The sequence below is a fragment of the Syngnathoides biaculeatus genome, chromosome 15 (assembly GCF_019802595.1).
Source record: "Syngnathoides biaculeatus isolate LvHL_M chromosome 15, ASM1980259v1, whole genome shotgun sequence".
Taxonomy (NCBI): Eukaryota; Metazoa; Chordata; class Actinopteri; order Syngnathiformes; family Syngnathidae; genus Syngnathoides; species Syngnathoides biaculeatus.
In genome coordinates, this window is record NC_084654.1 from 8,013,339 (window position 1) to 8,277,450 (window position 264,112).

The window sequence follows — 264,112 nt, forward strand, 5'->3', positions numbered from 1 at the left end:
TGCTGCTTCCGTCACCAACATGTTCATTGTAATTTGCACCAATCATGAATATCTCTCTCTCTCTCTCTCCTCTCACTTTCTCTCTCTCTCTCTCTCTCTCTCTGTCTCTCTCTCATATTTATTTGTCAAAGATTGAAGTCAGGTGGCCTCTCTGCATCTGGAAAATAGTCCTTGAAATGAATGAAATATTCAAATCAAAATTTCTTCTTTTTCTTTCTTTTTAAAAATTCTCCTCAAAACATTGATTGAAGTCATCTCAGTTGGTCAGACTCAAGTTTTATTGACCTGGATGACAATACGCTATGTTTGTCGTTTTTGCTTTTGTTTTTCTCCATCATCCAGTGCACTTGGTTTTGTTAGCCCTGCCAAATATTATATTATTATTAGTAGTAGTAGGAGTATTAATAATACTACTACTAACAATAATAATATTAGTGGCAGCATGGTGGATCAGCTTGTAAAGCATTGGCCTCACAGTTCTGAGGTCCCAGGTTAATTCCCGGACCCGCCTGTGTGGTGTTAGCATGTTCTCCCCGTGCCTGCGTGGGTTTTCTCCAGGCACTCCGGTTTCCTCCCACATCCCAAAAACATGCAACATTAAGTGGACACTCTAAATTGCCCCAAGGTGTAATTGTGAGTGTGGCTGTTTGTCTCCATGTGCCCTAGGATTGGGTGGCAACCATTTTAGGGTGTACCCTGCCTCCTGCCCGTTGACAGCTGGGATAGGCTCCAGCACTCCCCGCAACCCCCGTGAGGATGAGCGGCAGAAGAAAATGATGTATGTATTATTATTATTATTACGTGACATCCATGCTTTTTTTTAATCAGACGTTACTTATGAGTTGATCATTGAATGAGGTTTTTCACTGAGTTCTTCCTTACGCTTACTCAAGTAAATATTTGGAGAACTACTTTTTACTCTTACTTGAATCATATTATTTTAAAGTAACAGTACACTAACTTGAGTTCAATATTTGCTTACTCCAACCAACTCTTCCCATGAGTAATTCAGAATGAAAACGTATTCTTCTTAATTTATCTCTTTCAGCTCAGTTAAGACAGGGACAATTTGTTGTTGTGTCCTGACGTGTTGCGTTCGTGTTTGTGCATGTCTGCCGGCCAGTTGTTTTTAGGTTAAATATTCTCCCTTCAAAGCTTGCCTGCCTCAACACGACAAACACACGCACCGTCCGTCAAACTAGACAGTTTCATTAATTTCTGAGCATGAATCCATCAAAGCACATGTTAATGTACTAGTGCACACCTCCATGATGCCCGATAAAGTGCATCATTAACTGAGAAGGATTTAGTTGAACAAACAGAAGTGAAATAGCATTTGGGGCACTCATGACTAGTTGGTCATTTAAATAATGGCAACCTTTAAGCTCTATTCAATAGCTCCCTAAATGTGCAGCCAATACATTTCTTTTGGTATGGTTCATGACCAGAGGGAACTTTTCTTTCCCACTTGAGTATTTCAAGTGGATGTTTTCGTCTTAAAGAGAGCAGGAGGACAAAGTGAAGGAAAGCGAGGGTGCCCTGCAGGTGGCAAGAGGGTTGACTGATTATCCATCGCTCCTACACAGCTGGTTGCAAGCGTAGAAATGGCCTTCGCCTCACAGCCATTCAATCGAAGATATAGCTGGCAAATCGAAGCTTGTTTCAAGTCCTGATACAATGCAGTTGCATGGTCTGGTTTTATCGAAATCCAAGTCCAATAGATTCGGCATGGTTCCCATTAACTCCACAGGGGAATATTGAACATATTGTATGTTTCTTATTCCATGCTGTGATGTAAATGCACTTTGCACAATGAGCAACAATGCTTTCACAATTGTGTTGTGGCAACTGTAAGCCATTTTCACCAAATGAAGCAACCTGTGACACCGGTTAACTGTACAGGAAACACTTCTCACCAATTCCAGGAAAATGCAGAAATGAAAATGGTATCGGCACACGAGTGGAAAATCCATTGGGCACTATGGACAGTTCAGCTTTTGTTTCATGGAGCATTCATGTCGCCCAGTGAAGCAGCATCGTGGCATTTAGCTGTACATGCTTCATTTATTGACAGCAAACCCTCATGATGCGCTTAATGCTTGTCACAGATAAACCGGCTTGAAAAGGCAGTTTTGTGACAGGGCAGACACCAGGGAGGGAGGTTTTTAGTATGAAACCAAATGAGAGGGAGGATTAAAAAGAAGGCCAGTAACGATGGAATCGGTTGTGAGCTTCATTATAGCTCCAGAAATTGCCTACATGGACTCAAACCACAGCTTCAGTCCAAAATATTTATAGATGAGATAGGAATGAGCAGTATAACCTTGTGCATGCAAGGGCGCTGATAATGTTCCTCCACAATTTACATGTTGCACTTGCAATGCACAGTCCTTCATCTTGTTGCAGAATTACAAAAAAAAGACACTTTCTGTAAACCTCTAATGATAGTTTCCTGGATTTTTTTTTTTTCTTCACTGACATCTTTGTGGCAATTATTCCAGTTCTTGAAGAACATAAACGCACCGCTGATGCCATCAGGATTGTGATACACACGTCTGTCACCTTCCAAGTATTCCTAGACCAGAAAATCTCAGTATCTGGGACCAATACGAAGGATCTTGATTCACAGGAGCAATGATGTAAGGGAAGTTACCATAGCAACTGCTCATTCCCTGTCTGCCTGTGCAGTCTGATCTTGTTTATTGAGCTGTTCTTCTCATGAGTGCAGCTGCATGAAAACAGCCCGATGCCTCTTGGCCAAAAGAACACCCGGTCTGAAATGAAACTGATCACACAAGAAATATATATATATATATATATATATATATATATATATATATATATAAAACTGCTTAATGCTCTTGGAAAATATATTAATCAGCCATTCATTATTAAAGCTGCCCGGTGCAAACTAATTATGAAGCCACACAGACAAGTCTATTGCAATACTCCCTGGTTAGAGCAGATAACTGCTTTTGTTCAGTAACTATTTGTATGCAGAGTAACATTATCCCACCAGGAAATACCGACCCTCATATCAAGGGACAACCTCTATTAGACTGCACATTATAAATGCAGTTATCAAAACATGCCATCATGTACAGTATGTGTTTGCCTTCTCTATAGGATTAGAGAACCATGGCTGCAGAGATTTGCTCTCATTCAGAATTCTCATTGTTGCTTGATGAAGGCACCTGAGGCCTTCGTTATATGCTTTAACCCACTGCATTCCTTTAATGGTGGATGGAGGTCAGAGGGGCTGTGCATCCCTGCCTGGCCCGTCCACAAACTCAAGGGAATGTTTCTTGGTGAAACAACATTTGATGGATGAATATCTGAAGTTTACAGTCTGAAATTACATTTGATGTTATGATGTGGGGTAGCACAGTGGTGCAGCTGGAAAGCGTTGGCCTCAAAGTTCTGAGGTCCTGGGTTCAATCCTGGCCCCGCCTGTTTGGAGTTTGCAAGGTCTCTCTGTGCTTGTGTGGGTTTCCTCCGGGCACTCCGGTTTCCTCCCACATCATAAAAACATGCAACATTAAATGGACACTCTAAATTGCCCCTTGGTGTGATTGTGAGTGCGGCTGTTATTCTCGATGTGCCCTGTGATTGGCTGGCAACCAGTTCAAGCTGTACCCCGACTTCTGCCTGTTGACAGCTGGGATAGGCTCCAGCACTCCCACAACCCTCGTGAGGATAAGCAGTTATGAAAATGGATGGATGGATGGATGGATGGATGGATGGATGGATGGATGGATGGATGGATGGATGTTATGATGTGGACAAAAACAGAAGGCTACTGACTTGGGATGCATATTAAAAAAAAAACTACTTTTAATGTAATTCCTGATACAAAAGAATCTAAAAGACATTTAATTTAGACTTGATTCAAAAATGCATGAAATTGAAGCTGGCAAAAATTCCCTCATTTGGAAGCCCTGGGCCTGACTACTGTCCAAACGTATTTATACTTGTTAGATATGAGCAGCCATTGTATTGGCTCACAATTGTTGTAAAGGCCCTTTGCAAATTGGTATTTTCTGACAATCAACATCAGCAGGTCTTTCATGTGGAAGTTCACCTGAAGACAAGAAAAGAAAAACCTTCCTACGTCAAAAGACAGAACTCATTAAGAGAAAGACAGGGTTTTAATAGAAAATCATTATACACTACAAGTGTCAAGGGCTCAAGGAGCTAGCTGAGGTTAATTTCATTTTCTCTTCCCTCACTGGCAGCCAAACATTATCTTTCCATGCACATTTTAAAAGAAGGATTAATTGAATTAATTTCTGGAGCAAAGGCATTTGAAGGCCTCATTTTGAAAAAAAAAAATAATTGTACAGTTGGATCGCCTCAAATGAATTTTGTCAATTGTATGCAATTCTTGCTGTTTTCTGATGGCATTTTTTAATTACATTCAGTTCACTTTTCCTTCAGCCGTCACCTTATTTTGGTGGAGGGGTTTGTGTGTCCCAATGATCCTACGAGCTAAGCTTTACAAGGCTTCACGCCCCTGGCAGGGTCACTTAAAGTGCGGCGTTAAGACCCCTATGACAGATAAAATTATTGGATATAGGTTTCCTTTGCCCAGATGCAGGTCACCCTGCCCCCTCTGGAGCCTGGCCAGGGGTTGGGAGTCAAAGGCGAGCGCCAGGTGGCTGAGCCTGTACCCATGGGGCCCGGCGGGGCACAGCTCGAAAGGGAAATGTGGGTAAATCCTTCACATTAGCTCACCACTTGTAGGCCAGTGGAGCACCAGCACTTTTTTACTACAAAGCCATGTTTTTGTAACATGTGCTGAATATGGTTTGGCATTGTCTTGATGAAAAAAACAGGGGCATCCATGAAAAAGACGTTGCTTGTTTGGCAGCATATGTTTCTCCAAAACTTGTGTGTACCTTTCAGGATTAGTGGTGCCTTCACAGATATGTACGTTACCCATTCCATTGGCACTAACACACCCCCAAACCATCATAGATGCTGGCTTTTGAACTTTGCTTCCATAACAATCCAGCGTATTTTTTTCCTCTTTGGCTCAAACAAATTGAAATGTAAACTCGTCGGACCACAGAACACATTTCAAATTTGCACCAGTCATCTTACGTGACCATAAGTCCAGAGAAGCCAACGCGGTTTCTGGATATTGTTGATAATTGGCTTTTGCTTTGCATAGTAGAATTTCAAGATATACTAATTGTATTTACTGACGTAGGTTTTCTGAAGTGTTTCTGAGCGGTGATATCCTGTGGTGAAATCCTTTACATATTGACAATGGTTTTTGATGCACTGTTGCCTGAGGGATCAAAGGTCACGGGCATTCAATGTTGATTTTTGTTCTTTCTGCTTACATGCAGTGATTTCTCTAGAGTCACAGAACGTTTGATGTTATTATGGACTGTAGATGATGAAATCCCTAAATCCATTGCAATTGTACATTGAGGAACATTGTTCTTAAACTGTTCAATTATTTTCTCACACACTTGTTCACAAAGAGGTGAACCTCGCCCCATCTTTGCTTGAGAAAGATTCAGGGAACCTCCTTTTTTACACATTCATACTCCCCACCTGGTCCCAATTAGCCTGTTCACCTTTTTTCTGTCTTTTCTGCCACCTGTCCCATCTTATTTGGAATGTGTTGTGGCCATAAAATTCTAAATGAACTATTTGCTAAAAGCAATAAAGTTTGAGTTTGAAAATTGTATATTTTTCTTTGTAGTGCGTTCAATTCAATATATGTTTAACAAGATTTGCAAATCATCGTATTCTGTTTTTATGTTTAACACAATGTCCCAACATCATTGGAATTGTGTTTGTAAAATTATAGCTCAAAGCATTCCCAAATGTATAGTATTACATACAGTATGATTTTGGACCTGCCTAATCATTTATATAGTCCTTGTACCTTTTATGTAGCAAATGGTGAGAGTCCATTTCAAAGTTTAGCCAGCCTCTCACCTAGAGTTAGCTGTGATGAGCATGACTCAAGTGAGGATAAGCACTATAGAAAATGAATGGATGGAAGTAACATATGAATGTGTTGCAAATATAACCATGACTGCACACAAGATAATCTTACTGGCAGTATACAAACAAGAATAAACCACATGAATCCCAGATGTAAGAATTCACTGGATTAACATGACTTCCGTTGCTTTGTACAATGCCATTATTCAAAAACAGCCAATGATAAGTTGTTTACAAGCATGCTGAGGTGTCAAAAACCAAAGAAAAAAAAATCACATCAAACTTCAACAGAACAAGAAAAAAACCTTCCTGATTCCAAATGATCTGAACACTAAGAGTGTAACATAACAACAAGTGTTTACCCACCAGTGACCCCAATAAACAGGCATTGATTTGTGCTGCAATATTTGCATATCCCCACATCAGGGCAGTTAGGCTGTGTTCCATTTTGACACTTTTAGACAATTGTGGTGCAGATGAAGAATAAAATATTCATATTAAAATACATCATCTTTGAGGAAGTGGAGAGGAAGTTGTGCTGGAAAGAAATGTTATTTTTAGTCCCAAAAAGTACAGCTAAGAAAACCGTCAATCACACAAAACACATCAACACCCCGCATATCAAATCAAACCATGTCCAAAACAACATTCAACATTTAGAAAATGAAAGCTTTTCTCTGATTTAATTTAAGAGGATTTTGTACTAAAAGCAATGCACTGCAAATGAAATATACGACCTGAAATTTGGGGCTCAAGGAAAGGTGAACTGACTCTTAACTTTTCATCTATTTTTCTCCCAAATGCTTTAAGAACATAGGAAAAATGTACAAACTAGAGAGGTACACCTAAAACAGTTGAAGCCACCAAGTTAGAAAGAGTGTAGTCTGTATTTCAACATAGAGGATTTATAAGAAGTTGCATCAAATTGTATTTATTCGTTACTGATATATATGTAAAAGTGTATCCATTACAGAACATGAAAAACGGATAACATGAAAACAAAATTTTTGTCATATGCTCCTTTTATTTGCTTTGTTGCCTCTGTTTATGAGTGAGTGTACTGTATATGACAGCAATTGATGAAAAATTTCAAACCATCGCAGGAACTATTTAATGTGTTTGATGGTTACTTTATGCCCTTTTGATTGAAAACAACCCTGTCTGTAGAACTGGCAGAGCTCTTCATTTCCTTTTTAGTCAATTGTTGGGTATATATATACTTATACTATATGTATACTATGTTGTATTGTATTCCATTTTTACATTACGTTTTGTAATGGCTCAGTGTTTTGACAGCTTTAGAAAAAGTGGCAACAACCAGCAGATGGGATGGAATGGTGTCAAACAGCTTCCGTCAACCAACTTGACACCGACAACTCAACTCGGTAGGAGTCACAAAACTGCGGTGTGACAAAGATGCGCACTCACCATACTTTGACAGACTTACAAAAAAAAAGATAGTTTTCAAGAATAGGGCACAATGTGGAAGGTTAGAGAACCCAAAAACACATCCTGAGATGGGAATCTTTTTTACTATTTCAACCACACAATGCTATTTCATGCAGTGTTTATCAAGGTACCGCATAATTTGAAGCTATGATAACTCTCCTACTGCTGTTATGGCAATTTCATTAATATTTAAAGTGTAGACCAGTGGCTCTCAAACCTTTTGCACCAAATGTGAGCTCAAAAAATAAAAAAGAATTTTGCTCTGAAAGTAGCACAATTAAAACCAACATTAAAATACATTTGCATAGTAGTCCATAGTGTTCAAAGGCGGGGCCATGGTTTTATTCCAATAAACTATTTATATTTAATCCCAGTATGTGGCATTAAAGAAAAGATAGACATTTGGCAAATTTGAGGATGACTACCATTAGTAGTCAAGCAAGAAACAGTTACGCTTATTTTATATCTTCACCTTCAAATAGCTTCAAACCTTGATATACTGTACACAATTCACAATCATGACATGTCTTATAACATCACAAAAACCTAAAAAACTTTAGATAAAATAAATTGTACTCACCAGATACCTTCTCTATTCCTGCCCTCCACCCACTTCAACTCATCTGTGGAAAAAAAAGTTGAATAAGGCGAGACAGGAATTGCTGTATTTTGGTTGACTTAACCTCACAAAGTCAAGTTATTCTTTGAAAAGCACAGCTGGAAAAAAAGGTATATATAAATATATATATATATAATCAGCCTTATTGGCCAAGTAAAGAGCACACAAGGAATTTGTTGGGGATGCCATTGTTCAACATACTTGTTGAGTATGACAGCAGACAGTCAATTGACGGACCTTTTTTTTTTTCTTTTTTGAACTCAAAGTTGTGCAAAGACTGCAGTCTTCCTTCATTAGAACTGTTAGAATGCCCATTAGAGACATAGTCCAGTGCAGTGACCATTGTGCAAAGGGTGTCAAGATTTCAAAGTGTGATTGCAGTTTAAAGTGACTAGTCGTGCTATTGTCTATTATATATAATACTAATTGCCCCAGTAGGATCTGAAAACAAACTCGAGGCAGAAAATTGACAGCATCTTGCAGTAGAATTGTAAGTTAGCTGTTCAAGAATTTAATTGAAAGAGGAAAGAAGCTGTCAGAAAGCCCGTTAGTTTTGGTTCGCATTGTTCCGTTGCGCCTACCCGAGGGAAGATATCTGGAAAAGCTGCTGGCGGGATGTGGAGGGTCCAAGAGCATCCTGCCTGCTCTTGTCCTAGTTCAGGTGGTGTGCAAGTTCTCAAGGATGGGGAGGGTAGTGCTAACAATCTGTTCAGCAGTTTTGACTGTCCGTTTGCAGTCAGAGTTTTCGAGGCAGCCCAAACCAGACTGTGATGGATGAACACAGTACTGAGTCGAAGATCTCTATGACGAACTGTCTCAGCAGCTCTCGTAGCAGGCTGTGCTTCCTCAGAAGACGCAAGAAGTGCATCCTTTGCTAGGATTTTTAGAAGACGGAGTTGATGTTTCTCTCTCACTTCAGGTCCTGTGAGACTGTACTTCCCAGGAACTTGAAGGTCTCGATGGCTGACACAAGTTGGAAGGCATGATGGACAGTTGTGGTGAAGGATGCCTCCCAAAGTCCTCAATAATCTCTAGTCTTCAGTGCGTTCAGCTCTAGGTTGTATTGGCCACACCAAAACTCCAGCCTCCCCACTTTCTGTCAATACATAAACTACCGTCTTTAATGAGCCCGATGACTGTGGTGTCATGTGTGAACAGCTGGAGTTTGACAGCTGGGTGTGTTGCGTTAGAGCCATTTGTGTTGAGTGAAAACAGCAACAGGGAACGGACACAGCCTTGGGGGGCCCCAGTGCTGATGGTGCATGTGGATGAGGTGGTGTCCCCCAGCCTCACGTGCCGTGCCCATCAGGAAGTTGTCGAGCCACTGACAGATGGAAAGTGAGATGTTGAGTTCTAAGAGCTTGGAGGAGTGGATTTCGGGGATAAGTGTGTTGAACGCAGAGCTGAAATCTGCAAACAGGATACTTGCATACACTCCCACTCCGTCGATGTGTTCAAGGATGACGTAGAGACCCATGTTGACTGCATCATCCGCAGACCAGTTAGCTCGGTAGGCAAGCTGCACTGAATCCAGTTGGGGATCTGTGATGCTTTTAAGGTGATCCAGCATGAGGTGCTCAAGGGACTTGCACAGGCAGCGCGGGGAATGACAGGATAGGTGTTATTTATTGTGATATAGGAGTGGTCCAAAGTGTTATTTTCCCTGGTCGGACAGTCCATGCCTTACTTCTATTTGGGGAGTTTGTGATTTAGTTTAGCTTTGTTAAAATCTCTTAGAATAATGAGGGGTGAGTCTGTGTGTTTTTTCTCAATTTCGGTTACTTATTCAGCGAGCGTTAGCAGTGCTGCGTTCATGATACCTTGAGGTGGAACGTAGACACCGACAGGGATGAAACAGGCAAACATATGTGACGAGTAAAATGGCTTACAATATAAGACCAGCAACTCTAAAAGTGGGCTTCACTTTTAGAGTGCTGAGTTGAGTGATGTCCGTGCACCATTTTGCATTGATAAAGAAGCATATCCCACCTCCATTTTTTTCACCACCAACTCTGTGATGCGATACACCTGGTAAATATGGAAGCCGGGTAGCGCCTTAGCTCCAACAGGAATGCATTTGGAAAATCAGGTCTCAATGAAGCACAGGCCGGTGGAACGTCTGAAGTCTTTGCTGGTTCTGATCAGGAGATGAAGCTCATCTATTTTGTTGGGAAGGGAGCATTGATTTACGAGGTGAATCGATGGGAACGCCAATCTGTGTCCCCTCCCCACTATACATATCGATATTTCTGTACTGCCTATCCTCAGTAGGGCCACGGGCGTGCTGGCTACTATCCCAGCTATCTTTAGGAGAGGTGGGGTACAACCTGAACTGGTCACCAGGCAGTCGCAGATATGGTGTGCTTAAAAATTAAATACATCCATCCATCCATCCATTTTCTTTTGCCACTTATCCTCATGAGGTTCGCAGGGTGTGCTGGACCCTATCCCAGCTGTCAACAGGAATGACACAGGGTACACCCTGAACTGGTTGCCAGGGCACGTGGAGACAAACACCCGCACTCACAATCAGACTTAGGGGCAATTTTAGAGTGTCCAATGAATGTTGCATGTTTTGGGATGTGGGAGGAAACCGGAATGCCCGGAGAAAACCCACGCAGGCACGGGGGGGGGAACATGCAAACTCCACACAGGCGGGGCAGGGATTGAACCCAGGATCTCAGAACTGTGAGGCCAACATTTTACCCGCTGTTCCACTGTGCCACCAAGTCAAGTACAACAAAAATGTAAGCCATTGTAATTATGTACAGTTTGACCATTCAACACAAGGAGAGTGAGCCCATTCACCACTGTTGCTACTCGGACCACACTTTGAGAGTCACTGGTGGAGACGCCGCAGATTAATGTTAAGCAATGAGAGACTGGTTGTACTGCCAATAAATCACTTGAAACACTCATTGCTGGATGTGACCACGTGCCCCTAGGTCATATGTATCTATTGGAGCAGAACAGGTAAACAAATTTAGGTATTTTCAGTTGTTTGCAAGCACGGTCTCTAATGAGCGACACCAATATCATGCTGCAAAACAGAGGTGGGTTTAACAAAAACAAAAAAAGAACCCAGCTGATTGATGTGACAATTAGGGAGCAGTGGAGTAGCTAATTAATTTCAACTTAAGTTTTTCTATAAAACCAACTGCATGGAAATGAACTCTTGGGAGATTCAATGGCATGTATCTAACGCTAGTTGATAATAAAACCAGGTGTTTTGGCTTCTATGTCATGGATCAATATCATTCAAAATACTGTATAGCATGTATAGTGCAGTATTACAAAAAGTAATAAAATATAGGGTGAGTGTGACATTCTGTTATTTTTGCTATTAATGGGTAATAGGATATTTAGTTTAAATTTCCTCTTTTTTCACCAACTCTCTGTATAAGTACCATTGCAGTATAGAAGTAACTGTAATGTGACTCTATATAAATAAAATATCAGTAAAAGCGAGCGTTTGTGGACTATGTAGTGGGAAATTAAGCCATTTGTTAACATCCTGGACAAATTTGTTAAATTCTAATTGGTATCACTGCATTGGCACTGGAAGCCTTCCACTGAAGTTGGTGGTGGTGGGGGGGGGGGGCCGTCTTGTCTTGCTGACGTTTCCGTGCAACGCAAGACTGCCCTCCAGTGGCAAATAGATTAACTAAGGATGAGGGACGTTCATTACCTTAGGTTTTCAGAGTAGTGCCTCAATTTCAGGCTCATAACAGTGATATCATATTGCTGCTATACATGTTTTTTTTTTTTTAGGGAAAAATACGGAACGGTGCTAGGCTTGCCATGGGACTTGGTACCCAGTACTAATGATTTCACAGGTGACATATCTCTTTCATGCAATACTCAGTATTCAGGGGTAATCTGCATTTTATTTTGGGGGGGGGGTCATATTTGTTAAAACTGTATGTATAAATGTGACAGTAGTAAATTATTAAAATGATCATTTCAAAAAACAGCCCACTCTGGCCTAATTCTGTACCTCTAATTTGATTTGCAAGAAACCACTGTGATCGAGGAAAAACAGAGACAGAAGACGTGACTGATGAGGTTTAATTTATTAGCCGTGCACTCATGGGAACAGTCGCGCAGCCTTGCGCTGACCTGTCAATTTTGGCTTCAGGGGCTTTGCCGAAACTATGGCCGGAATAGCCACCTCCGGAAAAATAAAAACGGCAATCCCTCCGCAGACCAGCAAACGGAAGTAGACCTAAGACATCAGGCAGATGAGATGATTCAGAACCGACATCATTAACAGCATTCTGCCTGACAGGTAAATCTATCACCTTTTTTTCCCCGTCCAATTCATTCCAGATTTCAAAATGATACAACTTCAAACCTACACTTAGTGTTATACGACGAACAGTCAAGTAATGAGCCCAATTTTATTATTTGTTGCAAAGGCAAGACAATACGTACACACAAAATAAAGCCTATAGTGGGGATATAATCACTACTTTTCATTATAATCTTCATTTTTCTCAGCAGACTCTCCATCTATGAAGTATGTTAGCATTGTAAAATTAATTATAATTTTTTTCCCACTCATGTGATCTGACCCCTAACACCTTAATTTAAAGGTCCAAAAAGGTGAGAATCTGGTTGTGCCGGATCTTGGTTATATGGGGGACGTGTTTTGGTTTTCAACCCAAAGGAATTGGTGACATCACAAGCGCGTTTGCATTACATGGAGGTCGCTCAATGCAGGGTCTCGATCTTTGTCTTTGATCCTGGTGGCCCATTTTCGGACAGTTCTGTATATACTGTGGTTTATTACGTCTTCACCTAACACATTTATAACCGTTTGAAAATATTTAGGAATGTTCCCTTTCCTTCTATTGATCCATACGTTTTCTGAGCCCCTTATCTTCACAAAGGTCATGGGAGTGGTGGAGCCTACCCCAGCTATCAAAAAAAAAAAAAAAAAAAAAAAAGTTCAAAACATGACCTAGCTATCATAGGATTTAATGACCATTAGTATAAACCTGGGTCGAAGCACTTCTCCCACTTGGGAACATGCACGCCAAACTGGCCATGGATTTGAATATATCAGCTCACTGAACAGGAAAAATTAAGCAATTACTTTGCCATTGAGGTTGATTGCATGTTGTCTTCATAAGGTGTGGTAGAAAACTGTACTTCCTGCTCGTGTCTGCGTCAGCTCTACTGGAACAGATGCTAATTTAGCAGAACGGATTAAGGTTGGTAGGTGTGTGAAATCTGGATACTGCAGCCTCTAGAAGATTGCTCTATGGCGGCCTACATGTAAGGTCTGAGGAGGGGGGATGAGGGGTTAAAAATAATATGCAGCAGCAGGCGTAGAAGGATTTTTGTTCCTGGCAGTGCAGAATAGATAGAAAATTGAAAGAAAACAAAGCATTCAACTGAATTATGGAAATGATTAAACTTTCCATACCAATATTTTTCATGTATAATTCTATTAACACAGATAACTCAAATCAAATCTAGTTTTAATCATTTTATAATAAACATTTAACAAATTTAATACACAAACACTACTCTAATGTTTAAACTGAGGTTCCCCCTCTTGTAGCCAACATGTGACCACAATAAACAAAACTCCAGGTCTAGGCTACGATCACAATGCTAATGTTAAAGTAATACCTTACTTACATTTACTGGGTAAAATGTGGATTTCGTTTTATGTTTTCAGGCGTGTGATTTGACTGACTGAAAAAAGACTGAAAAATAGCCAGAGGTCTGGGGGCTGCAACCATGATGAAAGGATGATCACCAATTTTAACATGCAAGTTTTATAAATTGTATTATGAATGAAAAATATCGAGTACATCTATAAATAAATGCTTTTCTGTTTTCAAAATGTACACAATATGATGGTTCATTTTTTAGGCACATACCTTTACCCCCAAAAAATTACAAATTCAAATACAACTAAGTAACCTTCTAGAAGTGAAACTAAATTGAATTAAGATTTGCATCACGGCATGCAAACGTGCTTTCATAGCGTGTATATCGTATCCATTCAAAAACTTTTAATTTTATGTTTTTGTAAATGATTGAAACACAAGAATTTGACAACAATTATTAATGACATGTTTCGTTATCAGTAAATAATATACATTTTTACAAGTAATTGCTTCTGAACCCTCACCTCATTATTGACGCCCCTATCTGCAACAGGGGTTGGTTGTTTCGGTGGATCTTGCCTCTCACTACCGGTGGTAGTGGACGTAAACAAGGGATGAAGTCCGTAAGGTTTGTTGGCCTTGGGTTGACATCCGAATGTACCAGCTATGGAAAAGTTTGTTTTCCTTGCTTCCAGTTGTTTGATGTGTTTTGTCGTTTTGCGTGAACTTCCAATGCCTTCAAACCTCTTGATCCATAGTCAATAGTGTCCTGACACCACGTGCACAATGCTTTACCAGGTCGATCAATTTTGCGAATTAAGTCGATTAACAGAGTGGTAACTTCCTTCTTTTCAACAGTATTGACGTTTTCTCGTTCCATTCAATCCCATCTGAACTTATTTTTGAGATATCGATCAATTTTTTTTTTCACTCAAGAGGCATCTTTTCTCTCGAACACCGCCATCGTGTTCACTTGCAAATGGCCCCATGAACTGCCTCGTATACAACAAGCCTTTTCATTTCAATCAACAGACACATATCAAATTTTCCGCCTCGCTTGCAAAAGTCGGATTGGAAAATGAACAAGTGTGGATTCTGGCACGGGTTATGGTGGGAATATTGCAGAAAAATGAAAAATATATATTTTTTATCTATGCAATTTAAAAAGACAGAATTCTGCCTACAAACAGAAAAATCACATCTTTGTTTTGTATTGTGAGCAGTCTAGCTTGTACTCTGCCTCTCCCTAAACTCAGATGGGATAAACTTCAGATTACTTAATGAATCAGTAGATGATGTGAATGTACTTTATGAAATGTCAAAAAAAGTATTCTAAACAAAAACAACCATGCATGCTTTCTTCTTTGAACAATTTTCTTTGGGAAGTCTGCAGTCTGAACAATCATACAACATGACCTCACATCTTCTTTGCTCGCTTCTTGGGTCTCTGGTTAAAGACAGGTGAGTTGCTCATCAGGGAGTCAGGAGAATGTGAGGCATAGCTGCCATCTGAAACCGCGCCAGGAGGAGAGGACACCATTGCCCCTCCCGACTCGCTCATGGTCGACATGGGGCCCCCCTCCTCAAACACATCTCCGCCCAGGTTGTGATGGTGATGAGGATGATGTGACGCACCCTGGCCTTCGTCGCCATCGTGTGGTTCAATTTTTACCTGTGGCCACAAGGGGGAGTTGTTGACCACACCGCCACCTTGACAAAAACAAGAAGAAAAGTGCTCAGGGGTATGAGAGGAAGAACAGAGAAACATCAATCCATCCATTTTCTTTTGCTGCTTATCCTCACGAGGGTCGCAGGGAGTGGTGGATCCTATCCCAGCTGTCAACAGGCAAGAGGCGGGGTACACCCTGAACTGGTTGCCAGACAATCGCAAGGCACATCGAGACAAACAGCCGCACTCACAATCATACCTAAGGCAAATTTAGAGTGTCCTATTAATTTTGCATGTTTTTGGGATGTGTGAGGAAACCGGACTGCCCAGAGGAATCCCACGCAGGCACTGGAAAAACATGCAAACTCCACACAGGTGGGTCCGGAATCGAAGTCGGGACCTCAGAACTCTGAGGCCAACGCTTTCCCAGCTGAACCATCGTGCCGCCCCCAGAGAAACATAAAAGTGAAAATGTTTGGATAAAGGTACTTTGGATTATTATATTTTACTAAATGTTTTGGACATTCTTACAGTTTTAAAATAATCATACAACAGATTTTGGCTGCTTGTATTCGCTATCTTGTCCTTTCGGTCACAACACCACAGCTCATGACCAGAAGGGAGGGGAGTAAAGTAGAGCGTTATTTGTAGCACTGCAGTCCCTTGAATACTATCATTTCAATCCTCTGTATGTGTTACGCATGTGGAAGAATTGGCAATAAAAGTACTTTACAACCATGTAAATAGAGAGCTTTGTCTTTCGGTTCATCTCCTTATTCACCACGACAGATCAATACTGAGTCTGCATCAGTGTAGACGCTGCACCAGTCCGCATGTTGATCTTTTGCTACATTCTTCCCTCACTCATAAAAAGATATTTAAAATCCTCCTCTTGGGGCAAGATGTCTTCTTTACTCCAGAGAGGGCACTGCACCATTTCACGACTGAGGACTATGGCCACAGATGCGGAGGTGCTGATTTTAATCCAAGCCGCTTCACACCCAACTGCTAAGGTCACGGGGCGTTCACGCCATCAGAACCACATCATCTGCATCTCCAAAGAGGCAGCCTCAAAGACTCAGTTCCACATAGAAATTCTATACAAGAAGGTAATGAATAGAATTGGAAACACTAACACCAGTCATACAGAGATCGAACAGCTCGTATTAACAGGAGGAACACGCTACACAGCACCCCACAGGGCACACAGTCGAATGTCTTTTCAAAGTCCACAAAACACATATAAAGTGGCTGGGCAAACTTCCATGCACCTTCGAGGTCCCTGCTGTAGGTGTGGAGCTGGTCCACTGTTCCATGGCCAAAAACCACACTACTCCTTCTGATTCTGAGATTTCAACTTTACATTGGACTAATCTCCAGAACCTCTGACTAGACCTTACAAGGTTTTGCTGAAGAGTTTGATCCCCCTATAGTTGGAACTCAGTCTCTGGTTCCCCATCTAAATTGGATGGATATAATTGGAAATGACTGTCATTTTCTTTTTCTTTAGAAAAAAATACACAAAATTAACTTGCTCGTGAAATATGGACCCTAAAACTCACAATCCCTTTCATGTGGAAGAAACCATGTAACGATAATGACAAGTTGCAGTTCCGGGTGTGCAATTGCTAATAAGGGATTTTTTTCTAGAGACCTTATTCACCAAACGAAAGAAAACAAACAACACAAAGCCTCAAATTTTTCATTGCACGTGTAGTACAGCTGCACACTTTGTATATATCCATCCATCCATTTTCTTTTGCCGCTTATTCTCACGAGGTTCGCGGGGAATGCTGGAGCCTATCCCAGGTGTCAACGGGCAGGAGGCAGGGTCCACCCTGAACTGGTTGCCAGCCATTCGCAGGGCACATGGAGACAGACAACAATCACACTCACAATCACACCTCGGGGCAATTTTAGAGTGTCCAATTAATGCTGCATGTTTTTGGGATGTGGGAAGAAACCGGAGTGCCTGGAGAAAACCCACGCAGGCACGGGGAGAACATGCTAACTTCCACACAGGCGGGTATTTTTTTGAGGCATGTAAAATATTTGTAATCGATATTACAATATTCAACATACACATCCCATGTTGACAGTTTTTCCAATATCGTGCAGCCCTAATGTGAGGATAAATAAAAGGCGACTCACTTGACGTGTGAGGAGAATGGTCAGCATCCAGGCTACCAGGGAACCGCTCACCATGAGCTCCGAGGACCCCCATGGGTAAGGCTTGGTCCCCAGAGGCGAGGTCGGCCTCTGGCTCCTCACTAACAGGGAAGGAAATGTCACTCATGGGCTCCTCCTTGATCCTGGGGGGCTTTGAGTCCTCCAGAACCTTTTCAGGATTCACCAACCTTTCGTATTCTTCTGACAGATCATTACTGACCTGGAAGGGCAAAATCTATTTTCAGTTCCTGTCAGCAGTTAAAAATGCTAAAGACAGAAATACAAAAACACAGACCTCCATTATACACAACTCCAGGTGGTTAATATATTGTCAGAAGTAAAATGGATGTTTAAGTGGAAAGATATGTTACTTATTTACCGGTAAACATATACAGAACATATATTTTCGCATTGTCCTTGTACCCATGTAAAATGTGCTCTGCCAGCTTTTGACAATTTGGGGGGTGGGGATGCTCATTATGCACAAGAAATTACAGTACTTCTCCTATCTGCTGTCTGTCAATAGCTTTCCATCTCAGTAGTTAAAAACATGCATGTAAACAACACAACTGATATTGAATGTACATAATTATTGAAATAATATTGTAATGAAAAAATAAGCCTATGAAGCACAGTTGTCAATGGCAATTCCAAAGAGCTAAAAACCTTGACATGACTCCCAGAGCATGAAATGGGGAAGGAAGTGATTAATGACTGTTGAACAATGGAACACAATCACTCCCCAGTGGTAATTAGAGACACTGCCGGTGGAAGATAAAGTGACATTTAAGAAATCCCAGTTCTGTAAAAACAAACCATGAATATTCTAAATATACCTTAATGTCCATCTATAAGATTAACGTGTTAGCTTTACAGGTCTGGCTGTGAGACTTTGAGAAGTGTTCTTCTTGATTTGAAACAAACAAAACAGTATGAAATGATGATATATTGAACAATAAGTAGTTGATTTCCAAAGAATAAAGTTAAAACAATCATTTCAAATGCTTGATTTATGCGTGAGACAGTTTCAAGTTGGAAATTGTTTATTTGAAAATATGCTGATCCTTTGGGCATTTCTCATGCAGAAAGAACAAAATTAAACACGGAAATCCGAGTCGCTGGATGTGGACTTTTTCTCCTGCCTCCCGAGGAACAAAAATCCATGACCATCCTTTCTTCAGGGTTTTTTTTCCCTGCTCTCTCTTCCTGGCTAACATCTCTCCAGTTACAGAACTTGGCTTGGCATGAGTGAACCCGGACCACGACAGCGGCGCTGTCCAATTGAAGAATTTGCAATGCGGCTTCTATCTGTTTTCCCTGCTTTGCTTGTTCTCGGGGCTCAGGAGAGAAACTCCTGGCGTTATTACAAAGTATAGGTCCAGTCTAGCACAAAAGTGTGGACAGAACAAGTCGAAAAAGGAGGAAACTTTATGAGTCCACCACCCTACGTGAACAATTTCCCGTTTTGCATATCTTTTCTCACTTTTTGTGCCTCTTCTTCAATTAAACCTGGATCTGTTCCTCCTGAGAAAAGTGAGAAAGACCAGACCCAATGACCTACTGCTAAACACTGCGGTGATCACTAGAACCTAAGTCCCAACTTAACCCTCCCTCACTAGGATTCAATGCATTTCATGCTCACATTACAAATTTGGTCATTCAGACGATATGTTGTTCTTTATGTACGTTGATCTATAATTTATGTAGTAAAGTCCCTTTGAATTTGTCTCCAAACTCCTCCGTGGTTTTCATTAAATGTACTCCAAAATTCCAATTTCTGTGTGTACTGTGTTTGAGTCCCAAACAGTTGTTTCTATTAATGTAGCGAGCGAGAGTTCTTTTTCATCACTCTTCGCAAAATTTACCAATATAAGAACAGAAGCAATTCCCTAATGCGAGACAGAGAGCGTTTGCTTGTAACCTTTGACTTTTCTGAATTAATTACACTTTATTCAAAACAAATACACGCTATATAGTTATAGTTGAGCCAGTGATCAGTCATAAAATGTGTCCTCTCTCACCTGTAACATGTAGCTGTGATAATCCTTGACGCGCACTTGCCAAAAGCGCTGCAAGGCAAGCACACTGCCAATGCCCACTTCGTGGAACACTTGCTCCATGACGTCAGGAAAGGGACTGGCCCCCAGACGGGCCTCTCTGTCCACAGCTACCCTCAGGAGGCGGGTCAGGCGTAGGTAGTGCTCGTGAACCAAGTCGGTCAGCGTTTCTAGCACACTCTCCTGGGCCGTCTCGAAGCCTGCATGGGCCAAGATGGTGGCCACTGACTGATAAAGGAGCTGCCTGCAGGAAGGCCAACTCAGCTCTGTGACTGGCTCCCCTCTACCCCTGATAATGGGAAAAAGAAGTGAGGGACACCACAGACTTTTCTTAAACAGCAGCCGATCAGTGGAAGGATTGGAGTTTGGAAGCAAAGGGTGACTGTTCAACTCCTGCTGAGGAGTCATGTAAAAAGGCAACCAGTTGTTGAAGAGCTATTAGTCATCTTATTGATTACTGTTGAGCTGTCCTTTGGGCAAGGCCCAGGCCAAACTCCCCCGATTTAAGAAATTCAGCACTGTTTGAGTACCCCTTTCACTCTAACATCTCTCTTTGCTTCCTGCATACAAGGGTGATGAACTTGGGGGGGAAAGGGGACAACTGTCCCAGGTACACGGAGTAATTGGGCCCCTTCCCTGACAAAATAAAACAAAAATGAATGACGATAAAGTACCTACAAGTGTTTTCAGCATTAGTTCCACTAACAAAAGGAAAAATGAAAAAGGAAAATAACTCAATTAAAAAGAAAAAAAAATTAAAGTGGGAAAAAACATGAATAGGTGCCACACCACGAGTATGAAGGAGCCCTTCAGATTTTGGGTTGAATTTTCCCGTGAGGGATTAACTCCATTCATACATTTTCTGTATCGCTTATCCTCACTCGAGACACGGGCGTGCTCAATCTTATCCCAGCTTTCTTTGGAAAAAGTTAGGGTATACGCTGAATTGGTCGCCAGCACACTTTGAAACAACCATTCGCACTCACATTCACACCCGTGGGCAATTTCGAGTCTTCAATCAACCTGCCAAGCATGTTTTTGGGATGTGGGAGAAAACGTGAATATCCGGAGAAAATCCGCACAAGCACTGGGAGAACATGCAAAAACTCCACACAAGCGGGGCCGGGATTTGAACCCATATGCGCTAACCAGTTATCTGATGTATCTCCCAGGGATCAACTAATTACCTCTAATCCGCTATAACCATGACAGATTAATTTAATTTGACCTTCTCTAAAATTTTTGAATGCTCATGTCCAACTGTTCACCGTTTCAGTACTGAATTACAACCGGCTGACATCAACTTTAGCTTGGTCACATGACCAGATGAACTTACTTACTTATAAAAGTCGCTTTCAGGGTCGCTGTGGCGAAGTTGAAAGGGTTGCAGAGGATCTTTGCAGTCAAGCGGTAGCAAATCATCAGGCAATGCAGGAGGTGTGGGGGGGCGCAGAGGCAGGTTTGAATCAGCATCTTCCAGTTTGCCACTAATCTCGGAAGATGTCGAGCCCTGACCCTGAGCGGCCGCCAAAAGGCCACGGAGGCGGCGGGCGTGGTGGCACAGCTGTACCGTGTGAATGGTCAGACTGCAAGGCTCTGATGGAATGTCCAGCATAGTGGTGGGACGCGGACGCTGGGCCGAAGGCTGATGCAGTGGAGGATCCTGCATCTCCACTGATCTGAACTCACGCTGGAGCAAATCGAAGGAGCTGCGACTGGCAGGGGCCCCTGGAGGTCCTGGGATCTCGCCCCAGTAACGCATGATGATGACAGTTTAATATTTTGGAACCTGCAAAAAAAAAAAAAAAAAAACAGCAAAAATAGATGTAATGAAAAAAACTAATGGGAACTTTCAAAGTTGGAACCTTTCAATGGGAATGTATGGTAATTAAGCATTATTTATGGGAAAAAACAATAAATGTTCAAAATTGAAGAATGAATGAAGAATGAATTTAATATAGTTGGGGAAAATATATTTTAGCATAAGTCTGACTAAAACAACCAGATTTCATGCAAGTACAGTAGTATCTTGAGTTACAAGTGCTACAGTTACAATCCAGAACTTGGTCAATATTTTACTGTGTGTAGGGAGCTAAAAGTGGAGTTATGACAAAGATTCACGCACGCCGCTGTTCAAATTAAGGGAAAAGGTAACAAAGCAATTAAGATACTCCAACTCTAATGCACTAGCATGTGTGCAAAGAAAGCTATGAATCTATTTTGCATGGATCTCTGCTTCTGACAAACATACCTTCCGATGAAATTACCCTCAATTCCCAACTCCCATTAAAAATTTTCAGTTTAGAAACTAGTATTGTACAAACTCATCTTTACAAAACCCAGTTCGAGGGTTCGGGGGGTCGTAACAGAAAATCATTGAGAAGCACTGTTGTAAGCCAGGTGATCTATTTAAAACAAATTTAACGACAACATTTAATTATGAAGGGTCATTCTGTCATACCAGCAACAACTGGGATAAAAAAAAAAAAAAACGCATCGTGTCAAATTATTTCGCGCGGGTTATATCTTTTTTTTTTTACCTTCTTGACGTGTTGAGTAAACTCTATATGAATGCTAGTAACATACTTCTTTAAATCTTATAGCTGTCAAAACTCGAAAACAAATGGGATGAATCTGGCAATGATTGTTCGGAAAAGGAAAGCATAATTGCGCAGAGGTGCAAGAAACTGCAACGTACATGTACATTAGATAAACAACAATGTCTCCTAAAATATGTAAATATTTTGCTCAGTTGCTCACCTTTTCAATAAAATAAGCGTTTGCTACAGTATGTACATTATTTAAACGGAACCAATAAGCTACATATTATTTGAACTGTTGAACAGGAAATAACATGACCTTGCCTTTTGAAATACATTCCCATGAAACACCAAATTAAATTTTCTTTCCGGAACAAACAAGTACAACACAAACGCATTTATTTGATTCAATTAAACACTAATAATTTTTGGTTTAAATTATATTCAGTTTTGGAACTTTTATTTTGGTCCGAAATTTCTTAATTGCAGTTGTTTTTGTAAGCTTTATATAAAAAGACAGGACCCGGACTAAGTTGGCAGTCGCACCAAACAAACATGTCTGCCTCTGCGCAACTTGCAAGCGTGACAAACACGGATGAAAAAGAGACCAACTCTGCGATGGAAACGAACGAGTGCTCGGAAGCAGGAAAAGACACAGAACCCCAAATCAACGAATCGCCTGAAACTGACCAGGAAACAAGTGACCCTTTTCTAAAACCAACTGCGTTCCCTGCGCTTTCTCTCGGGACTAAACCCAGCCAGAACGTTTCTGCTCCATCCAAAACTGGGGACGAGACCAGAAACGACAAAGATGTCAACGAAACACAAGTCGAGGACAACGAATCTCTGGACACTGGGCCAGAAAAGAATACAAACTGCGGTGAATATAGAGACGTTGCTTCAGTAAACACGAAAGCAGAATCGAAACACAGGGTGCTCCCATCCAAGCTTCCACCGGGTGGCAAGTTCCCTACCCTGCCATACACAGAGCCCCAGTGGGGTGGTCCTCCTCCAGATGACGTCTATGCCCTTGAAATTCTAAAAAACGGCACCATAGTGGACAATGTGCCCCTTGCGCATCGAGGTTACTTTGTGGTTGGACGTTTGCCGGTGTGTGACGTCACCCTGGAACACCCGTCCATCTCCAGGTACCATGCTGTCATTCAGTACCGCCAGCACGCCGGGGAAGGGGAGTCTGTCGGTGAGGATCGAGGTTTCTATGTCCAGGACCTGGGCAGCACACACGGTACTGTGGTTAACAAGAACAAGATTCCGCCCAAGACGTATATCAGACTCCGTGTTGGACATGTCCTTAAGTTTGGAGGTAGCACAAGGCTATTCATCCTACAGGTAGAGCATTTTTCGTTCTTATTGTGTTATTTTAAAGTCTACAGCAAGTTTATTTTACAGCACAATTAAATAACAAGGAGGCGATTCAAAGCGCTTTACAAAGTATAATTTAAGATTAAAACAAAAAAGATATAAGAACAGTAGATAAAAATCAGTATTTATAATCTGATTAAGTTTAGAAAAGTTATCTGATTTAAAATGTAGCTGAGGACGAGGACAAGGTGTGTATTCAACCTGGATATAAATACACTGTTTCATCTGATCTGAGGCCTTCTGGAAGTTTGTTCCAGACTTGCTGAATGCAGCTTCTTCATGTCTACTTAATTGACTGGAGAAAAATAAATAAATAAAAACGGATCCAGATAACCTGAGGCGTCTGGAGGGTTCATACTGGGTTCAGAGGTAACTTGAGCATTTTGGTCCTAGTAGACCATTCCGAACTGTATAGGCCAGCATCAGAACTTTATTCTCTGACGGACAGGCAGCCAGAGCTCGTCTGAGTGATGACTCGAGCAGCAGAGTACTGAATGAGCTGAAATCGTCTAACAGATTTTTTTCTGGAGACCTGGTAAGATGCTGTGACTGTAATCAAGTCTGCTAAAAAATGAATGCATGCACGAGTTTTTCCAGGTCCTACTGAGACATCAAATATTTTAACCTTGGCTGATAGTAGGCTAATTTTAAGTCCTTTGATGTATATTTCCAAATTTAGGCCTGGGTCCACAGACGCGATTAAGGGCCTTGATCTTTTGGTTGCGTTGCAATATATATCTGTGTTTTGCGTTAAGTAATAATTCATCTTTTGAAAAAACACATTTTCAATTATCTTAATTAAAAATGGGAGATTTGAGATTGGGCTGTAGTTGTTTATTCGCGTCTTGTCAAGGTTGTCCTTTTTCAGTAGATGTTAAATTACAGCTGTATTTAGTGGCTCTGGAAACACACCTGACATTAAGGACATGTTCACAATCAATAACAGGTCTTACTCTAAAATCTTTGAGACCTTTTTGAAAAAGAAAAAAAAAAACTCCACAAAGGAGAACGGCGGTCTCCCTTATCAGTTCTTCAGATTGCTGTCACAGATGTACTTGTAGATCTTGGAGTGGATGTGGGGCGGCAGTTGTCGCTCCCCGCGAGTCCACGGATGATGCCTCCGCTAGACACGCTCGCAAGCACACAACGCTTATAATCCTCCTATTACGCCTTAATAGCATGAGATTCGTTTCATTTTTTTAGCCTTAAATGATAAGCATCAGACTGGGATCGTTGGCAGGAGTAGAGTAAAAATGCCTTTCAAACAGTGCCACATTTTCTCAGCCAAGAGCTTCCTTTTTTTTTTTTTTTTAGATAGCAGTGTGACGGTTTAAGTGCTCCGGGTGCTGAAAAAATGCGCGTATATTTTGTAAACTTACAACCTGTCTGAAACATCCCCATCCATGCTTCAACGTGTGCCATTTGACAACGAGTGTTCATGTTCGCTATGGACGTCTCAGAAAGACGAACACAGCGAACGTACATAAATATATATATATCTTTTTATCAACTTTTATTTTAAGGTTAGGTTATGGTTGGGATATAACGTACGTTAGCCCCCCCTATGTAGAAGAAGGGGAACTATGAGACTGAGGGATTTACCGGTAAGTGTCTGCTACGTATCCAGAGTTCCCCTGTTGCATGCGCATTAATCACAAGGAGACTTTTCAGCACGGAGGAGCACTCAGATGGTCACACTGGCACGGGTGGAGTAGTGGTTACCATGTCTGCCTCATGGTTCTGAGGTTTGACGTTAGAATCACTGCTCCAGGCTTCCTTTGTAGAGTTCGCATATTCTGGCTCTGCTTACTGTAGAAAATGAATGGATGGAAATTGTCTGATGTGTTTTGTTAACATGAATCTTTATGTAGGACAGTACATTGTAAGTTGAATAATATACAGGTTGCAGCACCTGATATTTTGTAGTTTGGGGTACGATCAAGATCCCCCGAAAATTGTGTTTTACGTAATTTCTTCTGTTAGTTCAGTTTAGTTCTCTGACCGTTGACTAGTATTACTTTTATTTGAACTTAAAATTTCATATTGTAAATCCTTACAACGGAAACCTTGTTTACATTTGACATTTCCCACTTTCTCACCTAATAGTACTTAGCTTTTTTGACATCTGACTTGTCAAAGCACAAACATTAGATAAAGAAGAGTGTTAACTGCTCTATTCAATGCAGGTGTGACCATTTTAAGGGTAATGGCTTACTCCACTGATTACTACTGACTACTCCTTACAAGAAAGTCTTTTCTCTTGCAGGGTCCAGAATTTGATGAGGAAGAGGAATCTGAACTAACAGTCACAGAGCTGAGGGAGCAAACCAGGAAACAGAGGGCGGAGCTGGAGAAGAGAATGATGGGAGGTGGTTCCGACGAAGAGGAAGGAGAGGAGAAGAACGACAAGAAAAGCGACAAGAGCCGAAAATTGTCCAGTGAAGACTCGGGCTGCTCTTGGGGAATGGGTGAGCGCTTTTTGATTGTGTCAAAATGTTCAGAGAAACATTCTCTGCTTTCCTTTTACCCAATGTGTGACCACAAACTCCTGATGCAGCTGAGGAGCAGTTCCCAGAAGAAGATGAAAATGAGGAGAATCCCTTTTCAACAGAGTTCCAAGAAGACCAGGAAGCTGCCTACTTAAAGGACCCTAAGAAGGTTTTACAGGGCTTTTATGAAAGGGAAGGTGATGTGTCTTCCGATCAATGCACAGCAAAAGGGCAGAAAATGTTCTGAAAATGCTTTTGACTCTTAATTATGCAGCATTTCCATTTAACATTAGGCGAGGAGCTGGAGTTTGAGTATGAAGACAAAAGCCACGGCAGCTGGCTCTGTAGAATCAAGTAAGTGTCTTGAAGACCCTGAAGCCATTTGTCAAGTTTCCACCCAGTGCTACTGTGTAGTTCAGCTCTGTCTGCAGCGCTAAACTTTTTTTTTTTTTTAAACTCGCTGTATCAGTTTGTTGGTGCTAGCCGTGTCAATGGTGTGAGATAATGGCACCACCAAATTCAACGAAAAATAGAAGCTCAATCGATACAACAAAGAACAATGACAAACAGCGTTTTTCTTTTTTCTTTGTGTATTTTGTGTTTCTTATGGTGCCATTTTGCACCAACGTTTTTCTGTAGTACAAACAACCGACTGCAGGTACCTTATTTTGTTGACCGAATATTGCCAAAAAGCATTTAAGTACAGATTACTTATTTTGGTACATTTAGCCATGATTAACAACAGAAATGCAAACATTTGCATACCATACGCTACTGTACTAAACTGGTGGAAACAGGGCTCAATTTGTGATAGAAACGTTCTGAGAGGTTGCAAAGCTGCAGAATGATCCCAAGGATCCGTCTTTTAGGTTGCCAGTGGACGATGCCTTGGGCCGGCAGCTCGTTGCCGAGGTGACTCATACGGGAAAGAAGAAAGAAGCGGCCGTTCAGTGCTGCCTCGAGGCGTGCCGAATGCTGGAAGCTAGAGGTCTGTTGCGCCAGGAAGCAGGTAGGCGGGTCGGCGGAGCTCAGCCTGTACAAGGCACCGTCTCGAGACCTTCCTGGAGTTCTTACAAATGCTCCTTTGCTTGGCTACATGTGTACAGTGTCCCGCAAGCGCAAGAAAAAGAACTGGGAAGATGAGGACTACTATGACAGCGAAGATGACACCTTCCTGGATCGGACAGGCACCGTTGAAAAAAAGAGGAAAGAGAGAATGAAAAAAGCAGGAAAGATTCTGGAGAAGACCGAGACGCATGAATCACTGGTAAAGCAAGCAATCAATAGCAGAATTACTGTAGAGGGGGTCCTCAGTTTATTGGGTTTATGAAGATAATTGTGCTCAGTTATGAATGGAACTGTGAGAGAGCTGAATGTTTATAAATTAAAGACAATGTTAATAGCAATTGCTATTCAACTTTTTCGCAAGCGTTTATGAAACTTCACCAAGCGTGCCACATTGCCACATGTAGTTAACGAGGCTAGGCAAAATCTTACAAATATGTCTTCATTGGATGTTGTGCACTGTTGTTACTAGTACACAACTCTGTATTGTCTTCATTAAACCAGAATTATTGATACACCTGTTGAATTAGATGTGATTAGGCTTTGATTGTTTATCCAATTAACTGGTTATTGATTAGTGGTTTACTTGCCTAACATGTGACATTATTGTTTTTGTCCCCCTCCGCCGTAGCTGGCAAAGCTATCACAGGTGGAGAGGGAGGTGGCAGAAGCACAAAAAAAGCTTGGCACCTCTGGGAAAGGTGAGTCATTTTCCATTGTACAGCGAAAGGTCAAGAATAAAAAAAAAAAAAAAATTCGCAGCACATCACTTTTCCCACTGTTTGTCTTACAGATTTATTGAAACATATAATTGATCCGTTATAATATTTTTTTCTTCAAAATTTCACACAGGACAACCCAGAATCCCAACATAAAATGTTTGTTGGAATTTTTGCAACTGAATTAGAAAATGAACAATGAACACAGGAATGTAAAGTACAGAAACATCTTAAATAAAACCCCATTTGTTTAAAATATATAAATGTGCAAAAATCTCCCTAAAACAGTTTTTATGTTGTTGTTGTCACTATAAGGTGTTGTGTGTAGAATTTTGAGGATTTATTTTTTCAATTTATTTTGGAATAAGCTGTAACGCAACAAAATGTGGAAATAGTGAAGCGCTGTGAATACTTCATGCACAAATTTGCTCACCAGACACTTCCAGCTCATCTACCGACGACCCACTGGACGCTTTCATGACGGCCGTGCGCAGCGATGCAACCATGGATGCCGTTGAGCGCCGGAAGCTTCACGTGCATGTCGCTGACCTACGAAAAGATGCCCAGCGGATCCGCAAATTGGTGGAACTGACTCGCCCCTCTCAGCTGCCCTCGCTGCTCCCCAGGTGAAATGTGTTGAACTCTACCTGTAAATACTTGAAGTTGAAATCTGTGTTCCCAGTGACATTCTAATTTTAGAAAGTAATTATAGCGTTACTAAAACATCAGCTACATACAACTAACTTAAGCATAGTCCTGTTTTTGAGCACTCCTTGATCATATTTTGGTGCTATAGTGGAAGCTCCAAGTCGGAGAAACCAAAGAAAGCTTTGCCGCTTTTTGGAGCTATGAAGGGAGGATGCAAGTTCAAGCTGAAGACTGGCACTATCGGGGCAAGTGTACTATATTTTGTTTCCTAATGGAATGACTTGTGGATGATTTTCCTGAAGCCAACATCAGTCTTCAATTTTTTTTTGTAGAGATTGCCTCCTAAGAAGCCCAGCTTGCCTCCTGAGCTCTTTAACATGAAAGAACTTCCACCAGGAGGAGAAGAGGAAGAAGAGGAGGAGGAGGAAGCAGAGGAAAAATGGGAGGTAGAGCAGGAGATGGCTGAAAAAAAGGAGGACCATGAAGATAAAGTGTGCAAGTTGAGTGATGAACCCGTAGATGCCAGTGACCTCACATCTCAAGAAACTTCAGGACAGAAAGGAGAAAAACCAGTGCCGGAGCCAAAAGGTTAATAACCACCTGAACGTCCTTCAGAAAATTCATATTTTATGCCACTAGGTGGCATTAATAGTAGTAGGTCCAATGTTTGGGTCCAATGCATAAAGATATCCTTTTGAAATACTGTACACTATTTGAAAAAATAGATTCATCTGAATAAATCAAAATATAGTGGAGGCTTATTTATTTCATGAATTTAATTCAAAAAGCGAAACTCTTGTGAATCCACAAAACAGACTGGAATCTTTCATGACTGATGCTCAACAAATTTGATGTTAAAAAAAAAAAATGGGGAGAAATTGGCCTTCTGAAAAGTATTTTTTTCAATAAATATGTATCTTTGAAGATGTTCGGTGTTCTTGAGGTGCACCTGTATAAGATGAGTTAGCTTTTTAAAATGTGTCAAATGTCCTTAACATGTAATGTTGTATTTTTTGTTTTGAATATCAGGGGAAAGGCCAGAAAAGAGGAAAAGCAAAGCATGTACAGGCATGCAGAACCCATTTCCTCAAACGAATACCAAGCCCAACCATGACCCACCAAGTTTTGGTGAGTGTACACTTCTGTGTAGTCTCGTGCTCCCCTAAGATTCGATCTGATTTCTAGTCACTGTGACTCAACAGAATCAAGAGACAAGGGTGATGAAGATCTCAGTCTGAGGAAGAAAAAGAAAGTCATGGGCCCCAGCAGGGTAAGTTGCAAAGAGATGGACATTTACAGTATGTTCAGTTTTGTGGAAAATTTCCACTAAGTTTCCATGGAAATTCAAACAAGGGAATGGTTTTAAATAGGCTTTACACAATCAGGATTCTTGGGGACGATCAACGAGTTTAAAGGCGAAGTCCACTCATTGAAAACAGCAATATAGTGTCAGATAGGTCATGTCATTGGTACTTTAACTTTTAAAGAGTGTCAGGTGGTCAACCTGCGTGAGGCTCGGTTAAATTCCTACACAGTTAATGGCAGCGCTGATTTCTTGGCTTTATCCTCATCTGATGAAAAAATAGAAGTATCACTCGATCGAGAACACGGAGGAATACGTCCATACAGATTTTAACCTGTGGCTGTCAAGCGAGCTTCGGGCAGAGTCTGACTACTCGGAGGCCTATGCGTGGGACATAAGTGTGTAAACAAAGGCCCCCAGAGCTTGTTCGCGGCCGGGCCCCGAAGCTTGCTCGACGCTGCTCAACACAACCTTAAATGATATCTGATCAAAATCTTTAGTTTTAAAGTTACAGTACCAATGACATGACCTATCTGATTCATTGTTATTTTCATTGAGTGGACTTCCCCTTTAAAAAAACGATAACCTTATCACCGATCCAATCACAAGTTAGAGAAGTGAGTCTATTTAAATGTCCTGTTCATTTACTGTATATACTTGTGTACTTAATGATTAGAAAGATATATATTCACAATAAATAATGTATCATATAATGTGCCAAAGTGGCATAATGACAGACAGAACAAAGTAACGGTCTTCAATTAGATGGCAGGAAGGACTTGTGATACAGCAATTAATCTATCTACTTTTTGTGACAATTTTATTTGTGGGCGTGCCATGAGAGTTCTCAACTCTAAAGTACCGACTGGTATGTGCATGCTCTGGTCAGATGATGCATTCAACAGAGCGGCAGCACGTTTACACACAACCACGCGCGCTAGCACTAGCTTGGCAGGCTACGTAACATTTTGTTGCCGGCTTGCGAGCCGCATCGTATTAAAGGTATGTGGACTTACCTCAAGCAAGCCTTACACGAAGTCCTCTCCTGTCCTCAGCACACATTTTTTTTAAATTCAGAATTATGTTAAAACATGAAAGAGTAACCGTGTTTATGTTCACGTTTTCCCCAGCGATACTATATTTAAATTATCCACCAAGAGCTAACTTTCAGTTTGGTAAATTCCTTTTAATTCCCAGGAATTCTTGTTAATTCCAAAGGAAAATGTCCACCCTTGAAAAATTCCCAGAACATGTCAATGATTGAGCTGATTCCCAATACAATATAATAATGTCACCTCATGGTGTGTGTCCATAGCCACCTGTGCAGCTCTCGAGTCAGTATCCACAGGACGACCCCGATTACTGTGTTTGGCTACCGCCGACAGGTAAGCTCCCTCTACAGCCACATGCGTTAATCTTTCCATCGGACATATGACTGAATAAACCTCCTTGGATGAGGCCCACACATAACTATGAAACAATTCAGGAGGCAAGCAGATAGTTGCACCAAATTATGTACAGAAGGGTCATCGGTTTACAACAAGTTCAGTTCGACGGTGGTGACGTAACTTGTAACCAATAATGCCATTAAACCATTATAAAGAATTGTACACATCTTTAAAAATTCTGCCCTGGAACATGTGAGCACAACTGTGTATTGTCTCATTTAGTAAATAAAAGTAGGGCTGCATTTCACAAGAGCATATACATAAAATGTTGTTTTCAAATAAAGTGCTGAATTTAAGAAAAGGTTTGAGTTGCCCCGTTTCTGTTTGGTATCTAGAAACCACAGTGAAAACAATTTTACATAATTTAATCGAACACATCTTCATCACTAAACTGTTTTAGAGTATATATTTCTTCAGAATATTTTTGTCATATATATGCGCTGTTAAGAAGTCCTCCCAGTGAGAACTTCCCACTGAGAAGTTCAAGTCCATATGTTCAATTCAACTTCCACGCTGAGTCTTTTTCTCTCTCTCTCTCCTGCTACGTTTCTCCTCATCTCTGCCTGCCTTAGGGTCAGGAAGCGGGTGGCTGATTTCACATGATCGGTCGGTACGGTTCAACACTCCTGTAAAGCCTCTAATCTGTTGCGGCACTCAGAATGTCTTGAATCATACCTTTTCTTTTTTTGACTATGGTGTGGGTACATATGGTACTGCGTCTGGGTCCGGACACGAACATCGGGCTGCCAGTTAGTGACATCTGTAAGTCGCCATAATCGACCGAGCCACAGCAAGAAGTTTAGCTCCTTAGCTTGTTAGCGAGTTAGCTCATCAACGAATGAAATCCTTGCATCAATATAAAACAATGAAATTAATAATACCCTCTTGTGCTGCATGAGGTCTCATTCTTGTGCCACACGCCGTTCATACACTTAAAGCATCATATGCCTTTAGCAAAGCTCCTGTGATTGTTCAAATAAGCCCTCTGCATGAAATGGTTTCCTGATTGGTGATTGCATATTTGAAGTGTCATCAACTTCATAGATACCATATTCACCATTTTAGGACAGACTGGAGATGGCCGCACCCATCTTAACGACAAGTATGGCTACTGAGTCACCCCATGTCATCATGACCCAAAAGACCCAACACAACGACGACTCCTGCACCAGCACCATCACTCGATATGACCAAGCTCATGAGATACCAGAAGGGAATCCAAGTCGATACTACTCTTCATGTAAATATATTGTCTGAAGATGATCTACAGCTGCCAAGTGTTGCCACTGCAGGCATTTGACCCCTTGTCCTTTTCACCCTTCAAGCAGAAAATAGAAAATGGCAGCCCAAAAAGAGCTAGCTGAATTTAGCTCTTTTTTTTTCTAGCCTTGTCTCTGGCTGCTCCTCTTTCACTTCAAACCACCTGACATTCAATCTGTATCCCTCCCCTATTTGGCTCCACTTGATCACTGGCATTACTTTTTTCCCCCCTCTGTGAAAGAGTGTGTGTAGCAGGGAGGGAGAGCAGTGAAGCAGCTTTTCTGACCATCTGGACACTTGGATGGCTTACTGGATGAAACGCAAGCTGATAATGACTCAAGCTACAGTAAGCAGAGTTGTGTGTCAGTTGATGCACGCACACTCATGCTCCAACCTTCTCAAAGTTCTCTTTTTAACATGATTGTCTTTATGCGCCAGTCAGCCATTGTTGTGCATTTATGTAGGATTCGCACCTAGTGTTGCTCTTCTGGTTCACAGCCCACTTCTTTTTAGGTGACAGTAAATATTTTTCATTGTATTTTGTTCAAGAAATGTGTAATAAAATGTGTGGGGAACAAGCAAGTTCATTTAACACACTTCATATTTACCTTATACATGTAAATTCTCATACACGCGTATGATATGGTCAAAAGACATTTGTGGTCTTGGCCATCAAGATGTTAGTGACATGCAAAGCACTGGTTGAAAACGTTTATCCTGGCTTCAAGCAACCTGGAAAGGTCTTGTTTGCCTTTTCATACACGGTGACAAACCACCTATTACACACAGTCGCTCAGTGCAGTGGTCACAGGGCCACTTGGCGTGCTTAAGCAACCTCGTTAGAGGTTATTAGGGGCACTTACATAAGGTTAGTTGGGTCAAAGCATAATTCTCCTGATTTATGTAATACACAAAGCCGTCCTCAGATAGGGATATGGCAGTGGAGTCATTTTATGGAGTGTATAAATAAGTATGTTTAGAAATCTGTGTGAAATGATTAGACACCAGTGGTCCCTTGACATCAGTGATGGTTGGAAAGGGTATTATAATTCTACTCCCTCCCTAACTCACTTGACCTAAATTGTAAATACTGAGAGCTGCATACAAGTACTCAATCACTGTATTTATTCAGTTTATTGTACAGTACTGACAACTTTTGACCTTTACTCCACACATTTGAAAACAGTTATAGTACATTTTTTGTCAACGTAAGATTGTTGCTTTTTTTTTTTAAACCCTGATAAATGTAACAATGTAAATAGAAGTGAAGTGAACTGGGATTGAGATCTTGACTGATATCACTGAGATCTTGGAATTTAAAGGGTGGGAGAAAAAGGACAGCAGTGATATGGAAGAATGTGAACCGGGTAGCATGAAAAATGATGCAAGACATTCTGAGACAAGCCTGAAGAGAATTGTGTGTTCAAAGAATGATTCATGGCAAATATGTTGCTTTGTGGTAAACCCATGCACATTCTGGGTTTATGCTTCTTTGTAATCTGGAAAAAAAGTGTATTTTGTTTTTTGTCAGTTTGCAACTTAAGGTTTGGGAAGTTAGCTTCACTCCTTGTTTCTAGAAACATGCTACAAGTAACATTATCCATCAGGGCTATCAGAATTTAGCACCCTGTGCAATCACTATGCAAGTTTGTAAAGAAAAAAAAAAAGGGGGGTAAACTATTTTGTGTGCAAATGTTTTTGTTGTCCCTAACTGGGCATTAAAAAAAAGTACTGTTTGTAATTTTTATTTATTTTTTTTTTTTTTACTTTGGTGCAGGTGTAGTTTTTATGTTCCCCCCCACTTTCTAAAAATATGATGGGTTCACTGAAGACTAAACTGTCCACAGATGTGCTTGGTTGGCACCCAGTCCTGCTGTCAGGTGGGACAGGCTCCACCTCAATTGTGATTGAAATAGCAACTGGATCCATGAACTACTTACTATGAATGTATACAATTGACCCCTCCGTAGAAATTGCGTGGGCCGCGTCGCTGACCAATCAGAGGCCAGAGATGTGCCTAAACCACGCCCCTTGTTGTCATCCGCCATAACCTCAGACAAAGTCGCATGGTTCAGTAGTAGAGCTTTTGTTTGCGTTTTATCACGTCTTAGGGATCCTTACCAATAGATATGGTGAAGAGGTGTAGTCACGGCCTTTGTAATAGTGACGACAGGTATCCTGATGGGCTAGTTGGTGGAGTTCAATTTGTACCCTTTCCAAAACCGAAGACCGAGTACGAAAAATGTCTTCGATGGATCAAACTTTGTGGAAGACAGCATGATCAACTGAATCCATCTAAAATCAACCGGAACAGAAGACAGAGTACGAAAAATGTCTTCGATGGATCATACTTTGTGGAAGATCGCATGATCAACTGAATCCATCTAAAATCAACCGGAACAGATATGTTTGCACGAAGGTGAGCCCTATTTTTGATTTTCAATACATGTCTCATATAAATGAATTAGCAGTTCTTCGCTTGCATAACATAGCTACGTGTGAATGATTGACACACTTGATCTGTGTTGAGCAATATTTTGCGAGGACCTGACTGCACAAACGTCTCTTTGTTGGCGGCTAGCGAGCTAAGATAAACCGGAATAGCGAGTCCTAAAAGCCTTCGACGTGCACCGAAACACCAAGACTGAAGGAAGGATGTTTGAGGACACTAAAGTAGTGATTGTAGGACTCGGTCGGGACTTACGTAGGTTCGGCACTAATTCAAGAATAATTATTGAGGGGAGCACGTGACGTAAAACAAAGAAAACGAGAGAAACAACTCGTAAATCAAGCCTCGCCTTCTTCTTTTCCTTCATACGGCGGTTCACAAACGGCTATACAGATACACATACAGATTCTGCACACAAGTGGGATAGGTAACACGAAAATAGGAAACTGTCAATGACGAATTCGTCTTTGGGTTATAATATATTATATTATGTGGCTTCTCGATCTTCCTCTTTGGGTTATAATATATTATATTATGTGGCTTCTCGATCTTCCTCTGACTCCGGAAAGATCTCGCGCTAATATCAATGGTTTCTCCGTCGATATGCATGTAAATACCATTGAAATACCCCTCGCTGAAATACTTGAACCCTGCTGTCTGCTCTTCAACGATATTTCACTATTCCGTAAGAATGCGAGTGAAAAATCAGATGGTAAATCGGACAATTTCGCTCTCGACTTTTCTTCCTGCAACGCCATTTTGTCTGTTTGTCTGAGGTTAGCAACAGTGGGGTGACGTGTCTTCAGGAGGCGTGGTTAAGTGCCCTGTACGGAGGGGTCAATTGCTTTAATACAGGCAATGTTGTCTGAATGTACTCTAATGGCCATGTTGCGCAATTATATTTAATTTTGTTGAACTACGTATCGGTATTACATTAGGCTCTCATGTCATGTTTTCATAAGGTTCCACTTGTGGGGTAGCAAAAGTCGTGTCACTCCAAACACCCTCCTATAGGAAATGACTGCTTGAATACATTGTATTTCTATTCATTTTAAAATATCCAGGTATCTATCAATGTATTTAGTATTTTCCCAAAGTTCAAAGCGCAACAAATAAGAACAACACTTCAGCAAGAGGCCACAGAACATTTATTGATTCATTTTCTGCAACAAGGGACGACAAACTTGTCACAATGTTGCATTCATTTCGGCAAATTTTTAGTTACAGTGGCGACATTGGTTTTAAATCGATTGATCAGCTCAAGTCAGACTTACTTCAGTTCCATTTATCACACCAGGAATGTTATCTCAAGGCATTAGACATTTTGCAGTGGTCCTCTTCTACCTAAAAAGTAATGAGGTACAATATGGAAAAATAAAATGGCACACTATAAGTTGGCTAATGCAAAACAGCACCAATTACATTTGCCAAATGTGCAGCAAACTATTCATTACTCCTTAGTCTTACCATGTACCTCTTTCTGCAAAACAGTGGAATCCATGCAGGGAAAGAGGATACAAGTACTTTTGAGACTCAGACTAACTGACATATTCATTGAAAAATGTACAACAAAGGTCAGCTAGTTTTAACTACAATCATACACGTTATACTGTAGCTCATCATGACCTGCATATTGAAAGAATAACACATCCAAAGAAGTTGTTTTCCAAGGAGGAAAATACATTAAGCATCTAAACATTTGGATGTCGGCTGACCCACTTCACCGTGTCTGGAAGAGGAAGTTTACCAAATAGCCTTATATGATGTCACGATATAACACCGACGGAAGAAACCTTGAAACCATCTGATTGAGTGATTGTCTTATATGCATTGTTTCCCTTGAATGTGATCCGATCCAAAGCTAAATTCAGGTTATACTTGTCACTTCACCCAACATGTGCTCAAGAAACCACCTTCCTCTCTTTCAACCTCAGGCTATATTCACAGGAGAGCTAAACATACAAAAACCTGGAATAGCCTTATAAGTGTTACATTTAGGCGGTTGTGTTCTCCGAAAGATGATCTGACTTGTAAAGTCAAAATCAAAAGGGATGTTACTGGGTGGGAATACCTGAGTGTGCGGTAGTTGGGCCAGCAAACAAATGTCTGTTTTATAACAGTCTTTTTTTGTTGTTTTTTCTTTTTTTGAAGAGAAGGATGGATAGGCTGCATCTATCATTGGGTCAATTCCTTCATGAGCAGGGAGGATCCTCAGATAGGGGCACTGTGCTTAAAGACCGGAAGGCAAAATTGGAGGGCTCATACGTGTACCTGGGTGGAGGACGATTGCCGGTCAAAGTCTGAGGAAAGAGAAAGAGAAAGTAATGTTGGTATAAGTGTTCTGTGACAATCTGTCCATTATCACAGTGTGACAATTACAGGTTGGATTTAGAAAATTTTTGTACATTAGTTTATGCTGCATTTCCAAAAACATCCCATTATGGCTCTGTGAACTCTCTGTCTAAATTTAGCCCTGGTCATTTTCCTGCACACAGGAAATGACTTTGTTGAATTTGGCAGTAAAGCAGCACTTTCTCCAGAACCAGCAGAGGGGGGCGGTTCCGTAAGAAGATGGACTGAGAAAGATTAAGCCCTCGAAAAAGATGAACTCCAATGTGACCAATTTCATTTAACATGAAAGAGGAACTGTCTAAATGTTTACCTATAAAAACCACTCGGCAAATTTGAAACCGTTACATCCATACAAATGACACACAGTGGTATAACTGTGATGTACAAAGCTTTGACATCAGTGCAAGAAACATGAGGCTAAAGAGTATTATGATTTTAGCAATTCTCTTCAGGGATCAAACAAAAACAGTGACAAGAACTCACAATACCACTTAAACATACAATGAAATACATTCACTTCATAAACTAGGTCAGGAACAATGCATTGTCTTTTTGATAGATGCTACTTTTCCCCGTACGCTACCGCCAATTGGGGAGGAGGAGGGAGGATGAGAGATGAGTCCATCCAAAAATCACAAGTGTTTTTGTGAGTGAGTTAGACATTAAAGTCCAGAAAAGGTTCATCCAGTTCAGTACTAGTGCTCTATAATTCAGAAAATTAGATTCTGTAATCTCAAACGTTTAAGTCAGTCACTCATCGTCCAGCTATTAGTGTACTGTATATACACACTGGTGAATGATTAAAAAAAAAAAAAAAAAACATTTGGTGCAGGACAAGGAATGACTATTTCTCACTGGAGAAATTTGAAAAATTACCTATGGTGGGGGTAGGGTGAGGGATAATCTCTCACAATTTTCTGAACACCTCAAAGGGTGAACAATTTTATAATGTATTAGTTTAAGAAATATTGTACATGCTTGACAATCACTGACTCACTAAAATTTGACCAACCCAACAGCCTGCAGTATTGGGATATACAGTGAGGAAAATTAAGTATGTGAACACCCTGCTATATTGCAAGTTCTCCCACTTAGAAATCATGGATCTGAAATTTTCATCGTAAGTGCCTGTCCACTGTGAGTTAGATAATCTAAAAAAAAAAAAAATAAAAAAAAAAAAATCCAGAAATCACAATGTATGATTTTTTTTAACTATTTATTTGTGTGATACAGCTGCAAATAAGTATTTGAACACCTGAGAAAACCAATGTTAATATTTGGTACAGAAGCCTGTGTTTGCAATTAACAGTTGTCAAAAGTTTCCTGTAGTTGTTCACCAGGTTTGCGCACACTGCAGGAGAGATTTTGACCCACTCCTCCACACAGATCTTCTCTAGATCAGACAGGTTTCTGGGCTGTTGCTGAGAAACAGAGTTTCAGCTCCCTCCAAAGATTTTCTATTGGGCTTAGGTCTGGAGATTGACTAGGCCACGTCAGAACCTTGATATACTTCCTACGGAGCCACTCCTTAGTTTTCCTGTCAGTGTGCTTTGGGTCATTGTCATGTTGAAAGACCCTGCCAAGACCCATCTTCAATGATCTGACTGAGGGAAAGAGGTTGTTCCCCAAAATCTCACAACACATGGCCGTGGTCATCCTCTCCTTAATACAGTGCAGTTGCCCTGTCCCATGTGTAGAAAAACACCCCCAAAGCATGATGCTACCAGTCCCATGCTTCACAGTAGGGATGGTGTTCTCGGGATGGAACTCATCATTCGTCTTCCTCCAAACACAGTTAGTGGAATTATGACTAAAAAGTTCCATTTTGGTCTCATCTGACCACAAAACTTCCTCCCATGACTCCTCTGTATCATCCAAATGGTCATTGGCAAACTTAAGACGGGCCTTGACATGTGCTAGTTAAGCAGGGGAACCTTCCGTGCCATGCAAGATTTCAAACCATGACGTCTTATTGTATTACCAACAGTCACCTTGGAAACGGTGGTCCCAGCTGTTTTCAGGTCAATGACCAAGTCCTGTCGTGTAGTCCTGGGCTGATTCCTCACCTTTCTAAGGATCATTGAGACCCCACGAGGTGATATCTTGCATGGGAATTCACTTTGATTGAGATTGACAGTCATGTTTACCTTCTTCCATTTTCTAATGATTGCTCCAGCAGTGGAACTTTTCTCACCAAGCTGCTTGGCAATTTCTCCATAGCCCTTTCCAGCCGTGTGGAGTTGTACAATTTTGTCTCTGGTGTCTTTGGACAGCTCTTTGGTCTTGGCCATGTTACAAGTTTGAGTCTTACTGATTGTATGGGGTGGACAAGTGTCTTTATGCAGCTAACGACCTCACAGAGGTGCATCTGATTCTGGATAATACAGGGTGTGGAGTTGGACTTTTAAAAGCGGACTAACAGGTTTTTGAGGGTCAGAATTCCAGCTGATAGGTGTTCAAATACACATTTGCAGCTATATCACACATAAATCATTAAAAAAAAAAAAAATCATACACTATGATTTCTGGATTTTTCTTTTTAGATTATCTCTCTCACAGTAGACATGCACCTACGATGAAAATTTCAGACCACTCAAATTTCAGACCACTCAATGATTTCTAAGTGGGAGAATTTGCAATCTAGCACAATGTTCAAATACTCATTTTCTTCACTGTAGTAACATACTAATATTACATTTTTTGCTTAATTTTCACTCATCACACCCAACCCTGATTACATGCAGACCTGTTCAATCAAGAAATTACTTCAACTGATCCTGTCCTGTCAAAATCAAGTGGGACAAACCATTCAAAAAAAATCTACTACAAAGTGACAATTAGGTAAGTAATTAGGTAACCCTAACCCAGTTAACTCTGAAGTTGTTTTTGCTGAATAAATAGAGTAAGTATCTTTCAGCTTGTCTCTTTTGGGGTCGCCACAGCGTGCCATCTCAGATGAACGCACATATATGTTTGGCACACTTTTTACGCCGGATGCCCTTCCTGACGCAACCCTTCTCAGGGAGTGGAGGCCCCAGTGGGGTACAAACCCACAACCCCTGGTTTACCAAACCAGTGCTCTAACCACTGAGCTACGGGGCCTTTTTTTTTTTGCTGAATAAATGAAAGTACCAATAAAAACAACACTTTAAGTTAATCTGGGTTATATTTGTCTAATATTTACATTTTTTTGATGATCTTAAGGTGGAGAATGTATGCAAAAATTATCAGAATTTGAGAAGGGAGCCAATACTTTTTGACGGCACTGTTTTTACTCTGTATGGATTCAGGGTCATACTGGCCTTCTGTGGGAAACCGAACTGACAATGTGGTTCCCAACTCCACCAAAAAAATGACTCCCCAGAGGCTTGCAAATCAATTTTAAATGTTGGAGGAACCAAACGACGTACTACACACGCAAGCACAGGGGAAAGATGCAAACTCCACACAGGAAAGGCAAATTTCAACCCAACTCTACGAACTGAATAAACTGAACACTCTATCCAATGAGTCACAGAAGTATCACTTAATGAATTAAAAAAAATAATAATCTGCTCAGAATCGTTCCTTCCGACCAGTGTACAAACTTTCCCACATCAAACTTCATCTAGCACAACATTTCTCTCTGGTACCTGAAACCAAATGCCACTGCTCTTAGCTGCTGCAGCCTGCAAAGCTCTCAGCACCTAATCTCCTCTTCACTTCCACTTTCATCTTCAAGTCCACAGGGACAAAGCAGCAGTCACGGTAGTTTTCCTCTAGTTTTAATGTGACAGGCCTCCGGCCTCCCCACAAGTGCTTTAAAATACACAGAGACACTTTCAACCTCCCCAAACACGTAACAGCTCCCATGCTTGAATCACTGAAGCCAAGGGGGCCCCCATATCAAGATCCAATGTCTCCTCTGGATGTGGGCCAGGAAACAGAAAGTGGACACAATGGAGGAAGAGAAGTGATAGTAAAAACCGTAAAAAAAAACGAAAAAAAAAAATTGACGCACACCTCCGTATGGCTAATCCAGCCAAACGTCTGTGTTCTCTCCAAGAAAATCGACGAGCATGTGCCCGCAGACGTCACAGACAGCGACAACCAACAACTACACCAGTGAAAACAGAGGAGAATAATGAGCAATAGCTTTGTGTAATGGTGCACCTAAAACAGATACGAGCCGGTCAGACTATAAATGGAAAATTACTTCATCCCTTGTAATCACACACAAGGGAACTGCAAAGCCGTCCTCTTCTTCCCCCTCATCTGCATCACCACTGTTCACTGTAAAGATTGATTTTTTTCAAAGATTGTGAAAACATCCCTCTTCTGTACAGGGAAGTGAAGACGCTGTTACAATTGGCGCATGTACATAAACAAGTGTGTGATGAGGTTCCAGTGACACAATCCCACACAAGGTGATGATGACGTCACTCCTCTCACCACACTGTGCATCCTTCTGGAATAGCCCGCTCTGTGCCAAGTACCAGCCCACTGGTTCTCCAGCATGCTTCGCTTATTCACTACGATCTAAAACTCAAGTCATAGCACTTACAGAACATGAATGACGAATAGTAGACGTGTTTGGGAGAAGAGGAATATTAGTATAAGGCCTCTACCAAGTAAACCTGATTACTAGGTAGGAGGTTGTATATGAACAAGATATCAAACGACCAAAGCAAATGTTAAAAGGAAACATTTTCATGTATGATGGCAGGAAAGATTTCAGATTTTTTTATTTTAAACTCAATTTACAGAGTCATGTGACGTTGCCTATTTGACTTTTATAGATATATATTTGTATTTTTAAATGTATTTACGTATACCATCCCAGATCTCCTCCCCTAGCCCTTGGTCTAAATTGGGTCTGATTCTTGCATTGCCTGTGTTCCTTAATTGTTTTTTTACAACTATTTATATTCATGTCTGTGATTGTGGTGTTTTATGTATGTATGTAGGTTTTTAAAGGTATTAAAGATGACGACTTCTTCTTAAGGAATTGATCAGTCCTATGAAATCTGCAACTATCACAGGCACGGATTCTGTTAGCAGGGCATGAGAACAAACACTGCTGCCAGATGCTGTCCTAGTATGTAGTTGGATTGGCATCTAGGTGTTATCGACAAACAGGCTGGACTGTTCATGGGGGTTATGCAAACTAGAACCCTTATCGCTGCCATAACGGACATCCCAATAGGGACTGCCTCATGTGGTTCGTCATAAAAGGAATGTAATTTAAATATGAATGGTTGAAAATGAAGGGCATGAATTCAGATTTTATCTTTCGAACAGCCATAGCATATTGCACATATCTTTAAAGGTCTACCGACACATAAAGCATGATTTTTAGTATTTTTTTAATTAAAAAAAAAAAAGGCAGCCGGAATGGACCCATCCGTTTTTTTCACCACATGTGATGTTGTCGTATATGAATTTTTCTCCCACCATGAAAATCCTCGAGGCATTCGTTTTGGAGGAGAAGAAGCAGGAAGTGACGTTTTTCACAGCCGCCCACACTGACAGGTTCGTGTGTATTTACCAGTTTTACCAGCGAGAAAGAAGCTGTTTTTTTCCTGCGTTAGCCAAAATGCATTCTCGTGGTATTGTTGGATATTGGTCGAACTCTCGGGAGGATGGATTCACTCTTCACGCGTTTCCAAAAGACCCAGTTCGTCATGAAAAATGGATTACACAGGTGCCAAGAACAAGAGCTTTGTGAGTTTCAATTGACAGGTAGGTGTGTATAGAGTAATTAAAAAAATAATAGTCGTAATCCTTCTCTCAGAACGTAACAAAAGATCCGTGTCATAATAAGTACATAAGTCAGAGGTGCTAAATGTGTCGATGTGCGCGGGCCAGTGTTGTTCATCGCCGCCGCGGAGGTGGATCAGGCAGGGTGGTGGTTTGGCCACGTGTGGGAAGAGACAGGAGCTTTCCCCCACACTGGCCCACCGGTGCCTGGGCACCCCTGAAGTACTTACTTCGCCCGGCATGGGTCCTCCTGAGTACGCTACATGTCATACATACTGTTGGGGAGTCTGTTGTTAGTTAGAAATGATCCGCATATCATCTAAATTTGGCTCGAAATGATGAGGTAATATTGCTTCGGTCACTTCACTCGATTGTGAGATTTTTTCTTCTTTGAAAAGACCATTCGCGTCAGGAGGGGCGTCGGAAAAATCCAAAAATCTCTGTTGTTCGTTTCATAGAATGTTGCACAGCGCCTTCTCAATGGCACTGTCCCAGTGAGACATCTGTAAATGACGTTGCAGAGAATATGGCTGCCACTGGGATGTCGAGTGAGACTTCCGCAACTTTATGCATGAATGACACGCTCTCCGCTTATTTTAATTTTTCGTATAGACATTGACGTAAATAATGTGTAATTTTCATAACAATATCAATTTTAAAATTTATATAGGGATGTCGAAAGACCTTAAATTGTTCACATTTATCATATCTGTTCAAGGTCATGGAGTGTTAAACTCACCCGAATCTTTATGGTTCGTGTTTTCCCTCCGCAGTTCTTTTTCAGCAGCATTTTCTGTGAGGAATAAAATTTTAAAAACTGTGAAAAATGCATGAGCATGAGGTACGTTTCATTCCAAGATGCTACGCATACCAATTAAAAATATGCATTCTTGAATATTAAACTAAAATTGGTTACTGCAAGATGTTTTGGTTTCTCTTACCAAAAAGTGAATTTTAAAGGAATTCACTAATGTGAAAACATTTATATTAAAAGAGGAACATCTGCCGTGACACTGTCGCTCAATTAAAGGATTCAATAGGACCAAGGAAGTGAGGAAAATCCAGCTGACTCACTAAACACCCAATGAAGGTTATGCAATATCCTGTCTAACATTCCCCTCCAAATCTACACAACTCCACTATTCTCAAAAAACAGCAAGGGAGGAGGGACCAAACAATCATGAAATTGTCTCCAGTCTAGGAGCTAGCTTCAATCAAAATTGAGCATCTTTTACATATGACTTAAATGACTTACATATCAACTTCTTTCTTTTTTTTATTTAAAGGGTTATACATATACTACATCTTACTTGCAGCATAAATGTTTACTATTTTTAGTATGACTAAACGCAAAATAAATTTACCCGTGGTGAATATAAATGGCACTACTGCAGTAAATTTGGACAGGGATGAGCACAGTCATCAACAAAATCAATTAACAGGAAAGGAAAAAAAATGACCTATAAACCTAATAACCTAATGCTGAGGTTATGGAGGACATGCGTATGGCTTAGGATGGACCTGCAGGTCCCACTGGACCACAGCAGTCACAGAAAAATCATTGTGTTTTGGCCTTTGACATATTAAGTTGACCACAAAGAAATAAACCAATTTGAGTCTGTATAAAATATTTTTTTACAGTTCAAATAAAATCCAAAGCTGTGCATTCCCTTTCTTGCGACTTAACTTCACGAGCAATCCGAACGATGTGCCAATGAAATCATAAAACCTGTCAAATGGCTGCCTTTCAAATGACTTCAATGTTGATGGCAATAAAAGAGTTCCTGGAAGTTGTCCAGCTAAAGGGTTAATGGGAGAGAGGGGCTCTGTCTCCTACCTCCGTAGGCCCCCTATTGTACTCCCTGCAGCACCTCCCATTCCACTTGACTGAGTGTCCACACACACTTGCACAAACAGACACAAAGCCAAACAACAAACTCATAGACATGAGGATGGACACACGGAGACACAAAGAGACGGCTGAGTTGATAGACGCATAACACAGCAGGACACACTTTTTTTTCCCCCCTCTCCCCTCTCCTCATAGCACCGTCTCCTCATCTGCTCTCTCAAACAAAAAACCTCATGGACATATGGACCCTTAAAATGTGCAGCCCTTTCTTTGCAAACACACATACCCATATATGATACGAGCCAAACATTTTGAGTAGATTCTCATGATTGATTACGAGATGCGCTTCTCCATGACTCATTAGTGGAGGCTGTTTTTTGTTGGGTATTTAATCCTCTCCTTCTGCCTCCACCCTTCCATCGATTCCCCTAGCTTTCCAGCCTTTGTTAGAAACAAGGACAGACATCTGCCGCTCCTGCCTGCCTCTCCTTCATCCCTCTCCAGCCGGACCACCGTGGTGGTGAGCGACCATATAGAAAGGGAGGACTTTGTTTTCTTATGCGAGAAAGCACATTTGTGTTGCCATGTGTGTTCCGAGGGTTCTTGGGTTGACTCAAGCAAAATTTCTGTGTTTACTTTTACCAAACTGTTCACACTAACATTGCAGGACCATGCACGATAAGGACCCAAAAAGTAGCTGAGTCACCTTATAGGTCAAGTGTCATGAAATGGATGATTTTTAGTATGTTATTAATGAAAAAACGGCAGCCGGTATGGACTCATCTGTTTTTTCACCACAAAACATGATTTTGACGTATATGGCTTTTTTTTAACTCCGCCATGAAAATCCTCTCGAGGGATTTGTTTTCGAGAAGCACAAAGTGACGTACAGGGCAGGAGCGCCCTCCAGCGGACTCGTTTGTTTCTATTAGTTTTACCTACGGGAAGGTAGCTCGTTCTTCCTTTGTGTTAGCTAAAATGCTGGCTCGCTGCATTGCTGGATATTGCTCGAACACTCAGGAGGATGGATTTACCCTTTATAAGTTTCCAAGAGACCCGCTTCGTCGTAAAAAATGGATTGCACGTGTGCAAAGCACGAGAGTTTCGTGGGTCCCAAACGACAGGTAGGTGTGTATACAACTACTAAAAAAAAAAATAGTTTGGGGCGGACCACGTAATCTGTCTCTCATAACGTAACAAAAGAGCCGCGTATGTATGACAGGAGTGTTAAATGTGCGATGTGCGGGTTGGACGGCTGCTGCGTCGGGCTCGCGAACGGCGGCGACTATGAACAACGCTGCCGGCAATGGCGCATTGTCACCCGAGTGGCCCGTTGCGGCACTGAGCCGCGATGGCTCATGTCTGCCGCAGAAGTGGATCGGACTGGGAGGTGGTTTGGCCGTGATCTGCATATTATCTAAATATGGCTCGACAAAATAGGGTAATATAGCCCTGGCAAGTTCACTCGGTTGTGAGAAGTTCTCTTCTTCGAAAAGGGCTTCCGTGTCAGAAAGGGCATGTACGTCTCCCATATTACGGGCCACAGCGTGTTTTCAATGGCGAATGTCCGGGGTGGCGTCACGGACAGGAGATGCAGCCAATATGACGACCACTGGGATGTCGAATGACATTTCCACAACTTTGCGCAAAAATGACACACTTTCCGCTCATATTTATTCTTTCATATAGACATTGAAGTGAATAATGTTATCTATTTTTCATTACAATATCTATTTTAGAATGTTTACAGGGATGACACTTGACCTATAAGAAAACATTTGGTTGGTTATTCCAACTAATCAGTTCTGTTTCTGAGAGACAAGTATTCACACAATTGCATTTGTGTTATTTTCAAAAATTCTTATTCTTCTGCATGGTTTTAATAGATGTTATTCGTGTTACTGGCACTCATTGGGTTCAAAATTTAACAGCAGATTGGTCATCCCTTTCGGGACAGGCATTCTATAGCTTTTCTTCAGGCCAAACAGTAGTCATTTCTGAAATATTGGGCGTTATCTGCCATAAGATAAGAAATGACATGGCAAGGCCATTAAAGCATTGCCTCAATACCAAATTTCCTCCGGGCTGTAAAGTTCAGTTCAGTGCTGACAGGACCTGTAAACAAATAATGGAACAAGGCAGACAAGTCTTTGTCAAGCAATCAATGAATGTTTTCCTCTCAGCAGTAGCACATAAATATAAATGAGAAATAAATGCTTTCTTTGATTTGACAGCCTGGCCATCAAATCACAGGCTGATATAATTGCCACTGGTTGACACATGAGAAAAATAAAGTTGACTACGAACCTGTTGCATTTTCTCTAAATCAAGACTGGGCCTCCCCAACTCGCCACTATAGTTGTGCCGGTACTTTCTATAAGGTGCTGACTGCTCAAAGTGGGTCAAGATAATGGGTCGAGTGACTGGCTGGACCACTTGGAGCTGAAAGCGCATGGGGGGTGGCTTGATGCTGCACGGGGGGCTGGAGCTAAAAAGCACAGGACTGGAGGAGGCAGCCAGACAAGCATCGGGCTCGACCACAGGCCTGGTGGTGGCAACGGGTGAGCCGCACCCACATAAGTCCCGCACTTCCTCATCGCTGGACGCACTGCTGTGGTGATCACCGTGGCGCTGGGGAAGTGCAGACATCCACTTCCTGTTGTCACCATAGCTGATTCGCTCCAGCTCTTCCTCTGAAGAGTGGCGATCCAGATTGGCGTCAAGAAGCAGCCGGAGACGTCGGAGACGAGCTGGCGAGAGCGCCCCTTGGTTGTGCTGCTGGCTTGTGGCCAACGGGGTGAGGGCACAGTTTCTCCGCCTCTCTGTAGAAAAGTGAGATTTTGCGTGGGAAAAAAAAAAATAAGGAAATCTACTTGATTTGCTATATACATATACGTATTGTACTCCACATTGTTGCCTATATACAGTGGTGTGAAAAAGTGGCTCCCTTCCTTGAGTTTTTTTTTTTTTTTTTGCATGGCTGTCAAATGTTTCCCATCAAAAACAACAAATATTGTTCAAACTCAAGTAAATGTAATTTTTTTTTTTTTTTTTTTTTTTTTTTTTAAATGGAGGTTTTTATTATTAAGGGAGGAAAAAAATCCAAACTTACACAGCCCTGTGTGGAGTAAGTGATTTCCCCCTAAACTTAACTGGTCGGGTCACCCTTACAAGCAAAAACCTCAATCAAGCATTTGCAAAAACTTGCAATTGAAGAATTTTGGGAAACCTCATGTTTGCAAAACTGTTGCAATTCAGCCACACTGGAGGGTTTCCAAGCATGAACCTCCTTTTTAAGGTCATGTTACAGTATCTAAACAGGATTCAATTCAGGACTTTGACTAGGCCACTCCAAAGACTAAATTTTGTTTTCCTTCAGCAATTCATAGGTGGACTTGCTAGTGTGGTTTCAATCATGGTCCTGCAGCAGAAACCAAGTTTGTTACAGCTTGAGGTCACGAACAGATAGTTGGACAGTCTCCTTCGGGATTATTTGGTAGGCAGTAGAATTAATGATTCCATTTATCACAGCAAGTCTTCCAGGTCCAGAAGCAGCAAAACACACCCAGACCACCACACTACCAACAACGTATTTGACTATTGATATAATATTCTTTCCCTGAACTGTTGTGTTACTTTTACTCCAGATTTCCAAACAAACACCACTGTAGATTTGACATGGAAAATTTTGAGTTCATTCACAACAATTTATATAGCACAGTAAATCAAAAACAAAACGAAAAAAAAAATCTGCTTGGCAAAGTCACATACCTCTATCAATTTGTGCAAGCTCCTGGTTCTCACCCTCAGAGTCATCACTCTCACCCCCCTCGCCACTGCCATGGTAAGAAAACTGAGGGATAAAAAAAAATAAATAAATCTGTGTAATCGAGAATATTGCATTGATCTCAGAATTCAACTGTCTACAATGATTTTTCTTCCCTTCAATGATACAATAGTTCCATCTCAAAATCTTGTGCAAAAACAAAGGATGTCTGTCACGTGCTCCGCACCTCACAGTTCATGGTCCCGAAACAGTGCGGCACGGGACATACAGTATAGAGAGGTGATGGTGATTTCTTTTTACTCAATTCATTTTGTAGTTAACACAAATAAGTAACATGGCATCCAGGCATCACCATTCCTACTAATACTGTAGTAATGGTTTTCGTACAAATCGTTTTTTGAACGAAAACTTCAAGATTTTTTTTGCTTTGGTTTTCGAACGAAAATCAGTATTCGAACGCCCCAACCAGCTGACCCACGACGATTTGTTATTGTGCTTTTGAACGTGACCCCGAAAAAAAACGGAAACAACGTAACGCGGGCGACGCAACCAGTTGACCCACACACTCCTCTGCACGTGGACGTGCCCCGGTAGTGACTTTTTTTCTTCTAATTGAGCAATATTAACCCCCGATCATGGCTCCAAAGAAGTCAAGTGGAACTGCTGGTGCTGAAAAAAGGAAAGTGGTGCGTAAAACTGTCGACTTCAAGAAGAATTTTATAGCAGAATACGAATCTGGTGTGCATGTTACTGAGCTAATGAAGTAGCATGGCATGGCGAAGTTGACGATCAACACCATTCTGAAACACAAGGATGCCCTCAAAACAAGTGATGTTGTTAAAGGAGCAACCGTTTTGACCAAGCAGAGGCCACAGATCTTGGAGGAAGTCGAAAAGTTGCTTCTTATTTTCGTAAAGGAGCAGCAGGTATCTGGGATAATGTTGGCGAGGAAAGGAGATGTCTGATGAGGCTGAAGGCAGGAAGGATGTCTCAAATGCTAACTATCTGCGCTAAAAGGAACGACACCCATAATTTTGTAGAACTCAATCACCCTGACAAAGCAGAATGTTGCAGAGCACTGGAAAATTTCAATGACGTTGTTATGAGCCACTTCGGGAAGGTCCTCAAAAGATGGCAGAAACACTTTACATTAGATTCTTTCTTTGTTAAAAAAGGGGCGCGTTACCCCCACCAAAAACATTTGAAACAGTTGTTTTGCATTGCTTTTTTCTTTTGTTCCATTAACCCTACCTCTAGTTGCAAGTGAAACTTTTGGTAAGTTATGTACTTTCTGTACAGATAAAAAACAATGTTTTTTCCCCCCTCCTTATTGCTTGTTTAAAGTTATTCTGCACTTTTGTTAATAAAAAAAGGTGTACAAGTCTGGGGGCAGAGTCGCTACAGACACGACAATGCACTCCCAGCCTAACATATTCTATTGCTAAAGCATACGTTTTAAGCAAAATAAATATATTTCTTAAATGATTTAATTATATAAAGTATTTAAACCATACATGGATTTCTACTATGCAGTTTATTATCAGGAAAGGCTAAAAAAAAAATTATTTTTTCGGCGTCAAACATTATTATTTCATTTTCCATTCATTGTAATGGGAAAACGCGCTTTGGTTTTGGAACGTTTCAATTTTCAACCGGCTTTCTGGAACGGATTGTGGTTGAGAACTGAGGTACTACTGTACATTGCTTGGATGGCAGCGTATGTTTCTCCACAGCTGGTATGTAACTTTAAGCATGAATTATGCCTTCACAGACCTGCAAGTTACCCATACTCTAGGTACTAATACACCCTAAGAGATGCTGGATTTAGAACTAAGCGCAGATTACAATCAGGATGAGCCTTATGATACGGAGAACACAAAACTTATGATTTCCAAAAACATTTATCAATTTTGACCAGCTAAATTACAGCACACTTGTCCACTTTGCCCCAGTCCATTTAAGATGAACTCACGTCAGCGAAAGCAGTGGTCTTTCTGGGTTCTGAGTGTTATTATATGGCTTTTGGATTGCATGGCAGCATTTCAACTTACATTTGTTGCTGTAGCAACTAACTGTGTTAACTGACAGTTTTCTTAAGTGATCCTGAGCCCTTGTGACAATATCCTATAGAGCTCGTGCACCTACGTCATAAATTCACGTGACTTTTGTTTACCTTGCCATATTGTCGGTCAAGCTACGCATTACTCAATGCTAAGTCGGTTGGAGACAATAGGGAAATACGTCTCGTAGCACTACGCCCAGAGTCTTGTCTGATACTGTCAGACATTTAGAAGGTGAAAATAAACGACGGTACATGGAAAAATTAGATAAACTCGGCATGGAGGACCCGTATTTAATGCCGAAATTAATGTTTTCGCCGATACGAAATTGGATTGTCAATTCACTTCCGCTTGTCTGGTTATATACGAGGATCTGGGGAGTAAGTCGTCGAGATTTACACGTGAAAGTTTTAAAGCGTATAAAAGTAGCAGCAATCTGTATCAGCGAGTACTCAAATTGAAGTACTTGTATGCGGGCTGAAAAGCGTGGTACCCAAGCATCCATAATTTTGGTTTGACTTGTGGTATTTTGATTGTTCATCGTACTACAGTTAGACTGGGCCAAACCATACATGGTAAGCTTCAGCTGAACGAAAAGACTGTCTTTTGTGAGTTTAGACAGGGCTACAATCTTCATCCACAGCCTGTCCCAGCAGACAAGGACGTCTACAGCAATAGCAACAATGCAGATACCCTGCAGACGGCAGTGCTCAGTTAAGTAATATGCCTCACAATCAGTAATTACCACTTTGAGGCCTCGCTGAGCAGCTGCCATCTGCACTTGTGTGCATGTGTTTGTGTGCTTACACACTAACCTAACATGCGAGGCAGCATACACAACACACCCTACCAAACTAACGCGCTGAAACACACACACACGCCTCCTTTTCTTTCTGAATCGGTTCATAAAAGGAAAAGAAAGAATGGAGCCTCTCAGCCCAATTCAGTGTGAACTCTACAATATAATTTCACAATCTATGGGGTATTCAACAACGGATTGTGAAATGTTACTCAACATCATATGTAATGAATATACATTTTGCGCATTCAAGTTGTACATCTAAATGCATGTGTATACGTGTTATTAGGTGATGTTTAAGTCCAAACTCTAAACCTTGCAGGGAGGCTAAAGATGTTTTGTTTGCAACACTTTATTACATATCGCATAACAGTTTAGTAACCAGCAGGCCTATTGAGAAATGGAGAGGTTTCATAAAAATTGGTTTTCAATTAATTCAACTATGTACTGACATACACATTTTATGTATTCTACAACTAAAAGCACATATATTAGCTTGCCTTCTTAACTGTATGTCTTTGTTTAGGTCTGCAATTACAGTGTTCCCTCATATAACACGGGGGTGAGGTTCCCCAAAATACCCACATTAAGTGAAATGTGTGCAGTAGATTTTTTTTATGTATTTTTGTTCATTTTATTACACTACTGTATTCAAGAATGAAACCAAAGATGAAAACCTGTTTGAGGCCAAAACATTTAAGATATTTAAGAAATAAATTTTTCCATTTTATTCTGCTTTATAAGTGTTTTATTATAAAAAAAAATATTATAGGTTTTAGAAATAACATTTAATTTTAATGATCAGTCAATGAGGTCGGTCACGGCACAATCGTCTCGGCTTTCTACAAGCGTTGTGCGAAACGGGCAGGGATGTGATGGTTGCCCCCACGCTGCAGTCTAGTACTGGGGGTACACTGTAAAAAAAATTACCTGAAAAAAAATTTGTGTAATAGTCAGGCCGCGTAAAGTGAACCTGGAATGGACTGCTAATATAATAATATAATAATAGGGGTGTCCTGATCCGATGTTTGAGGTCGCTCCGATTTCAGCAAAAGAAAAAAAAATGACCACTGGTATACAAGCAGTCCATTCCATGCTATACTACTGCAACACTTCTATACAGCAGCACCCAGATGGCATGCAGAGCCCACGTGAGCACAATAAAAGGTTGCTAAGGTCTTAACATGGTATCAAGGACTAAGAGGGAGGCTTGCTTGTTTAAAGTCGTTTATTGACATTCCAATTGAACTTCACTCTAAAACTAAACAGACAACAAAAGAATTACACCTGAGTATTCAACTACATAACAGACTTGGTTTCTCTCTTTGTTTTTGTTCACGAAAATCGCTAGCTTGAAGCTACCACAAAATGAATGTGTAAACGCCATTGACAAGGCAAGAAAAACATTGCACTCGTGGTACACGCTCAATAAATATTGGTACACAAACACTGGATGAACACATACAAACAAGCAACGTAAAAATACTCTCAGGCATAGATTGTTCAAACGAGTTAGAATAATTTTCGATTGTGCTTTCTTTGTGACGATGTGTATTTCATTCAGTGCAGCACACTGCCCCCTCCAGGTCAAGGTATACACAGTAGATAATTTGTTTCCCATTGGTTATTAATAAATGGGTCCGTTTTTCCTCATGCTTATTGTTTCTGAGATTGTTCTCTGAGTAATTTTGCTCCATCAAGCCTTCTGAACAATAAAATAATTTTATTGGTATCAGGCAAAACTTAACGCTCCAATATCAGTGTCAGATCGGAAGTGAAAATGTTGGCTCGGAACATCCGTTATAATAATAACGGAAAGAAATAACTAGGAGAACTTCATATGGCAGATCACAGAAAAGTTTCAACCTTCAATCACATGCAATACATACAATTTCAGCTATAAAGGATTTATATAAAAATAAAAATATGATTATGTTGGGAAATGTCTACGATGTGTTTTCTGGTTTTAAAATAAAGCTGATGGGTACTTTCTGTGACTTCCTTACTTCACTTCACGCTAAAGTGTTTGACCTTTGTAACACAAACCATGTGAAAATAAAATCTAAAAAAATATATATGTAAAATCTAGCTATGTAAAGCAAATACTGTGCACATGTACAAATATTTGCACAGGATTGAGACTGTACACAAAGTGCACACGAGAAAATGGGGTGGGACACTTCTCATTTATGTATTTTTGCAAATGTCAAAATGTTCTTTTTTTTTTCTTTTACCACTATGTTTAAAGAGTGACAGAGATGTATCATTTTGAAATGGATTTGCTTTATTTAAATACGATGATGAAATACTGTATACAGTATAACATTTCCATTATGGTCAAGGGATTTTAGAACTGAGCTATCCACACAAATAAAGAGTTGGTAATAAAGCATAAAAAGTGACGCTTATACATGCATACGAGGACAAAAAAAACTTTGTCAAGAACATCTGAATGAAGTACTTGTCAGTCCCCACATCACTGGGTAGCTTGCTAAGCTGGATCAATGGCAATGTCACTGCGTGTGTACAAGAACATACACACACCTCTTGCTGTGGCTCACTAAAACGAACTGTCACACTTTGCTCTCATTAAAGTGCACTGACACAAGGTTAAAGATGGGTGATTGTCTTTCCCACACCCTCTTGCGCCTCTTACCCCTTGGTGTAGTACAATTAGTCATGATTAGTCTAAGCTCCTGGGAATAGTTCAGTAACACGGCCTAAGCAATCTTGCGCCCCTCAAACTGTCAATCCTTGACCACTATAGTTAATTTTCAAGTGAAATATAACGTTGGACAACATGCATCAGATCTTGAACTGTATTCAAAATGGGAGATCTTTCATCAAATTAAAAACAAAAGTTAATACAGAAGACAGAAACTTGTTACACAATTCTGCATCAAATTTTTTGCACAGTATCAATTCAGTTAACATAGAAACATTTACAACAACCATGTTGTTATCCTGCAAATCACTTTTGAGGGCTATTATTTGAATGACCAACTGCATATGTGGACATGAAATGCAAATTTCTGTTCTCCCCTCCAATAAACCTGAAAATAAACTACACTGAAGTTACTTATTTGGAACCATATATTATGTACGTTTATGATTTCATTTAAAAGGGGAAATTATTTCTTTTTTTGTCTACAAATTCATATGTGTTGGGTTTCTATGCTGAGAATTACAAATTTATAAAAAAATAATAAATAGTTTGAACTCAGGTTGTAAAGTTTGAGAGACATTGAAAGGTTGGTCAAAATCAGCTACTTGAATTTGTTTTTCGGGCTTGACCGCTAATATGCACATCAAGTCAAATTCATGACACTGTTTATATTCCTGCTTAATCTATACTACGACAAAGCCTTATGTACATACCACACGATAATGACAGGGGGGGAACTACACGGGCCCTTTCCCCCTTCTCGACCTGCAAAAATATTTTAATATGCATGCTTAGCTAATGGTTGACGACAAGATGCCCATGATGACTAACTCCAAGGGCCACTCGGTCATCATCCTGCTAGGAAGATCGCTCTCTTTGTGCTCCCTTCTCAACCTTTCCTAGTTTTGTCTCAAACTGTTTTTTTCTTGCCCAGGTAGAGTGCTGAGACCAGGGAATGAAATTATCCTTATCTCTGTAGTCTGTAGGCTAGTGATGCTGCATTTAATATTCATTTTCTCTGATGTTTTGTTGGTTTATTTTATTACATATGTGTTATATTTGTTGAATACTTTATTGTAGTGAGTTGCCATTTTGGTATTAATGTGTAGACCTTTGGGAGTTTTGTGATTAAGGGCTCTAAAATAACTTGAAATTAACTGCTTGTGGAAAACCCACATCAGCGGATATGCGATTTGTGAATGAATAAGCTTACAAGGCTTAAAAGAAAAAAACATACACAAAAGTGACACCCTTTTCAGTTGACTCATGTGAATAGCCATTAAACAAAAAACCACGAACATAACCTTTTTCCAAATGGGAAAGAAAAAATCTAACCACAAATATGCGTGTCATCTATGACTATGTGGCGACCCCTAACGGGACAAGCCGAAAGGAAAAGAAGAATGTTGTTGTTGGGTCTCATTGTAACAGATTACCCTGTGCCCCCCAAAACGTGAAGTTAGTGATGTTTGTTTAAGAACAAATTACATTACCAATCGTTGACGTAAATGTAATGTTTGAACAAAAAGAAGTTTAGCACCTTAAGTTGACCAACAAGCAAAGCTCACTTATTTTTAGGTGAGAATGGAGTACTTTCAGTGAGAAGTGGTTTCATACTTCCAGCATCCGACCTCTGATAGTTCTTAGGGTCGACAAATTGGTAGTGTAACAGAAAATACTTTGTTACAACATGTTATTTGCAAAATAATGATAAATCACTCTGGGGGGGGCGGGTGTATGAAAGCTGCAACACTGCAGAGAAGTGGATGGAGTGCAGCCACACGAATGGTCAGGAATCATGCTTACATCCAAACGGGGCAACAAACACAAACATGACACGACAATAGAGATGGCACACTTTGCTCTGGATCCTCAGCCAGGCCTTTGAATAGGAGCCCTTTGGCACAAAATGGCTGCCATGCGACTGTATAGTTGCTCCACACATAATAGTGAAGTGAATAGGGCAAGTTAGTGACCCATGCAGGATACAAGGCACCCTTCTACACACCAAAAAGAGCCATTATGCAGCCTGGAACTACTGAGGAGCACTTTTGTTTGTTGCACAAATTTGAAGAGTGAAGAATGTAGCTGTTGGAACAAGCATAGCTCACAACAATCACATTGTTACCGTTTACTTGTCTTTTTTATTCACCCATAAACACTAAGGTTGTCACCACTTGCCACAGACAAGCTTTAAAAAAATAAAGGATGATTTCTCCACCTTATTTGGCTAACTAAACCGCTAACCAATAATTGTGGCCTCATTATTGTCATTCACACGCTTCTGGATGCATCAATTGGTACAACCCCAAAAAACAAAACTGTATAATAGGTCAATGACACTGCACGTTCGTGCTGCAAAGTGGAGCGGTCGTATTTTGCTCTCGTAAACATCTGGCAAAAAAAAACCTTTGACCATGACAAGTTCTTCCATACTAGACGGTAGTAATCATGAAATATTAAAGATGATGAAAAGCACTCAGTCCACACCACATTCAAGAGCTCCTTTCAGGACTGTACACTAAGTATAACTTGTGAAAACTTACCTTCAGTTGGAATGGGTGTATCTCATTGAGCGAGTGTCTTCTTAGCTTCTTGGTCAGGGTCTTTAGCATGTTGACTTGACTAGCTTATGGCTTATTCCCTTACAAATACGTTTTAATTGCTGCCTCTGATGTGGCGGATTCAACTTCATTAGCCAACAGGAACCAATTTACCCATATGCAATAAGGCACACACGAGTCTCTTTGCAAATGACAGCCCCCCACCCACCCCCCAAAAAACAACAGCTGCGAGAGAGACTGCAGCAACGAGTACACCCCAAGAAAATTAAAACCGAAAATGCTTCAACTGCGTAGTCGTGGCTTCTATTCAACGGATGTGCGTAGGTAGCAAACTTGTTATTTTGGAGTTCATTTAAGTAGCGTTGATTTGGAAGTGTTGTTTTTCTTCTCGCCGTTTGGCACTGAAAGACGACTTACTCACCCGCGACCGCACAAACCTCCACAGCTAATTTGGAACGGACTCGCGGTGGGGGGGAGGGGGGGGTAATAATAAAATATCAAAACAGCAACTTGTCCGCATTCACACACGCACACATTCACACACGCGCAATACACAAGCAAATGCGAAGCAGCTGCAAGAGCCTTCCGAGTCTTGCTCCTGCCACAGCATCTCGCTTTCTGATTGGCTCTTCTGCAACATGACGTCACCCCCCCCATATCAACGAGGAGGACAGTCAAAGTCACGTTAGCCAGTCTGTTTACTTCCCCTTTACATATCACAATAATAGTTAGAACGCACTAAATAAAACATTTCACATTAGGTCGAGGTTTAAAGGCCTCTTATCTTCACCTGACCACTAGCAAATAGAGCCACATGTGCTTGCATTTCTCATATACTGTACTGTAGTTCTAGAACTGAATATAAAATCCATGTAGACCGTGGCCACCTTTCACTTAAATTAGTGGTCTAAATTTTTACAGCTTGTACCAGCTAATATTTTTTTTCATTATTACCCGCATTAATACACAGTACAGTAACATAGTAGACATAAGTGTTCAGGGAGGGGGAGAAAAATGAAATGAGACTGACGTTTCATTCCTGTAAACCCAGAGATTCACAAAGTGTGGTATGAGGACCACTGTTAAGGGATGGCCTCTGTATTAATTATTCTCATTTCACAGTGAGTAGCTAATTATTCTTACCGTGCTGTTGCGAGAAAGGGAAATGGAGAGGTTATTTTAAAAGAGTAAGCCATGAATGCCTAGGAAGTGAAAAGAGTGTCAAATTGAATGATGAGATTGAAACTTGAATTTGACGGGATGAAGGGGGGGGGGCGGTGGTGTATTGGTGGTGTCATGGTAACTGCTCATGTTCCATGGGTGTAGGAACAGTGCCACCTGGCGCCCGCCTGAGTCCTTTGGGTACTGGTGGGGGCAGTGGTGGCCCCTTGTCGCTCCTCAGGCCTGCTTCCTCTTCTCTCTGTTTCTTGAATCCCACTGCGGTCGCCTCTTCCTCTTCCCGCGGGGGTACCAGGTGGACCCCTGCGCCGTTTGGGGCCTGTTGTGTTTTTTTATATTTTTTGTCCCAGGAGGGGTGTCCTGGTCGGTACTGTGGGTCTTGGTTGGACAGGCCTCTTCGTTGGTGGTTGTCCGGCCTGATGGACCTGACCTGCAGGACTAATGCATCTCACTCACTCACTCACTCACTCACTCACTCACTCACACTCACTCACTCACTCCTCACTCACTCACTCACCACTCACTCACTCACTCACTCACACTCACTCACTCACTCAATGTACATATTTTTCTCATTAATCACACCTCGGCATTTTAAAGGGTTCCTTGAGGACCACTGTGGGGTTGGTAGGGTGTGGGTGTCGGACCAGATTTCAGCCGGTCTGTGCTGTTTCCCGGTTTGTGTGCCCTGCCCCTCCGCCCTGCCTGCCCTCCTGGATTTTAAATGCATCACACACACTCATCCTTTTTTTTAATGCACCACATGCATCCATCTGCTAGGCTGGAGTGCCTGGCAGCCCTGTCTCCGTATCCCATCTCACTGGCCCTCCAGATTATCATGTTCCACACCACTCGGGGGGAACTGATACATGGGGTAAGGCCAATGACTGTCATTCAGGGTCCTGACAGTCTTAGTAACAGTGGGGGTGGTGGGTTCTCACTTATCTGCATGGCGGTGCTCCTGAGGCCGGGACCCCCAGCCGGGGCTGGATGCCTAATTGCCGTCGTGGCTCCCCTCTCTTGGCCTACGGATGCTCCCTGGGTCCACCACCCCCTGCCCCCCCTTGTTGTTCTCTTGTCAGGTGCCCCTATCCGCCCTCATTTCCAACAAATAAGGTCCCTGAGTTGGGCGCTGCAGGTATGGGGGGCTCTCCTGGAGGTGGAGGGCACGTGTGGACCAGTGGTGGGAAGGATAGGTTGGAGGCTGGCATTGGGTACCTAAATCCCCTGCCATCTGGGCAGTTGCCGGGGCGCCTCGGTAGGGCCAGTGGACGGCTCTGGGTCCCTCAGCGTGTGATGGATCCTGTCCACCAGGTTGATCTCGGAAGGACCCCTGGTCCCGATCTCTCCCTCCATTGATTTTTGTGTGTGTAAAAGTGTCAGTTCACTTGCTTGTGTCAATAGGGACACACCCCGAGGATGCTTTAACTGTTGTGAGATCACTCACTTGGTGTAACAAATAAATTATGAATACACAAATTACTTGTGTATTACCCATTTATAGTCTCATTCTATAGACTCCTACAATTCACTTATTCAATCCCACTGCACTTCAGTTGTTCACAAACCTTGCTCTGCATGCTTTTTCTATATATGTCTATAACTGTCTTTTTCCCATCCTATCAGCAATAGCAAGTTCCTTTGTCGGGTTACACATCGCACTCAGACGCTACGTATGAGCTTTCTGGACGCTCACTCGGAGCGTATTAGCTTTCATGTCTTCAACGCACGTAGTAGCGACATCATTCTGGGCAGCCCGTGGCTCAAAGAACATAACCCGCACATAGATTGGACCACGGGTCAGATCAAGACTTGGGGAGAGGACTGTCTCAGTCGCTGTTTCGCTGTCCAGGAAGACAAGGGTATTCAAGACGCGCCGGTTCGGCTAACAGAACCTAGTACCGCCCCGGAGCTGACCGTGGTGCCCTCCTGCTACCATGACCTACGGGAGGTCTTCTCTGAATATAAGGCAAAGTCTCTGCCGCCACATCGGTCATACGACTGCGCGATTGAACTCCTGCCAGGCACCTCTCCTCCCAGAGGGAAACTGTTCTCGTTAACAGGACCAGAGCATCAAGCCATGAGGGACTACATCGAGGACTCGCTGGCAGCCGGACTCATTCGCCCCTCATCCTCACCAGCCGGTGCGGGTTTTTTTTTTTTTTTTTTTTTTTCTTTGTCAAGAAGGACTCCACGCTGCGACCCTGTGTCGACTACCGAGGACTGAACGACATCACAGTCAAGAACAGCTACCCTTTGCCGCTGATGGCTACAGCATTCGAACTCCTCCAGGGAGCCCGGATCTTCACCAAGCTCGAGTTGCGCAGCGCTTACCATCTGGTGCGGATTCGGGAAGGGGATGAGTGGAAGACGCCGTTCAACACCCCCACAGGGCACTATGAGTATCTTGTGATGCCTTTTGGACTGACAAACGCCCCGGCCGTCTTTCAAAACTTCATTAACGACGTGCTTCGGGAGTTTCTGAATAGATCTGTCTTTGTATACCTGGATGACATTCATCTTTTCAGCAGACCTAACCTCTCACATTCAACATGTCAGAGAGGTGCTCCGGCATCTGCAGCAGCACCAATTGTACGTGAATATGGATAAGTGTGTTCCATCGGGCATCCGTGTCCTTCCTGGCTGAGGGAGAGATACGGATGGACCCCGGGAAGGTCGACGCGGTGCTGCGGTGGCCTACCCCCACCAACAGGAGGGACGTACAGAGGTTTTTGGGTTTGCCAATTTCTATAGGAAGTTCATAAGGAACTTCAGTTCCGTGGCCGCTCCTCTGCATTCGCTCACCTCGCCACACACCACCTTCGCGTGGTTCAGGACCTGCCAGGAGGCCTTCAGCAGGCTAAAGGCAAGTTTCACTACTGCGCCCGTTCTCATTGTTCCGGACCCAGATAACCAGTTTGTGGTGGAGGTGGATGCATCTAATTCAGGAATCGGAGCAGTCTTGTCGCAGAGGAGATCCAGGGACGGAAGGATCCACCCGTGTGCGTTCCTGTCTAGGAAGCTGACCCCGGCAGAGAGGAACTACGACGTGGGAGATCGGGAACTGCTGGCGGTCAAGAGCGCGTTGGAGGAGTGGCGGCACTGGCTGGAGGGCTCGCAAGTACCGTTCGTTGTCTTCACGGACCATAAGAACCTTGAATACCTGAAGTCTGCGAAGAGGTTGAACACCCGTCAGGCCAGGTGGGCCCTGTTTTTCACCCGCTTCCGCTTTACGGTGTTCTTCCGCCCATGCTCCAAGAACGGCAAGCCGGATGCACTCTCGCGGATCCACGAGGGAGGGCGCATGGATTCAGAAGCCGCTACTATCCTGCCAGCGGCGTGCTTCGTGTCCGGCTTCACCTGGGTGGTCGAGTCGCGGGTGAAGGAGGCCCTGGGAGAGACGCCGCCGCCTGCGGATTGTCCGTCGGGCCGCCTTTTCGTCATTCCATCTCTGCGGGGAGACGTCATCAACTGGGCCCATACCAACAAGACGGTTTGCCACCCGGGTATGGCGAAGACGCGTTCAGTGGTCGAACAAAGGTTCTGGTGGCCTAACCTCAGCAAGGACGTAAGGGAGTTCGTCAACGCCTCCCCGGTGTGTGCTGCCAATAAGACTTCGCGCCTACGGCCTGTTGGTGAGTTGCGACCCCTGTCCATCCCCTTTTGTCCGTGGTCACACATCGCGCTGGACTTCGTCACCGGCCTCCCGCCTTCACAAGGGAACACAGTGGTGCTGTCCGTAGTGGACCGTTTCTCCAAGATGGTCCACTTCGTGCCGCTTCCGAAGATCCCGTCGGCCAAGCAGACAGCCCAGCTGGTGTTAGACGAGGTCGTCCGTTACCACGGACTGCCCCGGGACATCGTTTCGGACAGGGGCCTGCAATTCAGCGCCCGCTTCTGGAAAGAGTTCTGCAACCTCATCGGCGCGTCAGCTAGTCTGACATCTGGTCATCACCCGGAGTCTAATGGCCAGACTGAGAGGATAAATCAGGAGTTGGAGACCGGTCTTCGATGCCTGGCCTCCAGGGACCAGAGCATGTGGAGCCAGCACATGAAATGGGTGGAGTATGCCCACAATTCTCTACCCTCCGCCTCAACAGGTATGGCTCCACTCCATGTCATGCATGGCTATCCTCCGTCCCTGTTTCCTCCACTGGTCACAGACCCCACGGTCCCGTCGGCCCTGGCCATGGTGCGACGCTGCAAACGGGCCTGGGAAGCAGCTCGGAGGACACCGCTGCGCATGAGCAGCGCCTACAAGGCCGCAGCGGACCGCAAGAGAAGCGCCGCACCAGAGCTCAGAATGTGGCTCTCCACCAAAGATCTCCCGCTGCGGACGGAATCCTGCAAACTTGCTCCCAGGTTCGTTGGCCCATTCCCGATTTCCAAGATCATTAACCCGGTCGCCGTCTCGCTCAAACTGCCCAGGTCGATGAAGGTGCACTCTACGTTCCACGTCAGCAGACTTCGCCCGAATCGCACTTCGTCGCTGGCTCCTCCGGTCAAGCCCCCCCGCATGGTCGACGGTGGGCCGGTGTATACTGTGCGCCGGTTGCTGTCTTCCCGCCGCAGAGGAAGGGGGGTCCAGTACCTGGTGGACTGGGAGGGATATGGCCGGGAGGAGCGCTCCTGGATCCCCTCCCGCTTCATCATGGACCGCTCCCTCATCAGGGACTTTCACGCGGCTCACCCTGATGCTCCTGGGCCGTCCAGAGCCGGCCGTTGGGGGGGGCTCCGGGCTTCCTGCCCAGGCTGGGCTTGGCCAGCAAATTAGTCAGAGCACACCTGCACTGTGTTACAGTTGATGACGCCCAGTGTATATATAGGACTTGGAGGACGACTTGTCCTCCGCTAGATCGTCGTCCTTGTTGCCTCGTTCCCGCACTCCTGTTTGCCTGACTTCTGCTCTCCGTCCACCGACCCACGCCTGTCCACTGACCACCCTCGTAAGCCTGCCGTACTATTACTTCTGATTGTTTGGACTGTCTGCCTGATCCTAGACCTTGGACCGAATAAAGGTTTCCACTGCATTTGGGTCCACCCTCGTGCCCCGTTCGTGACATGCAGACGTCTGGAGAAGTGTGTGTATATGTGTGTGTATATATATATATATATTATATATATATATATATATATATACATATATATACACGAATAGTACTGTACGTGTATGAGGGCATCAGAGTGGTAGTGAGGTGAGCAGCAGGTCTCAAAGAGGAGTTTCTGGTGGAGGTGGGACTGTGCCAGGAATCAACTCTAAGCCCCTTCCTGTTTGAAGTGGTGATGGATAGTCTGACAAATGAGGTTAGACTTGAATCCCTGTGGAGCATGATTTTCACAGATGACAATGTGATCAGCAGTGAAAGCAGAGGGCAAATGGAAGAACAGTTAGAAACGTAGAGGTAATCTTTATCAATGGTTAAGGTTGCATGAATCCCATTTTAAAGTTGGTATGCGCAAGTAATTAGGCTCATATTCTCCCATGTAAACGAGTCAGAAAAGGTTAGCTTTAGATGTAATTGTTACATTTGCATTTTTGTAGTTTCATAACAAATACATTACTTCACACAAAAAAATTTGCATTAAACTATAGTTCTAACCAATCATGAAACCAGAATAAGGATGCTGTATTTTCCAACAGAAATCAATGGGATTTTACAAAGCCAGAGAAAATGTCTAAACCAGGCCTGATTTTTTTTTTCGAATAATTAGTTTGTTAGTTTCTATTTAAAAAAAAAAACATCTGAAATCAAAGGAAAGGAAGTGTCAATGGGCCATCCAGGTTCAGTAGTACATTATTATCACCGTTTCAAGCACCACCTCTCTGAGAATAATGACTTATTTGTGCATATGGTCTTCCACCTCGGTGGCACACTGGTCAAATGGTTAGCACATCTCTTTCACAGTTCAGAGGACCGAGGTTCAAATCCCATCCCCACCTGTGTGGAATTAGCATGTTTCTCCGTGCCTGTGTAGGTTTTCTCTGTGTACTCCGGTTTCCTCCCACATCCCATAGTAGGTTAATTGAAGACTGTGTGTTTCTTTCAGCTTGTCCCTTTCGGGGTCGCCACAGCGTGTCATCTCAGATGAACGCATATGTACGTTTGGCACAATTTTTACGCCGGATGCCCTTCCTGACGCAACCCTTCTCAGGGAGTGGAGGCCCCAGTGGGATACGAACCCACAACCCCTGGTTTACCAAACCAGTGCTCTAACCACTGAGCTACGGGGCCTCTAGTAGGTTAATTGAAGACTATATGCGATAAATTGCCCATAGGAGTCAATCGTTTTGTTTATATGTGCCTTGCGAGTGGATGGTGACCAGTTAAGGGTGGGCCCTGCTTCTCGCCCAGAGTCTGCTGGGATAGGCGCCACCATGCCCGGGAACCTGGTGACGATAAGCAATTTGCAAAATGGATGAATGGATGGGATTTCATCCCATAGTTGCAGATGGTCATCTTGCAATAGACTTTTATCGCTGTGATTCAATTTGAAATATTGTGCATTCAGTGCTTGCAAGTAACTCTTTCTATGCTAGGTGAAATGTAAATTATTTGTACACTACTGATGAGGCAGGATTTTCTTTTTATGTGTGAACACTTTGATACTCCTTAGAATTCATTTGCATTTTTTCAGCAGCGCAAATTAGTAGCTGTGCCTTTAGTTTATTTCAGCAAGTGAGTGAGAGGCTTTCCAATTTAACGCCTCCGGTCACTGACCTGGCAAACTCCAAGGAGTCTTTGGCTTGACTCCAGTTCTCACTAAACACAAATCCAATTTCCTACTGCATATAGTCAACAAATCAATAAGGGCATAGTCTGCCTGAAGTACTTGTCCGGATTCCAATGTCAAATGATTCTAAAACAAGGTCCCATTTTCACTGCTATCGTGGTAAATGCTTTTGAAGTACATTTCTGGATTGCCAATGTTCCGTGTGTTGACTTAATATTTTTAGCCACATGAGGGCAGCAACGATATTCCTGTTGAAGCAAGGAATAATTGGATAACAGCAAAGATCCCCGTTTCAGAGATAGTCACATATTTTTTGGACACCCCTGTCAGGCTACGTTAGATGACTGTGTAGATTTTTTTAATACAACCTCTGGGATAAAGGTAAGCACCAAACACAGTCATTACATTTTATCAATAGTAGCCTACAGTATACTATTCACTATATACAGACAATACCATATTTTAAATGTCCAATTTTCTGACCCTATTCACAGCGTGAATAGTTGGCTTGTCTGCCCTCTAGCGTCAGTTAGCAGATACTGCAAGGATTACGTCGTTTTTGTTTGTAATCGACTAGTTGGGTGTGAGCGTGTTTGTTCATACTCGTATGACCTTGTGAGGAAGAAATCCACCTTTCATTGCATAAAAGATGTTGGCTCCCTCAGTATGTAGAGACCTAATAAAGAATGACCATTAGGAAAAAAAATCCCAATTTAAAATTCTATATTCTACTAGACATTTGTGTTCCATAAACTCTTAACTCGCACAATTGTATAAATATTTCCTCAGAGCAGAGAATCCAAAATAAATAAAATTCAAGACATATTTTGATGTTTAAAACATAAATCAGCACTTTGTTTGATAAATGAGTGCAGTTCAAGACAAAAATAAATCATATACTGTCACGACCCATCGGATCGGGTGTAGGACCCAAATGCAGGACTCGGACGACGCAAGGTAGTTCAAGGAGAAGCGTTTATTATATGCCGAGGTCGGGGATCGAGCAGGCAGTCCGGTGCAGCCGCGGTAGTTGGGACGTCAGGCGAAGAGAGCAGGTGAGCGGGTAGGCAGCAGTCGGTACACAGGAGAACAATCAAAGCAGGCAGAAGTATCAAAGGAGTCAGGCTTACAAGGGTGGTCGGCGAACGGGCGAAGGTCGGTACACACAGGTTCGATCAGGGATACCGGAGCACACGAACGGGACATGAAGATCAACGAACTGGCCCCGGCCAGTTGTCATCACAGTCATATAAATCCACAGCATAATCAGGCTGCATGAGGCGCAGGTGTGCACCTCCCAATCAGCGCACCGCGGCAGGATCATGACAGTACCCCCCCCCCCCCAAAGGCACGGCTCCCAGACGTGCCTAAACGAAAAAACAGACAAGAATTAACAGAGGCAGGGGTGGGCGGAAGGGGTGTCCGGAGGAGGGCACGCCCCCCCCCCCCCCCGAACCCCAGTCTGGTGGCCATCCAGGTCACCAAACACAAGGCGTCCGGGTGGACTGGTCAGGAGGACAACCCGGACGCCAAGCACCAGGGTCCCCAAGGGGCAATTCGGGCAGACGACCTCTGTGAGGAACCAAATGGCGAAGGCCACTGCTCCGGACGAGAACCTCCCACGCCGTTATTGCAAGACGACCAGGAATTGGTCGCCACCGAGGCTTGGTCAGTAGGCAGCCGTGGATTGGTCACCAATGAGGCCAGGTCATGAAGCGGCTGGGAGCCATCTGGAGCGAATAGGATGATGGAGAGAAGGACCAGAGCCATGACAGCCACCATCACAGCCATCCCGAAGTCTCTCCAGCTCCAGGGTGGCTCCACAGAACTCCCCAGCTCCTCCTGGACATCACCGTGAGAAGGCGGCGACACCATCGCCTCCTCCTGGACAGCAATGTGAGAAGCCGGCGACACAATCACCACCTCCTGGACAGCAACGTGAGAAAGGGGCGCCACCATCGCCACCTCCTTGACAGCAACGTGAGAAGGCGGCGCCACCATCGCCACCTCCTGGACAGCAACGTGAGAAGGCGGCCCCACCATCGCCACCTCCTGGACAGCAACGTGAGAAGGCGGCGCCACCATCGCCACCTCCTGGACAGCAATGTGAGAAGGGGGTGACACCATCGCCATCGCCACCTCCTGGACAGCAACGTGAGAAGGCGGCGACACCATCGTGAGGCGGCTGGGGAACTGTCGCCACCTCCTGGACAGGAACGTGAGAAGGCAGCATCAGTGTCACCATCGCCACCTCTTGGACGGGAACGTATGGGTGTGCCCGTCGCCGACAGAGCAGGAACGGGGAGCGTCCTCCTCATATTCCGAAAAGTCAGAGTCCAGAAGAATATGAGGAGCCCGACGGGTCGTGTTCGGGACGTATTCATACCTAGCTGGCGGAGCGCAAGACACGGAAGCGGAGGGACCCTACCCGGATTGGACAGGCTTGATCCTCCGGCAGACGGTCTACCTTGCATCGGTCCCGGCGACGCCGGGTCTTTCCTGCTGGGTCCTGTTGTGGCCAGTTCTTTCTATCACGTCCCATCAGAACGAGAGTAGGACCCAAATGCAGGACTCGGAAGATGCAAGGTAGTTCAAGGAGAAACGTTTATTATATGCAGAGGAAGGAGATCGAGCAGGCAGTCATGTGCAGCAGCGGTAGTTGGGACGTCGGGCGAAGAGAGCAGGTGAGCGGGCAGGCAGGAGTTGGTACACGGGAGATCGATCACGGCAGGCAGAAGTTTCAAAGGAGTCAGGCTTACGGGGTCGGTCGGAGAACAGGCGAAGGTCAGTACACATAGGTTCGATCAGGGATACCGGAGCACACGAACAGGACATGAAGATCAACGAACTGGCCCCGGCCAGTTGTCATCGCGGTAGTATAAATCCACAGCATAATCAGGTTGCATGAGGCGCAGGTGTGCACCTCCCAATCAGCGCACCCGCGCAGGCACCCGCACAGCTCGTGCTGGAGCGGCAGGATCATGACATATACACACAAAAATGTAATTGAAATTCTTTACACCATGGCCAAATTTTGGGTGAGAGGTGGAGTTTTGCCATCTTCTGGGTGGAAATGGCAGTTGAACAGATGAGGGAAAATCCTGGAAAACGTGATGGGGGTATTAACAAAATGCTGTTTTTATAATTACATTTTTACTATTATTCATACCACCATTCTAAATTATTTTAACTTGCATAGTACTAGTTCTACTACTACTACTACTACTACTACTGATACTACTACTACTACTACTACTAATAATAATAATAATAATGAAAATAACTTAAGGTGGGGGTGGGACTGCATCAGGGATCCACTCTGAGCCCCTTCCAGTTTGCGGTAGTAATGGATGGGCTGACAGATGAGGTTAGACTGGAATCCCCTTGGACCATGATGTTCGCAGATGATATTGTGATCTGCAGTGAAAGCAGGGAGCAGCCATAGGAACAATTAGAAAGATGGAGGCATGCACTGGAAAGGAGAGGAATGAAGATTAGCCGAAATAAAACAGAATATATGTGTGTGAAGGAGATGGGTGGAGGGGGAAGAGAGAGGCTCCAGGGAGAAGAGATAGCAAGGGTTGATGACTTCAAATACTTAGGGTCAACAATCCAGAGCAATCTTGAGTGTGGTAAGGAAGTGAAGAAATGGGTCCAAGCAGGTTGGAACAGCTGGTAGAAGGTGTCTGGTGTGTTATGTGACAGAAGAGTCTCTGCTAGGATGAAGGGCAAAGTTTATAAAAGAGTGGTGAGGCCGGCCATGATGTACGTATTAGAGACGGTGGCACTGAAGAGACAACAACAAGCAGGACTGGAGGCGACAGAAATTAAGATGTTGAGGTTTTCTCTATGACTGAGCAAGTTGGATAGGATTAAAAATGAGCTCATTAAAGAGACAGACAAAGTTAGATGTTTTGGAGACAAGGTTAGAGAGAGCAGACTTAGATGGTTTGGACATGTTCAGAGGGGAGAGATTGAGTATATTGGTAGAAGGGTGCTGAGGATGGAGCTGCCAGGCAAAAGAGTGAGAGGAAGACCAAAGAAAAAGTTGATGGCTGCTGTGAGAGAGGACAGTGGATGTTAGAGAGGAAGATGCGCTAACGGGACAAGCCAAAAGAAAAAGACGTACTACGGCTAATAATAACAAAAAAATAATAGTAATTATTATTATTATAATGGGCGGCATGGTAGATCACCTGTAAAATATTGGCCTCACGATTCTGAGGTCAAGGGTTTGATCCCAGGCCCGCCTGTGTGGAGTTTGCATGTTCTCCCCGTGCCCGTGTGGGTTTTCTCTGGGTACTCCTGTTCCCTCACACGTCCCAAAAATATGCAACAATCATTGGACACCCCTGGATATTTTTTGCTCCTATCGGAACACAGAGTGCACAGCACTTTGCTGGGAATGTCAACTTTTTGTATGTGTTCGGTTAGATACGTTGATACCGTTTTCGGTCCTATCTGCACGGTTACACTTTTTTCAAGCCATGCTCGTCTGAAACAGTTTTTGATTCCAGCATCCTTGTCAATTGTCCTCCCTTGATCTTCATCCTTTTTTTTTTCTAACACTTTTTCCATTGTAAAACTTTGAACACACTCACTCACTTCGCGCTATCTAAGTCCCACGCACCATTACTTGGCTAACCAACAAGTTACACTGCGATGTCTGAGAACCGAGAACACATGTACATGGCAATGGTGAAACTCGATTAACCACTAACACGATTGGATCATTATACTGTATAACTCTGTTGTCCAATCGAGTAATCTGCCGCAAAGAAGTTTTAATGTTTATGTCGCAAAATTCAAATATTTACACAACCGAGCAAGTTAGAACGGCATATGATAGTCGTGCTTGTGCTAGCACTAAACTGAACTTGCAGCTAAGAGCTAAGCAGCTAAGAAAATGGATAGATGGGTGGATGGATATTATTATAATAATAATAATATCGGATGTCTTCCGACTTTTGTCACTTTTCTGTGTTATTTCTGTATAACTTAAATTGCAAATATCCGAATAATTTTGGGTAGAGTGTGCCCACCCCCCCACACACACACAAAAGAAGACCTAAAATTGGTGAATGAATGCAGTCATCAGGCAGTAGATCCAATGTTGTTACCAAATATGGTCCAATCCATGTTTGCGTCTGCCCAGGTGATTGCGCAATCAAAGAAACTGCGGGGGCAAGTGACATGTTCTGATGATATCAAGTTTTCCTCTGCCTCTTCTGTTGTATAAATAGCAGCTAACAAATCAATAGGCCGAACTGTTGAGCGTCATCGTGTCCATTTTTGGCGAGGCATACCGCAGGGCTCGACCCACTTGGCCTTGGAAGTCCTTGTCTTCCTCATTGTCTCTTCCCGTGCTGCCCACACTCTCCCCCCTGGATGGCAGCGTGAGGCCACAGCTTCACCTCTTGTCTCCACTCCCCTCCACTCTTCACTCACCCACTGACCCACTGGCGGAAAGTGTGGGAGCCATCTGTGGTGGAGAGACTACTTTTAGTCTCCCAGGCTTCTATTTTTTGTTCACTGATTGAAAAAGTGATAAAAAAAAAAGAAGCACAGGCTTCCTTACACAATAATGTAGTTGTGTCATTCTCTTATTTTCGCTTCCATTGGTGAAGCACATCTGTGGTCAAATGTCTGTCAGATTGAGACATAAGAATTTTCCCCCTCCCACATTAATGAAAGTACATTGAACATGAAAAAAGAAAAACATACTTTATAATCCACAATTGTATGGTTTCCGAGCACCAACATCACCGGAGGAGACTCAACCACTGGCCTACTCAGTCCCACTAAGGAGTGACCATCCAAGGCCGAGCGGGTGTGTGCGTCTTCCACGGCCAGAGGAGACATATACTGGCATGGGGCTGGCCGGCGGGGGTGCTCTGAGGGTCCAGTCCACGCGGTTGTGTGGGGAAAAAAATGAAAAACCTTTCCAGGCTGGAGCTGCTCCAGCCTGCGGAAAAACGGCAAATTTGCAATAGTGTAAGATAAGGAAATGAACCCTGGCTTTTTGTGTTTGTATCTTCACACATAAACCTGTGCAAAGTGCAGTCCGTTTTTTTTATGCCAACACATTCATGGTTACCAAAAACTTAACACTGTTCTAATTTAAAAACTGACTAAGAGCTGTCCATAAAGCCAATCCAGGTAAGGTATTTGCAATGCCAATCTGGCTGCAGACAGCAGAGTAAGTCAAAGCAAAGTTACAAATACAAGCAGTATACAAACTTTACAATGTGATATCGTTAACAAATTAAATATTAAATCCCATCAAAATACATGGTGAAGAAAAGGTTCATAAAAGGCATTTGAGCAGATGTTCTCTAAAGCTGGAGAGCTTGCATGAAGAAAAAAAAAGCTGCAATATGCAAGGACATTAAGACCCCCCCCCCCCCAAATAAGTATATAAAATAATAAAAAGCTCTTCTTAATTGCCTCACCTGGATAAAATGTTGTGTTTTAATGGTGTCGAAAAGAAATGAAAATAGATTACAATATCATCTAAGACAAAGACCTCTTTATACTCGATCGGGTAGCAACTGCACTGCGACTGTCCCCGGATAGTTTGCCTTTATATTTGAGTGCAACCCACATGCCCAGTTCTGAAAATATGCTGCAGTTCTTCTCCAAGTCAGACATGTCGGTACGGCTGCTATTGGCTAGTACGACAGTGTGGAGTTTCCTCAGCACATTTTAGTAATTTCTGGTAGCTGTTTTTAAGTTTCCTTTCCGTAACAAAGGAGAAAACAAGTTACACCTAAGCTACGCAGAGGTGCTGCGCGGGGCAATGCTTAGGTCACATGATGCGATGTGGGCATTGTCATCCGCATGACTGTGGGAGTATAAAGTGGCCTTAACTTGAAACCTTGAAATACCAACATTTTGTTTTAGACCGACAAAGTATCAGTAATGAGCAACAACAGGCTCTCGAACTAACAAGTGCAGTGGAAACAACACCAAATGCGCCACAGGAACTTTTTGTTACCATGAAGTCCTGCTACCGAGAACTTAAAGTTCCTAGGCTAGTTAGTCGAATAGCTCCTGAATATTTTCAAGAAGGGCCAAGAACATTTTTCTTGTGGGCAGGGTCTACAAGCTGATGGGATGACTACTTGCTTTGTATGAATTCAGTCTCCGAGAACTATACAAAGATTTACAGCTGTTCTTGTATGCGCTGCTGTTTCAATGTGACATTTTGGCCTTGTGCTGTAACATGGAGGACTTCAAAATAAAAACAACTACAGATTTGCATGGGTTATAAAGTACAGGCTGTACTGTTGTCTATTTTATTCATACCTGATGAAAAATACCGCAATTATCGAACACACATTTATTGCTGTACATGTATAAAAAGTGATGTTTTAACCCTCCTACACGCTTTAAACACATTTAAATGTATTCAAACACTTTATTCCTTGGCACCTGTTCTCACTCTCGCTCACACAGTTCTCTAAATAAGAGGCAGAATGTGTTTACTTCACGCTGTTTATCCAGTTTGTCCAGTTGGAGTTTACTATAAAACAGGCACATAAAACAAAAGACAATATAATTTTCTGCACCACCAGGGTCCCAGGTGTGCTGGAGCCTATCTTCAAGTGAGGGGGGGATGCTACAGCCTGAACTGGTCGCTAGCTAATCGCAGGGCACATGTAAACAAACACATGCAATTCAGAGTCTTTTTTTAAATGTGGGAAAAAAAACTGCAGTACCTGGAGAAAACCCCATGCAGGCACGCAGAGAACATGAAACAGGGAGGCCGGATTTTGAGGTGGATGTTTTGAGTAGTCATGCTGCTCGATATTCCCATCCATACACTTATTTAAGAGCATTGTGTGATATTATTCAATTCAAAAAGCATTTGTGGTGATGCATGTTCTTGGGCCAGCCTAAAATCCACCACCTTCTGGCATCCAAAATTTGATTTCACATCTGAAAGTAAAAAAATATTTTTTTTAAAGCTAATTCAGCAGTTCACTACATTAGAAGTCATGTAAACACATTGTTTAAAAAGCTGACCAAACACAAGCCATAACTTTCAGTGTTGCATATAACTGAGAGTAGGAAAAAATATTGTGTACATTTCATTTGTACTTGGGCACAGTACAGTCTTTACATATCATTTAATTCTTTATTTTAATATAAGTACATGAGTTGAATCTACTAATTTCACTACTGTATTGTACCTAAACACAGAGCCCCTGTAGCTCAGTGGTTAGAGCACTGGTTTGATAAACCAGGAGTTGTGGGTTGTGGGTTCGTATCCCACGGGCGTCCGGCGTAAAAAAATTGTGCCAAACCTATCTGCGTTCATCTGAGATGACACTCTGTGGCGACGCCGAAAGAAACTTTATTGTACCTAAATACAGACTTTGAACAGTACTTTTGCTGCCTCTACTTGGATATGATACTTGGTGAGATCACTACGTGCAATTTATTGTACAATATTATAGATTACATATCAGTTTACTTCTTGTTGTCTTGGTATTTAGTCTTTTTTTTTTTTGTATAAACTCTCAATTTGTGATTCAATTCTCCTCATTTGTTGTCAGAGAGGTTGAAAAGAACAACAGAGGGCAGCAGTGTTTTGTGCAAGTGACAATCATGGTTCCACGTTAAAAAAAAAAAAAAAAAAAATCCTTGCCAATGTGTTGCCCAGGACACGGAGAAAGCCTGTAAATATAATAAAAGCAAGAGGAAGCACAGCTTGCTATGGCGGAGCTCGTCACCGGCTCAATATGGAAAAGCCTCACTGAGTGAGCAACAAAACCTTACCAGTGTCGCCAAGATGAATGGAGGCAGGTGGGCCGCAGGGTGCGACTTCCTCCCTTTCCTCTCTTGGCGCTCAGCATAATTGCTGACGTTGCCTAGCGACCGGAAGCATGGAAACAGAAGGTCTCACTTGGTATCTCAGAGCGGGATCGAGCCAAATTGCAAAATAGCCACGACTGCGACACAAAGGGCAATGAGTTACTAAAACGAAAGCCTTGTAAACACTTGGTGTCAAAACCAAACTTCAAATTGTGAGAGAAAGCAAACCTTGACGAGAAAACAATCACAAGCAAAAAACGTGCTGTTGTAAGCGTGTGTGGTGTCCTCGAGATGACTAGCAAAGCACGCCATGGACAGACCATCATACAGTACGTCTCTGCCCCCAAACAGGAGTGCTTGAAAAGAAAGAAAGAATGGGAGTTTGCACAAGATCTAGATAATGCTAATGTAGCAGTTGGCTTTTGTGCTTGCTACATAGAATTTGCATACTCTTCGTCTTGTCATTTTGATTATGGTGAATAACTTGGGTGACATGTTGTACAAACACTATAAAAGCAGTTGCTTCTATTTGTAGTAGGCCCATGGCAACAGTGCTAGGTTCAGGTCACTTTCTAAGTGGCTATAACTTTGTTGGTGACCATTTGCAAAACTATTTGTAGTGTTGTGCTTGCGATCACAAGTCCAAAACTTGCCTGAGACCAGAACTTTCTGAAACCCAGACAAGATCAAGACTTTTAGGAGTGGAGTCCGGGACAAGACCACAGCTTTCACAATGTGGTCTAGAGATTTTTCTTGGCTCTCCAAAGTGTCGCAACACTAACGTTTTGCTACCATTAATAATGAAGTGATTGAAATAACATTTGTGACTGTCAGTCGCGACTGTTTTCAGGGCAGACTTGGATCACTCTTTACACACACCACAGGATAATCTTTCGAGACATTCAATAAGCAGGCCTTTGTTGACTTGGATGGGAAATAAGGTCCAAATAAAAACAAAATATCAGTAGGCGTGAGCAGCGGCAAGACAGAGTACAGCGGGAAATCACAAAATACACTACATAATTAGGCTATTTGTTCCATAATTCTATTTTCTTGCATAAACCCTTTTTATTTCAGATATTCAATTCTCTGATTTAAAAAAGTTTTGTTTTATTCCACTGTGACAGAAATGATGAGCCACTAAGGTTTGGGATGGTAACAAAATGTTATAGATCTTGACAAAAACGCACTTCATAATGTAAATGTATCTATATAGCGTTCCATGGCAATATAATATAGTACCACACAGTTTTTGTTATTAGTTTGCTTGCTGGTGTTAATTGGAAGGCACAGTACAGGTGGGAGTGAGATCTCAGTGACCCATATGTGTAGTAGGAGGAACCAGCGCTGCTGATGTTGAATCATTGATACAATATTTGTGGCCACACAAATATAATAAAAGCCAGGTCATTAATTTTTACGATTATTGTGCATAGTGTAGTGATCTTACCTGCTCAAAATACACCCACTAGTGCATATTTCAATAACCTGCTCTTTCCTGGCTTTAGCTCACCATAAATGTAATCTTGGCACCTCAAAACCACTTGTAATAGGGGCGATATAAAACAAAATTGTCACGGACGAGACTCGGGGGTGGACCCAAATGCACGACTCAGGTGAGAGGTAAGCAGTGCGGAATAAGCCTTTATTCGTTCCAATGTCGGTTACCAGGGAGTCAGTCCAAACAAGCAGCAAGATCAGTAACGGCAGGCTTACGGGGTAGATCGGGAGACAGGCGTTGGTCGGTATACGTCAGGAGTACGGTAGTGCGGGAACGAGGCATGAGAGGCAACGATCTAGCAGAGTCTCTGTCGTCCCCCGGGTCCTATATGTACTGGATCTTAATCAAAGGTCATGAGGCGCAGGTGTGCACCTTCAGATTAGCTGGCCACGCCCAGCCCTGGCTGGAATCCAGGAGCATGACAGAACCCCCCCCTCAACGGCCGGCACTGGACGGCCCAGGAGCATCAGGGTGAGCCGCGTGAAAGTCCCTGATGAGGGAGCGGTCCACGACGAAGCGGGAGGGGATCCAAGAGCGCTCCTCCGGGCCATATCCCCCCCAGTCCACCAGGTACTGGACCCCCCTTCCTCTGCGACAGGAAGACAGCAACCGGCGCACAGTGTACACCAACCCACCGTCGACCATGCGGGGGGGCGGGGGGGATTTGAGCGGAGGAGCCAGCGACGATGTGCGATTCGGGCGAAGTCTGCTGACGTGGAACGTCGGGTGCACCCTCATCGACCTGGGCAGTTTCAACGAGACGGCGACCGGGTTAATAACTTTGGAAACTGGCCAACGAACCTGGGAGCAAGTTTGCGGGATTCCGTCCGCAGCGGGAGATCTTTGGTGGAGAGCCACACTCGCTGTCCCACTCTGAGCTCAGGTGCGGCCCTCCTCTTGCGGTCTGCTGCGGCCTTGTAGGCGCTGCTCATGCGCAGCAGTGTCCTCCGAGCTGCTTCCCAGGTCCGTTTGCAGCGTCGCACCATGGCCAGGGCCGACGGAACTGTGGATTCTGTGACCAGTGGAGGAAACAGGGACGGAGGATACCCATGCACGACATGGAGTGGAGCCATACCTGTTGAAGCGGAGGGTAGAGAATTGCGGGCATACTCCACCCACTTGATGTGCTGGCTCCACGTGCTCTGGTCCCTGGATGCCAGACATCGAAGACCGGTCTCTAATTCCTGGTTAATCCTCTCAGTCTGGCCGTTAGACTCTGGGTGATGACCCAATGTCCGACTTGCTGAAGCGCCGATGAGGTTGCAGAACTCCTTCCAGAAACGGGCGCTGAATTGCGGACCCCTGTCCGAAACGATGTCCTGGGGTAGGCCGTGGTAACGGACGACCTCGTCTAATACCAACTGGGCTGTCTGCTTGGCCGACGGGATCTTCGGAAGCGGCACGAAGTGGACCATTTTGGAAAAACGGTCCACTATGGACAGCACCACTGTGTTCCCTTGAGAAGGCGGCAGGCCGGTGACGAAGTCCAGCGCGATGTGTGACCACGGACGAAAGGGGATGGACAGGGGTTGCAACTCACCAACAGGCCGTAGGCGGGAAGTCTTATTGGCAGCACACACCGGGCAGGCGTTGACGAACTCCCTAACGTCCTTGCTGAGGTTAGGCCACCAGAACCTTTGTTCGACCACTGAACGTGTCTTCGCCATACCCGGGTGGCAGACCGTCTTGTTGGTATGGGCCCAGTTGATGACCTCTCCCCGCAGAGATGGGATGACGAACAGGCGGCCCGACGGACAATCCGCGGGTGACGGTGTCTCTCCCAGAGCCTCCTTCACCCGCGACTCGATCGCCCAGGTGAAACCGGCCACGAAGCACCCCGCTGGCAGGATAGTAGCAGCATCTGAATCCGTGCGCCCTCCCTCGTGAATCCGCGAGAGTGCATCCGGCTTGCCGTTTTTGGAGCCTGGGCGGAAACACACCTTAAAGTGGAAGCGGGTGAAAAATAGGGCCCACCTGGCCTGACGGGCGTTCAACCTCTTCGCCGACTTCAGGTATTCAAGGTTCTTATGGTCCGTGAAGACAACGAACGGTACTTGCGAGCCCTCCAGCCAGTGCCGCCACTCCTCCAACGCGCTCTTGACCGCCAGCAGTTCCCTATCTCCCACGTCGTAGTTCCTCTCTGCCGGAGTCAACTTTCTAGACAGGAACGCGCACGGGTGGATCCTTCCATCCCTGGGACTCCTCTGCGACAAGACTGCTCCGATTCCTGAATTCGATGCATCCACCTCCACCACAAACTGGTTATCTGGGTCCGGAATAATGAGAACGGGCGCAGTAGTGAAACTTGCCCTGAGCCTGCTGAAGGCCTCCTGGCAGGTCCCGGACCAGTCGAAGAGGGTATGTGGCGAGGTGAGCGAATGCAGAGGAGCGGCCACGGAGCTGAAGATTATGAATTTCCTATAGAAATTGGCAAATCCCAGAAACCTCTGTAAGTCCCTCCTGTTGGTGGGGGTAGGCCACCGCAGCACCGCGTCGACCTTCCCGGGATCCATCCGTATCTCTCCCTCAGCCAGGACGAAGCCCAGGAAGGACACGGATGCCCGATGGAACTCACACTTCTCCATATTGACGTATAATTGGTGCTGCTGCAGACGCCGGAGCACTTCTGACTTGTCGAATGTGAGAGGTTAGATCTGCTGAAAAGATGAGAATATCATCCAGATAAACAAAGACAGATCTGTTCAGGAACTCCCGAAGCACGTCGTTGATGAAGTTCTGAAAGACGGCCGGAGCGTTAGTCAGTCCGAAGGGCATCACCAGATACTCATAGTGCCCTGTGGGGGTGTTGAATGCCGTCTTCCACTCATCCCCTTCCCGAATCCGCACCAGGTGGTAAGCGCTGCGCAGGTCGAGCTTGGTGAAGATCCGGGCTCCCTGGAGGAGTTCGAATGCTGTAGAGATAAGCGGCAAAGGGTACCTGTTCTTGACTGTGATGTCGTTCAGGCCTCGGTAGTCGATGCAGGGTCGCAGCGTGGAGTCCTTCTTCTTGACAAAAAAAAACCCCGCACCGGCTGGTGAGGATGAGGGGCGAATGAGTCCGGCTGCCAGCGAGTCCTCGATGTAGTCCCTCATGGCTTGATGCTCTGGTCCGGTTAAAGAGAACAGTTTCCCTCTGGGAGGAGAGGTGCCTGGCAGGAGTTCAATCGCGCAGTCGTATGACCGATGTGGCGGCAGAGACTTTGCTTTAGATTCAGAGAAGACCTCCCGTAGGTCATGGTAGCAGGAGGGCACTGCGGTCAGGTCCAGGGCGGTACTAGGTTCTGTTAGCCGAACCGGCGCAACTTGAATACCCCTGTCTCTCCGGACAGCGACACAGCGACTGAGACAGTCCTCTCCCCAAGTCTTGATCTGACCCGTGGCCCAATCTATGTGCGGATTATGTTCTTTTAGCCACGGGCTGCCCAAGATGATGTCGCTACTACGTGCGTCGAAGACATGAAAGCTAATACGCTCCGAGTGAGCGTCCGGAAAGCTCATACGTAGTGTCTGAGTGCGATGTGTAACCCGACAAAGGAACTTGCCGTTGGCGGCATAGGCGTGACGAAAACGTTGCGTGGGAAAGGTTGCTGCCCCCAGCTCCTCGACCACGCGGGGATTTATCAGATTTGCTTCCGACCCAGAATCAATGAAAGCCGTCACAGAGCATGAACGGGAGTCCGTTCCCAAGGTGAGGTGAAGAAGGGACCTCCCTGACCCCGTCGCGGTGTACCGCACACTCACCGGAGTAGCGATCCTGATGTCAGAATGCCCTGGTCGAGTCGGGCAACGGGCGATCAAGTGTCCCAAACGCCCGCAGTAAAAACAGCGTCCCCCTCGTCGCCGACGTAAGCGCTCCTCCGCTGAGCTGCCAAGCCCCTCCACTTGCATGGCTTCCGGTGAAGCTGACAACACGGGTGGCCGAGAAGCGGAAACAACCGGACTGCGACTCTCCCTCTCCTCCTCCCTCAGGCCCTCCATCTGTCTCTGCACGGTGAGGCGCTGGTCCACCTTGAGGGCCAATGCAATGAGGGAGTTAAGCGAAGGCGGAAGATCCATGGCCACGAGGTGACCACGGATCTGTGGGGACAGTCCCTCGTAAAACGCGTCATGGAGGGCTTCCTCATTCCAGCGGCTCTCGGCAGCCCGAATCCGGAACTCGATGGCATAGTCGGACACGCGGCGACGCCCCTGGCGAATTGTCATGAGTGACGACGCCGCCTGTCGTTCCGGAGCCGCATACTGGAACACCTGGGTGAGCGCGCAGACGAAGCTCGCCCATGAGCGGCAGGTCTCCGAGTTACGGCTCCACTCGGCGGTGGCCCATGCCTCCGCCCTCCCTGTCATGTGGGAAATGACGAAGGCGATCCGGGAGCGGTTCGTGGGAAAAGCGGGAGCTTGCAGCTCAAAGTGGAGATCGCACTGCGCCAGGAAGGGCTTGACGTTACCGGAGTCGCCTGAGAACCGCTCTGGTCGAGAGAGCGGAGTGATGGTGGCACGGGGAGGCACAAGAGCGGCCGCGCTAGCTTGGGAGGCTAGCCACGGTTGCAGCTGGGTGGAGAGCTCCTGGATCTGGTGAGTCATACCCTGGAGAGCAGCCTCTTGCTCACCCAGGCGTTTGCCCTGCACTTGCAGCGCACGGCGAATGGCTTCAGAGTCGGCTGGGTCCATGTTCTTGGCTAGATCGTTCTGTCACGGACGAGACTCGGGGGTGGACCCAAATGCACGACTCAGGTGAGAGGTAAGCAGTGCGGAATAAGCCTTTATTCGTTCCAATGTCGGTTACCAGGGAGTCAGTCCAAACAAGCAGCAAGATCAGTAACGGCAGGCTTACGGGGTAGATCGGGAGACAGGCGTTGGTCGGTACACGTCAGGAGTACGGTAGTGCGGGAACGAGGCATGAGAGGCAACGATCTAGCAGAGTCTCTGTCGTCCCCCGGGTCCTATATGTACTGGATCTTAATCAAAGGTCATGAGGCGCAGGTGTGCACCTTCAGATTAGCTGGCCACGCCCAGCCCTGGCTGGAATCCAGGAGCATGACAAAAATTACAAATAATAACTTTACAACATGAAGCACTAGATCAAAACAGTGGATCAAAACTATGTTAAAACTGACCAGTTAGCATATTCAAGTTTCAGATAATGCATTTTAATTTTATTTTTTCATTTCTCTTTGTTTTAAATGTTTATAAGCTTTTTTCCCCTTTAAATGCTGTTCGTGATGTAATGCGCATTTTACCTTGTGAACGAAATGTGCCGGCGGAATGGTGGGCGACTGGTTAGAGTGTTGGCCTCACAGTTCTGAGGACCGGCGTTCAAATCTCAGTCCCGCCTGTGTGGAGTCTGCATGTTCTCCCCATGCCTGTGTAGGTTTTCTACTGGCAGTGCGGTTTTCTCCAACATCCCCAAAACATGCAGCATTCATTGGACACTCTACATTTCCCCAAAGTGTGATTGTGAGTGTGACTGTTGTCTGTCTCCATGTGCCCTGCGATTGGCTGGCAACAGGTTCTGGGTGTACGAATAGCTGGGATAGGCTCCAGCACTCCTGTGACCCTTGTAAGGATAAGCAGCTCAGAAAATGAATGGATAAAATGTGCCATATAAATAAATTTGCTGACACCACACATCACAGAATTGGCCACGAAAATGAGAAACTAGGGCTTATAAAGTATCAAATGCATTGTCAGAGATTGGACCAGAATTTCACGTGTAACATCAATAATTCATCTATAATTTTGGACTTTTTATTGAACATACACTTCGTGATATTGTCTAAATTGTGCACATTTGTCACTCGGTCAACATGGTATTTTCCATTTGCTGTACGCAGAATGGAAGAAATAAAATTTTTATTATGTGCTTACAATTAGTCATGTTGAGTTATTAGTTAATTACTTGTTTAAAGAACAAATATGTTTGGGGTTATGGTAATTCAGATATGATGAATTATAGTTTTAATCCACTTTTTGAGGAAACATCCTGTTGATACAATGATTGAAAATGGAAACTCTTTGAAATGGTGCATGCTATTTTTAGGGTTGCTTATTTTATTGAGGGACTAATCTGTGATGTTGTTTGGTTTGTATTCTGATTGACTGATTTAATCTAATACTAACCTGTAGTCAGTCACCATACTTCATATGGGATCATATGACGCGACCAGGAAACCCTCCTGACAGTAGGTAGACCTTCACTCATTCACTCATTTATGACTCTTTCGCATATACTAATCACACACTTTCCGTTCCTCATCCCATCCCATTCCACTTCACTGTTGCTCAGATGTGTCCCCATAGATACACGCAACCCCCCCCCTCCCCATCCTCGTTTCGCTATTGTCCTCCATCGCTGCCTCCAACACTGGTGCGTGCACAGCGGATGGCAGCAGCCCACTCAGTCCTCTCAGGGAGCAGAAGGTTTATCCACTCCTACTCAGGCTTTGCGTCATGGAACAGAGAAATAGAGACAGATGGGAGGAGGAAATATTAGCTGCCTGTTTTATAACGTTACTCTTTATAACTCCACGGTCATCAGGACGACTGTGTGTAGTAGCTGACAAGAAAGAAAAAAATTGAAGAAAATAAATGATTGTAATATCTGCCTGTGTGCGAACCAGTAGCAATGTATGACATGCGATGAATATCAGCAAATTGCTCAATTTTTGTCAAATGTTGCTGATAGTATGAACAAAGGTGTAATGTTCGTATTTTGTAGTTGTTTTTTTTTAATTGAATGGATTTCTCCGTTCAGGTGAGGAAGCTGGCAGAACTGTTCCCTTTGTCGAGGACGTCACTGTGAAAGCAATGGTGTAACCGTAGCAACTTGATGCACATCAGTGAATGACATCATACTTGACACTTTCACTCACATTTACGCAAACTGAACACCCCCCCACCCCCCAATTCCCCCTGTCGCCATTCACCCCATCTTCTACAGCTTGCATTGATCAAACAGCTTCCTTGGAATGCAAATAAGGATTGGAAAAGATTCTGGTCAAATTACTATTTTGAAATGCATATGTTATAAAAATCCATTTGGAATGCAGACAAGAACATGTTCAAATGCAAATAGTGGATTTACATGAAAACAAAAAATAGATAAGATTCATAGCAGTATGCAAACAAGTGATTAGATTTCATTGTGAGCTAAAGATAAACAGTTAAATCTGGTTTTGCACGAAAGGAAGAAGGGAAAGTATTTTTCAAATTTCGCCAGAGGACACATGTTGCTTCAAAAGCCCCATATGGGAAGGGAGGTAGAGAGAGAGAGCAAGAGAGGGAGAGAGAGAGAGAGAGAGGGAGAAAGATGCAGACAGACAGAGAAAGAGAAAAACAGAGACAGAGAGGGAGGTTGAGAGAGAGAAAGAGGGAGAGAGAGACAAAAAGACAGACAGACAAAGTGAGAAAGAGAGAGAGAGACAGACAGATAGATACAGAGCGGGATGGGAGAGAAAGAGAAAGAGGAGAGAGAAACAGAGAAAGAGAGCAAGAGAGCACGAGAGAGATAAACAGACAGAAAGAGAGGGGGTGAGAGAGAAACAGACAGAGAAAGAAAGAGAGAGCAAGGGAGAGGGAGAAATTTTCAAGGGTGTGAGAATTGTGATTGAAAGAACTACATTACAGCCACGAATGTGCCCAAAAATCGGGCAAAGTGCTGAGCGGTGGCAGAAGAACAACTTGTGAAGTAGAGGGTATAGTGCTAGGAGAGACTTTCAACAATGACTTCAAACATGCTCAAATATTAAAAACACATCATAGAGTTAAAATTTTTTTTATATCTTAATAACAAAAGGTTAGGTTAGTAAAATACATTTCTCAATCTACAACTGAGTGTACTGCAGTATCAATACAAAAATGCAAGTTGCCTTAAGCTATTCTGTAAAATTATCCATATATGTTTCCTCCCCCCGCTTACCCTCACTCAGGTAACGGGCGTGCTGGAGCTGATGCCAGCTATCTTTGGGCGAGAGGCAGGGTATGCCCTGAACTGGTCCCCAGCCAATCGGAGAGCACAAAAAAACAAAAGCAATTGCACTCACATTCACACTTACGGGCAATTTTGAGTCTTCAATCAACCTATGCAGGCATGGGGAGAACGAAAAAACAAATTCCACACAGGTGAAGCTGGGATTTTAACCCTAGTCCTCAGAAATGTGAGGCAGTTTCTACCTCTCTCTCTTTCTCTGTCACTCTCTCTCTCTCTCTCTCTCTCTCTGTCTATATATATATTTTTTTCATTGATCTTTAAGACTATATTCAGTCTTGATTTTATTGTTATTAATGTTAAAGATTGTAAAGGTGTAGAATGAGCAATTCGTTTTTACTTTTTTTTTTGTTTGGTATGTATGCCACATTCCAGCCACCAATTTCCAATGCTGCTTATCCCGTGTCACAGAAAAAGATGGAGTTTATCCCCTCTGACTTGAGACAAAAGGTGGACTTAACGCGAAACAAATCACCTGCTCACTGTGCCGATTTTTGTACAGCTCATAAAGTAGGAGTTGTTTCCACATTAGCTGCACATGAGTCAGCAACAGCATGTGAGCCATTACACTACCAGTGACTCAGTCCAGGCCACCTGAATCAAAATAGCAGTGACAGTCCATTCATAAGATATTATAGCATCCTCCATGAAGTGGGAAGAAGCCTGCCACATAACAAATACAAACAATTCCGTTTTTAAACTTCCATTAATATTTAATCTTTGACTGGGGTCTGCGTTTTACAATGTGTGGGGCAATGTAAGCTTCTTCTGCTAACAAAAGTGAAATGCGATTGTTCCTCACTGCCTTGTGAATGCCAATATGTGCGACCATGCATGCTAACAGTTTAACCAATATTTTAAGTGTGCTTTGTTGTATAAGTCACACGTGTAATCTGGCCCCTCATCTATTCAAAAGAGCTTAAAAGAGATTTATGACTTCAACGATTGTGAAAATTTGGTACATTAAAAAAAATAATGGAAAAAAACTTGAGAGCAAAATCCGCAAATATGTGGGGCCGCCAACATTGAACCACAAATTGGTAAGGGAACACTGTACAATGAATGTTTTTTGTTTAACTCCACTGTTGCCTATTTTAAACAATGTATTGGCATTGTGTAAATGTGTCTTAATCATTCCCTTATTTTTTTTTATAACTATTTTATATATGTTAATCCTTGTGTGTGCCCAACAATGTCCACCTGATGAAATAATATCCAGCTCTTCCCCTGCAATAAAGACTGGGACTTGGAAATTTTTCACTTATATCAACCACTTTGAGAAATCCGGGGCTTATATTAGTGAAACGTGTCCATAAGTGATCCTCAAGCTGGTAAATAAGCTGTGGAAGATGGGCCTCTGAAATAAAGTAAAAGTGCTATGAAGTGGGAGAAGGAAAGCACAGCTCACGTCCGGAGTGGTTTTAGAGTGCTGAATGAGTACGGAGGAGGAGAGCCGAAGTAAGTGGTTTCAGCATCTTTCTCAGAATTAACACACGATGATGTAAGCTCCTTCACACATCCTAACAGCTGCCTGGTTACAGTGCTCACCATGTCCAATAACATTCAAGCTCATTTCAGCTGTTAGCTCCTCCCACTGGGCACACATGCTCATGTTGACTCTATAAGTGAGTCTTACTATTTACTGTTTGCATCCGATGTAAGCTAAGGGGACATGACGCACCCTCTCTTTTCTTAAAGAAAAAAAAACTGTTAAAATTATATGTACACAATAAAATTTACGTATGGAAAGAATACAAATGAATACGTAACAATTATGTGATAGCAGTACATATATTTACTACATTATTATGAATTTATTGTTGCTGCAATGTCTGTAAAGTTTGACCAAAATATGCCTTTATATATAACTGTAAGTTAAATTTAGGTTGGACTGCCTGAAGCATCATCCTCAAACCTCCAGGAAATATTCTATTACTGTATATTTTAAAGCATAATACTGTGCGTGAAATCAGGAACTCAATTGATTTCAATGACATCCAATGCAATAGGACCTATAGCTGAGGCCAAAAGCACTTCACGTGTTACACTTATCAATCAAATGTCCACAAAGTTTGAGGATTTAAAAAAACAATATTTATGTCCAATTGTAAGGAATACAGGTGCTGATTTTAGAATTGTTTTTCCAGTCTGTCCATGATAATGTGCATCTCAAAAACTTCAGTAATGTTAGAAGACAAAGGAGCTGTTTTCGAGCCACAACGTCTGGACCAAGAAACAGTACCAGTTTTGGAATACTTGAGATTCTGCACAGACGTGGCCACAGTGGACAGAAGGATGTGGGTTTATCTCAACAGAACGCCCTAAATGACAAAACAACAAGAAAACGTGACCTGGAACCAAGACACCAGGGCCATTAGAAAAGAGGGACATACTTATTTTCTCTGGATTCTCCGAAACAAAAACCTCCTACAAAAACTGCTTGTGTCTTTTTACTGACGTGGTGCATTTAGAAGAGTCTAATTTATTACATCTGGGTCTGGTTTTCAAGCTTTACAGAAGCAGACCAAAAAACGCTCCCGTGGGTTGTCAACAGAGCCCAGAGGATGACTCGCTGCTCCCTTATTTCCTTGGTTCAACCCGACAGTTCATTCTGCATACGGAAGGCAATGAATGTATGTCCTCAGGAACCTGACCCATCCTGAACACTTGTAGTTTCAACTGACCTCTGACAGATGGTTTGCATTATAAAAGCTAGAAACAGCAGACTAACAAAAGGTTTTTATGCATGCACAAACTCAAAAATTCTGATTTGAAAATAATACAGGCAAACTGCCCTCCACCAATTATCATTAGCTTATTTAGCATTTTTGTCACGGTCGGGGTTAGTGAGAGGGGGTAAAGCAAGGCAACGCAAGGCGTGAAGGACCCAAGTGCAGGGAAGCAGGGATGCAAGGCAAGACTCCAGGAATCTAAAAAAAATGTTTAATTTACAAGAAAAGACAACTATACAAAGTAATAACAAAATACTCAAAATAACAAAGTATAACTTAAATAAATTAAAGCTACTCATAGAAGATACACAAACATGGCACAGTGAGATCATGGCATTGGCACGGACAGACAAGACTTAAAAAACAAGGCAATACACAATGGACTGACAAGAACTGTTAAAAAAAAAAAAAAAAAAAAAAAGGAGTTAAATACACAGGGACTGACGAGACAATGAGAAACTCCTGGGTAAGATACGAGTGGCAGTAGGAAGATGATTGGTGAACACAAGGGGGGAGGGTAAATGTGAACAGCTAACAAAATGAGCACACTACGCATGGAACAGAAGAAACAAACAAAACCAACCCACCCAAAATGGACATGACATGACATGAGTCCGCAACAACACATTTTTTAAACTCTGCTCTCTGAGACAAAAGCAAGTGACGATAAAAGAGAATTTATTTCTGGAGACATTTTTTCTTCATACTGCAAAGCTATCAAATCTGGTAGATTATATATTGACAGCAAAAGTTCTGTTTTACTTTTTACGCTGTATGTAAATAATTGTACTGATATATATGTACATATATAAACACTCACAATCACACCGAGGCGCAATTTAGAGTGTCCAATTAATGTTGCATGTTTTTGGGAGGCAGGAGGAAACCAGAGTGCCTGGGGGGAACTCACACAGGTATGGGGAGAACATGCAAACTCCACACAAGGGGGGCCAGGATTGAACCCGCGCCCTCAGAAGTGTAAGGCCAACGCTTTACCAGCTGATCCACCGTGCCACCTATAATTGACTGCTGGGACAGGCTCCAGCACTCCCCGCAACCGAATATATATATATATACATGTATATATATATTTATACATATATACCTTTCGGCTTGTCCCGTTAGGGGTCGCCACAGCGTGTCATCTTTTTCCATCTAAGCCTATATCCTGCATCTTCCTCTCTAGCCCAAGTGGCTTCATGTCTTCCCTCACCACATCCATCAACCTTCTCTTTAGCCTTCCTCTCGCTCTTTTGCCTGGGAGCTCCATCCTCAGCATCCTTCTACCAATATACTCACCCTCTCGCCTCTGAACATGTCCAAACCATCGAAGTCTGCTCTCTCTAACCTTGTCTCCAAAACATCCAACTTTGGCTGTCCCTCTAATGAGCTAATTTCTAATCCTATCCAACCTGCTCACTCCAAGCGAGAACCTCAGCATCTTCATTTCTGCTACCTAAAGTTCTGCTTCCTGTTGTTTGTTTAGTGCCACTGTCTCAAATCCGTCCATCATGGCCGGGCTCACCACTGTTTTATAAACTTTGCCCTACATCTTATCGGAGACTATTCGGTGACATAGAACACCAGACACCTTCCACCAACTGTTCCACCCCACTTGGACCCGTTTCTTCACTTCTTAAGCACACCTTCCATTGCTTTGTATTGTTGACCCCAAGTATTTGAAGTCATCCACCCTCGCTATCTCTTCTCCCTGGAGATTCACTCCTCCTCCTCCACCCCTCACATTCATGCACATATTTTGTTTTACTTCGGCTAATATTCATTCCTCCCCTTTCCAGTGAGTGCCTCATCTTTCTAATTGTTCCTCCGCCTGCTCTCTACTTTCACTGCAGATCACAATATCATCTGCGAACATCATAGTCCAAGGGGATTGGAGTCTAACCTTATCTGTCACCCTATTCATTATTACCTCAAACAGGAAGGGGCTCAGTGCGGATCCCTTATGCAGTCCCACCTCCACCTTAAATTCTTCTGACACACCAACGGCACACCTCACCGCTGTTCTGCTGCCCTCATACATGTCCTGTACTATTCACACATAATTCTCTGCCACACCAGACTTGCGCATGCAGTACCACTACTCTTTCCCATAACTTCATTGTGTGGCTCATCAACTTTATTCCTCTATAGTTTCCACAGCTCAGAACATTGCCTTTGTTCTTAAAAATGGGGACTACCACACTTTTCCGCCATTCTTCTAGCATCTTCTCTCCTGCTAGTATTCTATTTAATAAGTTGGTCGAAAACTCCACAGCCACCTCTCCAAATTGCTTCCATACCTCCACTGGTATGTCATCAGGACCAACCGTCTTTCCATTTTTCATTCTGTTCAGTGCCTTTATGACTTCTTCCTTACTAATCATTGCCACTTCTTTGTCATTCATGCTTGCCTCTTCAACTGTAGCTTCTCTCCCATTCTCTTTATTCATTAACTTCTCAAAGTGCTCTTTCCATCTACTTAACACACTACTGCACCAGTCAACATATTTCCATTGCTGTCCTTGATCACCTTTACTTGCTGCACATCCTTTCCCACCTCTATCTCTCTGTCTGGCCAACCTGTAGAGATCCTTTTCTCCTTCTTTTGTATCCAACCTGGTGTACGTCATCGTATGCCTCTTGTTTAGCCTTCGCCACCTCTACCTTTGCCCTACGTCGCAGCTCAATTTATTCCTTCCGCCTCTCCTCAGTCCTCTCCATGTCCCACTTCTTCTTCGCTAATCTCTTTCCTTGGATGGCTTCCTGTATTTTGGGGTTCCACCACCAAGTCTCCTTCTCCCCTTTCCTACGAGAAGGCTCCCCACGTTCTGTCCTGCCTGCCTCTCTGAGTGCCTTGGCAGTCGTATTCCAGTCTACCGGGAACTCTTCCTGTCCATCTAGAGCCTGTCTCACCTCTTTCCGAAAGTCCACACGACATTCTTCCTTGCTCAACTTCCACCACCTGAATCTCTGCTCTATCTTTGTCTTCTTAATCTTCCTACCAGCTACCAGAGTCATCCTACACACCACCATCCTATGCTGTCGAGCTACACTCTCTCCCACCACAACCTTACAACAAATATCCTCCTTCAGATATTATTGTCTGTACAAAATATCGTCCACCTGCGTGCTTCTACCTCTGCTCTTGCAGCTCACTCTATGTTCTTGTCTCTTCTGGAATTAAGTGTTCACCACTGCCAATTCCATCCTTTTTGTGAAGTCCACCACCATCTGACCCTCAAAGTTCCTTTGCTGAATGCCGTACTTACCCATCACTTCTTCATCGCCCCTGTTTCCTTCGCCAACATGTCCATTGAAATCTGCACCAATCACAACTCTCTCTCTCTCTCTCTGGGATGCTCAGGTCTACTTCGTCTATTTCATCCACACACTCTGGTTTCCTCCCACATCCCAAAAACATGCAACATGAATTGGACACTCTAAATTGCTCCTAGGTGTGATTGTGAGTGTGACTGTTGTTTGTCTACATGTGCCGTGCGAGTGCCTGGAGAAAACCCACAGAGGTACAGGGTGAACATGCAAACTCCACACAGTCACGGCCAGGATTTAAACCTCAGTCATCAGAACCATGAGAAACGCTCTAACCAGTCCTTCACTGTGCCACCTAATCTTAATCTTAATTTATAAATTCAAATATATTTATTGAGATGACACGCCTAAATCAATTGTGCAACAGAAGCATGCATCAATGTTATTTATTGTTCTCAAATTTCTTTTGGAACTGTGTGATAATCTAGGCTTTGCTCCTCCTGCATTTTAGTTGTAAAGGATATTCATAGTTTATTTATTGAGGTGTACCTGTAGCGCCGGAGAAAAGGAGTCGGAGGCGGAGTGTCGGACACAGGAACAAAACTCGTTTTATTGGCAGACATTAAAACACTACTCGCATAACGGCAGGAACTCTGTGAACTCTCCCTCCGGAAGGGCAACAACAAAAACAGTCCGTGCGAAACCCCGCACCCCAACTCGAGGTCCCACGGGTGAATTATGTAAACACCACACAAGCCCCCCCAGAATTCACCCATAGTCAAAATCCTCGTGCCGTGGAGGGATGACGACCTGACCCCGGCGGGTCTGCACTGTAGGGGCTGAGGGGGGCGGGGCCGGACTGTCCATTGAGTCACGGGACAAGGGCCCAGGCGGGGTCGAGGGCACCCCGGGAGGCGCAGGGGCACAGGGCAAAGGGGGATGACCCCGGGGCGTGGGGAGGGCCAACCCTAAAGGCTGGGCAATGTCCAGGTGCGCGGGTTTGACCCTGTCCACGCAAACAGTCTCGGGTCTGCCGCCAATATCCACGAGCAGGCTCTTATCACCATGCCCCAGGACCCTGAACGGCCCGTCGTATGGGGGGCGCAGAGGTCCACAGTGGGCGTCATGACGAACAAACACAAAATCCGCAGTGCGCAGGTGACGGGGCAGCCGGGCAGCTGGGGTGCCATGTTGCGACGTGGGAACCGGCGCGAACCCTTTTGCGGCCTCCAGCAGGGAGGACCGTTGCCTGGCTGCAGACCAAGGCGCTGTGGCGTCTGGGATGAATTCGCTTATCCAACCAGTTGCCGTCCGTCAAGCCGGCACGCAAGGCTGCTTTCATGGAGCGGTGGAACCGCTCGCAGAGACCATTCGCCTGGGGGTGATAGGCGGTAGTGCGGTGCAGCTTGACCCCCAAACTCTCAGGGGCTGCGTTCCAGAGTTCAGAGGTAAACTGAGGGCAACGGTCGGAGGAAAGGTCGCACGGGGTCCCGAAGCGCGCAACCCACGTGCCGATGAACGCCCGGGCCACGTCTGACGACGTTGTCGAGGAAAGGGGAACGGCTTCGGGCCAGCGGGTTGTCCTGTTCACCGTGGTGAGCAAGTAGGTGAAACCGTGCGAGGGAGGAAGCAGACCCACCAAGTTGAGGTTGACGTGGTCGAACCTCCTCTCGGGGAGAGCGAAGAGCTCCAAGGGGGCTTTTGTGTGGCGATGCACCTTAGCCCGCTGACAGGCCACGTACTAGTCGACCCAGGCCTGCACATCTTTCTTAAGACCGTGCCACACGAACTTCTGAGCCACCAGCCTCACGGACGGTTTCCTTCCGGGGTGGGAGAGGTTGTGGACTGCCTCGAAAACAGCCCGCCGCCAGTTTGCAGGGACCACCGCCCGAGGCTGGTCAGCTGAGAGGTCACACACCAACCTGACGCCCGAGTCACCAACCGCGACTTCCTCCAGGCGCAAACCCGTGTCAGAAGTCTTGAGGGCCTCCACCCTGTGGTCCGAGGCCTGGTCTGCGCTCATGCATGGAGTAGTCGAGACCCAGATGCACAGTGCCGACGATCGCCCTGGAGAGGCAGTCCGCGACCACATTGGATTTGCCGTTGATGTGTTGGATGTCCGTAGTGTACTCCAAATGAATGACAGTTGGCGTTGATGGCGGGCAGACCACGGCTCGGCCATCTTGGACATGGCGAAAGTGAGGGGTTTATGGTCAACATATGCCGTGAACTTACGGCCTTCCAACAGGGAGCGGAAGTGGCGGATCGCCAGCCAGAGGCCGAGGAGCTCCCTATGAACGTGCTTTATTTGCGCTCCCTGGGGACTAGCTGACGGCTGAAAAAGGCAAGCAGTTGCCAGGCGCCGGCGACCCACTGTTCGAATACGGCTCCAACATTGTAGTCCGGTAGTGAGAGCGAAAGGGGCCCCGTGGCTCGGGTGGGCCAGCATAGTGGCACGACTCTGCGCGGCCTTCGTAGCCCTGAAGGCTTCCATCCTCTCGGCCGTCCATTTAACGTCCCGGTTGGGGCCCTGGTCTTTAAGAGCCTCATAGAGCGGGCGCATGATGTGGGGCGCCCGACAGATGAACCAGTGGTAGAAATTCACCATCCCCAGGAACTCCCGGAGCCCCCGAGCTGAGCGAGGTCGGGCAAAAGCGGAGACGGCCTCCACCTTTGCCGGAAGAGGGGCAGCGCCGTTCTTGTCGATGAGGTGCCCAAGGAACTGGATAGAGGGCACCCCGAAAACACACTTCACCGGGTTGATAATCAGGCCATGCTGCTCGAGTCTTGCGAAGAGGTCGCGGAGGTGCATCAGATGTTCATCCTCCGAGGAGCTGGTGACGAGGATGTTATCCAAATAGACGAACCCAAATGGCAAGTCCCTGAGCACAGAATCCATTAAACGTTGGAAAGATTGTGCCGCGTTTTTAAGACCAAACGCCATCCTCAGAAACTCGAACAGTCCAAACGGTGTGATTACAGCCGTCTTGGGACGTCTGAGGGGTGCACGGGAACCTGGTGATACCCGCGCACCAGGTCGACCTTGGAGAACAGGATTTTGCCCGCCAGGTGGGCCGAGAAGTCCTGAATGTGTGGAACAGGGTAGCGGTCGGGCGTAGTGGCGTCGTTAAGGCGGCGGTAGTTACCACACAGTTGCCACCCGCCACTCGGTTTAGGGACGATGTGTAGTGGCGAGGCCCACGGGCTATTCGTGTTGTCATGTTGGCAAACTCAGACTTAGCGACTGCTAGCTTCTCGGGGTCAAGCCGTCGGGCCCTTGTGTGAATCAGGGGGCCCTTGGTCTCAATGTGGTGCTCGACCCCATGTTTAGTCGTGGCAGAGGAGAAAGTGGGCCGTGTCAAGCCACGGAACTCACCAAGCAGGAGCTGGTACTTGGTGCCGTCTGAGAGCGAACTGGAGAGACCGCCATAAGTCGCCTCATTGCAGACGCAGGCAACCGTGGAGAAAGTCAGTGCATCCACCAGACGGCCCCTCTTAACATCCACCAGCAGCCTGTGGGCACAAAAAAATCAGCGCCAAGGAGAGGGAATGAGACATCGGCAGTGACAAAGTCCCATGAAGCGCTGACTCCCGAAACACAAGTCCACAGTCCTTATGCCATAAGAGCGTATAGGGGAGCCATTAGCAGACAGTAGGGGTGGCCCATGAGTCCCGCCAGCAGCGTCCTCCGAAGTGACCGTCAGGACGCTCCTCTGGGCGCCGGTGTCGCAAAGGAATTTGCGCCCAGAAAGGGTGTCCTTGACGAACAGCAGCCGGCTCTTCACGCCCATGCTCACGGCCACCACGTGCGCGGGTTTTGGCGTTTCCCGACACGTCGTAGTTGCAAGGGGTGCGGCACCTCTTCCCTTTCGCACCGAAACGGGCGTGGAAGTAACACAAGCCTGTGCCAGCACGGCCGTCGGTGGCGATGGGGCCTCTCCTGGATGCCACCCCCGTGCCCGGAGGCGAGTAACTTCGCGCCGCGGCCAGCATCTCAGGGGAGAAGCGCTGGGTGGCCAGGAAGAAACGGTCGACCTCCTAGGCCAGGGCCTGGGGCTCAGTGACTGTACTGTTAGCGAGCGCCGTCTGAACATGCGGTGGCATGTGCCTGAGAAACAGTTCCATGAAAATTAAATTGGGCTCTTCCATGCCCAGCAGGTTTAGTATAATTTTCATGAGTTCGGAAGGTTTGCTGTCCCCCAGTCCATTAATAGCCAAGAGACGTCGGGCACGCTCCGGCCGTGAAAGCTCAAAAACCTTGAGAAGGTGAGCCTTGATCCCAGCATACTTATCTCGGGCCGGGGGAGAGGTGATGAAGTTCACTGCTCTGGTCGCCGTTGAGCTCCTGAGGGCTGAGACAACGTGGTAATAACGCGTGGAATCCTCCGAGATCCCGCGGAGGGTGAACTGAGCCTCCGTCTGCGCGAACCACGCTGCCGCGGACGTCACCAGTGTAGCGCCGGAGAAAAGGAGTCAGAGGTGTCGGACACAGGAACAAAACTTGTTTTATTGGCAGACATCACAACACTACTCGCATAACGGCGGGAACTCTGTGAACTCTCCCTCCGGAAGGGCAACAACAAAAACAGTCCGTGCGGAACCCCGCACCCCAACTCGAGGTCCCACGGGTGAATTATGTAAACGCCACATACCTGTAATTAAGTACAGTAATAATGCAAAATTGAAATAATGTCCATTTCAGATTTAAAAAGCCACATTTTTGTTGAATTGAATCAGTACGTATACTTTGTACAGTGTTGTTTTTTTGTTTGTTTGTTTTTTATAAACTGTTTTCCCTCGCAGAACTCTCTGGTTGAATACTTTTGCCATCTTTAGTTGAAACTCTTTGAACACCAAAATCCCAATGTCATTCCTTATACGTGTGGCATAGTTTCATTTTTTTCTTCGATAATAACTGATTTTCATGTGATTTGTACTCCAACTTTATTTATTTTGCTTGACTCTATTGTGGAATGTGGATATTATGAATGATTATTAGAATGTATTTCTATAAACCGCAAAAGGAAAAGTTGAGGCTTATCGGAAGTACATGTGTTATTGAACCGGAAGTTGTTACTTCAATGTGACTTCCCCATTTGGTATGCTACATCTTATGCTATAAGAGCATACTACGTATTAAGTTGTTCTTTTCAAGTTTTTTTTTCGGGAAGAACATGTTTCTTACCATCGTAAACTGTGAGTATTCAAAGCTAATACAATTCAATATTTGTGAAACTGTCTTCACCATTTAGCAAGGTGAAATGCTCGATTTGTTGTTGTTGTCCGTGTTTGAAATATACCCGTTACTTCCACATAAGATCGAACGTGGTTGGTAAACTCGTCTGTTTCCCCCCGGCATTATACATTTACTGTCGGAAGTTTACAAGATGTAATTGTCACTCAGAAAAAGAGCCAGAATCATAAACATTGCTCGCTTGAAGTTTTGTATTGGTCAACATAATTAATTTGACATGGTGTTCACTTGTCATTTTTCAGTGGCTAAGGCAAAATCGAAGTAAGTGAAAATCACAAATGATGGACAGTGTTATTGTACAGGGCAAGGCTGAATCTTGAATGTTATGTGCCCTCTTCCAGAACCGTCCTGGTGCAGATGGTGAGCGCTGCAGGGACGGGCTACTGCTTCAACACCAAGAGGAACCGTCTTAGAGAAAAATTGGTGCTCCGCAAAAATGATCCTATTGGTAAGTTGTTGAAGCAAAGGAACACAGGGTGTAGCTTTGTTATCAAGGCTTAACAAGATGAAAAAAACGTGTTATGTCTCACATGATGAAGACTGTCTCCCCCCCCCCCATAATTCCATCCATCCATTTTCTTCACCGCTTATCCTCACGAGGGTTGTGGGGAATGCTGGAGCCTATCCCAGCTGTCAACGGGCAGGAGGCGTGGTACGCCCTGAACTGATTGCCAGCCAATCGCATGGCACATTGAGACAAACAGCCGCACTCACAATCACACCTAGGGGTGTCCAATTAATAGTGCATGTTTTTGGAATGTGGGAGGAATCCCACGCAGGCATGGGGGGGGGGGGGAACATGCAAACCTTATAATTCCATTTAACATAATTCCAAATAATATTTGAGTGCTGAAACACATTTTGCTGATATAATGGCAAGATGTTAGTGTTTTAGGAGAGTTATGCTATTTGTTCACAGGTTACTGAGAGAACTCTCTGACATTCTTCTGTTCAAATACACAAAGGATGAGAAGTATTACAGCCCACTTATGCAGTGACACTGGCTCAAATGACTATGTTTGGAGGACCAGTTTTGTCTCATACATACGCAAAGTATGACTTTTGTTACCATAATGATCAGAAGCATTCCCCAAAGCAGGCAGCTAGCTACTTAGTGATGCCAACTCAGCCACTTTGTCCACAGATAGAAACTGTTTCTCAGGAATATCAGCAAATTCTGACTTTGTATGGAGTTATTTGGGAAACATCTTCCTGAGGAGATGCTCACCCACTTGCATTTAAACTCTAAATGAATATCACTTCCGTAGAGTCACCACGGAGGAGTTTAGTACTGGTACCTACTCAGATAATTACATCGATCCATCCCCTCCACTTTGTATTTGTCCCCTTTACCTGGAGGTGGATAGAAAACTTGACAAAGAAGACAAATCTTTCAATGTTGACATTACAACTGCAAGCTTCTTTTGCACAATGTATTGCGGTATGTCAAATTAAAATGACTGTATCCTAATTTGGGGCATCCTACCTATAGTCTTAACATGGGCAAAAAAAAAAAAAAAATTCCCTTTAAAATCATCAGTCTGTTCTTGTTCTGAGGTATGGAAGCTCAGTGATTTGGGAAAGAACAAAGAAACTGGTGATTATTGCATGCAGTGTTGTGTGCAGCCGCCCCCCCCCCACCCCCCAAAAAAAGGAATTGTACTTAATTTTTAAGTTTTTTTTTTTTTCTCTTGCATCAGTCTTCTTTTCTTGGTTCTCTGTACAAGAGCATTTTTAAAAATTTTCAAATCAACTTTCTCTTGTGACAGTGAACAAGCATGTCCTGTTCTTTGAGAAGAGGAAGATCAGATCTATCTAAAATGGACATCAGCACATGGATTTTGAACCTACAATATTGAGAACAACGTTATCAAAATGAATTCCACAAGAAAGCGGAAACCTCAAGAAACGATTCTAATATGGTGTAAAATATTTATTAACTCATTCGTGTTTTATTTGTATCAATTAACCACAACTTAGAATAGCCTCTAACAATACAAGTGAATTACTTTGTCAGATGTCTGCCAAAAAGTTATCTAAAGCTATTCCAAATAAAAAATGTTTTCAAGTTATTCCTGTTTGTTAATTTTACTGTACTTCATCTCCCATTTTTTTCACTTCTATAAACAGTTAATGGTCTTTCATTAGTTGTTCATACTGTAAAGGACACCGTTACCGGAATATCAAGGGAAGTTCGTGAGGACCACTGGGACCCATTGCTATAGAAAAGCTGCTCTCAAAAGAGCTCAGCTGGCAAGTCCCGTTTGTGTGGATACGATGACTGTGTGCCCATGGTCTGGACGCTCACTCCTGCCACCTGAGTGGCTCTCCGGGCCACTTCCTCCAATTGCATTGTGGGATAATGAGCCATGTAAAATGCCAGTGCTCCAATGAAGCTGTCTCCAGCACCCTGGGAAGAAGACATTATGGGAAAAATGCTTTATTTCTTGCTAACAATATGCAGCATAACACTGAACACTTCTCTGGTACACATGCATCATAAATGTGCATAATAGTGTAATTTTGGGATACGTTTATTTATTGGACGCTGCCACCAGTAGAGGGTGCTGTGTCATATGTCCCCTCTTGCTCAGTTTGACCCATGTACAGCTATTACAAAAGTATTTCTCAGTTGCTACTACCCCAAATCCTATTTTCTGAACCAAATCCTCAGCGCCCTGAACCCACTTAATGAATGGGTCACTCTTTTGGTAGAACCTAAGCAATTTTCACTGAGTTCAACCCAACTTGTGAACATCCTGTATTTTCACCTGCCGAAACATTTGGCGCTGATGTGTTTTTTATTGCATAATGATAAGCAAAGCAACTAAACATAAAGCAATTCAAAATGGATCAGATGTGGCTTGTGAAAGATTTGTGAATATTGGTTGAAGTTTCACTATGGCTAGAGACATAGAGACATGCAGATTAAGATGTGCTTCAGGAGGAATATGAGAAAGGAGGTAACAAAGCCAATTACATAGTCTATTTTCATTCAAATAAGGGCGAAACAAAAACTTGAAACTTTCATTGACTTTTCTATGGTTTAAAAATGAGGGACTGGCAGGAATGCAGCCCAACAAAAACAGGTTGAATGTGTCCACCAAAGTCTGAAGATTTCACAGATTTGATTAGGTTGGCCTTATTGCTTTTTTCATTATGGTCCTGATTACACTGATTACACTATCACACTATTAAAAAGCTGTAATCGACAAGATGTTTCAATATATCAATTTTCAACAGTAGTACGTACATTATTTTTTCTCACAAGGTGGGGTGGGGTTTGCGATAAAGTGCCAAGGTGGTGTTCTGATGGGAAAAGGCACAATGGCATGTTGTGCCGTGCTCAAGTAAAACCACAAATACAGACACCCCCCTCCTCCCCACACACACGCTGGTTCTCACAAATCCACTCAATTACTCATCACTTTGGCTCTCTGAAGATTTTGCACTCTGGTCTGGGAAGCACTGTCACCCCACTAAGCCCCCTTCAAACTCTGAGTAACCCTTTCAGGGTCTCACCAATGAAGACATTGTCAGCCATGTGGGGATGATTCAGTGAAACGGGGCAAACAACTAAAAACACAACCAAGGCCAAGAGGCCAGAGGGGTTGAGGTGGTCAGGTCGGGGACAGGCCATGTGGTTAGTAAGGTTCTGGAAACACTCTGGAGGACCCACCAGGGCAGCTAAAGGACCCATTTTAAATCCACTCTCTTGGTCAGCACAATGGGTGTGACTGCTGGATTGTTGAAATGCTGGAAAGAGTGAGATCAGAGTGCAAACATTTGACAGGCCTGTTCGATTTCCATGTTGCGTTTACGTCTCCTGTCTGGTAGCTGGGCTGGGCAGCAACATAGCACAGCGTTTAAGGCCTTGATGACATAGTCTCACTGGTTTGGTTTAGGCCCCTCACTTTGTTCACACATGACTGCTACAATGATGCAACTCCTGAGTCTTGAAGACCATTACTGCAGTATGTTGACTAAACCAGAAAGTATTATTTGATGACGTAAGAGTAATAATAATTATCCATCCTGTGATCTACCATTAAATCAACATCTATATACACACACACACACACACACACACACACACACACACACACACACACACACACATACACATACAGTTTTCTAATATATTTTCCCAGAATTAAAGCTTGGACTTAATGGTCATGACATTTTTCAAGTATACTTTAATAGGATTTCGGGAAAATTACTAATGGGACTGCCTAATTCAGGGGAAAGAAACAGCAGCTCTTGAAATCTCACAATTTTATAACATTGAGAAACAATATGAATACTTAGAATTCAAAACCATTTTGTGTCAAACATTTGATTTGGAGTACTCTTCTAAAATTAGAACATTTGACTTTTAAGTACATTTCTTAGGCTTACGGCAGATCTCGGAAGCTAAGCACAAGAAGAAGAAAACTAAATTCATATTCATGTCAGGACAAAGGAACTCATTTTCTAGAAAAAAAATTGCAGTTGAGTTGAGTTCTTGCTCTGTGCTACCTCCCACCAAGTTGAATGGAAATCCACAATACATTTACTTCTAGTGTAATCCTGCCAACAAAGATGCATCTTGACAAGATTATGAAGATACTACGCAACCAAGCCACGTCTAAATATGCACTTGAATCCTTGACCTATTTCCAATTGAAACGCGAAGTCCGCTGACGTCCAAGGTCCCGTCTAACCTTTTGTGCGCCTGACTAACGTCTCCTTCTCCGAGACGACCATGTGAGTGGATTGGCTGCATGAAGCTCAACGAGCCTGACAAGCGTTATCCCTTTCAGCCCCAGCACCACTGCCCTCGACACACTTTGGTGAAGGTTAGATGTGGAGGCCTGTCAATCAAATGACACAAGTGCTCGCCACGGATGAGCAGTGATGCTCGTGCGCTTTGCCTCCGTCCAACGCTTCTTGACCTTTGTGGCTTTCTTTTGCTTGCTCCCTGCCTTAAGTTTTAAATCATGATGGCAGATATGTTCGCGAGAAGCTCGCCAAGACAAAAGATTTCTGCAACATTTGATGGATTTGCAAAGTGAAAAACCAGTATTAAATCCATATGATTTGCTTTGTGTGAGTCAAATACCAAAACTACAGTACAGACAGAATCAAGGAACAAGATAAAGCTGTTTATCATTCCCATTCATGCAGATACTGAGTCATGTTTGATTTGTAGTATTTCGCAGAATGTTACAGAAATGTGTGATCCTCATAAAATAATTGAAAAACAGAACAAAAAGAAGAAAAAAAAACAGCAGCTTTGTCCACACATCATGAGTGACGAGTGTTATTGTGACAAAAAACATTTTTGAGGTGCCCGCCCCAAGATATTATTTCTCTTTTCAACATAGAAGACGCAATTGTTTTGGTGGCTATTTAAAGAATGTGTAAGAAGAAACCCTATTTTATTTGAAGAACAGAATTGTTCAGGATTTGTTCAGACAGAACACCATAAGCAGTTTTAAAGTATCGTACTGCTTTTCTACCAGAAGAAATTCAAAAGTTAGCTCATGGACAGGAAAACAGTCTTGTGGCAATGATGTCATGATGTCTTTCTTAAAGCACTTCATCACAAGACCACTGGGAAGTAGAAAATATCCAATTGGAAGTCCGAAAACAAAATGGTTTGGGGAAGCGAAGTCAAATGCTAGCAAAAAAACAAACGTTTTTTTTCTGTATAGTGATTTTGCTGTGACCCATATTGTAGCCATATTTTCCTGTCAGAATGCCGTTATGACTGTGAACGCATGCATTCTAAACGTAAAATGCCAAAACACATTCCTATATTTGCAAATGCTTGCAACATCTCTTTTATCAAAAGCGAAGTGGTTTTGAAATTTTGGTAAGTAGGCGCCCAAGTGATTTTTTTTTCTGTCGCCGTTCACATAAAATGACCTGGGAGGCCAGATTTGACCCCCAAGCCTTGAGGTTGACACCCGTGAGATAGAGTGAGAAGATAGACTATCTGGAGGGGGCTGAGCCACATACAGTGGGGCAAAAAAAGGATTTGGTCAGCCACCAATCGTGCAAGTTCTCCCACTGATTTATTACCAAACTATGGTCCCGCTTGTAATCTACCAATAAATCAATGTAGAAATGTTTTTTTGGTGTTGTGAAAAAATGAACAACTGCAGCAAAACATTTTTCTTTTGAAATATTTTCCAATTTTCCCTAATGCTTATAACATTTTCAATGAGGTTTTTAAGTATACTTGAATGTAATTTGGGGACTATTTACTAATGGGACTGCCTGAATTGAGTCATTTCATGGGGGGAAAAATAAGTCCTTCTTCATCTAATGATTTTTTTCAAAATTGTAAAACGTTATGAATGGTTGTTCCGTTATTCCAAAACAATTTCTGTCCAAAACATTTGTTTTGATATACCCTGAAAATGACTACTGTCCCGTCTTTAGTCATTTAAAGGAGGAAAAATAGCATACCTTATACCAAAAATAAATAATTAATCGATCTAACTGAATGTGGCAAAGTTGTCATATATAAAACAAAACTTTAACAGCACTCTTTTTCCCCTCTATCTATTTAATGGTTTAAGATTTGGGAAAACTTTGATTAATTGACCAAATTGAGGCATTTGCCAGTTACCGCAATCAACACCATGCGCTCTTTCAAAAACTGGCAGACAATTGCTTAAAAGTTGAAAATTTCCAGCTGGAAAAATTGGATGCGTTCTTGGCAGGAGAGGCATTCCGGGCACGTACTTTAGGAAAGAGGATCTGGGGAAAGCCCAGAACATTCTGGGGAGATGATGTGCCTGATTTACCAAGATCCTCAAAAGCGCTTAAATGCCTCCGAGGCAGTTATGGTCGCTGGCAACCTTCTTCCATTGCTTGATTCAGGTGTAGCCAATATGTCGATTGCACGGGTAGATTGACTGACATTGGGCCTGACCAATCCTGGCCTCTTTTGACACGTCACTGTGCATGTGCACACAAGGGCAAGTTTTAACATGATGCCCTCCAATTTACCGTCTGTCTCTTGCTTTCTCCACACCACCATCGCTGCGATGCCCCCCAGACCCCGTTATACATGACAGCAGTTGTGTTTTTTTTACATTTTTGTACGAATTTAGAGAGATCACACTAGTGTTCCCAAACATTTTGACTGCAATGTAAAGCGTGAGGGGTTTTAATTAATCACTTACATTGTAGTTCCATTGTATTGTATTAACCAGCGCTATACAGTAATCCCTCTCTACTTTGTGGATCATTGATCACAGATTCAGTGCATCGCGGATTTCCGGATGGACCAATGAAGCAATGAATAAATGAATAAATAAATAAACAAACAAACATTTTAAAAAGCCAGCATACATTAGTACAGTACTATAACGGCATCCCCAGCAAGACGACATGGACGAATGAAGCAAAAATAAAGAAATTAATTAAAAAAAAAAAAAAACACCAGCATACATTAGCACAGTAGGGTAGGGTATAATGGAGGACTCCCAGCAAGACGATAAGGACCTATGAAGCAATAAAAATAAAATTCTCTTTTCAAGGGTGGGTCTGGTACCAATTAACAGAAAAACAAGGGATTACTGTATTCCTTGATATATTTTACCTAATTTCTAATAGCAATTTCTTGTCTGCTGAGTGTAATGTTGAACTGCAACATTATTTTTTACAGAGGTTTCAGGCAGCGGCGACTGTATTTCTCACCCTCCTGTGAGCTTTACTCCCATCTTGCTATGACTGATGGTGCAGACTCCTGAAGCCTACAGCCTTTGTCAATGAAAGGGCCCCCTGTCCCCCAGCAAGAGCAAAGACCAACTAAGGGGCAACGCTGACTCACAGTGGCTTCTATATCCGGAAGCTTCCATACAGTCTCCTTGGAAGGAAACATGGGAGGACGCTTACCAGATCAAACGGACACTTAATTGGAGCAATCAGCCCACTTGAATCTTTGATCCATCTGCAGGCTTTATCTTTAACACTTTTGTGTTTCACTGATCCAAAAAACTGCGAAAGACACACAGGACTAATATCTGTGGCTTGCTGCTATCCAGCAGCTGCTCTGAACACATGTAATCCATTCAAACAAGGTGATGTGGCAGTTTTCTCATTGTGTCATACTGACTCAGACTGCACTTGGTGCTGGAATGCAATGCTCAGGCGCGATTTTCCCTTTACCATTGATTTCCAGGAAGGAATCATTCAATTGCTCCATCGTCTCTCCACTCTTGGGAGAAAAAAAAGTGTGACTAATTTGATTGTCCAGACCCACCGTGTAGCAGCTGTAATGTCTGGATTAGAAGGGGCTGTCTACCTTTATTTAGTCCTTCAGAGTGGAACAGAGGGAAAGAAGGCCACCCAAGTCCGGAAAATGTACTGGATAGATATCCAGTGTATATGTGTGTGTGTGTTAAAGCTTCATCGAACGCCCAACACTAAACAGCCCAGACTCTGAGCTCAGCAAAGGGAAGCCTGTACTTAATCTATAACAAAATGAGGAGGGATGTGGGTTTGCTGTGCTTTTTTTTTTTTTTTTAATTCTAGATTCATGACCCTGACTGTGTACATTATTACTCATGCTATGTTAAGTCATTCAGAGGACCACATCATTGCAGATTATATCATTTTGCAACATGTGGTATGCCTCAATATGGCCAAGGGATGCTATAAATTATTGGTTTTCCATCAGGAAGGTTCCTATAATATTGGTAAAAAATAACATTATCTCTTGGTCGCAACAATACCATATTGGTACACTTGCACAGGACAGAGAGCTGTTTGATTGGTTGACTGATAATTGCCTTGATTCTTGTCAGAATGAATATTAATTAATTAAGAAGAAGACAACAACTATCATGAAAAATCTAGTAGACTATGATAGATGGATAAAAGTTTTTTTTTTACGCTGCACAGCACCGTTTCTTGTATATTTTGTTTCATTTATTGATGAATTACATCTCAGACAAGTTCACTTCTCACCCAAAGTCAGATAGGATAGGTTCCAGTTTCTCCATAACCATGGACAAGATAAGCATAAGGAACCGATTCTTCAAATCCTAACCACTTAAAAAATATGAAATACCCGACATATGATGAGGAAAAAAATCGGCACGTATGTGTATACTACTCTTCTATTGTGTGGTGTACTCAATATGACAAACACGTAATATGTCTACCGATTGCAATGCTCTTCCCCAAAACCAGATATTTGCTACAGTATTAAGACTGACTGGTAAGCATGATGACAGAAGTCACTTAGTGCAAAAACTACGCAGAAAAACAAAGAGTAGTAGAGCGTGAAGAATAAATGGTTAAAGCTAGGCTAACTAATAGTTTATCTGGTAACAACATTGTAGTTGCAAACTCTTCTCCTTTTCCTTTTTACTGTGGTGAATGACTTTGGGGACATGCTATACAAATCATTCAGTTTGTCCTCACTTTTTAAAATCCGTCTACAACCTGAGCATGAAGTTGCTTCAGGATTGGCCGTTTTTCCCATTTCACATGAGAATCAGCTGAACCTCTTGACTTACGGATCTGCGAGTGTAAAAACCAACAGGTTTAACCGCTGCAGCTGTGTAAAAGCTGCAAGTGCCCACATTGAAACACGAGATATTAATAAAGAAAGAGGGTACGCAGAGAGTTTAACGCTAACGGTAGCGCCACGCTAACAGGGTCGGTTAAAAAAAAAGTCACTGAGACACAGCAGTAACATGCTAGCGCAGTGCTAACCCCTGCTAAAAAATTTTCGATAGAACATTTCTAAACAAATTCTATAGAAACATTCTATAGAAATGCTATAGAACTTTTGGACCCAAGTTCTATTGAACTGTTCTAAAGAAATTGTTCTCAAGAACAGTTCTATAGAACTGTGTTCTGAAGAAAGTTCTAAAGAACTGAAACAACATTGCTTCTACGTTGCATTCGTAAATTGCATTAACGTGACAATCCCACATACAATCAACATTTCCATGCTTCATGAAAATTGAGCCATGAAAACATTATAGATTGAAACCTTTATTATGCAGTGTGGAAACCAAACTGTTTTTCAATCAAACTACAGACAATTAAAAACAATTAGGTTATTCAGCCCACAGTAATACATGCATGTTTAACATTTCGAACAACAAATTTTTTTCTGTCATTTTGAACAAATAACTTTTTGCTCAAATTATGTTAAAAACAAAATAAAATATAATATTGCACCATGTGAACTTTAACTGTGTGTCTCTCATATTTACTGTCCATGTGGGTTCCTGCTGTCCTCTTTCCTGCCCGGATCTGTCAGGCGCATATTTCAGGCATGGCGTGGCCGCACTTCGTACATCACTCAGGGTACCCTCGTGGTTTCTAAAGACACATTCTGAGTTCATAATTAAGATACTTGGTTATTATTATGTCTGGCAAACACTCAGTTAAGAATCTATCAAACACAAGAATCCATATTTTGTTTATACAAAGAGCATTTGAAGGACCTCATTGTTAGGAGTCTGCAAACAGCACATAAAATACTTTCAATTGTATTTATAAATGAAATATCATTTGAAATTTAAAACAAGTACAAAATCTTCACCTGATCCTCAACTGTATGTTACTGGTAAGAAAAAAAAATACATTCTGTACCAGATATATAATATTCAATTACCGCTTCACGATCCAGATCCTGTAGTATTTTCCTTGAGGGTTACCCCTCCAACTTTCAACATTTGGAATTTCTGCAAATCAAAAAGAGGATGGCAAAATGAGCAATTAGTTTGTTGTTCAAATTAAACTCAACAACTTTTTTCATACTTAATCATACCAGTTCTGCAGAAGCAGAAGGGTCTTCTGTCACCTTCTGCTCTCGGACAATAAAGTCGGCCAGAGATTTCATCTGTACAATGTTGATGTCTTCTGTAGCTTTTTGGAGCTGTAAAGAAAATAAACCATGACCTGCAATAACAGATCAATGACAAGTCGATAGATATCGTCATGACATCAACTCATTGAATTCATGTACTGTTCGAAAAATTTATTTTCATGAAAAATTCAAAGAAAACATCCCAAATTATACATTTATACAAAAAAAATACTACATCAATGCAAGACACTGTTGACATGCATACAGTGAGAGATTTAAATGATACATGCCAATTATGATTTCACTACAACTGGGAAAAATAACTTACTGGTCACTTTTATTGTACCCGTCTTATTCTGCCCCTAGGAAGTTAGGCGGGTACCATAACCACTTATTTCACTTATGCATCTAGTAGTACTACTACTACTACTACTACTACTACTACTACTACATCTACTACTTACTTTTACATCTATAAGTACCAATAAAACAAATGAAGTAATTTGGAAAAAAAATATATACTTACCGACAGGTTTTGATTGAGGTTTTAAACTGAGAAAACTTTACCGTGGTAGCTAGCTGGCTAGCAAGCCGCACATTCAAGGTTCGTGACAATAAAGAAGCTAGAAAGTCCCCCAAAGGCGAACACGTGCTTTCTTGCGCGTTCCCTACACCACTCAAGACAAATGCCTCAGGTGGTCTGTGGAAAACGTTAATTTATTGCCTTCAAAGTAAGAAAACTCTGGAGCCTTCTAGACTCATGTACAGCAACAAGCACTTTTTTCATAATTACCGGATATGACGGATATTTTCTTCTTCTCCTTCAGTCAACTGCATCAGCAAACAACTCACCGCCACCTGCTAGCAGGCGAAACATGCAAACCTACAGGGCCGGACCGGTAAAATCACTTCCTCGGCACATATATTCCACTGGTCTCACTCTTACTTTTTCCGCTCGAGTGCCCCCTTTAGGCCGTTAGAAGAAAATGCATAAATTAGCCGCATCACCGCATAAACCGCAGGGTTGAAAGCGTGTGAAAAAAGTCATGTCTTATAGGCCGGAAATTACGGTACTCAGTTTTTCCTGACTTTCCAACTACTGTAATACAGATTAGTGGTATGTGTGTACCCTGCTTTCTTAGAATCCCTCAATACTTAGACCTGAAGCAGCTTACCATTTAACAATTAACAGCAAGTGACTAATTGTTCACTGCAGTGAAATATTACAAGATCAAATCTCAGTTGTCTAAAAAGAGAGTGGCAGAAAACAAGCACTGGTGTCGACAGCCTTTTCAACCCCTTTGAAACCTGTCACTACTGTTTCAAAAAATATCAAAGAAGTAATAACAGATGTGGTAATCATAACCAAAAACACACTCTTTCCCGAGCAGGCTCAAAAGAAATGGAAATTCAGATAACAACACGGTGTGTTTTCCCCTCACTCCAGTAAAAGAGTAAAAGGCCTTTACTGGAAGAGGGATTACTGTGTCCAAAAGAGTTAAACACCCCCCAAGTTATGGGCCCATCAAAGAACAGAAGGGCCGCTGTAAGTGTGTGTGCATGTGTGTGTCTGTGTGTGGTGAAACAGAGGGGCGGGGGGGATACACAGCAGGCGAAACCACATCGAGGTTTGCGCAGCTTTCTGTTGACTGATGCATGTGGGTCCAAAAGGTGAGTCACACAAGTGGATGATGGTGGTGGTGGTGGTGGGGGGGTGAATAGTAAGGGCAGTAACGTGTGTCTACTTCACAATGCGGAGGACAGAGGTCACGGAGCCCCCAAGAAAGCGAGTTCTTTGTTCCTGAAATGCCATGAGTGATTTAAGCAAAACAACAAGATGCGCTTGAACTAAACAAGCGCATCTTGTTGTTTTGCCTCCACTATTTCACATTTCAGTCTTACTTTAGCCTTTATGCATTGCTTTTTCTTTTTCTCCAGTTTGTGTGTGTACACACACACAGACGCACACATATACATATGTATGTGTGTGTTTCTTTTTTAAAGACAGTACGAGTAGCATTATCTGTACAAAAAAAAATTGCTGGGATGCACGTGAATATTCATTTCATATGGTTTGAATATTTAGCCTGAAACCTGTATTTTTAGGTAAGCTCCACAAATAAATTGAAACGTTCACTTGGAGAATGACAATTTTCCAAGTGCCATTAAAATTGTATTACTGTAAATAATGTGTGTATAAATGGTAGAATAGTACAACAAAACATTAAGTACCCCTACTTTCTACTTCTATGCTCATTAGCTAAATATTAAAAAAAGTTTTTTTTGCGTGTAAAAGGTGAAGCATTGAGAGGAAATAAAAATGTTAATACTTGAATTACAGCACAGTAGGAATCTGATCACATTTCTGTTGCATCTGAATCCTTTTTACATTTTTAAATCGTTATTATATATTTAAATAGTTTCTTGTATTTTGTCATTGTATTTATATTCACACAAGTCTCGAGACTCAGTTGGCTAATCTAGGTGTTTAGTTATAACACTTGTAAATGTGTTTTCGTATGACAATCAAACTCCCTGAATCCTTCCATCCTTGGATACAGTATAAAATCTTCATGTATAATCTGTACCTGAATGATGTCGATAAGATTAATTGGCACATTGAGGAAAACAACCAAATGTTAACAAAAGTGAACAAAATAATACATACTTGGTTCTGTCTTTTGTACATGGCGTACAAGGCTAATTTTGTGGAAATTGGTAGTTTTTGCATAATAATAAAAACAACACCTAACATTGCAACTTATATTACTACAACTGTACAAGTGAAAATATTTTAGGCTGTTTTGCTACAAAGGGGAAAACCACTTCCTTGATGCTTACTTTTTCATAATAATAACAATAGCGATAAGAATTCTAAAAAATATACAGTGTTCTGGCACAGTAAAGGAGAATTGCAGCAGTAGTGGATAGAAGAAGAAGAACAGTATGTGAGTACTGCAATGGTGTATCATGCTTACAGTGGTGTCCACTGCGGTGACTGGCGTTGTTGGAACGTGTTTCGCGGTAGACTCTTGTGCCTTGAGCACCACACATCCTTGGGCTCCCAAGGTGATAATAACTGCTCTGCATCCTCGTCTCAGCAGCTCCCGGCCGGCCCAATGCGCCTCCTCCACGTTATTTACAGATGAACCCGTGAGCAGCTCAGCCTGGATGGAGGCACAAGATTGGAACTGGATTCGAGATATTATGAGTTGAAGTTAAAAAAAAAAAAAAAAAAAAAACAACTGGAGTGGAATACTGAAATGATTGATAATAGTATTTAAATATTTAAAGCGTCTACATTGTTAATGTAGCCCTTACTTGTTTTCTATAGTTGATTTATTTTGTCTGAGCCAGTTTTGAATGAGTAAAATTCTAATTACACCCTGGGTGCAATCAGGCAGATTTCTAGTCAAAGCTTTACTAGATATGTGTGGTGTTCAACTATTCGCTGGGAACTTTGTGTGACTGTACAGATTTTGCTGCATGTGGCTGAAAACCACCTAAATGGCGACAAAGCAAGACTTTTTCCAAATGTGCAAATTCTGAGAACCAAACTTTTGTGCCATTTTGTTTGTTTAGCTGTTCTCTGCATCAATGTAGATGCAAGACAGAAGCTACAGACAATTGAAAATAATAATTAATGGAAGTTATTTACTTCATCCTAAAGTGTAACAATGATAGGTTAAGTGACTATTTTATTTAAAATCCACATCATCCAGGCATTTATTTGAGGACAAATAATGTTTATTTTCAGAGGAATAATTATTTATGATTTATGTAGATTATTAAAGCAATTGACAGCTAGATTACAAATTTTAAAATTGTTTAATACTTAATACTTTTTAAAATTCACATTTATAAATACTGGGAAATATCTAGTAAGGTAAAATAAGCTGAAGCTTGTTGTGCAGGCAGTTTTGACATAAGGTTGACAAAGAGCAATTCATTTGTGAACTTTATGTCATTTATCAAATAAGCCATGTGGGTTAGACTGCGGTGGGAAAAATCATGATGACATGTACGGAACAATGACTGAAATATTGAGTGCACGCGTTGTGCTGGATTTCTGATATGTATCAGCTTGTAAAAAAACATTGTACAGTATTACTTCAATTTATTTTTATTATTAACTTTCAATGTAACGGGACATAACGAGATATGATGTAGGGAACCCAGACGACCAATGTTGGACACAATCAGTCACAAAAATATTCCCTCACCAGTTCTCCTCAACGATGTACTACCACACAGCTAACAGTATACAATTATTATTGTTTTTTTTTTTTTTTTTTTTTTTTAAATAACACCTTTCAGCAGGCAACTTGAATAGATATTTTTTCTGGTCATGCACATGCAGAAATACTTTGTGGCAGGTACATTTTGAAGAAGCACATTTGTCCCCACATGACTGTGTCACTATTTTACTTACAAGTATGAAGTGATCTCTTTCTTCATTCAGTTAGGCTCACAATTGAATTCTAATTTTTGTAGTTCAAATCTGCAGACGGACGTAAAAGATGACATCGGCCCTCTCATTAAGCACTTTAACATTGCACGCGGGCTAACGATCAAAGAGCACTTTTACTTTTTTCTTGCTTAATCCGTCCCATGGAAGCCCCCCATCAACCATCTGCACGCTGGCACAGTGAGACCACACAGACACATGCACACACACTTGGGTGGTGTGCGTGCCAAATAACCTTGCAGGAGAGGGTTCAAGAAGGACTGATACTAGTGTCAACTGCCAGTCTGAGGTTCCGATCCTTCTTATGTTTTTGTGCAATGCCAAAGTGAACAATGACTTGGACAAGTTCAGAAATAAACCACAGTGTATCAATGCTTTGAGAGCCCGCAGCTATGCAGTTTTGTCAGATGCAAAAAAAAAAAAAAAAAAAAAAAAAAGAGGCGTTTTGTTAGTCATCTGCTTCACACCAGGGCAATGATCTACACTCCCTGAATCCCTCTTTGTATAAGAATAAGACCACGTTAAAGTTTCTGGGGGGTTGAGTAAGTGCTCACACACAAACACATACCTTTGTTACTACAGAAGAGCACAATTAAAGAAAATATAATATACACATTAAATACACTGCGAAGGTGGATGCTTTTATGATATTAAGTTGTACGTTCATAGCAATTTGTTCTATTTGTTTTGATCCCTTTTATTATAATGCAGACTTTCATGTAGCTCAGAGGTATACTAAAATAAATGTTTTTTACATTACAGATGTTCATGAAAACGAACAAACCTCAATTCTAAAAAAAGTTGAGACATTGTGTAAAATGTAAATAAAAACAGAATACAATTATTTAGAAAATCCTTTTCAACTTACAGTGGGTAGAGAAAGTATTCAGATCGCTTAATTTTTTCACTCTTTGTTATATTGCAGACCTTTGTTAAACTCAGTTCATTTATTTTCCCACATTAATGTAGATGGTACCCCATATTGACAGGAAAAACTAAATTGATGAGATTTTTGCAGATTTATTAAAAGAGGAAAACTGAAATACCAGACAGCCATAATTATTCAGAACACTTTGCTGCCTTTTGAGCTAATACAGCAAATACAAAATTTAATTTAATTTGCACGTGCTTTGCGTGTGCTGAGGTGATGGCCCAACCTCAGCCAGACTCTGCCTCCAGCGGCCCCAAGATAAATTGAGTTTGAGACCCCTGATTTAAGGATTATGGAGGCCACTGTGCTCTTAGGAAGCATAAGTTCACGAGAACTTTTTTTTGAGCTCTTCAAGCAGTTCGTTTCACCTCATCATTTTCATTTGCTCTGACAAATACAGTGAGCTGTAATCGCTGTATTCTGTTTTAATCTAGTTTTACACAAGGGCCCAAGTTCATCGGAATTGGGGTTTGTCAATACAGTCTTCTGAAATCAAATAAAAGGACTGGCTCAAAATAAATAGATACATAAACAAACAAACCAATAAATAAATAAATGAAGTTTTCTTTTGATTCACACTTTAAGGGAGAAATTAATTTAAGAATATGCTTATTATTATAACAGTACAGTAATGGAGAATTGTAATGCACCCCAATGAAAAGTCCCCGTGACCAACAGTAACTATATAACTTTGTCAAGAAATTACACTTTTACGGAAGATGGGGGGTTTCCCGTTCCAAATGGATACGGTACTGTATATGACATTGTTAATACTGAAAAAGCGGCATATGTTTCTGTCCCATAAACTGAGTGTGGGGCTGGGCGATATGACGTAAAATCAATATCATGGTATAAATTGAATCCCCTCATGGTAACGGTATACATTGTGTTATAAACTATAGGATGAAAATTAGAATGGACGAATTTTTGAATGGCTTGTATATATCTTAAACAAGGCGAAGAAAATGTAGCACTATATGGTGCAAACAAACACAATTAGCCTTGCTGATAGTAGCAGTATTGTATAGTAGTTTAGCATAGTATTATTCTTTTCTCCCACCTAACTCTTATCCTTCCTCTGCAACATGTACAGAGTCAGGGTTGACAACGGGGCCATTGAAGGCACCTTTCTCGTCTGTGACAGTGTGCATGTCATTTTTAAAAAAATTCCCTTCCAACTTCTTTTCCCTCCTCATTTTCTCCCCTGAGTGCCGCCATAGCCACGCAGCTGAAAGAGGCATGCCGTATCTCTCATTTGTTCATACAGTACCAATGGCCACTCGGATCATGCAGTGAGCTGGTTCAGCGCATGATATGAATACATTTTTATGCTTGGGAAGATATGATTACGAAATCAAAAAACGTTATTGCGATTAGTCAGTTGAGTCAAAATCTATATGTTGTACATTGTATGCCGTTTAACTATGCACCACTAATCGAGGGCTAATGCAAATATGGCACAGTGAATGGCATAATCCCGTGAGGTGTGTACTGGTGAGTGTAAACACGGCCAAGTTAATTAGCAGTCAATCAAAACAGCTTAATTCATTCTTTTTTTTATTTTTTTTTTAAACAATGAGCAATGTCTCGCATGCATGGACAGAATGATTTGTACTCAGTTGGGCTTTGTCACTTAACTGGTGTGGCAAAAGATGTAATTAAAAAAAAAAAGATGACCTGGTGATAACTGCGAGCGACTTGAATATATGCCACATCTGCAGACCATGAATCTAAAACCAGCCATGCAGAATGGTGGTAAGATCCTATGTAAGCACAACTGCCCTGGGGGTCAGGAAGATCTTCTTGCAAGGATCATCTACAATGTCTTTTACTAACTTTTTAAATGGTGATGTTAGGATGAATGAGGTGAGGTTTTTTTTTTTTTTTTTTGGTGGAGGGGTGGAGTGTGTTCTGGTCAGTTGGGACATGAAATTGAAAAGAAGATCAACCGAAACTCTTGGTGAATGAATAGGTTAATAAAACTGCTAGAACAGCGTGTGTGTGGTGGTATGCACGGTGAGAAATACAAACTCATGCCCCCCCATCTAAGTATGCTACATTTTAACATGACTGCTGCTCTTATTCTTTTGCCATTGCTCCCTATCATTTACACAAACCTGCCCATATGGCGTTTTTCTGCTCAATAACACTACATCAAATAGCAGCTGACGTTAATCCCCAAGCGACAATTGACTCAGTCATAGAGCACATCTGCCCTGTTCTGGTTATTATGATTCCCAGCTAACACACCTACTTTCACTCATCTGTCATCACCGGAGAGATAAGACATGAAGTCCCATGACTGTAAAAGGGTGGAGAGACCGATTCCCATCATCATACCAGAAGGTTTGCATGTATATCTTAAGGACAAAGTGAGGCAATTGATGTACAGTCATGATGCAAGAGATATATAGTAGGTGAATCACTGTGGGAAGGAGTTTACATGTGGGGACTCATAACTTCTCAAACCTCAGAATTCCTTTGTTTATGTGCACAACACAGCTCCTTCAATATTGATAATGCATAAAATATGCATTCCTGTCAGTTTTCAAGAATGTACGCTCAAATGATTACAAACTGAGAACTTGCCAACACATGATGAAATGGTCAGATTGCAGAGGTTTGGCGATGTTTCCAAATTAATTGCCAATTAATGGCCAAGGATAATGAATGCAAATTACTCATCTACAAAAATAAAGAAGCTTCATATTGATGTGATTCATCACCTCTGACTCATTGCAGCAAAACACATCAGAGACGAGATAGAAATCAGGATCCAAGTCAGGGATAGCTGGCGCTGGGTTGAAGATTGTTGTAACTGTAACAACAACAAAAACGTGTCAGTAGTCAATGTTATTGATCATGTCATCTGAAATTTTGTTAATTCTTAGTCATCATGTGGTATTGTATTAAAACACATCCACCCATCCATTTTCTGAACCGCTTATCCTTACTACGGTTGTGGGCCTGCAGACTCTGGGTGAGAGGCAGGGTACACCCTGAACTCGTCACCTGCCGATCACAAGGCACACATCTCACAACAAATGACATTCACATTTACACTAACGGGCAATTTATAATGTTTTCCAATTAACCTACCTTGCATGTTTTTGAGATATGGGAGGAAAGCATGAAAACGCCAAACCAGCGAGGCCTGATTAGAACCCGTATCAGAACTGTGAGGCAAACGTGTTAACCAGTCCTCCACTGTGCCGTCTATTAATATACAAAATATTTAAATTTTTGTAACACCTCAAAATGCAAGATCCAGTAGTGGCCTTTTCCTAAAAAAAAAAAAAAAAAAATTACATAATGTAAGCAGATTTATTCAAAGTAGCACGACTTCACCAGTGTCCCAATACGTTTCAAGTATCAATACATTCCCTAATTACTTGCTAATTCAATTCATACTAATGGTAGGTACCGTAACTTCTTGAAGAATCAGAGAAGAGATTGTGATTGACTTATATGATGCTTGAGATCATTAGCGGCGATATTGAACATAAACATGAGCATAAAATGAATCCAGAATGTACATTAATATAAATAACATTAATATGAGCAGTGAGTGTCATTTCTACTCCTTCAGTGCTTTACTATCAAGGTCTAGAATTACTTAATTTAAAATTTCAATGGAACAAAACATCATAAGCTCCTGGGGATTGCTGTACAGAAGAAAGCTCAAGTGGAAACGCTTCTATAAAAAGGCACCTTTTCAAACGATTAAATTAGCACTGGAAAGAAAATACTTGAAAACTGGCTAGTAGGAACAATCTCAAATCCTGGAGCTGTAACCCTGGCATCCCAGAGCAGCATGAATCCGTGCAAACAACCAATGAAATCACTTACAGTACGTAGATATGACAACGTGTGAGTGAGATGCATCGTGACTTTTTCTGTTTATGTTCAAGAACACAGCAGAGAGATTTTTCTAATCATCTCTACATGTTGACTATGAGAGCCTCATGCATATTCACGAGCAGCAAGTATTAATGCATCTAATACCACCATTTCTTTGTGCATGTGAGGATAAGCCCAGCTTGACTAAGAGCTTAATGATCGTACCGCTGTATACAGAATAAAGCCTCATGCAACTCTGTGTACATGAGTGTGTGAGGGATATGTATATTCTGGGACGGCGATATCAAAGTCGATTCTGTACAACTGTGTGTACCCAGTTGGTGAATGCATGTGTGTGTGTTTGTGTGGGCATAGAGAAGAGCATCAGCGTGGATTTGCATTGCGGTTGGGTCACCTGGCGCTTTGAGCCAGACGTTGGGTGAAAGTGGAAAAATGCTACCATTTCAACATAAACAGTCACAATGTTCATGTCACATGACTCATAAGCCGCTCAAAAATATTGGAACAGTCATAGGCCATTGCGTTGTAAACATTCAGGTTTTACAATATAAGATAAATGATAGGTGTTTTTTTGCCCAGATGTGTCATTACACACACTGATTATTAAAAAACTGTCTCATAAAGCTAAATCTCTACGTATAGGGCCAGAGATTGTTACAAATCTGATTTTGATTATTTAGGCTGTAATTCGATTTAATTTCAATACAATATTGACTTGAATGGTGATTCATTAAGTAGAACCAAACAAAGAGACTAACTCTGGTTTTTTAAGATTTTCACATCACCTCACATTCTTGAGCATTAAAACATCTGAAAATGTTCTTTTGCACAAAAATAGTTTGTGCATAGGGAGAACAAAAAAATGACAGTTCTGTCAACAGCGACAGTTCACTTAACACTAACTTATGCGGACTACACCCTGTTCTGGTCGCAGTCACCCGCAGGGAAGATACAGCATAGACACCATCACCGAGTGGCAACAGAATCCGAACTACCTACATTTTTCAAATTACCATTTTTTAAAATTTTTCAGTTTGTTTGGCCAAACGCGGCCTTCGTTCACACAATGTGAATTACGTGCAAAGCAAATTCAAAGCAATATTTAAGCCCAGGACTATTATTTATCAAATTTGGATTTTGCCAATAAAAACTACATTTATATTACAGGTGTAATTATCATGAAAAGAGTCTTTATGGGTGAAAATGATGGACAATCAAATAAAGTGATTGGCCACAGATAAATCCATTTGGAATTTCCTGAACAACAAAAAAAAAAAACAATTTTGGACTACAGTGAAGAAAACAAGTATTTCAACACCCTGATATATTGCAAGTTCTCCCACTTAGAAATCATGGAGGGGTCTGAAACTTTCATCGTAGGTGCATGTCCATTGTGAGAGAGATAATCTAAAAAGAAAAATCCAGAAATCACAATGTATGATTTTTTTTAATGATTTATTTGTGTGATGCAGCTGCAAATAAGTATTTGAACACCTGAGAAAACCAATGTTAATTACAGAGGTCAAACGTTTCCTGTAGTTGTCTACAGGTTTGCACACACTGCAGGAGGGATTTTGGCTCACTCCTCCACACTGATCTTCTCTCGGTCAAACAGGTTTCTGGGCTGTCGCTGAGAAACACGGAGTTTCAGTTCCCTCCAAAGATTTTCAATTGGGTTTAGGTCTGGAGACTGGGTAGGCCATGCCAGAACTTGATATGCTTCTTACGAAGCCACTCCTTGGTTTTCCTGGCTGTATGCTTAGGGTCATTGTCATGTTGAAAGACCCAGCCACGACCCATCTTCAATGCTCTGACTGAAGGAAAAAAGTTGTTCCCCAAAATCTCATAATACATGGCCGCAGTCATCCTCTCCTTAATACAGTGCAGTCGTCCTGTTCCATGTGCAGAAAAAGGGTTAGCTGATAGTGTTCAAATACTTATTTGCAGCTGTATGACACAAATAAATAGGATTTTTCCACTGGATTTTTCTTTTTAGATTATCTCTCTCACAGTGGACATGCACCTACAATGAAAATTTCAGACTCCTCCATGATTTCTAAGTGGGAGAACTTGCAATATAGCAGGGTCTTATAATATTTATTTTCTTCACTGTAAGTAACAGGTAAACACCAAGGAAAACAATACCAGTTGACAACAGTTGAGAGTTGCAAAGAGAGACCCTAAAACAACCGTTAGTGACAGAGAATTCCAGAGAGCAGGAGTTAAGGTTACCAAATCACTAGTTGTCAGAAGACATAATGAGCAAAAAGTATATAGGCTAAAGCACAAGATGCTCACCACTTTGCAAGAAGAACAGGAAGGCCAGGGTGGAATTTGCCAAACAGTACAGTTAAGCCTAAAATGGTATGTGACGAGGTTTCACAAAAATATACTTAAAAAAGCTATAATTCGAACTACCCTAAGAAGCCCAAGAAAGATAGGCTTGGGTTTTACTGATGACATAATATAAGACACTAACAGCAAAATAAAGTCATCTGTCTTTAGAAACAGCTGTGCAATCAAACTGATTAGGGGGTACTTCATCATATGGCAAGATCATGATCTATACCACCAAAGGAGTTCCTCAGTTATTGGTGGCAGTTTACCACTTCCAATAGGCTTATTCACCTACATATTTGGTGTTCTGAAAAAAATGTGCCACATACACAGTAAAACACTGTCTCTGAGTTGAAATATTATCTTTTAGCTAAGGGCACACACTTGTTTTCCACAACTAGAAGAAAACAGCTAGCTGCCACAAACAATCACCAGTGAGATCCACCCTGCTATTTGTTTTTAATGAAAGACAGAGTCACCATAGGCCCAGTAGTGTATAAGGCATTATGAGGTCTCTCTCATTGCCTAAAATGGGTGGGTCCTAATACAGCTTGATTAAGACAAGAAATGTGGTATAGAGTATAGATATTGCATAATTGTGTATATACACATATAATTGTTGATCCCTGGGGTATCTTGATGAAAGCATGCCACAGACAAGTTATTAAGGAAACTGGAGACTGTTTTGATTTGCAAAAAGAAATCATCTTCTCTAATCACTGACAGCAGGTACCACAATTATGTGACTCAATAAAAAAAATAATTATTTTTTTTAATTGGAGGAATGTTACATGGTATATATCACATTCTCAAACATGAACATAGATAATGTGAGTTTGATAGTTGAAATGGGAAATCGCTGCATCTTTTTGAAGTGACACATGTTTAAACTACTCCATTAGGTGTGAAAATCCATCATATAATATTACTTACTCATAATGTATCCTCATATTTATAGTTTTGTCATTTGTTTGAAATCATGGACTGAACCAAGGAGGGTGTAAAAATTTTTCATCTTCCTCTATCTGTTCCTGTATCTTCCATCTGTGCCGTGATCACAGTGTTGCGCCAAGCGTGATATTTCCAGTGCTGATGGAAAATAAATGAGCCCGGCGCTCATGAAGTGTGCATGTAATAAGCAATTGAGAGACTGCTATGGATGGAAGCTAATCAATATGCAGGCAAGAATGGCCTCTGTGAAATCCCAAATACGTACACAGATGCAAGACAAAATCTTCCAAGCTGATGTTGACATCATATTAGGGAGCATGTTGTTCTTACGTTGCTCTCATTTACCCTCTACTATCAGTGACACGACATAAACTTTAGCATGTAAACAGTGCATCCCAGTTGCTGACACAGATGTTGAAATTCTGGGATGCACACAAACTGATTCATGTCTGGTAGGTTCTACTCTCCATGTGTAAAATGTTGTGGTGGGGGTGTGGTGAATAATACTGCTTAAAAAAAGAGAGGTAAAAAAACATACTTGTAGACTGAAGAAAAATACAATATGGGAAATGGAAGGTGGGGAGTACACAACAAGTGAGTCATCATTAAGTACGGAAATTTTTCCAAGTGACTAATTAAATCTGGTGTTGAGAAATACAAAGGGAAGAAAGTGCAGGACGAAGACAGATTGAAGGCACAGAAAAGAAGAGAACCTACAGTTTTCTGCAGTTCTCTGGATTAAATTCATGCCATTATCTAATTAAACAGCATACAGGATTTTTCTAAATTCAAGACTTATTAATAGGTTATCTTGAAAAGTTTTTGCTGAAAGCTGGCATTTACAGAGCAATATGTTGCTTTCAGCGACTGACATTTGTGTAATTTGAGCAGTACTTCGTCTTTGCCATTATTAAGTCTTTACCGCCAAACCCATTAACGCTGGTTTTCTCCAGAGAATTCTATTTACGCGGTGCCGTGGTGCCACAACGTCGAGGTGGCATCTTTGCCAAGCTCATTCGCTCGGCTCGTCTCTCTCCTGCCACATGGTCGGTCTAATCACGTGGTACGGTACGAGAGAAGGAGCTCAGTAAAAAGAATGAAGCGTTCAGCGAGGCCATCTGGGTATCCCATCTGCAACACAGTTATGGCTGTGACGTTTTCATTCTGGCAATGTGCAGCGATCGATTAGTAGCAACAGGCCCTGATGAGAAGCTCCCCAGACGTCTTAATGACGCCCAAGGTTTCTAATAATAGGATGCTGTTAAAGATGACAAATTCTGTAACCTGGTAACGGTGACAAGGAGGAAGGAAACACAGGAAAAAAAACAAGTACAAGGCGGTGTGATAATGGTACACATTTGTACAGGTCAGATGTGATTACAAATTGTTTCTGTATATCAAGGAAGACATACTATGCATATTTTTCACAGTGCTCAGGTGTTTTAAACGGCCTATATTTTACTAACGGATTAATATATTTTTTGCCCAAGAAAATTAAACGGACAGTCATTTGTAATAATATAAATCTGTTGTGGACCAATCGGTAGATTAACTAATTGCACTGGGAAAGTCCTTCTTACATTTTACATGTCTTGGTGTGATGTGCTTCACAGAACTGGAGACCAAATGCCGCCTGCCGGTGTGGACAAAGGAATGTACCATTCAATAAAGTTTTAGTCGGTACTCATATTTTATATACAGTATCAACTTTTCAGGAAATAAAGAAACATGTTTGCGTTTCCAAACGTCACATTGCAGAAGTTGGTATTACATGTTGTATTGCTATTGCTATTGTATTGTTACAGATCCACTAAATTTATGTGCTAAAAATTAGCTCATTTATTACGCTATCATTGATTAAAGTGGGGCGGCATGTTTGATCAGGTGGAATGAGTTGGCCTCACAGTTATGAGGACCCGGGTTCAATCCCAGCCCTCCCTGTGTGGAGTTCACATGTTATCTGCCGTGCCTGCATGGGTTTTCTCCAGTCACTCCAGTTTCCACTCCACATCCCAAAAACATGCATTAATTGGAGACTCCAAATTACCCCTAGGTGTGAGTGCAGCTCTTTGTCTCGATGTGGCCTGGGATTAGCTGGCAACTAGTTCAGGGTGTACCCCGCCTCCTGCCTGCTGACAGGTGAGATAGGCTCCAGCACTCCCGCGATCCTTGTGAGGATAAACAGCTAAGAAAATGGATGGATGGATTTCCCATAATATTCCCTCTAATATGCTGTTGAAATGTTCTACGTCCAAAACTCAAAAGTTGAAATCATTGAAGAGTCCTTTGTGAAGACGTCCACTGACCTTTATTGTCTCGAGCCGTCCGTAATGCTTGCAAAGATATTTGGGCGGAAATCTCAAGCTGGCAAACCAATACTTTTGCAGAACTGATGGCTGAAAGAGCATCCTGAACCCCCTCTTTCCTAAGCAACATATTGGCACCAGACACGATCACAATGGCGTTCTCACCTGTTGTAGACAACCACATGGATTTGTGAGGATGACAGTTTACAGACTGAAATTTCAGTTAGACATAAAATTAATGCTGATGTGATTTTCTATGTACACATTTGCTGTCAATGGCTGCAAATGAACTTTATATTTCAGTTTAGAAGTAAGTAATATGTACAGGGACATTCCTGTATAAAGCCATCTGTGTTTCAGTTCCAAATTAACGAGTTAGTTAAATTATAACTGTAATGTCCAAAGATTTGAAATACTCTCCGTGTTTATGGAAAAATACAAAAATCTGATTTATTGTTTCCAGGAGATCCATTTGTAATCAACTATTTAGCATCACGGGAAGCTGGAACCTATCTCAGTTGATTTCTGGCTATATGTGGACTACATCCATCCTGGATTGGTCGTGGGTGATCATAAAGTCTACGGACTCTTGTTGAAATGCCAGGTTTTTAAGATATAAATCATTAAGTGACCTGCAGTACTAAACACATTTATTATCTGAGCTGCTTATCCTCACAAGAGTTCTGGGAGTGCTGCAGCCGATCTCAGCTATCTTGGGGCAGGAGGTGGGGTAAACCCTGAACTGGTCGCCAACCAAATGCAGGGCACATATAAACAAACAACCATTGGTTATAATATCAGGGATGAGAATTCCAATTGAGAAAAAAGTCTGAAAAGTAGCCGGGGGTCTGGGGGCCGCAGGCCCTCAGCATGGTGCAGGTGCAGCGACCCGTTGGGGCCTCACAGTTCTGAGGACCCGGGTTCGATCCTGGCCCCACCTTTGTGGAGTTTGCATCTTCTCCCAGTGCCTGCATGGGTTTTCTCCGGGCACTCCGATTTCCTCACACATCACAAAAACGTGAAACATTAATTGAACACTAAGTGTGATCGTGAGTGCGGCTGTTTGTCTCCATGAGCCCTGTGATTGGCTGGCAACCAGTTCAGGGTGTACCCTGCTTCCCCCCGATTGACAACTGGGATAGGCTCCAGCACTCCCCGCGACCCCTGTGAGGATAAGCAGTGAAGAAAATGGATGGATGGATAGAATTATAAGGGGGGGACATTCAAGCTCATGTTAAACGAGAATGAGCGCACACTTGACATCATTTAAAGTGCCTTTGATAAACCTCAAATAGAATTCAGTTCTTCTAGTATGCTTTTCTTTAAATTTTTGAAACAAAATTTTCCAGCAGAAGTCGTGGTCTGACAGGTACAGATAGCCTCTGCATCAAAAGGGATCCCATTGTTCAAAAGTAGCAGTCAGGAAAGGACTTCAAAAGAATGTCTGAGGAATTAAATATATGGAAGAAAGACAGTTTTTTATGAGTAAAAAAATTAAAACTACTAATTATTCTTTTATGGCAAGTACTGGTTAATTTGTACATGTGAAGATCTTTAAATGTCTGGGCTAAGGGGTACAGTCGAAGAGGAACGCTTTATTTTGCATGTGTGTGTGCGCGCGCACACACACACACACACACACACACACACACACACACAAATTGCAACAACACGTTTAAATCTCTCTAACATGAGGGAAATTGTGTTAGGGTTCAATGAAACCATGGTTGAACTTTTTGGCCATAATTCCTAAAAGTATGTTTGCCGCAACACAACACTACTCATCACAAAAGACCATGGCAAAAGTGAAGCATTGTGGTGGCAGGATAATGCTTAGGGGCTGTTTTTCTTGAGATAAAACCAGGGGATTCCTCAAGGTGGAGTGAAGAAACTCTTAGAACAAATAGTTCAGGTTTCTGCCAAAAAGCAAAAAATAAAACAAACCAAAACAAAGGAGAACCCTCCGAGACCAGCTGAACATTATTTGGGGTTAAGCAGAAGCACATGAAATAGTGGCAGGTGTGTGGTGACTCCATTTAACCATTTAAAAAGTTTTTCAATGTGCTGGTTTATTCTGAACACATTCCCTGTTATAAGAGTGTGCAATGTTGTGCAACCACATAATCTCAATTTTTTTATTTTTACATTTTATAATCTACATATATAAAATTACATGTCAAATTATTTATTCTCTTTTCAAGAAAAATACAGCATTTGAACACAGGTGTGTAGACGTTTATTTCCACTGTACAATGATAAGAGAACTATCAACAAGTGTGAATTGAACTCACGCTGCCTGGTCTGAATTAAATGAGTCGAGTGGAACACTACATCAGTGACAACTTCAACTCAATTTTAAAAGAAATAAAAATTGTGTTTCACACTGACGTTTTGTGGATAATTGTTTCCACTATTGCCAAAACAGAAGTACAAAGTACAAAAGTCTGTAGTACTATTGAAATGGATTTCATATTACAGTTAATATGTAGTGGCACGTCGAATGACTGGTTAGCACGTCTGCCTCACAGTTCTGAGGACTCGGGTTCAAATCCGACCTCGACTGTGTGGAGTTTGCATGTTCTCCCCGTGCCTGCGTGGGTTTTCTCCGGGTACTTCAGCTTCCTCCCACATCCAAAAACATTGATGGTAGGTTGATTGAAGACTTTAAATTGCCTGTAGGTGTGAATGTGAGCGCCGATGGTAGTTTATATGTCCCCTACGAGTGCCTGTAGAGTAGTAGAGTGCAGACCTCCACCCAACTAAACTGACATAAAACTAGAATTATCAAAGATTTTTCCTCAATACTGCAGATAGATCAATATATAAGTGGTGGGCCATCAGTCCCATCTCTGATGGTCTATCAGAAACATGGACATTTACAACTCAAATTTTAATTTGGTTCCAGGAAATTGTATTCATTAATTCCCAACAGTATAGTCGCTTCTATTATAGTAGTGTTTCCCTTGGCTGCAGTGCTTCCAGTATGTGTATACGGATGTTATATTTTTCTTTTTTGCCAGATTTGTCAGATTTGATAACATCAGCAATTTCCCTCTGACTCGCTGGCCAGAGCAAGCCACTTTCTACTAGCAAAGCCCATCAGATAATCTTTACACATTAATAAATGCCAAAATAGTTGTAAATATGCTTTAGTATTATGATAAAGTTTAGATTTTCCATAGTGATAACATTAATAAAAAGAGAAGTTTCTTTCGGCTTGTCCCTTTCGGGGTCGCCACAGCGTGTCATCTCAGAAGAACGCACATATTTGTATGGCACAAGTTTTACGCCGGATGGCCTTCCTGACGCAACCCTTCTCAGGGAGTGGAGACCCCGGTGGGATACGAACCCACAACCCCTGGTTTACCAAACCAATGCTCTAATATACTGCAATAACAAATATGAACCTGCAACTTTAAAGTCCTAATCCAGAGGAAATGTATTTTATTTGTCTATCATACAAATGAGGCTAAAATTTAATTAAAAAAATATAAAAAAAACTCTAAACACAACAGAAGTGAAATATACTAGCATCAAAGTCAGTCTCGAGATTTTGTTCGAAATGTCGCTTAGATTCGGCAAGTTCCGGTTCTTTCCGGAATGTGACGTCAAGTCACGACAACATTTAGCAAGAAAGTAAAAAAGCTAGCAAAGATAATGAGGAAGTGTGTTGTATACGGGTGTTCTGCGTCAAACGCCGACGGAGTCAGCTTACATGAATGGTCGAAAGATGGACAGAAAGGCAGGTTATGGACCAGGTTTGTGAAGTCAAAGCGCGTGCACTGGACTTTCAAATCAAAGTGGACAGTAATATGTTCCAAGCGTTTCACGGAGGACTGCTTTGAAAACGCGGTAGAGCGTTCACTTGGCTTCGGGAACAAGTAAGTACACACGTGTTCAATTGTTTAGTATTGACAGTATCTACCTCGTTTTGAATGTAAGTGCAATACCGATACAGATATATATGTCATCTAATCCGTATCCATGTGATGTTTAGGAAGTACCGGAATTTGTACACTGTATAAAGTTAGTGTACTGTTGACGCTGAGGGCTTCCTCAGATTCGACTACGGCACTGTGTGCTCTCAAATGTTCGGTGCATTATTTAAAATACGGGCTCAATGCATGTAAATAACGCGAAGAATGCACTATAAACAATGGACATTACTCTGATCTGACAGACAAACTGGCCAAAGTTGTTTCCTCGTGCCTGTCCAACTATCCACTTGTCCCTTTCACCGGACAAAGAGAATTCGTAACCCGAAATGTAACAGACGAATTTATGAAAAACGAGAAAGATTAAGAGTAAATTCAATCATCCAGTTTTCTTGTACATGCAGTCCTCAGATTTGTGAATAGGGGGTCAGATAAATTTTAGAAATCTAAACTCATTTCAATGATTATTGGTGTGGTATGATTTCCAAATCCATGTTAAAAAATACTCTACCTATAGGATGAAGGACCAGGACAGCAGTATCTGCATATGTATGAAGTAATGTAATTTCCATGTTTCAGGGTATGTGGAACACCTGCTAGAAGAGCTCCGGACCCTCTGTGTTATGCAGACCCAACGATTTCTTCTGCTGAACCCCAAGCACCACCACCTCTCAGTAGCCAGTACACAAAACCAAGCAGAGACTTGGCTATTCGAGATCATTTTTCAAGATTTTCAAATCAAAGCTGTTGAAATATGTGAAAATGAAAAAAAAGTTTACAAATTTGAAGAAGCCGATTTCAAAACTGTGTCCGGTTTGCTAAACTAAAACTAAATACTATCCTGATGAAACTTGCGTCAGACGTTTTATGTTACGAACCTCTGACGCATGCTGATTAATCAGTCATGTTGCATGATGCAAAAAAATTAATGCATTAGTATGGTCTGTTCAATAGTCATTTTCTCAACTTGTGTGAACCTCTTTAAGTAAAAGCAAGGTGAGGTGGCATACTCTGGATTTGAACTCTCCAGCTCCTATTGACATTTTATGGAATTAAACTCATATTTAGCATGTGCATATACAAATGTTTATTGAGTGATGGTTTCATCTTCAGTGGTTTGTAAAAAAATAACTTGGTTTAGAAACATTTTCAGTGCTGTGATACTTACAGATGATTCCACAAATTCTTCAACCATTTCGCTTCCTCTCATTAGAGTCAACTTGAAAAGTAAAATTTTGAACCAGAACAACAAAAGATATTTTAGAGTCCAAACTGTCACATAATGGCAACAATGTCCATCAATTATTAGTCAAGGATCAAAAACTACACTTTAGTTGTCATGCAAAGAAAAGGGTAATGTTCATTAGCTGGGCATAAATCCTGTAAACACGGCATCATCTTCAAGTCCTGGGGATGGAAATTCTGCTCGGATTCTCTGCACACCACATGATGGTATAACAACCCTGTTGCTCTTGCCGAGAGGCCCCTAACGCCACCTCACCAAATGTCTGTAGGCCACGTGACGATTTCTTTCATGTCCTTCTCCTGTGAAGCCGTTTCTGCCATAATGGTATTCAAACAGGTATTGAGAGATGCCAGGCTGTCTCTAATACAAATCGGTTTAGGGAGACTGGGTGAAAGCCTTCGTGGTTAACAATGCAAGCCGAGGCAGTTCCATCCAACTTATGGGCAGTTTCTGGAATTTCCTTACAGCAGCGGCATTTTCTCTGGGAAGGCATTGACTGGAAATTTCCACATTTACACCTGGGTAAAAAATACTATCAGTTAAAATAATGTCATTTGGTTTCTTTTAAGCACAAAGTTGTATTTCATTCCTATCTTTTGCTCGCCCAGATAAGGTTGTAATAATGCCGCTGTGGCGTAAAGCCCCATCATTTATTCATTCATTATCTTCTGACTAAAAAGTGAAAACATGACACTCTTGAATGTATGCAAAGCTACCCAACAACAATTAAGAAATGGATGATGTTAAATTTATAACTTGCCCCTTATGTCCTTCTAATACAGATAGATATACAATTTAGATATTTCTATGTATATGGCTATTAGCTACAACTGCTCATTTAGTTTAAATAACAATAATCACTGGCTAAATGTAAGTGTACTGTACTGTCCAACTCAGAGCGCACTATAGATGTGATCTTTAAATGCAGAACGATACCAAAGGTTTCGATTTTCGTTTTACGCCTTGCCTACTCAGTCTCAAGTACATCAACAACAAATGACTCACTGTTGTGTGCAAGCAGCATCAGACATTTAAACGTGTTTGAATGAAATTATTTTGTCAACAAGGTGTACAAAGATTTCTTGAGGCACCTACCAGTCTATGTTTTGGGTGCGAAGTTCCACGTCAACTTGGTCAGGTCTTGCTGATTCCTGTACTTGTGTTGAGTTCGTCAACTCCGGTTCGAACATGTAAGGTTGAATTACACCAGTTTTTCTAACATGGGAAGCATTAGAAAATTCCTCCTCTTCAGTCCTATCTCTTCCACAAAGCATTCCATAAAAAAATCTTTCATCACTGCTGTCTATCTCCTCGAGATACCACTTGCAGCATGTATGATTGTCTTTGTAGGAAGCCATTTTTGTTACTGGGGCTGTCTTTGTGTGACGTCACATGGAAGCAGCTTCAACAGAGCCTCGGTTTGAAACAGACATCGAAGGCATTCGAATTCCAAAGAAAATGTGCACATTGGTGCTAATTTATTTCATTTCTGTGTGTTGAGAATTTTTCAAATGTTTTTTTATGAAATTTTAGCTACACTTGTATGATAGACAAATAAAATATATTTCCTCTGGTTTACCACTTTAAATATGATATGCTGAAGGATATGGAAGGATAAATATGGACAAAATATGGAAGTTATCCTCACACACAGTATAATAGTAGTGTGCTGGTGAGAAAAGAGAAATGCAAATGCTGATGCACACCATCCATCCATCCATTTTCCGTACCGCCGATCCTCACCTGGGTTGCGAAGCAAACGCAATTTTTAAAATTAATTGACATTTTTTTTAATATCTAGGAAATATAAAAGTAGATCTCCATGTGAGCATTTAAAAAGTAATTTAGAATACACTGAGATGCATGATTGGAGCACTCATATGTGTGAGAGTGTATTATTTAATATATAGTTAACTGAAATGTGCGAGTCTGTGTGCGCACAGCAGTGCAAACAGGGAAGTGAGTGTGCTTCAAGTTGCTTCAAAGTCCTTTTAGGATCTCAGCTGTGGGTTGATAATTGGATCCAAAAGCCTTTACCTGCATCGGTGACAATGATGGAGGCAACGCCAGTGGCTGCACAAGATGTCTGTCCAACAAAGCCTAAGACAGTGAGGAATAATGAGATAACAATACTTCATTGTAATATTGTCACAATACCAACATTTTGTCTTTAATTCTACACCTGCAAAAACTCCAAATACGATGGTGAAATGATAAAAACCTAAAACACCAGTAAATCAGTTGAATCTCTGATGAAGAAAATTATGGAGGATATTCATAAAAACATATTATACATTATGTCGTGATAAAGTAAAACAAACTGAAAACTTACACAGAGGCTCAGCAGTAAAACATTGTAATCATGAAAAGTTTCTTGCAGCTGCTGGCGTTTAAAACCTTGTTAAAAAATAAAAAACGCCTTCACAGCCGAAGTGCATATTTCTCTTGTTCTTACTGTTTGGACAGTTTATCATTTGCCTGAGCAGAAAAGTTGAAATTGTGCTCAACAGAGCACAGAGGTGTACAGTATTGCGTTCCATCCATCCATTTTCTTAGTCGCTTATCCTCACAAGGGTGCTGGAGCCTATCTCAGCTGTCAACGGGCAGGAGGTGGAGTACACCCTGAACTGCTTGCAAGCTAATTGCAGGGCACATGGAGACAAACAGCCACACTCACAATCACACCTAGGGGCAATTTAGAGTGTCCAATTAATGTTGCATGTTTTTGGGATGGGGGAGGAAACCGGAATGCCCGGAGAAAACCCACGCAGGCATGGGGAGAACATGCAAAATCTCCACAGGCAGGTCTAGGATTGAACCCGGCACTTCAGAACTGTGAGGCCAACACGTTCCAGCTGCACCAGTGCCGTCCAGTATTGAGTTATTTGTAGGAAATTTGCCGTGTTCTGTTGTATGTATCATTTTGTCATCATTTTCAGGATTTTATACTATATTTTACTTGCACTATATACAGTATGTGTAGATTTATGTGGTAGATATTTTATAAGCAGTATAAGAAGTACAACTGCAGATTAAAATGTTTTCTAAGCAACAGAGTACTGATATATTATATACTCTGCTAACCAAAACCAATAATTCATCAATTGCCTCGTCAAATGCAACTAGTTGGAACCAAAATAAGTTACACTTGTTTTGCTTCCACAGTACATTAAGGCAAGTTGGTCAAATGTGTTAATTTTGATAACCTGTTGCTCAGCAAGATAGTTTGCCACTGAACTGTACTTGAGGTTTTGCCTCCTTTAGCCCTAGAAGCTTCACAGCATGCTTCGCACACAACCTTTGTCGTGTCTGTCTTCTGTTTATGTAAAATAATTCCAGATTTTCGGAACTCTGACCTTTCCATACATGACTCTTTCTTTTCGTTCTAACATTCTCCCACTCTGGCACACATGCCCAAAAAAGTGCTTTCCACTTTTGAAATAGAAGGACTGAAAAACGTGGTCTCATGTTTTGACACTAAGGTACAGGTCTCATACTTAGTACAATACTACTTCATTTGGTGTATGTTTTTAATTCTTGAAGCTTAAGTTGAAACAAGAAGTTAGCAAACAAAAGTTCTAGTCTACAATAGACTACATGTTATACACTGAATGACATGAAGGCACTCAATGAACATAAGCTATGAAAAATAATTTCACTTTATAAGAATAATTTTTTTGAAACTATTGAAACTTTCAGTGCACATAAAAACTCAGTCTATGGACGACCAATATACCAAACTAAAACGCGTGTCTTCTTATGTTATCTTGGGGAAAACAAATTTGGCATGTGATGGTGCGAAATCCTTCTTCTTACCCGTGTGCACGCCATTGTCCTTGAAATTTTGTATATAACTATCTCCAAAGGAGTCTTTACCAACCTAGAAAGATAGAAGACAAAACGATTACAACAAGGAAGGTGTCAAGCGGGGTCAGACTTGGTTAGCGGCAACGTTTGAAAAGTGTATACTTAAATCTCAGTTGGGTTAGATTTTCGTGCGCCCTGCCAGCATACTGGCATGGTGCCGCCGTCGAAAATGAGCAAAAACGAACACACAAAAGTCAACAAGAGCACACACGCGCAAACACACGACCAGCTGCGCCAAGCCTTGAAGACACGATTACCCCGCCTTTACGCCTCTTCATGCCCACCTCGCATCATTTTCCTTTCTTCCGTCCACATCTGTAGCTACTTTGGGTTGAGGAAGGGGTCCCCACCTTGGCCTGAGGCACCTACTTCGAACCCACGCTTTCCAAAAAACATGCCAAAATACGGGTACTTGTAGCTGTTTGTGATGATGGGTTGGGCTGGTATTGGCTGCTTGGCCCCAGTCTCTTTGAAGAATGGCCTTCTGTCTTGGATGTTTTTGATAAGCCAGGATGTCTATTTTTGGGTTTTCCCTATGCCCGGAGAGCTCCTCCTGCACTGGGTTGTTATCGATCGGCCCTCTTTGTTCTGACAGAGGTGGGGCACCGGTGCTTTAGTGCTTGGGTTGAAAGGCCACGCGATGCTTACTGATCGGAGACTTGGGGTTGTGTCGTATGGGAATAGGCTTGTTTGAAGGCGTGCAAGAGTGGGTGGCGTATGCACGCAGTCTGGTATTGATCAAGAGAAAATGAGACATGGAGAGTTTATGCAGGAAAATGAAGTTTTATGAGTTGTGAGAAAGTTGGTGGACTAACTGTTGAGTAAATAAAAAATTTAGGATAGTTGCAGTGTGTATACAGTTGCTGTCTCAAATTCCAGTTACAATAGCAAAGACCAGGTTTTACAGCACCTTGTTCTTCGTTTTGAAATTCTTTGATAACCAGCTATAACTACCAAGTTATTGTCAAGCACAGACCAAACTGTCAATAAAAGTAAAAAACAGCAAAGCATGATGTTCATATAACATCCGTCCATCTGCTTGCCAGTTAACAGGGTACTACTACCTGGTTCAGGGAGGATGGCGGACAAGTGGGGAATATGACTATGATTATGGAAGGCAGGACATTTCCATTGATGCCATCATGACCAGAATGGTGTAAATAAATTCCTATACGCAGAGCTTCAACTAAAAAGAGTGATGCTGGAAGGAATCTGTGCATTTGTTTCTACAATGCAACCACAGTAGTCATTTTGAGACTATTGTGGTTACAGTTGCATATTACTATACATACCTTTGCGACTATTGTGGTTTTAGCCCCGAGTCTTGCAGCTTGTATGCACTGGTTGGCCCCTTTTCCTCCAAAGCCCATGAAGAAGTTGTGACCGTGGATGGTTTCCCCTCCTTTGGGTAGCCTTGGCGATTGGCTGGGAATAAAAACAGAAACTTGTTTACAATATTACAATTACTTCACGTTGCCATCATTCCCTGGGTATCATTCACTGGAAGGTGGGGACATACATATAGTGTGTATCCTATGCTTGAACCACTTGAACCACTAAATAATGTCCACTGCAGATATTTTTGGACTAACCAGTTCCATACTTTATTTTTGGGGCGCACGTTGGAATAAGTTTTTTTTTTTACACTCCGTAGTGGGTTATTTTTTTATTGTATTTGTTTTTCTTCTATGTTTATTCTTCTCCTAAAACATGAGGTTTTACCTTGATCTGTTTATCTCTATCTGTTACATTAAAAGCACTATTTTACCAAGAAATCAGTCAGATATACTATATATAGGCGAGTGGGTCCAAAATTGCCAAACGATGCAACAAGCAAAGAGCTGAGTGGATGTCAAACTTGAAATGGCAGCACCAGCAAAAGCAGACTCATCAAAATTTGCTCCTCAAATTTTGTCATAGGTGCCATTTGAACAGCTGCCTGTCCAATCATAGAGTGAATAGAGGGTGAGTAATATGGGGAAAAGACATGCTGTGCGTCAAGACATTGTGGTTTGGCCTGAGGCCAATGGTGCCACAGGGCCAAATAATCTGTGGTTGCTAAAATATTGTCATTAACTGGACTTTCTTTTGGATGTAAGAACGTGTGGGCAAGTTTGTTTAAAGCAGGTGTGCTGTATTACAGTAAGTTCACTCAATTACTGCATTTCCAGTCACTGAGACAGGGACAACACTGGGCGTTGCTATAAATGCTGGTTTTGCATTGGTGCGTAAAAACACTAAAGTGCCAAATGTTAGAGCAGGATGTGAGGTCAGCGAGGCTGCAATGTGGTGAGAGGGAAATAGAACAAAGGCCTAACATCGATACACAACCACGCAATATAGACTGCTCCTTGTTCCCACCTGTGTAGTCAGAGCCCAGCTGAGAAAATTCTATACGAAAAGAATTACCTGTCAGTGTCACAGGGACCTCGGGAAGTTTTGCTCTCAAAGGAAATGCTAAATGAGATCTGGCATATTAATGACTGTGTCAGAAGCGCTGAAAAGAAATGCTGAATGCAATTGGTCTTGTGGGATTTTCAACCCTTTCGTAGTCGAGGTTAGAGATTATGATATACTGTACCAAAAATAATGTTTGAGATGTTAAATTCAGGCTCATTAAAATATAAATTGCACAAAAACATGAAATTGATTGTTTTTCACTAATGGCTACTCAAACGATATTTTAGATGGAGCTACAAGAAGATAAATTGTACTTTTATGTTTATTTGAACTATACAAAAATTGAACAAATAGTGCCTCAAGTGCAACCCCTGAACATTTTTCCCCCCAGAAGTGAATCAGGTATTTAGTGACTTTAAAAACACTTCTCACTCTTCTCTTGTTTGACCACATTCATACAAAAGATGGAAAAATGTGTGTGTCTGTGTGTGAGAGAAAGAGCGTGTGTGAGGGAGCTCGGGACATGTGTGTGGACTTAAACAACTATACGTGTTTATGTATGTGTGTATCTGTTTTCTAAGTGCTGCAGTGGTAAGCGGCTTGGAAAATGGATGGATCCTCCCCCCGCTACTCTTCTTGTTCAACAAAAACGACTACACCTCAATGCACCTGGCTATCAAACTCCTGAAGTTTGTAGATGACACCACAGTCATTGGGGCTCATCAAAGATGGTAACAAGTCTACGCACTGACAGGAAGTGGAGAGGGTGGAGCTTTGGTGTGGCTGACACAACCTGGAACTGAACGCCCTAAAGACTGTAGAGATGATTGTGGACTTCAGGAGACATCCTTTACACTAGTTGCCCGTCACGCTGTTCAACACTATTGTGTCAACCGTCGAGAACTTCAAGTTCCTTAGAATTACAGTCTTACAGGACCTGAACTGGAAGACAAACATCAACTCCATCCTCAAAAAAGTCCAGCAGAGTATTTACTTCCTGGGGCTCCAAAGAAAGCACGAACTGCCAAGACAGGTGCTGAGACAGTGCTCCACAGTGGTCATCAAATTAGTTCTGTGTACCTTCATCACAGTCTGGTTTAGGGCTGCCACAAAAAAATGACAAACTCTAACTGCAATGGACTATCAAAACTGCTGAAAGGATTGTCGGCACCACCCTATCGACCCTTGAGGACTTGTACGCTACCTGAAATAACACAATAGCAGCCAAATCCTCTTGGACCTGCCACATCCTGGTCACCAGCTCCTTGCCTCGGGCAGTCGCTACCAAACAATGCAAACCAAAACTAGCAAGCATTTCAACTGCTTCTTCTCTCTTGCAATTAACTTCTTTAACAGCTAATTTACAGTTCAATTGCAAAATGCTGCTAATTTTTTGTCTTGAATGTTTTCTTGTCACATTATGCCAGGTTATGTTCTGTGTTATGTGTCTCAGCAAACAAACTAAGCCCCGAGTGCTCCCTTTATCTGTGCGCAGAGACCACATCAGCAGTGCGCAATTGTGCACACGCACATTTAATCAAGAACATTGCTGCCAAGGCAATTATAATTACATATTATAGATTATTCATTAACTCAATGTAGTAGTCTGCATCATCTACACATCTGTTGTTGACATATACAAGCCTCTGGTACCTGAGGAGCATTTACACGACTTGCAGAATCTATCTAGTATCTGCAACATTTGTACAATCGACATTGTCCCAGATTATTGCACAACTAGTCAAAAAATTGCATACATTCCTTGAAGTCTTGGAGTGCCATCCTTTACACAATAGTCATTTTACTGGACATTGCTCTATTATGTATTCTAACTGCTCTAAATGCAAGAGGACTTTCCATCCTTTGCTCAATTGTTAAAAAAAAAAAGTGTTCCATTATTGCTAGATGACCAGTAACCCTTATAGATCCATGACAGTGACCCCAATATCCTGATGTCTCGAAAGAATTCTCTGTCAATTGACCGTCTGTCCAGTGTTGGACTTAACATGTTTATTCTACTATGGTGGCTCCACATGCTGGAAACAAATTCCTTGAGTGTTTTTAACATACCTGGCCAATAAAGATGATTGTGACCGTTCTCGCCAGTCAAAGGCGAAGAGGGCGGGTCATCAGTAAATACAATGGACATGATACTTTTTCAGGGATCTTGTTTGATTTGCATCCCGCATCTGAGATGCACAAAAATGAGCCGGGACTCATAAAACATGATGAGTCTGCATCTATAGACGCATAGCATTTCTTACCTACGTGTGTGTGTGTTACCCACTAAAAGTCGTTCCATAGATAAAACGGACACGGGAGTTTTTTTCTGGACTTGATAAATGTTTCTTGTAGTGATAACATCAGGTGCATTGCTCGCAATGCAGCAAGCAACTTTTGATCCGTCAATGCACAAAACTGGGACACTTAACTACAGTATTTACAGTATTAGGTTCGCTGTCCCGGGAGCTAAATAGGTAGTGAGCTAAGACGCTTAACAGCTTGTTCTGACTCAGACGATTGTGGTGATTTAAAACGTGTGAAAAACTGGCTGTTCACGTCTGGACCCAAAAGCAGTCCAAAAGACATCTTAATTAAACATAAAATGAGCTAGTGATAACAGCGGATGACTTAAATACATTAACTCATGAAATCCTACAGAACAAAAGCCAAACTTTACTATTTACATGGTGAATACCAAATATCTAGGCATTAATATCGCAGCAAAACTTGCAAAGCTAAATCATTTCAATGACATAACTCGACTTGGAAAAATACTGATTTAAAACATTGGAACAGCTTACCTATCTCACTTTTAGGGGGTTTAGCGATAGTAAAAATCAAAATGTTACCACAAATGAACTATTTATGTCAATGATCTCATTCAAACCCACATTAAAATGGTTACATATTGTAGACTCTGCCATTTTAAAATTTTACTCTAGGAACAAGTAAAAGAGAATCAGCCAAGCTACCCTTCATAAAGCAGAAGGGGGATTTGACACACCCAACTTTAAACATATTATTTAGCTAGGCAAATACATCAACCTCATTAAAATTAAATGGTTACATCCAAATGTTCAACAACAATCTTGGCTGGAACTAGAACAGATAGATAACAACAGTCCCAAATTTTCAGACTTGCCCTTTATCAGCACAAGTATAAAACATTTTTTTCTAAGCATACCATGATTGCAGCGACTTTATCATCTTCGTGTAAAACAGTCTAGTAACTGCACAATCTCAATTAGCACTATATCCATCCTCCCCAATCTGGCACAATCCCGATTTTGAGATTAACAAAATACTCCTTGACTGGAGCACATGGGATCAAAGTGGAATTGACTGCATACATCACTTCTTCAAAATTAATGCATTCATGTCATGTGAAATCTAATTCCAAGAATTTAAACTTAGAAGTGGTAACTTAAAATGCGATATCTGTAGGGGTGTGGGCCTCAGCACAGTGGGATTCAATCCTCTCCAATCGAAGCGGCTCATTCCATACCATGGAACGGAACCTGAACTTTACCAGCATCCACTTAGTTTATACGGAATGAGCTGGTGAACAATTGCTGGAGTCCGTAAACTTCATTGATCTATCCCCTCCTTGGAAAGTGTTAGTTTCCACCCACTGATCCCCATAATTTTGTGCTGACAACTATCTGGATTTAAAATATATAATATCAATGATAATAATCATAATGCATTCAAAAAATTGCTTTCTATCATGATTACAATGTTTGAATACCCCCTGTTTAAACAAATCTATCCAAGGTTCTTAAGTCGGTCTGTCTGATTCACCAAAGTTGCGCTAGATCCACGTGCCGCAACTTGGATGTGGCATGGGCAGGTTTAAGTTTGGATCGACTTTCTGACACCATAATGTAATTTCGCCAAGCACGGCTCCAAGGGCACACCCTTGTAGTGCTGAAACTGCCCACCTTGGGACAGATGTGTCTGCCAACGTACAGCGAAGCTTGTGCTTGCATGAAAATGAAGATGCATCACCGAAAATAGTCCTCAGTCATCAAAATGTCACATGTTCCGGGTGGAAGCCAAAGGACACACCCTGGTTGCACAGACACGCCCAGCTTGGCGCTGACAAGTCTGCCGAACAGGCAAAGACATGCAGCAAGCCTTGCGCTGGCACGAATATCAAGATGCGCAGCATTTGCGGTGCAGCACCCAAATTCTTGAAAATTAACTTTACCTGGAAATTATACATAATGTGCGACAGCAGCAATATATTTGATGTTTTATGTTAATTCTTGCTACTTTTCTTAATGTGTCAAATTTAAGAACGTTTGTTATGGAGTAAAAATGTTCGAATTCATTTGATATTGATGGTTTTGATTTTTATGAATACCTCGCTAATTGTGCTCTAAGGGCTGCAATAAAATGTGTGATAGATAAGTGGAACAGAAAATGGATGTCTGGATGGATGTGTAATGTTACACAGAATAATAATATAATAATAATGAAGTATCAACAATACATTTTTTAATTGCTTTCTACAGCATACTTCAAAGTGGAAGTTTTGTGTGTAGTGGAACCCAAGACCCTATATAAGCAGTAAAATCATTGATTGTGCTCAACTTGTCAATTAGTGTGGAGATTCATGTGACACATGCAGAAGACGTCACCAAACAAAAGAACCCCTCTTCCCCTGATGAAAAATGTTTTGAACAATCAAGTATGTGCCTTTTAACTAATGCTTAAAATGATATGCAAAATCATTGCAGCTCTGCTTATTATGGCTTTGACGTTATAGTGATTCTGTGTGTTGTAGTCCAGTCATTGCTTGAGAGAGGAGAAAATGGTGGACAAACTTGTGACATTACAAACAGCCTGAAATCTGAAACGGTAGCTTACTGACAGATTTTCTTGATTCTGCATTCAATCAAAAATACATTTTTTAAACGATTGTTTAATTGAAAAGTTCACATCCATAGTAAAATAAAGCACATTGTGAATTAATGTATTCAGAGGGAAGCATGAGCGCAATGGCTCTTATACCTGAGGTAGGAGATTTTCTGAACGGGGACGAAAATGCAAATATGTCTATAGATTGTTTTAAAAGTGCTCTAATGCCAATGCAAAACAATTATATTGCACTGTATACTCCAACTGGATAATCTTATGCAAGGAAAATGAACAGAAACGTCAGATTTTAAGATTAATCCTCACACATATTTTTGTGTATGTAGTAGAAATAATGCTGTTGATTTGGAAATGCTCTCCAATTTTCTTTACTTACATGTTAAGAACAAGTGAATGCCGTCTCCACACAGTGCGCTTTGGCAGTAGGGGGCGCTGTATGGCTTTTGCAATGCGTAGACTCCTGATTGAATCTGCGCCTCCTTTTGTACACAGTAGTGGAGGCCATTACACACAACTTTTTTACAGTACTGTACAACATTTTGTATTTGAGAGGAACAACAGCATAAATCAAGGGTGCATGTATTTATGTTTCTATTTGTTGTGTGTGCGTGTGCACGTGTGTCAGCATTAACTGTTTGCATTTGCAATGCATTGACACTCATCTATGACTTTTCAAGACAACTGGATTTTCGACTTCAAAGCCATGCATATCACTTTGAAGGGCTTGAAATATATTCCTACTAGCCTCTCCTATCCGCTGTCTGACCTCCATCTATAAAGCTCTCCACTTCACATGCACTCACTTTCCCAACGCATGCAATTTCCCGTTAGCTTATTATAGTTCTAATTGAAAATCCCTGTCATGGAAAGCAGAATACCAGGCAAAAAAAAATTGTTAAACTGTTAAAGAGAAAAATCGAAAAATGAAAATTGTATTTGGTCAAAGATTTCTGGCTGACCTAAAAATTTCACTTCAAATAAAATGTATTTTAATTATTTTTTTTATTCTAGATTGTACAAAACAACAACATTTATGGGAACTGTAGAGATAAAAACAACAACAACATCCTTTTGGCTGTATCTCCGAAAGATAACCTGTCATCATTTGTGCTGCTGATCCTGTCTTTCCTTCCAAAGTTTATGATAAGTGAGAGTGACAAACTGTTTTCAACAGTGATTGGCCTATGACTAATTATTTGTCGGAAAAGATTCTGTTTGACTCAAACAATCTCACCAACAAGAAAGAATGATGCAACATCTATAGTTTAGGATTGTCAGACATAACAATTATCTATAATCTTTAGATCTTCAACCTGGCATCATATGTCAAAGACTAGAACAATAATTTGGTCTCTTTAACCATTAAAACTGTCTCGAACAGTAAATCTCGCAACAGCAGCTGACTATTAACTATTTCTATAAAGGGAGCTGTTTGGAAGCAGATCTCTGTTGCTGACAATTATTATTTATCTCCAGGCCTAAGGTTGTGAATCTGAGATATATTATTTTTGAGCATTTTAGCCTTTTAGGACAAGTGATGAAAATCCAGAAGCATTAACTAAATTTAAACTACCGGTACTCTACTTCCTCTATTTTTGTGGCGACGGGTTACAGGCCATGATGGAAAATACACCACAGCTCTTTTTTTTTTCACGTGCTTATAGAACAAGTTAAAATACAATTGCTGATGGAAAGTTCCTGTTATTGTTAATAATAAACAATCAGTTGAAGACCTTATAAATACTGTGCTTCTGACAACCAAATACTGTGTTCAACAATTGAGACTTCCAATTAAATATAATCTGGTGGGGTTTTTTCATACAATCCCAATGCTTAATGTCTTATCATAAAACATAATAATGTTATCATGATAAAAAACATTTTTAGAAATATTAAAAAATATTTAGTTAAAGAAGGTTTAATCAACTATTTTAACTATTTAATATGTGTCGAGACAAGTGACTTTTTACCATCTAACTTTGAAACAAACCTCTCAGGCACACCTCTAAATTAAATACAGTGGAAGAGTACATCAATAGTAACAATTAGAACTCTGGAATGCACACTGTAAAGTGAGGTGCGGCGATACGGAAAGAGGATTTGCACTCCCTTGTGACGTGAGTGTCCATGTTTGTTCTGAGGACAAAGGTCGCGTACACATTTGAGCCATTTGACTCTTGCATGGATGGCAATTAAGTTTAAATCAAATACAGCCTCAACAGTTAATTTAGGTTTAATTTTGGCAAAAGCAGCAGTTTTTGTACGGAAGAACATGAAAACCTTGTACTCAAGCCCACTCACTGCGAGTGATTTATTAGAACAAATAATTTTTCTGAAACAAAGATTTCTGCAGTAACCTACAGCATACCTTGGTTTAGGAAGGTCACCATTTATTTATTTATTTTTTTAGGTTCGAGACAGCTTTTTTTTGTTTCATTTTGACAGACAACATATGAGCAAGCTTCAAATACACGAGGAAGGTTGACTGTATTTGTATTCAAGGGAAGACAAAAAAAAACATGTGAATCACAGTCAGATGTTTAGTGAACAAGACTAAAGGTCAAATACACAAATCAAAATGAAAATACTTGTAAGGAGCACAGATAAAATGCTGACACTGACCTAAGGATGTGGTAAATAGTCAACTATACTGACTGTAGGTCCTGACATCACTCACTAGGCCAGACTCCTGAAAGGCACATATTTGTGACTTTTGGCTTAACTACTTAACCACTTCAACCATTTTGTTCTTATACTGTTTTATTGTATTGCATTTAAAATTAGAATTAAAATTTTGTATAGTACACAAGAAAATTGTAGTTAAATCCCATATCACTCTAAAGGACATTTACACTCAAAACAAATATACACATATTTATACACCTTAAAACACAAATTCAAGTACCTTCCCATCCACTCTCTAAATCACTCATCCTCACAAGGGTCATGGGTAACATAAATATATTGTGGCTGTCAGGCAGAATTGTGTATCCAAAACACATACTTTTCAGGAAATTAAGTCAATATGGCATCTTGCTTGAGTTACAAAGCACCACTTCGTTAAATATGGTCTTATATCTTAATATTATTACATACTGTTCCACATCAACATTAGACAACCTATAATCATGTTAAATTGCTCGTTTTATTTGCCAAAACATGGCTCATTTATCACGCTGTCATTGATTAAAATGTTACGGACATCACTGCCACCAACTGTATCCATCAAAGTTTACACTTGCACCGAGTCCCCAAAAAGAGAAAAGGCTTTACTACTAAAATGAAAAGCTTCTTCTTGAACTATTTCCAATGCCTGAGAGTAATACTGATGCAATTACGGGAAAAAAAAACATGAGCTGACTACACATACTACATACTCAAATGTATCCTGCCTATAACTAAGTATTTTCTTTTGTTTTTGTCACATAGATGTTTAATATTGACACGATATTTTTTTACAAAGCTCCAGGGGAGTCAAGAAGAGGTGGCGAGACTTGTGAGACACTTGAGGTTTAAAAAGATTTATTCTCAAGCTATTTTCAACAATTTAAATTGGTGAATTATTTGTAAAAATATCACAACAAGAGGACCGACAATTAAAATTAGTTTAAATGTATTATATTTTTTACCATTTTTCCACCTCACAACAACACATACAGTATATACTATTATACATTACATCAATGTGGTCATTGCAGTGTTACATTATATTATGTTGTTTGTATTTTACAATACAGTGAGATTTTTTTTCTCGATTGAAAACATAACCCACATTTTGGGGGGGGGGGCGTTAGACGGGCTGGAACCGATAAATGCCATTTCAATCCATTTTAAAGAGGAACACAGTATTGATTTGATATAGTCAATTGAGTAACAATGTTGGTCATGGAAGAAATTAAACTTTTTGTCAAGGTCAAATAAGTCAAGTAAGTCGTATTTTCAATTTTGAAATTAAGACTACCCAATGATGAGCTTCGGTCAACCACTACTGTAAATAAGAGAACATACAGTCTGTAGATGAGGGAGAAAAATAATAACATAAAATAACACGTCCGAACATAACTATCCCCGGGAGGCAGAAGAGGTTTGCGCTGACAGTCTTATTCATGACTGTAAATTTAAGGTAGTATATAATGTTGCACTAGGACACCTTCAGCTATAGCCAATAATCTTTAGATAAATTATACGTTGGGTTTACTTACCTGACCAAGTCAGTCATGCAAGAACCAACCACAATCACGTCAAAGGCCTCTTCAGTCATGATCTGATAAGACACACTGATGTTATTGTGACTAAAACTATTTTATGCAAATCAAACATTTTATTTGTGATAATAAATGATCCATTACCAACGCCACATTTAGGATTGTTAAAATTATAAACAGCTGTCCTTTTGGTGTCTTTTTTTTTTCATATTCAGCGAATTGGGAATACACTGAAATTAGCAAAGTGGTGCCTCAACAGCCTCCAAACCTACAGTAAGTGTTTGACATTACTTCCTTATTTCCTATATTAGCACGAGCATGGTTGAGACAAGGAACAAGGTAAAAATAGACCCTTCATCATTGGCTGAGTTGGATAGGATCCAGTCCTATTGGCATGTATGTGACTCTGTGTGTGTGTGTGTGTGTGTGTGTGTGTGTGTGTGTTTGCGTGCCCGAGTGTATGCGGGGTAATGGGTAGGAAGGGGATTTTGCCGCTGCTTTGCTAGACGACGCGAACACATGGCAACCTCTTTAATTAATTCAATCCTCATCTTGTATCAGAGCTAATGCTAGTGTGTTAATCTCTTCAAATCTCTTCCTCAGCGGTGGATGACTTGGAAAGCCTGGCCGCTGGCTGTAGGATCCTTTACTTCTCTGTCTCTCCACATTTCACAATATATTGTCGTTTCTCTCCATGCACGCGAAGTGTTAGAAGGATCCAATGATTCCGCAAGATAATATCCTCAGATATAAAATAAAAAATGCTGAACAGAAAAACGGATCTGTCAAAGCTGACCAGCTTAATTCAAAATTCATAAGGTTTCACTAGTCAGCAAGCAAAACAGTATATCTGCCAAATAAACGAATTAAAGCAAACAAAACAACTATTTTGAGAGGCGTATTAGAATCCTACAAGACTGTAGACCACTCAGACTCCAAACTTGGCTGAAAACATTTACAACGATCAAGAAGAAACTCAAAACCCTGAGTCATTGTCATCTTTTGCCCCGGTCTTATTAGTCAGTATAATATTATTATACTGACTTTGGTGCAGGCAGCATGGGATCGATTCCTGCTCAGTGATGGTGTCAATAGGTGCCCTGTGACTGACTGGCAAACAGTTCATGGTCTAGTCTGCCTTTTCTCTGAATGTGGCTGGGATAGGCTCCAGCTCTCCCATGACCCTTTTGTGGCTAAGCAGCTTGGATGGATATTATTATATTTGTGTCTGCTCTTTAAATTAATGGGTAATTTTACACCTATGGGTCACAGGTAAAAAATCTCCCTGTTGACTGAAATGTGGAACATTGGGACCCCCAATCTACTCAGTTTTGAGCCATGCCAATTTGAATCTCTTGTGGGTTTGGTTTTGTGAGTGACATGCATGCATAGAAAGCAATGTATTGTACATTTGATGAAATTATTCCAGGGAATAGCAACAGAAATAATGTAAACAAATTACACATTATTATAAGAAATTCATTGGTCACAATAGAATTATAAACGTATTTTAGGAAAGGTGTTATCAAGACCATTTCTGAAACAATGTGTAAAGTGTAGAAGTCATATAGTCAGACGCATAAACAATACAAATGGAGTTTTCCATTTTTACTGTTAAACATTAACTTGAACTTTCCATGTTTTGCATTGCTAAGTAATACAAAATTTAGTGGACGCTAATTTAACATTCTCCAGCTACTATTATTATCTTTATAAAACGTGCATTGCAGGTTAATTGAAGACTCTAAATTGCCCATAGCTGGGAAAGCTAGTGTGAATGGTTATTTAGATGTGCCCTGCGATTAGTTGGCGACCAGTTTAGGGTGTACCCCACCTCCTCCCCAAAGATACAGTGAAGAAAATAAGTATTCGAACACCCTGCTATATTGCAGGTTCTCCCACTTAGAAATCATGGAGGGGTCTGACATTTTTGTCGTAGGTGCATGTCCACTGTGGGAGAGACATTCTGAAAAGAAAAATCCAGAAATCACAATGCATGATGTTTTAATGATTTATTTGTGTGATACAGCCATAAATAAGTATTTGAACACCTGTCTATCAGCTAGAATTCTGAATTCAAATTCAAAGACCTGTTAGTCCGCCTTTAAAAGTCCACCTCCACTCCATGTATTATCCTGAATCAGATGCACCTGTGTGAGGTTATTAGCTGCATAAAGACACCTGTCCACCCCATACAATCAGTAAGACTCAAACTTGTAACATGGCCAAGACCAAAGAGCTGTCTGAAGACACCAGAGACAAAATTATACAACTTCACACGGCTGGAAAGGACTACGGAGACATTTCCAAGCAGCTTGGTGAAAAAAGGTCCGCTGTTGGAGCAATCATTCGAAAATGGAAGAAGCGAAACATGACGGTCAATCTCAGTCGGAGTGGAGCCCCATGCAAGACATCAACTCGTGAGGTCTCAATGATCCTTAGAAAGGTGAGGAATTAGCCCAGGACTACACGACATGACTTGGTCGATGACCTGAAAAGAGCTGGGACCACCGTTTCCATGGTGACTGTTGGTAATACACTAAGACAATGGCATGGAAGGTTCCCCTGTTTAAACCAGCACGTCAAGGCCCATCTTACATTTGCCAATGCCCATTTGGATGATACAGAGGAGTCATGGGAGGAAGTTTTGTGGTCAGATGAGACCAAAATTGAACTTTCGGGTCATAATTCCACTAAGCGTGTTTGGAGGAAGACGAATGATGAGTTCCATCCCAAGAACACCATCCCTACTGTGAAGCATGTGGATGGTAGCTTCATGCTTTGGGGTGTTTTTCTGCAAATGGGACAGGACGACTGCACTGTATTAAGGAGAGGATGACTGCGGCCATGTATTGTGAGATTTGGGGGAACAACCTCTTTCCCTCAGTCAGAGCATTTAAGATGGGTCGTGGCTGGGTCTTTCAACATGACAATGACCCGAAGCACACAGCCAGGAAAACCAAGGAGTGGCTCCATAAGAACCATATCAAGGTTCTGGGGTGGCCTAGCCAGTCTCTAGACCGAAACCTAATAGAAAAAAAATCTTTGGAGGGAGCTCAAACTCTGTGTTTCGAAGCGACAGCCCAGAAACCTGTCTGATCTATAGAAGATCTGTGTGGAGGAGTGGGCCAAAATCCCTCCTGCAGTGTGTGGAAACTTGGTGGAAAAACTACAGGAAATATATGACCTCTGTAATTGCAAACAAAGGCTACTGTACCAAATATTAACATTGGTTTTCTCAGGTGTTCAAATACTTATTTGCACATCTATCACACAAATAAATCGTAAAAAAAAAAATCATACATTGTGATTTCTGGATTTTTCTTTTTCTGGACATGCACCTATGATGAAAATTTCAGGCCGATCCATGTTTTCTAAGTGGGAGAACGTGCAATATTGCAAGGTGTTTAAATACTTATTTTCTTCACTGTAGCTGGGTTGGGTTCAGCACTCCCGCAACCTTTGTGAGGATAAGTAGCTTAGAAAAGTGATGGATTGATAATCAAGCATAATTTCTATATTGTTATTTTGAATGGAACGTGCATTGAGCGCAAAACTGTGACGCTCTTTTTGTAGGTCAGACAGTAAGACAAGTCTGTCTGGGAGACAGGTGACAAAATGTAGTTTTAGCAAATGAACATCATCATTCTAACTAAACTTCAATAACTGAATATTTACTCATCATTTGTGAATTTTACATGTCAAGTTACGCTGTGATTTGAACTTCGTTCACTTAGAAGATCCCGCTCGTCATTGCAAAGTTTAGTCTGACTTGTGGATTTAATGAGGTTATTGGTACAGTACATCAAGTGAGTTCCGATTACGTGGATCATATATACAGATACCCTCAGTAAATCATTTATTTAAAAAAATTATCAAGCGCAGTCAAAATAAAACAACGTAAGTTCCAGTAGTAGCCACTTCAAAAATATTATGGACAGCGTCAAGTTAAAACAACGAAGCTATTAGCTTAAGTAGCCAAGAATATACTCTGTAATGTTTACCTTTTCACTTTTCAAAAGGAAGATGCTGGGCGAAGTAAATCGCCTAGTCGGCGCTTAGTGACATCAACAATGAGTAAATTTACGCCTGAATAATATTATTTAGTATCTTACAGGTACATCCGTTTTTATGTTTATGAATGATAAATAAAAACAAATTAACAATTACAGCACATTAAAAAATAAATAGCGTATATTACAGTATACATTTGGATAGCGGACTTATGACACTTATTGTTTAAACAGGCATTTTTATAGACCTCTACGCGAGGTCCATTGATAGGACCTAAAAGACATGTACCCGGAAGTAATGGAGATTGAAATAAACACGCAAGTCGAAATTTAAGACAACTAATTTCCTGCTCCTTCAGGTATTATAGTTTACACAGTGTAATATTTAAGTTAGTGGCAATGACTGATTATTATATATTGAAAATTGTAACATTTGAAGATGCCGTAAACCATAAATTCCTGGCGGTCTAAGCTAAACGCTTGATTCTGAAACTGTATTTAAAAAAAAAAAGAAAGGAAACCCCTGTGGTTTATCTTAAATCCTCATCATATTGTCGGTTTGTCTCATCGCAGTTACAGGGTTTTCCGGATCAAGACAGTGTCTTGGAGTACTATCAAATCGTACATGTTAGATCCGCAACCTAAATTATTCTGATGAGCTCAAACATTTTCATGGGACAAATCAATGAATAAACGTGGTCACGTAGATAGGATCAATTACACAAATACTGTCTGCTCGTGCACATGCCTCTGAAAAGTGAACGTCAGACCGTCATTCCAAACCCGGTTTTGCTTTTTTTTTTTTTTTTTTTTTTTTTTTTTTAATTGAGCCGCTTGTTTTCACATCATTTTGGGTATATAAAGATAGTTCACACAAATGCCTCTTATTTCACATGTTTATGAAAAGTGCAATTCACGTCAGACCAACCACACTTTTCATAATTGGTTCATTTATTTGTCAGATTATTTTGCGTAGATAAAATGAACAACATGTCGCCAGAAGTTGCACTGCACAGGATCTCACCGGAGTTGCGACCCTTGCTGTGCAGTGTGGTGCGGAATGGCCGTGTTGGACTGGACTCCACAAATTGCCTCAGAGTCACAGACCTCAAAACTGGGTATGCTTATTTTAATGTGTGTATTTGTATTAACAACAGGCTGCTGTTACCAGGTTGGACATCCCTCGGTAGATTTAGTTAAATATGCTGTAAACCTTCTAAAATTTTGCTCCATATTAACATGACGTCATGTAATTGCTGAAGATTTGTTGTCACTACAGTCATGACGTGACTCAAATTCTAATAACTTTATGACCAGATATGTTAAACATAGATGACATACAACATACCTGAAAGAGCATTCCTCTCAGACTTGTGGTGCTACAATCAACAACTAAAATAAACAGTTAAACAAGTAATAAATGGGTACACAAAAATAAATGTCCTGTCTAAAATATCTACATTGTGCATTATACAATAAACTATATGAACAATATGGTCAATATGGCTCTGCTAACAAGAGGAACTGCAATTCCCATATATACATATGTGTGATATTGACATTATGAGCAGCAATGTATACGATTGAGTATTATGGACGGTATATTAAATTATCCCCTCCTTGAGCTGTCACCTTATCGTGGTGGAGGGCTTTGTGTGTCCCAATAATCCTTGGAGCTGAATTGTCTGGAGCTTCATGCCCCTGGTAGGGTTGCCCATAGGAAAAGGTTCCTGGGTGTGGCACTAGATAAAGTACAACTCCATGAAACCCCTATGATGAATACAATTATTGGATCTATGTTTCCCTTGCTTGGACGCAGGTCACCAGGCCAGCCCTCTGCAGCCAAGCCTGGAGGTAGGGCTCAAAAGTGAATGCCTGGTGGCTAGGCCTGCACCCATTGTGCTCGGCCGGGCACAACCCAAAAGTGTAAATTGGGGTTCACCCCGGTGGATGAGAGGGTAGCCTCCCTTTGCCTTCAGGTTGGGGGCATGGGTCCTCAAAGTTTTTTGTGCCTATGCACCAAAAAAACAGTTAAGATTACCCTCCATTATGAAGTCCTTTGAGGGAGTGCTGGAGTATGCCCCTGCTGGGGACTCCATCATTCTGCTGGGGGACTTCACTGCTCACGTGGGCAATGACAGTGAGACCAGGAAGGGCATGATTGGGAAGAACAACCTTCCTGATCAGAAACTGAGCAATGTTCCTTTACTGGACTTCTGTGCTCATCACAGGTTGTCCATCACAAACACCATATTAAAAAATAAGGTCCTAGTTCACTGATTGACTTTGTGGTTCTGCCATCAGCCTTGTGACTGCATGTCTTGGACACTTGGGTGAAGAAAGGGGTAGAGATGTCATCTGATAACCACCTGGTGGTGAGTTGGCTCCGATGATGTGGGAAGATGCCGCAGATCTTCCCACATCAGACGTTGGTCTGACGTGGTGGGCCCAAACGTATTTTGAGTGTCTGCTGGGAATATCTGGCAGAATCCCGTCAGAAAGAGTTTCCATCTCCGAAATACCTTTACTCATGTTCTAGGGAATCCGGGGGACATGTAGTCCAAGTGGATCATTTTCCATACCTCCATTGCTCAGGCGGCAGACCAGAGCTCTGGCTGTAAGGTTGTTGGTGCCTGTTTTGGTGGCAATCCCCAAACATGTTGGTGGACACCCAATGTGAGGGATGATGTCAAAGTGAAAAATGAGTCCTATGGAGCATTTTTGGGTCTTGGGAATCTTGAGGCAAACGATGGGTACTGGCTGACCAAATGGAACGCCACTTTGGTGGTCGGTGAAGCAAAAACCTAGGCATGGAAGGAGTTCAGTGAGGGGATGGTGATCCTGAATACAAGGGGCCGAATTAAATTTCTTCTGCAGGGTGTCCAGGCTCTCACCTAGAGATAGGGTAAGAAGCTCAGTCATCTGGGAAGGGCTTTTATATATATATATATATATATATATATATATATATATCCTGCAGTTCTACTTGAAGTCAGAGATCTCGCTCTAAGTCAGCCATCTCGCTACGGCTGGTATTGGCGAGGACGAAACTGGGTGGAGTTTACTCAACATTTTTTCATCATTTCTGGTATCAGTTTTTACTTTCCTTTCTGTAACAAGGAACAAAGCAACAACAATGCCAAATGTAGAGCAGGATTTTGCTTCAACAAATGGACTTAAATGATCAGCTGACACATTTCATTATGCAGCAAAATCGATCAAGAAGGCGGCGATGTAGGTGGCATGTGGAGCAGGGAGGAACATTGAATACACCATCACAGGATGTGACTAAAACGAACTGATCATGAGAGATCATCATTATGGCTTTCTCTGAGGGGCCTTCAAAGGGAGCTACTTTAAGAGCTTTAGGAAACTTGCCTGTCTGAAGTGAGCAATTGATCTTTCGCTGCAAGTGTGTGAGCACATACTTCAGAATATCTTTGAAAAAGTCAGATGGTATTGATTGTTGATGGTTTCAGTTGCTGACATGGTAATCGAGTTTCTCCTGGGTGACTTTAGGTCAAAATCAGTTTTAATGGCCAAGTATGTAACACAAAAGAAATTTGTTTCCGCCAATCGGTGCCGCCCTTATACGACATTCATGTTGAGTACCGAGAAAAAGAACAAACAAACAAGAACAAAGTAGAAGTATTTCTAGGAGGGAAGGGAAGTATTTCTGACAAGAGTCACAGTCGTGCAAAGATGGAGAGTCTTCTAGCATTTAGAGAGCAGTTAGAGTGCCCACTATCCCCCACATTATCTTAAGCTTCTACAGTGTGCCCTTACCTTTTTTGCGGTTCACCGTTATAGACCAGTGCAATGAAATTGTGCAAAGGGTGCAGTTTAATGTGATGAATCGTGCGATGGTCTTGAGTATATATTACTAATACTAATTGGACCAGGTGAGTGTGAGGGTGTGTCCCAACAACGGTGCAAGGCAGAAAATATTAGGTTCACTGATCAAGAATTTAATGACTTAATTGCAACAGGGGAAAAAACAGTTTGAATGCCTGCTAGTTTTGATTTGTATTGATCGGTAGCACCTACCCGACGGGAGGAGCTGGAAGAGCTGGTGGCCAAGATGTGTAGGGTCCGAAAGGATTCTGTCCATTCTGGTTCTTTGGTTCTTTCTTTGTGCTGCTTTCCTGGGAGTTTTCCCAACATAATTCGCGGGACTACTCAGGATGTAAATGGAGTTTAAAGTGCATGTTTTGTGTCAATTATTTCTTTAGTCATTGTGTTATTTATCACTTTCTAGTTATGTTATTCTGTCTGCAATAGTGTGGTCATTTTTAGTTTTGATGTGACACTGTGAGTCTGAACAACATGTTGACTAACGACTTGCCTACACTGTCAGTGTACGGGGGAATGTAAGCTTCATAAGGTTCTGCTTCTTCTTCTTTTTCTTTTCCTTTCGGCTTTTCCTGTTAGGGGTCGCCACAGAGGTTCATCTAGTGTTAACTTTACATTATTTTTTTGTTATAGTTATTTGGGATTCTCATCCATTTATGAAAACAAAATTAAAAACATTTAAATAAAGCTGACCAAAATCATAAAATGGTAAGAATTACTCAGGAAATACTGACCTGGAATTTATTCTGCAACCTGCTCTGAATGCAAAGCAACACGTTGGGCAGCACAGTGTGTATTTCTAAGATGTGAATTCTGTCAAATGAATTGTCCAGTTCGATCCTCTTTTCTGCCCGTCATTTTCATTGTTCTGTGGACTTGCGGTGCCCGTACCAGTGAAGAAGTTTAATGTGGCATTTTGTAGGGTTACTAGCACTAGCACTCAGTAGCAGACCGCATGCACGAATCACGACATACCTCGCTGCCAAAAGTAGGTCGATCTGTGAGTTTACGACATTGAGTCGGAAATCATTTCCGGGGCGGGATATCCGAGTGCTTGGACAAGCAAACATGGGGGTTGTTATCAACTTTCCCGTCGCCCGGGCAGTCTGTTTTGTCAGATTATTTTAACCTCTCTATTAAATGTGGTATGTCAATGCGAGGCGGGACGGTGGAGCAGCTGGTAAAGCGTTGGCCTCACAGTTCTGAGGTCCCCGGTTCAATCCCGGACCCCCCTGTGTGGAGTTTGAATGTTCTCCCCGTGCCTGCGTGGGTTTCCTCCAGTCACCCCGGTTTCCTCCCACATTCCAAAAACATGCAACATTAATTGGACACTCTAAATTAAGGTGTGATTGTGAGTGCGGCTGTTTATCTCAATGTGCCCTGCGATTGGCTGGCAACCAGTTCAGGGTGTACCACGCTTCCTGTCCGTTGACAGCTGGGATAGGCTCCAGCACTCCCGGTCACCCTCGTGAGGATAAGCGGTGAAGAAATGTATGGATGGATGTCAATGCGATAATTTTAATGAAGTCAAATTTTTATGTGACTTTCTGAATTTTAATGCACAAATATCGCAGAATCGTGCCCTGGGTTTATTCCTCCTATGTAACCAGAATGTTTAGTTGTACATTAATGAAAAAGTCACACAAAAAATATTTACAAAATTTGGAACTTGGTGCACACATAAGGTCATGTCATGTCATTATCTAAGCCGATTATCCTCACAAGGTTTGTGGGAAAGCTGGAGCCTATCCTAGCTAGTTTCAGGTGAAAGGCGAACGACACCGTGAATCGGTCGCCAGTCAGTCGCAGGGCAGATGTCGACACCATCACTGAGCGGGAATCGATCCCACACTGCCTGCACCAAAGGCAGGCGTGTGTACCACTACACCATCAGTGATTCTCACACATAAGGTGTGTTGTCAATTTTGGAGAAAATCTAATAATTTTAAGTGTATTTTAGGGTCGCAAAAATACAGTTCGTATTATACATAGGCATTTTAATCTTGCATCCATCATTCACAGATTTTCGGGATTCGTGGGTTTGGGGGTAAGGAACATAGCCCCCGTGAATACTGAGGGAACTCTGTAATATGTAATTAAAAAAATACACACAAATTGTCAGATAGCATGTCTTAATGTCAAATGATGGAATTTTAACCTCCTTAGAGATGACCAGGTCTAAGATTTGAGGAGTGTGCGTTGTACTCTTAATATGTTGGGAAAGGTCAAATGTATCACGTATAAAAGTTCTGTGTATATACAATATTATTGTCATTCAATGCTGTCTTATACATGCTTGTTTTCTGTTGATAGTTCCTTAAGATTAGCAGTAATTAGTAAGAAGATTGTCAATTTACATTTTTAACTTTAATTAGACCAAATCACAATTTTTTTTAACAAACCAGTCAACACACAGTATCCACAGTGTGTTTTATTTGTTTGCGCTTGCTCACTGTCATTTTATTTTTTAAATGTCTTCCATATTCAGATGTACATCTTTGACCCCAGGTCCTTGCTGCGATCGCTTCAAGCTTCACATCCCTTATGCTGGAGAAACCCTCAAATGTATGTAAGAATAATGAGCATATTTCTGTTCTGAATTTTTTTCTGATTGTGTCATGCATGGCAGTTTGTACATACGTCTGGTATACCATCACCGTTTCAACAGTAAATACCTAATTGTCTTTTGGCATTGGCCCTATTAGAGATTTAACATTTTAATTAGCAAGGCACAATCATAATTGATGTGTCGGTTGTGCGTCACACATAAGTGGTTTGAATCTGAGATAAATAGCACATGCATTTATTATTACATAAAAGGGTTAAGAGAAAATATCTACTGTAAATGATTATTTTTTAGATGTATGAAAGATAAACAAACATACTTAATTTCCCCTAAAACTACCGCAAACACATATCATAAATCTGCTCACCGTCCGGTGATATTGAGTCATTAATAAATGTTGTTGATCTTTAATGTTGTCTTAAATGTTATTTCAGATGTTTGATTTTGTAATCCTGTCTAGTGGAAAAAAATTAAAGGGACACAAGGGGAAGCAGACATTTTCTTATCTCACAATGTCTGGGTTATGGTCACTGTTGTTTAATGTCCAGTAATGTCTCATTTTGTGTCTAAACATTATGTAAAACAGCTATTACACTGAAACTTACAGTGTTGGAAAGACTACTTGGGAAATGTAGTTTGTTACATTTACAAGTTTTCCTGTAAATTTCAGTTACTTTGTCAACATCCCTCCATCCATCCATCCATCCATCCATTTTCTGAGCCGCTTTTCCTCACAAGGGTAGTGGGAGTGCAGGAGCCACTCACAGTTGTCATTAGGCAGGAGGCAGGGTACACTCTGAACTGGTTGCCAGCCAGTCACCAGGCACATGGAGACAGATAACAGTCACACTTACAGTGATGAAAGTCCTACGGATTTTCCCGGAATTCCAGATTTTTACATTTTCATGAAAATTGCTCCGGAAAATTGTGGAAAAACTGCCTGAAATTAATCCGGATATTAGTTGACAACATTGAACGAACATGCGTTTGAGTTCGTTGTTTTGCTTTCACGAGCATAGCCATGTTGAGGCACTAACCCTAGTAACAGTAACGCCCCTTCCCTTGCATTCTCTCAAGACGTCGCTTATTTTGTGTGGTCTTGACATTAATTTACGCGTTTATTTTGTAAACGTTAACTCAACAAGCATGCTCCAAAACAACCGGTATTCACCCGGAACCAGGAAATGCAAGTTAACCGTACTGACCATGTACGGAGCGTGTACGAAAGCGCATGTTCAGAACTGCTTCACGTAACGCGACCGCATTTATGTCGAAAGTCATCAACATTATGAGCCATGTCAAAGGAAAGTCAGTTACACCAGGGGTGCACATTGCGTCGATCGTGAGGCAGTGTGACGGCGTAACATTGACTATCATCCACCTCGTCGCTTGATTCAGCTGTGGCCAATACGGCGCATGCACATAAAGCCGCGTCCTAGCAAGCCGGCCTCCTATTTATTTTTTTTTTTTGGTCAGGACTTAGAAATTTTAATTTTTGTCTAAATTTTGTTCACAGATATCGCCAGAATGCACCACAGCCATCCATTTTTTCAAAATGTTCCAGGGAGGGGCATGCCCCCGGACCCCCCTAGTGCTCGCATTTGTATTTTCAGGAATTCACAAAAGTCCATTTTCATCTCTACTCTTACAATCACACTTAGGGGCAATTTAGGGTCTTCAATTGATGTTGCATGTTTTGGGCATGTGGGAGAAAACCGGAGTGCCTGGAGAAAATCATGGTGCTGGGATTTGAACCCAGGTCCTCAGCTGCTCCACCATGCCGCCGCTTTGTCAACCTATATAACGAATAACATTGAAATTTGTATAACTTTTGTTAGTTGGAAATCAATGCATCAACAGGCCACTTGGCTATTTCTTCAAAACACTTGGATTAAAACCATACATTAATTTTTTGTAATACATTCATCTTGCGTTCCACTTATCCTCACTGCGGTCGCAGGCATGCTGGAAATGATCCCAACTGTCTTTGGGTTAGATGCAGGGCAAAATAGAAACAAACAACCATTCGCACCCACATTCACACCTACGAACAATTTAGAGCCTTCACTCAACCTAAACTGCAAGCTTTGGGATGTGGGAGGAAACCGGGGTGCTTGAAGAAATTTTAGGCAAGGACAAGGAGAACATCCAAAAACCACACAAGTAGGGCAACCTGTTGTTCACCATGTAATTAATCACATATTTTTTCTTCCCCAAATAATAAATGATTAAAAAGAAAGGGAATTACAAACAAAAATGTGATTGTTGCATCAGCTCTATACAGCATGTAGACAACAGGATACCATGTTGACCTAAACACATGGGCACACAATATAGACAGACAATAGTGGGTTATATAACAACCTAAGTATGTGATGGCATTAATATTCCATTGGTTTTAGAAGGTGGATCTCGATATGAAAAAAACCTTGATTTTAGTAGGCACAGTTGCTAGAAATGAATTGACGGCTCATAATTATTGTTTGCAATGTAAATAATTGTATTCTTTGATTTGCTAAAGAGTCATTTCTGGGTCTGAACTCCCTCCCAGGTCACCCATTGCACTTTATTTTCTCGTCAAATAACCCAATTGAGCTCAGATTTTGCATTAAAGCTTTCCATCCTTAATCATAATGTAGGAAGTATGATGGAAATTCCCCTCAAATTGCCAGCAGGCATGCCTCCCTCCACATTATTTTAATAGATCAGAAAAATGACACACTTGAACATTTTTTTTTTTTTTTTTAAATAAACTTACCTCAGGTTTTTGTACAGCATGCCTCCCTAATCAGGCTTTTACTCTATACAGCTAACAAAATAGGCTATCCATTCTCAATGTGTCACGGATTAGGATTTATTAAATGATCAGTTGCAGTGCAGTGAAATATGATTGTAGTGGGTTTCAGTCACAACAATGAATGGGGCCGGCTTTAGTCAATTTATCAAAGAGAATATCAAAATACCCTATTATTAGTATGGCAAAGCTATCCAATATAACTTGTTTTTACACTGTCATGGTTTTGGAAGATCTCTTTAATTCTTCAAATCGTGGAGGCTGCAACTTGAAAGTAAATAAAAAACAGGCCATTGGCATTCCTTCATGGCACGTGAAATCTCTGCAGCTGTTGTACTTTAGTGTGCTTTGGCCGGAGGATGAACGTTTGTTTAATCAAGGATGCAGGGCTGCAGGTTGGTGTCTGCCAGTTTATGGACCGTCCCACTTCTAGCGTGCCAAGGTCTGGTACACTCTGCACAGATCTAAGCATCATTAATTCAAACCCAGCCGCCCTCTGATCCACAATTTGCCTGGTACCATGAAACAACAATTTGTGGCTTTTCTTCTTATGCATAGTAAGACCGTGTGACCTGCCTTGCATCCTGTTGACAGTGGTGGGATATTATTGTATGGGTGGCACAGTTGTGCAGTGCAGGGCACTGCTCCTGTCTATCAATATCAGTTGCAATAGACTACAGCTCCCAGGGCCCCTGCACAGGATATGTGGGTATAGAAAATGGATGGAAGTGTAGTGTAGTCTGGTACAACCTGCAAAGTGGCAGCTTGGACAACATCTTTAACACTAGATCCATTCCAGTATATAAAGTGGATCAACAAACTTATGTTAAATGTCAAAATGAGACCAATGTAAATCCTTTCAAGCTTTTCTACCATTAATGTGCCCTGTAACCTGTACAACTCAATTAATTGGAAAAAATGAATCTATTTGAGTGCTGATAGTGTGGTCGCATAAGTATGCACACCCTTTTCTAACTGGGGATGTGGCTGTGTTCATAATTCATCAGCCAGAATTTAAAGCCTCTGGTTAACCCCCCAATAAAGTTCGGAGGCTTTTCCTGAAATTTTTGTAGCCATTACTGACAGCACAAGCAATGATCTGCAAAGAACTTCCACAGCACCAGAAGGATGTCATTATAAAAAGATATTAGTCTTAAGGGTACAAAATAATTTCCCAGGCATGAACAAGACAATCGCCACAGCCAGTGAATACACTGAGTTCCCTCAAGTCATTATCAAGTGGATAAAATAGGGCACAACGTTAACATTACCAAGAACTGGACATGCTGCCCAAATGTATAAAAAGGAAAGAGGCAGAAAATATCTTTGAAGGGGCTGCATGAATTTCTGAAAAGTATATGCTGTTTATTATATTGACAGTAATCTCCTTCAGTTTTGACTAAGATAAGGGGTACAGTGGCAAGAAAGAAAAAAAAAAAAAATCTAAACCCGACACGTGGTAAACACTTTAAATCTTTCAAATTCCTGTGGGATTTTTTTTTCTCATCCAATGAAACCATGGTTGAACTTTTTGACCATAATTCCAAAAGCAAAGCAAAGCAAATTCATTTGTATAGCACATTTCATACATGAAGTAACCCAATGTGCTTTACATGATTAAAAGCATTTGAAAACAAAGAGATAAAACATTTAAAACAGGATAAAACAATGAAAATGACAAAATATATATTAAAAAAGGGATGTTTAGCAACCACAACAGTGCTCATCACCAAAAGAACATAATTATGACAGTGATTTATGCAGCATCATGCTTTGGGGGTTTTTTTTCTTCAGCTGTAACTGGGGCATTTCAACAAGGTGGATGGAATTAAGAACGCTCCCAAATATATACCAGTCAGTGTAATGCAAAACCTTCAGGGTTTTGCAACAGACCAAAGAAAGACTACTGGCGTAGCTGAACTTAAGTTGAGGTTATCAAAGACACAGTAAATGGTGGCAGGTGGCTGTCTGCAAGTGGCTGACGCACATTTAAACTTGAGTTTCAATGTGATTGTTTATTTCTGAACACAATGACATCCCAGTTATAAGCGCGCATGCTCATTTGTCTAACAACATAATCTATTTTAATCTCTCCAAAATGTATCTTTTTTTTTTTCAATTGAGTTGTACAATTTATAGGTCACATTAATGGAGGAAAATATTCTTAAACAATTTGCTTTGGTGTCATTTTTTTATTCCACAAAAACTTGGCATTTGAACAGTCATCCTTAGAGTTTTAATTTCCACTGTATTTCTGTCTGACTTTCAGTAGTTTACAGCACCTCCTCTTGTCTGTTTAAATCTTCACCACTGGAAATGTCCATCCATACATTTAAGTTGATCTCTTCCTGCTGTCGGCAGAGTCCGTCAGAAAGCAGAAGTCAACAGTTTTGTAGCACATAAATAGAATTGTGCAACATTTGAGAACATTGTGATCCTGCATTACTGACACATGTGATTTTATTACGACGGCCTCATTTCTTAGCCATGATCATTTTGTATGCTTTACATGACTTTTTTCCCCGACATAAATGTGATGCTTAGAACTTGAGTCCTATTATTTCTGTCAGTTACTATTTTTGTATCTATTTTATTTTCACAACGATGACTTTGACTTTCTTCACGTCCAAATGTCAAGTTGGCTCATTATGTGAGGTGCTTAAAAGAATAAAAACAACGAGGGCTCAAATCTTTGTCATGTGAAAAACACATGATACACAAAATATTTGTTATACTCAGCACTCACGTGTATCATTGTATTTTATTTACTAAATTGTCATGTCAACCACACCTGACGGGGTAATATTCACATTCTCATTTGATTTCTTACTTTCTAAATAATACCAAATTAATGTAGAACGTACACTGCAATACATTGTTTTTGTAAATATACCATAGCTATTTTTTTCTTACATTTAAAAAAACATTACAAAGTTAACATAACTGAAACTTGAATTCTATTTTTAGAGCATTAACAAATTCTGATCCCCAGATTATTGCCAATTTCTGAATTTAAAGGGCATTGTACAGAGCAAAAAAGACTTTGGATTTGTGACTCATTATTAAGATATTCTGTTTCCATTTTTTTTCACCCTCAGGGGATATTATATTTAATGCCAACTATCCAGAGCTGCCCCCAGATTTTATTTTTGGTGAAGATGCAGAGTTTCTGCCCGAACCTTCAGAATTACCGGTGAGTTTCAAGGTTAAGTAAATCATGCAATGGAGACATTTTCTTGAACATATTTGCCACACAGATAGCACAGTGAATGACTGGTGAGAGAGACTAAATTGCCCTGAGGTGTGATTGTAAGTGCAAATGCTTGTTTGTTTTTATATGCCCTGTGATTGGCTGTCAAGCAGTTCAGGGTGTGACCCTGCCTCCTGCCTGAAGATAGCTTGTATGGGCTCCAGTACTCCCATGACCCTTATAAGGATAAGTGGCTCATTATATATCTTTGTCACCCAAGCGTGCTTTCACATGGTCACCTTTTAATTCGTGTGTCTCCTTGGTGCTGTGTTTGTATTTGTTTGTATGCTTGTATGTGTGCTTGTGTTTGACATGTCAAACTCTGGTGGGGACCATATTCACTGGTCCGAAACGTCCCACAAGAGGTGATGTCATTACGGTTCTCTTTTATATTCTGTGGCGCAGCAAGTTTGGTGGCACAACATCTTTGGTGACAGTATTGGCAAGGGTTTGGTTTAGTATATTTGTCCTAAGATAAGTGGCTTGGAAAATGGATGGATGTCCTCATAGTATAGTTGTACATAATCCTCCCTTTCACACAGCCAGAGTGTGTTTGATACCCAGGGATATTTGACCAGGGTCAGCGCCCCCAGTACCTAGCCCCTTCCGGTGCCTGGGTTGCATGAGGAAGGCCGTCTGCCGTAAGAACTGTGCCAAAAAATATCATGAATGACTTGCTATGGTAATCCCTGACAAGTAAAGCAGAAATTCACTTTCTTTTTTTGGTTTACCATGTTTGCAGCCAGTATTCACATACTGTTCTTATGTCACTTTGTTTGTTACCTTGTTTTGTGAGCACACCTTCTTTTCAATGTGTGAAAAAGTTAGTTTGTCAAAATATTATGAATTATAAATACAAATGCCTATTGTATTCAGATTAACGTTTATTTGTGCTGCTTTTTATTCAGTTATCAATCAGTGTTTCACACAATAGATACATTTTCTATTTAGATACTTGTAACCAGTAAAACAAAACTAACTATTAAATTCTTTTTTTTGATGTGCCTGGAACTTTTGCCATTAGAATACTAATTGAACAAAAGACTTAGACATTCTTCACAAAACCCATCATCTGATTCAGACCAGATATAGTGAACTATCAAAGGAAAGCACACGAAGTTAAGTTCCACTTTTACTGTTTTTCTTTCTCATTTTGCATGCATCGTTTCTCCATTTATTATCCCTCTCACTCACCCCTCAAAAAAAAAAACACAACACCATCACTGTTAGTATGAATATGGTACTGCTGTGTGATGGATAGATAGATAGATAGATAGATAGATAGATAGATAGATAGATAGATAGATAGATAGATAGATAGATAGATGATTGATTATACTTCATACCATGTGGTGCTGTCTTTCTGTTAAGTCTTATTCTTAACCTTGCATTCAGTGAGCAGCTAAGCTTTCTGGCTTTAGTGGAGAAAGCCGATGTATGCAGAAATTTGGGTCATATCGCCAGTATAGGAACGTATAGTGAAGAAAATAAGTATTTGCACACCCTGCTATATTGCAAGTTCTCGCACTTAGAAATCATGGAGGGGTCTCAAATTTTCCTCGTAGGTGCATGTCCGCTGTGAGAGAGTTAATCTAAAAAGAAAAATCCAGAAACCTCAATGAATGATTTTTTTTTTAACCATTTATTTGTGTGATACAGCTGCAATAAGTATTTGAACAGCTAGAGCTAGAATTCTGACCCTCCAAGACCTGTCCGCCCTTAAAAGTCCACCTCCACTCCATGTATTATCCTGAATCAGATGCACCTGTGTGAGGTCGTTAGCTGCATAAAGACACCTGTCCACCCCATACAATCAGCAAGACGCAAATTTGTAACATGGCCGAGACCAAAGAGGTGTCCAAAGACACCAGAGACAAAATTGTACAACTCCACACGGCTGGAAAGGGCTACAGAGAAATTGCCCAGCAGCTTGGTGAAAAAAGGTCCACTGTTGGAGGAATCATTAGAAAATGGAAGAAGCTAGAAATGACGATCAATGTCAATCGGAGTGGAACCCCATGCAAGATATCGCCTCATGCGGTTTCAATGATCCTTAGAAAGGTGAGGAATCAGCTCAGGACGACACAACACAACTTGGAAAATGACCTGAAAAGAGCTGGGACCACCATTTCCAAGGTGACTGTTGGTAATACACCAAGACATCATGATTTGAAATCATGCATAGCACGAAAGGTTCCCCTGCTTAAACAAGCACATGTCTAGGCCCGTCTTAAGTTTGCCAATGACAATGGGGATGATACAGAGGAGTCATATGAGAAAATTTCGTGGTCATATGAGACCAAAATGGAACTTTTTGGTCAAGTTTCCACTAACACCAGCCTTACTGTGAAGCATGGGAGTGGTAGGATCATTCTTTGGGGGTGTTTTTCAGCACATGAGACGGAATGACTGCACTGTAATAAGGAGAGGATGACCGCGGCCATGTATTGTCAGATTTTGGGGAACAGCCTCTTTCCCTCAGTCAGAGCATTGAAGATGGGTCGTGGCTAGGTCTTTGAGCATGACAATGACCCGAAGCACACAGCCAGGAAAATCAAGGTGTGGCTCCTTAAGAAGCATATCAAGGTTCTTGGGTGGCCTAACCAGTCTCCAGACCTAAACACAATAGAAAATGTTTGGAGGGAGCTGAAACCCCGTGTTTCTCAGCGACAGCCCAGCAACCTGTCTGATCTAGAAAAGATCTGTGTGGAGGAGTGTGCCAAAATCCCTCCTGCAGTGTGTGCATACCTGAAGAACAACTACATGAAATGTTTGACCTCTGTAATTGCAAACAAAGGCTACTGTACCAAATATTAACATTGGTTTTCTCAGGTGTTCAAATACTTATTTGTACCTGTATCACACAAATAAATCCCTAAAAATCATCATACATTGTGATTTCTGGATTTTTCTTTTTAGATTATCTCTCTCACAGTGGACATGCACCAACGATGAAAATTTCAGAGCCCTCCATGATTTCTAATTGGGAGAACTTGCAATATTTCAGGGTGTACAAATACTTTTTTTCTTCCCTGTATCTCGTTCATACACCGAGGACCCCTTGTACTAGGTTTTTTTTGTATTTTTCATTTTCAGGACATTCCAAATGGCTGTTGTTGCTATGCCCAATGTGTATGAAATAACTGGATCGATAGTCTTCCTTCGGTCTGCTTCTAAATTGTTTCCTTTTCTCCCATAGACAGTGCTTTGGTCTGCGCTTTGGTCTTTCATTTTTTCGTAACGGCAAATGCTGTTTGTACAGGTGAAATCTAAAGGCAAGATCAAGCACTATCTAACGTTGAAGCAGTCAAAAAAAAAAGATGTTTGGAGCGGGTAAAAAAATGCTACGCTAAGTGCGTGTGGCTTATTATCCGGGACGCGCTGTTGTCCGGAAAATACGGTAGGTTTGAGTTAGGGAAGTATTTTCTCTCTTTATTCAGCCATTTTACTTCTTGGAATTTTAAGGCTGGACTATGGAGTTAGCATTCTTATTTTTGCACCGGCCTAGCACAAAGCAGCTAAATTCCCCTACTTGTGTCAGAGTCTGGGAGAGGAGAGGGGAGTATTGCTCACTGTCTCATAAATCCAGCTGTGCGTGTAAGGGGAAGTACCTTTACTGAGCCAATGCTTGGCAGCCCTTTATGTGTTTATTTTCTCACATACGGTATATTCCTGCATTTTTTTTTTCCTTCATATGTTTGTAATTTTGCTGCCAGATCTGCTCTTGTCTGCCTCAACTTTTTTCCCTGTGCATGTTTGGTAAGTGCACCCTCCCTTCCCCTTTTAAACCCAACTTCCCAGAAAGTTCAAATCACCCCCAAAAGTGTCAGTTGAAAATTTCAAAGAATTATCAACAAGAAGAATTTAACAACTAATGAGAGCTAAGGTTATCCACTAATTTGCCAATTATCCCCAGAAGGGTCGATCAGATGATGAAATCATATTTAACTTTTAAATTCACATTCCTGTTGAAGAACGTCTACATAGCTGTGTATTGACAGAATTACTAAAAATTTTAAATTTAAGGCATATACTTTATTTTGTGTGACTGTTCAATACATTTTTAAGCACTATAGATCATGACGCCCAAAATGTGCTTAGAATGTGAAATATAATTTATTAACATTACATGCTGATATTACTTATATCGCCACCCATATGAAGTATTAAGTAATTAATAACCTGAATACTTAAGGCATAAAATCTCTGCAAACCTTGCAGCGGGATCAGACATTGTTTTTAATACCTTTACAGTTGTTTGTTCCAATAATATACCTGCCACTCATTTATTCATGTTCCTCGTTGCAATTGTCCACTGGAAAAGTTTGAATGGAGGTTAAGTGTGGGACCAGATTGGGTCGAATAGGCTCAGTGGTAAATCCCCAACCTAAGGACTTTGAAATGGATACAAGAAGTCTTGTTCTAAACTGGTCACTCTTCTTAACCTGCACCTCAACTTCATTTGAATGTGGGTGGAAGAGTAGACATTCGGGGCACAGAGACCTCAGAACTGAAAATAAGTCAGGGATCATACAGTTGCAGAAAAAAGTATGTGAATCCTTTGGAATTACCTAGATGTCTGTTTAAATTGGTCATGAAATGTGACCTGATCTTCATCTAAGTTAAAATAGACAAACACATTCCGCCTAAATTAACTCCACACATAAAAATTACAAAACAATTTTTCATTTTTCTATTGGACACACCTTGTGAACATTAAACACAAAATGTATGTGAAACTTTGAGATAATTAGTTTTACAAGTTAATTAGAGTGAGGAGTCAGCCAACCAAGACTTCAATCAATGTGATTAGGGTTGACGTTATTGTTTAAGGATGTCCTGCTCGATAAACAACACAAAGCAGTTTTGAGTTTGCTGTTTTCAAGAGGACCAATTGTCAAAGGGAATAAGTAAATCAACAACTGAATGGCTGGCTTCCTTCGAACAGAAAATACACTTTCTGGAGTGGCATAATTTTGAGTCCTGACCTCAACCCAAATGAAGTGCTGTGGCCTGAGCTCACCAGAGCGATTCAGATCAGATGCTCCAAGACTATTGCTGAACTGAGACTGTTTTTTTTTTTTTTTTTTTTAAAAGAAGGGTCCAAAATTCCTCTTGACTTTTGTGCCAGTCAAATACAGGAAACGCTTCAAGTTATTGCTGTCAACGGAGGCTCAACCAGCTTTTCAATCCAAAGGTTCACATATGTTTTCACCACATGCACGTGTTGTGTTCAGTTAAAACATTGAAACGTGAAATTGCCTTATTTGATCAAATTGTTTTTTTGTGACTGATAGCTCGCATTATGACCAATTTAATGCAGGTATCCAGGTACTTAAAAAGGGCTCACATAAATTTTTTGTAACTTACTGTATGTGCAGTGTCTCCTTCCATTGTGACAATTAGCCTAAAGATTTTCTTTTATGCCATGCAGTAGCCAGCTTGTTGGTGGTGATGGAATCTGAAGGACTGTAGTATGAGTTTTATGAAATGTGTAATGTTTACTTTAAGTAACTCCCAAGTAACAAGTGACTCCCAGTGAAAGGGGAAAGCCAGTGGTTTGCATGAACAATGTATCCAAGAGTGGATGTAATATTTTTTTCAAGAGCTTTGTGATATTTTTAAAACTGCTCTTAATATAAAAAAATTCAATGTAATAGCTGTGTGAATTGTATTGAGTATTTGTCGACCTTACATTTGATGCTTGTTGAAAATGATCAAGTGATGAATAATTCAGTCTTGGTGTCCTGGTCTTTTGACAATGTCAGATAACTTCACTCAAATGTTGAAATATAACTGACATGAAAAGAAACCACGGATTGACTTTTTTTCTCTTTTCTCCTTTTCCATTGACGTCAGATTTTTACGTCATGCTTTCCAGTTAGAGCGCCAGGTGGATGAAAACGTTTTTGTGAGTTTACCATGATGTTTTCCGCAGATTTTTTTTTTCTTTTCCCGAACTCAGATTATTGCAATCATTTGTTGCTTTACCCGAATAAGGCTGTGGACAATTCATCGTACTAACATTAATATTTTTTTCTAGAATATTCTCTCAAAGATCAATCTCCCTTCTCACTGTCTTTTAGGAAAAGACTGTGACGTAGGCTCTCTTCAGCAAAACATGGGTGGAGGGTCGTGGTGAGGATTTTGGGAACAGAGATGTGACCAGAAAGGAGGAAATGACAAAGACAGAGACAGGAAGGGAGGGGAGGTAGACAGCAATACCAGTTAAATGTCTTGCGTAGAATATTCTTGCATCATATAGTTTTTTTTGTTGTTGTTAGATTTTAATTACAGAATACAGTGAATGACAAACTAGTAGATTTTTGTACTGATATTTTCCAGCATTTTCATCTCTTGTTTTTCAGAAACAAAGTCAAACAATACATCTTATGTCTAACATTGATCAGTTTGATGAGTTCTTTGGTTTCTTTGCATATTGATATTGGGACATTATGTGGTTTTGTAATTACATATTTATGAACTTGGGGTCCTCTGTAATTCATATATAATTCTATTTCCACCCCACACACGCCTCAATATGTATGCATGCCTTTAATGTTGATAATGCTGGACAATCTGTTTGTCCACAAATGTGGTTGGAAAGCAACACTTCATTCAGGCAGGTTATTGGTTTGATTATTGTGCGTCATCTTTATTCCAGTATGTGTAAGAGTGTACTTAATCACTGCCAGGCCTCCACGTTAACATGGATATTTAAATTTAACAGCCGTCAATGACAGTGAATGAGTTAAAAGCAACAGTAACACTTTTATCAGCATTTTTTCTCCTTACTTATCCGATGCTACTACCACTCTCTCCCTGTCTTTTGAGGAGTCAATTGTCATGTCTAGACTTGGGCAGTGATGTGTGTTGGCACTAACAATTTGGGGAGTTTCCCAACAGCTCTGCTTTGTTCAGTTAGTGTGTATGTAGACAGGGCTTGGAGTTAGCTCAATGGCCTTCCTCGAATCTGCATCAACATGTTTCCACTTATCCTTTCTGTAGTCCTTTGAGGTGCAGATGCAAGCTCTGTCTTGTTGGAGTGAAAATGTCATCAATAAAAGCATCACAGTGTGCATTTCCTACTGTCCAGTCATGCCAAGTTATTGAACATGATTTTCAGCTTTTGGGCAAATCAGCAGAGCATGAAGAAAAATGTGTGTAATTGATAGAATTTACTACAAGGGGAAAAAAAGGGGGCACTTCCATATGAATATTTGTTTCGTCATTGGTCAATAACTTTTGGGTAAGAAGCACGGGCTGGTTTTAATCATTCATTTAAAAGAGACATTATGTATTTTAATTACATCTTTGTCGTGTTTTCATTAAAACCTGAAGAATCATGAATTACAGTATACCTTACACCACATGTTTGACCATGCTGAAATTAACTTGTTTTGTGAGGGTGATCCTGTCACATCCCACGCTCTGGACTGTATTAGGTTCTATTTCAGTGATTTTCAAGAAAGAAGAAGGACCATTGAACAGGTCTGAAGGTAATCAGGTTTGGGTGTGGTCAGTGAAATTGAACCAAAAATATGATTAGCCACAATGAAATCTTAAAAAGAGGCATTAGGTTTTCACACAGGGCTATGTAGCTTTGAATCATATTTGTTTCCTAGATAACTAAAATCACTATTTGAAAAAACATTGTTTTACTTAGATTATCATTTACATTTGTTTGGTGATCCTAAACAATGAGGTCCGGAAACTACGCAAAAATTTCAGAAATGGAGAAGAGGGCCTTTTACCATAGCACTATAACTATCAGGAAGTGTGTGCACTCTCCTGTAGTGTTAGTCACGGACTGAATAATGTTAATGTTCCCTGAAGTGTCTTTGTCATGTGAACCCAAACAGCGTTATGTGCAGTATTGTATGTGCTATGTGATTTAAGATGACTGACCGCAAAAGTGAATTGTTTTTAGTCTGCATACTTTATTTCTCCTTTCCTACAATATATGATGTGACTTCCATTGTTATTACAGTTTACAGTAATTTAGCCAACGAGAAAAAAAACAAAGAAAAATTAAATTCTTTTCTTGTTGGAATACATTAATAAAAGAAAAAGCGCCGATCATTTTTTCTTCTCCAATGAATTTCTTCAAGTTCAGTTTGTTTTGAGCTGTGCCTGTTTTTTTTTTTTCTTACATTTTGGAGAACCTCCTGTGTTTGTGTAGTGTGAGACAATGTTTATAGCTTACAACTCCCCAAAGAACAAAGTACAGTAATGTGTATAATGTGAAGCCAATTCGTGTATTCTTTTATGAAGAGAGAGGAAACCTAACTTCACTTTACCCTCTGCTAATCTTGAATGCCAAATATTAGTGAGCGCTTCCTAGCTGTCGTGACAGATCGTCCCCTGGTACTGTTCTAACAATGGATCTCAAATAGCCTATAAAGTTGGGTAAACCTGACCATATTGTACCAACTGCAACTACCACTTCCTCTCCGCTTGAAGCGGATAATGCATTCCAGGTTTTAATGGGGTTTATGATTGGCAGAGCGCACTAACATATCTGGGAATGCTTTCAGTATTACTTTTTGCAAATTGAAAAGCTTGATGAAACAAACAAACATAGGACAATCATCTCTGAAACTATTGACAATTGTCTGAAGTGGTAGACCATTTCAAGAATGCATGGTATTTCTGTCAGCAACATTTACTGTGTTGGACAAAAAACTGCATGGATCACACTGAAGAAACACTGGCTTGAGAATGCCAAGTGTCTTAAACACATGACAAGAGCAATTTAGGATGATCTTACACTTGGCATTCTCTGGGGGCAAAACAGGGTGTGAGCCCACTCTTGAATTAGAGACTAACAGAGATTAATTTAATGCTTGGGAGTTGTTTAATGCTTCACACTTTCAAGTGAACAGCAATTTATTGGCTCAGGTTGCCAGCATCTATAAAAATCACATTCATAACATAAAAACAAATATTTTGTGTTGGCCTATTTAATTATCTTGGATTTTCAGATGCCAGACACTCACTTATTGGCCTAAGATAAATATTGGATCAGAGATGGTATTGACGGATGGCACAAGAAGACATAATTCTGTCAACTTGGGTCGATTAAGTGTGAAAACACCTAATTTACGTGAGCATTTGTTCTTCAGGCAACCACTGTATCCTTTTTAAAGAGATACACTGTGTTTCTTAACACATGCACACCGTGATCAAATGACGTGAATTTGTCTTGGGAATTCACTTTTGCATACTTTGACTAGTTATCGTCATTAAAATATCAGAGACTAATTATTCAGTGCAATTTTTAAAATATTGAATCATTATCCTATTTCAGAAATATATTTCATGCAATAAAAATTTGTTGTAACGCAAATTGATCTGTAATTCCTGTAGAAGGAAGGAAAAGCAAGTGAACTTAAATTTCTGTAAAAATTGGTTATAAAATGTGGTCTGGTCATCCAAATCATCAAAGGAATAAAGTTTGCTTTATCTAATCCCCCACATACGAGAACAAAAACACGTTTTAATATTTTTATTGAAAATAATTAAACCTTCCCAGGACAAGGAGGAAGAAGAGGAAGACAGAAGTCTAATCATGAGACCATATTGGTTGTAAGTTGCTCTGGTCACTGGAAAACACACAGCAGTTTAGAATTGTCTCTTTGTCAAGAAGCGTTGGCTGATATGTGCCATAACACACCTCTCTTGAGAGAGCGAGAAAACCTAGGATTAAGAATTTAATAGAAATTTTGTAGGGCCGGAAAATATTTAAAATACTATATGCCTTCATGTTCATCAGAGTCCACAGAAACCTTGTGTTCAAAAGTTCAGCACTGGTTGCTCATTGGCTTTTGCCTTCTTGCCCAATTTCTTCAGCGTTATCCCTCCCACCACCACCCTCCTTCCTCCTTCACCTCTGATCCCGCCTCTTCTCCTCAGTGTAGATTCACTGATATTCTATGTCACAATCCTGACACAGCACTTCCTTAGTCTCTCCTCCGTTTCAGCTTGCTCGTGCCCCGGGGCACTGACCGCCTGTTTGGACAATGCCTATCCTTGTTTGCATCACCTCCTCATTTCGGGAATCCCGGCATTGCTGGTAACCACTAGTGGATCAGGACGATGAAGTCACTGCCTCTGTTTAGCCTGCCCTTGCCATTGCAAGGGAGTTAAGTCACTTCATAACAATGGACGCTTTCTCGCTTGGTCTAATATAGGGATGCCAGGCTGACAGAGATCAGTCAGTCAGTCATTGAGACAAGCTAAATTAGGTAAAAAATATCACCAAGGCCATAAATATTCATTTATTTACAGATTGTCATTACTTTCAAATCAGAAATTATCCGAAGTATATCTTTGTTCTGATTTAGTTATTTTAACCCTGCATCTTGTTTGTTTGCTACAGTATGATTAAGAGCAATGATGTTTGCTTGGCATTGCTGTTACGTTACAATGGTTGGATGGAAGGATGAAAATCAATGACGAGCACGGAAGTCCAATAATAGAACACTGCTTGGGTTCTGACCGGGGAGCTGTTCCTCCCAATCACATTCCTCAGGGTCTTACTGTCATAGCCCACATGAGTATTGAATTCTCCCAGCAAAACAAGGGTGTTCTCAACGCTTTCCATCACCCCCTCCAAGGACTCAAAAAAGGGTTGGTGCAGTTAGGAGCCGTCCCCCCGCCTGAAGCTACCCTCTCATCCACTGGAGTCAACCTCAAAATAGAGGCACCGAGCTTTGGGGCAATACATATGTCCAGACTGGCTCACCACCACTCTCCATGGGCAACTCTGTGGTGCCATAAAGTCCAATCCCCCTCAAGAGACCAGAGCCCAAGCCGTATGTGGAGGCGAGCTCGATGTATTATATCCATTATGTCTAACTGGAACTTCTCGATACCACACACCAGCTTGGGCTCTTTCCCTGGGAGAAATATGACATTCCACATTCCAAGAGCCACCTTCGGTAGCCAGGGAACTGACCATCAATGTCCCCAGGTTCACCCACCTTTTTGGCACCTGACATCCTCGGCCTTCTCTCACAGGAGAATAGGAACTCAGGTGGTGTCTTTGGGATGTGGCCATGAATGTATCCGGCCACCATGCGCTCGCCAAGCCCCATCTCCAGACCTCGGTCCAGAGGGGGACCTTTGTGACCTCCACCTTGGAGAAAGGAAGGTCCAAATGTCATGTTTGTCATAAGGATTTTTTTTAGCTGCGCTTTGTAAGGTCCGTCACCCTAGGACCTATTTGTCCTGGGTTAACCGACCAGGGGCATAAAGCCCCAGATGATTTAACTCCTGGGATTATTGCTGAAAGCATGTTAAATAAATGTGGTGCAGTGTAATTCTCAGGTTTTCTGACCTCCTGTGACCCCTCAATCTAATAAAACTGCACATTTTGGAGTGAGTTTTCATTGTGGGAAGGCGAAGACACGCCTGTGTAATAAGAACACGTTATAATCGGCATTTTAATATGGCATACCCACGAGATGAGTGGGTTAACCCAATAAAGGAGGCGTAATCCCTGACATTTTGTGAATGTAAAAAAAAAAAAAAAAATCTTGAATTTTTATTTAGCGCCTGAGAAATGGGAGCAAATACAAAACTTGTTTATATTTTTGGTCATTGTATATCCATACTTTTACCTTTCATTACCATCGCAAATTGTGGCTCTTGCTCGACTAAATAAGAACCCATTACCTTTTTGGATCAATCAAAGAATGTATGTATATTTACTTTGTTTCCATTACGCTTCTGCTTCTAAATAAGCCATTTATCCACCACTCGGTGTGGTGTAAAAGGTTTGAGATCTGCCTTTCACCAAAGCTTGTTGAATTTTTGTCTCATTTAGCCCCCCCAAAAGGAGAAACTGCATCTCAAGGGGCTATCTTGAATATAATTTAAATTGAAATACCTTGTGCCTAAAATCAAAATGGAAAAAAAAAACATCCAAATTAATTATTTTCTGATTTTTGATATTGAGCTATTCTCAATTGTGTCTTGCTCAGCATTTGGTGCAATGGGATTCTGGAAACCCAGACAGTTTGCTCCAGCTCGTGAAGGAGCTTATCCAGCAGTATCACCAGTACCAGTGCCAGCGTCTCCGTGAAAGCTCCAGACTTCTCTTTGAGTATGACAGCCTACTGGAGGATCCAAACTATGGCCGTAATATGGAGATATATGCAGGACACAAAAACAGCTGGGTAAGGACAATTTGCTCAGCAGAATTTAAGATCACACACAACTTAACATTAATTAGGACACTTTGCAAAGTACAATTTAATATCACACACAACTTATCATTAATTTGCCCGTCACAATAGAATAATACAGCTAGTGAATTTATTATACACAATAATCATATTACACGTATTTGTCAGAACTTAGGAGACAGTGTGGCACTACTGTATTCCCATTACTCATTGTGAACAGCCATGATTTCCTTTGGGAAGGAAGCTATTTTCATCATGAAAATGTCCCGATTGATCGGCAGATATTTTGGGGTAAACTAACTTGATTAAATAATCCCATTATGAGCAACTGTGGTAGGCGCATTAATAAAATATCCATTGGATGCATTTTTCAAAGGCAGTCCAGTCTTTGAAAAGGGCCTTTCCTCAGTTTGATCATGTGATGCCAGGAAAGGGCCTTTATGAGCCACATCTCACAAAGGTTTCCACAGGTGCGACAATGCCTATATTGCCAACCTGCTAAATCACAGACATCTTTTTGTCACATTCTAAAATACTCTTTTATTACAGACAGGAGAGTTTTCAGCTCGCTTTCTTCTAAAGCTCCCTGTGGACTTCAGCAATATCCCGATCTATCTACTCAAGGTAATTAAACTAAACATCTTCATCGATTATTGACCCATGATCACTTCACACTAATTTGTCACGTCCTCACAATTATTGAGACTTTATTGAAATGTGTTGAACAATTTGTTGTTTCCACACACATAACTGGACGTAACTGGTAAAGGTCGGATTTGTTTAAAATTAATTTCATGTTGTTTATGCACGTAGACCACAGTCTTAAGGGGCTGTGAGCTGACTAATCAGCAAGCCGTCACTCCTGATCTGCTCTGAATTGCGTGGTGTCTGGAGGCCTCTCTCTCTCTTTCATTCTCTCTCTCTCGCTCTCTCTCGCTCTCTCGCTCTCTCTCTCGCTCTCTCACTTTCACTCACTTTTGCTTACACTGTTTCTCATTCTCTGTCACTGTCCTGTCTTTGACTGCCTAAATGCTGCAGCCTTCGGCTCCCCAGGCTTTATCAACATTGCTGATATTTGTTTCTAGAAATGATGCTAAACATATGGCAAATAGCTGCAATCATCAGTCTCTCATGACTTTGTCTGTACGTCTTTCAAACCTGGAGCTGCGCTGAGATCGTTTTCTTTCTCTCCCTTACGTTCACCAGGCAGTACTTCGGTGTCGAAAGTTAGATTATAGAGATGGATTTGCTGCGCCTGAAAGTGTTATTTTTCTCAACCTGCATATTTTTTAAAAAAGTTTCTCGCTAAATCATAGCAGAAAACTCTTGGTGACTTGATTTAGTTCTTTAATTATAAATTAACAAACATGCTGTCCCTTGGTGGAACAGTGGATTACTGGTTAAGACATCTGCCTCACAGTTTAAATATCGATCTCGCCAATATTGGGTTTTCATCTACTTCCCGTGCCTGCGTGGGTTTTTTCTGGGCATGCCGATTTCCTCCCACATCCCAAAAACATGCGTGGTAGGTTAATTGAGGACTCTAAATGGCCTTTAGGTGTGAATGTGCACAGAAAATGGATGGCAGGAACCTGTCACTTTCTGTACAATAAAATCATGTTTTCACTGAAAAAGATTTTAATAAAGAAACTGCTCATATTTGTCATGGGTGTTCATTGGAGCAGATGCGCGCACCTGCATCTCGTCTTAGTTCATTACAGTCCATGTATATATTGCCACACGTGCGGTCTGGTCCTTGCCAGATTGTTGTGCTACTATGTCACGTTCCTGCAACCCTTTGTCTATGTCCTTGCTAGTCTGTGTACTGAACCCAGCCTCGTTAATGACCCTGCCTTCTCGCCTGCTGGTTCTGGTACTGCTGCTTTTTTGGACTGCCCGCCTTTGTTTTGACCTTGGACTGTATAAAGACGCTTCCCGAACTGTACCTGGTCTTGTGAGTTGTGCATTTGGGGTCAGCCTAGTGTTCTGGCCATGACAGAACGATCTGGCCAATACATGGACGCAGCCAACTCTAATCCAGTGGGCAACGCCCTCCAGTTTCAAAGTCGGCGTTTTGGCGATCACGAAGGAATTCTCCAGACAATTGCACGTTAGCTGCGGGAGGTAATGGCCCGGCTTGATTCCTTGCCCGCATCCTTTCCCAGTGGAGCCGACGCCAGTCCGGAACCGGCAGCTGCCGCGTTATGCCTCCTGTGTCCCCAAGCCAGCACCCCCACCCGGTTCCCGGCGCACATTCGGTGTTCTGCTCTCCGCTCTCCCGTCCGGAGCGTATTTCGGGGGACTCTGGTAATCTCAAGGCTTTTGTCACATAGTGTAAGCTCCACTTCGAGCTCCAGCCAGCCGCCTTTCCCTCAGAGAGAGCCAAGATCACGTTCGTCATTTCCCGCCTGACGGGACGTGCGGAAGCATGGGCGAATACTGAGTGGAGCCGCGACGCGGACACGTGTCGGACATGGGCGGCATTCATGAAGTCCATGGCGCAAGTGTTCCAGTTCACATCCTCTGAACGCGAAGCGGCAAACTCCTTGATCACACTGCGGCAAGGCAAGTGCCGGGTCTCCGACTACACCATTGACTTCTGCATTCTCGCAGCCGAAAGCCAATGGAACAACAGGGCGCTCCTAGATGCATTCTTTCAAAGGCTTTCAGACATTTCAGGATTCATATGTGGAACGTCTCAGCTTCCATGTTTTTGACACTGTGGATCATAACATAATCTTGAGCTGAGAATACATAACCCCCATATTGACTGGTTGACCGGACAAATCAAGTCCTGAGGAACCAAGTGCGCACGTACGTGCCTCTCATCCCAGGAGGCAGGGAGGGAAGAGGCCAGTCAAACCCCGCTAGATGAGCCAGACCAGTCTTCAATCCCTCCTGTTACCATGACCTGAGGGAAGTATTTTCAAAGTGTAAGGCCAAGTCGCTTCCTCCCCACAGGCCGTATGACTGCGCCATTGACCTGCTGCCCGGCTCCTCGCCCCCACGCAAGAGACTATTCTCTCTTTCAGGTTCGGAGCATCAAGCCATCAAAGCATACATGGAGGAGTCGTTGGCTGCAGGACTGATCTGGGCCTCGTCGTCACTGGCCGGGGCAGGCTTCTTTTTAGTAGACAAGAAGGACAAGACCCTGCGGGCCTGCATCGATTACCAAGTACTGAACGACATCTCTATAAAGAACAGGTACCCTCCCCCCCTCATTCCCATGACCTTCGAACTTCTGAAGGGGGCCAAGGGTTTTACGAAGCTGGACTCGAGTAATGCATACCCCCTAGTGTGGATAAGAGAGGGGGGTGAGTTGAAGACTGCTTTCAACATGCCCATGGGCCATTATGAATACTTGGTTATGCCCTTTGTACTCACAAACCGTATTTCAGAATTTTACGCAAAATGGTTAACATATATGTTTTTGTGTACCTAGACATATTGACTTTTTCCCCTGGACGAAAAATTCCATGTCAGGCACGTTCGTGCAGTGTTAGAATAGCTATTGCGTCATGACCTGTATGTCAAGGCTGAAAACTGTGCGCTCCACCAACCCTCTGCATAATTCTTGGGCTTTGTCTTGGCGGAGGGGGAGATACGCATGTATCCCAGCAAGGTCTTCATTGGCCCACTCCAACTACCTACAAGGAGGTCCAGTGGTTTATTGGGTTTGACAACTTCTACCGCAAATTTATCCGAAACTTTACCACCGTTGCGGCCCCATTGGATGCACTAAGCTCACCCCACAGTTCCTTTGTGTGAAATCTGGCCTGCAAGGCGGCCTTCCGTAAGATCAAGGCCAGCTTTACTTCAGCGCCGGTCCTCACCTTGCACGATGCAGATACGCAGTTTGTCGTCGAGGTTGATGCGCCGGATTCAGGGATAGGGGCGGTTCTCTCACAGAGAAGTCCCACAGACGGAAGATTACACCCCTGCGCATTGCTATCTAAAAATTGAAATTGAAATTATGACATGGGAGACCGTGAATTGCTAGCAGTCAAGAATCTTGGAATGGAGACATTGGTTAGAGGAGATACTGTTCCCGTTCTTGGTATTAACAGACCACAAAAATTTTGAAATAATTAGGTCAGCCAAAAGGCTTAACACCAGGCCAGCCAGGTGGGTACTCTTCTTTATGCGGTTTCGCTTTGTGATGACTCATCAGCCGGGTTCAAAGAACAGGAAACGCGATGTGCTGTCGCGTGTGCATGATGGGGAAAGAATAGTCCGACCACGGTCCAATCCTCCTCGATGCTTGTTTTGTCTCATTCTTCACCTGGGAAAATGAAACCCAAGTCAAAGACACACTGAAGGACTCTCTCAGTCGTGAAGGCTGCCCGGTTGACGGGCTATATTTCGTTCCCCCGCTAAGAGGAAGAGTAATTGACTGGGCCCACACCAAGTGCACTGTGGGTCACCTGGGCATGACCAAAACACAGTCTGCAAAAGAGTAACGTATCTAGTGGCCGGTTTGCGCAGCAAAACAAACCCTCCCGGCAACTCCCCTAAGGCCGCGGCTTACCGTACGAGGGTGACGGCACCGGATGACAAAGTGAGACCATATTTAGCAGTTCAATCACCCTAAAGCAAGACTTCACTCTTTTAAACACTATTCAATTTCACTCACGTCAAAGAATCTAACATATTGTAAGCTCTTGAAAAAAATCCCTTTACAGTTTAAAAATGTGTTAAATAAATATGTTAACAGTTTGCCTATTGACAAAATGGCAGTAGGTCATCTCCAAGAATATCTTTGTTTCTAATATATATATGTGTGTGTGTGTGTGTGTGTGTGTGTGGTGTGTGTATATATATATATATATATATATATATATATATATATACACTTTGATATGATATTCAATGTCTTATGTTACACATTTATATATATTACGGTGATGTCCGCCCCCAACCTGAGCTCTATGACCTCCTCGGGAGCTTGCATTTTACAATCGTTAGCGTTGCATGTTTGTTGCTACTGCACCAAAGATTAGAAACAAATGCCCGTGAGTTTGTTTTAACTTAAACCAAGACAAAAAAATGTCGACTACAACAGTAATTGTGCAGCTGCTTTTAAAAGAAATGTGCCATCACTCGTGCCGATGACACCGTCAACCCGGATGTAGCGCCGCAGTCCGAAACAACGATAGCTCGGCTCAATGGCTTCAGGTGGGTATAAAAACAATGTAAGCTCAAACTACGTAATACGAGCGGCATGGGCACATAAAAAAAAAACAAAAAACGGGAGACCACACACAATTGAAATGGTCGCTTTTTTTTATGTGCCCATTACCCTCATTTCTACATAGTTTGAGCTCACGTTGTTTTGAACTAACTATTGGGATTCAAAAAATGTTTTCCCACAAACGCAATGGATGGCACAGAAGATGACATGATCAAAATAGGATCACTGTTCGTGAATTCAGGAGGCACCAGAAGTTGACCAAGTCACTAAAGGTAGCTACGATGGATATTTTTCAGATTAGCGATGAGCTTGATGTTGCTTTTGAAGTCTTGGCCAAGGATGTGTAATGTACAACATAAACTGCACTACGCACAAATGTTTTATGCACCAATATTTAATGCAAAAAAATGTTTAAGTTAAACAGTGTTAAACATTTATTTAAGAGTGTAATATGTGTTATCAACAGTATTAATAAAATGTTATCCCATCATTGAGCATTTATTTTAGTTGGTTGAGGGATTCTGTTCTGACAATTACAGGGACCAGGACAAGCGTGTCCTGTGGCCTGTCCCGAGACTATATTACGGCTACATCAGCACGTGTACAATGATTATTATTAATGATTATTGTAGATGATTTTTTGAAAAACAATACAAGTACAAACCTAACAAAATATAAATACAGATAATTCCCAATATTTTGGGCAAATGGCTAGCAGCAAATTTCAAAAGGGTTTTCCTGATTTTTTTTTTTTTTTTTTTTTTTTTTTTTCGGAGAATGAGACTCCGCAACAATACCCAAAAGGTCCTCATACTTTTTGGATTTAAAAAAAAATGCCAGCATGTATTGTGTCTTTCACTAGCCTTTCTTCATTTCTGCTCTCCATATTCTCCTAGCTGTTTCATTTTGGATATGTCTGGCTTCCCCTCCCCCCCCTGAAAAATAAGTCAGGTCGCATCTTCTCCCAGCCTGAGGCTGTCCAGTAGAGGCAGGAACATAAACATGTCCACTGTAGTGAGGGTAGACCACACGAATGCTTACCTCCAGGTAGCAGTTGTCCTCCAAAGCTCGGCAGCTACTGACCACATCTAAGCAATCACTACCTGTGTAAGGTTGCCAATGTCTAAACACAAACCCATTGTCCTCCAGCAAGGACATTCACAGATTTGATGGGAAGGTGTATTTAAAATAGGGTCAACTGTCTGACCTCTACCGACTATCAAGACTTCCTGTCTTATGCAATATATCAGCAGTTTTGTTGATGTGTAAATTCATTTTAATACATTTAGTATTATAATTGAAGAAACATTTTTGGATTTTTCATAAGTTATTTTTTACTCCATTGAGACTTTTGATTTTCAAATAAGCCACAGATTCAAATCTGTATTGAAGTATTCCTTCGTCTTCCCGATCAACCGATACTGCTATTTCTTCATCAGATGAGGATAAATCTGAGAAAAACAGCGCTGGGCACAATGTAATCGGGGCTTTGGTGCAGCATCTTACTCGTCACATCCGCGCATATAAGTCATGTGACTCTCGAAAATGCCAGCTCCCCTGAAAATTTGTAATTGTCGATAAAAAAATCTTCTCAAAACACTATTAAATTAGAGAGGATTTAACATCACATTGTCAAAATAGAGGACATATTACATGACCTATTGGATACATTGTTCATGCCAAGCATCGGAATTCCCCTTTAAGTAGGGCTATACTGTATTGGTAACTTAATGTAACCGGAATTAAGGGTGTGTGTTTGTGTGTGCCTGCATTCTTGAGGAAAGAGATAAGATGAGATACTGTGTTTAAAAATAAATTATTTGTTGTAGTTTATTATTCTCTTGGCAGCACGGTGGAGCAGCAGAAGAGCGTTGGCCTCGCAGTTCTGAGGACCTGGGTTCAAATCCCGGCCTCTGTAGAGTTTGCATGTTCTCCCTGTGCCTGCGTGTGTCAGCTCCGGGCACTCCACTTTCCTCCCACATTCCTAAAACATGCATTAATTGGAGACTCTAAATTGCCCCTGTCGGCGTGATTGTGAGTGTGACTGGTTTGTCTCCACATGCCCTGCGATTGGCTGGCAACCAGTTCAGGGTGTACCCTGCCTTAGGCCCGAAGCTGCGATCGGCTCCAGCACACCCACGACCCTTGTTTAGGATAAGTGGGTCAGCAAATGGATGGATGGATATTATTCTCTTGTAGTTTGTCAATTAGTTTCTAACTTTCCACATCTTAACATGATATCCATTCATAGCGATATCAGGGTACAGCAGCTACAAACACTATACATACAGCATGCCTCACAACAGTATGAGGTCAGACAATCGTAAGGGCTTGATCTAGTGGTTTTTTTTTCTGATCAGTTTAATTTTGTTTCCCAACAGGTTTTCAAGAACAATGGACAATTAATTCATCAATCTATTCATGCTCTAGTGCTGCTCTTGTTCAGGGTGATGGGTGAGCCTATCTCACTTGACAGCTTGGGGAGAGCCAGGATACACACTCAACTGGCTACTAGTGACTCACAGGGCACTGATAGAGAAGCAAGCAGTCACACTCATATTCACACCTATGAGAAATGTAGATTAGTACCTGAATAATTTTGTAATATGGGAAGAAAACAATGTACAGTATTACCTCTACTTACGAGTGTCTCTAGTAACAAATAATTTAGGTAACAAAACGCCCCCTCAGAAAAATATTATCTCTCGTTACGAAAGAAATTCTGGATACGAAAAAAATGTCGCTGAATTCCCCAAATTCCACTGTATGTAAACATCCTGTATCTTGGTTTATGTGGCGCGATAGAGCTGCTCTCCTATTGGCTATCACGTAGCATTTTCCTGGAATCACATTGGCTAGGAGGGATGTCAATCTTTACCCATGATGTGCTTCCTGTATCTTGGTTTGTGTAGCACGATAAAGCTGCTCTCATGGTACTCAATTGTCACTGAATCACACTGGCGCTGTCACACAATGTCACAAGCTAACGTAGATTGGAAAAGTATAACTTTTTCGTTTGTGTTTTTTGCAAGTTTATTCATCGTTATCATGGGCCCGAAGAAACTTGAGTGGAATTAAGTCGTGTGCATGCATACGTTCGTACGTATGTTTTCTCTCGGCTGTCAAAGTTTGCCTCCTCCTCTGCCCCCCTTTGATGCCTTTTGGTTGTCACTCACCCTTCTCTTTGCGTAGTCGCCCAAAGGCAAAAGTAAATGAACGTAATTTTTTAAATTATTGTTTATATTATGTTTTTTGTTAGATTTTGTTACGACTCGGATTAAGCTATTTACATGTAAAATGGGCTTCTACTTCCGAAAAATTAATGCTATGAAACGATTCATTTCGTAACTAGAGGTTCCACTGTATCTGGAGAAAACCCACCTTAAATATCAAGGACAACAACAACATTCCACACAGGAAGACCTGTTCTGGAATTCCAACCTATCAACTGTGTACCAAATTGTATACCGTGCTACTCATAATGATATAATTAATCATTTACTTGGTTAAAGAGGTAAAAAAAATGGTATGGATTGTTGCTATGTCCATTTTTTTAGGAAGAGATTTTGTATAACATTAACTACAAGACCAATTGGTCACAACTGTGGTTACCTTGCCTTTCCGGTTGCAACATAGTTGTTGCTTCTTTCTCAACCACTCATGGAGCTTTCGTCTTTTTTTTTTTTTGGTCCAGCTATTGTCCCCCTTTCTATGACAGTTGAGCTTTTGGAGAAGTCGTGGCTGAAGATACCATATTTCCTCACAAGTCTTTCACAATTCTTTTGACAGGACTCAAAAACAACACTTCAATGCATGAATATCACAACAGGTTTTCATGAACTATGTAACATAAAAGTTGTGGCACATAAAGTATGACTCCTATACCCATCATTAGGGATCTGTCAAGGCTGTGATTTTAATGAATGTCAATCGGTCATTGCAGCCTTTGTAGTTGCCTTGACTTTTCTCATTTCTTGAGAAGATGCACAAAGCCTTTTATAGACTTTCCTGAAAAAAATTTGCGATTTGTGCCGTGTAACAGAGTGCAACAAGATAGTGGACAACATGTCTTTATGTTCATACCACCGATTGTATCCTTATTCTAGAAAAAGCCTTGGTCCTTTTGCGTGACTGTCAAGAGTTTGTCCCTAAGCAAGTGGTAGCAATTTGTGGCCTTGCTGTGCCCTTGCATGATAAACAATGAGTCAGGAGCTCAGGAATCTTCAGCGTTATAAAATAATTGCAGGTTCTTCCCAAATGTTCCTAATGGGGCTTGTTGCCTTAGCTCTGCATTTTCTAGCAAAGCTGCACAAAAAGTTGTTTTCCCTGTTAAAATTGCAGTCTGTTTACTACAGCTCTCGAGTTGGCTCGTTATAGTCGTTACTCACCAAACAAAGAATATTTTGTCCCACAAGTACTGGTTAAGTGCATGTTTACTGAAAAACGGGTATACATGCTATTTATAATTACTGTGTGGAAAAATTGTCAAAGTTTACATTTTAAACAAAGTTGAGTATGTAATGAAACAATCTTTGAAACATCATCAAAACCTTAAAATCTTTTGTTTTAAAGAAAATATTTTATTGTTGCAAAAATGTAATCATAATTTTGTTTAATTTAAGAATGAGTAGCATATCTACCCTTTTTCTGAGCAGACAGAAAAAATATAAAACTGAAATCTTGGGTGTTTTTACTTTTTAAAAATGCTGTAATATTATTTTGTATTATAATAAGATTGTAATTATAATTGCATCTAGTTTAAGGGAAAAATAGCCTCCTATTCCTTTTTCTGGGTCAGGAGTGATTTAGATTGTGAATACTGTCTGCTATTTTGGAAGTGTTAAAGGAATATTGAATGTTTTTGGAAACTATTTAAAATTTACTGTTAATACCACCCCTGAAAATGCAAAGATAGGTTTTGGAAAAATTAGAGGAAACCAAAATATATCAAATTGCATTTATTTTAATTTCGTAATGCTTTTGAAAGTCCTGTTGCTGTGGCGTGTCTGTTTACCACTGTGACATGGCATTTAGTAGGAAAGCAAGTTGCCCAAAAGACATCGTCATGTAATTGCCAGTTTGGGCTTCACTAATGCAGTGTACGACTGAAATCTGAAAAGGCCAGCCAATGCTTCCACACAGATAAACAATTATTTGGCTTTTTAATGGTAGCTGTACTATAGCTTGGTATACGCTTGAAGATGAATTTAAATGTCAAACATTTCTTTGAAACAAAAAAGGTAAGCAAGTGTAAATTATGAATTCTTACTTTAAAGATGTGATTATGATCACTATATACTGAATCTGTTACTGAATGTTGATTTGTGACTCCAATCCAATATCTAAATATTATACACTCTACAATGTACTATTGGATTCATTGTAAATGTTATGTCTGATGTTGTTGGCCTGATGGCTGATGCAACATCGTTGTCCTGGATATGCTGATGCAGCGAACTGAAACTCTGTAGTTGCATAAATAAAGGAATCAGTTGCTGGTTTCATCAGTCCTCAGTTTGGTTCGTTTTTGATTAAACAAGAGCCCTCTCTAATCATGCCTATCAAAACATATTACAGTCAAATGTTATATTGCAGTCAACCTGACACATCAATCTCTGATTTGTTTGGATTTTGTAAAAATTGTATAGTTGGGCTGAGGCAAAAAATGAAATATACTCATCCCCTTTTCAATTGTCTGACCGTAATCATGGTTAATAGGAAACTGCCATTTAGAGGGTGAGACAAATCTCATATTTAGTTGATTACAAGAGGAGTGTACAGTGAATACTCGGTTCTCGAAGGTCCCTGTTCTCGAACAAATCAGTTTTCGAATGAAAATCTTGAGTTTTGCTTCTGTTTTCCAACAAAAATCCGGCACTCGAACACCCCAAAAAGACCCCGGAAATAACACGCTTGGCCCAACTAGCTGACCCACGACGCGCTTTGTTATTGTGAATTGCAACGCCCCCGAGAAAACTAACATGACGCACGCCGCCCAACCAGCTGACCCACGACGCGCTTTGTTATTGTGAATTTGAAAGCCCCATGTAAAAACCCGGAAATAACATAAAGCGCGCAGCCCGTCAAGCTTAACCATGGCGCGCTTTGTTGTTGTGAATCCAAATGCCCCCCCCAAAAAAAACTGGAAATAATATGAAGCCCGCGGCGCAACCAGCTGACCCACGTACAAAGCGCTTTGTTATTCTGTATAACACATCCTCTCGCAGACATCTCCCAGTAATGAGTGTTTTTTCTTCCTATTGAGGGTTAGACTGCTGGGGCTAAAAAAAAAAAAAAAAAAAAAAAGGAAATTTTGCGTAAAACTGTTAAGAAAGAATTGATAGCCAAATACGAATCTTGTGAGCTATCGACAGAGTATGGCATGGCGAAATCGGTGATAAGCACCATTCTGAAACACAAGGACCCCCTCAAAGCAAGTGATGTTGCTAAAGGAGCAACCGCATTGAGCAAGCAGTGGCCACAGATCTTGGAGGAAGTTGAAAAGTTGCTTTTAATTTTCATAAACGAACAACAGTTAGCTGGGGATTGTTTTCCTTAACTCGAGTTACGAGCTGTTTTTGTAAAAATCATATTCATTGCATTGCACTTTTATTATAAATTTGTACTCATCTGTATGGATGTGGTCTCACTGCCTGTATTGGTTGAGTCACTTGACTTTTGTGCAGGTGGGTGAATATGAGCATGAATGGTTATGTGATAATGTGCCCTTAAAGTGACTGGCAACAGTGCAGCGTGTAATCTGCCTTTGACCCTCAACAGTATTAGACGTATAGAAAACAGTATCCCAAGAATCACAAAATATTTGAAAAAGTAACTAATATTGAAGAAAATACTTATTCCAAGAACTTAGTTAATTCAAATGTAATAGATGTCCCACTCTCTTTGTTAATATCCCTTAAAAAAGTTGACTGTGAGGTTTTCCATCCAGAGTTTTGAAATGTGCTTCCCTTGACTTAAAGTTCCGTCCTCCACTTTCTGTAATTGTTACCTCTGGCAAGTAGGCTCTGCGATCTCCAATGTCTTTTGGTTTTTTTTGATTGTCTGTCCGACGGAATATTTAAAACGACCAGACTGTCTTTTTTTGTGCCCCAAGAAAAATCTAATTACATTTTGGAGTTCAAAAAGCAAACTTCCTGGTGTTACACAGGGACATAGTCACTAAATATTACAAAGACATCAATGTGAAAATTCCGTTTTTGTTTCTGTAGTTTTTTTCAAGAATGAGTAATTGTCTTCGGTGGAAGTCTGTTCTTCAGTTTGACTGCATTTCTTGATAATTCATTGTCATACGTTCAAAATGTAATCATCCTTTAGTGTAAATCACTTGAACATAATGTTTGAGGTTTGCTGTTGCCACTACCAGGTGTTTTAATATCTGGTAGTCCACAGTTCCAGCCTGCTAAGAAAATGTCACACACCACACAGGCGGAGTTTTGAGATTATAGATTAGAAAAATATTATGAACAACGATCTTGAGAATGTAGTTGATATTATGAAAGTATTTTAGAATTGTGCACACAGTAAATAAGACAGCCACACAGATTTCAGTGAGAGTGGAACCTTTAATGGAATCCATCCTTTTTCTGAGCCACTTATCCTCACAAGGGTCATGGGAGTGCTGGAGCCAATCCCAGCTGTCATCGGGCAGAGGCAGGGTGGACTCTGAACTGGTTGCCAGCCAACCACAGGGCACAAGGAGACAGAAAACAGTTGCACTCACAATCACACCCAGAAGCAATTTAGAGTGTCCAGTAAATGTTGCGCGTTTTGGGGATGTGGGAGGAAACAGGAGTGCCCGGAGAAAACACATGCAGGCACGGAGAGAATGTGCAAACTCCACACAGACAGGTCCGGGATCAAACCCGGGACCTCAGAACTGTGAGACCAATGCTCTACACCTGCTCCACCGTCCGCCCCTTTTAATGACATACTATTATTAAATAAGATAATTGAGTCCATACACTCATTACAACCGACGTTCCCCCCAGTAGAAAATAAGAGCGGGCTAGCACACAGCCTCAATAGCTTTTACTGCAGATTCGAAAAGGACACTTTCACACCAAGCCACACTACCTTCCACTCTACCGTTTAACATGCATGGAAGGGACGTTAGGCAGATCTTCAAACACCAAAAGATCAACAAAGCGTTGGGCCCGGACCTTGTGGTCCCATCCTGAATTCGTTCTACTTTGTTTGTTCTTTGTTTTGAATGTCGTACCATGGTGGCACTGACTGCCGGAGACAAATTCCTTGTGTGTTGTTACACACTTGGCCAGTAAAGCTGATTCTGATTTTGATTCTGACATTCATACACGTTCTGGGGATACGTTTATTGTATACTGTATAAATTAAAGGCACTTGAAATTGTTTTGTCTAAGTCAACAAGAGTCCGTCCATCCATCCATCCATTTTCTCCGCTGCTTATCCTCACGAGGGTCGTGGAGAGTGCTGAAGCCCATCCCAGCTGTCAACGGGCAGGAGGCAGGGTACACCCTGAACTGGTCGCCAGCCATTCGCAGGGCACATACAGCCGAACAACCATTGGCACTCACAATCACACTTCGGGGCAATTTAGAGTGTCCAATCAATGTTGCATGTCTTTGGGATGTGGGAGGAAACCGGAGCGCCCAGAGAAAACCCACGCATGCATGGGCAGAATATGCAAACTCCACACAAGCAGGGTCGTGTCGAACCCGGGTCCTCAGAACTGTGAGGCCAACGCTTTACCAACTTTACCATCCACCGTGCCGCCCTGAGAGTCCATGTCATACTTTTTATAATCTTCACTGAGGCTTTGCTATTAAGTTATTCTCTGTGGCAAACTGGCCACTAGAATTCTATTGGGAATCAATCATGTTTTGATGATGCTTTTGATGCGCCATCAATGACCTCACACCCCCAGTGCTGCATGACAGACATGGTATCACAAAGGCTATATCCCGAGGGAAAGTATTTAATTACTTTCTTTCATTCTTTGTTGTGACACATGACTAGTGCCAATAGAACCTCACTGCGTGATAAGGTGAAATGCAACAACAGAAGATGTGAGCTATCTAACCTTTCATTTCATCTTCTCTACTTTATTGCAGCTGCTATCCTCAAGTGTTTCTTTCTCCCTCTTGTTCACTGTCATTTAGCGCATTTTGGCGTGGGCTACAATTTGTTATTATACACTGAACTATTTAGAAATGAATAAATTGCATGAATAAATAAATAAACTTCCAATGACATGTTTTCAAAAGATCATGGTCTCTACCAACTCACCATTGAAAATGACATTATAGACCAGGGGTCGGCAACCTTTAACACTCAAACGGCCATTTTGACCTGGCTTCCATGGAAAAGACAACACTGGGAGGCGCAAACACTTTATGATTTCTGAAATGAAGATGTTAGCCTATACAGGGAGTCCTCGGTCTACGAACAAGATCCACTCCTACATTGGCGACATAACCCGAATTTCAGCGTAAGTCGGATTTCACAGTTAGTCAAAATTTACGATGACAGCTGGGATTAGCTCCAGAACTCCCACGACACACATGGGGATAAGCAGCTCAGAAAACTGGTGGGTATGGGAACTAGGTATAAAAAACTAAAATACTGCGAGAGATAGATGTCAAACAATGAGGGAGGCTATTCTTAGCTATTGCTAAGGAAGTATGTGCAGGCAGCCCTTGTTAGTGGTAAATTCCTCCTCAGCATCGTTTCCTTTCTGCTCTTTCAAAATTGGGAAAATACGCCATGCCTTTTACCTTAATGAACATTAGGCTGATATTAAGGCTACTTCTATTCTGAGCCTCAATCCATAAAGTAAGTAATCTTTCCATCTCGGTAATGATCAAAGAACATCGCTTCAATTTTTTTCTTTTTTTTTCTAACCCTTCATAGGGGCGAAACCCTTCACGTTCGCTAAAATACGGGCTTTGTCCTTAATAATAATTGCCACGGTTGACTGACTGAAGCCCAAGTCTTTACTGATGTTCGTTGGTGTTACTCGTTTGTCCAAACTTTTTATGATGTTAAGATTTGTTTCCATGGAAATTGCTTTTCTTTTAGCCGGACCAGTATTGCTAAAAAACCCAGCTCTCTTCTTTTGGGCCATAATGTGTATAAAGGTGGGCGAAAAAGGCAAAAATACTCCTGCCGCACAAACACAGATAAGCCAGTATTAGCTAAGCAAGCACTAAGGTGCTGGGGACAAAATGGCAGATGAGACACAGGCGCTGTAAAGTCAGAATTTTGTGGGTCGAGGACGTTAGATGATTAGGGAAATGTACTGAAATACTCCTGACAAAAAAATGCTGCCATCTACCAGGTTGATGAAAATGAAACGAGGATGGACATTTCAGCAAGATAATGATCCAAAACATGCTGCCAAGAAAACTTTGAGTTTCAAATGGGAAAAAAGCTGCTAGAATGGTCCATCCAATCACCCAACTTGAATCCAATCAAAAATCGACAGAAAGAACTGAAACCCAAGGAAACCAACAGAATCTTCAAGATTTGAAGACTGCTTGTGTGGAGGAATGGGCCAAAGTTTCACCATAGCAATGCACGTGACCATTTTCTCCATATAGGTTTCTTGAACCTGTCATTGCAAACAAAGCCTTTTGTACAAAGTGTTAAATACCAGTTGCCATGTTCAATGCTTTTTCCCCCCCATGTCATTTCACATTACATATTACACATGACGTAATTTGAGTTTATTTGTTGTACTTTTTTGTATCTATGGATTACTTGGGTTGTTCCCGATATCTGGTGAAATTTTCACGTCAATTGCAGCTCGGGAAATATATATGAGAAAAATGGTGATGTGGCACTATTCCATGTTTATTTATGTTGTATATAAAGGCCTTTCAAAAATGGCGATTCGTTAAATAATTTTTTGAAGGGAATTCTTGAAGGATTTCAAGTTAATTACAAAAAATAAAAGTCACAGGCATTGAATGTGAGGATGGGACCATGGAGATCAAATCTTCTCCCTAATACTCCAGTGACCTCAGCATGGCTCCCGGATACCAAAGGTCACGCCCTACTCCTGTCTCCCTTGGGGATTTCGAGCCATGGTCACCCCCGCCCTCAAAAGCCACCCATGCCATTTCGCCAGATGAACATTCCCACCTACCTGCTTGAGATTGAAACCCCAGCTGAGCACCAGAGTATTCTCAGGAGAGCATCTACTCTGCACCCCACCCCCCACACCCACAATTCCTCCTCCATCACCAACACAATTCCCCACCCCACACACACAGAAACACACTTCCACACGCCTCCATGGAATTACTTCCATCTGGCCTACTTTCAGCCTTTTCTGTATATCAAGTTGTACATCGCATGTTGTTTTTCTGTAACACCTTCATATGTTCATCTTTCTATTGCTGTTACTTCATTTTCAACTTTGAGGTCATCGGACATGGCTTTAACATTTAAATATTTTCTTTTACTTTCTTTAGTCTTTGCACCTCCAACCAATAATATGCTGGCAAATAAAACACAATCTCACAGTTTAACTCTTACTTTATTCAATTAAACCCACTTTGGGATAATCATTCATAGAATCTGAGGACAGCCGACACTATTTTAACGGCCGCTTATTTAATTTTAATTTAGCTTTGGATAACTAAATCCAAATGTCATATGTGATCATTATTTTTTTTTTTTATGTGACCCTTGAGGACCTCCTCTATTGCACAAACCCCTTCTGCTCTCCAAATCACGTTAAATATAGTAGTAAATATAGTAAACATGATAACTGATATGCTTGAGAATAAGCCACATATTTGCAGTATGTATAAAATATATTTATTTTCCCCTGGTATAGATATCGTATTCTGTAGATAGTGAGATACATTTGCCCGAGTCATGTCACAAGAGCCCTCATCTCTGTCTTGAACAGAATTATTTGTAATCAAATGTCATTGAGTTTTTATAATTCCTAGTTTAGGGCGGAAGTGCCATTACCCCCAAATAGGGGGCAAGTGGTTGCTTTGGTCCAAAACACCCCAGAATAATCTCATTAAGAGTGCAGTGAGACAAAAACACCCTGCAACACTGTCACCAAAGCATGATTAATGCAATTACAATTATTGCCTTGAGAAATACCACTATAACCAAAGCATGCACCACTTTCTTCATTTTAAATTCCATGTTTTCACCTTAATGTCTGCAGTGAGATCCATTGCCTTTTCTAAATGAATGTTCAATGTGTTATCAGGGTCAAATTTCTTATTGTAAAATATCTCGGTAAATGGTATGAAAAGACATTTCACACAACAGAAGCACTAGTGCACTAGTAGATGCAACGTGTATCATTCGTCAGACAATCATTCACTCCCAGAAACGCATGTGCATGTTATATTCCACATGCAAGTGATCACACTTGAGTCACCCTTTGTGGCTAGAAGCCCTACCATCACACTCTTTGCATATGCACTGGCAACAAAGCCCATGACTTGCTATTAGTGACACATTATTAGTTGCACTTGGCTACAGTCACTCCAATGACTTGTTTCAGTGAAATATGATCTGCATGCATGTCAGTGACACATCCAGTGGTCATTGTACTTGTTCCAAAGAACTTTGATTTTAGTCTATTTCCCAACTCTTTGAATGTTAGGGCAAACAAATGTTGACTTCATTGTTATGAAGTTTATATAATTGTTTGGGTTCTTTCAGCATGAATTTCATGCCGTGAATGGTTTAAAGTTTTAAGTTGCACAAGTTCTGAATCATCCCCCATGGATGACCTAGGAAAATTATGCAACAGGTTCACTTGAAAGGATTTTTTTTTTTCATTTATCCATCCATCCATTTTCTTCGCCGCTTATCCTCTCAAAGGTTGCGGGGAGTCGTGGAGCCTATCCCAGCCGTCAATGGGCAGGAGGCAGGGTACACCCTGAACTGGTTGCCAGCCAATTGCAGGGCACATTGAGACAAACAGCCACACTTACAATCACACCTTGGGGCAATTTTGAGTGTCCAATTAATGTTGCATGTTTTTGGAATGTGGGAGGAAACCAGAGTGCCCGGAGGAAACCCACGCAGCCGCGGGGAGAACATACAAACTCCACACATTCGGGTCCGGGATTGAACCCGGGACCTCATAACTGTGAGACCAACGCTTTACCAGCTGATCCACCGTACCACCGATTTTTTTTTTTTTTTTTTTTTTTTTTTTTTCCCAAATATTTTAAAAAGATTCTCCTCTCTATCATTGGTTGTTATCCCCTAAAGCATTGGTTTGGTAACATGTCAATTTTCAAAGCAAAAGAGAACCTTTCTCCTGTATTTCACTGTGTAATAGTAGTTAAGATAAAGTTTTTAATAGTATACCTATTTCTTGAGTTAACTTCTAAATACTTTTATGCTTCTGTGCTGCATCCATCAGTTGCCCATTTCTAAAGAACAACATGTGCTTATTTGGTTCATCAACACACTTCTCACACAGTGCTTGGGACTTAAAGTGTTAATTTGTGTTTAGGTCCACACCATGACTCTATGTGGAGCATTTGTGTTCATGAGAGAATCAATCCTTGGCATCAGCAAGCCTTGATGATAACCGGCTTAGAAAATGGGAAAAAATGGCTACAACTATGAGACAGCCTGGTTATATACCAAACTTGTCACACCACAGTGTCAAGTCAAACTATGAGATGAGGATTTGTTCGAGAGGAGTATTTGGGAGAAAGGGAGACAGGCACAGTAAAATGCAAATACTTTAGACGAGGATGTTAGGTCCTCTTGGATATGCGTGCTATTTGGATTGTGGTGATTCGTGCTTGCCCTGCCATGCTTTGTACTTTAAGATAGAGGGTGCAAGATTGTCATGGCCCCTGGAGTGCACCACTGCTCTTCTGTTCCCCTCCCCACAAGCGGCAGGACCACCACATAATTAGCAATCGTATTCCCAACTTTCTTAGTCCAAAAAGAACATTTCATATGATGGAATGAGATGCTTTGACAGCTTCCCCATTGACCTTGGGTTGCTTGCCTTTTTGGGGGTGTAGGGAGGGGCAAATGTCCATGTCAAACCATCAAAGGAATGACGCAAACATAATTGGGTAAGTCAGACAAGTATTTTTCACCATGTTGGGGCATTCTGTCTCTATTGTTGAACATTAAGAGGAATGTAGGCGCCTGGTGTCAGTGCACCTGCACAAGCTGTGAGTATATCTGCCAACTCCTGCCAAGAAAAAAAGGATCATTCATAATTTTGTTTCATTCATTTCAATTATACTAATTGCAGTGAAATGCATTGCTTAATAAGTTAATGAATCAATTAGTGTTTAGGCTTGACACCTTTTTTTTTCCAGGTAAGACCTAGAAAATACCGTTAGTGAGATAATAACCACCAAGAAGGCAGGAGTGAAGTGGTGATATCAAAGACTACAGATGGCACTACAAAAAATGTAAGCCACTTATTTGCAAAAAGAAATGGAAAATCAGACTGGAATTAGATCAGCTGTGCAGAGATGACACCAAAAAATTCTGAGAGAACGATCATGGACAGATAAGATAAAGATTGCCTTGATCAAAATGATGAAAAGGATCTACTCATGATTCAGAACATAGAAGCGTATCCTGTGAAACTCAGTCGAGGTATTGTCATGGCTTGGGCTTGCTTACTTATTTTCAAATGGTGTCATTAATCTTCATTGATAGTGTGACATGATTGGAGCAGCAAAATTAGCTTGGAAATCACAAAAACATTTTGTCTGCTAATTTAAAGAAATCTGCAGTAATGCTAATTGTGGGATCATTCATCTTGCAGCAAGATGATGACCCAAAACTCATTACCAAAACCACAAATGAGTTTATAGGAGAAAGAAATGTCAGATTTTAGACTACCAAGTAAATTTTCAGACTTAGACCCAACTGAATGTGCATTTTAACTGCTGAGAAGAAGTCGGAACCCCCAAAACAAACTGAAATAGATTGTGGTGAAAGACTGTGAAAGATTAAAATAAATATTGTCTTCGTCAGTTTCAGTCTAGCACATTACCATGAGTATGAAATGTGGGATATCAATACGCTTTGGTTTGCTTTATTTTAGGCCCATCTTTTTCAATTCTTTTGCCCACCTAAAAATCTTGTCTGATATTCATCCATGATTAGCACCTAAATGTCTTCAGTTCACTTGAATGGCTGTTTGTGCTGAGTGTCTGGCAATCAGTACAGGGTCAACCCTGCCTCTTACTTTTCTTGGGAAATAGGCTCCAGCTCGCCACTGATCCTAACCAGGATAAAGCTGTAGTAAACGAATGGCGTATGTTGTCACATGGTGAGAGGAACATGAACAGCAGAGGTTTGTCTTCATAAAATGACAAACCATTGTTACCTGTGAACAATACAGCATGTCCTTATATGGAGACAGACATACCATACTCGTGAGCCCAAACATTCACATTCACATGGAACTTTGTGTTAATAACTGTGACATGACACATTTATGTTTCTGTTTCTATATCTTCCTCACAACCGTTGCTTGTGGTATCCATGTCCTTTTTCCAAGTCGCTTATCCTCACATTTTTAAATATACTCGTAGTTTTATTTGGTCCAAGAAAAGTATGGAAATGTGATATCTGTTCTCATCAGAAAACAGCGATTTGGTGTAAGAGGTCATTGTGATCAAATCTCAAACAGTTCACCAAATGCACTGCTTCACTTGATTAGGTATTTAAGTGTCATATTTGATATCCAGAAATAATTTGTCTTTCATGAATCAATTAATGAGATTTTCAGAATGTCACTTTTTTTTTTTAAAGAATGCCATCCATATACATACTTACGGTGCACTCAGAGCTGGCCTAGGAGCTGGAGTTGTCCTCATTGACAACAGCTATGCTGCCAGTGAATTCACCCAATTACATCAGGCATGACATTTAAAGTTGGGCGAAGAAGACGGACAATGTCTTTACCTCCTCCGTTCTAGGCCTGCAGTAGAGCCCCTGTGTTGCCTCTGTGGATGAATGTGTTTTTGTCTGTTGTGACTTTGGCCAGGCATGGTCTGGCATAAGGACAGCTGTCACATCTCCAACCTGTCACTTGAGACACAGAGGAGATGCCAGAGGCCAGGGCATCAGGAGACACAAGGACGGACACAGAGAGAAGAGAGCGCTGCGTTTATGTGTGTATGTGCGTGTGCGTGCAACCATGTGTCCGAAAGACTAACAGGGGATGGAAGACGTGGGGTGGCGGCCATGAAGGGGTAGACCGGGAGGCACCTTCTAACCTTGATGTCCACACACTACTGCACATTATTCACTCACCACTTTCTTAAATCCAGCCCTTCAGTAGTTGAGTCACATTCTCCCAGGGCAGGTAGTAAATACTTCTTTAACGTACAACCATCTCCCCTGTAGGATGTCCTCTTTTTTTTCTCTCTTGCATTCCTCTGACCAACTGCTCAGTGCTCATTACTCTCCAAATAAGAAGTTGTCTTCATTAATGTCCTGCCTGTAGATTAAAAGTTTTTTTCTTTTTTCAAAACTAACACTTTACGTAAGCAAGCAGCAAGCAAGCAAATATTTGGATAATAGGGCTTAAAATCGACCTATTTTTTTTCCATCTTAACGTGTGTAGAATGCCCCAAGAATCAATCATTTTTACATACTAATCACGCTCTGATAACAGCCTTTGTTTAATCCACCCTCTCTGTCTGCCAAAGAGGGGGATGGCTTGGTGTCACCTTAACGCTCAGTGGAAGAGTAATTTTGAATTTGAATTTTAGTTGTGGAAAGATTATCAGAGCACCCACATGGTAAAGGCATGAGTTTGAGTTTTCAGACCTTGTTTTTCTTCATCACCAACTCACATCTTAAAATAGCACCTAAAATACTTAATTATGCTGCTTATCATTGCAGGTGGAACAGCTAAACACTGTACTAGATTGATTTGCATGGGAATGTAATTTTTTGTTCACCCATTCATCTTCTGTTCTCCTTATCCTCACTAAGGTCGTGGGCGTGCTGGAGCCTATCCCAGCTATCCTCGGGCGGGAGGGGGATACACCTTGAACTGGTCACCAGCCAGTCACACGGCACATACGATTCACACTCACAAACACATCCTTCCAAAAAACAAAGGTGACATTTCAAATTTTCTTTTTAATTTCTTGTATTAGGCGTGTCAGAATAATTCTCTATGATGAATGGAGTGAAATGCTTTGGAAGCAACGACAGTGCCTTGTGAACATATTTGGCCCCCTTGAACTTCTCAACCTTTCACCACATTTCAGGCATCAGACATAAAGATATACAATTTTCATTTTTTGTCAAGAATCAACAACAAGTGGGACATAATTGTGAATGGAATGAAATATATTGGATATTTTATACTTTTTTAACAAATAAAAAACTGAAAAGTGGGGCATGCAATATTATTCGGCTCTTTTAGTTTTACTGCAGCAAACTCACTCCAGAAGTTCAGTGAGGACCTCTGAATGATCCAATGTTGACTGATGATGATAAATAGAATCCACCTGTGTGTAATCAAGTCTCTGTATGACTGCACCTGCTCTGTGATCGTCTCAGGGTTCTGTTTCAAGTGCAGAGAGTATCATGAAGACCAAGGAACACACCAAGCAGGTTTAAGACACGGTTATGGAGATGTTTAAAGGCAGATGTTGATACAAAAACATTTCCCAAGCTTTAAACATCTCAAGGAGCACTGTGCAAGCAATCATATTGAAATGGAAAGAGTATCAGACCACTGCAAATCTACCAAGACCCAGCTGTCCCTCGAAACATTCACCTTGAACAAGAAGAAGACTGATCAGAGATGCAGCCAACAGGCCCATGATCACTCTGGATGAACTGCAGAGATCTACAGCTGAGGTGGGAGATTCTGTCCATAGGAGAACAATCAGTCGTACACTGCACAAATCTGGGCTTTATGGAAGAGGGGCAAGATTAAAGCCATTTCTCAAAGATATCCATAAAAAGTCTCATTGAACGTTTGCCCAAGCCACCTGGGAGACACACCAAACATGTGGAAGAAGGTGATCTGGTCAGATGAAACCAAAATCGAACTTTTTGCCCACAATGCAAAACGATATGTTTGGCGTAAAAGCAACACAGCTCATCACCCTGAACACACCATCCCTACTGTCAAACATTGTGGTGGCAGCCTTGTGGTTTGGGCCTACTTTTCATCAGCTGGACAGGGAAGATGGTTAAAACTTATGGGAAGCTGGACCATTCTGGAAGAAAACCTCTTGGAGTCTGCAAAAGACCTGAGACCAGGACGGAGATTTTTCTTCCAACAGGACAATGATCCAAAACATGAAGCAAAATCTACAATGGAATGGGTCACAAACAAACATATCCATTTGTTAGAATGGCCAAGTCAGAGTCCAGACCTGAATCCAATCGAGAATGTGTTGGCAGAGCTGAAGACTGCTGTTCACAAACGTTCTCCAGCCAACCTCACTGAGCTCAAGCTGTTTTGCAAGGAAGAATGAGCAAGAATTTCAGTCTCTCAATGTGCAAAACTGAAAGAGACATACCCCAAGCGACTTGTAGCTGTAATTGGAGCAAAAGGTGGCGCTAGAAAGTATTAATGCAAGGGGGCCGAATAATATTGCACGCCCCAGTTTTCCGATTTTTGTGTGTTAAAAAGTTTAAAATATCCAATAAATTCTGTTCCACTTCACGATTCTGTCCCATTTGTTGTTGAATCTTGAGAAAAAAAATTGTATCTTTATGTTTGAATCCTGAAATGGGGCAAAAGGTTGAAAAGTTCAACATGAATTATTTATTCTATATTGATTGACCATTTCCTTTATCTATACGCGTTTAATAAAATGTTTGGCTTTGAAACCAAACTGATCGTCTGTACTGTAGAGTATCAAATATTTTTTCTGATAAATAATACGGTAGATAGACCGATGGCCAATAATACTATTGGCCATTTATTATCAATATATTTCACCAGCTTTATCTTTGATAACAGGGAATAACAAAACATTTAAAAGTGGCTCTGGTACCAGACCATGAAACATTGGACCCGTATAACTAAGAGCAAAGAGAAGAGCTAACATCATGCTAGAATATTTGAGCTGTTCATTGACAATATAATGTAATCTACAAAATTAGTTGTTTGACAGAGAATTAATGTCCTCATGCATTTTGTGAGATGCTCATCAAAAAATAATTATTGCTTACATAATTCACTGTACGGTTCACTAAGACCACATCGAAACAAGGTGCTATTATGCTTTTGGCACAATTCTACAGTATTATCTGTTCCAGATGTTGGAACAGACTACATCTCATTTTTATGGATAAAGCATATAGCATGCTTTCTATTCTCATTTTGCATTAGTTTTCTTATGCTTAAATAGAGTTCATTGTTTTGTCTATGACGAATCCCATATCCTAGTGGCTTCACAAGCTTCAGTGTATTGTCCTGGCACATATTTATTTCTGCAAGCCCTTACATAGTTTGTTTTTGTTTTTTTAATTTGTGAAAGCACATGCTTTTTCCATTTAATAGCAGATTTCTCTGTTTTTAAGATATATCACACACACTACCTGATTGCACATGTCATCTCTCGCTCTTAATATCCAGAGGTGGCAAATGTACAGATTTCTCTGCATTTGGTTAAGGGCCATTTCCATATTTTCCACTGTTATGGATAAATTGAAAATATTGTACACTATGTTCACTTGGGCTTAAAACTTTACAGGAAAGTGAGATACACTATATTACAAAATGTATTCACTGACCCATTCAAATAATCATAATCAGGTTTTCCAGTCACTTCCATGTCCACATATAAAATCAAGCACGTAGGCATCCAAATGTTTTAAAAAGAATGTATCACTCTTAGTTAATGCCACTGAATTCCAGGGTTTGACTGGTATAGGATGCCGCCTGGGTTTCAAGTCCAGTCGTGAAATTTCCTCACTCCTGAATAGTCGACTGTCAGCTGTATTATAAGATTGTGGAAGCATTTAGGATTGACAGACCTTCAGCCACAAAGTGGTAGGCCACATACCCTGTCAGAGCAGAGTCAGCAGAAGTTGAAGCACATAGTCTGAGGTCACCAACTTTCTGCCAAGTCAATCGCTACAGCCCTCCAAACTTCATGTGGCCTTCAAATTAGCTCAAGAACGGTGCGCACAGAGCTTAATGGAATGGTTTCAGTGGCCAATCAGCTGGATCCAAGCCAGACATATCCAAATGGAATTTAAAGCATCAGATTTAGTGGTGTAAAACACCTCCACTGGACTACAAGGCAGTGGAGATGCAATCTCTTGAGTAACGAATCACGCATCTCCATCTGGCAATCTGATGGATGAGTCTGGGTTTGGCGATTTCCAGAAGGACTTGTCTGACTACATTTTGCCAAATGTAAAGTTGGAAGGGAGGATTATGGTGTGTGGTTGTCTTTCAGCTGCTGGGTTTAGCCTCTTAGTTCCAGTGAAAGGAACTCAGTGCTTCAGCATACTAAGAGAATTTGGACAATTCTATGTTCTCAAAATTGTCAGAACAGATTGGAGCTGACCCTATCCTCTCCAACATGGCTTTTCACTAGTGCAGAAAGCAACGTCCATAAAGACATGGATGACAGTCTGGGGTGGGTGAACTTTACTGGCCTGCACAGAGTCCTAACCTTAACCTCATAGAATAACTTCAGAATAAATTAAAGACCTTAGACCCAGGCCTTCTTGTCCAACATAACTGTGCGACCTTACAAAAATGCTTCTGGAAGAATTGTTAAAAAAAAATCCATAAACACTCCTAAACCTTTTGGACAAGCTTCCCAAAAGTTTTAACTGCAATGGGTGAACCAACATCATATTTAAACCTATGAATAAGGAATTGGATGTCATTTAAGTTAATATGTGACTCATGGTAAATGAGTGAATACTTTTGGCAATGTGTATATTGTAGTAAATATGATGTAACCTTAACCCCTTTTATTTTTTTTAATGTGTGGCATTGTGTAAGCTGTATTACTACACTAATGTACCGTCTGAGACAGTAACACAACAGTCGCTTTTCTGTTACGTCCCTGTTGTTGCTCACTCTCCAGGCATGGTGAATTTATTCATGCTCAGTCAAACAGTTACACAAAAGTAACAATTGGATTAAGTGTGGGTTGTTGGTCATGCCTGGAGAATAGGAGTAGGGTACAGGGTTGATGTGCTAAAGTGGGCTGTTACATTTCAGTAGTCACTTGTGAGCTGAGTTAAATAAATGGATGAATACTCATTGCTACTTACAGCATTATATTTGGTGTTTGGAGTTTTTCTGATGGTGCGTGTGTTTGTTTTGGTCACATAAAATGCAAGTTTTCCTCACAAAAGCAAAATGCTCTTAAAATAATGTTTGTGCGAGGTGATGATGATAATAATGTCAATAATAATAAGACTAATAATAGAGACAGTTATTTTCTTCCGCTTATCTGAGGATCACGGGGATGCTCAGACTTCCCTCTTCCCAGCCATTTCATCCAGCTCTTTCAGGTAGATCCTGAAGCAGGGGTCGGGAACCTTTTCGACTTAAAGAGCCATAAATGCCAAATATGTTAAGATGTAATTTAGAGCCATACGATACTTTAAAAACTAAATACAAGTGTATCTGCGCATTTATGTAAGACCAACACCTTTAGAGTACAATAAGTGTCAGAATTATTTTAAATTAGCATTGTTATGCTTTTGATCACCAATGATGACAAAAGTACTTCTTACCATGAATGTGTCTTGTGGTGCTGCTTGGTTTTGCTGATGGGTTTGGAGTTTTTCATACGTTGTCAAATGAAGCTTCACGCAAGCATTGAGAATTCCACCCGTTCATCTTGAACATAATTCAATTTAATTTGCCATCATGCTGATGCGATGGTGAACGGTTCTTGCTGACAAAGGCATGCCTTTTATTCGTTTGATTATCTTGTCTTTATACGAAGTTGGCAAAATGTTTATTGGCAACATTCAAGTGCAAATGCTTTGGCATACTCCCCATCTGTGAATTTAGACATACAGCAGAACCCTCCCTCCCCACAAAGGCTGCCCATTCTTGTTGAAAACTTCGGTACTCATATATTTTTACTTTGAGCGACCTTTGTCAAAAGCACTTCCATAATTAGTTGTTCCGACATGATTGGCGTTCGACCGTTCTGTGCTTGTGGACATCGACTTCCACACTAATCAACAGCAACCCCACTAGGACAATAATTCTCTGCGTCATTTGCGTTGCCTACACAACAGAAATCACATGTACAGTATGTCGTTATGAGGGCTCCGCGAGCCATATGAAACCACCAAAAGAGCCAGGTATGGCTCGTGTGCCCTAGGTTCACGGCCCTTGTTCAAAAGCGTTCCCTAGGCCATCTGAGAGATGTAGTCTCTCTATCATGTCCTGGGTCATCCAGACATGCTCAGAACACCCACTAGGGAGGCAGCTCAGATGCATCCTAACCAGCTGCCTGAGCAATGTCATCTGGCTCCTCTCTCTGCAGAGGAGCAGCGCCTCAACTCTGAACACCACCTCAATTACCAAGGTTCTTACTCTAGCCCTAAGGGAGCGTCGGGACACACTGCGGAGGATACTCATATCGGCTTGTATCTGTGATCTTGTTTGTCTGGTCCCTACCCACAACTTATGACCATAGTGACTGTATAACTGGAGATCGACTCATTAATTGAGGGCTTAGGTTTTTGGCTCAGTTCCTTCTTCACCTCAACTGACTAATAGAGTCAGCTTCACTGTAGATGTTGCACTAACCAGCCTATCGATTTCCTGCTCTATTCTTCCCTCACTCATGAACAAGACCCCAAAAAACTTGAACTTCTCCACTTGGGGCAGGATCTCCTCCCTGACCTAAAGAAGGCACCCCATCATTCTCCTGCTGAGCACCGTGACCTCAGATTTGGAGGTGCTGATTTTCATCAAAGTCAGATCATCTGTAAGAAGCATAAACGTGATATTGATGTCATAAAACCAGACCCACTGAACACCCCGGCTGTGGATGAAAATTCTCTCCATCAAGGTATTGAACAGAATCAGTAAGAAAACAGTCTTGGCAGAAGTCAACCCTCAGTGGATACAAATCCAACTTACTCTGACACGAGTCGGACACTGACTGAGCAGCCCTTATCAGGGAGGCCCCATACTTGCAGAATACCCCACGCAGGACTCCTGGAGGGACATGGTTGACCGCCTTCTTCAAGTCCACAGAACACATGTACACTGGTTGGCAAACTCCCATCCACCCTCAATTACCCATCTGAGAGTGTTGAACACTCTTTTATGGCCAGGATGAATTCCACTCTGCTCCTGCTGAATCTGAGATTTGACAGACCTTCCACTCTAGAACCCCTGAATAGCTCATTGCAGGGAGGCTCAGAAGTGTAATCCCCCTTAGTTGGAACACAATCTACTGCCCCCTTCTTGAAAAAGGGGACCACCACCCTGGTCTTCAAATCTAGAGGAAGCTTTTCACGAGATGTTGCAGAGGCATGTCAACCAGGACAACCATACTGTTATTAAGCCTTAAGAGTTTAAGCCTTTGGAAACTCAGAGCTGCTCTCATCCACCCCTGGGATCCTACCACCGAGGAGCTTTTTAACCACCTCAGTAATTTTAGCCCCAGAGATAGAAGAACCTATCTCAGAGTCCCCCGACTCTGCTTCCTCATCGCATCGAGATCTTCAACGTATTTAGCCCACTGACTCACAGCGTCCTGAGTTCAGGTCACCAGCACACCATCCCAACAATACACAGTGTTGACTGTGCACACAGTGTTGACCGTGCACTGCTTTCCCTATCTGAAATGCTGAACAGTGGACCAGAATTTCCTCAAAGCCATCCGGAAGTTGTGGTCCATAGCCTCATCAAATTCCTTCCAAGCTCAAGTTGTTTCCATCACCGACCATTAAAGCGGCCTTCCACTTGGCCAGCCGCTACCCATCAGTGACCTCTGTAGTCTCACAGGCCAAAAAGACCTGATACTACTCCTTCATCTTGAAGGGCATCCTTTACCCCTTGGTTTGCACCAATGAGTTCAGGGATTATGTCCACGACAGGCACAGACAACCTCATAGCCACAGCTCCGGTTGGCTACAACAGTGACACTGAACATGGTCCACTCGGACCTGATGTGCCCCACCACTCCCAGGACATGGGCAATGTTCAGTCAGAGGTGGGAGTTGAAGCTCTTTCTGACAGAGGACGCCAGATGTTCCCAACAGACTCTGGACCAGTATGTTCCCTCACCAACAGACCCAACACACCATCAGGTGGTGATCAGTTGACACCTCTCTCCCTCTCTTTATCCGAGTGCCTAAAATGCGACCTCAAGGCCTATGGACTCTTCGACCACAAAAATGATCCTGGAACTGTGGCCCAGTGTCCTGGTGCTAAGTGCATTTATGGCAATTGAGCATCTCTGGAAAGAACTGAAAATGACTGCCCTCAAACGTTCACCATTCAAAGTGACAGAACTGGAAAGGATCTGTAAGACAGAAGAGCAGAGGTACTTGTTGGATCGTTCCCAAAAATACTCATGGATTTACTATCTAAAAAGGGTGCTTATAATGAGTATTGAGCAAAGCGTATGAAGACTTATGACGGTGTGATGTTTCAGTTTTTCTTTATTAATAAATGCAGAAATTTCAAGTTCCCCCGGTCAACATGGGGTGCTGTGTGTACATTAATGACAGGAAATGTAGACTTAAAAGATTTTAGGAAATGGCTCCATTATAACAAAGAGTGAAACATTTAAAGGGGTCTGAATACTTTCCTTATCCATTTTATGTTTTGAATGTTCTGTTGCACGGCTTTCCAAACCTAGTTTTGCTTCTATTCACAATACATTGAATAAGAATTTCAAGAGTTGAGAATTAATGGGTTACTTTTTGTTTGTTTGTTCACTGATACAATGTAACTTACGGTAGCTCTTTGCTGTCTGCTTGAAAGAGATGAGTCTGAAACATTCCATGTATAGGCTCTCTCCTCAACGGCTACCTTGTTCTAACTACATTTAGCGACACTCCCATGAAGGTTGTGTACAAACTGGCCGATGTTCCTCCTCTCACCTTTCTGTTAGTTCTCATCTATCCGCGTTGCCTGTCTCAGAGTAAGGAAAAAAAGCTTCTATTAAATCACATTTAAAGACATGAATAAAACTAGACAGCTACAAACTGGAGCAAAATAATCTCCCAAACCACTGCAGCACCACATCTTCATGCCCGTTCCTATCTGTCCCATATCGTCAGCGGCAGAAGCTGCCGGCACTGCTGTGAGACACAGAGCAGCCCTTGTTTACTGATGCAGACTATATTGATGTGAGCTGATTCTATCAGGCGACACTTTTGGATGGCACATACTCTGCCATCTTCCGCTGCCTCCCTTCTACTCCTTGTGATTTTAGCCCCAAATGTATCTACTGCGACAAGACATACTTTCTCAGTGTACAAAAGGCCGGCTGATATTGTACATTGCAAAAGTTGTTGACCGCTACTTTGGTGCTTGCTCTGATCACTATGAATAAAATGGCAAATTTTGCAGTAATTTTAATATGGTAGACAGACATGGACAAACAAGTACTAAATGATGCTTCTTGCTGGCAGGGGTCTGTGCTGTGGGGAAACAAAAAACCTTTAATGGTGATTTTTATGTTAGTTATAGTTCATATGACTTCCTGACAATATTTGTGAATTTTAATGAATGATTGTTGTGATCATGAAGGCTGTCTCTGTTATGCTAATCTTGAGGAATTCTTAAAATTGATTCCATTTTGGAGAGATTCAGTCAGTCCTTTCTATTGAATCATTCTTCATCTAATCCAGTTTCACAAAATAAATTTCTTCGTTCACCCCTGTTCCTCAAGTAGAGGATTCGTTTGGTTTTGTGATCAGCAGAACAAAATCTGCCAAATTTGCTCTAGGGTCTGATCACATTGGAACCCTCTTTTCTGCAAACTGGTTGAACTCTCCTCCATCCATCATGTATGGTGGCTAGATTTCCCCTCACCATGACAAATATCAGCAATTATAACAAATGGATGAGTTCAAACCATCTGTAAGACATTTGATTATGGCTGCAGAGTCTTTGTCAAGGGCAGGAGAGAGAAAGAGCCCATAATATTTGATGTGAAATTGCACTAATGACAGTGCCTGAGAAGTGGCCACGCCCTAGGAAATATATCACACAATGAGAAACTTGAATCTCTGAGAGCCATTTGATGGTTTTAGCACGCAGCTCCGGGTGGCCTCTGTAACCATCTTACACATGACTTGAATGGTGCTCCCAGTCATAATCTCAGCCTCATGTTACAGATGTTGAAACTAATGTAGCATGAACCAAAACATGTGTTTCTTCTGGTGTATCTCCTCTTTTCCTTTCTACAGTCAATGGTATCAATCAATTGTTGTACACATACATCACATGTGTTTGTAGAATTCTTTTTTTATGAACTTATTCTGGAAAGATAGCTTTATGATTTTTCTTATGAATCTGAACATTACGAACACTAACTTTTATTAATGTAGTCCCTGTGATTTGCTTGGCGTGTTTCTGCCCACGCGCCATCACACTCACAAATCTGCGTAGTCAAGCACGAAAAATCACGCATAGGAAATTTGTTACGAGTAGAAATACATAGATATTGAAAGACGTCGCTTATTTTGTGTAGCCTTGACATTAATTTACGTTTATTTCATAAACGTTGATAACAAAACAAGCCTGATCCTAAACAATCAGTATTCACCCGGAAACAGGAAATACAAGTTAACTGTACTGAGCATGTTCAGATGTTATACGCTTGCAGTACATGTTCCAAGCTACATCACGTACTGCAAGTGCATTTACGTCAAAAGTCATCAACATCATGAGCCATAAATTGAAATTGTCTATTGACCTCTATAAAAATGTCTGTTTCAGTCTGTGCAGTGTCAATAAATTATGATTATGGTATTAGGTAACAACTACATACTCGGGTATAACAACTCGGTAAGTTATTTTAGGTCTTGAGATTCCATCGCTAATCACACCCGCAACTTTATATCTGGAGGCAGTACTGACAACACCCGTACATTTTGCAAATACGAGTGACTGTTGTCTTTTTGAACAATGTTGTGAGGTTTCAGAAACCTCTTCTCTCACCTGAAACCTTAGAAATCTTTTGTCCTTTTAGTGGAACCAGACAACGTGGAGGACTTGGAATTACTATGTCAAACACACCATAAGTGTTAGCCTTTTAAAAAAAAGGATGCATAACCCCCCTCCTCCTCCCCACCCACAAACACACACAGACACACAATTAAAATTTTGCTAACAGTGTTTAATGGCAGTTTTTGAGTTTTGCAGTCTCTCTGCTGCCTTCAATACATGCAGACATAATCTGTTTCTAAAATTCACAAGAGTAATTCAGTGGCCAGGTGAAAAAGTGCTGCCTCTGTGAGTGAAAATCTTTGTGTTTGACTAGCTAGACTGAGCAGTAGCTCATTTACATTAGACATAACTGCTCCAAAACAGTAATTTTTACCATGGTATTACGTGCAATAATGTCAAAGAACTTTAATTAAGAAACCTGAAACCTTTAACTTTATTAAAATAGAATCTGTAATGTCTACCTTAGCGCAGATCTTTCAGATGTACAGTATTAGCCCATTTTACTCAAAATTTTACCTACATTTTATTTTTCCTTGCATAGGACACAGCACTGGACCCTGGAGAAGATGTGGCTCTTCTCTCTGTGAGTTTTGAGGATGGTGAGGCTACTCAAGTCTTCCCCAAACTCTACCTTTCTCCAAGTATTGAACAGTAAGTCTTTTGCAACCATAGGCTTTGTGCTTGCATTATGGCTGGCAATATTACATTGTACTTGGGGTCAACAAATCCATAACAATGGTTAGAGTGGGTGTAGGATGGTAGTGAGTGAAGGAGAATGTCAGGTGTTTTATGTGACAGAAGTGTCTTATGCTTGGATGCATTGCAAGGTTTAGAAGACTGTGGTGAAGCCAGCCATGATGTATGGATTAGGGACAGTGCCACTGAAGAGACAACAGGAAACAGAGATGGAAGTGTCAGAAATAAAGATATTGAGGTTCTCTTTTAGAGTGACAAGGGTTGGATATGATTAGAAATCCAGCCAAGGTTATATATTTTGGAGACAATGAGAGACCAGAGTTATGCCTGGATCTGAGTACAAGACAATTTTGGTCTTTCACAATGACACTATGTCAGACAACTACTTAAAAATGTTGCCATATCGCAATCACCCACTTTCAATACTACAGGACATTAATTAAGATACCACCATATCCAGTCTTTTACGATCACTGGGCTTTATGTTGTCAAATCAAACACTTTTTGGGAGGTGGGAACAGAAAACGTATAACTGGTTAACGCAACTATATTCACTTGTTACCATGGTGACGTCAACAATTGCTCGCACCAATGTACTGTGTTGGGAAAAAAAATGAAAAACCTGTGGTGTTCATCACCGATGCTCGGGAGTGTGCTCTTTGGGCTGTCCAGTCAAGGAGGGCTTGAACTATGTTGACATACTTTTAATATGGTTCACAAGCAGCCAATAAAACCTCGTGTTGCCTAGCAAGCTAATCCTTGCACTGTTTGTAGATAAACATCAAACCGTTCAATCAAATCATGCTCTAAAACTTAGATAAACATTGGTTTGTGCATGTTGACAAAGGTAACCGAGTATGTTGACAAGGACAATCAAAGGAGGCGATACGCTGGTCAGAATACACACTCATGGTTGACATTAACGTGCGCTGGCAGAGAGTTGTCATTCATTTGTCAGACTACATGAAAAGTATCCCAAAAAAATAAAATGTTGGATTTTTTTATGTTTGTGTCATAGAGGTATAGAGGCCCAAATTGTTGGTCATGGATTTAGTCACACTACAAGAAGTTTTGTCATTCTCCAAAAAATCTGTAGAGCCTGATCTGTAGGGTATATTGGCATTTGACTAACACCAATATTTTTTTTAAGAAATCAATTTTCCAAAGCAGCGATGACTGCATTACTTCTGGTTTACTATGATTGACGCTTAACATTATCAATCAAGCTATTTTGTCTCAAAAAGAGCATCAAGCCACTTTTTATATGTTTTAAACTTTGGATAAGCGCCGACTAACTTATCAGCCTCATAAGCTAAAGTTTGCAACATTCTATGAAATATGAGTCCTAGATGACAGAGGTCTCCTTATTAAACTGAAAACTTAAGGACAGGAATTTAATAGAAGATTTAAAAAAATGTACAAGGGATCTATAGGGGAAAACACAAGAGTCTAACTACCATAAGAAAATAACACTAATACTGGTGAAAGAAAGAAAGATAGGCGTACAAAAAGTGAAGTAAAACAACATGTTGCTGGAATAAAGTTGAAAATGTGAGCATGTAATACTTTCAGAGAGAGAGCAAGACCTTGAAGGAGGAAGCAACATATTGTAAAAGTCCAATGTACTAGTGGGGGAAAAGGCACAGCACACCACAATCAAAACTTCACCACAAGTGTGAAGTATGATGGAGGTGGGCAATCATCACACGGCATGATACTGTAACTGAGTATCATACTAAGCTTCTCATACTTGGGCTTAGGAAGATGTTAGTTTTTATGGAAACATCAAGCATAAATATATGACACACAGTTGCCATTTTATATTTAAAGTTCACTGTATGTCTCCAAACAGGATTGTTAAACAGAAGGCAGGCTTATATGTAGACTTTTTTTTTTTTCATTTTGATTGAAACAATTGCGATTGAAAAGCTTGAGGTCAACTCTTAACTGATCTTTTTCAATCTGCCACCACATTTTATCATAACAGATGTTTTACAAACGTGAGATGCGTAGCTCTACAATATTTAAACAGGACAAAAAAACACATTTTTGGTCCCACATCAGCTCTGTTTGGAAGCTGTCGTATTTTCAAGTATGCATTTACATTTAGACAGCGCGGGCAGACCCCAGCCTAATTACTGTATTTTGATTGAACTCTTTCCATGACTTTTGAACGGTTTGGGTAAAGGATTTCACTCCTGTGAAAGCAAATCCAAATCTATTTGGTTTCAGCCCAGTTCTTCATATGGATCATATTTATTCAGTTTGGGCTTCTGAACTGATTACAATTTTAATAGAAAGTACTATGAGATCCTGGCGAGAGACTTTGTATGTACTGTATGTGCAAGTTCAGATGGAGTTTGAGTTTATGGGCATGTGTCAGTGGGCTCTTGAACTTATATTCTCTTATTTCTATATGCTTACTTAACTCTGTTGATTTGGTGTTCATTAGGGCTGGGGGATTATAAACGTGAGTTCGAAGTTCGTGATCGTGTTCCTGTCAATCTCGATTATCAACTGTTGGAGTATTACATCGATCTAACATGGCAAGAATATGCGTGACAACAGCCAATCTGTCATCCTTTTCCAGATCCACTTCTGGGTGCCAAAGTGCACCTATTCGGCTAGCAAACTTAAAACTCCAGGTTTAACTCAGTGTTTGTCACACAGAGCGCACCACGTATTCGGTGGCCACACTTAGCTTATACTCCGGAATGGCAATCAAAGCAGCTGGTCGGTCCGCGAGTTTCCATAACCTTGTGAATGTTTTTCGTCTCCAAAGCAATGAGAAGCAATGCTGTTAACTAGCTAATCTGCAAGGTATGTCAGCACCCCAAAAAAAATGATATACTCTATTTATGTTAAGAAGTACCACCACTACCCAAGTTATAATGTGGAAAGCATAGAAATGTGAGCACAGTCAGTAAAGCCTGTCTGTCACTGCATAACACACATAAGTAGCCACTGCTAGTGGTGAGGCCACCAGACGAAAGCAACAGTCAGCTATCCCATCATTATTCAGGTGGGGTAAGATGGCAAAACTATCGTGCATCTGGTTTCTGAACTCCTTATCCTCACTCAGGTCACAGGTGTGCTAGAGCCTATCAAGCTATCTTCAGGCAAGAGCCAGGGTACACCGTGAAAAGGTCACCGGCCAATCTCAGGGCACATATAAACAAACAACCACTCACCCTCACATTCACACCTACGGGCAATTTAGAATGGCCAAACAAATTAATATAAATTATTATTAAAGATGATGCACATTTGAAAGGAGCAATAATCGGCTCAACAATAAAGATAGCTTCATAAGTACAGAAGAATAATATTTACAATAAAAGGTGTCATTATTATCCCTAAGAGGGCTGTTTCCCTAGTGTACAGATATATCTGTCACTTTACATTTGATTGTGTTAGTCTACTGTATCAATTTCAATAAAGTTTCAATTCATGCACACTTGTAGATTTTTATATTGGGAATTTACAGTATGTGTCTGTGATCATGTTTTTGTCGCACCAGTGAGTAACTGTCCCATGTGTGCTTGTATGTGAGTGAGTGAGTGAGTGAGTGTGAGAGAGAGGGAGAGAGAGAGAGGAGAGAGAGAGAGAGAGAGAGAGAGGAGAGAGAGAGAGCGCACGCCAGGTATAGGGCCACTCTGACCCCAGGCCCCAACGGTCTGGGTTTTCGTGCTCGGAATAATCTCGACCTGATGTTTATTTACAAGCACACGCCCCGTCGCACCAGGTTAATAGACCTCTGCCCCTCCTTGTTCACCAACCGCCACCCCTCTCCCTCCCCCTGTTCATTGTTCCCTCGTCTCCTCACTGCTGCCTCCGTTTGTCTTTCCCCTATCTTCTCTTAACATCGGAGGCTTCCTCTTCTATATTACAACTTAGAGCAACAAAAAACCACCATCTGTTGTAACTAGAATATTACAAACCAAAAATTCAGGGAACTGATGAACATTGTTTTTAATGTATCTGGAGTCGTGCACTTGTCTTCGGATGGTTTCGAGCACATCCAGGATGTTATGCTACACATTTACTCAATATGTTAGAAACTAAGAATAGCATTACAGTACACCAGTTCACTTTATTCATATTAAATAATCCATTCTGAACCTATATCAAAAATAGTTTTTACAAGTATAATAATCCACAATTTTAATGGCCACTACCAGTGTTTTAACCATATATAACCATGTTTATATTACTATTTTTTGCAGTGGTAAAAGCATTGCATTATGCAGAGCTGTAAAATATTTTACCTTTATAAAGAAAATGAGCATTATTTTTGTAGACTTTCTTCTCATTCTGCTTTTTTATTGGATCCCATAAGTGTGAAGCCTTCCCTTATAAGATGGCCAGTTAGCATATATTTAATATAGCTTCACAACCAGCAAACCTTCGTTTGTCTTTTCGTGGCTGTTGCGGGTTCTACTTAAATAATTTTGGCTAGCACTTGCAGCATACATTGTATGTATGTTACTTTTTTTGCAGTTATGCTCAAGCCTCTCGTCCTCTCCCAGTTACATGAGGAGATGAGACAGAAGGAGGCTAAAGGCAGTGTGGTGCAGCATTTGAACTGAAGAGCTCTGGCGCAGGAGTATAAAAAAGGGTGGTTGATGGTGCTGTGGATGGGGGCGCGGGGGTGCATAAATGAGGAAAGCAACAGTGTAAATGCAGAGCCTCCATAGTACTACTTAGAGCCAATCTCTCATTTGCCACCCTCCTCTTCCTGCTCAATGTTAGCTCTTTCTCTAAAGACATTCGCGCATATGCATATCAAGGCCCTCTCTGAATATACCCCGTTACATGCTTTTGTGGACCTTTTTGTCAGCTGTGTGGGAGTGTGTTAATTCATGACTCGGGGCTGCTTCTTCATTGTTGTTTAAAAACAACTAGTTTCATATGTGTACGAGTTTGTGCATGATTGTTTTTGCTGTTATTCATCATGCATGCTCCTTAATTTCACATGGGAATGTGAGTTAGCCCGCATTTTACCATGCATGTGTTCATACAAATTTGTTGCCCTCTTAGTTTCCTCTACATGTTCTAGCTGTCCCTTTTTAGTCTTCTAGTCTGCTCATTATCACTACATTGGCTGTGCTGAATAGGAAAATGTATTGATCGAATTTTTCTGGAAAGCTTTTGACAGACAGCAACATTGAGAATTCACCCAAGTTTCTGTAAATTTTGAATTATGAACCTTAAATTGCCATCACATCAGCTCAAAAATTTGTTCAATTACTTCAGATTTTTGTGGTTTTACAAATCCAACAAATGCAGCCTGTGTTTCAGCTTTGGTCTGGACTGCATGCGTTAAAGGCAGCAACAACAGTACACATACAGTATATTTAGTACATTTACAGTATTTGCGATAAATAATTTTGGGCACAGTTCTGCATCCTTCCTTCTGGCCATTCATCCTGCTTTCTTTCCATCCTTTTCTCTGCTGGCCTGTTTGCTTATCTTTCTTACCTGATTTGTTTTTTTTCACTTTTTAATTATGCCTCCTGTCTTATCTTTTCAACCCCCCAAACCACCTCTTTGCCTTTTTTTCTACATCTGCAGCCTGTTTCCTCTCTCGCCATTTCTTTCCATTTTCTATCACTCCCTTTCCTCCGCTGATCCCTCTGGCTGATCCTCAAAGAGAAACGAGTGAGTGAGTGGGACTTAAAAGCAAGAGAAGCGCTCTGCTCTATCCAGCAAGGTCGTCGCTCACCCAACTGAAACACGGAGAGGAAAGTTGATATATATATTTAAAAAGAAAAAAAAATCAACACACTGGAGAGGAGAGCATTTCCCTCTCTTTCTGATTTTGTCTTCCTTTTACCTCTCTATGCATCTTTGCTATTACTCTGAGTTATCTTACGTGCACTCTCCTTCAGTCAGGTCTTGTATCTGTGACCTCCAAACTTGTAACCTACTCTAAGGTACAGCGTTGTACATATGTTGGTATTCCCACTGGCTCACGCTTTCTTCCTCTTTTCTTCCGCTGTCTTCAATAAGCCCGTCACCGTAATGTTTTCGGCCTCACGGCAAGTGAAGAAAAATATGTTGAAGTGCCCCGACAGACACCCACATTTTTACCAGGACTAGATCGTTTATAGAGAGCCCAGTGAATCTGCTTTGATGGGACTCGATACGTTTTCTTTTTCTGTAGCAATTATTGATTTTGAGAAGTCAACAAAATATTCACCTTGCTTCAGATTCATTTGTTATATAATGTTTGTCAGTCACCCAACAGGAAATATACTCTAAAAAGCCAGAGTTTCATGCAAGCCAAGCCCGATAGATATATTTTTTCTTTTTAAGTGAGGAAAATAAATCCAAGCTGCGTGGGCCTCTTTGGGTATTTCTTTTCAAGATAGGGTTAGCAAAATGTGTTGCTGCCTTCTCAGAGGAACCCCACATTGATCTGGTTTGAAATCATGCATGGCACAGAAGGTTCCTCTGCTTAAACCAGCACTCATAACTTTTTTGTGACCATGCAAGGTCCAAAAAATACACATCTAGAGATGTGTGAACTATTCTAAATGCATTTTGATATGTCAAGTAACCTCAATTTCAACTTTCAAGGCTCTTCAACAAAGGGGTTGAATTGGATAAAACCCTGGTTTATTACTTTTACGACTTTTTTTGTGTGACGCTACAGCTTCGACTTCGGCATCGGGCACTGTCTGCGCCACTCCAATTGAATTGCTCGTGACATTTAAGTCTAGTTCACCAATCAAACAACAAAAGAAAGTCACATGACCTCACACGTCTCCTATTGGGCTTCCCAGGCTTGGGTATTTACACAAGATAAGCCATCCCGCCTGACTCTCGTACCTACATGCTGACCATGTTGGGAAGATCATCGTTACTGTAAAGGCAACAGGAAGCTACTCGTTTACATTTAGAAGAACAAAGACAACAGCTTTAATGTATTGTAGTATTTGTCTGCACTGGAGACTTATAATTTTAAGACAGTGCAGTAAATTGCTGTGTTGTGCTATAGTTTTGACTGTACACACACAGACACACACACAGCAACATCAGAATTTGCACATTCACATTTATTTATTTTTATTTTTTTCATTGATGTTCATCCTGTAGTTAAAAAAAATATCTGACCATACTTCTTACTCAGAACTTGTGAAATTAATTCACTCTGTACTTTTTACTCATGTAATTTTTGGGAGGACTTCTTTGTGCTTGAGTCACATTATTGTCAAGTAACAGGATTCTGACTTGAGTCCAGTATTTGGCTACTCTTCACCTCTGGAGCTGACATCCTCTATTGCTACACTTAAGTTTAGGCAACATATTTGCTGATCTGGTCTTTTGTATTTATAGACCCTTTTGTATGTATAGACCCACTTGCAATGTTTCTTTGTTGTCACATTTTTTAATGTCATTGGTTTTTGTATCTATTATGACATAAGAAAGTGGTACGTCATTGTCCTGGCTACTCACTAGTATATATTATATAACCAGGTGTAGATGGAAAAGCACTACATTTACTCCATAACATTTACTCAAGTAACTTTTGGGATAAATTCTAGTTGTCAGGGTAGATTCAGTGCACCATACTTTTACTTGAGTATTTGTTGAGAATCTATACAGTTGCAGTTTTCAAATGACTACTCAATTTATTAAGGCACAAAAAATACAAGCCTTTCTGCCCCCGCAATGTATCACACTCCCTCTCCACTTTTCCTCACGAGCGTAATTGCAGTTTTCTATCGTTGGTTTGGGAGTGCATCAGGCAACATTAGCTCAATTATTTGGAAGCCCAAGTAACATCCATCTTTTGGGGGATGTGCCATGCTGTAATCTCTCTATCTCTCTTGTTGGTCTCTCGGTCTCTGTCTCTTGAGCTTTCTCTCTATCTCTCTCTCTCTCTCTCTCTCTCTCTCTCTCTCTCTCGCTTTGCTCTGTCTCTCGTGGGCACTCACACAGACACACACACACCATCCATAATTCTGGTCAGCAAACAGCATCTTCATTCAGTCATTTAAGTGAATAAAGCAAATAATGTCTTACTGTGGCCCAATGCATGAGTTGCTTTTGGGCACTTTCAAATTGAAATGTTGACCCTTCTGTGTGAACTCCCATACACAGTGGAACCTCATAGTTTGAAAGTAATTTGTTTTTGTGAAGTGTTCAAAATCTGTTATTCAACTTCCGTAACATATTTTCCCATCGGATATAGCGTAATGTAAATGAATTAAATCTGTTCCCAACCTCCAAATAGTAAAGTCATATTTTAATTCCTTTTTATGTTAAAACATGTACACCCTGCATTTACACGATAAAAAAAATGCATAAACTTAAGGCAACTTAAATGTGCATCATTTACCTTTTTTGTGGCCGTGCAATGGAATCGGAGGGGAAGGAGGAAGTGTCAAAGTCACCCCTCCATGATTTGACTGGATAATTCTCCAGTAGCTTCTCCATTTCTTCCATTATCTGTGCCCTTTGTTTTGTAATGCTAGTCACTGCTTTGGCAACATCAGCTTCCTTTTATGAAATTTTTATTCTTTAGGATGGTTGAAATAGTTGACTCAGCTATACGATGCTAACAAGCGCTATAACAAACACGTGGCATTTCTGTACATAGCGTACTGAGATCCACTGTGTTCGCTAACTTTCTTTTTCCTTTGCTGCTGGTTGCACTGACGTTTTTTCTTTGGGCCCATGGCAAAAAATACTGGAAAAACAGTCTTGAGAAGCACTCGCGAAGGTGCATGCTCACACTATGAGCATGTACTGGTGTGCTATGAGCACGCACTAGCTTGAGCATGAGTGACTGCTTGACTCAAAGTGGCCAGCAGCTCGTCTTGGCACTGGCCAGTCTGCGTTCACCATTGCTCGGCTCTAGTCAGCACCCCGTCAACAAGGGTCTAGCTTTGCTCAGTGTTCGGACACCAAGAATTGGGTCGAAAAACGATTTGTACAACCACCGAGACGTTCGAGTTCCAAGGTCCCACAATATTGTAAATTATTTCATTTGACCTTCATGCCTTTTTTAAAATCAAAAGTTACTCACCACTTTTTTTATTTTAGTTTTTTCACTGAGTACTAACTAACTTTTAAGTAAATATTTGGAGGGCGACTAAACAAGAGATATATGATGACATGTATGCTAGGTTGGACAATAAAGGAGAAGAGAAAGATCTAGAAAGGTAGGCCAAACAGAGTGATAGAGATGGGATCGATATGCATGGAAAAGGATGACATGCTGTGGCAACTCCTAACGGGACAAGCCTAAAGGAAAAGAAGGTCCGCATAACCCCAAACTGCCTGCAAAACCAATATATTGCTTCAAATCAGCAAGTGCATCTAAACAAAAATGGTACTGAACAGACAACGTACAAAAAAGATAAAGGCAATAATCAGATCACAAACCTGTAGAAATTATTTTCATTAATAATCATTCGCAGTAGGACTGCATTTCGCAAAACAAAAAAAATCCTACTCAGCATTTTTTTATTTTAAGTACTAGGTGCGCAAGTATAAAGCTGAACGTAGAATGTTCCCTTTAAATTTTAATGTCTGAGCAAACACTCTTAGCCCCTGAGCGGCCCCTTTGACCACGGTGAGTAACATCAGACGTGTGTCATCCATTGAAGTTACATGACTTATTAAAAGAATCAGATTACAGCATCATTCCCATCAGGACACTTGAGAACTGTTTTATTTGTGTTTTTGCAAACTTTCACTGAAAATGTCAAACTTGTTCTTTTAACTACACAAAAAATACTTGAAATCCCACTTCCAAATTTATTTCATTTCTTTTTTTGAAATTCACAATGATATCCCCATCTGTTTTTCTTGGTATATAACTGAATTATTGCTTCCACAATATATTTTTGCAGTGCATGCTGACAGCTGGATGATGCTCCCTAACAGTTTCATGTTGAATGTTATTAGGCTCCCTGTATTTAAAATCCAGATGGTTAGGAGAATATTGTCATTGAGAGTTTGAATTTTCTCTGGATTTGATTGTTTAGCTCGTTCCTTTTCTCTGTCTTTGGCCCTCTCCACCAAAAAAGTAACGATCCAGATTTGCATCTTACATGCTCTCAAATTAACGTGACAACATTTTAAACAGATTTTGTTCATTAAAATCCTTATTTGTGAAAATATACCAACTTAGTCTGTGGACTACATCATCTTCTGTTTGTTTTGGTGTGATAATAAACAAGCCTTCTTCTTTTCCTTTCGGCTTGTCCTGTAAAGTCGTTTTCCGTTGGGTAGGCTCAAATCTAAGATTTCCTGTATGTCAGGTGTCAGACAAACAAACAGGAGAAACAAAATGAAAAAAAAAAATATATCCCCAGGAAGAGTCAAAATTTTCCATCCATGCATTTTCCGAGTCGCTTATCCTATTTCACTTAAATCCAGTAATTCTAATAACACTTTGTGGACATTGAAACACATCTCTGTATTGATTGATCAATTGTGAGTTCAATTGAACACATTTTTAGAAAATAAGATGCTTTATTTGTTAAAAGTATAACTGTGCCCCAATTTGTGGAGGATTGGTTGACTTTAGTGACGTCAAAGACGTCATACACTTTTGGCATAAACTACAATGTATTTTGTAAGCTTGGTGTGTGTGAACTCAAATATTCTTATTCTGTTTTTCAGTGGATGAAAAAAAAAATCCTAGCAGATACACTCAAAAATGTAATGTAAATTCCTCCCTGGAGAATAGAAGTGCAAAGGAGAGACCAACTTAATTTAAGTCTCTGTTAGATGAAACAATGCAATTGTTCTAATGAAGTGAGGATTTGGTCCAGCAGCCATCATTAAGAACCTCAAATGTGCAAAATAATTCTCTTAAACTCGATTGCTTGTGTGGCTTCAGTTGCAGTTCATCAGCAAATGGAACAATCTTTTCATGTTCACTTCTCTTTTTACCTGATTGTACCATGCCCATGAGAGAAGCTGGATACATCTCTCCTTCCCCCAGAAAACCTGCTGCATTGCATAAAAGAATTGAGTGGGCACCGTTTCTGCCCCCAAACCAGATTTAGGAGCCCAGAAAACTCAACACAGGGAGACAGTTTTAGGCTGCAGTGCACTAATGTTTGTGTATCTGCATTTGCCTTTAGGTGCCGACTCGCATGTTTGTGTGTTCTGGATGCTGATGTGTGTGCGTTTATGTGTATGTCTGTGTGGGTGAACAGTTTGTATGGTCCTTCTCCAGGGTCTGTCGAGGTGTTTTATAGCATTTGAAATTTGTTGCATTTCGATCAAATATTTTTCAAAGTTTTAACTTCTTGACACTGTCATAAATCTTTCCATCTGATTAAATAATGTAGTTCTAACCAACAAACCTGTACGATAGTACTCAGCGGCCGGAATCGCTTCCCTGTACGTTCTGTTTTTCAATTATAGTTAATGAATGCAAGTTTGTGTAAAACCAGGGGTCATTTATTGAAATATTTGTATTTGTATTGAATACTAGCAGAAATGATCGATGGATTCCGGCAAAGGTTAACTAACGTGTGGCCAAATACTTCTGCGTTCACAAACCTTCAAAACCGTCTTTTTTCATGTGATTTTATGACGTAGGTGCATGAGCTCTATACTTAGAACTGTGAAGCCAACGTCCTAACCAATCGTGCCACCTTATCAAATAATGACAAAGTAAAAAAAAAATTCATAGAGTTGGTCAAATTTATTGAAAATGTTAACATTTAAACTTAATGGGTCTGTGTGTGCGCGTTTGTGTGTGTGCATGCATGCGTGTGCGTGCGTGCATGTGTGTGTGTGTGTGTGTGTGTGTGTGTGTGTGTGGTGTGTGTGTGTGTGTGTGTGTGTGAGAGAGAGAGAGAGAGCGAGAGAGCGAGTGTGTCACGACCAGAACCGGGGGTTGGACCCAAATGCACGACTCGGGAGACTTAGAGACAGTTCGGGAAATGTTTTTATTCAGTCCAGTGTCAGGGATCAGGCAGGCGGTCAATGGGAGCAGCAGTAACAAGGACATCAGGCATAAGAGGCAGGTCAGTGGGTAGACGGGAGATCAGGAACTGAATCACAAGAGTGTGGGGACGAGGCATGAGGCAACGATCTGTTAAAAGCCACACCATACGAGGAGTCCTTTTTGTATCTGTCCTAATTACGGGGAATGAGGCGCAGGTATGTGCCTCACTGATTGCTGCAGGTGTGTGCTGTGTCAGGGACTGCCACAGCCAGGACAGGGACCTACAGAACCATGAAAGAGAGAGAGAGAGAGAGAGTGACAGAGAGAGATCAATAAATGCATATAAGCAAAGAAGGAATAGTTTCTTACAGGACAAAGCCGAGAACAACGTGAAAGTCCCGTCCACGAAGCTGTTCAGCCTCAAATATTCTCATTTCGTTTACTTTTCTCACCCAGACATGGGACAAATTTCAAATTAGGACCATTTCACTTTAGAACTTCCATTTCACTTAAAAAAGGTGATGGTTGACTGAACACCATCGATTTAAAAATTTTTGTTTTTAAATTTTTCTCTTCACATATTACTTATGGGACTAAAATCTATTGTTATTAATAGTCACCATGGAAAATAAAGCAGCAAACAGCCAAAACCGTTACCTCAGTTGACTACTAAGTCAGAGGGAAGAGAGTATCTTTTTGTCAACACTATATTCAAGTTTGTTACAAGTACCAGTTTCCACACAATTTTTTTAGAGGGCCGTGGGCACTTGAAGCATAATTTAAGTTTAACTTGGGTATGCATTTTCATTTGCCATCATATGTATTCAGTGTGAAATCTAGAGGCAGAGCAACAGGTAAACCTGGGAGGCCACCAAAGTGTTTTAGGGAATGAAGAATGTAATCTACATTGAAGTGTTGCTACTTCGAAACAGCATCTGAATTTCCTTATTTGCATTATCTTTCACTTTGGTTGATTCATGATTCATGTTTTCTCCCTTTGCAACTGAACTTTTTACTGCTCTTGCACTGTCACTGTATGCACACATATCACATACACACATAAATCCCCCCACAAACAAACAAGCTGAGCCTCGTCACCATGCACCTGAGTCACAGAACATAATCTCTCTGGTTGATGAAGTCACTGGCAACCCTGTCACGTTGTGCATGAGTATGTGGTGTGTGTTTGTTTTCATATATTCATGCACACTGCAATTGTAAATATGTCATACAGTAAGCCACATTGCTCAGAGGGGTCATTGAAGGCTGTGTGGGTATTGGGGAGACCCTTGTCACCAGTCAAGACAGGAGTGGAGACTCGTAATAGGGCCGCTGAGAAAGTACAGTAAAACATCATTGGATCCATTTGTTCCAACCACTGTAGTAGGAAAGGACATTTTTTGTTGAGCAATCAAATCTAGAATATCTTAATTGATAAGACCAGTATTTCCAAACCATTATATACCATGCATATTTTTCATGAGAAAACTCTCTTGGCACAAACAAAACAAAAATGTCACAAGAAGTATATGCTAGTGCCACAAACCAGGGCTAAACATTAACACCCACCAACCTGCCAAAAATGAGTGAGTTTTAGCTGGTCTGGGCCAGATCGTTGCAGTTCATGCCCCGTTCCAGCACTCCCGTATCTCTGATCGTATTCCCGTGTGTACCGACCTCCGCCTGTCCCCCGACCAACCCCGTAAGCCTGACTCCTTTAATACTCCTGTCTCCTTTGATCGATCTCCCGTGTACCGACTCCTGCTTGCCCGCTGACCTGCCCTCTCGGCCTGACGTCCCGACTACCGCTGCTGCACCTGACTGCCTGCCCGATCCCCAACCGTGGAACAATAAACGTTTTTCCCGAATTACCTCTGCGTCTCCCGTGTACTCCTGCATTTGGGTCCTACCTCCGTTCCGATGGGTCGTGACAGCGAGTGGTTCTGGTTCCATTTAACCACGAAAAACAAGGAACTACAGTACACCATTCCCAAAAAGACTCATTGCTGTATTACCTTAAAAAGTGTGCTTCTACTAAATACTTAGCAAAGGTTCTGAAAACGTATGGCTGTGGGATATCTACATTTTCCTTTTTTAATAAATCTGCAAAAATGTCAACAATTACATCTTTTTTCCGTCAATACGGGATGCTGTGTGTACGTTAAGGAAGGTGGAAAAAATATGTTAGCAAATAGCTGCAATGTAACATTGAAAAACACCAGTTTTTAAAACAGATCACCATAGCTCAGTTTTAAAATTAAATGTTAAAGTTATAGACGTTTTTTCCCATTTTTGCCCTAGCATGTTTGATGACGAAAGGAACTGAAATTTTATCTTATAATTAGAAAGACATTTAAGTCTTTTCCGTCTGCCTTAATTTTACTCTTGAATCTCTGGTGGTTTAAGGCCCAAGACTGAAGTTTTTTTGTTTTGTTGTTTTTTGTTGTTGTTTTGTTTTTTCATTCCATCATCTTCCATTCCGCTTATCCTCACTAGGGTTGTGGGTGTGCTAAAGCCTATCCTGGCTGTCTCAAGGCGAGAGGCGGGATACACCCTTAACTGCTCCCCAGCCAATCGCTTGTTTGGTTTTGGTTTTGTATTTTTTTTATTTTTTGTTTCATTTTAATTTATTTAAGAAAATTTAAGGATTACAATATAGTGGTGCAGTGTTGTTTCATTACAGAGTAATGTGAATTGACCTTGAGTCATTTTTTTAGATTTTGGTAGACCTCTATTAATTGTTCAAATTACCTCTGTCTAATTAGTGTCCTTATGAAAGAGGGTTATAAAAGCAAATACAACCCTTTGACACAAATGAGTGACAAACAAACCACAGTGTATTTTGTTCCTCGGTCTGCATTTCCATTTGAATGATGCAATGCTATTCTTAGACCTGTGGGTGGATAGATGGGCATTATTTAGATTTTCCCTTTCAAAGGCTTCTCTTCTCACTGCTGTGAGCAATTTCCAATCGAATGTTGGTTGGTGTATGGTAAAATGCACAGGCTAATGCTAATTATGTGCACAAAGCTGACTAAATAAGTAGCATCTCTGAAAATCTCAAAAGGAGACAACCCAATGCTTCATACAAGTAAGTGGGTCTTTGAAAAATACACTTTTTAGACTGAGTTGTAAACAGGTTAAATCACAGGCTGTGATGGGATCTTGTCAAAAAAGAGCAGCAGATGAGGAACCAGCAGATTGTGACGGAGAGGAGCATTCAGATTTGTGTCACTTCTAGTCATAACTACGATTTCGGTCACCACTGACCTTTTACTGAACTCTGTTACAACACGTTTCCCATAAAGATTTGGGTCATGACGGCGAGGTAAATCAGATGATTCTGTGCTCCACCTTCCTCACAATTACTCCCACTGTCATACTTTATTTGCGATACTCTGCAGTTCTCTGGAACTATGGTTTTACCTCAGTTTGTCAGTCGAGATTAAGAAAAAATGTGGGAAAGTACTGTAATCTGCCCCAACATTGTTGATCTGAGTTTTTTATTTGTTGAATTAAGACTCCCATTTGCACTAATAGTTCTATTATTGTTGTTTTTTTATAATGGGAAAAAATAAGATTCTTCAAGGTTCTGTATATGTGATGTGACATTTAGCGTAATGTTTCAGACTTTTATATTTGTATAATCTAAGAATCCTTAACTCCAATCATCTGCAATTTATAATTAACATCGTTTCAAAATGCCTGTGACAATCCCACAATAATGAAGAGTATGATGAAAATAGAAAGCAGCAGCAGAAAATGCATTAAAAGCCAATAAGCAGCTCTTTAAACCTTTAACTTGTCCTCGGGGCATTCCATTTTTATTTGCCCTAGATGGGGGAAAAATGAGGGAGTGACATCCTTGGTCAGTTAGTCATTGGGTGCAGCAGCAGCAGATTTCTTGATTAAACAAAGCATGGTCTAATCGTTAATGCAGCTGTGTTACAACACAGATGTGATATCAATACAAAAGAAGGAAGAAGAATAAAGGTAGAAGTCTGAGTTGTCATTGTTTGGTAACTGAATTGTGTCTTAATTGCATTGACTTTTATCCAGATCTGTCTAACTACAGGCTGGCCTTTTTGTTCAAACAGTGCTCTGGGAGGTGCCTCTGCGCTTCATATCCCAGCATTCCCCAGCGGAGGATGCTTGATTGACTATGTCCCACAGGTCTGCCAGTTACTTAACAATAAGGTAAAAAATGTTTTTGCAGTATAATATACAATAGTTTTATTCTAGTTTTTTTGCAATTATCACTTATGATCTAAATTCAGATTGTCTTTGAATCAAAGCAAACTTGTTTTTACACACACTATATTGCCAAACTTATTCACTCACCTGCTTGACTCACATATGAACTTAAGTGACATCCACTTGTTGCTGCAATAACAGCTTCAATTCTGTTGGGAAGGCAGTCCACAAGGTCTAGGAGTGGGAATTTTATACCATTCTTCCTAAAGTGTTATTGTGAGGTCAAATCAAAATCAAGTCAAAACACGTAACCTCATCTCTCATATTTTCACATTTAGTTACTGGGAATACTTTTTGTACAATAAATACTATTGTTTTACTTATCTTTTTATATAGATGTTATTTGTACTTTTGTCTTTTTGTACTGTTTTTTTTGTTGCACCGCGGGCCCATAAGTATCGTGATTTAAATCCTCTGTATATGTTACGCATAGTGAAGAATTGACAATAATTCCTCCCTGATCTCAAAATGATTCTGCATACCAAGAACAAACTAACTGCTCCCAACTTTGTGGGAACAATTACACATTAAATCCTATTGATTAAGAAGGGAGTGCCACTTCCGATCATATGTGATTCAAGGCAAATGAGCAAGTCCTTTTGGAAATACACTGGATGTAAGTGCTGTGGTTGCTCAGCACATACCCTTGTCGTGATGCCACAAAATGTTTCCAATCAAAAATGTTTGTTTAGGTTTTTTTTTTTTTTTTTTTTTTTTTTGTCAAGCCCATGTTTATGTGTTGTTTGTGCATTCATGCACACGTCTGTCATATGCCCATGTGGGCGCTCTGGCCAACATCCACAGGCCATCTAAGCGCTCCTTGGTCTCTGTAGGTTGACAGGTAGGTCTGCCGTGTAGACCGGATGTAATGCCATTTACCCTGAGGGGAAGACAACATCGCTTCCCCCATCCTATGCATAAACACACTCACACGAAATGAACATTGCATCAGCTCTATCCTTTCGTTTTACCTGGATTCCCACGTGAGGGAGTCCCCGAATAACCTTCGTCCCTCCGGGTGTTTAAGTCGTGCAGCAATAGACCTGAACAAGAGCGCAACACAATACATCATGTTTTTGCTTTTCTCACTATGTAGCATGATGGTAAAATATTTTGTTTTGCGGAATTGAAGGAATTAATACCCAAAATCAATGCTCCAACCTCAAACTTCATTCTCCCCTAAAAAGATCAGAAACAGTTACCGGTAATCCCAGAGTTTCATGGATTATACAGCCTTTGTGCTGTCTCCCCAAAATTTATGATGAGATAGGTCAAATGACATTCTTTACTCTGATTGGGCAGTTTCAACTCTCATTATGTGAGAAAAGAAGAGTAAATAGATTTTAATCAAATGTTTCTTCTGAAATGCAACAAATACATAAATATATTCCAAAAACATCTTTAATAAAGAAATCGAAGACAGGATACCATCCCTCTTCCTTTTTATAAACTTGAAAACCTGTTTATAAGAACGGTCTACAATGACATTAGTTGTTGATTATTATCTCTTGAAGGTGTCTACAGCCAATAAAGAAGAAAATACAGTAAATCATTTGCTCATCAGTTACTTCTTTTTTTTAATTCATGCAACTATTTTTGAATTGTGAATGTTAAAAAGTACATGACAAACGGAATGTGTGCAAGCCTTACAGGATGTTGTACGACAACACCGAGATTTGCTGGAACAACAGCATTCGCTTTCAGACTCTCATCAGAGCGCACAATGGTTTTCTTCTTTATGAGGAAATTGAGGAACTATGATTCCAGAATGGAAACATCACACGTTGTGAAAAGGGGATTAAAAATGCCAACAAAGGTGAGGTGTTGATTGTAACAAAAATATTGAGGGTTCTTATGTTCTTTAGGTACCTAAAGTCAAAATGTTTTTCCAATTTTATTTGGTCTTAGTTTGCATGAACTTGATTCTTGTATCTTCATCTTCTTCTTTTCCTTTCGGCTTGTCCCATTAGGGGTCACAAAAGCACGTCATCTTTTTTCATGTATGCCTATCTCCTGCATCTTCCTCTCGAACACCACCTGCCCTCATGTCTTTCCTCACAACATCAATCAATCTTCTCTTTGGTCGTCCTCTCGTTCTTTTACCTGGCATCTCCATCTTCAGCACACTTCTACCACTCACTCTCTCACCTCTAAACATATCCAAACCATCGAAGTCTCCTCTCTTGAACCTTTTCTCCAAAAAATAACTAACTTTGAATGTCTCTCTAATGAGCTCATTTCTAATCCTATCCAACCTGCTCACTCCAACATTTTCATTTCTGACACCTCCAGCTCCAGTTCCTGTTGTCTCTTCAGTGCCCCCGTCTCTAATCCGTACATTATGGCCAGCCTCACCACTGTTTTGTAAACTTTGCCCTTCATCCTAGCAGAGACTCTTCTGTCACATAACACACCAGACACCTTCCATCAACTGTTCCAAGATGCTTGGACCCATTTCTTCACTTTCTTACCACACTCACCATTGCTCTGGCTTATTGACCCCAAGTATTTGAAGTTGTCCACCCTAGGTATATCTTCTCCCTGTTGCCTCACTCTTCCCCCTCCACCTTTCTCATTCACGCACATATATTCTATTTTACTTCGGCTAATCATCATTCCTCTCCTTTCCAGTGCATGCCTCCATCTTTCTAATTGTTCCTCCACCTGCTCCCTGCTTTCTCTGCAGATCACAGTGCTTTATTTTTAGGGCGAACAACTTTAACTTATTGGATAGACTTGCGGTCATATATCTCAAAAAGTGTATTTGACCCAAGTGAAAGTGAAATCGTCTTTAAACTGGATAATTCATTGTTTGATTAGATTTGGAATTATCTGTATTAAGATTAGCATTTATTGTTTTGAGATTGTTTCCATTTTAAAGGACTTTTGTAAATTTGCACCATCCATCCTCCCCTGCGATATGTCCCCTTCTAAACTTGCCTTCAACCAAATGTCCTGTTTTTTGATAACAGAAAAAAACATAATAAAAAGGCATCATTAGTGAAACAATTTCATTTTTTTCTCTTTACCCTTACTAGAGTCTGCGTCTGTCTTTTCTTACACTTCAAAGTTTTGGGCTCTGCCTCACTACAATTATTCCTCCATCCATCTTCCTAACCGCTTATCCTCACATTGCCAGATTGCTATCAACGTTTTATTGCTCAGTGAGCAGCTCAAAGGTAGTATCTGTCATTTGACTGTCTGTTGTGGTACCTTTTGGGTGCCAACTACCAGACACAAATTCCTTTTTTTTTACATATTTAAATATTATTATTCTGATTCTGAAATTCAGTTTGTTATATTTTGTCAAGCTTTAAATTTAACACCATCCTATTTCACCATTAAGTGTTAAAATGAAAGACTTTCTGTGGGGTACTACACGGTGCCGCAACCAGTTAGTGCATTTGCATCACAGTTCTGAGGACCAGGGTTCAAATCCCAGCCCTGCCTGTGTGCAGTTTGCATGTTCTCGCCATGCCCGTGTGGATTTTCTCCAGGCACTCCTGTTTCATCCAGCATCCAGAAATTATGCATTAATTGAAGACACAAAATTGCCCTAGGGTGTGATTATGTGAATGCGACTTATTTTTCTCTGTGTGCCCTGCAATTGTCAACCAACCAGTTCAAGGTGTACCTCAGCTCCTGCCTGAAGATAACTGGAATAGGCTCCTGCTCTTGAGAGGATAACCAGCTCGGAGAATGGATGTACTTTATGTGGTCAATATGGTAGAATTTTTTTTTTCAGTCCTCACCATAAATGGAACATACAGAGGGACAGAATTACTTTTCCAATAGGGCATTGTCATTGAAATTCAGGGTGTTATGTATAATGTGATTTGTGGCTATGCCCCGCGGGTAAGATCTGGCCAAGAGTTGAAAGAGAAACTCTGGAAGGAACTAGATGAAGTAGTTCTGAGCATCCCAGCCAGAGAGAGAGTTGTGATTGGTGCAGATTGTAATGGACATGTTGGTGAAGGAAACAGAGGTGATGAACAAGTGATGTGTAAATATGGCATCCAGGAAATTAACTTTGAAGGGCAGATGGTGGTGGACTTTGCAAAAAGGATGGAAATGGCTATAGTGAACACTTTTTTCCAGAAGAAGCAGGAAAATAGAGTGACCCACAAGAGTGGAGCTAGAAGCACACAGGTTGATTACATTTTGTGCAGACAACTTAATCTGAAGGAAGTTACTGACTGTAAGGTAGTGGTAGGGGAGAGTGTAGCTCGACACCATAGAATGGTGGTGTGTTGGATGACTCTGGTGGTGGTTAGGAAGATTAAGAAGACAATGGTAGAGCTGAGAACCATGTGGTGGAAGCTGAGAAAGGAAGAATGTTGTGCAGCCTTTCGGAAAGAGTTGAGACAGGCTCTCGATGGACAACAGGAGCTCCCGGAAGACTGGACGACTACAGCCAAGGTGATCAGAGAGACAGCCAGGAGAGTACTTGGTGTGTCTTCTGGTAGGAAAGGGGAAAAGGAGACTTGGTGGTGAAACTCCATAATACAGGAAGTCACACAAGGAATGAGATTATCGAAGTGGGACACTGAGAGGAGTGAGGAGAGGCGAAAGGAATACATTGAGACGACGTAGGGAAAAGGTAGAGGTGGCGAATGATATACAGGTATTTGTGGCCATGTACACTCGGTTGGACACGAAAGAAGCAAAGCAAATTTAGTGCTTTACATGAATAAAAGCATTCAAATACATAAAAACATTTGAAATAGTACAATTAAAATAGCTTTTAGTGCAAGAAATGGAAAAGTGGAAGTACTCTAAAGCGCATGAGAAATAAGAAGAGTTTTTAACCTGGTTTTGAAAACACACTCGGGGATGACGTCACCTCTATTGGCAACTTATTACATTTTTTTGCAGCATAATCCCTCAATGCTGATTCACCGTGTTTGCGTTGGACTCTCCACTCCATTATTAGACCTGAGTCAGTCGATATCAGAGCTCTACTGGGTTTGTATTCCATTAGCATTTCTTTCATGTATTCAGAATTTAAACCATTTAGTGTTATCTAAACCAGTAGCAGAACTTTAAAATCTATTCTCAAACTCATTGGAAGCCAGGGTAAAGACTTTACAATGGGAGTTAGTTGTAACTCTATTTATGAAATAAATCCGTTCCAGAAGTTGTTTCGTAACGTGAATTTTTCGTAAGTACTGAGGAAGCGCATTTTACATGTAAATAGCGTAATTTGTTCCAAGCCCCTGAACCCCTCCTCCGCACCAGAAATAAGCATTCAAAGAACATATTGTAAACATTTTTTTTTTTATTATGTTCATTTACCTTTGGCGTTGGGCAACTATGCAAAAAGAAGGGTGAGTGACAAGTAAAAGGCATCGTGGGGGACGGAGGAGGAGGCAAACTTTGACAGCTGAGAGAAAACTTACGTATTAACATATGCACACACACGACTTAATTCCACTCGAGTTTCTCCGGGCCCATAGTGAAAAAAGATGAATTAAAAAAAAGTTGTACTTTTCCAACATGCATTAACTTGTCACAGTGTGTGACAACACAAGTGTGATTCAGTGACAGTCAAGTGTTCTAGGGAAACGTAAAGCATCATGGGTAATTATTGACGTGCCTCCTAGCCAATAGGATGCCAGGAAGATTCTACAGCGATAACCAATAGGAGAGGAGCTCTATCACGCTACACAAAGAAAAATATAGGATATTTACGTTGAGTGAAATTTGGGGGAATCCAGCAGCTATTTTTTCCTTTCGTATCCTCAATTTTCTTCATAACTAGAGACAATATTTTTCCGAGCATCTCCACCTTTCCTGAGTCAGCATTCAATGTTATATCATTTAGCACTGTGACAAGAGTAGATTCTGTGCTGTGATAGGTTCGGAAACCTGATTGGAATTTGTCAAAAAGTCCATTTAAATCCAAGAAATTGCTGAGTTGATTAAAAATAACTTTCTCAACAATATTGGCTATAAAAGAGAGATTAGCGATGGGTCTGTAGTTTGCTATCACAGAAGCGTCCTGTGTGCTGCTTTTTTAGAAGAGGCATAGCAGTTGCAGAAGGAGAAAAGGATCTCTATAGGTTGGACAGATAAAGTAAAGAGATGGGAAGGTTGTGAAGACGGTGATTAAGGATAGAGAATTGGTGGAATTAGGATCGACTGTCCTTCCACGGAAAACAACATTTTACGCCAATGCTTGACTACAGTAAATATACCATACCATGCCACCCCTCACGCTGCGCTAAATTCCGCTGACCACCGCCTAATCTACTTATCCCTTTGTTTAGGCTAGTACTGAACGAATCAGTACTGTTTACCTCCATCACGATTTACTTTGGTGCTGCCACAAAAAAGAACAAACTCCGACCCCAACCGACAATTAAAACTCCTGAAAGAATTGTCGCAACCACCCTACCCACCTTTGAGGAATTGCACGCGAACCGAAATCGCCTTGGGCCCTCCTCACCCTGGTCACCAAATCTTCCAGGTCCTTCTCTCAGTTAGGCGCTACTAAACATCCATCCATCCATTCATCGATTTTCTGGGCCATATACACGCAAAGGCCTGGGAGTGCTGGAACCAATCCCAGCTATCATTGGGGAGGAGGCAGTGTACACCCTGAACTGGTTGCCAGCCAATCACAGGGCATACAGAGACAAACAACACTCACTCTCACAATCACACCTAGGAGTAATTTAGAGGGGCAGTAGAACAGGTGGAGGTGTGACAGAAGAACTTAAGATGGCGGTAGGGACTGCATCAGGGATCAGCCCTGAGCCCCTTCCTGTTTGCTGTAGTAATGGATAGGCTGACAGATGAGGTTATGGTCAGCATGCTATAGCATTTCAGGAAACGTTGGTAGTCCCCCATGGTCGCTGGGATAGCGCCCGAAGAGCGTTGTTTGAACGCTAGTGAACAGAGAACGTCAGTCTGGAAAAAAAGTTTTGAACATGCACAAAAGTTCTCACCAAGACGAGCATTCATCAACGTTTAATTTTAAACGCTGCAGAATGTTCAAGAACGTTCGTGGAACGTTTTACTAACGTTCGCCGAGCGTTGCACTCGTTTGGCTATCATCAGTCAGTCGTTACTGTAGCGTTACTTGGTTGTTACTTAATCGTTTGCTTTGCAGTGAACGACTCACTGGCGACCTGTCAACGACCACTGAACAAGCGCACAGCGCGTAACTAAAGTCAAACGAACGTCCCTTGGCGTCCATTGAGCGTCATTCGAGGGTTTCCCGAACGTTCATGCATATGAGTATATAAACCGATGCTTTGCATTCTTACTTGCAACGCTAATTGCCGAAGTCCGCACCCCATCTTTTTTTCGTCAAGGCGTCATGATGCTGACTGTTCAAACTCACAAGAACAACTGAAGTGAGTATGAAATTTCCAACATTTTCGTTCCCATTCCACTATAAAAATTACACGCCAGCAAAACGCTATTCTGTCGTTATTAACCCGTTTAGTAACACGCTCAACATGCTAACGTTGACAAATCACTCGCTGCGCGCCAATGACACGTTAGCACATGCTAATGGTTTTTAGGGGTATCTTATTTGGTCGCTGTTACACGCTTCTCGTGCGTTAGACACGTTAATTCATGCGTTAGACACACACCAGATGTGTCATCCGCGTTTGAGAACGCTGAAAAATAGAACGATTGAAATGTTCAGAGAACGTTGACCAAAACGTCATGATGTGACTGGGCCATCAGACTGGAATCCCCTTTGACCATGATGTTCGCAGATGACATTGTGATCTGCAGTGAAAGCAGGGAGCCGGTGGAGGAACAAGTAGAAAGATGGAGGCATCCAGTGGAAAGTTTAGGAATGAAGATTAGCCAAAGTAAAACAGAATATATGTGCGTGAATGAGGGTTACATTTAGGGTTAGAGAGGTCGAGGGGGAAGAGTGAGGCTCCAGGGAGAAGCAATAGTGAGGGTGGACGACTTCAAATACCTGGGGTCAACAATCCAGCGCAATCGTGAGTGTGGTAAGGAAGTGAAGAAACAGGTCCAAGTGGGTTGGAACAGCTGGCAGAAGGTGGCTGGTGTGTTATGTGACAGAAGAGTCTGTTTTAGGATAAAGGGCAAAATTGATAAAACAATGGTGAGGCCGGCCATGATGTACGGGTTAGAAACGGTGGCACTGAAGAGACAACAACGAGCAGAGGTGGCAGTAGTGAAGATGTTGAGGTTCTCTCTCGGAGTGAGCAGGTTGGATAGGATTAGAAATGAGCTCATTAGAGAGACAGCCAACGTTAGATGTTTTGGAGACAAAGTTCAAGAGAGCAGACTTCAATGGTTTAGATATGTCCAAAGAGTGAGTATATTGGTAGACGGGTGCTGAGGATGGAGCTGCCAGGCAAAAGTATGAGAGGAAGACCAAAGAGAAAATTGATGGATGTTGTGAGGGAAGACATGAGGGCAGTTGGTGATAAAGAGGAAGATGCAGGAGATAGGCTTCCATGGAAAAAGATGAGGTTCTGTAGCGACCTCTCATGAGACAATCCAAAAGGAAAAGATGATTGTCAAAACCATTACTAAAAAAAGCACAAAAATGTCATGGTACTTTAGATTTGCAAGTCACCTGGCATTCAACAGAAAGGAGCCATTACAGTCTTTACCCCTGTTAATATTTCTCCCAGCCACACATCGTTGACATTCTGGGCAGGTTCACTCTGAATGCCTGAATATATGAATGTATTTTTCTTTTAGACTTTACACAATGGCCCAAAGGTTTTTTGTTGTAAGGTCCTCATTATAGATGCCCTTGAAATGCCTATATGAAATTTAACACAAACATTAAGCATATCCCAGAACGTCATAAACTGTTATGACTGAATGTGAAAATCCATTTAAGTTAAAGTCAAACGTGATTGGGCTAATTGAAGAATCTTAATTGTCCATAGGTGCGGTTCGGAATGTGAATTTTGTTTGTCATTGTGTGTGCTGCGATTTACTGGCGACCAGTTTAGGGAGTACCCACCTTCCTGCCCAAATTCAAATTGATATGCTACAGCCCAATCCAATGAGGATAATTACAGAATTAATTTGTCGCCATTGATCAATAACCTATAATAACCTCAATGTAATATGATTACCCCTGTAGAGCTAGCTCTAATCATCTAGTGGTGCTGTTTTTCACTTCAAGTAATCCCCTTGTTTTGTTCTGTTAAGGTGCAGTATGTCATCCAAGGCTATCACAAGAGGCGGGAGTACATTGCTGCATTCCTCAGCCACTTTGGAATGTGAGTTCACAAAAGAGGATCACGTCCTCTACTCAAGGCTTCAGTGGCTATTCATTTGTCGCTGCCTCTAATCTTTTACGAAACTTCATAGTGTATATATAATCAGTGCGTGTGTGTGTGTGTTGCAGGGGAGTGGTGGAGTATGATGCCGAGGGATTTACAAAGCTTACCCTTCTACTCATGTGGAAAGACTTTTGTTTCCTAGTACATGGTAAAAACCACCATCCTATTGTGAAGCTATGATACCAACAGAATAGTACTTTATCATCAACTCCCTCATTGTGTTCTTCTTCTCCTTTGTAGTGGATCTCCCATTGTACTTCCCTAGAGACCAGCCCACCCTCACTTTCCAGTCCGTGTACCACTTCACCAGCAGCGGGCAGCTTTATTCTCAAGTGCAGAAGTCGTATCCTTACAGCCCACGTTGGGATGGTAATGAAATGGCCAAGAGGGCAAAGTAAGGACAAAAGTTATTGCGTTTGTTGTTCAAACTCAAGGCCTAGTGGACAATCTCCACAAGAAAATGAAGCATTGTCTTTTTGTCGATGCACTTTGCATAATGGATGTCTGAGTGAGAACATGAATTTACTGTAAATTCTACAACTTTTAACATCATTGAAAGTTATTTACAAATATAATTGTTATAGTTCTACATTCAGTTTCTGTACATTAATAAGTTAGCAGTTGGAAGAAGAGGAAGTCAGCACCCCTCCGATTGAAATTAATACTAAACCTCAACACTTCTGTTGACTTTTGACTTTATTCTCAGCTCATCCAATTTACCGTCAAGAGATGTTGGCAACAGGGGAGTTAGCAGTAATTAGGTAGCCATAGCCTTAAACTTAGCAGCATATACTGTAGCTACTCTTCAGAAGCACTAGTGCTGCTCGTAGGAGGTTAACACGTTTCCTGCAACATACACCAGGTTGCTGAGGTAACCAGCTGCGGTTGGTAGGTCCCAGCCAGCATAACATGTAACATGAAAGCTGAAGTGTGGGCTTTTCTCGAAAGACACTTCATGGTCATGTGCCACAATACTGTTGTGCTTTTTTTTTTTTTTTTTTTTAGAAGGCCTGGCTTTACTCGGTGATAGGGTTTTATGAATCAGTTATTAACCAGCAACACCAAAAGAACGTTCTTTTGGAAAGCTGTTTACTGTAGTGTCCTTTTAATGGTACAGTCATATTTTCAGACATTTGTAAGCATTTGAAAAGCTCTGAAAGTGTTTTTGAGAACATAGTTGTTGGTATATTCATGGTTTAAAAAGGTTTCTATATTTTTCCCAGGTCCTTACCTCTTATAAGATAATACATACATTTATTAATGTAACAAATAATAGTCATACTTTATTATTTTACTTTCACACATTTTTTTTCCCCCAGACTGCCACACAGCTTTGAAATCATGTCCACGACGTCTCCAATCACGGAATTACAGTCTTGGATAATCCATTCAGTAATTAAATGGGCAGACATCTTCCAGTCTATTGTCTTCTAATTATCATCCACTAAACCACAAATGCATGATGATGCGGCTGTCTTAAATTGTGTCCAAGATACACTTCAAAAGAAAACTATTACTCTGTGACACCAACATGAATGTTGCTGTCCAGAATGGTCTCCCCATCCATCCATTTTCTATACTGCTTAGCCTCACTAGGGTTGCTGATGTGCTGGAGCCTATCCCGGCTATCTTTGGGCAAACAGCGGAGTAAATCCTGAACTGGTCACTCGCCAATCGGAGGGCAATTTCAATGCACTTTTTTTATTCTAATGCATAGGTGTCAAACTCATTTGGCCCATGGTGTAATTATATTTGGCCCGCAAGGCAATTTCAAATTAATATTAGAGCTGGTCCGCCGGTATTACAAGTATTACACATTTATTTGGTTCCATATTAAAAAGTTCATTTGTTCAAGCTTGGCCCGCGGCTTTGTTCAATTTAAAATTTTGGCCCACTGTGATTTTGAGTTTGACACCCCTGTTCTAATGTGTCCTCTATAAATATAGAAACCCTCTTAAATCTGTTGACCAAATATAGTCATTTTTAGAGTAGCATCAGTTATTTCCAAAAATTCCCTACTCGTGGTTTGACTGAGTTCCTATCCTCCGAATCCGAATCGAAAAACAAAATCAGTGAATCTTGAGTCCAATCAATGTGATGAGAATGAAAATGTTAGTTCAGGGACAAAGCCTCGTACGAGAGAGCTCCCAGAATAGCTACAGTTGAGATTTGCTTGCTTGCATGAATTTGGTTACAAACGTATCTCTAAAAGTTATGGTATTCATCAGTCATTTGTTGCAAGTTGTCAATTAATGAAAGAAGTTAGCACTGGGAGTGGAGCAAAATCTCTGGCACATCCCAACATGGGAAGTGGACAAAGCTACGATAATGCAAACGTTAAACAAGTGCAGATTTCATTAGAGGACACCACAGCGGAAGAAACAGCTGTCCCCAAAACCATCAATATTGCTTAAATGAAATGTTTTGGAAAGCAAGATTGTCCAAAATTCATTTTGATTGTGCAGGTCTGATCTGTAATGATAGGAAATGCTTGGTTGAATTTATTTTTGCCAAAGGAGGTTCAACCAATGATTTAATCCTAAGGTTCACAGACTTTTTTTTTTTTTCACCCTTCACAGTGATTTAAACATCTTTGCAATAACAAGATGGAAACAAGAAATGGTTTGTGGTATTAGTTGACGAAAACTGTCGATTATTGTGACTTAAATGAAGATCAAATCTCAATTTGTAAAACCAATTTACCCAGTACAACCATGAACCAATGATCGTGTCACACAGGCTTCGTTTTGATTATTGAAACACACAATTGGATATTTTATATGCAACGATCTTACACAATCATTCCTCTTCCTCCCTCTCGTCCCCAGGGTTTATTTAAAGACCTTCATCCCACAATTCCAAGAAGGGGCCTTTGCCAACGGAAAACAATAGTTCCCTGCAGCTTTTATTGACATGCCTGTGGTCCTGTGAATGTGTCGGTACATGCCATTGCATACCTGTGTGCATGCACGAACTGCCACATGGAGAGGGGGGAAAAAAATCACGTCGCATCCTATTCCACAAATGTGCTGGACATGCTGTGCTAAAATCTCTAATTTCTCACATTTTTTTTCAGCACATCCACCATTAAAAAAAAGAACCCCCAAAAATCTCAGATTTCGACTAATTATAGTGAGTTACCTACCTACTAAATTCTCATGAGAAAAGACTTTGCAGACTATTTTGTGTAACGTTTCTACCCATTATTACTAGATTGTCAGTGAACAAAACTGTAAATGTTCTGACTTTTCCACAAGGGCTAAGACTACCTTTTGCATTGACGTAGATTACGTTGTCCAAGCACTGCTCATACTACAGGTAAACAAACTCATGTTCTGCTAAGTTCAGGATGAGATGACACTGTGGGATCATACTGACAGGTTCCTGCTGGTCGAATACGAAAATGGCTGTTTGCTGTGAAGAGAAATTTTCACAGGAACATCTGTGATGGTCTGTACTTCAGCGTCTCACCTCTCTTGCTCACAATAACTTACATTTTATGATGACATCTTATAATAATGCCCAAAAGTGATGTGACAGACTGAACAAAGTTGCTATAGTGGTTGAGAAAATATATTGTTTCACTTCATTCTAAAGATATCTGATGGTGTTGAGTTTAGTTCTCCAGTTTAGTTTTAGTTCCACACAAAATGCATCTATTCATGGATCCTCAAAGTTGTTTGCACAAAGTTTAAGCCAGAAATTAGTCCAAACTGTAATTGATCTATAATATGACAAAGACTTGTACAGTGTATTCAAGACTTCGGTCCATATAATGCAGTTGCAGGTATCGACATCGAGTGTTCAAACTTTGTTGCATAATCGTCATTGACAGAGCTTTAGGGACAATACTTACTTTCTTAATTCAGTATCTTACTGACACATTCACACTATCAGCGGTTACAGTTTGATGTGCTTATTTGTAAAAATGTATATTCATTAAAGAAAAAAATTACACCTGATACTGTGTCAAGTTCTCCTTGATTGCTCCTCTTACCATAAAATCTCAACTATTGAGCCCACTGGTTTATAAGGTGCACACATTATACATAGACATGAGATAAAACACAAACTGCCAACCTTACAATTGGAAATATACACATGTGGTGACAAGACAAAGAAATATCAAACCAAAAATACTGCTAGTGAGACAGAAATAAATTTGAACTTTACACCATGAATTGCAGTCCTCACAAACTTTCAGGAGTCTAGTTTTTAATATTTGACTCTGGTTGACTAAAATAGCTGATGTCAAATTAAAACTACAAACGTTTTGACATTATTCAAAGTTGACTGGATTCAGTTTCTTGTACACTGCAGCAATTTTATGTTGACCAGGAACTCCACACAGGGTGCCACGAGAGATTTTGAGGCCTCAGAGCTCTCCTGACTTTGTATGCATATCAGAGTGTAATAATGGGACAGCGTTTAGTGTCATAGCCCCCCCTCAAAGGTTCGCACTGCCCGTTCGCCACCTCGCCAATGGCTAATTGAAACAGGAAATGGGGAAGCAAATGTTGCCCATGTTCGCCACGCTACGGAATCACAATTGCCTGCATTAAAACTCAAAGGCCCTTCCAGATGAGGTCGTGAGCGCTCTCATTCTGCCTTGTGTGAACAGTGTTCATGCTTTGGTTTTTTTCCCCCTTCACTTCGTAAAATACAGGCGCAATAGGGAAAACGATCCAATGCTGCTTTCCGCTGAATTGAAGTATGCATATTTGTTACCGCGTAATGTTGATGGTCAATGTGTCTTGCAATTCACATTATTTCTTGCATATAGCCAACTGCCCTCATCAATGGGCAAGATGCTAGTCCCTCATTGGTTATCATGATTAGTGGCCACGGCACTGGCCCAAACCAGGGCTGTACAGGGCGACCTCGTCCTTTGGGGGCTCACGGTCTACATATTGTCAACCCCTCCCCCCACCAGACACTTATCTCACGTCCACCACTATGTCCTGCTTTTGAAATGTTACAATTATCTGACAGCTACACCCAGCCTACTAATATTGACCACCAAAAAGTTTGAGCTTGAGAAAATTCCACTTGAAGTCCTGAAGTTCCTTCTTGAAGATGATTAAATAAGTGAATTAATTTAACATTTGCTGTAATTCATAAGAAGCTTACCGTTTACTATAATTGACCATTTCTCACACTTTTACTGTATCCTCACATTCTTGGCGATGAAGTGTCCACGTTTTACTCAGCTGACACTGACAGCAGTGCTACTGCTACTTACAAGAACATCATTGTACAGTATTACATGTTTATACGGCAAAAGAAATCAGTCAACATTCTAATGTGATTGGAGGTTTTTATTTTTACAATTTAATTGTGAAATATTTTTTCTTCATATCAATTCATCATAACATTTAGGCCTGGCTCATAGGAAAGTTATTTGTTGGTTATATCCAACCTTGTGTTGGTCATAATATAGAAAAAAGCATTTCTTGTCTTTAATGAATAATGGTTAAGAATACTTCCTCCCTCCCTCCCAAAAAATTGCAATCACAATATTAGTTTGAAGTGCAACCAGACTCATTTTCATGTTTTGCTTCTAAATACATTAAATACTGTATGTTTGAAGGTAATTGCCGGAAAGGTGTTAAGACGGTGAACAATATAGTGCTGATTTGTTGAGATATGGCTTGAAATGCTTTTTCACCAAAACTTTCCAGATTTTTATCGCCAGGAGTAAAAACTAGTCCCGTGATGTCACGAGGCTGGGGAGTTATACCCCAATTATATAAACACCAAGCCGCCTTATTACTTGCAGTGGCCATTCAGTGGAATTGTACTTCCATGTTTATGAATAACTTCACCGAGTTCCACCACTATGGCAGGCAATTGGCCATAAAAATATGCCCACAATTTAGAGAAAAAAAAAATTCCCTGATGTAAAGTAATGTGTTTTGTATTTGGGCAATGTGTCTTGCCGTCTGGCCCCCATGCACATTGTGTTGCAAGACAGCGACCAAATGGATAAGATCTGCCGGATTGCCAATGATAAGAAAAGCCGCTGGAGGTCCAATACTACAGCATCAAAAATTAATTTGGGGGGGACCGTAGAGCGTCACGCCGCTTATGCCGCACACCATTCAGCAGCAACAAAAAGTGTGTTCTCTGTTAAATTTTAATGTAGGAAAAATTGTCTTGCCAGCATGCTTTTACGGTCATTGTGCCAGGCTGCTTCTGTGAAGCCCAAGGCTCAAAATTGAGTTTCTCGGTCGCTGGAAACGAGCCGTGTGATAAGGAAGGTGGTACGTGTATTTGATGGACTTGAAAACTGGGATTATCCGGACTCTCAGCAACACGTTGTGAGAACGTTTCAATTCAGGAATGTTTTGAAGCCTGATTTCACATACTTTGGAGTTTTTAAATTCATTCAGTCATTGTTAGCCTTGTTAAGACTCTTCTGTGTGATATATATTTACTTTTTTCCTGCTGTTTGGTAGTCCTTTCAAAGCACTCCCACCCACATAATGTTCAGCCCTACTGATCAATGACCAGAGTGGTATATTCTTATCATCTTTCCAACAACAACTGGCTAAGCATGCCTAATGGGTTAGCTAGATACTGCAAACACGTTACGTTGTGGCTAATTACACACAAGTGTGGGTAGGAGATTTTTACTATATTGTTCAGCCACATTGGCTGAACAGGTTTCATGACCCAGTGCCAATCAAGCCCCTGTCTCTGAAGCGTACTTCCTTATTGCTTTGGACAACACAATTTGCTACTTTAAAGTTCACAAGATAAATGTTGTCAGTGTCTGTAGAGCTCGTGCACCTATGTCATAAAATCACATGAGTTTTGTTTACGTCGCCATATTGCCAGTCAAACAAAGCATTGTTGCAAGTTAATTCTCTTGAGACAAAACAAAAATATGTCTTGTAGCACGACACCCAGAGTTTTGTGCGATACATTTAGAAGGTGATAATAAACGAAGGTACGATCAAAAATTATTGAAAATTGAAAAAAAAGGGCATAGAGGGCCCATATTTAATGGCGAAGTCGATGTGTTCACTGATAAGAAATTGGACTGTTAACCCACTTCCGCTTGTCTTGGACAACTGAATCTACACATGTATCTGGTGAGTAAGTCGTCGACATTTACACACAAGAGTTTGACAGCGTATAAAATTCTGGACATATACAAATACTGTGTTGCTGGATCTGTTCTCAATCAAGTATAAATCCCACATAGTGATGGACCCACTCAGACTTTTCAATACAAATACTGTACCAATATTTAAATAAATGACTCCTGGTTTTACACAAACTCTCATTCCTTACCGATGATTATTAAAAAAAAGAAGACAGGGAGATGGGTCCTCCGTACACAGAAGTGTATCGCTGCCACACATAATAAACCTTCGTAAACCTCTCTGCGACAGACAGTTTTTCTTTTTTTAAATAGGGATTGTTCTCAAATGGGTCAACTTGTCATTATAAATACTTCTTGATAATTTGAGATTAAGAATAATTCCTACCTGAAGTGAAGTGATCGCAACATAGGCGTGTGTATTTGGTTGGGCACCATCCATCTTGTTTAATTACTGTAATCCATCAATTTTTTTCTCGTCTTTTCATCTGGTATTCTATAGAATGATCTCTTTGAAGAACTGTCTGGTCTGTTGTGACAACCAATACAAGAGGTCTCAGGCATTGTGAAAAATCTGCTACGGTTAAATGACTCCTGCACTGCAGAGCAGCTTTGTTTGATTGGCAATATGGCGCCGTGAAAACGGTGACGTCATGTGCACGATCTCTATATTGGTGGGTTTTTTTTTTCTTTTTGTAATGTATTATTTGTATTGTTAAAGAATATTGCCAGTATTCAGTAATTCAGGGCTTTTGTTTTCACTGAGGTCATTATCCAATAGTTTTAAGCAGTTTCCATACCTGCTGTCATAAAACTGTAAAAGTTGCTTCCCCCCTTTGGACTCCTTTTGGTCATTCTTCAAGTGATCAGTCAGAAGCAGCACATTCTCCGGTGAGATAAATATAATACAATATCTTGAGGTCTTGTTCATGAGTGAGGGACGAATGGGGCGGGAGATCGACAAATGGATCAGTCCAGTGTATGCAATGATGCGGACTTATTATCGGTCTGTTGTGGTAAAGAGGGAGCTAAGTCGAAAGGTAAAGCTCTCAATTTACCAGTCGATCTACGTTCCCACCCTCACCTATGGCCACGAGCTGTGGGCCGTGACCGAAAGAACAAGATCCCGGATACAAGCAGCCGAAATGAGTTTCCTCCACAGGGTGTCCGGGCTCTCTCTTAGAGATAGGGTGAGAAGCTCGGTCATCCGAGAGGGGCTCAGTGTCGAGCCGCTGCTAATTCGCATTGAGACGAGACAGATGAGGTGATTGGCGCATCTGATTCGGATGCCTCCTGGACGTTTCCCTGGTGAGGTGTTCCTGGCACATCTCACCGGAAAGAGACCCCGAGGAAAAGCCTCGGGATCCCTCCGGAAGAGCTGGAAGAAGTGGCTGGGGAAAGGGAAGTCTGGGTATCCCTGCTGAAGCTACTTCCCCTGTGACCCGACCCGGAAAAGCGGTAGAATATGGACTGATGGATGAATACATATTACTGTATTTATTAATTTACAATCCACTTTTTTTTTTACCATTTTTGTTCACACATAAATACCTTGCTTCCAGTTGTGTGAAGGTATATTTCGGTGTGTCCACTTAAATCCACCAACATGGGTGAGGGGCTGCTCTTTTCAAGCCCTCAAGTGCATTTGTTTAATAAGGAGACACGGTGCAGCGGTTGTGTGTGAGTGTGTGTGTGTGTATATGTGTGCTTGCTTGTTTTCGTCATTAAATATGAGGGTCATTGTTAGGGGCCCTTCCTGTCCTGAGGCACAGCCTTTTGCTATATTTATTGTTGGTAATGCAGCAACTGTCAAGTCTAATTGAGAACTATAAGATGAATGTTTCTGGGGCATTTAATAGCATCAAGGCTCTTAATAAAATAATTAAAAAGCAAGATTCTTTTTGTCTTTTTTTTTTTTAACTGCCCCGCTCCATGTTTCTTGCTGTAACCTTTGCTGACCCGCTTGCAAAACATTGCATTTGTCAGCCGAGGAAAAAGCTGCTCTCATTTTTCGGAGAGTTGGCTTCGCCGAGGGGTGGGGTTCAGAGGGGGGTCAGAAGGATGGGTGGGATGTTTAAAGAGTAGTTCAACTTGACAGTCAACTTTAGATGTTACGAATCCTTTAGCGTCTGATTTGCAATACTGATGGTTTTAATAAAGTCCAGAACCTGAAGTCAATCCAGGGTTTATGTTGGATGAAATATCAGAGGAGTGATTCAGGCTTCAACATTTCTTTGACTACAGACTGACATTGCGCTGAGAGAAGTTCATTGACCTAGTTTGTTTCTTGGGGGGGGGGGGGGGTGGCGGATTTGTCTTTTTAAAGTTCATCACTGAGTTTGATGTTCAACCAAGGTGGCATAATCCCTTTAAGAAACTAAGTAAACAATCCCCTGCAAAGTGTCTTTAATTATGTCACCTTTGCGACGCTTAAGTCACATTTACTTAGCCTTCCTATTTGGAACGCGGATCATCTTTTTCTACAAATTAACATGGCTTCATCTGCTGTAATGATCCTGTGGAGGTGATGCAAAAGTTACCTTTTGAAGATGCCTCTCAGCACCTCCTGGATCGCAGTGCAGAGGTCTGCCAGCCCTCCCATCTAATACGCCACAAATCCACTAATCCAGGCGCTTTTAACAGATCTCAATGGCAGTCGGCTGGAATCATTAAAGGCTGGAATAATTAACTTGGGATCTTTGGATGCGGCCTGATTAGATTGATGAGTGTGTGTGTGTGTGTGTGTGGTGTGTGTGTGTGTGTGTGTGCGCGCGTGCGTGCGGGTGTGGTTGTGTGTGGTCTGGCAGATTTCACGCTTTGTTGGCCCAATAGACACAATTTGAGATGCAGCGGAGGATGCAATGGTCATTTTCCCCCTTGTAGGGTGATTGGGTGATTTTGCCCCGTTTTTTGCCTGGCTTGGGGCGTCTTCGCCTTCTGCTACATAGCTCGAGGTGAGAAGGCTTTTATGCTGGTGGACTGACACTTGAGCTAACCACAGCTCCACTTAATTAATGAGTGATGGTTTGCACCCCAGAAGCAGGTGTTCTTATTGCTCAAGGGAGCTGGCGAACATGCATATTAGCATGACATGAATTTTAAGTGCACTGGTGACAGCGCTCTAAGCGGCTAGCTTGGAGGCAATAAGGACCTGCCAGCCTGGAGTAGTGACAAGTGTGTGAAACAGGATCACTTAAAGCTCAGGAATGAGTATGGTTCTGTGCAATAGTCAACTGTTGGCATCACTCACCCCCGCTTCACCTCCAAATTGGGCTTCTGGGGCCTGTTCCGTGACACTGCTCAACCTGCAGTTAGCTACAAGTAAGTAAAAATAATCTAGCGGGTGGTTGACATGGCAGCCTCACATTTCTGAGGTTCCCATGACTGACTAACTGCTAAAGACAAATTCCTCGTGTGTTGTTGCAGAGAAGAAAATAAGTATTTGAACACCTTGCTATATTGCAAGTTCTCCCACTTAGAAATCATGGGGGGTCTGAAATTTTCATTGTAAGTGTATGTCCATTGTGAGTGAAATAATCTAAAAAGAAAAATCCAGAAATCACAATGTATGATTTTTAAATGATTTATTTGTGTGATACAGCTGCAAATAAGTGTTTCAACACCTGTCCATCAGCTAGAATTCTGACCCTGTTGGTCCGCCCTTAAAAGTCCACCTCCACTCCATGTGTTATCTTGAATCAGATGCACCTATGTGAGGTTGTTAGCTGCATAAAGACACCTGTCCACCCCATACAATCAGTGAGACTCAAACTTGAAGCATGGCCAAGACCATAGAGGTGTCCAAAGACGTTGAAGCATGGCCAAGACCATAGAGCTGTCCAAAGACGCCAGAGACAAAATTGTACAACTCCACCTGGCTGGAAAGGGCTACGGAGAAATTGCCCAGCAGCTTGGTGAAAAAAGGTCCACTGTTGGAGCAATCATTAGAAAATGGAAGAAGCTAAACATGACAGTAGAGCCCCATGCAAGATATCACGTCGTGGGGTCTCAATGATCCTGAGAAAGGTGAGGAATCAGCCCAGGACTACAGGACAGGACTTGGTCAATGTCCTGAAAAGGGCTGGGACCACCATTTCCAAGGTGACTGTTGGTAATACACTAAGACGTCAGTCTTCCCCTGCTAAAACCAGCACATGTCAAGGCGCGTCTTAAGTTTGCCAATGACCATTTGGATGATACAGAGGAGTCATGGGAGAAAGTTTTGTGGTCAGATGAGACCAAAATTGAACTTTTTGGTCATAGTTCCACTATCCGTATTTGGAGCAAGACAAATGATGAACACCATTCCTACTGTGAAGCATGGAGGTGGTAGCATTATGCTTTGGGGGTGTTTTTCTGCACATGGGACAGGATGACTGCACTGTATTAAGGAGAGGATGACCGGGGCCATGTATTGTGAGATTTTGGGGAACAACCTCTTTCCCTCAGTCAGATCATTGAAGATGGGTCTTGGCAGGGTCTTTCAACATTACAATGACCTGAAGCACACAGCCAGGAAAACCAAGGAGTGACTCTGTAAGAAGCATATCAAGGTTCTGTCGTGTCCTAGCCAGTCTCCAGACCTCAACCCAATTGAAAATCTTTGGAGGGAGCTGAAACTCCATGTTTCTCAGCAAAAGCCAAGAAACCCGTATGATCTAAAGAAGATCTGTGTGGAGGAGTGGCCTAAAATCACTCCTGCAGTGTGTGCAAACCTGGTGAACAACTCCAGGAAACGTTTGACTTCTGTGATTGCAAACAAAGGCTACCGGACCAAATTTTAACATTGGTTTTCTCTGGTGTTCAAATACTTATTTCCAGCTGTATCACACCAATAAATTGTTAAAAAAAATCATGCATTGTGACTTCTGGAGTTTTCTTTTTAGATTATCTCTCTCACAGTGGACATGTAACTACAATGAAAATTTCAGAGGCCTCCATGATTTCTAAGTGGGAGAACTTGCAATATACCAGGGTGTCCAAATACCTATTTTCTTCACTGTACATACTTGGCCATTAAAGTTGATTTTGATCCATGTTCCCATTGCTTATCCTCATGAGGGTTGGGGCACAACCTAAAGTGGTTATCAGCTAGTGGTCATCAGCAAGACACATGTAGACAACTACAGTATTTACATTCACACCTACGGGCAATTTAGAGTCTTAAATGCTTTTGGGGGATGTGGGAGGGAGAATGGGAGAAAACCCATGCAGCCATTCTCTGTTCATGTTCATCGCAAAGGTGTTCTGTCTAGTTGACTTCTGGACTCTGTGCAGGCCTGTCACCAAACTCTCTCATCCACATATTTCTGGACCTTCGCTTTGTCCACTGATGAAAGCGAAAGCAAAACCCAAATGTGGAATCCATTAAATGCATCCTGATCTGAAGTCTCATGCTATGCTGAGATTTTTGGTGGCAACTGTTGAAACCTGGGATGTTATGTGATTTTAGAGGCCTCTTTTTCGACAAAAATTTTGTTGGAATTGGGAACTCTTACACCCTCGAGGGATTCAACTGATGCAGGGGAAGATGTATGGAAGGATAACAGAGACAGAAGAGAAAATTGTAAGTAAAATTCCTGAATCACCTTAAGACGGTTAGATGGTAAAGCGCAGGGAAGGAGGTAATCGGAGGGAAACGGGGAACGTCCGAAGGGCCTGAATATGTCCACTTCATGTAGATTATTTACTCTTTTGGGCCCCCGTCACTGCATCCGAGGCCCTCCCTCAGCTGTCAGCGTCACCCGATTCCTTTGTTTAATTCCTCATTTTGATTTCATTTGATGAGAAAAGACAAACCGCGGCCACGTGAAAGAGGATGCGGCAATCGCAAACTCCACTGAATGTGGGTACTTTGTGTTTTTTTTTCTGCATGTACAAATTCAGAGTGACATATGGGAAATTTTATTTTCCCCCCTCTTCATATTTTACCCCTCACTGAAGAGGAGTGTGTGTGTGTGTTTGTGAGGAGGGGTGGATTTCTGAGGCTATGTAGCGTTTGCCATGCAGCGTAGGGTTGTTGATGCGAGCCATGTTTGAGATGATGGAGCTGAGAGGCTTAGCTAATTTTGGAAAGAGAGAGCAAGGGGGTGCGGGGAGGGGGATTTGGGGTCTTTTGTTGCTGTCTGTTTGATCTGGGAATTTAAAAAAAAAATGGCCCAGAGATGTCATGAAAATGAGAGAATTACTGCTTGGGTCCCTCACTCTTCTTTTTAATCAAACTAAAGTAGCACACAAAGTTTAATGCACTCTGAAGTCAAAGCGACCACACACACACGCACACACTCCATCTTTCTTCCAGATAATAACTGAATCTAAGCTTAACCTTGATGGTTAATTGCTAATTACGCCTCTTACGTGAGAAGCCAGGAGAGCGTAGCAAAGCTGATCAAATTGCTCTTTCCTCTTCTTTCTACCTCGTACAGTAGCTTTTGCTATTTTCCCCACGTGTTGTACTAGATGTGCTTTTAACAAGATAAAGACGGCTTTCCGTGGAACCGAGGAAAAGGCCAAGCCAGGTGCAGGAGCTCTTTCCTTGTCTTCCCCTTGAGTGTGATCGCAGACACTTGATCGTAAACTTTTTATGCTTTAACTTAAGCATATCCTGCATGTTTTTTTCGTCTGGAATGCTTTGAACTCAATATTTAGTCTCACATTAGTATGCTTGATTGTCACAAAGACAAGAAACATGTGCACCTCGGGGACTTTATTGAAAACAAAGAAACAAGACAAACCTTCATTGCTCATCAGGAGTCAATCAATGAGCAAACAGATTCAGGATCTGTTTGTTTTCAATGGATTTGTAACTGAAACCGATTCCAGATTCTTAAATTTATTGACATTGAAAATTTTTCCTTTAATGCAGTCCTACGGGGGCACAAACCAGTGCAATCTGTAGGTCGGGCCCAAGCCCGGATAAATGCAGAGGGCTGCGTCAGGACGGGCATCCGGCGTAAAAACTGTTCATCGAAAGACATGCACTGGAAAGGAGAGGAATGAAGATTAGCCGAAGTAAAACAAAATATATGTGCGTGAATGAGAAAGGTGGAGGGGGAAGAGTGAGGCTACAGGGAGAAGAGATAGCGAAGGTGGAGGGCTTCAAATATTTAAGGTCAACAATCCAGAGCAATGGTGAGTGTGGTAAGGAAGTGAAAAAATGGGTCCAAGCAGGTTGGAACAGCTCGTGGAAGGTGTCTGGTGTGTTATGTGACAGAAGAGTCTCTGCTAGGATGAAGGGCAAAGTTTACAAAACAGTGGTGAGGCCGGCCATAATGTACGGATTAGAGACGGATTAGAAACAACAGGAAGCAGAACTGGAGGTAGCAGAAATGAAGATGTTGAGGTTCTCGCTCGGAGTGAGCAGGTTGGATGGGATTAGAAATGAGCTCATTAGAGGGACAGCCAAAGTTGGATGTTTTGGAGACAAGATTCGAGAGAGCAGACTTCGATGATTTGGACATGTTCAGAGGCGAGAGAGTGAGTAAATTGGTGAAAGGGTGCTAAGGATGGAGCTGCCAGGCAAAAGAGCGAGAGGAAGACCAAAGAGAAGGTTTATGGATGTGGTGAGGGAAGACATGAGGGCAGTCAGGGTTAGAGAGGAAGATGCAGAAGATAGGCTAAGATGGAAAAAGATGACACGCTGTGGCGACACCTAACGCGACAAGCCAAAAGGAAAAGAAGAAGAATTGTAAGGCATTGGGAGGGCCCGTAGCTCAGTGGTTAGAGCACTGGTTTGGTAAACCAGGGGTTGTGGGTTCGTATCCCACTGGGGCCTCCACTCCTTGAGAAGGGTTGTGTCAGGAAGGGCATCCGGCATAAAAATTGTGCCAAACATATATGTGTTCATCTGAGATGATACGCTGTGGCGACGCCGAAAGAACAACAACATTCTAAGGCATTTTAATTTGAAGTTCTGATAGTCATCATAAAGTGTTTAAGTGTGAAGGGAATGTTGTAAATATGAATTTGTCATACTTAAATGATGTAATATCCATCCATTTTCTTAGCCGCTTATCCTCACGAGGGTTGCGGGAGTACTGGAGCCTATCCCAGCTGTCAACGGGCAGGAGGCAGGGTGCACCCTGAACTGGTTGCCAGCCAATCGCAGGGCACATGGAGACAGACAACAGTCGCACTCACAATCACACCTGGGAGAATTTAGAATGTTCAGTTGATGCAACGTTCTGGGATGTGGGAGGCAACCGGAGTGCCCGGAGAAATCCCACGCAGGCACGTGGAGAACCTGCAAATTCCACTCAGGCGGTCCCGGGATTGAACCCTCGACCTCAGAACTGTGAGGCTAACGCTTTACAGCTGTGCCACCGTGCCAGCTAAATGAGGTAATAGTGTAAAAAAAAAACTAAATTCAAACCACTGTTAAATTAAAAAAAAAAGGAGGAACCAAACTTAACTGACAGTTTATAGGGGAACTTACTGACAAGTACTGAGTTAAAGACTTAATAAATTAAACTTTTTGACTCGTTCAGCTGTCATTGATGTCTGTTGAGTTGAAATTTTCATATTTACATTGAGGCCGACTGTTAAACAGTTCCCAGGATTGAAAGACCCTATAAAGTGAATTTGGAGATTTGTTTTCAATACTCTGTATGTGTTTAAAGATGATTGATGAAAACATGCAAAGACTGACGACTGTAGCACACATCTGTGAAGATAGAGCATGAAACTGTTTTTCACCATTCCATTTTTGTGGCTAAAGCCAGTGTTAATGAAGGTAGTGATACTGATGGTAAAATAGTAATTTCAAAAATGTGATAGCTGTAATCAATGGGACTGCATAATTGTTGTTTTTTTTAAGCTTATATACAAATGACACGGGCCGTCAATCCATTTTAAAAATGAAACGTAGAACTCCAGCAAACACCTTGTTTCAGATGATATCCCCATTATTGCTCTTTCATTTATGTAAACAGCCTCTTAGACAGCTTGCAGGGTTTTCTTTTCTCGTTGTGTTTTCTCACTCCTGTAGACCAAGTCGTCTCACCTCCCAGCACCGCCACCCCCAGCCCCCACCCTCCCGCTACCTGAGGAGCTGTCAGTCTGGATCCAGGCGCTGTCGGTTCAGCCTGTCAGACTGAGGGACGTGTTCTGATCGGCTGTGGACACTGATAGACCTGTCAGGTGAGATGACAGCCACAAGTGGAGACACACAGCGACAGGTACATATAATGTGACAAGACTCCTCCTGCCCTCCTCCAGCACTGCTCCCCCCGCCTCTGCTTGCGAATAATAAATATCCGTGGATTGGAAGTTAGGACGGGATCGTTTGCTGACGAGTTGAGGGAAACTTTTGATCCGAGCGCATGTGATGAGGCCACGTGACGCCGGCATCAGTTTGCCATCCCCTTTCTAAACCCTGTCAACACGACGACGCGTTTGGCTCTAGCTTGAAGTCTTCAGCTTGGAGCATCTCCATGTGAAGGTTTTACCCGTGGTCTTCTTCTAATACGACGTCAAAACAATATTATCCGTTCTTGTTCTTCAGTTGCAGCACTGGTACAGACGAACAAACCCAGGATAAGATCATGTTTGTTTGTTTTTTGTGTGCGTGCGTGTGTGTGTCTGAACATTTTTCATGACTTTCTTCTAAGTCAGAAATTAACATTAATTTCTTTGGTATTTGGGACTATTGGCTTTACACTGAATTGGTTCAAACATTTTGGATATCCTTCCACAACCATCCCATAATAGTCTGCAGGAGTTTTGGCGCATTCCTCCTGACAGAACGGTTGTCACTACCCCAAGTTTGTCGGTCGCCTGACCCGCACGTGCCTTTTTCGGTCTGCCCAAACATTTTCAATAGTGTTGAGATCGGAGCTCTGTGATTGGCTGCTCCAAAACATTGAGTTTGTTATATTTGGGTCATTTGGTAGGAAGTTTGGAAGAATGTTCCGGGTCATTTCCCATTTAAGAGATCCACGCTTGAACTTCCTTCAGTATTTCTTTCCTCATGATGTGAAGTACACCGGTACCTCCATTAGTGCAACATCCGCTCCACATCGTGCAGTTAGCCAGCATCTGGGTTTTCCCAAATTGTTGAAAGCCATAGTAATCTAACTGCATGTCAACTTCTGACTCTCAAGAAAGTCATGAAAAATTGCCTGGAAAAAGAAATATCCGGCGTTTAGTGAAAATAAATAATTTGGCTAACCCAAACTGACCTAAAAGAGGAAAGGTTTCATGTCAGACAGAAAAATATTGTTTATGTAAACATCTCGACTCGGCTGTAAATTGGTAGCTGAAAAGACTTTGGAATGAAAGAATAAGAACAACAAATTTATTTTCCTCAGTAATGTAAGTGAAGCAATAGAATAATGTAAATTATATTTTATCTACATCTGTTTTTGAAGTGCAAGTATGCTGTTTTGTGTTATGATCAGTGAAAAACATTTTGTAACTCAAATGCACATTGCAAGATGGCCCCACTTTACCTTGCACAAATGTGACTTACTCCCACCTGTGGTGCATACACACCCACATCCACCCAAACAACATAAACACAAAGATAAAACACCTGCGGTCAAGCTAAACTACAAAATAACCACCATTCAATCTTATTTTCGTAAATTAGACGTATAGCGATCATTAGAAAGGCACAATCACTGCCGACGGTGATGAGTGGACTCATATGGATATCCCAATTTTAGCAGTTGAAAACTCAGCCCAGGACATCTGAATGATTCTTGAAATGTAATATTTCTACTATTTATTTATTGTATCTATCATGTTAAATTGCCTGGTGTTGCCGCTTCTGGAATCATTTACATGTACATCATCGCATGCATGATGTTTAATAGAATGCAAACACAGCCATATCAGTTGTACTTGAAATGTACTAGTAAACAGACAATTCGAACATAGGAACTTGATCAGAACTTGGCACTTGAACTTGCAGTATAAATCGAACCATTGTTTCCTTGTTTGAGTTCAGTCTTTGGCGACGTCCACCTTGAATTTTATGTTTCATGTAGCGGCGTTCACCTGCCTCCACCTTCATCACACCACCAAACCCCCTTATCCAGGATTACTGTGTGATATCTAAGCAAGAATAGTGTTCGTTTTCCCCCAAAAATGACTCATGATGGTTAAGCACTCGAGAATCAAGGTCAAACCAGTTATCCTACCTAAACAATTCTTATTTAGCGGTAACAGGTTTTCTTTGTCAGAACTACCAAATGGTTGCCGTTGGGTGGAAGCCTCTAAATCCAAATATAGTCGATTTCAGGCAGGTTTGTTTTGTTTTTTAATGGATAATCTTAGTTTTTCCACAATTTGCATGTTATATTTAGGTATATATAACCAATTTAAAGTGGTAAAAACAGCTTTAGAACAAATGATCTGATAGCACTATTAAACACTCAAAATGTCTGAATTGTTGTAAAACTGCCTCCTTTCTCATTCGGTAGAAGTCATGCAGAGTATTTTTTATTTTTTTTTTTTTGCCTATCTTGATGGTCTAGATGTTTTTTTTTAAAACAATAACAATTGAAAATAATAAAGCTACATACATTTGAGTAGATTATTGAAAAATAGTTTGTATACACAGACATTTGCTTTACTAAAGTATTAAATGTATGAATGCACACACACACACACTTTGATGTATCGTGCCAACCCATTTTAATAAATGGCAGCCTACTAATATTTATTTTTTTGCATTTTAATTAGCTAATGAACATAATTTTGGGGTGTGTTGTTGATGTTAGTGTGCAACGGTATATGGGAGCATTCTAAAATGTTATACCAACTTGAACGAAGAAGCAGTGTTTGGGAACTCGTGCAAGACGTTTTTTTTTTTTTAATTTCCTTAAAAGTCGTCATTTTACCGGTGTGAATGTTCTGCCAGATCCAGTCTGTCTATATACTGATCAAAAATATGCATGTAATTGCAACGCATTTTTGCCCATACTATAACCTTCCCACAAGCGTGGACCATTTGATTCACAAGAATCAGGAAACCGCACCCACACAACGTCATACACTCTGTCTGCCATCTGCCTTCCACTGTTCGTTTCGCACACCTTGTGCAGAAATTCTTTAGTTTTGCAAAGCGATAGTTGCAGGAGATGTTGGGTGGCTGGTTTTTAGATGATCTTGGAAGCTGGATGTGGAGGTACTGGCCTGGGGTCTCCATTCATGGGACCGGTTGGATGTACTTGCAGTCTCTTTGAAACTGCTTTGGAGATGGCTTTCTGGGAGGGAAATATTTATTTTACAGCAACAGCTCTGGTGGACCTTCCTGCAGTCGGCACGCTCCAACTCCACGCCCCCTCAAGACTGGTGCATCTGTGGCATTGTGCTTTGTGATAAATGAGAAGTGCCCGCTAACACCGATTTTTGGGCAACCTTTGAGCGAGCTATGCCTTTTGTGTTCATAAAGTGTTAGATTGTGGTGTGGTGGGCTGTCTGCTGTTGTTTTATTGTCAGTTACTTTAATGTGGAGAATAAAGAGACACAAGACACTTTTGTCTCCTCATCACATTATTTACAAGGCCTACACATGATTTGTGTTCACCATTTATCAGAGATTGGTAGGGGGAACTTGACTTGAGTTGCCAATTTTATGACCTACGACTTGTTAACCATATACTTAAGTAAGACTTGACTTTCAACTTGATAGCCAAGAGACTTGACAGGAACTGCTTGACTTTACATGTACGTCTACACAGTCACATTAAAGCCCAAGTGTCATCCCTACAAACATTCTAAAATAGATATTGTCATGAAAAATACATATAACAATATTCACTTCAATGTCCATACGAAAAAATAAATGTGAGCAGAGAGCGCGTCATCCATGCGCAAAGTTGTAGAAGTGTCGTTCTACGATATCCAAGTGGTCGCCATATTGGCTGCATCCTCCGTCCGTGACGTCACCCAGACATTCGCCAATGAAAACACGCGGTGCACCCCAACTATGGAAGTCAAACGCGCCCCTTCTGACACGGAAGCTCTTTTCGAAAAGGAGAACGCCACACAACCGAGTGAAGTTACCGGGGCAATATTACACGATTGTTTCGAGCCCTGGGGGCAATATCACACTATTGTTTCGAGCCATATTCAGATGATATGTGATCACGGCCAAACCGCATCCCCGTCTGATCCACTTCCGCGGCAGAGATGAGCCATCGCGGTGTAGGAAGGTGTTCATAGACACCGCACTATGATGAACAACACAGTCAGCCGCAGCGCTTCACTCCACACATGCGGCTGTGTGACGCATTCTTGGGTGGGTTCTTCAGAGCCGCCCCCATCCGCAAAGCCCCATGCACAGCCTTCGCAGAAGCTGTGGCCGCAGAACGCGGTGCCTCAGCCGGTGTGGCTGATTTTCGGCGCCGTGGGGGCATATAATGGAGCCGAGGCGTGCTGCTTTTAGAGGGTTGTTCACAGCCACCGCAGTACGCGATGAACTCTATCGAGCCGGGGCGCATTACTGCACGCACGAGGCAGAGTGAGATGTTGGCTGGGTTCTTCAGATTCGCCGCTGTCCGTGCAGAAGCCCGACGCTGTCCGACGCGCACATTGACATATTTCATAAGCGGATCTTTTGTTACGTTATGAGAGACCGATTACGTGGTCCACCCCAAACTATTATTTTTTTTTAGTAGCTGAATACACACCTACCAGTGATTTGGAACCCACAAAGCTATCGTCCTCTGCACCCATTGCAATCCATTTTTCACAACGAACCGGGTCTCTTTCAAATTTATGAAGGGTAATTCCAATCTCCCGAGTGTTCAAGCAATGTCCAGCAATGCAACAAACCAGCATTTTGGCTAACACGAAGGAACAACAAGCTACCTTCCCGGAGGTAAAACTAATGGAAACAAACGAGTCCACTTGGGGGCGCCACTATCCTTTACGTCACTTCCTGCTTCTTCTCGAAAACAAATCCCTCGAGAGGATTTTCATGGCGGGAGTTACAAAAAGCTGTATACGTCCAAATCATGTTTTCTGGTGAAAAAAGGCATGGGCCAATATTGGCTGACCTTTTTTCACTATTAACATACTAAAAATCATCCATTTCATGACACTTGACCTTTAAGGTTTCATTCCATTGAGAGAATGGAAGAAATGGATGGAAAGAAATAAACGCTTGGGCGAGGGGGGAACATTCACACCAACCTGGTAAAACAGTCTGGATTGTTGTGCACTTGCCACGGTGAAATAGGAACCTTCGTGAACGACGATGAGAGGATCTTCAGAGATAATGCAATTTGGTCTGCAAAAGGAGGATGCAACCTGCATGATGTGCAACTCCCACATTAAAGAGAGGACGACAATGACAACGTCGCGCCTCATCCATCACTGCAATGGTCACAGAGACAAGTGAGCTAATTAAACAGTTTAGCTAGCTACATCGAACATTAAGTTTCACATGCTGGTTTGGAAAGATTTATGCGATGCATGTAATAAATTCAATTACATATAAATCACAGTCATGTTTTTATAAGGTGTGAATACTTCATTTGTGCGTGTTATGATTTGTGAAACATTTTATTCCCACTCCAGGATATGTTTCAACTGGAGCAAGAGTGTATGACTTGACTTGCTTCAATCAAGTAATGACTTGACTCAACTTACCCAAAATTTAATGGAGATACGACTGGACTTGCTTGATTCTTTTTTTTCCCTTCCCCCCCATAGTGACTCAGGGTTTGTGATTTACTCCCACCTCTGGCATTTCCATCAAGGGGTTCCAGAGGTCAAAAGTTGAAGAGGTCCATGTACCATGTCATCGCTCTAACTACATCTTTAAAGTTTCAAAGCTAGTAGGTTGTCTGCCACTTGCTCTCCAAGGCATTCAAGCTAGGTGAAAAGGTCATATATGTAGCGCCGTGTTCATTATCAGTTCTCTGTCAGGCGAAATCTTTCAACAGATCTCCAGGCATTTCGGGAATACATAATCTTCTTTTCAAAGCAAAAAGAAAACCGACTCATACATTTTGACCAATACAAGATGGGCAGAATAGCTGAGCTCCATCGGGACATGCATAGTTTCCACTCCAAAAATTTGGGAACACTGTAGTAAATTGCTATATATCTATCTTTATGTATCTATTCTATTGAATATGATATTATTGACAGGACATCCAATCTTTAGCCATAGCTAAGAGGATGGAATGATTTGTCTTTTAAAAAAGACAGAGAGCACGGGTGTCAAACTCAAGGGCCTGGGAGGAAATCTTAGCCGCCACATCATGTTATGTGACCAGTGAAATCAAAGCATCTGCATCAACTTCCATGATGCTTGCCAAAATCAATACCGACATTTTAAATTGTCATACTGCAAGCATTTTTTTTTACCAAATCCATTTTTACAGGAACTGATTAAGCGATTATCCTTGACGTCTGATTTCTACGGAGCCCCTAAAGGGACACTGAAAAAAAAAAATTGTTTCTCATTGTAATGAGTAAGTTACTCATTGTAATAAGCCGCTAAAGGGACATTGAAAAAAAACAAACTTGTTTCTCATTGTAATAATTTTCTCATTGTAATGAGTAAGTGGAGAGAAATATCTATCTATGGGTCGTTGTCACGGACGAGACTCGGGGGTGGACCCAAATGCACGACTCAGGTGAGAGGTAAGCAGTGCGGAATAAGCCTTTATTCGTTCCAATGTCGGTTACCAGGGAGTCAGTCCAAACAAGCAGCAAGATCAGTAACGGCAGGCTTACGGGGTAGGTCGGGAGACAGGCGTTGGTCGGTACACGGGAGGTAGACGTCAGGAGTACGGTAGTGCGGGAACGAGGCATGAGAGGCAACGATCTAGCAGAGTAATAGTCGTCCCCCGGGTCCTATATGTACTGGGTCTTAATCAAAGGTCATGAGGCGCAGGTGTGCACCTTCAGATTAGCTGGCCACGCCCAGCCCTGGCTGGAATCCAGGAGCATGACAGTCGTAGCTTATTTACCTGCTAGCTAGCGGCAGCTTCCTGCGTTCAGGTACTACAACTTGCTTTGCGCATGTCAGCTGAGAGAAAGGCAACAGAAAGGTACTTGGTCTCTTTCCTCAAAACAAGGAATATATCTGACAGTGTTATCCATCAACTCAAAGAAGATAAGGTGAGTAAACTTTTAATCACATGAATATAGCAGTATAGGCTTCCTTTCCACTTGCTAGGCTGAAAAGATTGACATTAAAGACTTCAAAATTATTTTTAACTGTCTCTCAGACACAACATAATGGTGATGACTTGCTAGCAAACAGCATTGTCTTTATAACAAAAGTCCCAGATGAAAATAGAACCGAACTAACTCCTGCATTGCCATTCTTGTGTAGAAATGCAAACTGATATGAATAAGTGTCTTTTATACATGCCCAGATGCAATGACGTTACTCATTACAATGAGAAAGGTTCTTATTACAATGAGAAACATTTTTTTTCAAAGTCCCTTTAGGGGCTCCTTTGAGTCATGCAAAAAAAAAAAAAAATGAGTAAGCACTAATGGCTGGAATGTTAAATGGGGGTCAACCCACACTCAAACGTTTTAAGTGTCATTGATTAACTTTAAATAACAATTCCGTTGTTTTAGTCAGCTATTATTGTTTTAAACTGCTCATAATTCCTTCCACCTTTGCTAAGGTTTGAACTGAAACAAAAACAACCACAAAGTATCTTGCTGTCACCACCATGCTTCTCCCTGTAACCTTTTTGGAACTACAGTATGGACAATTTGTATTTTTTGTTGTTTTTTTTACCATCATCCACAACACATGGCTAACACATTTTGCATAAGGAAATGCGGTATTTTCAAAAACAGAACTTATGACTATGTGTACAGTACCACAGATGAATCGCTTTGTGCGCTTTGCGGGTTCTCAGCCCCCCTGTAAGGTGAACCCTGTGCGTAAATTTCATTTAGAGTGTTGTCCCCAAATACAGGCCTAGCTGCCATTTATAGTGCAGCGTTTTCAGTCATTTTCAAAAAGAAAACATCCAGATTGTTCAGACACGCCTCAGACAAATTAGTTCATGTTTGGTCTGCTGCATCTTGGCAGTGCCTTCAAATGAGGAGAGAGGCATCTGTGGATAAATAATAATTGTAAAAAAAAAAAAAAAAAAGATTTCAACCTACTTTTGTCTTTGCTCTTCAAATGTAACAATTTGACAGAAATATAATGACAACAACAAAAAAACGGGAGATAATACGAGCAGCCATGGACAATAGAAACGGTAGTCTGTGTTCGGTCGGCATGCTGTTGTCGGCATCTTCACCACAACATGTCTCACGAGCTCGGTCCAGCTGGCGAGAGTTGATCTCGACCTGCTCTTATGAACCACTGTGTCGTTTCCTCAAGAATTATGGGAAAAATACAAATTGCGGTGGAAACAACAGGCTTCTTGTGGCAAAGTGAAGGGGGAAAAAAAAGCAGGTTGAGTTGAGGGGGAGGAGGGGGTTCATGGGGAGGGCTAATGATGGTGGTAGTAGGTGGGGGTGGGGACGCGGGGGGACGGCTCGTGCCAAGTGACACAAACCCCCCTTGGCAGACTAATTAAATTTTCCACTTTTCCACACTCACATTAAGCCTCCATTGAGCTGGAAGGAGCGGACACCATGAAGGAGGCGACCCCGTGAAGAAGATAAAGCGCCTTTTCCCTCCTCTCCTTGCCGCTGCTTCATTTTTGATGAATTCTTGCTTCCCAACGCTAACTCCTCGAACTACTAAAATGTTTGCTGTATCTCAAACCTCTGTTTAATTAAAACGACACTTTCTGTGCGGTGGCAAGATGCCAGCTCATAAAAGAAGGATGTTTTGATTCAAAGTTTGCTTTGCATGGAACACGTTATGCTGGATTCACATAATACATGGGTCCTTTTTTTCCCCACATGGTATAATTTGGGTGTGCGTTATGGTGGTGTAAAGGGAGGGGAAACTCAAAATTTGATATTAGTGCATCGGAAGCAGCACTGATCACCACATTTGGCTTGGACAGGTGACTTCTTGAATACGGGGGCGCAGAACCTACAATCACAAATGAACTTACAATTTAAATATCGAAGAAATTTGAATGATTCCAACATCAAGCTGTAGAAAGGGGCTGATTTTATTGGAGAACTGGAGCCAAACCTATTAACATTCCAAACTGCGAGGCCCTCAAAACAACGTCCTCATAAATTAGAATAGCGAGCTTGTTGCCAGTGTGAGGTGAACTTGCCTTTTGTCTGTGCGCTTGTGGCTGCACTGGGACATGTCATTGTCTAATGGTATTTTGCTCTGCACAAGGAAAACAAAACTAAAGAAGTAGAATTCAAGCTCATTCCCATCAGGAAGCACTCGCCCTGTTGTCATAGAATGGAGATGAGGAGGTTTTTCTTCCTCGAAAAAACAAGTCCAATGGGAACATTCGGGTCATGTTTACTTGCGTGTCACAGGTGTGGTGATGCTGACCGCTCAGCGCGTGCTGCTCAGACGTGCCCCAATCTACCGTCTGACTTTATTTGTTTACTTCTTCCACCTTCCACATTCTCCAACATTTCCTCTTTCTCTCTCCGAGCTGACTTCCATTCTTCTTTGTCGTACATGTGACACACTTCCTTCCATTGTATCACTAGCCGATACCTTTTTACCAATTGGGAATTTTTTTGTTGAGAGACTGAAAAGGTGCTGCATGTTGAGCACAGGTAGTTGGATGTTTTTCTTAACTGTTCCATTTTAGCCATGCGGATTAAAAGAGTTGTTAGTTTACAAATCACAACAATATAGAAGCTTCCTCCTTGATAATCTCACGGGAGGCAATGCCCTGTTTGCCTTGTGGAGTGTTGTAGAGATACTCTACGCTACAGTTGAGATGAGGTCAGGTCTGTTTTTACCCCGCTGCAGCAGCCTACGAGCAAAGACATATTTTTTTTTGCCGCATGATGACCCTTAATAAGATGTTCCTAGTCTTAACCACCCATCTCACAACAGTTCCAGGCCTGCCCGTCGCTCATTATGCTCTAACGTTTACTGCGTGCTCACAAGAGTCCTGTTTGCCCCAAACGTGGCGTGGCCTGTGATTATCTAGTGGGGTTAAGTCTAGGAGGCTCAAAGGCACATTACAGTTCAGCTGGCAGTTAACCAAGGACAGTAGTACTTTACCACCCGGCTCATCATGTTCTAGTGGGATCCCTCGTGTTTTTTCCACATTCTCTCAAGAGTTTCTTAGGACGAAATGTGGACAAAACAGGACTAACGATCTCCAACATGTCAAATACATTTGCCGTGAAACCTCAGGGGAATATGTTGTAAACTCACCTGCAATAAGGGGAATATGTGTGATATAGAGACCACAGATTAAAAAAAACAACTCTGAACCTTCACAAATGCTTTAAACAAATTTAAACTTCTTAAAAGCCAGTTGGTAAAGTATTCCTTAGTGCCTGTTCTCACTTTTGTCCTTACACAGTTCTCCAAAGAGCAAAAGTGTGCTTGCTTTAAGCCAATTATTTGTTACTCCCATTTGAACTACAAGTATATTGTGTCATGCTCCTGGCTTCCTGCCCAGGCTGGGCGTGGCCAGCCAATTAGTCAGAGCGCACCTGCACCTTGTTCCAGCTGATGCCTCCCAGTATATATAGGACTTGGGGGACGACTTGTCCTTCGCTATATCGTCGTCCTTGATGCCTCGTTCCCGCACTCCTGTTTGCCTGACTTCTGCTCTCCGTGTACTGACCCACGACTGTCCACTGACCACCCTCGTAAGCCTGCCGTACTATTACTTCTCCCGGTTTGGACTGCCTACCTGACACTGACCTTGGACTGAATAAGGTTTCCTCTGCAACCGTCTGCGTGTCTCTGGAGTTGTGCATTGGTCCGCCCCCGTGCCCCGTTCGTGACAGAATGATCTAGCCAACATGGACCCAGCTGACTCCGAAGCCATCCGCCGTGCGCTCCAAGTTCAGGGCAACGCCTGGTCGAGCAAGAGGCTGCTCTCCAGGTGACTAATCAATGGATCCATGAGCTCTGTGCCGCTGGAACCGTAGCTAGCTTCTCAAGTTAGCGCGGGCTACGCCAACGAGGGTCGTTCCGCCTGTGACGGAGCCTCCCCGTGCGGCATAACTCCGCTCTCTCGACGGGCCAGCGGAGGAGCGTCTGCGCCGGCGACGGGAGGGCGCTGTTTTTACTGCGGGCGGTTGGGACACTTGGTGCGCCGCTCCCCGACTCGACCAAAGCACTCCGACATCAGAATCTCTACTCCGGTGAGTGTGCGGTATACTGCGGCGGATCAGGGAGGTCCCTTCTTCACCTCACCTGGGAACGGACTCCCGTTCATGCACTGACTGCTTTCATAGATTCCGGGTCGGACGCAACCTGATAAATCCCCGCGTGGTCGAGGAGCTGGGGGCAGCAAGTTTTCCCCACGCAACGGCTTCGTCAGCCTATGCCGCCACGGCAAGTTCCTTTGTCGGGTTACACATCGCCTCAGACGCTACGTATGAGCTTTCCGGACGCTCACTCGGAGCATATTAGCTTTCATGTCTTCAACGCACGTAGTAGCGACATCATCCTGGGCAGCCTGTGGCTCAAAGAACATAACCCGCACATAGATTGGGTCACGGGTCAGATCAAGACTTGGGGAGAGGACTGTCGCAGTTGCTGTTTCGCTGTCCAGGAAGACAAGGGTATTCAAGTCGCGCCGGTTCGGCTAACAGAACCGAGTACAGACCCGGAGCTGACCGCGGTGCCCTCCTGCTACCATGACCTCCGGGAGGTCTTCTCTGAATCTAAGGCAAAGTCTCTGCCGCCACATCAGTCATACGACTGCGCGATTGAACTCCTGCCAGGCACCTCTCCTCCCAGAGGGAAACTGTTCTCGTTAACAGGACCAGACCATCAAGCCATGAGGGACTACATCGAGGACTCGCTGGCAGCCGGACTCATTCGCCCCTCATCCTCACCAGCCGGTGCGGGTTTTTTTTTTTTTTTGTCAAGAAGAAGGACTCCACGCTGCGACCCTGTGTCGACTACCGAGGACTGAACGACATCAGTCAAGAACCGGTACACCTTGCCGCTGATCGCTACAGCATTCGAACTCCTTCAGGGAGACCGGATCTTCACCAAGCTCGATCTGCGCAGCGCTTACCATCTGGTGCGGATTCGGGAAGGAGATGAGTGGAAGATGCCGTTCAACACCCCCACAGGGCATTATGAGTATCTTGTGATGCCTTTTGGATTGACCAACGCCCCGGCCGTCTTTCAAAACTTTAACGACGTGCTTCGGGGGTTTCTGAATATGTCTGTCTTTGTATACCTGGATGACATTCATCTTTTCGGCAGATCTAACCTCTCACATTCGACAAGTCAGAAGTGCTCCGGCGTCTGCTGCAGCACCAATTGTACGTAAATATGGACAAGTGTGAGTTCCATCGGGCATCAGTGTCCTTCCTGGGCTTCGTCCTGGCAGAGGGAGAGATACGTATGGACCCTGGGAAGGTTGACGCAGTTCTGCGTTGGCCTACCCCCGCCAACAGGAGGGACGTACAGAGGTTTTTGGGATTCGCCAATTTCTATTGGAAGTTTATCAGGAACTTCAGTTCCGTGGCTGCTCCTCTGCATGCGCTCACCTCGCCACACACCACCTTCTCGTGGTCCAGGACCTGCCAGGAGGCCTTCAGCACGCTAAAGAAAAGTTTCACTGCTGCGCCCGTTCTCATTGTTCCGGACCCAGATAACCAGTTTATGGTGGAGGTGGATGCATCTAATTCAGGAATCGGAGCTGTCTTGTCTCAGAGGAGTCCCAGGGACGGTCGAATCCACCCGTGCGCGTTCCTGTCTAGGAAGCTGACCCCAGCAGAGAGGAACTACGACGTGGGTGATCGAGAACTGCTGGCGGTCAAGACGGCGTTGGAGGAGTGGCGGCACTGCTTAGAGGGCTCGCAAGTTCTGTTCGTGGTCTTCACTGACCACAAGAACCTTGAGTACCTGAAGACCGCGAAGCGGCTGACCGCCCGCCAGGCCGGGTGGACCCTGTTCTTCACCCGCTTCCACTTTACTCTGTCCTTCCGCCCAGGCTCCAAGAACGGCAAGCCGGATGCACTCTCGCGGACCCACGAGGGGGAGCGCACGGAATCAGAGGCCGCTCCTATCCTGCCAGAGGCGTCCTTCGTGTCCGGCTTCACCTGGGCGGGTGAAGGAGGTCCTGGGAGAGACATGGCCGCCCGCGGATTGTCCGTCGGGCCGCCTTTTCATCATTCCATCTCTGCGGGGAGACGTCGTCAACTGGGCCCATACCAACAAGATGGTCTTCCACCCGGGTATGCCAAAGATGCGTTCTGTGGTCAAACAAAGGTTCTGGTGGACCAATCTCAGCAAGAATGTAAGGGAGTTCATCAACGCCTGCCCAGTGTGTGCGGCCAATAAGACTTCCCGCCTATGGCCTGTTGGTGAGTTGCGACCCCTGTCCATCCCCTTTCGTCCGTGGTCACACATCGCCCTGGACTTCGTCACCGGCCTGCCGCCCTCCCAAGGGAACACAATGGCGGTGTCTGTAGTGGACCGTTTCTCCAAGATGGTCCACTTCGTGCCGCTTCCGAAGATCCCGTGAGCCAAGCAGACAGCCCAGCTGGTGTTAGACGAGGTCGTCTGTTACCACGGGCTACCCCTGGACATCGTTTCGGACAGGGGTCCGCAATTCAGCGCCCGCTTCTGGAAGGAGTTCTGCAACCTCATCGGCGCATCAGCTAGTCTGACATCGGGTCATCACCCGGAGTCTAATGGCCAGACTGAGAGGATAAATCAGGAATTGGAGACCGGTCTTTGTCTGGCATGCAGGGACCAGAGCACGTGGAGCCAGCACATCAAGTGGGTGGCGTATGCCCACAATTCTCTACCCTCTGCCTCAACAGGTATGGCTCCACTCCATGTCGTGCATGGCTATCCTCCGCCCCTGTTTCCTCCACTGGCCACAGACTCCGGTCCCGTCGGCCCTGGCCGTGGTGCGACGCTGCAAACGGACCTGGGAAACAGCTCAGAGGACACTGCTGCGCATGAGCAGTGCCTACAAGGCCGCAGCGGACCACAAGAGAAGGGCCGTACCAGAGCTCAGTGGGACAGCGAGTGTGGCTCTCCACCAAAGATATCCCGCTGCGGACGGAATCCCGCAAACTTGCTCCCAGGTTCGTTGGCCCGTTCCCGATTTCCAAGATCATTAACCTGGTTGCCGTCTCGCTGAAACTGCCCAGGTCGAAGAGGGTGCACCCTACGTTCGACGTCAGCAGACTTCGCCCGAATCGCACTTCGTTGCTGGCTCCTCCGGTCAACCCCACCTCCCCGCATGGTGGACGTTGGGCCGGTGTATACTGTGCGCCGGCTGCTGTCTTCCCGTCGCAGAGGAAGGGGGGTCCAGTACCTGGTGGACTGGGAGGGATATGGCCCGGAGGAGCGCTCCTGGATCCCTTCACGCTTCGTCGTGGACCGCTCCCTCATCAGGGACTTTCACGCGGCTCATCCTGATGCTCCTTGGCCGTCCAGAGCCGGCCGTTGAGGGGAGGGTACTGTCATGCTCCTGGCTTCCTGCCCAGGCTGGGTGTGGCCAGCCAATTAGTCAGAGCACACCCGCACCTTGTTCCAGCTGATGCCTCCCGGTGTGTGTATATATAGGACTTGGGGGACGACTTGTCCTCCGCTAGATCGTCGTCATTGATGCCTCATTCCCGTACTCCTGTTTGCCTGACTTCTGCTCTCCGTGTACCGACCCACGACTGACCACCCTCGTAAGCCTGCTGTACTATTACTACTGCCTACCTGAACACTGACCTTGGACTGAATAAAGTTTTCCTCTGCGTGTCTCTGGAGTCGTGCATTTGGGTCCGCCCTCGTGCCCCGTTTGTGACATATTGTAAATGAAAAGCTTATTTAAACACCAAAGTATTCATAACTTTTTCGAACAAATTTGAGGTAGTTTATTGCTAACCTATTGTGTGAAAGTCAATTAGCATAAATGTTTGGTAGTTAAAAACCGGCAGCACTGTGGGGCAACTGTAAAGCGTTGGCCTCACAGTTCTGACGTCCGGGGTTCAAATTCCAGCACACCTGTGGAGTTTGCATACTCTCCCCGTGCCTTCGTGGGTTTTCTCTGGGCACTATGCTTTTCTCCCACATCCCCAAAACATGCAACATTCATTTTACACTCTAAATTTGCCCCTCAGTGTGATTGTGAGTGCAGTTGTATTGTCCTTCTCAATTTGCCCTGCGATTGGTTGGCAACCAGTTCTGGGTGTCTCCAGCACTCCTGTGACCCTTGTGAGGATAAGCAGTTAAGAAAATGGATGGTTAAACACCTTCAGACAACTGCCACTTTAAGACACATGGATCAGCATCACATCCAATCAGCATCCAACTCCTCAAAGGCAGATGAATTCTCTGCTCTGTGGGAATGGCGACTATTCATGGAGCTCAGTTGGGGACTTTCTCTGACGCCTACTCTCACTCTTAATGATGCCACATCTCTTCCGGTCGACTTCAAGTGTTGGAATACGTAGAACTGCACTGAAGGAGCGCAACTCTAAATTCAGACTTTCCTGTGTATTGTACAAACCAATAATAATAAAAAATAAATAAATACCTGCACTCGTGTATAGCGGGGGCGCGAGCACCACTGTATGCTGGCTTTGTTAGTCATGAATGTGCTTGACTCTCAACAACGCACTTGAGTTCTTCAAAAATAATAAAATGGCTTTTTGCAGGCAAGCATGCTGTTTAGCCAGAAGCAATTGTACAAGGTAGAAGAATTACCTGGAAAACAGGTATGTATGTACATTTGAGTTAAGTCACACGTGATCAAACCGAGCCTGAGAAGAGATGTTAGTTACAGGTTTGCCATAAATGTACTAAAAAAATGTTTAGAGCTATAAAAAAAGATACCAAGATGACATATTTTAAAAAAAAATTCCATTTTATGTAACCTACAAACTGTACAACCGGATTGAAAAAAAATGAACTTCTTCAATAGGGCAAGTAAAAATAAACATGAGATCATGTGGTTGCACAAGTGTGGACACCTTCTTAGAGGTGGGATGCGGCTGCGTTCACATTTAACCATCAAACATTTGAAATGGGAGGAAGGAGAGGGCGGTGGCCCAGGGAATATGGTCATCCAGAAGAGTTTGGGTGGTTAACCAATGACCTGGTGGGTTTCAGATCACAGTTCTGCACAGGTTCTTCAATACAAGACATATGCACTCTTAATGGACCTTGCTTTGTACACTAGGGCACAACCGTGATTTAAAGGGTTAGAACTGATTAGAGCGTCTGCCTCACAGTTCGGGACCAGACCGAGGTTCATAAATAATAATATATATATATATAATAATAAATAATAATTCTCCAAATTAATTTCATTTGAATTTCTAACTTAGTGGACAGTCCACTGCTTTATAAGGTTCCTATTCCTTTTCCCACTTGATGATCAAACGCATCCATTACGTCACGATGTTTAAAAACAGCACAGTGCGTGTTGAATACAGAGTTCCACTGAAAGCAATACTTTCGAGTACTGGTGGGCTCTCACAAGACATTCTTGGTGCTGCTTCTGTTTAAAGTGACACTAAAACAAACAGCCAAGTGGAAATGAATTGTTTGCATACAGGATGTGCCCAAGCTGCCTGAAATTCCAGCCGATGTGGTTGATGTAAAAAAATGTGTCATGTATTCTTTTAATATGCTGTCTAGACATACTGATATTTGTTTAATGAGATGATGTTGTCAAGCAGCTGCTTTGCCTCGTGCATACCTGAATGTGATTGCCCTTATTCGACAACATGCAGCCAATGAATTCCTCTTCTTCTCCTCTCCACAATTCTGCACTCCGGAGGTCAGAGCGGGATCAAATTATGTCTCGGCGTTGTTGTGTTTGATTGCGTTGCATGCGTTGCCATGGTAACTAGTCACACATCGCCAAAAGACGCTTATTTAATTCACAGGCGCAGTCTGCCAGTCTGGCATGCAGCCGCTATTTAAAGTGATTTCCCCGCAGTGGGCATCCCAATGTAAGTGCTCGTTAGAATTCTATTTAGAAAGCCTAACTAGCGCAAGACCATGAAAGCACACACACACAAAACCCTTTTCATGCAATTATGAAAAGCTGAATCATGTACGCTGCCTTGAAAAGTTTCCCCACTTTCATGTTTAACATTACCAAACAAATGCAAATATCAGATAAAGATAACCCAAATATAACATGCAGTTTTTAAAAAAAGTTGTATTTATTTATTGAAGGAAAAACTCATTGAAAGGCATGTAGCACTGTGTAAAAAAAAAAAAAAAAGTAATTGGCCACTGAACCTCATAAGGAGTTGGGCCATCCTCAGTAGCTAAACGTGAAATCAGGCATTATCTATAATTGCCAATGAGTCTTCACGTCTCTGTGATGATATGTTGGCCCACTCTTCCTTGCAGAATTATTTTACTTCAGCAACACTGAAGGGTTTGTGCAAGAACGGTCTTTTTAGAGCTCATGGCACAGCATCCATACATCTTTTTCGGAACATGTTATTTGTTTTCTGTTGTCTTTTTAACAGAAAACTTGAATCCCCATGGAAATGACCTCGACCATCCCAATCGCTTTCTGTATCCTATCTTGGATGAGCTGTATATTATTGCCTCTCCTCCATAATGCTCATCATCCCAAAACAAAGACTTTCCTATACAGTATGATTTTTCTTTTGCAAAAACATCATTAATCCATCCATCCATCCATCCATTTTCTGAGTTGCTTATCCTCACAAGGATATGGGAACCCTGGTCCTCAGAACTGTGAGGCCAATGCTCTAACCAGTTGTGCCACCACGCCACCCCGAGCATTCTCTTGTTTCATTTATTTGTTGTTCCCCCTCTTCTGTTAGATTATTAAAACGGTGAACGTCTTTAAAAAAATTTACCATCATTTCTGATTTGTCTTGATTTGATATCCCTACTTCATCTCCTTTGTGGATTACTGGATATTTTTTTGTTCTTGACTCCCCTCATCTTTCTTATCATACTCCACACTTCACTAATTGTAGTTATTCTTCCAATTGAGCTACATAATTCCCTTCATTTCCTTTTATTTGCTTCTTTGATTATTTTCTTTACCTATGCCTGTTATTTTTTATATGATCAAAGTTATGCATTCTTGTTAATCTTTTATATACATTCTTTCTTTGTTTCGTGATTCTACTACATTTTTCTGACCACCATTGTACTGCTTTTCTTTTTATTTTCCCTTTACCTTGTGGTATTGCTGCTTTGGTAGTCTTTATTATCATCTCCCTTATCAGTGACTTCAATACTTGATTTAGTATTTATATACCTGCTTCTTTTCACACACATACTGAAACTGAGCCCACTTTGCCTTATTCAAAACGCATTTACCACTCTGTCATCACGCTCTGTTGTACCAGCTGCTGTACGTATGCAACACAGTACTGGACTGTGATCGCTACCTATTGTCGTGTACTCCGTTACTTCCCACTCACAAATTCCTGCCAGACCTCCTGACACAATGTCAAATTCAGTGCTGAATTATTTGGTTGTCTCCCATCATTTCAACACGCCGAGTGTCCCTCCTCCAACAATCACACTATTACCTCCTCATTTTTATAAGTATTACGTCCTCCCTATAATGTGCTACGGTATCTCATGAACAGAGACATTGGCAGTTTTGTAACAAATTTCTAAACTTCTTGGCCATTTGCCATCAACGTCTTGCCTTCCATTGTACTATTAACACCATTCAATCTTCTTATCCTGGGTTTGATGTCTCTTTGGCCCGAGAACAAAGGTCATCGCTCACCTCTTCCCACGATATTGAGATCATTTTCTGCTTATTTTTATTCTTTCCATTTTTGTGTTTATTCAGATTTTTGCATTTATAACACCTGCAATGAATGTTATGCCACTTCCTAACGATCCAAGCCTTTCCCTCACCTCCTTGTTATGGTTCACTTCTTTCCACTGCCTCTCCCTCACTGCTGATTTACCACCCTTACAGCCTCTTCAAATTATTTTATTTTTCACCCTGACCTGTTGTACCTGTTCCTCCTCTTTCATCACTTCACACCCCACACACACCACGCCGTGATTCCCTGCACAATTACCACACTTGGGTTGTTTATCATCCTTTGCACTGTGCATATCAAGATCCTCCCCAGACCTTGCACACCTTTTCTTTCCTTTACGTGTCATTGCTGTTGGACCAAATTGCTGACACTTCACTGGTTTGGGCACATATTCCCCCACATCGTCTGTCATGTAGCCAAGTGACCCTATCTCTGGAAGTCGCTCCTCAAAAACCAATAAGACGCTCTTACTATTAATTGCCACATCCTCCCTTGATATTTGCAACCTCCATGCCTCCGTTTGTGCTCATCACCTTAAATTTGATCCAATTTCCTCCAATGATACCTCCTCCCATGCCCAAATCACCCCTTTCCTCCACTTAACCACGACTTCAACCCTACTTATTGCCTTATAGATTCCTATTTCCTACACTCTTCATTTTTTTTTTTTTTTGCTCTCCATCTTTACAAATAATCAGTAAATTCCAATCCCTTAGCAATCTTGGCATTTTAAAATCTCCTAATTGGTTCTTAAGGATCTAACTTAATTTTTAATCGGATTTAGAGGGAAAAAAAAAGTCATTTCTTGTCACTAAACCAGAGAATCTCTTTAACTTCCCTCTCCACCACATTGTTATTATTTTCTTACCTCATCATTACTAAAAGTCATCCTTTGCCTTTTCCATCAAAAGGATTGACCCTGCTTTCATTCACCCAATCTCCTACTTCCTGTTCTCTTGGAGGGTGAGGGGTGGGGTGACATTGGGTTCTTGTGGCCACCGCCCGGTACTCAGTTTTCGGGGTGCCTCGGGGGGCGGATCACCATGGGTCCCTGCGCGTAGGATGTATTGTCTCCACCGTGTTGCTTTTGGGTGGACCCCTAGTCCCGGTTCCAATCCTCAATTGATTAGGTGAGGTCCTTCACCTCTCTTCACATTTTAGACACAGCAATTATAAGACATTTCTGTCAATTTTTTTGAATGCACAATGGTGTGAATTCACTTGCATGTGTCCGTAAGCGCACATCCCAGGTATTCTTTTATTGGGTGTGTAACTACTCATTCATTACAACAAATATATCATGTATACATGAAGAACTTTCAGTATGCATCACCCCACTCTATAGACTTCTGGAATTCACTTACTCAGTCCCACCACATTCCAATTGTACAGCCGGGTTCAGGATCCTTGTCTCCCATGATTCTTCTCCTGTCCTTGTCCTGTCCTATCTTGTCCTGTTCTTCTTTCAGAGGGTGTAGCTCTACAGTTTAACGCAACATCCATATTTTCGTCTCTTTTTTTTTTGCAGATATGGAATGATTTGCTTTTCTTATTCTGTTACCAGTTAGCATTTTGTCATGTTTTTCTCTCTCTCACCCCTAAGGAAATTATGTTTTGTTCGACTGATTGACTCTGATCCCCAATGAAACA

At 41.7% G+C, this 264,112-nt stretch overlaps 7 protein-coding genes across 23 annotated transcripts; 3 read left to right on the forward strand and 4 right to left on the reverse strand.

Annotated features, from left to right (window-relative positions):
• Positions 1–14,099: 14,099 nt before the first annotated feature.
• Positions 14,100–23,200, reverse strand: supt7l (SPT7 like, STAGA complex subunit gamma). Of its 3 annotated transcripts, XM_061844102.1 has the most exons (6): positions 22,312–22,428; positions 20,892–21,340; positions 19,516–19,840; positions 17,683–17,714; positions 17,477–17,595; positions 14,100–15,366 (listed from the first exon to the last, which is right to left on the reverse strand). In XM_061844102.1, the coding sequence occupies exons 2-6, from the start codon at positions 21,311–21,313 to the stop codon at positions 15,074–15,076; spliced, it is 1,191 nt and encodes a 396-aa protein (XP_061700086.1). In that variant the 5' UTR covers positions 21,314–21,340; positions 22,312–22,428; the 3' UTR covers positions 14,100–15,073. The 3 variants fall into 3 exon arrangements, with proteins under 3 accessions (XP_061700086.1, XP_061700084.1, XP_061700083.1); XM_061844100.1 differs by lacking the exon at positions 22,312–22,428 and adding an exon at positions 23,066–23,200 and having other exon boundaries at positions 17,477–17,714; XM_061844099.1 differs by having other exon boundaries at positions 17,477–17,714.
• On the forward strand, positions 22,642–34,147 carry slc4a1ap (solute carrier family 4 member 1 adaptor protein). Of its 2 annotated transcripts, XM_061844098.1 has the most exons (15): positions 23,722–23,843; positions 23,923–24,009; positions 25,741–25,942; positions 26,032–26,160; positions 26,257–26,317; positions 26,833–26,972; positions 27,070–27,230; positions 27,660–27,729; positions 28,184–28,373; positions 28,544–28,640; positions 28,728–28,983; positions 29,425–29,523; positions 29,598–29,665; positions 31,014–31,083; positions 32,212–34,147. In XM_061844098.1, exons 3-15 carry the CDS (start codon positions 25,834–25,836, stop codon positions 32,259–32,261), a joined length of 1,500 nt encoding a protein of 499 aa, XP_061700082.1. In that variant the 5' UTR covers positions 23,722–23,843; positions 23,923–24,009; positions 25,741–25,833; the 3' UTR covers positions 32,262–34,147. The 2 variants fall into 2 exon arrangements, with proteins under 2 accessions (XP_061700081.1, XP_061700082.1); XM_061844097.1 differs by lacking the exons at positions 23,722–23,843; positions 23,923–24,009 and adding an exon at positions 22,642–23,441.
• Positions 34,148–35,980: 1,833 nt separating this feature from the next.
• On the reverse strand, positions 35,981–57,288 carry si:dkey-16j16.4 (uncharacterized). Of its 2 annotated transcripts, XR_009798422.1 has the most exons (6): positions 56,656–57,288; positions 48,570–48,651; positions 47,106–47,620; positions 46,869–46,913; positions 43,686–43,739; positions 37,116–37,155 (listed from the first exon to the last, which is right to left on the reverse strand). XR_009798422.1 is itself a non-coding variant. In XM_061843760.1 (5 exons), exons 1-5 carry the CDS (start codon positions 56,722–56,724, stop codon positions 37,048–37,050), a joined length of 828 nt encoding a protein of 275 aa, XP_061699744.1. In that variant the 5' UTR covers positions 56,725–57,286; the 3' UTR covers positions 35,981–37,047. The 2 variants fall into 2 exon arrangements, 1 of the variants encoding a protein (XP_061699744.1); XM_061843760.1 differs by lacking the exon at positions 46,869–46,913 and having other exon boundaries at positions 35,981–37,155; positions 56,656–57,286.
• An 8,762-nt stretch (positions 57,289–66,050) lies between these two features.
• LOC133513264 (uncharacterized) lies at positions 66,051–73,749 on the reverse strand. Of its 9 annotated transcripts, none has more exons than XR_009798437.1 (5): positions 73,633–73,749; positions 73,369–73,541; positions 70,309–70,549; positions 70,163–70,216; positions 66,051–70,066 (listed from the first exon to the last, which is right to left on the reverse strand). XR_009798437.1 is itself a non-coding variant. In XM_061843868.1 (5 exons), the coding sequence occupies exon 5, from the start codon at positions 66,757–66,759 to the stop codon at positions 66,094–66,096; it is 666 nt and encodes a 221-aa protein (XP_061699852.1). In that variant the 5' UTR covers positions 66,760–68,001; positions 69,891–70,066; positions 70,163–70,216; positions 70,309–70,549; positions 71,037–71,292; the 3' UTR covers positions 66,051–66,093. The 9 variants fall into 9 exon arrangements, 4 of the variants coding, with proteins under 4 accessions (XP_061699852.1, XP_061699853.1, XP_061699851.1 ...); XR_009798433.1 differs by lacking the exons at positions 73,369–73,541; positions 73,633–73,749 and adding an exon at positions 71,037–71,292 and having other exon boundaries at positions 66,051–68,001; positions 68,781–70,066; XR_009798435.1 differs by lacking the exons at positions 73,369–73,541; positions 73,633–73,749 and adding an exon at positions 71,037–71,292 and having other exon boundaries at positions 66,051–66,790; positions 67,013–70,066.
• Positions 73,750–93,947: 20,198 nt separating this feature from the next.
• On the forward strand, positions 93,948–96,217 carry mrpl33 (mitochondrial ribosomal protein L33). The gene is made up of 4 exons (XM_061843122.1): positions 93,948–94,087; positions 94,388–94,406; positions 94,487–94,593; positions 95,915–96,217. Exons 1-4 carry the CDS (start codon positions 94,066–94,068, stop codon positions 95,962–95,964), a joined length of 198 nt encoding a protein of 65 aa, XP_061699106.1. The 5' UTR covers positions 93,948–94,065; the 3' UTR covers positions 95,965–96,217.
• rbks (ribokinase) lies at positions 96,064–144,540 on the reverse strand. 5 transcript variants are annotated; one of them, XM_061843119.1, is made up of 11 exons: positions 144,369–144,540; positions 140,362–140,423; positions 130,168–130,300; positions 128,825–128,888; positions 127,046–127,108; positions 119,828–119,992; positions 113,099–113,190; positions 107,952–108,140; positions 104,935–105,042; positions 104,779–104,848; positions 102,747–104,483 (listed from the first exon to the last, which is right to left on the reverse strand). In XM_061843119.1, exons 2-10 carry the CDS (start codon positions 140,418–140,420, stop codon positions 104,783–104,785), a joined length of 939 nt encoding a protein of 312 aa, XP_061699103.1. In that variant the 5' UTR covers positions 140,421–140,423; positions 144,369–144,540; the 3' UTR covers positions 102,747–104,483; positions 104,779–104,782. The 5 variants fall into 5 exon arrangements, with proteins under 5 accessions (XP_061699101.1, XP_061699104.1, XP_061699105.1 ...); XM_061843118.1 differs by having other exon boundaries at positions 103,384–104,496; XM_061843117.1 differs by lacking the exons at positions 102,747–104,483; positions 104,779–104,848; positions 104,935–105,042 and adding an exon at positions 96,064–96,555.
• An 83-nt stretch (positions 144,541–144,623) lies between these two features.
• Positions 144,624–231,497, forward strand: babam2 (BRISC and BRCA1 A complex member 2). Its single transcript, XM_061843116.1, has 12 exons — positions 144,624–144,736; positions 145,340–145,495; positions 150,718–150,794; positions 156,688–156,782; positions 168,827–169,021; positions 169,580–169,654; positions 201,905–202,014; positions 218,080–218,179; positions 227,402–227,472; positions 227,601–227,683; positions 227,776–227,929; positions 230,364–231,497. Exons 2-12 carry the CDS (start codon positions 145,359–145,361, stop codon positions 230,425–230,427), a joined length of 1,161 nt encoding a protein of 386 aa, XP_061699100.1. The 5' UTR covers positions 144,624–144,736; positions 145,340–145,358; the 3' UTR covers positions 230,428–231,497.
• Positions 231,498–264,112: the final 32,615 nt, after the last annotated feature.

Excerpts from the sequence above, each read along its gene's own strand:
- rbks (XM_061843117.1), bottom strand. The coding sequence starts at position 140,420 with ATGACTGAAGAGGCCTTTGACGTGATTGTGGTTGGTTCTTGCATGACT. Across the intron at positions 130,301-140,361 it reads TGCATGACTGACTTGGTCAG|CCAATCGCCAAGGCTACCCA; the intron begins GTAAGTAAACCC and ends TTTTATTCCCAG. Across the intron at positions 113,191-119,827 it reads GACGGCTCGAGACAATAAAG|TTACAACAATCTTCAACCCA; the intron begins GTCAGTGGACGT and ends TTGTTGTTACAG.
- slc4a1ap (XM_061844097.1), top strand. The coding sequence starts at position 22,647 with ATGTCTGCCTCTGCGCAACTTGCAAGCGTGACAAACACGGATGAAAAA. Across the intron at positions 26,318-26,832 it reads AGCTGGCTCTGTAGAATCAA|GTTGCCAGTGGACGATGCCT; the intron begins GTAAGTGTCTTG and ends TCCGTCTTTTAG. Across the intron at positions 28,984-29,424 it reads ACCAGTGCCGGAGCCAAAAG|GGGAAAGGCCAGAAAAGAGG; the intron begins GTTAATAACCAC and ends TTTGAATATCAG.
- babam2 (XM_061843116.1), top strand. The coding sequence starts at position 145,359 with ATGAACAACATGTCGCCAGAAGTTGCACTGCACAGGATCTCACCGGAG. Across the intron at positions 145,496-150,717 it reads GTCACAGACCTCAAAACTGG|ATGTACATCTTTGACCCCAG; the intron begins GTATGCTTATTT and ends TTCCATATTCAG. Across the intron at positions 218,180-227,401 it reads GCCAGTTACTTAACAATAAG|GTGCAGTATGTCATCCAAGG; the intron begins GTAAAAAATGTT and ends TGTTCTGTTAAG.
- mrpl33 (XM_061843122.1), top strand. The coding sequence starts at position 94,066 with ATGTTTCTTACCATCGTAAACT. Across the intron at positions 94,594-95,914 it reads CCGCAAAAATGATCCTATTG|TGAACAAGCATGTCCTGTTC; the intron begins GTAAGTTGTTGA and ends CTCTTGTGACAG.
- supt7l (XM_061844100.1), bottom strand. The coding sequence starts at position 21,313 with ATGCGTTACTGGGGCGAGATCCCAGGACCTCCAGGGGCCCCTGCCAGT. Across the intron at positions 17,715-19,515 it reads ATCACAGCTACATGTTACAG|GTCAGTAATGATCTGTCAGA; the intron begins GTGAGAGAGGAC and ends TTGCCCTTCCAG. Across the intron at positions 15,367-17,476 it reads CCATTCTCCTCACACGTCAA|GTGGCGGTGTGGTCAACAAC; the intron begins GTGAGTCGCCTT and ends GTTTTTGTCAAG.
- si:dkey-16j16.4 (XM_061843760.1), bottom strand. The coding sequence starts at position 56,724 with ATGCTAAAGACCCTGACCAAGAAGCTAAGAAGACACTCGCTCAATGAG. Across the intron at positions 48,652-56,655 it reads TACACCCATTCCAACTGAAG|TTTTCTTACCATGGCAGTGG; the intron begins GTAAGTTTTCAC and ends TTTATCCCTCAG. Across the intron at positions 37,156-43,685 it reads CACGAACCATAAAGATTCGG|ACTTTGACCGGCAATCGTCC; the intron begins GTGAGTTTAACA and ends CTCTTTCCTCAG.
- LOC133513264 (XM_061843870.1), bottom strand. The coding sequence starts at position 66,759 with ATGGTGTCGCCGCCTTCTCACGTTGCTGTCCAGGAGGTGGCGATGGCG.